The sequence below is a fragment of the Protomyctophum parallelum genome (assembly GCF_964188405.1).
Source record: "Protomyctophum parallelum genome assembly, chromosome: 5".
Classification (NCBI taxonomy): domain Eukaryota; kingdom Metazoa; phylum Chordata; class Actinopteri; order Myctophiformes; family Myctophidae; genus Protomyctophum; species Protomyctophum parallelum.
The window spans coordinates 55,036,081-55,287,698 of record NC_139702.1 but is presented as its reverse complement, the minus strand read 5'-3'; the positions used below and the strand labels follow the sequence as shown (position 1 = coordinate 55,287,698).

At 42.4% G+C, this 251,618-nt stretch overlaps 6 protein-coding genes across 7 annotated transcripts in view; 3 read left to right on the top strand and 3 right to left on the bottom strand.

Moving 5' to 3' along the window:
* cxxc4 (CXXC finger 4) overlaps positions 1–45,921 on the bottom strand; it is a gene marked incomplete at both ends in the record, with an annotated part of 58,120 nt that extends 12,199 nt beyond the window's left edge. The window contains one exon of the mRNA XM_083764815.1: positions 45,073–45,921. Within this exon, the coding sequence (XP_083620941.1) occupies positions 45,073–45,921 (849 nt within the window). The remainder of the gene's footprint in view (positions 1–45,072) is intronic.
* A 33,726-nt stretch (positions 45,922–79,647) lies between these two features.
* tet2 (tet methylcytosine dioxygenase 2) lies at positions 79,648–125,628 on the top strand. The gene is made up of 10 exons (XM_083764246.1): positions 79,648–80,234; positions 109,944–113,072; positions 113,673–113,763; positions 113,878–113,971; positions 115,587–115,795; positions 116,335–116,485; positions 116,610–116,699; positions 117,090–117,227; positions 120,899–121,244; positions 121,833–125,628. The coding sequence occupies exons 2-10, from the start codon at positions 109,988–109,990 to the stop codon at positions 123,236–123,238; spliced, it is 5,610 nt and encodes a 1,869-aa protein (XP_083620372.1). The 5' UTR covers positions 79,648–80,234; positions 109,944–109,987; the 3' UTR covers positions 123,239–125,628.
* A 161-nt stretch (positions 125,629–125,789) lies between these two features.
* ppa2 (inorganic pyrophosphatase 2) lies at positions 125,790–137,107 on the bottom strand. Of its 2 annotated transcripts, none has more exons than XM_083764247.1 (12): positions 136,795–137,107; positions 135,869–135,933; positions 135,131–135,175; positions 134,170–134,223; positions 133,401–133,520; positions 132,748–132,834; positions 131,142–131,268; positions 129,456–129,583; positions 129,154–129,239; positions 128,909–128,978; positions 127,610–127,649; positions 125,790–127,206 (listed from the first exon to the last, which is right to left on the bottom strand). In XM_083764247.1, the coding sequence occupies exons 1-12, from the start codon at positions 136,970–136,972 to the stop codon at positions 127,184–127,186; spliced, it is 1,023 nt and encodes a 340-aa protein (XP_083620373.1). In that variant the 5' UTR covers positions 136,973–137,107; the 3' UTR covers positions 125,790–127,183. The 2 variants fall into 2 exon arrangements, with proteins under 2 accessions (XP_083620373.1, XP_083620374.1); XM_083764248.1 differs by having other exon boundaries at positions 134,170–134,220.
* Positions 137,108–142,626: 5,519 nt separating this feature from the next.
* On the top strand, positions 142,627–167,055 carry arhgef38 (Rho guanine nucleotide exchange factor (GEF) 38). The gene is made up of 14 exons (XM_083765163.1): positions 142,627–142,902; positions 154,361–154,545; positions 154,799–154,913; positions 155,018–155,165; positions 155,301–155,318; positions 155,523–155,722; positions 156,510–156,637; positions 158,321–158,425; positions 158,637–158,756; positions 159,581–159,991; positions 161,273–161,410; positions 162,917–163,118; positions 164,443–164,723; positions 166,272–167,055. The coding sequence occupies exons 1-14, from the start codon at positions 142,701–142,703 to the stop codon at positions 166,452–166,454; spliced, it is 2,436 nt and encodes an 811-aa protein (XP_083621289.1). The 5' UTR covers positions 142,627–142,700; the 3' UTR covers positions 166,455–167,055.
* Positions 167,056–167,093: 38 nt separating this feature from the next.
* On the bottom strand, positions 167,094–173,901 carry ints12 (integrator complex subunit 12). Its single transcript, XM_083764994.1, has 8 exons — positions 173,771–173,901; positions 173,321–173,491; positions 172,827–172,991; positions 171,704–171,888; positions 171,159–171,318; positions 170,263–170,415; positions 169,048–169,974; positions 167,094–169,007 (listed from the first exon to the last, which is right to left on the bottom strand). Exons 2-7 carry the CDS (start codon positions 173,474–173,476, stop codon positions 169,402–169,404), a joined length of 1,392 nt encoding a protein of 463 aa, XP_083621120.1. The 5' UTR covers positions 173,477–173,491; positions 173,771–173,901; the 3' UTR covers positions 167,094–169,007; positions 169,048–169,401.
* A 338-nt stretch (positions 173,902–174,239) lies between these two features.
* gstcd (glutathione S-transferase, C-terminal domain containing) lies at positions 174,240–249,718 on the top strand. The gene is made up of 12 exons (XM_083765210.1): positions 174,240–174,290; positions 174,546–174,970; positions 176,427–176,879; positions 179,328–179,642; positions 184,140–184,233; positions 216,145–216,260; positions 219,942–219,986; positions 220,300–220,428; positions 234,436–234,569; positions 239,493–239,523; positions 247,434–247,503; positions 249,189–249,718. Exons 1-12 carry the CDS (start codon positions 174,254–174,256, stop codon positions 249,341–249,343), a joined length of 2,004 nt encoding a protein of 667 aa, XP_083621336.1. The 5' UTR covers positions 174,240–174,253; the 3' UTR covers positions 249,344–249,718.
* Positions 249,719–251,618: the final 1,900 nt, after the last annotated feature.

The window sequence follows — 251,618 nt, the reverse complement described above, 5'->3', positions numbered from 1 at the left end:
CACACGCGTACACACGCACGCACGCACACACACACACACACACACACACACCATACTGTCCATACATGCATAACCGTACATACTTATGTACAGTATATTTGCACGCATGCACATGCACATGCACATGGAGTCAGACCAATAAATACACAGACACGCACGCAAGCACACACGGTCGTGAAACTTTTAATTCGCTGTAATCAAGGCTGTTGAACCTCTGACTCGTCTCTTTCTAAATGGTGCATAGCGCCTTTATCCAAGGCGCTTTATACATAGATTGTGCATTACATTCACCCATTCACACACACGTTCATACACCGATTGCGGCGGAAGCCATGCAAGGTACCAACCAGCACATTGGGGTTCAGTGTCTTGCCCAAGGACACTTCGACATGTAGACATGAGGAGCCGGGATTCGAACCGCCGACCCATGGATCATTGGACGACCTGCTCTACCTCTTGAGCCACAGTCGCCTGTGGTATTCTCTATAGGAATACAGTTTCAAGAATATCCCCAAGCTCACCATGCAGTCAGAGAGAGAGAGAGAGAGAGAGAGAGAAAATCTGTGAGCGATGAAAAATGTGAACGACCTGAGTGAGAAAAAACAGAGACAGAGAGAAGATAAGTCAGTCAGGGAAAGGAAGGATATGTAGAAGAAGAGAGAGAAACAGAGGAGAGGAGAGGAGAGGTGTGATAGTGTGATAGTGGGCAGGAGGGAGGCTGAACAGCAGTCTAGGGAGATGTGTTTGGCTATGCTCATTATAACGCATGGCCCATACATTATTCTGACATACCTATTATTTATTAACTTATGGACTGCAAAGCCTTTGGAGGCAATCCTGACAGGCCTCCAACAATAAATAAATAAATAAATGATTCTCAACCCCCCCCCCCCTCTCTCTCTCTGTCTCTCCTCCTCTCTCTTGATACACACACACACACACACACACACACACACACACACACACACACACACACACACACACACACACACACACACACACACACACACACACACACACACACCAGATACACAGATACACCTATACACAAACACATACACACAGAAATACATTCTCTTGAAACAGACACGCAAACACGTACATGCTGTGGGATCTCAGTAAGAAGCACCTGACATTGTGAGTGCATTGCCATGGTGACCAGAAACACTGTTCGCCGACACACGCGCAAGAGCGCGAGACACGCCCTCGGGAAAGTGATAGGCCGAAGTGTATACGTGTCGAACTTCATACTCGGCCAGACAGAAATGATGCCGCTCAGCAGGTAGTATAAAAGAAATCACGTAATACCAGTTTGTGGAAGTTTGTGGAAAACTTCGCCACACTCGCAATGCCGCTCCACGAGCTGACTAGGAAGAGCCTTCCCCACAACGCCCTCAGGCAAGTGAGAGGCCAATTGTACGTGCCGAACTTCATGCTCGGCCAGACAGAAATGATGCCGTCAGCAATCAGCGCCAGCTGCGCCGCTCAGCAGGTAGTATAAAAGAAGAAAAAGAAAAAAAGGAAGAGGACGTTATTATTGTTATTATTACAACCTGTCGTCGCCGCCCCGCCAAGTGGCCCCGGGCTTGGCGACAGAGTTATTCACCAGAGGGACTGCATTTTCTGTTGTATCAAAGACTAATCCCTCCTCTCAGCTGCAGAGCACCGACCCGGAGAAACACGGACGCCACCCTCCGGTGTTGGACCGCTAACGAACTGTTTCCCTGACCTGCATTATTGTTTGTGCAACACCAAAATAAAAGAGACTGCACTTCTCAATTGTGAAACTTCCCCCTCTTTGCCTGGTCTCCTGTGTCAGACTCTCACAATACACATACACTCACAAAACATGCACACCAGAAGCACACACATACACTAACAAATAATCAGTCACACACACGCATGCCCGCACACACCTGTGCACACTATACAGTATGTATCTCACACTGACACGTTACTTGACTACTTTACTTGTCTCCTTCCCGCATGCTTATTTTTGGGGTAATTACAAACATTTCACACACTTCCGCGACTGTGAGCGAACTGAATTCATGTACAAGCTAAGGTCAACCAAATTGTTTTGTTTCTCCCCTTCCTTCCTGTGTGCAGTTTCACTGTGTTTAAATCCCCACAACAGAATCAAACATCTCAGAGACGGACTCTCTAATAATCTGAAAATAAAATGACCGTACGCAGTGGCGTGCACAGATAGACACTAGGGGGTGCTAGAGCACACCCTGCCCTTTTGGCAATTTTGCTCTTAAAAAAAAATATATATTTTTTCTTAATTTGTAGTGTGTGGACCATGCGGTGACATTGATCAAATCTTGATAAAAACGCTTCTATATTATTTAGGCCCCCCACAATCTAAAGCTATGTTTCTATGTCAGTGGTTCTTCGATTAAAAAAAATTGCAGACCTACAAGCTCGTAGCGCGCCACTCGGTGGCGCGCTATGAGCTTGTAGATCTGCTATTTTTCAATAGCTAAAATGTGCTGCACAAGGTGCCCTTTTTTCACTTGAGCACCTGCCCCTCTAAATGTCTGTGCACGCCACTGACCGTACGGGATGGGGAGAAATGACCTTGATTATTTGGTTGCATGTTGGTGGCGAGGTAGAACTAGGAAGAGAACAGTGTTGCCAGGATTTGCGAGAGAAATAAGCAACCAGGTGGTCTATGAAAACAAGCCCAAAGGCTACTGCTACATATTTTTTTACAATTTAGGCATTTACCAGACACTCTAGAGCGACTTACAGTAAGCAAGAACACAGGGTAAATAAATATCAAATACATAGAAATAGTCAAGAATGATAAGCAAGCTAAGAACCTAACATCCGTCTAACAGTGAAATATCTTATATAATGAAACTGCATATACACCATCGGGTGCTATGTGCTATGTCTACATAAAAATGCTATATAAATTACATAAGCTGAGCCTTTGCATACGCCTGTAAGGTCGTCGAGGCTACAGCAAGTGCTACGGGCTAAGATAAGATGGAGACTGAAGAGGTGGGTTTTCAGACTATGGCGGAAGATTGGGAGTGAGTCTGCAGTGGGAAGTGCAAGGGAGAAGAGTTTGGGACGTGTGGAGCGTTGTCCTGGCGTTTTCTTCTTTTTTTAAGATTTGTTTTTGGCTTTTGTGCCTTTATTGATAGTTACAGTGAAGACGGACAGGAAAGAGGGAGAGAGAGAAGGAGAGAGACATGCAGCAAAGGTCGTCATGAACGGGACTCGAACACACAACACGCTGGCCAGAGCCTATATGTGGCATGTGCCTGGACCACTAGGCCAGCGGGCGCCCTGTCCTGGCATTTTTAGTGAATGTTCTTCCAGCTTCCCTGCGTTAGCTGATCTGAGTGCGTAGGAGGGTTTGTAGGTTCTGATCAGACTTGCAAGATATGGGGTGCCATACCTTCGGTTGCTTTGAAGGCCAGCATCAGAGTTTTGTACTCTGATGTTGAAGACCAAGCGAGCTGCAGCATTCTGGATCAATTGGAGAGGCTTAAGTGTGCATGCCGTGCGCGTGCGCATGCCGGTAGGACAGTAAGGAGAGAGCAACAACAACACAAATCTTGCATGGGGGTCCCTGACACAAAATAGTTTCAGATGCGGGGCCCATGGACAAATACATATTAATCTGAGGGTCCTTGCCATGAAAATGTTCAGAACCGCTGGTTTAAACAACATTAGGAAACAAGCCCAAACATGCAACTACAGTTTACTTTAGATACATGCCCAAAAAAACCCGCAACCACCAATATTTGCAAGCCCAAAGTCGCTTAGAGTAAGCAGACATAGCAACACTAGAAGAGAAGTGAGGAAAGCATTTTGATATTTCTAAAAGTGAACACCAAGTGATATTTTTCCTTTTCCAAAATATACTGTAGTAGATACAAACATATATACAGCACATTTTAGGAATGTGTCTAACGCTCCTAAACAGTGATATACAGAACTCAATTCAAAACAAACAAACAAACTGATTTTCAAGCTATCTAGAAAACTCATGGGTGGAGCAAGGAATATGCCTGGGTCTTTTCTGTTGCGGGATGGTCAAGATGCTCATGTATTGTTCGAATGGGAGATAAGGAAGCAGGTTAGAGAGCCAGCCAAAGGGCCACTATGCAGTGCCTAAACGAAAGAGGGAGAGAGAGAGAGAGAGAGAGAGAGAGAGAACTTTCAGTGGTGCAGTCATCCCTGGCTGATGCGTTATATATTGCCTGTCACTTTATTCTGCGGGAATATTAGGGCGTTGCCAGGCTCAAACCTGGAAGGTAGAGCAATCCATCACCTGCACCCAACTCTTAGCAGGGCAGCAAGGATGTTCAGGGGGAGGGGTGTGTGTGTGTGTGTGTGTGTGTGTGTGTGTGTGTGTGTGTGTGTGTGTGTGCGTGCGTGCGTGCGTGCGAGCGTGCGTGCGTGCGTGTGTGCGTGCATGCGTGCGTGGCTGCATGCATTTGTGTGTGTGCCTGGGGGGGGGGGGGGGGGGGGGGGCAGAGGTAAAGATGGAAGTGAGTGGATGGGTGGGTTGAAATCTCATCTCAAAAGCTCGTAGCCAATATTCCAGCCCCACCACACCTTTTATAAAAAAGCCCCCCCCCCCCCCCCCCCCTCCCCCCCGAAGGCCACTATCACAGACAGACCACTTATCTAGTCGCCCGCACTGCACGCAATCGCTTGGCAGCCCAGTCATGTAGCTAACACTGCTATGAACACAAACACATCCCAATTTCAGCCCATTTGCCAAAGCAACCAACCCTGCAACTAACTGGGATATTACCTGGTACTGTACAGTACTACTGTATGCAATGATACTGATTGAAAAAATAAATAAATACATCTATAAAATCAAATCAGTCAATCTTTTGGTAGAGATGATGATGGCCTTAAGGTAGATGTAGTGCACTAGATGGTAATGGAAAAAGGCATAGTCTCTGTGAATGGGAGATGATCTGTCTGTGGGATTACAGACTTGACTGGATTAACTGTTTACTCTACTGTTCTACATCCTAACCCCCCCATTTTCACGTTAAAAATATTACAGTTATGTAACTATACTCTGATGATGCACTATTTCTGGAGCCACTACACCTGATGGGATCAAATCCCATCAGAGCCGTTTCACCTGTGTTCATTGGACGATATGTTATGTCTACCACTCAGCTTAACTTTATCTTTTGTCCAACACACAATAATTTAAATAAAAGGAGGACATTTGTTACAGCATCAATACAACCATACACAAACGCCCCTAGCTTTGTACATAAAGATTAGGGTATAAGCCCTCATTATAATTTCGTCAAGTAGAAGATAAAATGTCATACAGTATCAAGTGTAATAGTAACTATTATATTGTAGTACTACTGAGAATGTCTGAAATATAAACCACTTGGTTGAACATCAGAGAATATGAAATATTATTGAAAGTACTTATAGTGGCAGTTTGGTAATGTTATGGCTACAGAAATAACTAGAAAAAGTGCCCTTCTGGGCACAGGTCTCCACCAGGATTTCTTCCTCAGCCTAGTGGGAATATGCGTGCACAGTTTCATCGCAATCGGACGCTGCGTTGAGGAGTTGTGGCGATTTGTACAAAGCGGGCTACTCCTGAAAACTGTAGGAGCCAATCGTGGCCAATCAGGATGGAATATGAGAAATCAAACAAACCTGCCTTGATCACATGACTATGGAGATCATGTGTACCGATTTGCGTGAAATGTGGATAAAATCTGAAGGAGTAATAATAGAAAATGTGTTTTACATATGTCGGCCTCCTGGTGGCGCTATAAAGAGCAGATGTGAAAAATTCCAGGCAAAGGTTTTTCCTTGGCCTCTAGGGAGTTGGCATACAAAGTTATCCACAGATCCGTGCAGTTAGAGGTAAAAACACTTTTCGGCCAGTTATAGCGCCACCTTGAGGCTGAGTTGAAATTGTTGATGTGGCATTTTGTCCTCGGCCTAGTGGGAATGTGGGTGGACAATTTCACGGAAATCACGCGATGTGTTCATGATTTGCAGCATTTTGTTTGAAACTGAGCACTCCTGTGAACTTTGGAAGCCAATCTTAACCAATCAGGATGGAGTGTGAGAAATCTGAAAGACCGGTTTCGTTGAATGGCTCTAGAGAGACTGTGTACCAATTTGCGTGATGTTTGGACAAAATCTGTAGGTGTGCTGTGCAAAAACTTGCACAAAGCGGCCTCCTGGTGGCGCTATAACAGGCCGTTCTGGAAAGTTTGGGGCAGAGGTTAATCGTTGGCATCCAGGGAGTGTGTGTGCAAAATTTGGCATCGACCGGGTTAACGGTGGCCGAGATTAGCTGTTCACGGACACACGGACACACACACGGACGGACGGACACACGGACGGACGGAGTGCAAAACATACTCTCCCCACATGCCTTCGGCCTGGTGGAGACAATAATAGCAAATACTATACTAATATCAGTAAGTAAGTAAATCACAATAAAATATTAGCCGCAATCAGCAATGTACAGGGTCCAAGCACATAGGATGAATATGAGAAGATGATGAAGAAGAAAAAAAAAAAAACAGAACTTGTTTGTTCACAGTGAGATTTGTACTTAAGCCTACAAACCTCAAACATAGTGAGGGAGTATAACTGCCGTTAGATGTATCACAAGATTACGTAATTCATTTATCGTTTGGAAAGCAGGTGCATTTTAGAGCTCTTAGCTGGTCCAAGATTAATGTCCAAGAATATCATTTGACACTAAATTATTTGACAGAGAAGCCTTGAAAGAACATGGGTATAGAATAGATAATGTGACGGGCCCGGCCCCCTGGGCCTTTAAAGGCGCAGTGAAATTTAAAAGACGTTTTTCACACTTTTAGACCATATCCGTGGTCATCATATGGGCATACCTAACAATGGATGCCAAAAAAAAGTGAAAATTCTCATTTCTGTGTGTTTTTATATCAAAGGTCCATAAAAACGATTGTATTATTTATTTATTAAAACGAAAACGTGCTGCGTGATGACGTGTAGAGATACACATCGATAAAAGCCAATAACAATGAAGCTCACCCGTTTAATTCCCCATATTTGCGCATCCGTCCAACACAGCTGCTACTGATTACAGAATACTCCGTTTTTATTTCCATTCAAGATAACATCCAGACAGTGTATTACTCGGTTTCAACTTAATCATCACGCTAAAATATGTATCTGAAAACATTATAGGGTAGAAATAAGCCACATAACAGTAAACTGGTACAGCTGGCCGACCATCTGATTTATAAACAAACACATACCACGCTGTTGCGTATAGCATAGCTACCGTCCCTAGCTACCGTCCCATCGCCTGAAGGGATGCAACGCTCTGATTGGTTCAGAAACTTCAGACCGGTGTTTCATGTTGAAACACCATTTTCATGTCGTTCACCATTTCCATTTCACTACACCTTTAAAGGTTTTATGACATTCATTTTCATTTATTTTTCTTTTTTCTTTTAGGTTTTATGACCTCAATTACACCCAAAAAACCTCTGAAGTTTTCTTTGGGTTTTTTTGGGCCTTTTGAGCTACAATGAAAACAGGCAACACAGTGAAACAGTGACATCTGCTGGCAAATCCCATTGACATATGGGATTTGCAGTAAGTGATGTCACTTACTGCCGGCAAATCAGAGCACCTGTTTGAGCCAGAAAACCGCAGATCACAGAAAATCTACTGAATGTTAAAAGTTCATGTTTTTTGGGTGCAATTGAGATTAGAAAACCTAAAAAAAAACAAGAACAATTTTTTAATGTCACAATCCCTTTAAGTCTACTATGGGGTTCTGCGTGTGTGTGTGTGGCTGTGCCTTTAACAAGTCCATTGCAGTGCTGGATTGGAGGGCGGAGCCAGAGATGATTACTGGAAGGGGAGACACCTGGCCATTGTCTCTCCAAACACTATTTAAGAGACCTGCTCTCACAGCACTACAGATCTGCTTTTCTCCACAGGCTGCAGGGGCGGCTGCAGGAGAACACCCTTGTTCTTTTGTTTCTTTGTTTTGGTTCTAGACTTTGGGCAGCATGTTTCCCTGCCGGTATGATTTTGAAACTTTAATTGAATTGCTTGCATTATCCAAGTATGAAATAAAATACTTGGATTGTCCTCTGGTGCGGTTTCCCCTTCTTCGTTAATCGTTATTACACATATTTTATGCTTTCAAAGGCCTTAATACAATATCTGGAACTATATCTGCACAATAGTATGAATGCAACGCACACTCCTCAGGAACATTTAGGTGTTCTTGTTAGTATCGCGTGGTCAGATCGTTGCCTCCTGCAATTTTCAAGCTCTGATCATGAGCAAGCGATAAAGCGCAAGTGAAGCCTCCTCCTCACTTCCGTTTCGTCTTTACAGTCCCACAAATGTATCCTAATATTCATCAAACTAATCTAAGCATATATAGCTTGCAATTGAGCAGAAATGGATATAAAAAAATAAAAATTTAAAGATGTTTTAAAATATATCTTCGTGAACGGAAATGCCAGCAATTCCTTGCTCGGATTTTGGGAGGTGTAGTTTGTAGTTCCAGTCTCTATTTGAGGGGATAGCGCCCCTCAAAAATACTATTCAACAATATCTTTTATTGCAATGAGCAACAAACTTCTCTGATGCACTGATACCATATTGTGGTCAATTATATATATTTTTAATTATATTACATCAATCATCTGAATCAAGGCCTTGTTGATTGAGATTAAAGCGGTATGTCAAATTAAAGCGGAATGTCAAATTAATATACAGACACTGTAGACTCGATAGCATAGGTCCACAAAACTGTTGAGAGGCTCACACATACATACAATACACCACATGAAATCTTTGTCCAGGTTTAAACGCAATAATAACACAATGCTAATGACATACAGTAACCACATAATGATAATGGCATACCACATGGTTGGCACGTTTTAATTGGACACCCTGGGCCTCGAACCAGTGACCTTTACATCCCCAGAGAAGGTCACAAAAGGTCAGTCTCCACTGCCATGGCCTAAACACCACTCCGCCCCACACCTCCCACTTGACTTGAGGTATTTGTTGTCCGTTTAAAGTAGGCAGATATGTCTTTTTGCATGACTAATACATAGAAGAGGAACTGTTAACATTAAAAGAGAGGAGTTAACTGTCAAACTGTCAAAATGTTGGTGATAAAATTCTGGAAAGAAAGAAAGAAAGAAAGAAAGAAAGAAAGAAAGGAAGAGAAAGGAAGTAAGGATGGATGGATGGATGGATGAATCAGGTGCAGTAGAATTGAAGCAGCTTCTTTGCTTGGACCTATTTGGGGCTACAGCTAAAACGAAACAAAACGTAAGTGTATATGCATCCGAGTCAGAAATGGAAGTTCTCTCAAACAACGTCTTTACTGTGGCCAAAAGATTTACTAGATCATTTTATTTTCATTGCATAGGGCAGATCCATTCACCATCACCAAAACACAGGGGTCCATTCAGTTGCTGTGTAGATTTTCTTCTCATCCCCAGATTCCCCCTTGAGAATCACAACTATTTTTTTTTCCTCTCACAGTGATGCCTTAAAAGCTTGTTCTAAATGGTTACGCGGCGCACGCATTCAGTTTTTCTTTAGTCGTGGACTTTGGAACATATCTTCACACATCTGTCTAACTTGTGATGTTTTGACAGCGGAAGTTTTATTCTGTTCTTCCAGGGACCATATGATGCCCAACAAGACTTCTGCCCTCCATATAGCGCTGAGAATCTTCAGTATCGCACAATGTCGACTGACACCGATAGTTTGCTGAAGAATTTCAGGATTTGTGCACATTTCCACAAATACTAGAAGATGCTAAATTCAGTGGCTGATGCCCATTCTAAAATGGAAAAACAGAAAAAAGAAAAGAAAAACTCTGGGATAGTGGAATTCTGCAGGGACTAACACAAACGTGGGCCGTATTGCGTTAGTATTGCGTAGCACCTGTTTTTCTTTTTCATTTGCATTTGAGGAACAGTGCCAGGCACACAAAATTCTCCAACATCAACCCGACCCCACTTCAATCTGCACCACCATTACTCAAAGAATGCACGCCACATCATCACAACACAGCACACCGATGGCGCCAAAACACAGCCAGAATATTTTTTATCTCAAGGTCCCTCCCCCCGAAAATGCTTTCTTGTTTGCTTGCAGCCAGGCAGGCAGGCACGCAGGCATTGGAGCAAATCAAGCTAAGTGTACTGCGGATGTTCATGAGTAATGAGGAATTTGGGAGTTTTTCGCTGAGTAGGCACGGACAGAGGGCAGCGGGGATGGAGGAGGGTGGGGGGGAAATGTATGATGATGGTATGCTTAAGAGCTTTTGCCTGAGATGGTGGTGGTGTTTGTGGTTGTGGTGGTGGTGGGGCGTGGGAGCTGGTTGGCTGGTTGAACACAGGAGAAGAGGAGATAAGGTTGGAGGGGCAGTGGAAGGAAATGAAATAGCAGACTGAGACATGCTAAAGCAGCTTAGACTGATTTCAGCTTGGAGAAACAAGACTCATGGCATGAAATCCCAGAAATTCCCAAGAGCTGGCTATACTGCTACTGAAGTTTATATTTGTCCCAATATCTATTATTTAAATTAAATCAAGATTTTCTCTTTATAGATTAAATTGATTCATTTGATTTACTGTTGCTGCACCACTACTTCTGCTAAACTCTTATCCCCTTAGCTTTCCCTGAGATCATTATGCACACACATCCCCAAACCTCTATTACCAAGATGTTCCTGAGATCACTGTGCACACTCTTCTAATTATCTCAATCATAAAATATGATGTTATCTGAACTATAGTCCATATATCCAATCGGTGATTTATTTATTCATATTTTTACTGTGCTCCCCTCATCTCTCTGGGTTATGATGACCATTACCAGGTACCCATCCCATCCAAACCAAGTGCATTTATGCCATAACACTGTAAGTGTACAATATTTGCCAAGCAGCAACACTTTTAGCATTCTGTAAGCATGTAATCCAAACCATACAGTATAGGCAAAGACAGAAAGCACATCAATGAAATGGACAGCACACCCATTCTGACCTGAGATCAGATTCATACGAGGTTTCCGCCGGACACACACTGGTCTGATTAACCCATTCTGACCTGAGATCAGATTCTGAAAAATGTCAGTCGTTCTTCGATTTTTCAAAAAATAGCAGACCTACAAGCTCGTATCGCGCCACTCGGTGGCGCGATATGAGCTTGTAGATCTGCTATTTTTCAATAGGTAAAGCACAACATGATGCCGACACCAAAATGGGTGCCCGGTCAGAATGGGTTAAGGGAAAGGAAAGGGAGGTAGTTATAAACAAACTCCCTCCGTAGTTAAATCCTGTTACATAGATGGCTGTTTAATTTACAGCATGTTACAGCATAATATTACGTTGTCAGCCTAGACTGGGGTCGAGGCCGTGAAGGCAGGGCAGACCTTCAGGGTTGGTGCCAGACACGTCTTAGTAGGAAGCGTTTGCAATCACCCCCCAAGTTCAAATGATCCAATAGGTGAGTTTATAGACCTGATCTGAGCACTGAACAGTAAATAGACACCAGTCTTTTTAACATGTACTGCAGGAATCTGTTCAGTGCCCTTTAGCGAGCCATATATAAAAAAAAATCACACCCGTGTGAAGTGAGCGGCGCTCTTATCATCTCACAACATCAATTACAACATAATGTTTGTTTAAGCAACAGGTGCTAATGTTTGTTTTAGTCCTCAACACAAACATTACATTTCTCGTTGTTGTCTATGGCGTTTTCTTAAACAAGCGTCGTTGCAAAAACAAACATTAAAGCTGTATACTGTAGGAGGGGCTGGCGCCCCTCAATAAAGCTGTATATAGGAGGGGCTATAGCGGCCCTCAAAAATCACACTTGTGTGCCACTGTGCAGGTTACCACATGACGTCACGGGGGTATTGCATGCTGTTTTTTCTTAAAGCCATAGTCCATACGATAGACTTGCTTGCCACATGACGTCACATGGTGTGTTTTTCTTTTAAACAAAGTCCATTAGACTGCCATATGACGTAATTTCTAAAAGATAGACATTGGAGAGGCTATCGGTCCTCAAAATCACACTTGTGTGAAGTGAGGGGCGGCGTTGAGGGGCATGCACCCACTTTCATAGCAACCGTAGGTCGCAGTTTACTATGAAAACCTGCGGTTGATCCTCTCCACCCATCCTTCCTATGTGATGTCTCCCTTTTGACTGATACCTGCTCATTCAAACTCCAGACGGGCCCACCCCAAAGTTATTAGTGCCCGGCAACCGGCGAAAGTTCTCAACAGGCCTGATGAAATTAAGGCCCCTTATCTGGGCCCTCATCAAACCCTGTACACTCAAGACACTGCCCCCGCTGCCTGCACCCTTAGATCTCCATATATGGAGCTGACCTGTTGAACGTCATCATTCATCCCTTTTCAGACCCACATGGCCTGAAAAGTTCATACAGAATAAAAAGTTAAATAAAAAGTCCATATAGCCTTAACTGCCACATTTTGTCACGGGGGACACACCCAAAGACACGCATTGAAGCGCCTATAGCACTGCTTAAATGTATAGATAGATACAGTAAAAAAAGAGAAAAAAAATAGAGAGAGAGAGAGAGAGCACACGCAATTAAGCAATTAGAATTGACGGAATAACAGAGACAGTATTGGGTGGTGGGAAAGAATGGTGAGGAAAAAGACTGAGCACAGGGTGAGTGAGAGAAGGAGAGCAATTAGCATAGATGCAAAACTGGCGAGCTTGAACTTGATATTTGACCTTCTTGCAAGAGACTTGCCAAATATCGTCTGGAAAGGCCCAGACGGGGCCATATGGCAAAGTGCTGCTGGAGGCTCTCACAAGCCTCCATATGCTAATGACAGTGAATATAATTACACTACAGTATTCCTATAGGAACTCCCCCCCCCCCCCCCCCCCCCCCCCACAACAGTGGATTTGCATTGAGATTGGCCATGCCACAGGGAGTGGGCTGGAAATGTATAGCTTAAAGAGCAGCGTGTTAAGCAGTAGAGTGGAACTGGACAAACAGTATAGCTCTACTGTAACCTGTTAGCTGATAAAGAAAGAGGACACATCAATCATAAATAGTCACTGTGGCAGACTGAATATTAAAGCGCTGTAGTTTTGCATTGTGAAAAGAAACCACGAAAGGCACACATTCGCTCTCACAACGAATGCATTCAAAGAAAAAGTCAGATGTCGTTTTGGCTCATTATCTTAACTGGCATTCAAAGTTTAATTTAGAGCAAGATAAGGGAGGAAGGGAGAGAGAGTGAGAGGGACTTCCTGAACAAGATCTTGAGTTAATTAGCACTCTCGACATTTGGAACATTTTAACATTGATTATTGCATGCCAGGCATGTTGCTTGTCAACAGTAAAAAAAAATCACACAGCTTGCGATGTTATAACAAAGCAACAATTAAGACTGTTGGCGACTGTTGAATGTAGAAATGAATAAAAAACACACTTGTGTAAAGTGAGGGGCGCCTGGTTTGTTTAACCCATTCTGACCGGGCACCCATTTTGGTGTCGGCATCATGTTGTGCTTTAGCTATTTAAAAATAGCAGATCTACAAGCTCATATCGCGCCACCGAGTGGCGCGATACGAGCTTGTAGGTCTGCTATTTTGAAAAATCGAAGAGCGACTGACATTTTTAGAATCTGATCTCAGGTCAGATTGGGTTCATCAGACCAGTTGTGTGTCCGGCGGAAACCTCGTATGAATCTGATCTCAGGTCAGAATGGGTTAACTGCTGTACACAAACATTAAAAGTCCATAGACTTCTGACATTTCATTCATTCTAAAAGGCCTCTCTGCCAGGCTCTGGCCCCGGGCCCCTGCCCAGCATCCATATATGGAGCTGGCCTGCTCTGACCTCAACAACACTCCATATTTGGGCATGGCTGCTGACACAGAACTCCATATATAGGAATAAAGGGACACAGAGAAACACATACAGAAATATGACATCGTTCTGACGTCGGGAATAAAAGGGACACAGGCATAATATCTGGGGTGGGGCATGCATTTCCAACTTGCATCGTTCCAAGTAGGCCCACGGGCGCCTCTCTAGATGCGGACGGCAAGCGACGGGAGTCTCCTGCCGACAAGCTCGTGACACTTTCAAATGGCCGACAGCCGACCGTCGGTGCAATGCGGAGGTAGCTATCGTTTCAAAAGCAGACGTCGGAGAGGCTATAGCGGATAGTTAGGATTGAAAAGGATAACAATTGTAAAACCATGAGAGTTTTTCAAACTGCTCAAAAATGGTGGAAAATCCGAGGGCAGAGTTTACTGGTCAAAGTTACAGATGTGTTCCGCATGAGTCAAGGCAACAGGTCGATGGATTTTGGCTAAACGAGGAATGAGTTGTACCTGTTCAAAGTTTTAGTTTTCAAATGATTGCTATAGCGCCCACTTTGGCCAATTGGAGTAGGACTGGTTTCAGTGCTATTTGGCATGACCCTCTACCCTACCATACTATAAAGTTTCATAAACACGTGACTCTGCATGTATGTATTAGGGGCAGAAGAAGACATTTCATAAAACTGCAATTTTCATTGGCTCATAAAAGCTTCAACAACTAAAGTTGTTCGGCACGAGGAGACGCATTTGGATATCGAAGTTTTATTGCCAACGGTCACACTGTTCATGACCTTTTAGTCATTATTCAATTAAGTGCTATAGCGCTTTTTTGGCGAAAGAAGAAAAAGGAGAAGAAAAATAAGTAGAAAAATAAACAGACAAATATGACTTGGTCCCTTAAGTGACACAGTGTGGAGAAGAAGAAGAGAAGAAATGCGTTCTGGTAAATCAAGTTTACCAAGGGTAACTGGACTAAGCATCAGATACTTGTTTACAGCCAGGCCCACATGGAGCATTTCATGGTAGTGGTTCAATGCCTTGTCCAAGGGCACTTCAACGGTGGTAATTTTAACGTGTCGGACCGCTGATTCGAACTGGCGACCTTCCGATATCTAGCCCGCTCTGCAATCCACTCGGCCACCGCTGCCAGAGGTAGGGAGTGGTAGGGGTTTTTTAATACCATCGGGGCCCATGACGAAAATCACCATCAAGTTCAAGTGCCCGGTTATGTGCCCGAGACGGAGATTGATAATCTCCGTCAAATTAGTGCTATGAAAACTGATCGCATCGCTCTACAGCCTAGAGGCGCTTGCTGACGATGGGCACATTTTATTAATGGATTAACCCATTCTGACCGGGCACCCATTTTGGTGTTGGCATCATGTTATGCTTTAGCTATTGAAAAATAGCAGATCTACAAGCTCATATCGCGCCACCGAGTGGCGCGATACGAGCTTGTAGGTCTGCTATTTTTGAAAAATGAAGACACTTTTAGAATCTGATCTCAGGTCAGAATGGGTTAATAATGAAACTGTCAGGATGTAATAGACATTTTTAGAATCTGATCTCAGGTCAGAATGGGTTAAATAGGCCCGGGCCCTCAAGGTGTTAACACTTGCGGAATGTGGCCCCTCAGCAAAGCACCACCGTCCATAATACATATGAATGGAAGATATTTAGGTCTCTCTCTCTCTCTCCCTTCTCAAGCGCTGCTTGGACGCCCTGCCGCTTCCATTTATCACGCATGGTAAAACCCTGCCCACACAGACAAGAGACGGAGCCAGCAGCCATGCAGCCCTCCTGCCAAGAGGAGGGAGGCAATTGATGCGCAAGGGAGGCAGTGCAGGGGGGGCTCTGGGTCAAAGAAGCTTCTGTCTGTATAGCCAGGGTCAACCTGCCTGGTTATACCCATCTCCAACTTTCCCCTCAACCTCTGTTCCAATTATCTGCACGTAAGTATCCAAGTCCAAGTGCAACACCTTGGAATCGGGAAGCTCTACACTGTAGAGCTTCCCGAAGGAAGAAAAAATATATACTATAGAGTCGGAATGAAGATGAGGAAGGTGGAGCTGCTACAAAGCAACGCTGACTTGAGGTCAGCCATATATAGCTCAGAGACGGGAACAAAACAGAGTAAAAAGACATCCTATATCCAGGAGGTAGGGTGTAGGAGGGTGAGGTGAGGGAACAGGAAACGTAGTACGCTCCGATACCTGAGGGATCTGGCTGTACGCTAACCCTCCGTTCCTCTGCCAACTTCCCTCCTTTGAGCCATATCGGCGTCAAAAGTGAGTCATGGCGGCAGTGCAAAAAGCCACGTGGGTGTAACCTAGTGAGGGCTAAGAGAGGCAAACATGCTGCCAGTTCTCTGAAATGTTAAATTGAAATGCAAAATAGGAGAGGGTTCCTTGTTTTCAGCAGATTTCCTCAGCATCTGTGTGGGAGCCCTTAAGACTCACAGGTCTATGCGAGGGAGCGCTTGCATATTTGACGGAAATCATCATAATATTAGACTATATGCTCTACTTGAAATCTTTAATCGCAGGTGGTGGGGACTTAGGGAATATTTGGGCAAAATCTGTACGTGTCATGTTAAAAAATGGGCTTTGCTAAAAATCTGCCTCCTGGTGGCGCTATAACAGGTCCATGTGAAAAAGGTTCTGAAAAAAGGTTCTGCTCTGCCATTCAGGGAGTCGGTGTGCACAGTTTGGCAGTGATCTAGCCAACGGTGTCCGGAGATTTAGCTGTTCATACAGACGGACAGACGGACGGACAGGTTACTGTATCAATACAGTAGAGTAGAAGAATACAATATCAGTGGTACTGAACTCATTGTCATAAAAGCGATGTAGGGATGATGCAACGAGTGAAGACGTAGTGAAATGAAAAATAAAAAGAAGTAAGCAAAAATGTGGTTTAATGAAACCATATTATCTTGTCTCTATCTATCTCTATTATGAATACAATAGGATTGAATCCTGGCACGTGGAAATGGCAAACTTGCAGATAGTGCTGCAACAGTGCAGCACTATCTGTCTCTCTGTTTCTGGCACAACAGCGCCCCTACTGGTACTAATAGTCATACTGGTGCTCATTAACGTCACATAGGTGAACCAACACGGACATTGCTGTTCCTTGGAGTGGTTGCACCACTCAAAAAGGGAATGTCCTGAGTTTTTCCTCAATTACAGTAGTTTTACAAAAAATAAATAAAAAATAAAGTTTTATCCCACGATGTAACCTATTTTTTCACCCAGTGTCAATTATCTAATGTAATCCTGGGCGCAGCAGACTGACCTCATGCTTCCTTGAATGCATGAGGAGTCCAAGCTGCTTCTTTTCACCTGACAGGGGAGAGTTTCCCCGGCCGGACGTAGTGCGTGGAAGGGACACGTTATTCCGACCAGTTCCTTTCCCCTCCATCAGGCGCCCCGGGTGGCCAGGGGGAGGTAGTTTAGAGACCAGGATTACTGCATGTTTCTGTGAGGGTACCTACCCTAGGGTACACGGGGAGAACATGCAAACTCCACACAGAAAGGCCCTTTCGCCAACCCTGCCTCGGGGTATGGGCACTGATGACGCGGAGGAGGGAACACGCCAGTTTAACAAAATATAAACAAAAGCTGTGGGATCAAGCAATGCAGGAAGAGGTTGAAAAAGACCCACAAAATCTCCCTTAGACAATATTGAGTTAATCTAGTATTGTAAATAGTTCTGGACGTGACCAGCTGTCCTGTTTTCTCAGTTGGGTTATGCCAAATTTACCATGACCTGATATTCCGCTTCAGTTTTCTGAGAAAGCGACACACTTCCATGCATTGTGCAAGGAGAGGAATGGAAGGAAACCCACTAAAAGTGGAGCGAAAATTCAGAGTTATGTTCAACTATTTTATTGAGGTTTGTGGCAATAAAAAGCACCAAACAGTCAGAAGGTTGCTGTGGTCTGAACTAGGAGTGAACTAGGTTTGCACACAACACTATAGGGTTAGGGTTAGGGTTAGGGTTAGGGTTAGGGTTAGGGTTAGAGGTGACATGGATGTGGACATTATCACAGATTTCTATCAATCATTTTAATGCCAACTGTACTGTCAGATCAAGGAGAGAAATACAATACAAGATATTTTTTGTTTAATAGTGAAGAAGAGAGGGGGACACCATAATGTGCTAAAGGCTGCGTTTTACGATGGAGATATAATCCAAGCAGACTGCACCCTGCTTAGTCATTCCAGCCCCACGCTGATCAGCCAGAGGAAAACTGGTCACAGTGTGTCAAAACACAGCTTGCAAATCTGCAGATTGAAATAATACCCCCCCCCCCCCCCCCCCCCTGATACACGTCTTAACCCATTCTGACCTGAGATCAGATTCATACGAGGTTTCCGCCGGACACACACTGGTCCTGATGAACCCATTCTGACCTGAGATCAGATTCTAAAAATGTCAGTCGCTCTTCGATTTTTCAAAAAATAGCAGACCTACAAGCTCGTATCGCGCCACTCGGTGGCGCGATATGAGCTTGTAGATCTGCTATTTTTCAATAGCTAAAGCATAACATGATGCCGACACCAAAATGGGTGCCAGAATGGGTTAAAACACGTCTCAAAACAACCAAGCAGTTCAATGTTTTGTCTATCTGCCAACACAAGGACAAAGGGGAGCTTTCCTTTTCCTTCTCTCCATCTTGAGTAAAAAGATCCCAACTGATGTCATCAACTCAATGCATCATAAATCCTATCCTTAGCCTGGAATGGGGGAGGGGGAGGGGGGGGGGTCAGGCTGATTTCACGCCTCTCTGACATCCTCTATAACCCCAGGGTTTCTATCAGGGAAAAAAACATCCCCTGAAATATCGTTCTAGGCATGGTATCTGATGCCTCTGCATGAAATATTCATAATCTGAAAACAGACCCACAATGGCAAAGAGGTGGCAGCATGGGTGGATTTGGTTTGCAGAAATTGAAAACTGCATTGACCGATTTCTATGCTGTACTGGCTGGTGGCTGCCAATCACAAACCCACATCCGCATTTGTTTTTGTTTGGCCGAATAGTGCACAGCTGTTTCTAAGATATAAGATTGGAAACAATGCAGGGAACTGAGGATAAAGAGTGTGCAAGCTGTAATTTGATTAATTTCATAATTGCATTTTCAATGCTAGAGGATCAGGCCGACAGGCCGTTATGTGGCCCTCACATTTAGATTTCAGGCTGCTATGCGCGAATCCCTCACACCACGACGTTGCATCGCCTATCTGGCCAACATGTCTGAATCATAGTGTCCTGGGCTTTGTCAGTGTACCTGACTGTGGTACCTGTGGTCCCTTTTGTGCCCATAATATGAACCTATGGGAAAGTATTGTGAGCAAACAATCACACTGTATTATGGCCCTTTAAGACACAATGCAGTTTGCACTGTGACTGCAGCTGCGGTATAGGTTCACCAACAACATAGCAAAATAGTGGTAGTGTTCTTCTAGTAGATCTTCTAGTGGGATTCTACAGTATGTAATAATTAAATATTCTGTATGACAATTATACCTCTTCACCTAATTACCTAATAAATGTTCGCCCCAGAATAGTGACACTGGGGTGCATGCCTAATAGGTCTATACAGCTATTGAGGGGGAACAAATAACAAGCCTAATATTATGTTTATACACTATCCATATTTCCTACATATATGACAAGCTACTGACTGCACCTGACATGCCTACTCGGGTGGAAATGTGTTTTCTGCCTGAGGTCTCTATATGAATGCATACATACAAAGAAATGCAGGGAATTCAGACACAAAAAGTCAGTTTTCCTCCATGTTGCCTTCGGTGCCTGACTTGATTCTATTGGCTACACATGTATTCGTCACAGTGTATTCACTTTGTTCGGTGCAAATCGCTGGAAATAATAGGTTTCGGAGCACAGTGGATTCTGTTGTCATGTTGTATCTTAAAGGCCCATTAGTAGAGCCTATGTAGTTGCCTACTGCTCAAACGTTTATTTTCTAGCATTTCCTGCAGTGGCATTTGTTTAAGGCGTAGTGAAATGGAAATGGTGGGCATTTTATTTTGACGTTTCAGCTTGTCCATGCTGGAAACGCTGTCTCTGAAGTTTCTGAACCAATCAGAGCGTTGCATCCCTCCAGGCTATGGGTCCTATACATCCATCCGTCTCATGCACAGTGGTTTGTTTACAAAGTGACATGGAGATGGCAGAAAAGCCAGGGGATGTTTTTCTAACCTGTACACAACCTATAGACCGATTCCGTAGCTGGTCTCATGGTCGCAGCCTACGTATTTCCTGTAGGCGGACTCGACGTAGCTGCGGGGATAAAACCCTCACCAGGCGCACCTCTTCCACTACAGTGAACGGCAGAGTGACTGATGTTAGTTTGCCTCAAACTTTACTCCTTTACCTGCTTTTTTACTAACACTAACATTACAAAGATGCCCAGAACATCGAGATGAACCTATGGCTGCTCCAACAGTAGTGGCAACATAAAAAATAAAATGTCTAATATCCACCGCGGTGGCTGAGACCAGAGCCATTGAGTAATGGTTGAGACGAAGCAGTGAAAGATACATAACGCCAGTGTACTTTATACCTCATACTTTAAATGCTTAGTATGAGGTATAAAATACAGCAGCCTTGTGTTCATAAAACAGAAAGATTTGGTATTGGGTAAGACTGGCGATATTCCCTGCTTCGTCTCAACCATTACTCAATGGCTCTGGTCTCAGCCACCGCGGTGGATATTAGACATTCCGTTTTATTTTATTTTTTATGTTGCCACTACTGTTGGAGCAGCCATAAACTACACAGGTTCATCTCGATGTTCTGGGCATCTTTGTAATGTTAGTGTTAGTAAAAAAGCAGGTAAAGGAGTAAAGTTTGAGGCAAACTAACATCAGTCACTCTGCCGTTCACTGTAGTGGAAGAGGTGCGCCTGGTGAGGGTTTTATCCCCGCAGCTACGTCGAGCCCGCGTACAGGAAATACGTAGGCTGCGACCATGAAACCGCTACGGAATCGGTCTATATATACATATTTTAGCGTGATGATTCGGTTGAAAACGAGTAATAGCCTACACTGTCTGGATGTCATTTTCAATTGGATTAAAACGGAGGATTTCTGTAATCAGTAGCGCCTGTGTTTTGACAGACGCGCACATATGGGAATCAAACTGGTGAGCTTCATTTTTATTGGCTTTTATTGATGTGGGCCTCGACACGTCATCACGCAGCACATTTTCGTTTTCAGATAGTAATTTAAAAAATATTCTATGGACTTTTGATATAAAAACACGCAAAAATGTGAATTTGCCCATTTTTTTGGCATCCATTGTTAGGTATGCCCATATGATGACCACGGATAATGGTCTAAAAGTGTGAAAAACTTATTTTCATTTCACTACAACTTTAAGCTTCATGATGTATTATGGGCATTTTAAAGCAAAGTGACAGAGATTTTAAGAATTGCACGTAATCTATATATACCCCGTACCCCATTTAATTCAGGGTATACCAATACAGTACAAGGTTCCTGAAGGATTTGTGCTGAGTGGCCAAAGTCTGCAACCCACACATAATACATATCACCAAACCTGTGACAAACAGGTAAAATTCCAGTGCTGCAATAATAAGCATTCTCCCTTAGAGTACCACTAGACAATTTGATAATTAGCTGATAGATAATTAACACAGAAAATACAGACACAGACAAACATTTAACTCCTTAAAAGTGGCCAAAGATTCATACAGTATAATTAGGTGAATCCCTGAGAGAAGAAACAGCTCAGTAGTCAGCTCTGCATGTGAGGGTGTCGGTTTCGGGGACCATCAGAGGATCTGTAACTCTGAGAGCATAAACAATGGAAACAGTTTGTTCCATTCATAAACATTTATAACACAGAGACTTTTCCAGTGTAGATTGTGCTCCCAAAGAAGAATAAGAAAAGGTTCCATTAGTACAATTACTATGAAAACCTGCAAAACCTGTCAGTCCGTCAGTCGATCCGTCACACCACCATATATGACCGTCAGTCCGTCACGCCTCGTGACACGTCACACCACCACATTTGGCTGTCAGTCAGTCACACTTCATGACATGCTCCATATATGATCATGACACTGACCTCATCAAACCCTGGATAGTCATATATGGAGAAGACTGGATCATCACCTAGATCTGCATATATGGAGCCGGCCAGCAGCTCTACAGCTGACCTCAAACCATATAGATCTTCTATATGGAGCTGCCCGTTCTGACATTCCATAATTATGTTGATCCTCCCCACCCGTCCTTCCTCTTCGATGTCTCCCTTTTGACTGATACCTGTCCATTCAAACTCTAGACGGACCCGCCCCAAAGATATTGGGAGTTCTCAACAGGCCCGAAAATTAAGGCCCGGCCCTAACTGGGCCCTCATTAAACCCTGTACACTCAAGACGCTGCCCCCCGTTGCCACCCTTAGATCTCCATATATGGAGCTGACCTGTTCAGACATTGCATAATGTAGATCTGACCTCATCAAACCCTGTACACTCAAGACATATGGCCAGTACAGAATTCATTCCATATGTTGATCTGACCCCCCCATGCCAAAGCTCCAGCACTCGGTAGATGCGTGCACGCGAACCAGGTCGTTTATTTAACCCATTCTGACCGGGCACCCATTTTGGTGTCAGCATCATGTTATGCTTTAGCTATTTAAAAATAGCAGATCTACAAGCTCATATCGCACCACCGAGTGGCGCGATACGAGCTTGTAGGTCTGCTATTTTTGAAAAATCGAAGCGCAACTGACATTTTTAGAATCTGATCTCAGGTCAGAATGGGTTCATCAGACCAGTGGGTGTCCAGTGGAAACCTCGTATGAATTAAATAACATATTTCTGAAATGTTTCTCTTGTATTGGTAATCGGACCAATAAAAATACATTTTATAATGCTTTCTGTTGCTAGACGGGGAACGGAGAATTGCGATGATACTTTTTCTTTTCTCCGGTGAAAGCAGAGTCTCCTCCTTCTTTTTTGAGATTTGATGGTGTGAAATTGTGATCATCTGTTTGTACTTATGGGGCACAATATTCTATTCCATTTCATAAGATAGTATATAAGTTAAACCTTTATCGATCCCTGGGGGATTATTCTGGTGTCGTGGTAGCAACAACAGTGAGAGTGAAACACCGTAACAGGTATTGTCTGATTTATATTGAGTTGCACGCCGGTGTCACAAACCAGTGCCCAGTAAGGCTCAGTATTGCGTAGGTGATATAGGCTCTATTTCTCAAACTCCAAGTTATTATATGGGCTCTCTCTCTATCCCTCTCTCCCTCCCCCTACCTCCCCATATCAGTCTCCTCTCAGTCTCTCTCTCACTGATCGTGCTCTGGTCTGATGTCACACACAACAGAAACTGTTGTCTAACTGACGATTTGCCGATCTGTATCTCCATGTATGCGCATAATCCGAGCACACTGACACACATGCCCACAGAAAGACAGACAGACAGATAGACAGAAGTGCAGACAGACAACTTTAACTTTACATAATAAATGTAAGGGTTTTACAATATTCAACATGTTATTTCAAAATACGTATATACTCAGCGGTATATTTTCAACTACACTGTCAAGTATGTGTTCAATGAGTCATCCAAGATACAGTTTAAAACGTGGATAATTACAAAAATCAATGGGAAAAAATGATGGAAAGATGATGTATGCACGTCTTTATAATTTTTTTTCAAGTAATACGCCATCAACTATAATCAACAGGGAGCAGGGAGATATATAGTCATTTAGTAATGCTTTATCATTGTTATTTCCTCACAGCATACACAGTTTTCACTTCAGTCTGCATTTTTAGCCGAGGCTTTGCCGAATTTTGCATGTCAGGAAATGCATTCAACTCACAGTTGTGCCAGTGCCAGGCCGACTGCGCCTTGCACCAAATGGTAGGTTTAGAACCACAAAAAGACTGTGTGCACTTCTCCTATCCACCTGTGAGCTCTCATCTTGGGCGGCCAGCAGATAAAACTCAAGGTGAGGAGGCCATACTTGCGGTGAGAGTCACTAGCAGATAGAAGTTCAGACTGACTGTCTGTGGTGGTTCTAAATGAAACTTCCATGTGGTGGATGGTGGTGATTTAGGCCAGAAGTCAGTCTGGTACAACCGCGACATGCATGGAGGCATGTAGAATTCAAAGTACCAGATCGGTTTCAGGGTCATGCGGAACTGCAGATGTATTTGTACTTTCCAGGTAAGAATGAGAAAATATACCTTACTGTTATATGTCTCAAAGATGAATGAAGAAAGGGCACAAATCTGTTTATACATTTTTGTTTTCATCGCAGAATAGTGGGAAAGAAATCACAGCTGAAAGCTTCTATAAAAAAATAAGAAAAATGCCCGAAGAAGGTCTATGACCGAAAGCTTGCACTACAAAATAACTATAGGCCTGTAAGAACTCATACTGTAAGTGGCACTTCAAGCAAACCAATTGAGGGAACCAATTTGTATGTTGAATCTACAGTACATGGTTCGCATTGCCCCTTGCTGCTGTAAATTGGCCGATCAGAACAAAGTGGGCTTTTTAGGACAGGGGATATTAAGAGACAGGAGCTAGCTAGATTGATTGATTGATTGATTGATTGATTGATTGAAGTATTTATTAACAGTTTTCAGAATTACAGTACATTTCAAGCACAACTCAATACAAAAAAACTGTTAACTGTGAGTGGACGATACCTTAACTTAACCCATTCTGACCTGAGATCAGATTCTAAAAATGTCTATTACATCCTGACAGTTTCATTATTAACCCATTCTGACCTGACATCAGATTCTAAAAGTGTCTTTGATTTTTCAAAAATAGCAGACCTACAAGCTTGTATCGCGCCACTCGGTGGCGCGATATGAGCTTGTAGATCTGCTATTTTTCAATAGCTAAAGCATGACATGATGCTAACACCAAAATGGGTGCCCGGTCAGAATGGGATAAAGCATTACACTTGTTTACAAGAGGGTCCACCTAGCTGATATAGCTAGGTGGACTAGGTAATAGTTTTAATCTAACTGCGGCAGTTATGGCCATAGTCTTACATTCACTTCCAGGGTTAATCTCTTGTTCAATTGGCCAATTTCAGCTTTTTAGATCTTTGACTTTGATATAAGTGACCCTTCCAAAGAGGCCTATTCATTATATCGCTATAATGAAATAGCCTGCATTGATCCAGAACAGCAAAACACACACACACACACACACACACACACCCGCGTGCGCACACACACACACACACACACACACACACACACACACACACTTGCTTGCTTATTGCTCACATATTTAAGAGAGATAGAACGTCCACATCCACTCAAGAATCTAGGTGCAGAAAAATCAGCAACGATGTCAATACTTGTGCACCATGTCATCCACCAGAAATAGCCCATCTACAGGGCAGGCCCACGACGCAATGCGACGTGTTGTCAAACTTGTCACTGACATTCAACTAAGTATAAATCAGGCTTAACCCATTCTGACCTGAGATCAGATTCATACGAGGTTTCCGCCGGACACACACTGGTCTGATGAACCCATTCTGACCTGAGATCAGATTCTAAAAATGTCAGTCGCTCTTCGATTTTTCAAAAATAGCAGACCTACAAGCTCGTATCGCGCCACTCGGTGGCGCGATATGAGCTTGTAGATCTGCTATTTTTAAATAGCTAAAGCATAACATGATGCCGACGCCAAAATGGGTGCCCGGTCAGAATGGGTTAAGGGGCACGGTGGCACAGTCGGTAGTGCTGTCACCTCACAGCTATAGAAGATCCTGGGTTCCATTGCCGCTGTGGACGCCGTAGGCCGCTGGGTGCGTGTTTTCTCCTCCGCGTCATCAGTGCCCATATACCCGAGGCGGGGGTTGGCGAAAGGGCCTTTCTGTGTGGAGTTTGCATGTTTTCCCAGTGTCCCCTAGGGTAAGGTACCCTCACAATGCGTTTTAAAACGTAAAAACGTGTAGCGCCCAGGATTACATTACATTAGATTAGATAATTGACACTGGGTGAAAAAATCGGTTGAAAAATTGTGGGATACAATGTTTAAAAAAAAAAAAAGGCTTAAAGAGATAGTTCACCCCCAAATGTATTTACAGTAAGTGCTCATTTATCCAAAGGGTATAATTTTATAGCCTGGCTGTTCCAGACTAATATCACTGTGTAGATATTAGTCTGGACAAATTTCTCCCAAGGGAGACAAATAAAGACAACCTTGAACCTTGAACCTTGACCTTTGGTGCGGAAGATTTATTTCCAAGGGGCGGTTACCAACAGATTCCAACGTCACAGCAAAAAGGTGTCACTTTGAATATGGGCTCTGAGGAGTAGCAGACCGATCTTTAGTGAAACCTGACAAACATGGAGACGACCTGTCACAACCTAATCGACTCCAGGGTTGCCAAGTTCGCTTATTTCCAGCAAAACTTGGATTGTTTCTTTCGCTTGGTTTTTGGAGGTTGGTTGTTTCTGTCACGACTGTTGCCAACACTGGCAACAAACCTCGTGAGTGGCTGCTTCCCAATGGGACGGCCTAAAGCAGCCACGCAGACTGCAGACTAACACACTGTCTGAGACAGTGCAGGGCAACGCAGCAGACAAGCATGATCACACTCGTGGGTTGACGGGTTTGTAATGTTCGGAACATCACTCGATTCAAACCAAATATGGCTGCATACATGTTACTGAAATAATAACCATACTAATATGGGTGGGGGGGAGAACACAACGGAGAAAGCGCACGCAAACGGCCGCAAAGCGCGAGATTGAGACACACCAACATACACGTTACTACAATAACAATCACACTAATAATTATGGGAGGGTGAACACAACGGAGACAGCACTTCTTTCACCTGACAAATATCACTACGTGATCATTTCTTGTTTTCCTGTGGATTCGTCTCACGATTTTATTTAACCCATTCAGAACGGGCACCCATTTTGGTGTTGGCATCATGTTATGCTTTAGCTATTTAAAAATAGCAGATCTACAAGCTCATATCGCGCCACCGAGTGGCGCGATACGAGCTTGTAGGTCTGCTATTTTTGAAAAATCGAAGAGCGACTGACATTTTCAGACCAGTGTGTGTCCGGCGGAAACCTCGTATGAATCTGATCTCAGGTCAGAATGGGTTAAAAAAAATCTCCAAACACAGGCGTTATCAAATGTAACTCAATATCATAAATGACACAGAGTCACATACATGCCTGACCAAATCTCTGGGGTGTTTTGTTTATGTTTGGAACACAGTTCTTATAAGACGCGATCCAAGATTCCCCCCTGTGGGAAATCCAATACAAAAGGAAAATAAAAAATGGTGGGATCCCTTTTACATGTACTGTATGTACATCAAACAGGTAGGAACATATAGGCTACACTTCACTTCACTGGGGAGTATACTGTCCACCCATACAGAAAAGCTCTAACTGTTCCAGTCCTGTCAGGGTCTCTGGCATGTTCATAATGCATGCACATCAAGTTACATGAATATCATGTTACATGAATCTAAACTAGCTTTGCTGGCCTTGCTGCAGTGGTCAAATTTGAACAATGTTTCTTATTTTAGATTTATTCTAATCATATAATATAATAGATAACAAATCTCATCAAATAAACTGGGGTAACTAATCTAAAAAGGAAATCAAATTTAAAAATACATTTTGGCCAGAGCGCAAAATCCACTGCAATGTTCTCAGCTCGTTGCACGCTACGGCAAATGGCAGACGGCTTACTGAAGACTTTTCTCTCTCTGCTTTTTCCTACAGGTTTCTCAGTAATGACGAGATACCTTTTAACTCCTCAGCCAGAGCCCACATCAATAATGTATGGTCATCTGTTTAAAATTTAAAGTGCCACACATTAACGTCCTCTTGCACCTGCACTTTCACGCTGTCCAGCCTCCACTGTGCTCCTCTGCAACACCACCCAACACCCATGTCTCTCTCTCACGCAACGCACGCACACACACACGCGCGCACGCACGCACGCACACACACACGACACGTTCCACTCCACAACCTCAGACCCTACGCAAACACTGTATGCGTACATACACACTTGCAGCATGCATGCATGCATGCATGCACCCATGCAAACCACCATCCTTGACGCTCACGCACACTCAGAGCACACACCCCATCCCCATCCCCCTCTCTCTTTCTCTTTCACACTGCTTCTCTCTCTCTCTCTCTCTCTCTCTCTCTCTTTCTCTCTCGTACACATACACACATCCCTACCCCCCGCCTTCACTATAACGCATTCAGTGACAATGAGCACTCTCTCCCCACTACTGAACCTGGGGGATGTTAACCCATTCTGACCTGAGATCAAGATTCATAACGAGGTTTTCCGCCGGACACACACTGGTCTGATGAACCCATTCTGACCTGAGATCAGATTCTAAAAATGTCAGTCGTTCTTCGATTTTTCAAATCTGCTATTTTTAATAGCTAAAGCATGACGTGACGCTGACACCAAAATGGGTGCCCGGTCAGAATGGGTTAAATCAAACAGGGGCAGAGGAGGCGACGGGCCCACACAGTGTAAGGGCACCGTCCGGGCGCCTCCGATTACGCCTTGCCCTTAATTGGTGACAGTGGCCAAAGCTATAAATCTTTAACAGCACAGTTGTGCCGTCCACCGAGCACAGGCAGAGGGGGGGGGGGGCCCTGAGACTGAGAGCAGGGACTATTGCTATCTGGTGCAAATTGAATCTGACAGAAAATCCACACTTGTACAACACAACCCGACGGTGGAAAACGAAACAATAAATAAATATATAAAATAGAGAAAATCAAGAGAGAGAGAGAGCGAGGAGGGAGGCAGGGAGGTAAAAGGAGGGGGGGGGGAAACAGTTCTCTTAAGTAGCCTAGGGTATGGGCTGGCTGCTGGCAGGGGAAAGATGTGTATAATTAAGCGATCGTACGCTGCGGCGCGGATGGCAGAATCCCATTGTCTTGACAGGAGCTTAAGGTTGCCCTTTAGGTTGAGATGCGTCGAGGCGTCTGGCCTCATTTTTCTGTCGTTTTCTTTTTTTTTTTTTCACCCTCCCCCCAAAACTCTCCCGCTGCCCCAAATTAATCTGCGGTTTTTAGAGCTTGAATAAATCCCAGTCAGTTAGAGATCTGCAGATCTAAAGGCCGTCACCGTACGGCTTTCCCCCTCCTCCTCCCTTCTTTTTTTTGTATTTATTTTTATTTCTCGCCCCCCTCCGTCTCACTCTCTCTCCTTTTCCTTTTCTCTCTGCCCACGGAGATTGGCTCCGAGCACTCAGCGTTATCTCCAGGGAAGCAAAAGGCTGGTGGTGGTAGTGGTGTGTGTTGGGAGGAATGGGTGGGGTGGGGTGCTGAGGTTGGAGGGGTAGCCTAGGAAGGCCACAGACTCTGTCCTTATCTATTCTGAGCACACCTAAAACAAATTAGACCTGCCTGCCATCTCCCTCTCCTTCTATACCCCCCCCCCCACCCCCCCCCCCCCCCCCCCCCTCTCTCTCTCTCTCTCTACCTCACTCGCACTCTCTCTCTACCTCACTCTCATTAATGGGATGCTGCCCAGATCACACAGCTATTTTCCTCACATTCCTGCCTGCTTCCTACAGTACCATTTTGGGGCTCGTGGGATGAGGTTGTTGGTGGTGGTGGGGGGTCTTTTTTTTTTTTATCACAATGGCAAATGGTTTCCAGGCGGCCGGCCTGCACCACCTTTTCATCTCGCGCCCATTTCATGTAGCCATATCCACACAGCATGGCACACAAAGGAGAGAGAGGGAGAGAGAGGGAGAGAGAGAGAGAGAGAGAGAGAGAGAGGGAGAGAGAGAGAGAGAGAGAGAGAGGGAGAAGGGAGAGAGAGGGAGAGAGAGAGAGAGAGAGAGGAGGGAGAGAGACACCGAGAGAGCACTGAATAAAGTGTGCTACTTTGTTCTTTGAGAAACCACACCTCTTCCGATGATGGAGTGAGCAAGTAAAAACGAGGGAGAAAGAGATAGAGAGCCCAGCTTGACCTGTAAGAAAGAGAGTAAGAGGGAGCAGCTTTCTTCCTCTGCCCTGGCTAACGCTAGCACCCTCCTATATACAGGTTTAATGTTTGTCTTGAGTTCAATGTTTGTTTAATAAACACCATTGACAATGAAGAGAAAACGTACGCAATTTTGTAACTCATTACGTCATATTGTCTCTTTATTGTTAATGGCATTTAAAGATATATTCAGTGATTTCACTCAAAAAACCTTAGGTTTCGTTTTTGGCTGTGGGACCCAGACTTCGTCCAATCAGGATAGAGAGTCAAAAAACGAAACCTAAGGTTTTTTGACCCCCAGGGGTTAACTGGGGACAGGGAGGAACTCCTTATATGGCCAGCACACTCTATAGTAGGGGAGGATTATCACAACAAAACAAAACAAAACAAAAAAATAAGTGATATTTGAATTAAGTGAAATCACTGAATATACCTTTAATGTTTGTGTTGGCACAGTTTGTTTTACATCACCATTACATCATCTAATCAACATGCTTAGGTGCAAATGTATCAACACTTTAAATATATTAGCGCCCCTCACTTCACACGGGTGTGATTTTCATTCCGAAGACAAAATGCTGCTGCACTTGTTTGTTAATTGAAAGGTGCGGTCAGCTCATTGGGATTCGTCCTGATGGGGCCTTACAACACCAGACACACTCGTTTCACAGTGTTTCTTGTTTGGTTCTGGTGACTCATACTGCCCTCCTAATACGTAGGAGGGGGGGGGTCAAAAACCTTTTTCATTTATAGTTATTATTTTATAATAAAATAAAATTAAAGAAGTAATTGGAGTTTGATGTTACAATGGGTTTGTATAGGAAGGGGGCGTGTCTGAATATCAAATATCTAAATACTGAATCGAGCAACTTCAAAATTGCCTGGGGTGTTCACAAAAGCCTGTTTTGAAAGTGAAATAAAACATAGTTTTAGTGAGGTTAACGATGGGATTAGGGTAAAGGGATAGGCATAACCACACCCACCGGGGGGAAACACCACAGACAGAGGGAGTACAAGTTCAGTACAGTGTATACAGTTTAAAAACAGCAGAGATATCATATACAGTACCAAGCCTTTATTTTCACCTGGATGAGGTTAGTGATAAAAGGTCAGAGAGGTTGTTAACCCATTCTGACCTGAGATCAGATTCATACGAGGTTTCCACTGGACACTCACTGGTCTGATCAACCCATTCTGACCTGAGATCAGATTCTAAAAATGTCAGTCGTTCTTCGATTATTCAAAAATAGCAGACCTACAAGCTCGTATCGCGCCACTCGGTGGCGCGATATGAGCTTGTAGATCTGCTATTTTTCAATAGGTAAAGCATAACATGATGCTAACACCAAAATGGGTGCCCGTTCAGAATGGGTTAAAGGATACCTGCAGTCGGGACATGGGATTATAAGTGATATACGCAAGTATAACCACTTCACCATCGGTGCCCCCGCGGTTTCAGACAATATGGTATCTCTTACTCTGTGTCTTCACAGCGAAGCTGCACAGAAAAAGCCTGGTTTTGCAGCCTGATTCGCTGCATTCCATGAATTTGTTTTGTCACTTCGCTACTCAGTCTGGAAAGTGTCCTATCTCCAAGGTATGCCAAAACTGAGAAATCGAGCCAGGGCTTCTGATTGGTCTGTGGTGCGGTTTGGGACAAAACACCATGTTTCACGTCACATCAATGCGCAGCTACTGTTTGTACTACTGAATCTGACATAGTGGACCATCCATCCATCTTCAACCGCTTATCCGTAGTCAGGTTGCGGGGGCAACAGCTCCACCAGAGAGCTCCAGATTTCCCTCTTCAGAGTAACATTAGTAACTTCCTCCTAGGGGATCCCGAGGCGTTCCAAGGCCTGCCCGGGGGTCTCCTCCCAGTGGGATGTGACTCGAGGACCTCCCTAGGGAGATGCTCGAGAGGCATCATAACCAGATGCCCGAACCACCTAAGCTGGCTCCTTTCCAGGCGAAGAAGCAGGGAGATGCCAGCCACCCGTCGAAGAAAACTAATTTTGGTCGATTGTGACCTTATTCTTTCAGTCATGACCCACACTCCATGACCATAGGTGAGAGTAGGAACGAAGATTGCTCGGTAGACAGAGAGCTTTGCCTTCTGGCTCAGCTCTCTTTTCGTCACAACAGTGTGGTACAGCGACTGCAATACCAATATACAATTTTTTCAACAGTGAGAAGAGCATGGACAGAGTGGTGCTGGCTGATGACGTATCAGCAACAACGTTGCTATGTAACAGGTGACGTTACAGGGGAAGTGACAAAACAAATTCACGGAACGTAGTGAATCAGGCTGGAAACCAGGCTAGCACAGAAACTCCTTGTTTTACGATCAATTCGAATTTGATCCTGTTTTTGGGTACATACGGCCTGATCAACCATTGTTGAGCTAACCAGGTACCAGGTTAATCGGTTAATCGCGTTTGTAGTTTGTAGTCGCACTAGAGCTCAGTTAGAACTCAGTTGAAAGTAAATTTGGAGTTCACACTGACTTTGACTATGTGCAGTCTTGCTGAAAGCTGGGCTATGTGCATGAGACTACATGCATGATATGTGCCCATATCTGCCAAGATATGTGCATGAGACAATAAACTACTTGAAATGACCAGTAATTTAGTCCATGGCCATGAGAAATGTATTGTTCTGGCTGACTGTATGCTAACCAGTTTTTGCACAGCCCCTTAACCCATTCTGAACGGGCACCCATTTTGGTGTCAGCATCATGTTATGCTTTAGCTATTGAAAAATAGCAGATCTACAAGCTCATATCGCGCCACCGAGTGGCGCGATACGAGCTTGTAGGTCTGCTATTTTTGAAAAAAATCGAAGAACGACTGACATTTTTAGAATCTGATCTCGGGTCAGAATGGGTTCATCAGACCAGTGTGTGTCCGGTGGAAACCTCGTATGAATCTGATCTCAGGTCAGAATGGGTTAAAAATGTTGACTCAATGATAAACTGATTTAATCTCTTTTTGGTAATTTTCCTCATCTCCTGAATTGACAAAGCATTTCACACCAAATGTACAGAAAACCAAAACTACAAAATGTTGGAGTTGTGCCAAAACATATTTAGAAAAATGGATGTAGTGCTCTGCTACAAGCACCTAACCATGCAGTAAGTAACTGTTATTATGCATCATAATTATTTTACTTTAGGGTAAGTGAGTTTGCAGCTTAAAGAATGTGGACACCATTCAAAGTAATAGCGTGACAGAACATAACATGGTACACAGGTCTGTGATTTACGCTAGCCGGTTATTGGCACAAAATGTGTGTGTGTGTGTGTGTGTGTGTGTGTGTGTGTGTGTGTGTGTGTGTGTGTGCGTGTGTGTGCGTGCGTGCGACCGTGCGTGTACGTGCATACGTGCATACAGACAGAGCAGTCTTTTTGGTGGCATGAGGTGTGTAAGAGTCGTTTGTAGTATCATCTAATGTTAGCTTCAGTCTTCATTTCTAGGGTTTAATGAGCATGCATTGTGGATTAACCTCGTTCCCAGGTTTCCTCGTATCAGTCTGCTGATATCAATGACTATAATTAAGTAATTACTGATTTTTTTTTTTTTTAAACAATTGAGAGATATTTTCAGTGTCAGTACAGGTGTGTTTTTTTGATATATGGAATGATCAAGAAATTCTACAAAATAAGTGGTGAATGTATAAACAATGCAATGACAGTATAAGACATATACATTGCATTGATTGTATGGGCCATGTGTACGATGTAAAATATTCCTGAATAATAAATAATAGCTTTAGTGTATTGAGACATTCCAGTGGTAGCCTCTGGCAAGATTTCAATAATTCATGCCAGTAAGCGTTATCTACCCCACACTTAACTGTTTATGATTATGAATACAACCTTCAAATTAAGTAGAATCTTGAATAACTGATCAATGAAATCTGATAACAAGACAAAAGAGTCTAATAATGGCATGGCTTCCCTGTGCAATTGAAAAGGCTTTCAGACAGTCAGCTAAATCAGTAAATCAGTAATCTTGCTAAATTGCTTGGATCCCCCTAAATAAAATTGTACATCTTACGATGTCAAGTGAAAACATTTCTTCAGTCGTACTGTGTGGGAAATTGCTTTCCTTCAACCTTTTACATTGGGCTACAGTGATATTTTGAACAAGAATCACCAACGATGTGCTGAGTACCAAAAAACTTGCGAGTATCGCACCAGGGCAATTTTGGTGCTTCATTTTGATGACACTATTGCCTGAGTTGTCCCATTTGCCCCTGCTGTGCCAAAGCTGACATTAAAATATTACTAGTACACAACAACACTGCTCTGTCTGAGGTTGCTGTTAGATTAAACAGGTGCAAACCATGTCTAAACTGTGCATTTCTGCATTTCACTCAAAAAAAAAAGGATTCCAATCCCTGGATGTCCAAACGCGTAAAATACTTTTGCACTTATGTTGCTGGGCTGTGGTGTAGCAGTTGTGTCAAGTTGAGCTACAGTATCTGGCTCACTGTTGTATTATGTACATGGCAATGTGAGCTGTGCGGTGATTGGTCTTATTTTTTTGGGGAAACCTCTTAGTTCTCCAACACCTTAACGTCACTAAAACTAAGCTTCAGACCTCCCAAAAAGAAAGTGATATGACTACTACTCGCCAAGGAACCCAGCGAAATCCAACACACTTTATTGCTAGTTTGGGATGGCTCGGGGTAGAAGAAAATTGGTATTTAATATGCTCAGAGGAAGATGTCCTATCATACCTGAACCTGTCTAACTACTTCTCCAAAGTGAGTGAGACCCACAGCCACAACAACAGAGGGATCAACTATCTGGTACCCCAGACATTTAGCACAAACATGGGACACTTTTCATTCTACTTTCTTTCTTTATATAATATGGAAAGCCCTTTGCCCTGTTATCTTCCATAAAGGTTTCAAAACTGGCTAGAGAAAAGTGGAGATATTAAATCCCATTGAGAATTGTGTCACACAATTAAATACAGCCATTTTTCCTTTTCTTGATGACCTGTTAATATTCTATGCTCTGTTGATGAATTGAACTTGAACTTTAGCCTAAATGCTTTACTGTACCTCTGTGCTGTTTACATTTTGTGATAAAGTATTCAGTCAATCAAAAGACATAAAGAGATGCAGATGCTGGCCCTTCAGTACGCTGTAAAAACATAACTTTAAAAAAAGAAAAGAAAACCAGTATGTTTTCTCATGCCAATAAAGGTCCTTTGAATTGAATTGAATTGTAATTGTATTATTTACAAAACATTTCCCACACTCAACTCCACTACACAGCACCTAAAAACATTATTAACAAATTATCTGCTCGTGACGGAACGTTCCGCCAATTGGTTTCACGCATCCGCAGTGCCGTCCACTACTATATGTAAACAGACGGACTAAAAAGCGGAATAACTCTAAATCTACGGAGCTCTCCATGGTTCTGATAAAATGCGCGATGTTCAGAGGTCTTTGCTGATTATCCGGTGATCCCGATTGGAACATTGGTGCTTATCTAGAGCAAGGATGGCTTCATTTTAGCTCGCTAGCATTGGCGCTAATTATTTAGCATCTAAGATGGCCGCCCAAGCCAGATGTGTATCCAGCGTGCAACAAACTAAAACGTCTAGCGTTGGCTCTTGCGTCCACCAGGTGGCAGTCAACTTGTTAAGTATTAACCCATTCTGACCTGAGATCAGATTCATACGAGGTTTCCACTGGACACACACTGGTCTGATTAAACCCATTCTGACCTGAGATCAGATTCTAAAAATGTCAGTCGTTCTTCGATTTAAAAAAAAATAGCAGACCTACAAGCTCGTATCGCGCCACTCGGTGGCGCGATATGAGCTTGTAGATCTGCTATTTTTCAATAGCTAAAGCATAACATGATGCCAACACCAAAATGGGTGCCCGGTCAGAATGGGTTAAACAAGTCTATGGGTCTTTATGAAAAGTAAGCCGACATTAGACATACTATGTAAACAAAGTGCACATTGTCGTTGTCAGACAGAAAATCTCTTGTAGATCTCTTGTAGGCTATTTTACTATGTTCTAAATAGTAACAAAAAAGGAACATTTTGGATATTACACAATATGGCAAGTGACTTGTGTGTGCCTGTACAACACTATATTTTAAAATAAAGCTTTAATATGTTATTTTGAGTATCATAAGAATATATCATTCATTGACCATATTATATGTAAATTGTCACACTACACTAATCCAACTAATTCAATTAAGTGCAATGCATTATGGTAAACAAATCTGTCATGGTACACACAATCCTGAGGGTTAACTCTGAGACTGTAAAAGATGTCTGCACACTTGGAGATAAATTAACACGTAACACTAAATTAACATTAACACTCAAAACTTTGTGGCGTACAGTACGTGCCGTGACTGAGAAAAAAAAAGAAAATATAATAAATAAATAAAAGTGAAGTTGGTGGAAGAACGGGGCCTCTGAGCCACAGGGAAGCCCAAGTCAAGTAGAGGTAACTACTCTGGAAATGTTAGGTTAGATGAGATTCCACTGCCACTCTAATCCTTCCTGGGGCCTCTGAGTTAACAGGAGAGAGAGAGAGAGACAGAGAGAGAGAGAGAGAGAGAGAGAGAGAGAGAGAGAGATGAGACACAGAGTTGAGAGGGAGACAGTGACAGTGAGAAGAGATAGAGAAAGGGGAAGGGAGGAGAGAGAGAGAGAGAGACAGAGCGAGAGAGAGAGAGAGAGAGAGAGAGAGAGAGAGAGAGAGAGAGAAAAAAAACAGAGCGTTCCGCAGAACAGCACAGCAGTGACACGGGGCAATCCTCTAGGGTCTTGCATTAGCGCGCTAAATTAAAGGGGGTATTAGATTAAATTGGCTCTCCGATTTCAGGGGTGTGAGTAAAATTCTGATTTGCATTTTTCCAGCGCTGCTTAAGATATAATTAGTTCAGGGTGATTCCCATGTGGAAAACACTGACAGCCAAATCTAACTGGCTGCTGCTATGTTATCATCTCCTTCCAACGGGCAAGAGGAACAGTCTGTTAATGTTTGTATACGTGTGCGTGTGTGTCTGTGCATGTGTGTGGTTGGGGGATGGGGGATGTTTTTTAAGTGTGTGTGTGTGTGTGTGTGTGTGTGTGTGTGTGTGTGTGTGTGTGTGTGTGTGTGTGTGTGTGTGTGTGTGTGTTTCTGTATAGTGTACCTGGACACATTATGTTACTATGCATTATGTGTGTGGGCTGGAAATTCTCATTCCCAGACTCAACTTCAATACTTGTTTAACACATATTTCTACCATATTGAGCTATACATTATTGTTTACAGAACAGGTACTATATGCCAAAATACAAAACAACAACAAAGATACAAACACAAACACAAAATGTTGTCAAATCCAGTATGTTGCCTCATCCCTGGGTCGCCTTTTAAAACGTGCCCGTTTCCGTAGCAGAAGGTGATTCTGTAATTACATATGCAGAGTAAAAAAAAAAATACAGTAATTACCGGTAGACGAACCCATAATATGAATTACTGAAGTCAGCGAAGCACCCCTTTTTCCTTCTCTTTAAAAAGCAAGTTTGGATTTGTGTATGAGGGGGATTTTTTCACACCCTGTGTAATTCTAACTGTCTTGGCCAAATGGATGTTTTCCCAAAAGTATGTGTACCCATGCATTATGGATGCAGGGCCACCCCTCTGGACACCTGTTTCAGACACCTGTTAGTACATCTAGCCCATTCTGAACGGGAACCCATTTTGGTGTCAGCATCATGTCATGCTTTAGCTTTTGAAAAATAGCAGATCTACAAGCTCATAGCGCGCCACCGAGTGGCGCGCTACGAGCTTGTAGGTCTGCTATTTTTGAAAAATCGAAGAACGACTGACATGTTTTTTAATCTGATCTCAGGTCAGAATGGGTTCATCAGACCAGTGTGTGTCCTAGTGGAAACCTCGTATGAATCTGATCTCAGGTCAGAATGGGCTAGGGAGGAAACATCAAATGAGCCTCCTATTACCGCCTCTCTCTCTGGTGTAGATTCCACTATAACCCCATACCACACTTCCTGTATTTAAAAACTATCCCTGAGTGCTTCCTCTCGTCATGTGTCTGTGAAGTGCTTTCATTTACAAACAACACACCTGCATTCAACTAAATATATATGGCATAACTCTTAACTGTCTGGTTGGTATTTCTATACTTTTGTTTTTTTAAAGCCTAATCTTAAAGTCCGAGTTATAGTTATATGATGCGTCGTGAGCAAGGGGGGCAGTCAGACAGATATTTTGTGAAGCCTATAAGGAAATCGCGATTCATATAATGGCCTGTTGTGGCGCTGTCATTGGACCCAGAAAAACCCATAGCCCCATAGAAGTCCATGTATTTGGGCCCAACTTCACCTAGACTGTATTACCTTAATAAACATGGTCATGAATACTTTCTGCTTCCAGTCACTAGTTTAAAGTCTCATTTCTAATGTCATAATATTCTTTTTGGAAAATTATGGTCCCATTAATTAAAGAAATGACCATGAAGTCGCGTATGTTCTGAGGGGCGTGGCTACCGTTACAGTCTATGATCGGGATTCCCCTCCCACTCGAGTCAAAATAAAAACCAACGGAGAAGAAGGGGGGGAAGTCCCGCCTCGTGTCTGGGCCAGCCAATGGCCAGCTGGGCCAAAACGGATCTAGAAATATGGCGATTTACATCAGGAATTACCATAGAATTACAGGCTTCATTTTACGTCCATGTTAGACCCGGGGGAACGCTTTGTCCATATTTTTTACAGTCTATGGTCGTGAGCTTGTAGATTGGCAATCGTTTCATAGGTCATTGCACGCACACACGATTATAAACAATCGTTAATTTCACACCTCAACAAAGTTTCCAAAGGCTGCCGAGTGTCACACCAGCGCGCAGATATGAGCCTATGGATGCATATCAATGCCCATATTGTGACCAGTGCAGGTGTTAACCCATTCTGGGTGGGAACCCCTTATGGTCTATTGTAAAATAGCAGATCTACAAGCTCGGTCTGCTATTTTTGAAAAATCTTGAAAATGTGGCGCAAATCTTTGAATATATATTCTTTCAGAGCGAACATTTTTAACTCAAATCTTTGCTTCTGGGGGGGTGCCTGGAACAACATATTTTCAGATTGGGGTCGGCTGCCAATTACATATATTTTTGGGGCTCCTTCACATGAAAAAGGGTTGAGCACCACTGACATAGAAACATGGGTTTTTCAGAAAACTGTCAGGATTTAGAAGGCATTTGTAGAATCGTCCTCAGGCCTAAATGGTGCACATGGAGCGTCCCTGCCGTCCCACCAAATTGCATCAGCAATCAGCAATGCAACACTGTGTATAAACCAGGCAATCAAGCAACCCCAGTCTCAGGTGACCAGCTCTCTAACCCATTCTGACCTGAGATCAGATTCATACGAGGTTTCCGCCGGACACACACTGGTCTGATGAACCCATTCTGACCTGAGATCAGATTCTAAAAATGTCAGTCGTCAGTCGATTTTTCAAAAATAGCAGACCTACAAGCTCGTAGCGCGCGCCACTCGGTGGCGCGCTATGAGCTTGTAGATCTGCTATTTTTCAATAGCTAAAGCATAACATGATGCTAACACCAAAATGGGTGCCCGTTCAGAATGGGCTAGTCTCAGGTGACCAGCTCTCTAATCTCGCTCCACTCAGAATGAAGGTCTGGAGGAATGATCACGTGAAATAATGGATTGAATGAGTGAGTAGCTCACATGCTGGGTTGTGGCTAAACTGTTGATTGAGTGGTGACAGTACCAGAGTCCCTGCGAACCAAAATTATGTCGAACATCTATCAGCTAAATTATAAGAGAAATGAATTCAAACATTGCCTGAGGTATGTGCACTGCACACTATAAACAAACGCCATGTTTGTTTCCAATTTACAATTACACTTTATGCAATTTAGGCATTTAATTAGCACCTCTTAATCCAGAATGATTTACAGTTCAAGGACACAAGGTAATACATCAAACACAGATAGTCATCAAGAATCATAAGCCAGCTGAGAACCTAATATCTGTCTAACAGTAGATCGTCTATACAGTGAAGCTATGAGTATATACATTATAGAGTGCTATGTCTACATAAAATGCTATCTAAATTATAAGTTTAGCCTTTGAGTATACGCCTGTAAGGTCGTCGAGGATAGTGCAAGTGCTACGGAGTAAGATGGAGTCTCAAGAGGTGAGTTTTCAGACTGGGAGTTTTCAGATTGGGAGTGACTCTGCAGTTGTGTTTGCAATGGGAAGTTCATTCCATTGTTTTGGAGCCAGAAGGGAGAAGAGTCACGCGCGAGGTCGAGGTCTTGCCCTGAAAATTAATTTTCAGGGCAAGACCCCATTTGAAAAGTACCCCCAGTTTGACATGCAGAGGCTACTGACCCCCATTTAATGCCATTTATATCTGGGACCCCCCCCCCCCCCCCAGGGGCCACAAGGGGCCGCTCTGCGGGCCGCAGATGGCCCGCGGGCCGCTAATTGGGTAACCCTGGTGTACACTCTTGATGGGCTAGGTCCTTCCCAGCTATTGGAAGGGCCCATACACATGGGCTGTCACATACTGTCAGCGGCCCTGCTCCCTTCTGTTCACTTTGCAATGCAAGCCTGGGATACAAGGCTTAACCCCAACCCCATATGACCATTATGTATGTTTGGCCAGGATTGTTTCCGATTTCAAGCCGAGTGGCCCCCCCTAGTCCAGACAAATACCCCCAAAACACTACCATGTCTCAGTTTTGCAACATCAGACCAAATTGTCTCATTTTCGGTTTTATAGACGTTTATCCTGTTCTGTTTGTGTACATCTAAGCACACGCACACCTAAGCAATCAGAAAACAACGAGCAATGAGTGTCTGAATTAATTGTTGATGCATGTCAATCAGTCGTTGCCTGTATGCAACACCTACAGACAGTAGATGGTGCGTATGCATGTCCATGAATGGGCGTGCGCATGCAGGAACATGCAGTGAGTTAAGGGTCCCGGTTTCGGGGGCTGAACCTGCATTGGTTTCATAACTGCAGTATGAAATCAGAATGTATGCTTTGGGATCGATAAAGGGTTGTCTACTTGAATCTTTTCCTAATTGTAAGCCTACTGTAACAAAACAAAGAGAAAAATAAGAGAAAATAGAAAGAAAAACTTTTTTTCATAATTTATCTTGTGAGGAAAGGAAATTTGTCTTGGTTTTATTTTTCAAATTATACTATGGGCACGTTTGGAAATAGCGCACTGAGCGCACTGTGCAATGCAAACTAATAGGCCAGTGTGCTCCGGTGCGGTATTTCCGAACGCGCCCTATACCTATACTATTTGTGCCTCATACTGTATGTATAGTAATAAAAGTACAAACATGCACGCACGCACGCACGCATGCAAGCACACCGATTCCCGCTGTAGCTGTACACAGAATCCTAGGTAAACAAATCAAGTTGTATGTTGTAAAATACTGTATCTTTCATTACAATCAACCCCTCGACATTACATTTCATATTTCATCAACCAGCTTGAATTCATCCAAGTACTGAAAAACTAAATTACTATACTGTATGTAAAAAAAAGACAATAGGATTCCCTGCTTAACACATTTCATACTACAATCGCTATGCACTGTGCATGCTGTATATTTTGTCCTCAATATTGATGAGACTTATTGTGAACTCTAAAAGCTTCAAACGTTCAATGTTTTGGAAATCAAGGATCAACTGATTGATTATTGAGCGTTTCTTTTCCCCTGTACAGCTGAAGAGACCACACTTTTATGACTTGAGAGCTACTTTCAAAATGACCAGCTCAACCAGACCCCAAAAAATATTATATTATCCCATTGCTGGAAATAGTTTTAAGAAATGACTTGAAGGGGCTTTGGGATAGCGGCGCTGGTGTTACATAGAAAACAAACACACTCGGAATGGGAAATGGAATTTGTACTGTTTTGTTTTGTAAAACTTTGTAATGCTATTGACATAAGTTTGTGCACGAAATAAGGCTTCCCTTTATTTTTTTCATTATCCCTTTGTGACTCCAGCACCTCACTTACGTTTTTTTTTAGCAGATGAGCGGTGGTTCTTTTTACATTTTTGCGCAAAACTCTTGAAAAGTATTGCATTGTGGGTTTGAGCTGACAGGCCCTATTTGATGTCAATCAATGAAGTCACCTTAATTCAAGTTGCAGCTGCTTACTTTCTTCTTTTTGAGGGTTATACACAGGTTTAATGTTTGTCTTTAGTTCAAAGTTTGTTTAGTAAACGCATTGACAATGAAGGGAAATTTATGTCATAATGTGTCATTTACGTCATATTGTCTCTCATATTGGAAAAAATAACACGGTACAACATTGAAAATTAACCGTGGAAATCTGTACTGTAGTCCCCGGCTGGATTTGGTGCACAGAACAAATACAGTAAAACAGCAGGGAAGAAAAAAGTGTTTCTGCCATCCTAAATGATATTCCATGATGCTGTAGTGTAGATAAAGTTGCACGTTGGGGATAATCTTTCATTTCAATCAAGCCCCTTGGTATTAGTAGCTCCAATTTCAGAGAAACTAAACAATGCATAAACATATAAAATATGATCCAAACCATGTAATCATGTTATCAATCTCAATATTCAACAAAATCATTGCAATATGATGTTGTAGAGATTTTAACCATTTGAACCCTAGCGTCCCTAATCTAGGCATGCCATAACAAGTGAACATTTTGGCGAAAAACAGCAAATCTACAAGCTCACAACAAATCTGGTACTTTTGAGCGCAGAGATTTGGTGTAGAGGGGGAAAAATGAGGTAGACCAAAGGGGAACCATGGTCAAAACGTATATAGGGTAGTGGTTTCCAACCTTTTCTCAAACAGAACCCACTTGAAAATCTTGAAAGCGTTTTTGGCAGACCCATCTGACCACTTAAGCCAATAATGTGCATTCTCAGAGCATTATTTTAACTATCAATAAAATCGAATCCGATGGTGATAAACACATTGATCATGTTACGGTACCAATGTAGTATAGTATTCCTATGGACACTGCCAACCAACCACTACACTTCCACGCTTTAACCAGCATAGTCTCCACACTGTGCTCAGGACATATATGCCTTGAAAAACATATGAATAAATAAATACTAACTAATGTGTAATATTCTCTTTCACTCCCTCATCACAACATGGCCTTCTAGGACATTGGTTCCCAAACTTGATACTCTTTCTGAGTTACAGACCCATAAGGGTCCATTTGGTTCCTAACTATATCATTTAGCTGATGGGGACCCCCTGGAACTCCCTCAAGGACCCCTGGGGGTCTCCGGGGCCCCACTTTGGGAACCACTGTTCTAGCTAGGACATGTATGAGCACACACAGTCACACACTCAGGTAAAGTGCATTGTCTGTGATCAATTATTCATATTTTCACAGTTTCACTAGAACATGCTGTGAGCACTGGACACAGTGCTTTATAACTTTAAGGCATGATCACAATGTGACAATGTTCATCGAAAGACTAAGCAAAACAATGAATTTCCAATGAGAAACAAAAGGTTTCTCAAGTTCTATTCCCAATCATAAGCACTCATGACTGACACATTGTGAAGGAAGGACTCATCCTGTCTGTACCCTATGTACGGTAGATTTATTTCCCTCCTTTAAAAAAAAAAAAGTGTATTAATCACTTTAACTATAGTGTCCCTATTTTGGACAAATGTATAACTGTTCAATTTACAGTACTAGACCACAATTTAAGTAAGTTTGTAGAGTTTGTGGATCGTGGATTTGTCCTAGGACGAAGTACATAGTGCTTAAGTGGTTACGTAATATCTCATGATTAACCTCTTTTTATTCTGTGTAATAACTTAATTAATTAGCCCAATCATCTGGCCCCCAGGGTGCATCTGTCGGTGACTCATCCATAGAGGGTACATGTAGAGTCACGGAGGCAGTTCAAATTGTCAGGATGAACACCACCACCCTAGCTCCTTTTTTTACAATTATAATTCTGCGTTGGTCCTGCCATGCAGTAAATGTCAGTCCGTAAATAAATCTATTACAATACAGCAATTAAAAACAACATCACCCTTTCAACGTGTTCCAATGAATGCTCCCCACTACCTGTCAATTACATTGGTTGGCAAATGTATATTTTCATCTTCCCATTTGTTTAGTTGTGCAGGAAGTGCCTCTATCGCACTGATTTCATTGCACCCCCCCACCCCCCCATCCCCCCCCAATGCCCAGACCCCCCCTCCCCCCCCCCCCCATTCTGTGCATCACTGAGTAGTCTGATCTATACTTGGCCCATAATGTGGGCCCAAATAGAATATAAAATGATTTCACCTCAACCCCCTCATATGCGCAATCAATTCATATAGGATCAGTGGGGATAGGATCGCTCTACTGGAGCGGCTCAATCCCCTATGTGAGGAGGTGGTGGTGGTGTTGGAGTGTGTGTATGGGGTGGGGGGGGGGGGCGGGGGGGTTACTGGGGATGGTGTTTTGAGAAACACCATCAGCAGCAGCCCCCTGCCATCGCTCTCAGCATCTTCCCGGTGGTCGGAGGAGGCTGAGGCTTTGTGGGATATTGATTCTCTCGCACACACCCCCTCCCCCCCCCCCCCCTTTCCCCCCCCTACACCACCACCACCCCCACCCCCCCTTTCCCGCCCCGTCTAGAGACGGTTTCCATAATTGGTTAAAATGACCGAGTGCAGAGAGAGGGATGGCTCTCTGTGCTGTGCTGCCTGAAAAACCATTTCCCAGCCTTGCCTTGGAGCCGAGCCAAGCCCAGGGTTGTTCGGATGCGTTCCAGCCCCGGCGCTGACTGGCAGCAATTAGGGGTGTCTGAGCCAAGCTCAGCTTGCGCTCCGCACAAACACCCCTAATTACTGCCAATTAGGCTAGGCGGGTAGGCAGATTTGAGAAGCCGGGGGGGTCGTTCAGGCATGGGTGGGCATGGAAACAATTTTCAAGGGCTTAGAAAACGTGACTGGATGAAAAGGTTAATGCTTTGGAGTGCAAGGGGATAATAACAAAAGAAAAAGGGGTGGGGAGGTGGGAAGGGGGGGGTGCAGCCTCCCCTGCATGGTTCTCACCTCCAGCGATGAGCCGGGCTTCTTTTTCAGCTCCTCGCATTTCCTGAACTTGCAGATCTGGTGGCCCGTTTTGCGGTTCCGACAACTGCTGCACACGCCGCAGTTGATTAGCCGCCGGCAGGGCGCACAGACCCCACACCTTTTCCTCTTCTTCTTCGCCGGGTTTCCACTGGACGCCGAGGAATTATTCTGTGGGCAGTCCGCCAGATTGGCAATTTGAAACGCACTGTCTGTAACGGCTGCCGCCGAGGCTGCTGCGGGGGAGTGAAGGGCTGTCATGACGATGACCCCGGGAGGTAATGAGATGCCCCCTAAAGCCGGAATGGCGGAAAAAGTTCCAACGCGTTCCTGGAGATTCATTATCTCTGCTTCAGCGGCGCCGCATTTCAGCTTGTTCATGCATTCTCCTCCCGCTGCCAGAGGTCTGCAGTGTTCAGGGGATAAGGTAGAGAGGAAATTATTATTTGCCATTTGCAGCGTCTCTGGCAGCACGCCAGGCTTCCCCGGCCTCTGGGAGTCATTTCTATGCATGCCGGTCCTATTAGGGTTTATTGCCGCCGCCGTTTTCCTCCCCCAAAGCATGGCGGCGTTATCACAGTTCCACGGGGACATTCCGGCGATCCGGGCACTGGGGAAAATGGGTGTCGTGATGCGGGCGATCTTGGCCGTCTGTGGAAATGCCCCATTGGTTTTGTAAAAGTTTGCAAATGACCGGTACCTCTCCATCTCGGCATTGTAATCCAAAAGCTGACTTAATCCACCATCCAGGTTATCCTTTTGCAACAGGGCGGACACGTCTGCATTTGCCTGTGCATTTTCAATGCAAAGCGCTGCGTTTATGCTTGACATGGCTGGGGGACGGGGAGGGAGGAGGGGGCGAGGTTGAGGGCTAATGAGAGGAGAGTAGGGTCACTGTGGGCCTTCGTCAAAATTGAAGCTGGTTACCAACAATGCGATACCATCCTGGTTTGCCTTCCACGGTGCTAAAAATGAAACAAACAATAATTACAGATACATCAAATACATCATACATTATTTTCCCTATAACCCCCCCCCCCCCCAACACACACACACAGACACAGACACACACACACACACAACTTTACTTCCAAAAAGATGAAAGCTAAACATTTGATGAAGTGGCTGACACATCATTTATGCTCTGCATTATTTTATAATGAAATAAACCTTACATACTCTGTATGATCACTATATCTGGTGACAACGTGATGGCTGACAGACCAAAATGTCATAATAATGGGAAAGAGAATTAGCATGCTAGAAAAGATGGCAGACATTTGAGATTTTTTCTGTTAGATCTATTGTCAAGACATTCTCAGATATTATGAACGAAGTCTAATTAAACTCCTTTCACGGGATGTAATTAACATATCCAGTATATAGATAAACAAAGCAATGTTTCTTAATATGATATTAACATAACTATCCTCCGGTATAAAAAAATACATTCAACGAAATCTGAAATTCAGAAAGAGAAAAGTCAGCGGAAAACTCAACAGAATCCACAATAAAGTACCACAAAGGTACCTATAGCCTGCTATCACAAGCACTTTGAATAAGTGCTTACGACTGAACTCACAGTATAAGATGTCAAATGTTACATCAAAACAAACTTTTGGGTGCTATAGACAAGAGAAACACAGTAAAATGTCCAAATCGGTGATCTTATCTGTATGGTAGTAAAGCAGCCAGCCAGTCGCCTCCATGTAAATGCAGCTATAAAGTCCAGCCTGTTAAGAGCACCTGGTATTCATTCATGGCCAGATCTATTGCATTTACTCAATGGCATGGAGTGCATTGCATATAGTTTCACTGGTGAATTACAATCCAGATCATAGGAGCAGACCCACTACGGTGTCAGCAGCCTTAGGACAGGGTTGTGCATGCGCGTGCGTGCTGTATGTATGTGTGTGTGTGTGTGTGTGTGTGCGTGCGTGTGTGCACACACGCGCACATGTGTGTGTGCGTGCGTTTGTGTGTGTGTGTGTGTGTGTGTGTGTGTTGCCTCCATTTCCTTTGACTCTCTCCATCCTTCACTCTGTCTGGATTCAGTTTCCACAGATAAAAGGCCATTAGACGCATCTCTCCCCTACTTCCATTACCTTTCTTTCTGGGCATTTTCTGTCTTTTAACTGCTAATTCTGATCAATAGCTATACACACTAAAGCATTTTCAAATCACTTCCATAAACCAAAACAGCTGTCTAAAAAAAAACACACATTAAAAACAAAATAATATAATAAAATGCAGTTCAGGACTGTGTTTGGGTGCAGTCTTTGCCAGGGCAATATCTAAAAGCTTCTAAACGTGCTCTAGAATGTAGGCTATGGGCATGAAAAATAATTTCATATATTATGCTGGTGGTGGGGCTATCTATTGTTTGTTTTCAAAATGTTCCCACCACTAAATCTTGTTGAAGGAAAAGCTTTAAGAATTTGCATCCATATATCCTCGTGCTATATCATTAATTTCCCTCATTATAAATCCACGTCTGTGACTGTGATATGTAGTTTGACTGTGGATGTGGCATCGAAAACAAGCCAGCGACGTGACCACCAGTAAACAAAACCGCCACGGCTTAATGATCGGCCCTCCTCAGGGTCATTATTACTTAATCAATTCACCCCCGGAGCGAAATACCAGCCCAAAGGCAATCAAGTCACGGACATTGATTTTGAGCCTGTAAACAAAGTTTAGAGAGACAGAAATGTTCAATACTTGGGGGGGGGGGGGGGGGGGGGGGGGTGGACATACAGAAAAAGGGGAATGAGAGAAAGAAGAGAGAGAGGTGCACGTCACGTGAGTGAGAGAAGCGGAAAGAAGAAAGAAACTATACAGCCACGTCCGATGACGAGCTATTGTGCATCCGCACCACGATGTGTAATTATATATATTTAGACATTTAATTAGATCAAATGTCATGATGCAATCAATCCAAATTGTTGCGCGAGTTGTTCAAAAATATCCCGATAATATAGTCCCTGGCATTTCCTGGAGAATTTGGGAAACACCTATTAAGCAGAAATAAATCGGGAGAGATGAGAAAGGGACATGCAACAATATGACACTAGATGGCAAAATATGGGACGAGAGCATCACCTACCAGGTTGCTGTTAAAGAGGAAATCCCAGTCTGCTACCAGTCTGAAAATATACAGCGGCACATTACTGCGAGGCGATGTGGGGCGAAATAATGCAAATAATACGTGAGAAGACGCGCAGACACATGTATAGCCTGACTGCGAAGAAGGGAGAATAAAGTGAGTGTGCGCTCAAAACAAAAGGACCATTTTTGCCCGACTTTCTTCGGTCACGTTTTTAGGGCTAAAAGTAACAGAAAATAGGCGTAAAGAGAGGTCTCTCTCGCTGTAAAGAGAGCAGTGCGTGCCGTGCGTTGGTGCGTTTCCGTCTAGTCCGGGGTGTATTGTGTCGGTCCGTGTCTCCTGTCGCTGTGTGTGGCTGATTGGTGCTGAGGTGAGGAAGCTGCGATGTGGACACCTACTGATCATTGGCTGGAAATTACTATAGAAACACGAGGAGCACTCGGGAGGGGGATGGCTCAGGGCGCCCTACGGGGAGATGTGCGAAGACGCGTCTTAACCTTTTTGTCGCCCCCCCCCCCCTCCTCCTCCTCCTGAGTCCTCCTCCTCCTCCTCCTCTCAAGTTATTTTTATTTCTATCGTAGACCGTAGATGTGACGAGCGTTTAGGGGGAGGGGGGGGGGGTTGTCATTTTTGCGCTAGGCGGGCCTATATAGGCGTCTTCTAATAAGGATTTGCGGGTTCGCGTGAGGGGAAAACTTGTCAAATTAATTTGAATGGAGCCGCGCGGTGATTAAGATAAAATGCCTCCACCGCGGCTTGTGTTTTCCCCCTCCCCTCTCTCTCGCGCTCCGTCGAAACGACAGCCATAATTACTGAGACCTGCGTGCACGACCGCGGGGATTCATCACGATTATAAATCCTGCCTGCTGGCCACGGCTCCCACAGGCAGGCGACAAGCGGAGCATGCATAGCACATTTATTCCATCAGCAGCAGCCCCCGTGTGCGATGCGTATCATGCGTTCATTCATGTTAATATTGTCACTGCATGCCACGCGTCCAGGCCACGTTGGTGTTGTGAATTAAGGCGACAGTATGATAGTCTAATCATCATAGCCTAGCCTACAGATCCCAGCTTTTAATTTTGACATTTTAATAGCCTATGTGTCCTATAGCCAACTGCCAATATCCTTTCCCTTTATTATTTATGATTTGGCTTTACCCCCCCAAAAGTAAAGCCAAATCATCCGAACCATTCCAAAGACATTTAAGAGCATGTTGCTGTATGGGATTGTCATTTTTACCATGTGGGATATCTTTAATTATGGTAGCCTAGAATTGACTATGGTATAGTATCGAAGGCTATGAAATAGACATGCACCTTCAAATACACATTAGCAATTTTGCTTGAAAGTCAAAGTCAAAGTCAAAAATGAAGTCTAAACTATGGATTATTTTTTAGTGGTCTCAGTGGTCTGACTGGTATCAGCCCAGGGCCAATGGGATATGCCTCACTGTGTATGGTAGTTTACCACTATTCGATGCCCCAGGGTGAAATTGTGTCAAAGGGGTTATACAAAGATGACACTTCCTGCAGTCGGTCTGTGTATATTGTGCATATACCAATTACCAATTATATCACCAATAAAGCAAAATTGCATGCCGAATAAACCCTAGTCAAGATTAAAGATTCAAGGTCAGGTATACAAGCACGCAGCAAAATGTTGTCAGTGTGGCACGTTCCGCAAGATCACACCACACTAACACAATTCATTACTCCATAACGTATCATCAGAATCACATTTATTATCAGTTTACATTTGGTAAGTGATTATTATTAAAAATGAATAGTTCCAGTTTAGGCTGTGTATATCAGGCAGCTCCACTTTGTAAACCTGTGGATGCATGCAGGACGTACGTCCATCTACCTTTCTTTGATAAATTAAGTTAAAAAATAATGTAATCTATTCAAGCAGAAATTAAATGGCTTAACATTTTGATGACTATACAAATTCTATGTTAAATCTCTGTGTTGAGCAAGCAGAGGGCCGTGGGCTTTGCCGTATAAGTATTCTTCTGTCGATATCAGAGCCTGCACACATCTGCGTCTCTGCAACCTCCCCTAGTCTGAGAATCATTTCATTTCCTGGGCGTCCATATCCCCCCAGGGACTCCTCTCTGCCTAGGTGGTCTCAACCTCTTGCCTGCGAAGCCACAGGGATGTGTGGGTTTGTAGCTGTGGGAGGTATGATCCCCATGTGGTAGGTCTTTTGTTCCTGGCTGTTTCCTCCTGTACACCCCCCCCCCCCCCCCCACACACACACACACACACACACACACAACTTTCCCCATCCTCCTTAAGCTTGATTCATACTTCGCTGTACAACAGTGTCACGCGGTGAAAATAGCCAACCTCTAAGCTCACAACGCGTGTTGTGAGCTTGTTTAGGTGTGCCTTTTTGGCGCGATACCCTCGTGCGATGGAGCATGAGCCCTCTTCTCCTTTCTCCCGTCCTCCTTCTCCTGCTACTATATACTTCTCCTCCTTGCTCCCCCCCCCCCCCCCCCCCCCAAACCCTTCTCTCCCTCTCTGGGCTTTTAACTGAACTCTAAGGAGTAATTAATAACCACAATGGCAGATTTAAGTGTGGCCAACGTTTAGTCAATAGAAATAGGATCGCAGAGGAGTGAAGTCATGAGGCATGGGCATATGAGGGGCGGTGGTGTGGATCCATTGATCCATCCGTCTCCACCCGATCTGGTCTGTCTGTTCTCTGTGTGTGTGTGTGCGTGTGTGTGTTGTATTTGATCGTGCGTGTGTTTGGGAAGGTGACTGCAAAAGGAAAAAAGACAGCAAAAATATAGGTGAAGAATGCACGTATTCAAAACTTCATTCTCCTTTTCTATAGAATTTTTAACACGACGACAACAAAAAAACATTGAAAGTCCCACCTAAGCACCGGCACCTTATTTATCCAAATAGAACTGAGAGAGGAGAAATCTTATGCACTGGTGGAGATGGGTAATGATGGGGCACAGCATTCTTACATAGACACTCCTTGTGTCTGACTGTTGATAATGTTTATTTTCAGTGTGGGGCCTCCACAGTAGCGTCCTCAGTTCCACTGTTTGCATCATTGTCCTATAAAGTCAGAGGAGAGCAGTGATGTAAATATAGGTTTTCAATGTAATGGATCCTGAGACCCAGGGGTTGTCTTTTAGATGGATCCCAGGGACATTTCACGAGTACTGCAACGACGTTAGAGTACAGTACAGAGTACTGTATTGCATCCTATAGGACCCCTGGGATGTGTCATGATTGCGTCCTTTCTCAATTTAGTGAGTCTAAGGATGCAGGCTATTTGCATCAATGAGGCGGACGACTCAAAAAAAATAATAGGAATTGAAAAAATTCAACTCAACTCACTTAAGTTGACTATACTAAGACTATAAGACTATACTATAAATATCGTTCATCACTGTCGTGACTCATAATCATAGCTGTGGTGTGGACTCTGCCATCCACTTGAGTTGGAACAAATTTTTAACCCATTCTGACCTGAGATCAGATTCATACGAGGTTTCCACTGGACACACACTGGTCTGATTAATTCTGACCTGAGATCAGATTCTAGAAATGTCAGTCGCTCTTCGATTTTTCAAAAATAGCAGACCTACAAGCTCGTATCGCGCCACTCGGTGGCGCGATATGAGCTTGTAGATCTGCTATTTTTCAATAGCTAAAGCATAACATGATGCTGACACCAAAATGGGTTAAACTATACAGACGAATACAAGCTCACAATGCATCACATGCATCCTGATTCCTGACACATTGACCTTGTAGATCTGCTATTTCTATAATATCTTTTGAAAATCTTTAAAATGGTGTGAAAAATGTGTGAGTTTTTTTTTGAAAGATTTCACCTATAATGACATGCCCAAAACAAGGACACCTGGTTGAAAGGGGTTAAGGAAGTATCATGAAAACTATGACTAGAATTTAAGCAGCAATCTGATTAGTGTTTATTTCTGATACCATACTGCATGGTATCTGTAGTACGCTGCTATTTATCTCTTAGTAAAACAACTTGTTTTATTTATTTATTATTTTGTATCCTGATAATCTATACTCATGAGTCATGACATGTGACTTCTAACCTCCATCAAAACAAATATAGTTAGTCAGCCTACTGCAGTTTACCTTTTTAAAGGCACCATAAAGTATACCCATCTATCATTTTATGCATATCCCTTAATGTTTTGAATCTCCCAAACTCTCACAGTGCATGACAACAATGTAGTCTGTAGTATGGTACCGTCAGAAAAGTTGTTTCTCAATGAAATTACAAATAAAAAGAAAATAACCAGGTTGAGGAGTACTACTGTATCCTGCAGGTGCTTCTGTTGAATAGAATTATTCTGAGGCCTTATCAGCAGCAAGGAGCGCGAGAGAAGGATAGTTAGAGTGAGAGATTGAGAGAGAGAGAGAGAGAGAAAGGCAGAGAAAGAGAGCTGCCATGGAAAATAAACGTTACACTTCAACTCTGCATTGTGGCCGCCTGTGACAGTGTCTATTTAGAAACCTGGCTTATTTCCCCTCCCATGATAATGTATGGCTCCTTCAAATTGCTCACACGTGTTAGTCCTTGTATTGGTCGTGACACGAAGCACATGACCCCACTTCACGCGGTATAGGCCAACACCAAGCGCACTGCCACCAGTGCCTGTTAATTGTGAGTGTACAGAGCCATCCTTAATTATCCTGGCAGTTAGCAGCTTGGCTGATACCAGGACCACTTCCTCAGATACATGCTCACTGACTGAAATGCAAACAACAGTGACTTCAAATGGTTTGCAGAAGGCCTCGGGTGTATTCAGAGTGCTGTGGAAGAACGAACGTTTGCAAATGTGGATTTATTTGTAAGGCTTTTCAGGCAAAATGTTGCGATCCATTCATGAGAAACAGTGCTATAATAGTCTAGTTACACATCTCTACGTTCTGTGATAGTAATGTGTGGTGGGTGGTAGCAGGATTGAATGCTCAGAAGCGATTCTTTTCTTATTGAGCTCCTAACGACGGCCTCAAACTGAGCTTCTATTCTGAGAAAAACGCAGCTAGATTGTGCTTATAATTGAAGTGAACATTTCATTGACCGCCCTCAGCGGAAGCAAGCGTTGGCTAGCAACGGGGAAGCTACGGTAAATTTAAAAGAGGCTATTCTGGATTTAATTACATATAAAAAAACAAGTTTGGCGAAGTCACATGGAATCCGAGATAGAATTATTGCGTTCAGACTGAGACAGATCTCCTGAAATCAGATTTGAAACTAGCTCTGAATGTGGCTCAAGTCGCATTTGTAATCAAGACAGACTAGTGTCTAATTATTCATATTTCATTACTTCTACTACGACAAAGCCATGAAACCTAGTATATTAGATCTGTAACATGGTACAATTTGGTGGTCAAAGGTCAAGGACACTCAACTTAGTTGACAGCCCTAGTCGCCCTTGTTGTAAACTGTTCAACAAAAATCTGTTGGATGTTTCTGTGTGTGTGTGTGTGTGTGTGTGTTTTGTTTTTTGTAAAGTAAAGCAAAGTAACATGCAGGACTAGGGGTCAGTCAATTTGCAAACTAATTGAATAATGAATTTGAGAAAAAGCTGATAGATTTAGGTGTACAAGCTCCCAAAACTTAGGTTAGTGTCAGCTTTCCTCAAATTTACACAACCTCAACACTCACCTCAATACTTTCGGTGATTTGTTTTTCTCTATGGTCCCTAAGCAGAGATCATGCACATTCTTGAGCATTGGGTGTGTGGAGAGAGTTAACAGCTTCAGGTTCCTCAGGGTTCACATCAACAAGAACCTGAACTAGTCGCACCACAGTATCGTAACAATGGCTCTTCTTCCCCAGGTTCGACTCCAGGACCATTGGGAGTATGCTGCATCACTGCCTGGTACAGAAGATGGTCCATACACAACCGCAAGGCTTTAGCTTTCTTGTTTTGTTTTGTGCCTTTTTATGACTGCATTCTTTATCTATTCATATCTTTTGTTCTTTTCATATTTCCTCCCACCACACTGTTGAAGTTGTACACAGACTACCTGGCTACTAAAATATCTATTGTGTGTGAATTTGACAGAATATTGTAACACCTTGAACCGTGAGCAATATCAGGTCAAATATGCTGGTTTCTGTAGGTACTGGAGAACATGTGTTGAACTAGTAGACTCAATCCATATGTGAGCTCACCACATCAAGGGCCCCAAACGTTTTTTTGGGTTTTTGTTAGTGTGGTTGCCCCAAAAGGGGCAACCAGACTCTAGTAATTGTAACACTTTATTATTCGTAGTATTATTCCACTGGAGTAGTCTTTTTTTTGTCGCTTTATACCTCCCACACTGTACGCTGTACGCACTTGAGCCATATGTCAAATTGACCGGAAAAATCGGGAATCGTGTGCTTGTATTTTGTTAAGAGAAATGTTGTATAGTTTAATTGATATGAATTTATTAGTGAATTAAATTTCCCCATTGACATGAATGGGAAAAGGCAAAAAATCACATTCAAGTATTTTTTCCTCGGAGACTGTAATCACTATAGTTACAAAACTTTTAGGGATATTTCTTAATTATGACTAAAATTAATTAAAATTATAATTTTATAGGTCGGCCTCATGGTGGCGCTATAACAGCCCACTTTACCTTTTGGCTTATAACTCTTGAACCGTAGGTCGTAAAATCAAAATTATTTTTTCCCTGGATTCCTTGGGTCATGACGCATCTCCCCATATAGGCCACGCCCATTTCCGCCATGATGGACTTTCCGCCATTTTGAATTTTGTCCAAAACAAACTTTTTGCTTTTCCTCCTACATATTTTGTCCAAATCTCACAGAAATCGGCACACATGATCTCTGGACATATCCGATTAAAACACCAAATGCAGAATTTTGGTAGTGCGTATCGTTCGGCCGTAATCGTCTTCCGAAGTTAGTAGGAGGGGCCTATATCACAAAAATGCCATAAATCACGAACGGAATGTCCAATCCATCCCAAATTTGAATCACATGTCCGGGGTGGTTCAATCAACCAAGTTCTAAAAGCAATTCCATTTTCATCCATAGGGGGCGCCGCAAATGCGAGAAATGTAACCGTTTGTCGCAAAAACATGAATTTCGGGGGTTAAATCCCCTCCGAATTACTTACGCATGATCTAAGGCGTGACTTGAAATTGTAATTGGCTGGCAATACTAGTGGGAGGGGCATATGTAAGCCACTGCGGCAACCACACTCTGCAATTTTTTTAAATTGCGAATTTTCTAGTTTGTTTTGTTTTTGTATTTGCATGATCACTATCTATTTGACACTTGGGATACCAGGTGAATGCAATTAACAAGCTGGTGTACAGAAAGCAAGTAGTATCCTGGGTCCAAGGACAGGAGAGGAGAACCTGAAGGGAAAAAAGACTAAACATTTGTATTCCAAGAGGAAATGTACTGCATGTTAATTGTGTCACTATCTTTCCTACTAGTTTACAGTATAAAGAGACTTGAGCAATTAATAGTTTAAAGTTTAACTCCCCTTGGATACATTACTATCACACCAAACATTTTAAATAATAACCACACACTAATATTTAATTTATTGGATTATGCTTATGTCACACCACCAAGGTATTAAGAGTATACATTTTTTCCTCATTTGAAACAAACACTTGGGTCAATTAAATGTCAATATTATATCAACGTGGGAAGATGTGTGGAGGTATTCGGTTGGGCTGAGATTTAAAAAACTGAACTGCTGCCAACATTTGTATGCGGATCTCGGCACTTCTTACACAATAGAAAGTACAATTGAATAAAAATCAACTTCTGACTATGGTTGTGATAGCTATCTCAACAGTACTGATGCTGTTATCAGAGGATTTATTGAAAATCAAATGTTAGTGGCAATGTAATGGTATGACCCTCAGCTCAATAATACCAGTGTTGAGAAACGCTTTAAAACTGAGCCCCATTCTGAATGTGACTCATGGACTTAGTGTGTTTGTGTTTGCCAAAGCTGCTTGCCCACCTGCTCCGACAGATGAGCACAGCGACTGTGTTTGCACACGTTGGTGCAAAAGCACCCATAAATGGGAACACGTGTTGCCTTGTCAATGTTTTGATAAAGTCAAACACACACTGACCACAGACTTGTTTCGTGTTCAGTTTTCCAACCACCCAATCTCAAAGTTGACTTAATTAAACGTCCAGAAATGTCTGGAATTGACTCGTAAAAATATTCCAACTCAATGGTGTAGAACAGGAAGGACAGCTAATAAAGTGCAAACTCTTTATACATTGCAGAACCAAACATAATAATATAAATACTGGGTCACCTACAGTAGCACCCATACAAGTAAGACAGACCTACCATAAAACTACAACTGTTGAGTTAAATAATATACTCTTGTGAAATACACATTTCCTCTTGGTATACATTTCAAATGTGGAAGAAACATATACCTTGCTTGGTCCCACCAGTGGTGTGTGTGACAAATACATTAAATATATGGCTATTTAAAACAAAATGTATGTTTGTGTCATCATTTCATTATAATGCATAGTCCTTGGAAAATAATATACAGAAAGTATTATGTTTTATGTGGCCACACCCACCAGTTCATTAAGTATACCTGGTTTTCACGTTAGCACCAACCACCGCCAACAACTGTATGATATTGTGGGAGCTAGGGGTTAGGGTTATGATGTTACTAAATTGACATATTTTCGAATGGGCCTTTTGACTCAAAGGCTTTCCGCTTTCTGGAAGAAACCAAGAATGCACAGGGAACCACACCTGGGGGTCTATTAGAGTAATGTTAGCTCTATATACACAACAGAAAAAGTTACTCTAATCTTTAAGATACAGCACATCAACAAGGTTAAATGAAGCAAACAGCAGCTTGGTGTGGAGTCGTGCAGGTTTATGACTTCAATTTGGTTTGATTTGGCTTGTCGCCGTCTGAAATTGAATGTAGAACTGAAGGAGGATTTATGCGTAAATAATCTTTACTGGTGTTAATTGATTAACTGATGTGAACAGCCTAATCTGGAGTTCTGGACCATTTCATTTGAACATTCTTCGCTCTTATCCATAGCACCATACTTCCAAGATCAGTAGCATTACAAACAAGTTAGTAATGCGTACAAGGGGCCTCGAGCCAAACTATAAACTATTGCTCAAGTCTCGCAATAAAGAACTGTAAATGCTCTGCACTCAGATAAAATATAAGAAATGCCTGGAAGGCTATTGATTGACTAATGGTTACTTCTAAATAGAATGCTGAGAGAAAAATGAAAATAAAATAGAAATACTTGTTTTCTAACATGCTGCTGCACTACTGCTTGTTGCTGACTGAGAGACTTAGATCTGCAGACCTATACAGCATAGTGTTCAGTTGACTCCCATGTTTTTTAAGCCCATCTTTCAGTTCATGACTTTATCTTCTACTTTCTATAAGAATATTTCTGCACACTTGTAAGACAAGGCTTTTCTTTTGAGTAGATGTACACCTGAAAGAAAATATACAGGAACAAAGAAGTAGATCCCGCACACAGTTTTGAGCTTCTAACTAGAACGTCTCATTCATTTAAAGATGTTTTGATACACATAGGATCTTCCTCAGGTATTTCTCCTCAAGCCGAGCTAAGGAAGATCCTGGGTGGATCAAAACATCTTAGAAGAAGAAGAAGAAGTTGTAGAAGAAGAAGTTGTAGAAGAAGTAGTGTGAAACTGAGCTAAACTTAAAATGTAACTAGACTATACTGTAGACTGAATATATGCATATTCAGTCACATATCTGGAGTCAGTCAGTACATTTTGTCAGCTAGTGTCAGATACATTTTTACTGTCACATGTAAGTTACACAATACAAGACTGATACTTTTTTAAACCTCAGCCCAACCGAATACCTCCACACATCTTCCCACGTTGATATAATATTGAATATTTAATTGACCCAAACTTGATCCAGCTCATAGTTAACTAGAATTCAGAATAACTGCTTGACATCTGGAATAGGATTGCTTGACATTTTGACACTCAATCTTGTGACACAAAGGTGACGTTTAATGTACCGGTATACATTCAATTTCAAGACTTTGCCAGAAGTCAGATTTCAACCAATGTCTGTGTTTTCATCATTCAAGGCCATTTCACGTCATCACATAATCATACCCTAGGTTAGCCAGGGTCACAGTTAGGGTTAGATTTAGTTAGTTAGGTTAGCGTTTTTGTTGTTTATGACGGGCGCTAGCCCCTCCTATACACAGGTTTGTTTAGTAAACGCATAGAACAATGAAGGGAAGATTTACGTGTCGTTTACGTCATATTGTCTCTTTATTGTTAATGGCGTTTAATGTTTGTGTTGGCACCTTTTGTTTTACATCACCATTACATCACCTAATCAACATGAGTTAGACTTTAATATATTAGCGCCCCTCAATTCACACAGGTGTGATCTTTTCATTTATGATGGCCAAAAAAACCTCTCAAAACACTGTTAAAGAGTCAAGGAAAGCATAGGTATTGTATTGGGGTTTGTTAGGTTAGATTTATAGGATCACGGTTATAATTATAGTGTTATATATACTGTAAATTGAAATGGTTACGATTAAATAATTATGGTCTCAGAGTTAGTGTAGCTTATTCAGATTAAATTAAAATGTAAGGACAAATTAAATAGTACTGATGCTAGTCTTGGAGCCTAATTTTAATGCGAGTTCAGAGTCGCAACAAAGACCTTTGCTCAAAACCTTCAATCTTTGATCATAACAGTTTAGGCCAGCCTAAATGATGATTTATTGATGTGTGTGCAGTTGTAGCAACCAGCCATTCTGTTCGATGGAGATTCACTCTTCTAGGCAGGCCACCCTCTAGGGTCTGGCAATTCATAATTACGAGGGTATTCCAGTAGGCCTAGATCAACCAGTTAGTGCACTGAACACATTAGTGCAATGTCTGTAATTCAATACCAGCTAAGGACCTGTCGCGTGTCATCTCTACCCTTTTCTGTCCAGTAATATTTCCGTCTTAAAAGAAAAACGAATGAATTCATTCTAACAATCATTCCTCACAGTATGGCATGATAGCTACAAGTGATGATGGCTTGATCTTTATCATGCGTTTCAATGTCTTGAAGATGCTGGTGGTGGAGTTGCACATTACATGCACCCAATGTGTTCAGAAGGGTTATTGCCTCGGGCAATCACTTAAGAACAATATCTAATGCAAAGATATAAGCAGTCTCTGTGTGTGACTCACTATGCAAAAGACAGACAGACATGACAGACAGACAGACAGACAGACAGACAGACAGACAGACAGACAGACAGACAGACAGACAGACAGACAGACAGACAGACAGACAGACAGACAGACAGACAGACAGACAGACAGACAGACAGACAATTTGAGAGTGAAAAAAAAGGAACCTACACAAAATAATGTTTACCAAAAAGAACACTCATGATTATACAGTGTAGATACTTAAATACAGACAGACAAGAGAGAGAGAGAGAGAGAGAGAGACACAGAGAGAGACACAGAGAGAGACACAGAGAGAGGTCCAGCGAGGAGGAGAGTAGTATTTCTTAACGGCTACAGAGGGATGTTATCTTGCCTATAAAACAAACACAGCACTACCCACAGGCTCAGTCACAGGCAGGCAGCGGAAGCAAAGGCGGGAGGGAGGGAGGAGGACGGCAGAAAAAGTGGCAAGCAGGACGAGCAGAGCTGCTCTGCTGCCAGACACATTACAAGGCGTTCTAATGAGGGAGAGCTCGCTCTCACACCCCCACCCCCTTCCCACCATTGCTCCCACCTCCTCCACGCCATCCCCCTCCCTCCTTCCCATTTTCACAGAGTGATAGAGGCGCGCGAGGTGCGGAATTAATTGCCAGGGCGACAACGGCGGTGAGTGAGCGTGAGCTCAGGAGGAGCGGGTCATTATGGCACGCCTCCTCCTCGCGGAGAACGCTGCAGGCGGAGCGCGGAACGCCACGCTACTTGCACAATTCCCATGATCCCACAAGGGGGAATAGATAGCAGGGAAGGGAGGAGAAACGGGTGGGGGGGGGGGGTGGAGGGGGAATTGAGAGAGAGGAGAGAGAGAGAGAGAGAGAGAGAGAGAGAGAGAGAGAGAGAGAGAAGCAGGCAATGATATTGAAGCAGGATAAGCCAAGCTGCTTTCTATCTTGTTGGATAAGAAAAAAGGAATAGTTATATTATTGCCGTTCTTTTCGTGGATAAATACATTGCCATTATGCAGCAGTAGTAACATGACAATACAATAAAAATGTAGATGTTCCACTTTGCCCTCATTTTTATTGGTAATAATGCACAAAGGGAATAGGTTCTAAGGAAAAGCCATGCTTTTAAGATGCCATTTGGTGGATGATTTTATTCAACGCACCCAATGAATATATATATGTATTAAATCTGGACTGAGTAGTAATCATTGCCCTAACCCTGGCAGTACTAACAGCAACGTCCTGTGCTATAGAATTACAAAGGACGAGACTTGATCAAATTGACGTTTGTGTCTGAAGTTAGCCTCCTCTTGAAATGTTGTCATTTTGATTTCAGATAACACACTTCATCATCACAAAGATGTACAGTAGGCCTATGCTGTCATAACCGTGCGTACCTACAGTATAACATGATCATTAATCACATTTCATGTTCCCAGCATCGTGTTATCCTTTTAGCGTCGTTGTATCTATCGTACCACTGTACTTATGTGCAAACTGTTCATAAAGTATCTAATCAATTCATCAATACCCAGGTGGAGAGACATTAAAGGACAATAATTGCCCAAAAGTCACATTCTGTGGACAATATTTGTGTTGAAAACAGATTTTATCGCCTATGTAATAGTGACAATTTTGCGATCCATTTACTCACAGCAGAAAGCTACTCTTTGTCACATCTCTTTGTGTGGTGCCTCCCTCAGCCCTGGTGGAACCTCATGACATCAGACTGAATGTGTTGGACACATTGCCCTCTAGTGGCCACTGCATTCCGCTGCAATTACACAGGAGCAAGGTTTCTTATCCCATTCTGTGACCTGAGATCAGATTCATACGGGGTTTCCGCCGGACACACACTGGTCTGATGAACCCATTCTGACCTGAGATCAGTTTCTAAAAATGTCAGAATGTCGATTTTTCAAAAATAGCAGACCTACAAGCTCGTATCGCGCCACTCGGTGGCGCGATATGAGCTTGTAGATCTGCTATTTTTAAATAGCTAAAGCACGACATGATGCTGACACCAAAATGGGTGCCCGTTCAGAATGGGTTATGGGAACCAAGGATAATAATAACAATGTATAGGCTCATACAAAAATAACCCCACTTAATGATCACTTATCAATTATGTAGATGAGCGTCATAAAATGTTTCATAGCACCTTATAGTATATAGGCCCTACTACGCCTCTGTGAGATCAGCTACTGTATGCAGGTGATGATAGTCCCTCTGCCCCCTCTCTACCGATGCTTAACGCTCATTTACTAAACTAGCGGGATGGAATAGACTAGAGGAAACTAAATTGCAGGGTTTCGTAAATTTTACATTAACATTAACAAAAAATTGATTATCTGAAAATAGCTGATCTACAATGTGTCGTGACTCGTGACACATTGTGAGCTTGGTCAGTCAGACGCTGGCGTTTAAGTGGTTAAGATAGTATTACTGTGGATATAATATATGTCCTATAGTAAAGAGTTATAGTGAAGAAGAAGATGGATGGATAGGAGGGCATTTAACACAGAACACAAGTCATATTGACAATGAGGTTGTTTGATAGACTTGCTGAGCCACCAGGCTAAGTGCCAGAAATAACTACCGGTAGCCCAGGAAGAAATGAGAGCATTCTTCCCGTCACTCTAGTCTGTGTGTGTGTGTGTGTGCGTGTGCGTGCGCGCACGTGTGTGTGTGTGTGAATAAAGCACACTAAGGTGCCACCTATAGCCAATGCGAATTATGCCTGCATTCAGTCTGTCATGAAGTTGAATTAAACATTGTATGGTATTGTGACAATCTCATTCCTATAAGATGAATTCGCCCTTAGTTATATAAAAGTCTTTATGACTCACTCAGATTGAAGAGAAGACATAAATATAATTACCGGTAGCCCTGGATGAATCTATAAGACTTCATAGATCCTCTCTCGAACCCTTGGTGATTTTAGTAGCATTTGGTCAGGCTAATGACAAAAGTAGAGGGAAAAGAGTCTTTGATCATGACACTAATACTTCATTCAGACGTTCTTTCCCTTTTTTTTCTCGCACTTTGCCAACTAGAGGCCCTAATGAGACAGGAGCTTTTTCCTTGTAGGGGAGAGACGAGGCCATTGCAGTACATACAGAATCACTTACTGTAAGCCGTCTCCATGACAAAGATATCATGTCAAAGCTCTCTATAAAAAAAAAACATCGTCACACTGTTTGGAAATATGATGCGTAATAAGTGGATTCCTAAACCTGACCTTTTACCATTCCACCACGAGGAGTTGCACATTTTTGGGGTAAAGGTTTATACTGTACACGCAGTGGAAGCTCTGTTACAACAAAGGCAAATATATGGATATTCTATTGTAGTTTATACCATGCAGGCATACAGTATACTGTAGCTCCAAGAAGCCTGAATCAAGCAGGTGCTTCACCTATAGAAAGGTTACACACTTCCGATGTGCCACATTCCTAACCCTGTCCCTAACCACACTCGGAAGCCATGTAGTCGGAATTCCACTCTGTCCCCCTGTAGAAAGTAAGCTTGTTCTTGTTATATGTATTATTTCTGTAACCCTGGAGTTAGATGTAGACAGACAGACAGACAGACAGACAGACAGACAGACAGACAGACAGACAGACAGACAGACAGACAGACAGACAGACATACTCGTCACGTAGTGCAAACCTCAATATGGTACCAAGATTCTCATTCCATCTGGTTAGCCAAGCCATAATATAATATTCCCACATTTAAATGAACCTGTATCCAAAGCACATTCTAGAGAAACAGTGGAACCAAGCTTTCATTCTCAGATAACAAACAGGACAAGCCACAAACAATAGTGTGCAACAGGTGTAAAAATGTGATATTCAGCTCTCCTCCTCGCTACATAGAACCAGAGCATATATCCCACATAGCTACACAATACATTTCTAACTCAGTGAGAAAGATGATGTATTGTGCTTAATATGCTATCATTGCCACATTACATTCCTTGTAAGGGGACAGGGCAGTGGACTATGCATTGCTGAAAAACCTCGCAAATAGTCTTATAAAAATGACCTAGATCCATATTGGACACGTCTTTTTAAATGAAACCCTCCATACATCCATTATTAAACACAGCGACTTCAAAGTGAAATTACCTAATAATAACTGATGTCTGTTGTGTAATAATAGAGCTATTAGAGCTACGGTTTAGTTTTATTATACCGTTTATTACACAATATCGTAATATTTTGATGTATAGCCTAATTTATCCATATTGCCAAGAGCTCTGTTTTGATTTATTAAAAAAAGAATGTTGACTATCATTAACATTTTTCTTCCATTAACACTAGTGGAATTACAATGTAATGCAATGCTCTAGTCAGTTTTTTTCCTTGCCACGCACAAGCCATGGCTCTGGAATCAACGTTTCCCAATTCCACAGGAATATCTGCTGCTGCGCAGGAGAACATGATCATTTATGCAAATGATTGTTTGTGTGCTTGTGAGTGGGTGGAAGGGAGGGAGGTGGGAGGGGGTCGTGGCTGTGAGCGCACGTGTTTGAGCGTAAATCATGTCTAACCATATGCTGTTCTCCTCGGCAGCACACGTACGCATCTGAAATTGATCGTCAACTATCTCGTCTCCGACTCTCCCCCTACTCGTGCACACAAACAGCGTGGGCTGAGAGAGAGAGAAAGAAATAGAGCGCGAGAGAGCAAGGTCATAGCCAAGGACTTGCCACAATCAGTGACGGCTTGTGGAGGGGGTATGTGTACATGTCACAGCACAGCTGTTGTACTACACATGGCAACACAACAGAGTCATTGGCACATCTTTGTCACCATGAAACATCGCCCTAATTATTTTAACGACACACACATACACACACGCCTTGCGCTCTCCCTTCTTCACTCCCTCTCTCATTCGTGGGGACAAATTGCACCCTGGATGTCCTGATCTAAAGCTAATCTTCCCAAGATTACCACATAATGTTCTCCTGTTAAACCCTAAGTCATCCCTTTTTGCTCCCTTTTTCCCCCTGGCATGCAGGCTTCAACTGCCGTGCTTAAGCATCTGCACTCAATAGTGACAAAGCAAGCTTCGCCTAGCGACAGATGACACGGCCATGAGTGGTTTTGGCGGCTGCTGCTTTTAGCTGGTTACGCTGGAAGGGTGATTTCATGTTGGTGGTATCCGCAAAGGGCCTCAGCTGCCACTGAATGAGACATGTTAGCCGGACGAAACAGCTGCTGCTTCTGCTTGGCGTCTGTACTGTATGCAGCCGTTCAACAGGCTGTTGCGCCCGTTGCAGCATTCCAGCATGGCAAACAAGCCAAGCAGTTTGCCGAGCAACAATGCATGAACTATGTTCTTCTTTTGCTCATGACCACTGTTGCTTTTCCTGAGCACTAAAGGTTTAACGGTTGCTGAATGCAGTGATATTGGTTATGTATTTTTATTTTATTTTATTATTATTACTATTATTTATTTCTCCCCAATTTCGTCGTTGCGAATCAATTCCTCGCCACACACATTTCCGTGTGGCCAGTGATAGAAAGCCCCACCAGGAGGACGTAAGGCCATCGTCCTATTCAGTATTTTAGCTGTGACGTGAGCGCCCCCTCCTGAGATACTTCCGGGTCCTACTTTTGTGTCGCTTTTGTGTCCCCATGGAGTTATACTGTGACGCTCCATCGGACTAAATCTGAGACGAAAACAACCACGAAAGTCTCATTTTACTGCTTTCCTCGCAACAACAAAGCTGCGCTGCTCTCCAAAATCTGGCTGTGACAGGCCGTCTGCCCCACATGGAATACTATCGCCATTTTATTTGATTGTGTCAACTAAATCCTCATTAATGCAAACTAGATTCAACATACTCAAGCCTGCACACATTGTAAATATCCCCCGAAATATTTTACCGAGCAAATGGACTGTTGCCACCTTCAATAATAATGATAATAATAGTCTTTATTGTCTCCACATCATATATTTTTGTTGTCATGGACACTTGTACAAAACATTCATAATTCTACTCGAGTTGGAAGCATTAAGACCCATTTTAACCCTCTATGGCTTCCTTTCTGAAAAATAACGCGTTTAGATATTCTATTTTACAATGGGATGCGGACGGGAGCTGGTGCCACTTGGACCCGGACGTAACGTAGCACTCGGACTTAAATACTGAATTCCTCCTGCTCAACACTCCCTGTCAGGTGACCCCCCAGCCCATAGGAGTATGTGCAATGACCAATACCACCTTATCCACCCGGCTTCCCTCCTCCCAAACACATGTAGGCCAAATGTGTTTGTACAGTCTAAGATGCGTGGCCTGGCAGACCCTGATGCACCACGGTGGATTTCATTTGAACCCACAACCTCCGTGGGGAGGAACCTTACCACTGCACCATCAGAGTGCATGATTCACACTATGTGCACAGGGTGGCGTTGTCTCACTATGTCGCTTATGTGATTATCCACTATCAACTAATTGGTTTCGAAGTTGAGAAACGATTTGTCCTGGGATTTTAACTAAGTGTGCTATTTCTTCCCCAAATGGGATAATATGGAGTGCAAAAGCTAAATTAATATGCACATCACTTCTTTGGAGAGCTGGATTAAGAAATGATGATCATAGAGAAAAAATATAGAACCTGCAAACTCATATATATGCTCCAATATCATTTATTCAACAACCTTTGAGCTTGGCATTTTCGTCAGGTGAAAAGAAAGATAATATTTAGTAAATGAGAATTTGCAGCGTAGCCACTTTGACTTTTCGGGAAAACACTCTGGACCCCTAAATATTTATTAAACAAGGAAAATAATTAACTATATCATGATGCCCATGATACCGTGGCACCATTGTAACGTTTCACTCGAGTTGAGCAGCTTGCCACGTCTCTGACAAGCAATAAAATAAAATACATCTAACTACTTCTTGACAAATAAAACCACTAGGGATCTTTGTATGGCTTAAATGGGCTGTGTGGGTATTCTCTTCTGGCAATGCGACAGTAGTGTGTGTTGTGTAGGCTGTGGGTAGGACAGTTGGTGGGAAACAGATAGCAGGCAAAATGTGTCCTGAGCTCCCTTCTCTGCTCTCTGTACACTCATGACTGCATTGGTCATGCACAGGTCCATCTTGGTGATTAAGTTTGTAGACAGTGAAAACAAAAGAGATAGTGCAGAGCCACGACAAGCTGGCCTCCATTAGAGAGGTCGATAACTTGCCACAATGGTGACAGGAGAACAACCTCTGTCTGAACGTTGACAAGACAAAGGACTACAGAAGGAAGCTGGACCCAATCTGTTCTGCTGCGGAAATAGTCAGCAGCTTCACCTCACCTGGGATTAGCATACGGTCATGCGGTGAAAAACACAGAAATGCCTCTTTCACCTCTGGCGACTGAAGAGGTTCAGCCCCAAAATCCTACACACACACACACACACACACACACACACACACACACACACACACACACACGGTTGTAAATATAGGACAAAAGCCAATCATTTTGACGACAGCACAATAATATTAAATAAATCAAATAAAAGTGCATGAAATGCACAATGCACATACATAAAGATTCTGATTTAGCTTTCAGAGCTCAAAATGAAATCATAACAGAGAATACTCTCCCTTTCTCACACACACACACACACACACACACACACACACACACACACACACACACACACACACACACACACACACGTTGAATACCGTTTCCTGTTTAGCTGAGATGGCCACTCAGCCAACAAGTTCCACCTGGAGAAATGCTTGGTGATTATAACAAACATGAGGGGCAAGTGCAATGTGGGTTATAGATTAAATATGTTTGTGAAATGCAATAATGTGGAGGTATATTGTTGAGGTTTGATTGAATGCCTAACAATTGCCTGTGATGTGTTTCAGTAAGGATTGGGCTGGACCATGTCAGGATAGCAGGGGGGGTTAAGATGTGCTGTTGTGATTGATTATTTATGTTGTAGTGTGAAGGACTTGTTATATAACTTGTATAGTTCATGTAGTTCACAGAAACTTGTAACATTACATTTGTATGGTTTAAGGTTATTTATTTATATGTATTTATTGTATGTTTATGTATGTATTTATGGTATGTTCTCATTTGAAGACACCCCTGTAAATGGGATAGTCCATTCTCATTATCCTCAGCTGGGTATAAAAGGCTGCCATTTTGCCAGTGAACTGAAGTCTGTGCTGGGAGTAGAGAGCTTCCTGTATTTATGCCAGTTGGTAGTGCTCCTTTGGTGAATAAACACCAACACCAACTTTACCAATGCCTCTGTACTGTTTCTCCAGCCACTAACACGGGCATTCCTACATTGAGAACTCTAGTTTTTGCCGGCTGCCAGGTGCGGCTACACTAATAACTTTGGGGCAGGCCCGTCTAGAGTTTGAAATTTGAATGGACGTGAATACGTCAAAAGCGGGACATTGAAGAGGAAGGATGGATGGGAAAGGATCAACATATGTGTCTAGTTGTTGCAATGCCAAGGAGCTGAAAACCAATAATTATAAATGAGATGCAACATTAATATACAGAGGAACATACAAGCACTTGTACAAACACAGCTATCAGATAATTAGATACAAGAAAATGTAGTGTCTCTATTAAACACAAATATGTGGTTTGTTGTGGGTAAATGTACTGTGAAAAAGCTTCTTAAAGGAGAATTCCATGCTAGAATGCTTTCTTATCTTTCTTTGTAGTTGTTACGTCCCCACCAAAGAGGTCCAGGTGTTTTTTTGTGAAAAAACTCCTTATTTTCCCTACCATAAGCCCTCAATGAATTGCATTGGATTGAATGGGAATTGAATGGGGCTATGGGGTGTTATGCTAGTTCACTTATTTCGATCGAAAGAAGTAGTAAAGTGTGCCGCTTGGGATATTATTTACATTATGAAGAGAGGATGTATACAAAGAAATTATAATTTTGAGCGATGGAAATAAGCCCTCATTCAATTCAATGCAATTCATTTAGGGCTTATGGTAGGGGAAATTGCCAATCAGGACTACAAAGAAAGGTAAGAAAGCCTTTTAGTATGGAATTCTCCTTTAATGTTTGAAACCCTGGCTGGACTCCAAGAATCCATCAAAGGAATGTCCTACTACACACCACTGACACATACCAAAATACTTTTATAAATGAATTGTTTGAATACCCTTTTTATTTTACAGGAAGCCAATGACGAGGTGCTCTCTGAAATCTATAGGGACTGGTTTCCACACAACATTCTAGGTTTTGGACGACTTGTTTAACTAAGCATTCAAGATTCGACAGTTTGTTGTCATATCAACCAAGTTTGTTAGGATCTTTTCTCAGTGTGCTCAGGATAAACACAGGAGGTGATATTATGTAACATGGGACATATTTTGGATACAATGGTGATATAATGCAAAGGTTTTGTACAATTTCTACGATTTCCAATTCTGAAAGGGGCATTTCACATTAATGAATACAAACAAATAAATAAATAGTTATTAGCTTTCAAGTTGAGTATGTACAGTATGGTCAAGATTTAGATTTATTTGTCTATCAGACAGGCAATATCATGTATTGATTTGCATTGTTGTATATATTTTCACTCTTGCAAAAGATAATTATAATCTATCTCACTAAGTCTTTTCCTAGTTAAATATTGTTTTTAAATGACAGTTGTTAATAACTAAGCATAGTGAGCAAGCTGTCATGTTTAACATGAAACAACCTGCTTTGTCGCTATTGACTGCAGATGCTTGAGCACCGCAGTTGAATCCTGCCAGGGAAAAAAGGGAGCAAAGAAAAGGGTTCGCTAGGGATTCAAATGAAGAACATTGCAACTAAATGTGTCATTAACTACACACTGCATTGCACTGTAAAGCAGTTACAGTTGATACTGAGATATAATACAGTTCAAATGCAGTTTAGCTGAATTATTCCATTGTATTGAAATAAACAACCCCTGTGAGGGTAAGCAGTCTTAAGGAGGCCCCACCAGCAGGGGTCATCCTGAACACCATGTCATATTTATTTAGCTGTTAGCAACATTTGGACAATGCCTAAATTGGATACCACTCACAATTAAATTAATATTATGAACTGTATGTCTGTGTATCATTTAAAAATGTGATAGGCTACATGAAAGTAAATGGTTGTGTTTTGTGTCATTTGAGTTTTAATTAATTTGGGTGGCGAGCATGAGAACAAGACAACCCCAGGCAGTATCACATGAGAAGTTATATTATATTATAGACATATACAACCTAGACAAGAGCACAGCCGTAAGGCCTCCGCCTCCTGCATGAATAAATGTAGAAGCAAACCCGTTTCCCTAAAGCCGTTTTAGCCTATACATACACGTGTCGACCTGTGGCAGTAGTTACCATTTGCAGAGAAATGTGTGATGTGAGTGGTGACTTTCTTCATCTCATTTAAATATTAAAAAAAAAAAAGATGTGATTCCCTAAGCAATTGATTAATGTACTCGTCCTCATATTTCTATGAGGCCTTCAGTCTCCTCATTCGACCACGTCTATCCACGGTTGCGCTGCGTAAAATATGCCCTCTCCGTCTCCAACTGTGTTTCTTCATCATTCATCCGCCACATTATTTGCTTCATTCCCTTTGTCTGATGCGGGTTGCATTAACATGCGTGCAGTGAATCAAAGTCAGGTGCGCTTGGAAGAGAAGTGAAACCCCCGTTTTCTGGTTCATTCACACCTTCACACCTGACAAACGAAGCGCACTTTTCGACAATACGCAGCAGGATTCGTTTAATCGCAGTAAAGTATTTGGACCGCATCAGGCACTATGTCAACAATGCAGTCATGGTGACAAATGGTGATCTAATTTAAATATAAAAACAACAAACATGTTTAGGTCTACTTCAGCATCAAATAAATGAAATTGCTATATATATATAATATATATATATATATATTATTTTTTTTAAGAGTGAAGAGAGCCTACTGTCAGCTGCCCAGCAGTCCAAATATGATTAAATTCAATTTCAGAGGCAAAGTGATGTCAGCAAGGCCAGGCCGCACTTCATTTCAGCGCCTTATTATAAGGAAAGTAGCGTGGCACATCTATGCATGGAAAATCTATGTTCACAGTGAAAGGGACGTGTTGTTGAAGACTGCCCCGAAGAACCACACGCCCACTCGCTAGGCATGCATGGTCCCTTTGGGAAACCCTGCAGCCATTAACTGCTTTTCAAGAAGAAAACAATAAAAGAAAGCATGGCATGTAAATGTTTTAAAACATTGGTTCACTTATATAAATCACTCCTGGGGGGCTGGCTCCTTATTTATGTGCATATATAGAAACCAAGCCCAGTATGGCTATGTGGTCTAACAATAAAGAGCTTTTAAATATGCTGCCCCTTCATCCTGTAATTAAGGACCTGAAATTACAGCTTAAATTTTATAGTGGTCCAGTTCCAATTTTGTCTGCTAATTTCTTTGTGTCTTCACCGATTTCACATGTTTTATCCGTATCCTGTGTGAGGTTGCTCTATACTGATTGAGTACAATCAACCAGTATCAATCAGAATGTAGAGCAATTTAACACTTACAGTAACAATATTTTAGTAGTCACACACTTTTCAACAATGATCCAAAATAGCAGATGTACAAGCTGGCAGCACGGCACGAAGTGACGCACTGTGTCTGCGCTAAGCTTGAATATCTGACATTTTTTAATAGCCAACACAACTAAAATCTAAAATGACACAGACGCTTTCCCAGTTATAATGGCTTAAACCGGTTTGGCATTTTAGCTGGATGTTGTTTGTGTTCACTCGATTGTAGGGTGTTTTAGTTTGTCCGTTAGTATTGGTTTGGGCTTATTGTTGTGACAGTGTTCATGCTGCACTCTTGGCCAACCTCAATGAGAAGATATCTGCTTAAATAAAGGAAGACGACAATTAAGATCCAGTATATCTAACTAGAAAAAGTGCCCTTCTGGGCACAGGTCTCCACCAGGACAGGAATGTAGGACATTGCAGCTTGCCTTCATCTGGTGGTTGGATAAAAGGGCAACAAAAGTAAAAAAAAAAATCCAGGCAAAGGTTCTTCCTTGGCCTCTAGGGAGTTGGCATACAAAGTTATCCACAGATCCGTGCAGTTAGAGGTAAAAACACTTTTCGGCCAGTTATAGCGCCACCTTGAGGCTGAGTTGAAATTGTTCATGTGGCATTTATTCCTGGGCCTAGTGGGAATGTGGGTGCACAATTTCACGGAAATCACGCGATGTGTTCATGATTTGCAGCATTTTGTTTGAAACTGAGCACTCCTGTGAACTTTGGAAGCCAATCTTAACCAATCAGGATGGAGTCTGAGAAATCTGAAAGACACGTTTCGTTGAATGGCTCTAGAGAGACTGTGTACCAATTTGCGCGATGTTTGGACAAAATCTGTAGGTGTACTGTGCAAAAACTTGTTTTGCACAAAGCGGCCTCCTGGTGGCGCTATAACAGGCCGTTCTGGAAATTTTGGGGCAGAGGTTCATCGTTGGCATCCAGGGAGTGTGTGTGCAAAATTTGCCATGGACCGGGTTACGTTTTTGCACAAAGCAGCCTCCTGGTGGCGCTATAACAGGCCGTTCTGGAAATTTTGGGGCAGAGGTTCATCGTTGGCATCCAGGGAGTGTGTGTGCAAAATTTGCCATGGACCGGGTTACGTTTTTGCACAAAGCAGCCTCCTGGTGGTGCTATAACAGGCCGTTCTGGAAATTTTGGGGCAGAGGTTCATCGTTGGCATCCAGGGAGTGTGTGTGCAAAATTTGACATCGACCGGGTTAACGGTGCCGGAGATTAGCTGCTCACGGACACACGGACGGACGGACGGACGGACGGACGGAGTGCAAAACATACTCTCCCCCCATGCCTTCGGCCTGGTGGAGACAATAAGTGTTGCAGTAGAGAGGGAAACAACTTCACACAACCAGCAAGAATTCTTCCCAAACTTGATCAGTAGAGAGTAGTAGACACACCCCCAGCCAGTGGAGGTCGCGCCGCTGGGGGCACTGTGGGGGTGGAGGTGAGGCGCTGGGGGCACGGGGGAGGTGTACACAGTGTGAGTGGAGGAGAGGAGCACCTGCTGTCCGGATGTGGGAACCATCTCCTAGCCCTTGCAGGCTGCACAGTGGATGGCCCTGGGTGACCCTGCTGCACCCAGGGGACATACTCTGTCAATGATTAGGTGGTGCACGCAATCACGTGCGAGTGCACAGCCGCACACACGCACACGCACGCACGCACACACACACACACACACACACACACACACACGGTTGTAAATATAGGACAAAAGCCAATCATTTTGAGGACAGCACAATAATATTAAATAAATCAAATAAAAGTGCATGAAATGCACAATGCACATACATAAAGATTCTGATTTGGCTTTCAGAGCTCAAATGAAATCATAACAGAGAATACTCTCCCTTTCTCACACACACACACACACACACACACACACACACACACACACACACACACACACACACACCCCTCCCCCAGGGTCCCCTGCTGTGGCTTAAACAATTAGGGTCGTCTTGGAGGAACACTAACGACTCTGCCTTGTTTTTTAAGATAACTGGAGGAAGGGGGGCATCTGAGTTGGTGACATCTTGTTAGGGGGCTCGGGGGATGGGTTTAGTACCATTCTGGTCAGTCTGCTGCTGTGTATTGGCTTAGGAGATGTACATATAGTTATTATCTCATATAAAGGCTCAGGGCTTCTTCTTTTTTTACATGCATGTAAGAATACAGTGGGTATAGAAACATGGCACACAGTAAAATTATCATGGTACACACGCCTGTGTATGTGTAGGCTATGTATCTGTATGATGCCTCAGATCGGAAATGTCTGTTAGAATTGTCATCTTTGTGGCCCGGACCGCTGGCCTTGCTGTCCAGGCACCTAGGCTGACCTCTCCCCAATTCCTGTCTATCTACTATAAACTATCAATAATTTATTTAAGAAAAAAATAATCTTGCACTGTAGAACCTCAACCATGTCAACTGTTGCTTTTATCATGCACGCAGCCACGCACGCAGCCACGCACGCACACAGCCACGCACGCACACCATGTGTTTACACCTCTTTAACCGTGCGCTCACACTGGTAGCAACAATAAGCAACAAAGCTTAGAGAAACATTTGAATCCCTTTTTACTAAGCTCACACCGCTAAGTTTAGGTGTGAAACCAGCCAAGTGACAAATGTGCCAATTTCTTGATTGCCCCGGATTGGTGTGGCAGCTAGGGGGTGTGGTGGGGGGTGGCGATGGCACACTTCTCACTCCCCCCCCCCCCCCCCCCACACACCCCTCCTTTAAAGTACATGGAAGGAAACAGGGTCTGACAAAGAGCTAATCTGTAATTTACGACAAACAGTAGCCACCAACTGAGTGAGCACACTGCTAGGAGCTGACTCAACTGTCACAATAAACAAGACAGTAATATACCCTCAGTGGCGATGATGATGAAACCTTAGGCATGACCTGTGACCTTTGCAACACACAAAGAAAATGCTGGCAGTTTGACAGAATTGACAGTTAAACAATTTCAAGTTACCTGTGAGACACTGATAAGTGTCTGGTTTGATAACATACAGCAAGCATGGGAAACCTTCATTACAGTATAGTTCTCTTTACGTGCAGGGAAATTTCCCTTTCAAAAAAACTTTTATCGCCTACTCAGACAGTTCTTAAGTTGCTTGATTCAGTATTTAGATATTTAATTTTAGTTACAATTTACAATTTAGGCATTTAGCAGACGCTCTTAATCCAGAGCGACTTACATTTAAGCAAGAACAAAAGCATGGGAATACATCACATAAAAGCATTTATCAATATCATGAAACATGCGTAAGCTAAGAAAGTAACAGTGGAATATCTATATAATGAAACTATACATACACTATACATATAAACTATAGATATTTACTACTATGCTATACATATGTACTATGGCGTGCTATGACTATATACAATACAATTATAGTGCTGTCTACATAACATGCTATAAGTCTGTGTCAAATGCTATCTAAGCCAACAGTTGCTATCTAAGCCAACAGTTGCCCTGCTCCTTCCTATACAAACCCATTGTTACCTTCAAACTCCATTTTAACCATTTTAGATTAATCGACACCCGTCCATTTTTCTGGTGACTCAAAAAATATAATTTATATATATTAAAATTGAAGAAATAAATGAAAACAGTAAATGAAAAAACACAGACAGGCACCTCACATATTAGGAAGGCAGTATGTGCCACCAGAAAAAAGGACAGGTGTTTTCGATTCATCTATCATGGTCAAAATGGAGTATGGAGTTTGAAGTTACAATGGGTTTGTATAGGAAGGTAGCTAAAATGAATATCAATATCTAAATACTGAATCAAGCAACTTAAAAACTGTCTGGGGTGTTCACATAAGCCTGAGTAGACAATATAATGATCCCTTTAATGAATGTGGAGATACAGGTTATAAGACTCCCCAAAGTTCCAGAAATGTACAAAATATTGTATATTTTTGCAAGTTACCTGAGACACGTGGGACAATCACAGATGTCTCTCACTCACTCACTCACACACACACACACACACACACACACACACACACACACACACACACACACACACACACACACACACAGTTCCGCCTCAGAGCAAGAGATCAAATGTGTCCACTTGAAAAGCATATATCATCCATAATACAATGAATGCAACATAAATGCCTGCTGTGCAGAGTGGAAAGATGGCGAAGTTAAGTAAGTTTGACCTAGATAACCTTTTTGAGCTGTTTTTTTCCAACTCCATTTAGTTTAATCTGGTGATGTCTTCACTGGCTGGATGTTGCGTGTAACGAACATAGTGTTAAGGGAGCATGTAAACAAGCATGTTTTTCTGGTTTTTTCCTTAGCAGTTGTTGTATTGACCTGTACTTTCTTTGAACTGTACCCATTCTGCAAAATGTCCAATCATTCAATCAATAATGTCAGAGCTACAGTATATGAACATGGACAAAATACATAAATAAATAAACTACATTCAATCTGTAATACCCTGTGTAGTTTCTGCTTACACCGTTACTTGCACAGATCTATGCATGTGTGTCTGCCTAATTCTGTAAAGCAGTGGTTCTCAAACAGTGGTCTGGGGACCAACAGTGGTCCTTCAGGGGGTTCCAGGTGGTCCCCAGCTAAATAATGGAGAGTTAGTAACCAAATGGACCCTTATAGATCTTTAACTCTAGAGTGTAAAATGAAACCAAATAGACCCGTAAGGCCGGAACCCATAAGAATTAAATTATTGTAAAAAGATGTGCACATGCACACACACACTACAGAGGGGAGACACGCGTGACGCGACAGGCCAACAGCACACACACCAAGGCTCCCCCCAGCTCAATCATGATTGGCGGAAGGCCCCTCTCTATCCTGATTGGACGACCTGGGCGACCTAACCTAAGGTTTTTTGACCCCCAGGGGTTAGCTGAGGACAGGGAGGAACTCCCTGTCCTCAGTTAACCCCTGACTGTCCTCAGTAGTATGGTCAGCACACTCTATAGTAGGGAGGATTATCACAACAAAACAAAAAAAGAAGTGACATTTGAATTAAGTGAAATCACTGAATATACCTTTAACTAAACATCATGTTATACTTTAGCTATTGAAAAATAGCAGATCATATGAGTAGGTCTGCTACTTTTGAAAAATCGTAAAAATGCGGCAGAAATCTTTGAATATATATTCTTTCAGAGCGATCTTTTTTTTCCAGGCCTAAATGTTAAACATCTGAAGTCTAAGTTTGCCTGTTATCTCTCCTATGGTGCCAACATCAATACAGCATGGAGATGTGGACATATTCTTTAGTTTTGGGTCTGCCAGGCAAATCTCATCAAAAGGTGGTCAGTTGAAAAAGGGTTGAAAGCCACTGCTGTAAACCAATGCCCCATATTTTGCACATTTTATACCACATATTTTTATTCTAACTTTATATTTTATTTATTCTTCTTGTTTCATTTTATTTGACTAAATCTGTTATTGTCATAAGTATCATTCATCCTCTTGTTATATTGCATTGTTGTTATTATTAGGACAGTCTTAGGGAACATACCACAACAACATTTGGCAGCGGTATGAGTGAGTGTCAAATAAAACCCTCCGTACTCTTTAACCCATTCTGAACGGGCACCCATTTTGGTGTCAGCATCATGTTATGCTTTAGCTATTGAAAAATAGCAGATCTACAAGCTCATATCGCGCCACCGAGTGGCGCGATACGAGCTTGTAGGTCTGCTATTTTTGAAAAATCGAAGAGCGACTGACATTTTTAGAATCTGATCTCAGGTCAGAATGCGTTCATCAGACCAGTGTGTGTCCGGCGGAAACCTCGTATGAATCTGATCTCAGTTCAGAATGGGTTAATATGAGGCTGTCTCAATTTAGCTTGTCACAGCCCTACTTCCTCCCACAAAGTGACTCCATAATGAAGGGTAAAATGTCACTGAGTGTTATTTTGATCCAAGGGCTATGGATATTGGTTAAGGATGAAAAGCACATGAATTGCAGCCATATACTTACCCCCAGGCACCTACTCAGCACAAACAACCTCAAACAACATCATACTGGAACTAAGGTTATAGTGCCTTGCTCAAGGTAACTTTGAAAATACTTTGTTGATGGAGGGCATAGGGATTGTTGCTATTTCACGTTCTTTCTCTCAGGCACGCACGCACACACACCATGCCAGCAAACCTCACAGCTGGTTATGGTATCCGGATTGAGGACGTTGTGGTCACAGGCTGTCTCCAAACAACAGATAAGCAAACTGTAATGTTGCAGTTAACATTACCTTGGTGTCGTCAGAGAAAGAAAAACAACAGAAACAGGCACAAACATGTTCCTCTTATGGGCCCCCAGGAGGGTCCAACAGGAACCAGTTAACATCTTATCACACAGCAGAAATGGACTTCTAGACACCAGTCTCTGGAGGCCTCTGTACCTTTGCAATCACCACTGAGCCCATTAATGGCAGAGAGTGTAATGAACGAAATACATAAATATGTCTATATCAAATAATTACATTCTGTCTCTACTCTTCAGATGTTATGCTTGAGGACAGAAAACATACCTTTCTGTTATGGGACAGTTAATAAAACAGTAACTACTACTAGTCACACGTGACATTGATTGAGGTAAAGCAATTGCCTCTCCAAAATAGCACACACGTGTAGAAGAGACAGACTATTCACCTGATTCTTAAGGACCTGTTGTAATGTTCACAAAAATAAGTTCTACCCTCAGCAACGTTTCTATACTGTCATTGGAATTCCTCCTACACTGTCCCAGTATATTAAAGGTAAAGCCCAGTTGACTCTGTACCATGTTTTCCAGCCATGGTGAGTGTTGACATTTACACAGATAGTCTCCTGCCTCCTTAACCAGCTGATTGAGGTGCGTCCATCATATGGCAAGATCAAACCTGTCTCGTTTCTGAATTAAATTACATTTTCTCTTCACACGAGGCTGCTCTGCGACGCCCTGATATTAGTGGGACATTGGGCCATTTCCAAAAGCAGCAATACATAAATCATTTTCAGTTTTTTTCGTCAAACCTAACCGTTTCTAGCCAAACTTGTGTGACGATTGTCTCTCATGTCACGGTCTAATACTGCTGTATTGAATAGCACCGTGAATAATATTTTAAGCATGAAAGGTGCTAATATTTTTTTTCGTGGCTTAAATAGGCCACTATATCCTCTCAAATTAGTATTAGTAGGCCTATTAGTATTTTATAGGTAAAGAGCTGAGAACTTCAGTAACATACAAGGTAATACATTTGTTGCACAATTCATTTATATATTGTATTAGATTTTAAATGACACATTAGACTTGTTGAACTGTGTGACACCCATAGGGTGGTAGGTATAGCAGTATTATGTGAAAGCAGAAGGCTATATATTGTCTTTAGGCATAATTGTGTGTAACTACTAGGGCTACTATAGCTCCCTCCCCGCTCTCTCTGCCTCTCTCTTCCCCTCCCCCGTCTGTGTAAAAACAAGTCTCCTTTCTGCCTCTGAGCCTGAAACTATTGAGTCAACAAATGTCAGTGCAACCAGCTAGCTTGCTAGGGCAGGGGCCAAGGGGAAAGAGGTGGGGCGGGTGCTCTCGCTCCCTTTAAACCTGGACAGCAGTCAAAGTCTAGAGATTATTTTCAGACGAGAACCACCTGTTAAAATGTGCACTTGACAGTTAAGAAGATAATTTAAACCAAGTAAGTAGAAAAGACAGAATTTCTAATTCTAAACAAATGACTTAGTTTAAGATTTGAATAGAGGTCTTGAATATTATATTTTCAAATATGTAACAGAGAGTACTTTTTCAAGATCTATATCAGCTTGGGGCAAGATATTATATGTATATTCCCCAAAGCAAAAATGGATGCAACACATTTTAATACAAAGTCATTCACATACAGTAGGGAACTCCTAACAAAATGCTGATGCTTGCTGCAAATATCAAACTGCTTAGCAAACTATCGTTTACCAGTGTTCTTTAATGTCCCATTCATCCTGAACATTTCACTATGTCTTCTGTCTCTCTCACACTCTTCTCTCTAGTCTTGTCAACCCACGTGGCCAGTGTCAGCAGGAGGAGGGTCTTCTTGGCATACACATAAAGTGAAGAACGCTGCTGTGTACTGAGGCTTATCAAAGGCACCGCACAAAAAAATAAGCTTGCGAGCATAAGGCGTGCCAAAATAAGAGCCACTAAAGCCACTAAACGGAAATGTGTGCAAGGCTGAATCGGTGGGGACCCCAAGGCTCTCTCCATCTTAGTCATTGTGGTATAATGACTGAGGAGCGCAATTGTTGTTAATGCTGGCAAGGAGGAGCTACTGCAAACCTGTGACAGCTAAACAAAAATTGAAACAACCAGGAAGTGCATGGAGAATGAGCTTGGGGAGGAAAACCCTTTTAGTCGATTGTCTTCCTGCCTGAGAGTAGACCGAATGACAGAAAGGGCAGAGGAGATTCTGTCTTCTCTTCTTCCCTCTTAAGCTCAGTGCAATATTTCAGTTTTCAGAGTCTACAACGGGGGATGGGTGGAGTCCTGTCCATTTGACTGGATCCAGTCCGGTGCTTCGGGGCAGCCATAATAGTGTGCACTATTGTGTACGGCTGAGGGTAGGAGAAGAGGAAAAAAGAAGGGAGGGAGAGAGCGAGGGGGAAGAGAAGAGAAACCCCGGCCCCTTTGTGTGGGAAGGACTCAGCAGGAAAGTGATTTTGCATTATTTGAGTTTGGCCGGCAAAGCAAGGCTCTTCTCTGTGGTGTGTCTCTGGACACACCACACACACACACACACAGACACACACATACACACACTCTCTCTCACACACACCCACACACCCACACACAAACACATACATACCCTTACAGACATTCACACGCATACTACACGCTCACACACACGCCTGCACACACACACACGCACACACGCACGTACGCACACACATACTACATACTTCAACTACACACACGCAGGTCTTGTCCGGTCCACCCTGCCTTCCACTGGAGCCACATATGTGTATGCAGAGCACAGGGTGGCCAAACAGCGACACCCCGGCTTCTCCTGATGATGAGAGCCGACGTCACACTGTTCTCCATGAATATTGATGTGGAGGATAGTCTGTTTCATAGAAGAACAGAAGGAGGCAAGATGGCTGCCCTTTAGGATTTGTTAAAGAGAAGATCCAGACGGTTTATTGGAATTTCTACAAAGTGGAGGGACGTGAAAACAGGTGAGAATCTCCCGGGACGTTTTTTGCCTCTCTCCCCGACCCTTTTCCCCTTTAACCCCGGCTGTCGGTTTGATGATTCTTGTGTATCAGGCGAGGCATTGCAAATGTCCCCCCTCGGTAAAAAGCAAGAGCCAACATAATAAGGAGGGGATATTAGATAAAGCTTCTCCAACATGGCTGACGATTTCTTTCTTTCTTGCTGCCAGTTGAACATAATAGGGATATTTTTGTGTTTTCTATCTGCCCTACATTCAATGAATACTCGTTCTTGCCTCTGGAATTCCCGTTTAGTATAAAAATTATAACCTTAGAGTGCTTGTACAGGACTTTTTTCTCCCTTGAAGCATTATTACGAATGCCTGTAAAGGTAATGGATTCATTCCCCCCCTCCTCAATATATTTCCCCCCTCCATTATTTTTTCATGGTATATTTTTGGATCTTTCTGATAAATATTCTGTAGGCTATCATGTATGTGCGCATTCTATACACTGCTTTTGCTTTGAGAGGGGGAAGTTATACCTTTAAATATATTGTATATCAACGGGGACATGAGTTTCTTTTGAGAAATATGTTCAGCAAGCCAATCTCTCCTATCTATTTATTTTCACTTCTGCAGTTGCATGTCTGTTTTGTGCTGCTCAATAGGGAGATGTTGAGTAGAATAGTAAAAGTCTCCCTCGACCTGTCCAGCAGTATAAGTGCATGGAGTGCATGGACATCCGTGGAGCAAACGGAGAGCTTCTGGCTTTGTGTATCTCAGTGTGAATCAGCTTTCATTGCATTCACTGGTGAATGACAAGCAGACACAAAGGCAAGCATAGTCCCAAGGAGAGGGGAACAGAGAGGAGAATTGCAGCAGTAGAGAGTAGTCAAGGCAGACAAGGTCAGAAAGCTCCAAAGGAAATGAAACTCAATCCTACCGCACCATTAGCTGTGGAAACAAGAATGGCAATTCTGGAGTTGGTTTCTTATATGAAAAAGCTTAAGAGGATTGTTACCACTACCAGACAGCAGCCAACCCACACATTTTAAATAAGTTAATGCTCTATGAAATAATGACTAACATGACAAGGTTAAATATTGTTTATACCAGATAATAAAGCCAACCACATTAGTGCTTAGTTTCCACTATACCAATTGCCAAATTAATTCATTTTGAATAGAACCTTTCAAGGAGAGATAATTGTCACAGCAAGAAGAGGGTGTGAGTGTGTGTGTGTGTGTGTGTGTGTGTGTGTGTGTGTGTGTGTGTGTGTGTGTGTGTGTGTGTGTGTGTGTGTGTGTGTGTGTGTGTGTGTGTGTGTGTGTGTGTGTGTGTGTGTTGATGTGTATCTGTCTGTGTATGTGCATGCACATACCTGTCTAAAAATGTCTCTTGGGTCTGCAAAATGGACACATTGCTATTGCCTCTGCATATGTAACAGTTTCTTGTTCTATTTGAATGATTGGAACTGAAGTCTTGTGACAGTGACAGCGTGGTGACCGACCATACACCTATACGAGAAGTCAAATTATTTGAATTGTAAAAAAAAAAAAAAAGGAAGTGAAAGGAAGGTTAAGGTTTTTGTTTTTCCCAGAGTACAAAAGGGTGAATATTCAGCATTACTGAAATGCTAAAACACAGTGGCATCTAAGACTATATTAATGAGGGAAGATACACACAGTGTGGCTGTTCCCGACAACAAGGCCTTGTGCATCACCTGACCTCATGAATAGCTAATGAGCCCTTGTTAGTGGTCTCTTATTTAAACAGAATCCACAAACAGTTACATCAGATTAAGACAATGATCACCCATTAGAGCATGACAGATCTACCTGCAATGTTTGGGTATTTAATTTGTGTATTCCACAAAATGTGGCTGTAATGTCACCCCCTCAATAGCCACAATTAAGCCTATGGTAAAATGCAAAATAAGGCATGCCTGGAAGGGAGAGCACAAAAAGTGACCTTTAATAGGCTGTTGTAAATAAGCAGTGTAGTCTAGAGAGAGGAGGTTATAAAATGTTAATGTGGCAACAATGAAGGAATTCAAGCTAACGCAACCGGACATCACCCTCTGTGGTAGTTAGATTAGTTTAGTTTAGTTTAGCTGCACAGTTATAAAACATTGAAAATCTGATAAAATGATTAACAACACACAGAACGTTGGCTAACTGTACTAAAACCAGAATTGAAATCTATAAGCCAGGGTCAGTATTGCAATTCCAAGGGAAGTGTGGCGAAATAAAAGTCAGTTGCTTGTCAAATGACTTGATGGACAAGCTAGCTTAATCTTGTGTTTAACTGATAGACAAGAGGGTAACACTGTTCATTCATAACAAGCTTTCAGTTAACTATTATAATCAAATCATTTTCTTAACCGTTCTCATACTGCATTTTTGTTGGTTAAATTAGCATTTGCATGTAGTCACTACACTACAATCTTGACAGTCGAGTGAGATCTCAGTTCTTAGCACTAGCTAGCTGTCAAGCGCTTTGGGCATAACAATGGTAGTGTGTTCCACTTGGGCGAAGGCATGGCTGTGTTTTGATACGGCAAGCGTGGTCATTGACTGTCTACTGTCAACACAACCACGTAGACGGGGGTGTGTTCCACAGCCCTTATAAAGTATGTTTGACTGGATGAGACGCCATTGGTTTCTCTCTCTTCTTTTAGGTTGTTCCATTCGGATGGATTTCCACAATGATAAGTCTGTGTACTGTAGATAACTCTAATGTGATGTGATGTGGCAACATGAAATACCAGTTTAACTCCATGATTGTGGCTTAACTGGTGAGTAAAGTAAAAACAGAGGGATCGAACCACAGATTAAAGAAGGGTGGTGTGCCTCTGTGGCAGCAGGCTATAGTGTGGTCTGGATTTGATGCATTATTGATTTTAGTTTTTTTACAATCACACCACTGCAGATGCTCATTGTACTCATTGTACTCTTTGTACTCTTCCCAAAACATTTTTTAGATCTGTCAATATATTGTAAGGATCATGTGTGTTATATTTCTTGCTAATGAATGGTTGGATACAGCTGTGTATATACTGTATATAACAGCTAATGTGGTATTTTGTGTCCAGTTGCAGTGTGCACAGGTTTCAAATTGTGGAAAAGCACATTTAATTACTCACATCGTAAGATCATGTTTTGTAACAGATTATTTCTGGATGTGTTTTGCATTATCTTTCTTCTTGCACATGATGTGGCTGCTCTTACATCAGCAGTTAAAAAAAGGACATCAGATCTACAACAGGAGTTGCAGGGGGATGAAGGTTGGGGGGATAGATAGATCAATCACGGGGATACTGGGCTGCCTTCACTGATAATGTGCAGTCGGTTGGACTGCTTCTCTGCCATGGGCACTAAGTTCCCTTTATGTCACTTTCCCAGGGTAAAAGACAATATCACCTCAGAGAAGAATGTCCAGTTGCCATAGCAGTCCACCAACAATGCTGTCCATAAACAATAGCCCAAACCCAAACTTCTGACCACTCCCTAGCAGTGAGCCCACATATTAAATTTCCAGCCTGGGGCTGCTTCATGGTTACAGAAATGACATGGTGAAACTGCTCCAGTAGCAGGTAGTGTACAACATTTTAGATGGCACTGCCATTGCTATGCCTTTGACTAAATATTTTCCTGAGACAAAATGGCGAGCTGCTGAGTGTTGTATTGATCTCTGCGGCTATCGATTCCTCTCTTGTCTGCTATGGGAGGGGGATATTTTTCCACAGCAATCACATGTTACTACTGCAATGGAACCATTGTACAGAAGATCTGCTTCACCCCAGATATTTGAAGGGAACTGCAAAATAATGGAAAATACAAATACAAATGTTGTGGTGGCTATGAAGAGTGCTCAATGATGCTTAATGATGATACATTTCCATATTGGGACAATCAGTTAACAGCCTAACAACGAATGATGTAAAACAAAGCTTCTGCCTAAGATGCCCATGTGTGTTTAAAATTTTAAATAAGCTTTGGCCTGAACTAGATCATATCTACATTTCATCAACATGAATTGTATTCTGTGTTGAGGTTTTCAATTAAAAAGTTTTACGAATAATCTATAGGTCTGTTAAGAAAGATCTTTATATTGATTTTTCCATTTACGGATATATTATCTATGGCATGTCAATACATCATTGACAACATCTGCAGAATGGTCAACCTTTCTTTACACGGCTTTATTCTAATCAATATATTCTTCTTCTATCACTATATATGGTCCAGAAAAATGTAGAAACGTTGGAAGTAAAAAAAAAAAGTAGAGAATGTTCATTGTTGTATGAAACTGAACAAGAGAATAGTATAATACTGCTATTCAATAACTATTATTCATATTTACCATGTTATGGGAACCGTTCAAGGTTTCAAGTGAAAATGTAATAAGCACGACAGTCTCCGTTCCATCTCATTGCATTGCGTCAAAGAGATACTCTGTAGTAGTAGTAATTACGGCTTGGGAATGATAATGTTGTGTTTGAGTGGCACACATGGCCGAAGGGAGGGCGTGTGTTTCTGGATGTGGAATCGTGTATCGATGTCAGGGCTTACCTCAGGGGTGAGGCGGCCGAGGCAGGGACTGAAAAGAGCTTCCTCCACGTGAACGCAGGCACATGGCCGCTCTGTTTACAAACACTATCCCAGCATTCCTCAGTGAGACAGCGAGCGAGATGTTACGTAATGCCACCCCCCTCCCCCCCAAAGACGCCGCCTCTCTACTTCCCGCCTTTCGAGCCGGGACCGATTGCTCCCTCTTCACTGGGGCGAATCTATTTGTATATTGTCACCTGGGTTTCGCCACCAGGAAGTGCCGAGAGTGAGAAAGAGACAGAGGGGTGAAGCCAAGCTGGCCGAGACGGTGTCTGTGACCACAGAGCGAGGCACCGCTGAGGCAAGCGGCTTCCCTAGGTTGTCATGACATTGAGTTGTATGGCCTCCAGAGTATGCGAAAGCCTAAATAAGGCTACAATGGTGCTGGCCTTATCAGTAACTCACTGCTTTCTTCATAAGTGCATCTGTGTACGCGTACGTTTAAGTCAATTTATCATACTATTTTATTCCTGTGTTGTGGCTTGAAAATGCATATGTGTGCAAATTCACACCCGCCATAACATACTTTATAAGGTGCACACACATACACACTACATGTACACCCACAATCACATTGTCAAAAACATTTCTGAAGGCCTATTTTGGTACAAATAACCATTTTCACTCACTGGATAGTTTACACAATGGTTTTTGGTGAGAATTATTAATTCAAAGTTGAATGTGGTTTACAACTCCATCCATGCCAGACTACATAATCCTTTAATTCATGTCCACTACGATCGCTCCCCCGACCATTGATAATTACAGTGCCTTAAAAATAATAATAGAAATCACACCTGTGTGAAGTGAGCGGTGCAACTGTACCGTGTTGGGGACATCCAGACCCCCAAGAACACGGCCAGGGGGCGAGCCGGTTCCGGCAAGCCTTCCCGCGTCCGAAACGGTCGAGAAGTGACAGCGTTACCGTGTTGCAGCTTTCTGTGCTCGGACACGTACAGCGTACACATACATACACGTGCGCATACGGACACACATAGCTGCGTAATGGAGCGGAGGCACCGCTCAAAAAGGCGTCTCAAAAAATATATATCATGGTGGTCCAGGAGGCGAGTAGTGATTTCAGCCCGTACCACTCAAGGAAATTACGTTGCCCAAGTTGCGGGATTTTGGCGGAAGTAAAGGAAATGAAATGATGTTGATGCTTTACAAAATCAGTTTACATTCTCCGTGAATGAAACAAGTGTTGTGATTGGTCAGAAAAAATATCGTATCCGGGGGAAATACATCTGACGGATGTCCCTCCCCCGATCCACAAGGAGGAGCAGTGCACCAAAGCATTATGGGAACTGTAGTCCAGGAAGTAAGTGAGCCCAGTGTCCATGTCATCAGAGACACTGGGCTCACTGCTACAATCTAAAATATCTAAAACCACATATTACACACATAAAGACCCCCAGCAAAGTGTTCTAAATCTTCTAAACTTCATTAACATATATTTTTTTGCAAAAAGTGTCCCTTTAAGAATGCACCCACATATTTTGTATGGTGCCACGCTGATATTTAAACAACTGATGAGTCACAAGATTGACTTAGTTTCTTTTATTTTTCCATGTCATGCCTTGTCAGTGTGCCCAGTCATGGTTTATTCATCTTTTAAATTAAACCGAATTGAATTTAATCTACTTAAGTGCAATGCTAGTAATTGGAGTAAGTAGATATGGGAAGAGGGTACAATAATGGTAATGAATGTTATTCCGACACGTGTGTGCTGTGCACATGCTTATACTGTATGTGTGCGTGCGCTCCCCTGCATGTGCACAACTTGGGCCACCCCAGTCAAAAAGTCTGTACATGCCATAGGACAGTGGTGGGTATAGCATTAAGGCGTGAAATGTTTAGAAAGGGAGTAAAATTACAAGAATAAACACACAAGCCCAAGCCCTCAACGCAAACTTGCAAATCACTAAAGTCAAATGAACCACAAACAACCCATGGGGTCTAAATGAGGAAGATGAAAACCCTTCTTGCAAAGGTTCTTGCAGTGTAATGACAACAAGATGATAACAAGTAAAGGTCACAATTTGGAACCAGGTCACAATTTGAAGAGTTCAGATGCCTTATCAGTTATCACTCATAACATCTGCTAACCGCTTTCACGATCATGGATTCCCAAAAGAGAAGGTAACCTCTGTCTTCTAAACAGCTGCCTTTGAGAAGGCTGCCTGGGCCACCACTTAAAATGGCTGTCAGGCACGGGCTGGCTCCTAGGAGCTGTCACTGACAAAGGTTGGACCCTGTGGTCTCCCGTTGTCCACACAAGGAGCACAAAGCAAGACAGCTGGCCCCAAATGTCATTTAGAAGTGTAACCCTTACCAAAGGCTTTTGAATGACATCACTAACTACTTCAGAGGGCTTGGAGTGGCGCAGGCTTCAATATTAGGTTTCCACTGTGGAATGTGCCAGCGCAGCAGCTGGTGTCTTTACCCAAGACTCCTTAATGACAAGTGTGTTTGTTTGGTACTGGTAAAACATATTTACATTCGGGGACGGAGCCCACACTTACATTTTTGAGGGGTCACAAGTTCACATAAACATGTTCATAAGGCAAATGACCAGACTAGCTCAGAGATACAAATCGATACAAAGAGATACAAATCCTCTAAAATGGACCCGGGTCCAATATATAATTTTGACATTGTCAGTTGAATTAACATTGAGGATTTGACTGTGTACTGTAACTGTATTATGTGTCATATAGTTACTATAAAATGTTTATCCTCATCATGACTAAATTGTATCAGTTGGATCAGCAAGATCCTGTGTTTTACATTATGGCAGATCAAATATTTCAGGTCAACATGTTTTAGTTGGACAATGTTTCAGAATCAGATTCAATAAACGTGCTACCGTAGTGTTGTTGACACTTGGATACTCTTCAAAGCTCAATTTGAGCACTACTCTCGCTGACAAGAGATGTAAAATGATACAAAGAATACTATTATAAAAACAAAATAATCTTGGGAGAAGGGTGGGACATTTTGCTATCATTTTGTTAAAGTAGGTGTGACACTAGATATCTCAACTATCTCAATTAGTTCCTATTCATAGCGTTCTAAACCAGGTTAATTGTGTTACTTTGTTCTCTTAGAGGGATATTTCACTTTCAAAAAAGCGTTTGACAATTTTATCATCTACGCTTATGTGAACACCACAGGCAGTTTTTAAGTTGCTCGAGTCAGCATTTAGATATTTGATATTCATTTTAATTGCCCCACCTGATCCTATGCAAACCCATTATAACTTCAAACAACATTTTAACCATTCATCGAAAATACCCATCGTTTTTTGGTGACTCATACTGCCCTCTTAATACATATGGGGTCCGTGTTTTTTCATAATTCTTTTAGATTTGTTTTGTCTCCTCAGGCCTCCTCCTGGAGGAGGTTCTTTATATATCCCTTCAATACCTGAAAAGGAACTTTATCTAACCAACATGGTATGGAGGGATGAAAATAACAGTACTTGTGCAGACGGAGGAAGCATGATTGATGAGTCACACAACCCTGCCCTGTTTGATTAATCTCATTCATCTGTGGGAACGCTAAAACAATATACAGAATGGGCTTGAAAAATGCTCACCGTTATACAGTAGAAAAATGGATGAATCGTCTGATTCCTGGGTGCGTGCACATGTGTGATTCTAGGTGTCCTTTCATGGGAGCCTTGATTCACAGAGATTGTGTGTCTGTGTGTGTGTGTGTGTGTGTGTGTGTGTGTGTGTGTGTGTGTGTGTGTGTGTGTGTGTGTGTGTGTGCGTGTGCGTGTGACTTGTGAGTTTCAAGACGTCCTTCAGTGGGAGCCTTGATTCACGACAGAGAACATCCCTCACCAGGAGAGGATTTGTGATTCCTTCTATTCAATGAGAGTCACGTGCCCCCTCTCTCTCTCAGTGGAGGGAAACTGTGGAGCATAGCAACAGTGGCTTAGGTCAGGCTGCTTGGAAACCAATGAGAGAAAGAATATCAGTGCATTCTCTGCCATGATGAGATCAGACAAAAGAGCACATTGTGCATATTTGATTCACTGCTCAAATGGCAGTGAGGTATCTGTCTGATTTTTACATGCAAAGGATATAAGGTTAGGGGGAATTACACAGAAGCCCTGAATGAAAACCAAAACACCCCCCCCCCCCCCCCAAAAAAAAAGATCCATACGGTGTTGTTAACGTAGACTTTCATGCCAATAAGACCTGTGCTTGGTTTCCACTTAACCAGTCATTCCTGTTGCTTCTGTGTCACTGTGTGTGCGTGCGTGCGTGTGTGCGTGCACGAGTGCGTGTGTTTGTGGGAGTGTGTTTGTTGCCCGCCACGCTATTTGGACTTCCTGCTTCATAATAATGTTTCCATTGGCTCTGTTTATGTGTTGACCTCCTCTCTTCCTGTTTTATCGGATGCTGGTTGGAATGTGGATCATGGCAACAGAAAGTGCATGTTGGTTAAATCAAATGTAGCCAAACGCGGTGGGGCCAATAAGACCTGAATGAAAGCTGTGGGGCCAATAAGGACTATAATTGCATAGCAAAAAATGAAAAGATGAACCAAAATTCAACTCAACTGCATCCATCACTATTCCAAGTGTAATGATTTACAACTGTCTTCCTTGCCAAAGATGCCCCCAAGTACTTATTTGAGAGATGACTTCCGCACACCCGGTTTAATTTGACAGCAGGTGCGTATAGGTCCTGGCAGAACAGCAAACGTTTTAGAGAAGGAGGAGAGACCCGCACACCGCCACTTGCTGGTTCAAGAGATTTATTTTGATAAGAGTCCTAGATATGATCCTTATGTATCATGGCATGACTTTGATATTATTCCCTGTATTGTTGCAATTGGTGACTTTCAATAATATACTAGGAATGTTCTACAGAAGTACTTAAGTCACATGACTGGGTTTTTCACAGCTGCTATCTGATGAATGATTACTATATACAATTTGATCTAAACCTACTGTTGTGTATTTAATGAATGTCAGCCTATTCTCAAACTATGCCTGAAGAAGGCAGAAAGGCCGAAATGTTGCTACGACACTTATCAAAATAAACCTCTTGAACCAGCAAGTGGCTGTCACGATACGTGACGTTTTCTGTTGTGCTTTTGTTTTGTAGTATTTTTGGTCCCTTATGGTTTCCTCTGTTGCTTTTGTTACCTGTGTTGTCTCACCAGTACCCTGATTACCTTCAAACTCTTGAACACAAGTATTAGACTAGTTTCACCCAACAAGCACAGCAACGCCAAGGTTTTTTTGGAGTATGTGACTATTGATTCTCCGGGCCGGGATCAATCTGCAAAGCACATGTGTGCAGTACCACAGACTAGAACAGGCTCCATTCTCTTCAGGCTGCTGCACCGGGCTAATGCATAGAGCAGCTGGATCTTTGGCACTAATAAGATGGTCACCATGGCTACCACACATCATGAAAGAAATTAACTTTACACTGTGTACAGTTCATCAACATAGTCAGATATATTGACCGGTGAATTGACAAATGGGTGTGTAGGGAAAAAGGATCAGGCAGCTTTGGGAAGGTAAGCAAAAGTACACAACCGTGAGGGGGTTAGGAGGCAGCAGCTAAATAGCTTTTCTGTGCGTGTTCTGAGGGCTCAAGAGAGAGCTTCTTAATTAGAATGTTGGTGTGATTGAGCCTGAACGTACAGAGATAGGATTGGTCCATTCTATGTGAGTTTGGCTGCATGGGGCCACACTGCCACACTCACTCATGCGAGTCAGGAACTCTTCGGGTTTGAGTAAAATGGTGACGTCAAATTCCAGGAAGACAGCACTGCCCGGCAGAATTCATGATTCTGTCCTTATCGGTACATAACTCGAGCGGTGCTGAGTCGGCTCTAGCGGCCATCGCAACGTTTGGCGCGGCGACTCACTTGCCTGAGCATGCCCGCCAGAAAAGATGTCTCTCCATCGCAGTGACCATTTTACCCAAATGTGAAGAGAATTCCATACTCGCCTCACTCATGGATGGCACATGATTCCATGGTTTTGTAAGAAAATCCAAGGTTTGATGCGTTTTTGGGTCAGATCAGAGATTGGGACAATGAGCAACTGTTTCTTACTCTTAGGAAATCTACCCACGCACATTAACATGGTGGAAGTAACTCATACATACAGTAGTGCCCCCCCCATGGTTTTATGTATTTAAAGTGAATGCAGTGTGGCAGAATTAACTTTATTTTAGGGTCTAGAGCTCTTCACAGAGTGCCCCGATTCCGAAAATACCCGAGAGGACCCGAGACCTGCACATGTCGGATCCGTATTTTATCATAATCACTCGGGCCGGGTCAGAATCGGCCGTATGTCCCACGGAACTCATTCTGTCTATCATTATGTGTAATACACGAGTGGATCCGAGAAGACCCGTACTACCGTATGGCTGTGTGTGTGGCACGACCGTGACGCACTGCACTGGTGAAAGACAAATGTAATGTGCAATGTTTTTAGGCTGGTTTGGAATAAGATTAGCCAGGCTGATATGAATTGAAAACACCGGCGTACAATCCAGATTCCTCGTCGTGTCGTCTCAGTATCTCGTAATCTCGAAAATAATTGTCACGAGTCCACTCCACTCAGGCTCGGTGCCGTCATTTGAAAGAATGATGATCCATTTCGGGTTCTGGACCATTTATTTGTACCCGTGAAGCTCTGCAGTCCAGAGTTCTTTTGGTTGGTGTCAGTAAGAGACTAATCAGAGGACTAAGCTCATTCTTTGACCTAATCAAACATATTGAATGAGGACATTGTGCTCTATTGAGCACTTTCCTTCTGATGCTTCCAAATGTTGGCTAAACTGCTAAATAGACAAGACTATGTTTAGCAGTCAACGTATGACCTACAGGATCGCCCCAGGGATGTATTTGTATTTGTGACAGTGTGTGTGTGTGTGTGTGTGTGTGTGTGTGTGTGTGTGTGTGTTGCTTGTGTCTTAGATGTGTTGTTTGCAGTTGATCCTGCTGAACAAGTTGCGTGAGTGTATCTCAGATAAGAGGTTAGACAGGTTATTGCTCAAGTCTGTATCTAGTATCTACTTGACAAACAAACTTTACTATTACTGCCTTGTTCTTTACAGAGAGTGCTTGGGAAATCATAGTCAGTCTGGCAATGCCAAACGACCAAGAGGCACCAACTCTAGACGTTCAGGCCGCTGCTAACCTCTAGTATGCTCAAAATGCTAACACAGCATCTTCCAGGATACTGAGCTTCCACAAAGTTCAGAACCCGGAAATACTACACTCTGTCAGATCTAAACATGCTTTCTATTTGACCTCACAACTAAAATTCCATTGGGGAAAATATAAAGTTCTGAACTCCTCAACATCAGCAGTACCAAGTACCAAGTTAATCGTTAGCCTCACTACCGTTCTGCAGTTACTCTTCTGTCCTGAGAATGAGTATCACATGCTGCCAATTCCATCTGACAGCCAAACCGGCTCCACTATCTCGGTGTTGTTTTCTTTCAGGTTGTTTTTGTATTCAAAACAAGAGGGTTGCGCACATCCAGTCCCTTTGCTGGTGCTGGACCAAAGGTTGATACAGTGAAGAAGGAAGGGAAGTCCTCACAACAGCTTCTGCTCGACTTTGCTTTTATTATTTTACACATTATTTTTTTACTAACACAACAATTATTTTACACCGACATATAACAAGACGTTTCGGCCATGACATCATGATGGCCGAAACGTCTTGTTATATGTCGGTGTAAAAGAATCACTGTGGAGCAGAAGCTGTTGTGCACACTTGGTTTTTCTTCACTGTTTTTCTATCTTAATGAGCTTGTTGTATTTTCTATATAATAGTTTAAATATTTTATATTAGTGATGATAGTGTTTTCCCTACTGCCTCTTGGAGGCTCTGTTTTGTTGTCAGTTTCCAGTGTTGGGCAATATTACTTAGGAGAGTAATATGTTACTTATTACTCCTTAGAAAAAAGTAATATTACATTACTTATTACTTGGAATCAAGACTAATATATTACATACTATATTATATTACATATTAAAGGGTTGTACAACAACACAATCTGTTTAGTCAGCTTCTTTTAGAACTGAATCCAATTGTTTTGAATAATAATATTAAGAAGAGTCACAAATCACCCTAAAAGGGTTTAAATGAAATGAAGTAAATAGGTATAATAGTACTGTTTTGTCAGAGTAATACCTTACTTTACTCATTACTGGGAAAAGCAATAATATTACAGTAATACATTACTAGTAACTAGTTACTGCCCAACACTGCTGTTTTCATAGATAACTCAACTGAATAACAGGGTTGCATCGCCTGAATTGTTTTCAAAACCTGGACCAGGTTGTCTTTCAGCTTGCCACATAGTCACTCTGTAAATGGATCACTGTTTAACCACTTGCACTCTGTATACTCCGTCGACCGGGATCTCCCAGGTATGCACACTTGGTCCCCTCGTATTTTCCCTCTACACCAAATCTCTTTGCCGAAAATAGCCGATCTACAAGTTGGTAGATTTTCTATTTTCTCACAATGTTCGCCAATTTACATGTAGGCTTAATATGACATCCCAGTAAGATTCATGTGATTAAGAATAAGCATTTTAAGCTATAGAGCATCCATAAGGACTGGTGCTCTCCAGATAGTAAATACGGTACGGTATGAGCACAGCTCATTACGTCGATAGTGTACAACTTTTTCAAACGTGAAGCTTTTCTTCGCATTTAGTTTCAGCTATATTCCTCCAGGCCCCTCTCTGTGTGAAAATGCAAACAAATTAACTTGATTAAATTGTGCTGACAAAGTACAATAATAGGAGGCAATGAGAGAAACTGATGTAGGGAACACAGGACTTCAATGGGGATCTCCACCAACCACACTCCCATGGCCACATCTGTCCTGCATTAGACATAAGGAACAATGTGGATTGTACAGATCCAGATCCCTTCTTCTTGAGGGGAAGGCTTGGGGGAGGGGAAGGTTCACTCGGGATGAAATTACAAACAGAAGTGTATGTATATCCTCTGTGCTTTGACGTAATCTATTAATCTAGTCTTGAACACATTTCCAAAAGAACCAAAAGAAGAAAAACAGAATAAGGCTATGGAAGTACCACTCTCATGCGTTCTGCTTTTTATGCAGACAATTTAAAGCCACATTATTATTGAGCTAAGAAAGGTAGGATAGATTGAATATTATGTGAAGACTGCAAAGATCACAATACAATTGCATATACTGAAGGCATATATGTGAATACAATCTCAGTTTAAAATGTAAAAAGTGATTTGCTAAGCACATTTCAAGAAACCACTTTTAAGTCCCGAGTCTGCCACAGCGAAAAGATAAATTCCACATTATGGACAACAATACCTGTTCATATTCTAATCTATACTATATTATTCTGAACATTGAGAACAGACTCTGACTGTGTTGTAACTTGCTCACTTCTTTGGTGTAAACAGAGAGAGGGAAATGACTCAACAGTTGCTCAGGAGTGGTCGCGTGATGCAGCCATTATTACTGCATGTCACAATCTAGTCATTAGGCCCACACGGCCGGCATCAACAGGAAGCTGCAGTAGTTCACCTGACACCCACAGAGAGATCTGGTGTTGTACGAGCTCTCGGTATCAGGTTTACTTCACCAAATCCCTTTACATGACCCCAAAGTCAAATCACCAACTTATTTCCTTTGAACTAAAACCCATCTTGTTGGAATGTTTCTTTTTTATTTCACTCTCAATCTCTGAACTTGTTATACGGTATGCAACAATCCAAAGTTAGCTCACAAACATGAACACTTGCTGTTTATAACTAGCTCTAAGGTTGGTTGTAATGTATTCCTTGTATCCATGTGACCATGTAAGTGATATCCATATAGTAATGGAAAGCAGATCTCCTGCTGCTGTGTTTTAGCTGCAGTCCATTGGCCATTAATCTGAAACAACACATGCTTCATATCAACAGACCTTTAAACTAGATACACTCTTTGATATGGCCAATGTATCCCCCATATTATTAACTTTTAGCCTAAAGGAAAAAATCCCCCAACACCCGCAAGCCCCTGAGTATTAGCAATCAGTTGGCATGGCATAAAATGACAATTAGTTCTACATTTCCTAAATTTCTCTCCTATACATATGCTGTTGTGATACATCATGACAGGTGAAACGTCTACGATAAGAATCAGAGGCCCCCCATGGTGCATCTCATTTGATGACGGGGCTTGAGCAGCAGTTTAGGCATTGGGCGTGACGACACCGAGGTCTCCCGGGCCTTTTGTGTGGGACTGGGGCCTGCATACATACATATGTACCACTTTAAGGAATGGACAATGGAAAATAGAATTGTGATAGGCAGTCATGATATATATGTACTGTACCCAGCAAGCACGGTCAGGACCTGGACGAATTAGTGACGTCTCGATTGGGGCCAGATCAAGTCAAACCAAGACTAGTCAGATTTGACTTAAGTCATATCATAACTATAGTCCGATCTGGCCCAGAATAAGTTATATTATTTCAACTGGTGAAGACGTCCTGGAAATGACGTATAAAGATCATCCCCATATGGGCTGGGATCTGGCCTAGTCCTGAACGTCACCAGAGTCACCGGGCGTTGTCATCATGACATCATTTGGCCTGCTGGGTAGCTGATCAGCACATTGCACGTGTGAGAAAAAGTCATTGCCGAGTCATTGAGTAAGATGGCACACACGGTAGACAATATTACATCAGTTATGAATTTGCATTTGGATGTAGAACAAACACAAAATAAAAGAACAGTAATGTGACTTAGTCATAATGAATATAAAGGAAGTTAAAACTGCTCTCACGTTTGGGAGATTTAAAGGTTTTATGACATTCATTTTCTTTTCTCTTTTCTCTTTTCTTTTTTCTTTTTTCTTTTAGGTTTTATGACCTCAATTACACCCAAAAAACCTGAACTTTGAACATTCAGTGGATTTTCTGTGGTCTGAAGTTTTCTTTGGGGTTTTTTGGGCCTTTTGAGCTACAATGAAAACAGGCAACACAGTGAAACAGTGACATCTGCTGGCAAATCCCATTGACATATATGGGATTTGCACTAAGTGATGTCACTTACTGCCGGCAAATCAGAGCACCTGTTTGAGCCAGAAAACCCCAGATCACAGAGAATCTACTGAATGTTAAAAGTTCATGTTTTTTGGGTGCAATTGAGATTAGAAAACCTAAAAAAAACAAGAACAATTCCAAAACCATTTTTTAATGTCACAATCCCTTTAAGCTTTAGAGTAAGCTTTAGAGAAGGTTTATACACTTTCATGGTAGAGATGAGGCTGGCTAATCTCCCCCCATCTGAATTGTGTGCTGTGATGTATGCATTTGACATCTCTGATTTAATGTGGAAGCTGGGCTCCCACTACACAGGGTTAGAGTGCACCCAAACATCTGTCCGGTAACTAGAAATCTTCATGGTCGCACCGGTGCACCTCACAATTATGTGTCTATGTGTGCATGCACCTAAATATGTGCTGGTGCATCGCTATAAAAAACGTAGGCACACCAGTGCAACCAAATAAAAAGTTAGTGGACTGGAGCCCTGATAAATAATTGGGTTCATTAGAGTCATTCGTGGGGGCATTCCCACTTTGAGACTGGTTGTATTGACCCAGATGATCCTACAGTGTGAGGGGTTACCGATAATAATCAAACATTGTTGATATTTATCCGAATGAGTACATCCGAGTGGGATGGCATGAGTTGCACATAACAGATAGCGTCTACTAGGAGACAAACTTGAAATGAATAGGAGGATGTTCGGTTTTTGCAAGAAACAACCTGCTATGGGTGCATTAGACAGATGAAGCTTATCGATAGGTGGCAAGAACATGGCTATGTACCATAGAGCGTGTCCCGTCAGATATATCACAACTGTTCATCCGTTATCACAGCACGTTTTACCAGCTCCATTGTTGTCTCCACCAGGCCGAAGGCATGGGGGGAGAGTATGTTTTGCACTCCGTCCGTCCGTCCGTCCGTCCGTGTGTGTGTCCGTGAGCAGCTAATCTCGGCCACCGTTAACCCGGTCGATGCCAAATTTTGCACACACACTCCCTGGATGCCAACGATGAACCTCTGCCCCAAACTTTCCAGAACGGCCTGTTATAGCGCCACCAGGAGGCCGCTTTGTGCAAAACAAGTTTTTGCACAGTACACCTACAGATTTTGTCCAAACATCGCGCAAATTGGTACACAGTCTCTCTAGAGCCATTCAACGAAACCGGTCTTTCAGATTTCTCAAGCTCTATCCTGATCGGTTAAGATTGGCTTCCAAAGTTCACAGGAGTGCTCAGTTTCAAACAAAATTTTGCAAATCATGAACACATCGCGTGATTTCCGTGAAATTGTGCACGCACATTCCCACTAGGCCGAGGACGAAATGCCACATGAACAATTTCAACTCAGCCTCAAGGTGGCGCTATAACTGGCCGAAAAGTGTTTTTACCTCCAACTGCACGGATCTGTGGATAATTTACTTTTGTTGCCCTTTTATCCAACCACCAGATGAAGGCAAGCTGCAATGTCCTACATTCCTATCCTGGTGGAGACCTGTGCCCAGAAGGGCACTTTTTCTAGTTCACATCTCAGTCCCGACCCAGTGGCCTCGTGGTTAGAGCATCCACGCTGAGATTGGGAGGTCAGGGGTTCAATCCCTGGCCGAGTCATACTGACAACTAGGAAAATGGTACCCAATGCTTGCCACTCAGCCTCAAGGGTGTTTTTGAGGGGTAAGTCCCTGTGACATAACATGTACTTGTTACCTCACGCTATAGAAACAGGAGATACGTCGTTTCCAAGGCTACTTACTTAAAGATTGTTTACATCTGCTTCTGCGTGTGATTATGTGAGATGAGATCATCTGAGGTGCCACGTTGCTCAGCTGGGCTGAGCAATCACACACTAGACACTATCCTGTAGTGTGTGATGTGCCATGTTTTAAAATATGTGGATGTATACCATGCTACAAGAGAAGACAATTATGTGCGGGATGTAACCATTATTTCAAAATCGCGCCCAATTTTAAAACTCCTGTAGTGTGAACCGATCTTTATTCATCCTCTGTTATATTCTGTTTTAAGGATCTCAGCAAAATACACATTTTACACTGAGAGCTAAATTAACTCTCTAGATTATCGTCAACTCACAGAGGGTCTACAAATGTAACCAAATGCACATTTGTACCATCTCAGAGATACTGTTAGATGAACACTGGGATATTATTGTGCACTGTGTGTGTGTAACATCCGCCTATTGTTTCATTCATACAGAGCAGAGCACAGAGCTTCCCCACACTGCCTGAACTTTACATATTACAACACTGCAATGAGTTGCAGCCTTTGGTGGAGGTCATGGTGGTGGGGGTGGGGGGTTACAATATTACGGCATACAAAATTGGAAGGGGGAGGTAGAGCAAACTGCAGACACACATAGGGGCCTTTTGTTGCAGATGCAGGGTAATGTGGAGAATGTGTCACATGTTCAGGGAGAGAGGAAGGCATAAGCGGCTATCTGAGGTGTGTGTGTGTGTGTGTGTGTGTGTGTGTGTGTGTGTGTGTGTGTGTGTGTGTGTACACATGTGACCAAATCACATGTGTGAGGTGGTTTGTTGAGTCTTGGCAAGGCACGACGCAAGCATGAACACCTGGTGATGTCTGCCTAACGTTTGACTGTCAGCACCAGCATGCTACTACTGCAAGTTCATTCAGTTCATTCTAGTTAGAACTAGCCTTGCTCTCAGTCCAACTTATAGCTCACCAGTCATCTACCAGACAAGCAATCTGTTTTTGAGGCGTGCTAGCCCCTCCTATGCCCAGTTTTCTGTGTCTCTGTGTACCCCATAGTGGTGATTTGATTGGCTGAGGGTGTAAAAAGTGAATCCTCACTTGTTTTTAAAGTGAGGACAGAAAAGTGAGGACGCCAAAAGTGAAAAGTGTGGTGATGTAGATTTTGTTTTAGGTTATTAACATTTGTGCAAAAAGGAGATAATGTTTGACACATTGCAAAAAAGTTGTGGTCATGCCATGCTATCATCCACCAAGAAAATCACACGCCATAAGTACTGGGTGGCTTCGGAAACTTTAACACGCCAAATGAAAAACGTTACCGCATTTGGAACTTCGCCAGTGTTAATTTCAGACCCTATCTAAGGATGAATTGTTTTGCTAAAGTTTACCCATTGAAATGTGTTCAATAGGCCCCCTGAACGGAAGGACCATTCTAACAAATACATAGCAAGTGTCTACATTTTAAAGGGGCCGTGGAGCATTGTCCCAAAAGAAAACACTGTAGCAGTCTGAAACTCATTTGCAGGTTTAAAGTTCTGACAAACACGTTGATTCATTCATCATAAGTGGTGCGGCTCGCTGGAATCGGGCCGGCACCCTGGGTGCGTTCCTGTGGATCTGGAACCCCCCCCCCCCGGGGACCCCCACACGGAGTTGCACCACTTACTTCACACGGGTGTGATTTTTATGTTCATGTTAACATGTAATCGGTTGAGATAGCATCAATGAAGTCTTAATACAAATTACAACTTCAGTCATTGGTATCTTATGGCAATATTGAACCTGACTGCGCTAGGTTGTTTACATGTGAAAATGCTGTCAGACAGCTACTGTATACGATTGCAGAAGTAGCAAGTGCTGCTCTATAGTTACGAGAGGGATTTAAAAAAAACCCTGTAGTATGCTAGTCATCTGACCCAATTACACCAGTGCGCCAGAGCTAAGGATGAGGTTTCATCTGAGAGCTGCTGCTCTGCTGTGTGTAATTTGACAAAAATGTGCCAAAGCTATAGCCCATTGGTGACAGTGCACACACAATCACTGTGGTGTTATCAGCTCTCCTCATAATAACATATGTCTCCCCCATAACATCAAAACAAACAGTATGCAACAGTCACTAATGGTTAGTTAGTTAACCTGACTTTACTCAGGTGAGTAAGTTAAGTCAGGAACAACTGTGGATGAGTGAATCAAATGGCAAAAAAATTAAACAATTTGTCTAGAAATTGTGTGTAGTGTTACTATACTTCTGACTATACTTCTTTCCATTTAGTTGAAGCTCTTATCCCGAGCATCTTTTAGTGAGTATGGAGGGAGTAGGGAATTCACTGAATACTACTGACAGGACACATGGCAGTAAGGGAAGGGAATTGAACCTGCAACCATGCAGTTCCATACCATACCTGTGAGCATACCATAGTATGGTCACTCTAACTACAGGGTAGTTAGTGTTCATTTTGACAGCAGTTTAGTTTAGTTTAGTCATAGTCTTTTGAATAAGTTTGAAACGTTTTAATCTAGTTTTAGTGGACTAAATAAAATAAATTTTGGCAGGCATTGCAATGGCAGATTTTACACTTGGTTGCATGCTGAAAATACACATGCTGAAAATACACACGCTCACATGACAGCACGTCGCAGCGCAACATGTTGTGAGCTTGTAGATCTGCTATTTTCTGAGTGCAACACATGAGGGCAACCAAACATAAAATGACATGTCTTTTAGTTCTACTGGATCTCTCCTCCACTAGTCCCTCCCTAACATTTTAGTCTAGTTTAAATTTGTTGGCGAAATTGTCAAAATATTTACAATTACGTTTGTGTCATCATAACTTAGTTTTTATTAAGTGTTTATTTTATTTTCATCAGTAGTCGAAAAGGTAGTCGAACATTTTTCATCATAGTTTTATAGTTGACGAAATTAACACTGTGTACAGGGCCACCCTGCAGACTCCTATTCCCCATTCAGGATTTACAACCTCTAGTAGTCGCCTCCTTGTTCTTATCATCACAGGAAAATACTAAACAGGGCTTACTGAGCCAAGTAGCATGGGGGGGAAACGCACACTTGAGATAGTGCCGTATTTTTCGGTCTGTTTCGAAGAGTAGAAACGTGGCTCAGCAAGTGCTCATTTTGATTTACAAGCCTGTTCCATATCTTTCCTCCTCCTTCTCTCTCTCTCTCTCCCTCTCTCTCTCTGCTCGGGCAAAGCTCCAGTCCATACCCATACATCCCAGGTCTGAACCTGAGAGCTTTCTCCTTCTCTCTCTCTCCCTCTCTCTCTCAGCAGCTGTCGTTATCAGTAAATGTCACGTACGGCTGCCAAGTCACGCCAAATAGACCCTGTCCACCAAAGCGGCTCTCCTATTTCACTCGCTCTCTTTGGGGATAACAAAAACACAGAGTTCTGCACATTGGACTTTGCAGGTGGAAAATAAAAAAGGATAATTGCTATAGGAAGGATGAAATACAAACATGAACATAATAACATCAACTTCATTGTCCACATACGTATGTAGAGATTTACGTTTGTACCAGAGTACCAAACGTCTTGAAACTACATACCAATGCCAGTGAGTTGATATACGGTATGAAACATATCACAATTTGTGTGTAGAAGAGAAAAGATTTAAATCATACTGATAATTTTGTAATTGTGGCAGTGGCTGTAAAATGTATGTATTTAACTAATGCCCCTCAAACGGGACCAGTGTTGTAAAACAACACACAGCCAAATCCTCCTGTGTTAATGTAACTCTGTCAGTGTAAGAAGTGACCTCTAAGGGGAGCCGGGAGTCCACCCTGACCCCCGGGCTCCACACAGCAGCACTAAACCGACTGACCGAGTTGTAAAGGTCGGCAAATAAGAGGACCCTAATGTAGCTATAGGCCGTGTCTGTGCCTCTGTCTAGTTCTTTAACTAGAACTTTAACAGCCAGGTTCAGAACAGCTCAGGGCCAGCCAATCACATGCCAGCAGCAAGACCAAACGAAAGAGGAAGTGGATGAATAGCAGCAGGCACAGAAGTAGAGAGGAACCTGAAGAGTAATTACAGGGCAGAAGTCTGTAGAGGCTCTGAGAGAGGGAGGGACCCAGAAGAAAAACACACACATGCATGCACACACGCGCGCGCGCGCAGAAGGAGCAGTGACGGCCAGCACTGCAGAAACAAAAGGCTCTCAACTAATGGAGGGAAAGATGACACAATGATGTCATTTTCTGGGGATTCGGTTCAAGCAAGAAGCATATTTCATCAATTGAAATATAAACACTGCGATTCCCCAATGGAAATTGGGAGGAAAGCTAAGATTAGATCAAAGACCATAAGTAATAGAATTTCCAGCAGTACTGTACACTGTAACCGCTGCAATTCCATGTTTCTGGTTTAGTTTAGTGCTCTATTTCCAGAACAAAAATAGACCTAGATGTGAAACACACTTTTAATGAAAAGTATCAACAGAATGCTGCCAGTAACTCAATTGTTGTAGGGGCAGCTTAGTTATGCTTAAAATATTGTGTAATTGTTGTGTTTTGTGTGTGTGTGTGTGTGTGTGTGTGTGTGTGTGTGTGTGTGTGTGTGTGTGTGTGTGTGTGTGTGTGGAGGGGGGGGAGGGCACATATGCGTGCACTCAGCTGGGAACTCTGGCTTTGTTCTAGGTTAGCAATTTTTTTTTTTGGTCAGGGGGTGTATCTCTCTGTGACAAGCTGCTTGGCCCTGGTCGATCTCTGTTAAACTCTGGAGTGTCCCAGTGGAACTGGAGCCACTCTGGCTGGCTGCTTATAGCACTACTTGGTTACAGATTAACAGCCTCCACTGAGGGGGGCAGACAAAACAAAAATTGGTCACACGGTAGGGTAGAGAAAGCCATGTATGGTTTAACTCATGGTTCTATTTCTTACACCAAATATTGTGTGCATATACTGCCAGTTGGCCAAGGAAGTAAATACCCAAATATGTTGATTTGTTTATTCATATTTAGCGAATTCATATTTTGCAAAATATGGGCATCATCAATATGATGACCTCATCTTGTTTTCATTTTGCATAAAGAAAACTTTACTATTTTGAATACTACAACACTACATGACCCATGAATGTTCAAACGAGCTTAATTATGTGTTATTTGTGATGCAACGTATGCAATTCAAAGATACAATCATAAATACACATTTTAGTCCTTTATTTTAATCCACAAATTACAATACATTTGACAGGGAAACAAATATAACGGGGTTGACAGTTCATTCAAGTGCCTATAACAGCCAAAACAGAGCTGAATTTGGCAAGTTGTTTGGCTTTGCTCTTTGTCATGCCAGCTATTGTTAGGCCACTCAGGTTAGTTTATGAACATGGCCCAGACTTCCGAATATATCACACGCACGCACGCACGCACGCGCACACACACACACACACAAATCTAAATATTGAATCAAGCAACTTAAAAACTGGGGTTTACACAAAAGGAAGTAGAACGTTTCACCAGAAGTGTTAAATGCATCATAAATAATATATATATATATATATGCGTTACAGTAAAATCAAGGTGGGTGCCCATTTGCTGCTGTACATGCATGCACTTGCCAGGCTGCCAGCAGCTAAAGGCCTTTGACCAGGAGGCTCCAGGAGACCTGCCATACTGTATATAATGCTATAGAACTGCTGACTATTTGAACCTATGCTGTCTTTCTGCACAACATTGAAAAGACAGCCTAGCCCTAATTCTAAGTCAACCGAAAAAAAGCCTCAATGTAAAATGTATACGAGTAATTTGAACAATCAACAGTCCACCATTCATTATAAGACTTTTAGGCGTTGCCCAAATTGCCGGAAAAAATACTTTCAAAACACAGATCATATAGCTGGCTTCTGGCAATTTCACACGTGCACACGACACCTTTCAAATCCCTCTACACAAGACCCACCCATTGTTTTCTGTGCTCCTACTATACTTCATCCACCTGCCATCAAGGCAGCTGGCTGCCAAAGGCTGTGCTGGATCTGTTGACAATGAGAGCAGCTCTCTCAGGCAGCCCCGGCTAGCAGCTTGGCTTGTTAGCTCTCAAACCCCAGGCTTGTGGATGGCTGCTGTGGGTCTTGGAGGGGTGACTGACATAGGAGGGACAATTGTTATGCCAGCTAGCCAGTCAACCAGCCAAGTACATACACCAGGACATCAGTCATCCAGCAAGCCACATAGTGTGCGAGTTGCGTGAATCTATTTTGTGTCCGAGCATAGACATGGTAGTGCCCCGCCTGCCTCTGATTGGCCTACCGACACTTCCCGTCTTGACTGTCCTCCGAGACGTGACGTTACTCCGTGGTGAGAAATAATAGAGAATGACAGCTTGGCAGGCTAGAATAGGCAAACTAGTATTGTTTGCATTGATTGAATAATTGATTGAACACGTACGGTCGTACGTTCTAAATAAAGTGTTAGTGTTGATTATCTTGTATTAATCTAATTATAGTAAACTAATACTATTATACTAAAAAGGATAAAGATGAAGGGAAAAGAGACCTTTTTACAGTACAATAATGTTTCAAGTTTACACATAAATAAATGACACAATAATGAACACAAACACTTTATTTAGAACACGCCCAAATCAAATCATATTACGGCGTACATGTTCAATCAATTATTCCATCAAAGCAAACGGCATAAACAATATTAGTTTGGCTCTTCTACAAAAATAAAAGTTACAATTTACCGTTCTCTTGTATCATGCCTACCGTATTATTTCCCACCACGGAGTAACCTCACATCAGTCTATCCAGCATAGCTATATCCACCTCGGAGGACAGTCAAGACGGGCAGTGTCGGCAGGCCAATCAGAGGCAGGTGGGGCGTTACCGTGTCTATGCTCGGACGTAAAATAGATTCACACGTGTGAGTTAGCTAGCTAGTCTGCCTCAGTGACTAAAACAGAAGTATAGCGCATTCCATGCTTGAGGCGGAAATAAATGTAAAATATCAGAGGTTGCATGAACCACCTTTAGTTTGACTGGACATGATGCCACTGCTGCCAGACCCGAGTCTAGGTCCGCTTTGCCCCACATTATCCTGTGTTTATTGTCCTGGTGAGCGCCGTTGACTTGTGCTGCAAAAGAGTGCTATCTTCTTAGAGTTCTTTTCTTTGTCATATTGCTTTTATTCCTGTCCTAAATGGGCAGTCTATGAAAAGGGTTGTTGAGGAAATGGGGAAACACGTTTATAAGAAATCTCAGCGTTTAGCTGAATTTAATAGAAGCCATCCTTTTCCTTAGCATACGGCTGAGGTCTGTAGGTACATGACAAACTGAGTGAACTCTAAATCTCAGAGATGAATGAAGTTTTCATCTAGTATTCCTGTCGGTCAGGCACAGCAGGTGTCCTATTTAAATTCCCTCACAGCAAACCAGCCGCAGTCTCCTGCCTACAGTACCCTGACAGATGGAATACGTTTTAATATGTGCAGAGTAATCTGTTACATATTAGGTGACATTATACTTATACTAACTAATCCCAACTATATATGAATCAATTAACTATAGCACTATGGAATGTTACACATTGATGAGCTCACTGCTCCAAACTTCTATTGTAAGCAATAGCTGCTACTACTATACATGTTGCATGGTCTCCATCTTGTGGTGAAATCCCCCTGCTTTACTACTTGGAATATGATACTTTTCAGGTGGCTCAGAGTGGATAAAAATTTATATTCAATGTTCATGGTTGTATAATGGTGGGTGGAAGGTTTGTGATCATATGATCATCGATAACCAACAGTCAGACTACATACAAACGTATATTTACTTCCACTTTGTTCCCAGACATTTCGGTTTGTATAGATGCAGTATGTATGACAATGCCTGATCACAACCAAGCTGTAATGGCTTCCAGATGTGATAATCAGGCTCAATGACGGAGCAATATTGTGCCAAATGAAACATACCATGTGGCCTGTTATTTATTCGTCCCCCACCCCCACCTCGGCAGCAATGCCTATAGTGATCCTATAGTGTGTTCACACACTAACAGGAGAAAGCTTTCGTGGGATTTTAAAGCTGGATCCAATTATGTTTTCAAAGTTTCGGTGCCATGTTTTTCTTATCTGGCCATAGTGGCTTGGCGTCTGTGTCCTATAGCCTCTCCCAGAGCTCTGTGTATAAAAAGGACATGAATTCCTTGTTTCAAGTAGTTTTTTGAGACTTAAAAACTTTAATCCTAGCATCCCTATTCTCAGGGAATTATTTTCGCCAATGATATTTAGTTTAGCCCATGGGAATACGGTCAATTAGTATAGGGCTCATGGGAATATGGCCAACCAGGTATAGGGTTTAAGTGGTTAGTGCATTCATTTAAATTTAGTTCAATATTCAGAATGATGCAGATACTCCATCATTAGCATTTCTGAGAGCATAAAAGAAGGTGGATATTTATTGGACTGAGCAGAGCCTAGACCAACTTTAATGAAAAGGCTCCTTTCATTGCCAAAAATACTGTGGTGGGGCATTTTCCAAAAGCACACCCCAACGGCCATGCCTTTATATGAAGAGTTGAAATGTGCACATGAATCATCACTGGAAAAGAATTTGACTCATGACATCATGTCACCTCAGATGTCTGCTATAACCTCAGCCAGGTGCTTCCTCTTACCCTGTAACTAAACTAAAAAGAATAGACCTTCTCTCAAACTCTTTTGTACTCTATTGTAGAGCTAGCATGTGCAAGACTTTCAATCAGTTGTGGTTAGGGAAGGGTACTGAGAATCAATGCTCTTTTGAAACCGGTATACATGATTGGTCAGAACTAAAATAACAATAGGCTTCTTGACAAAGGGGGCTGCTATCTGTATTTTGCCATTAGGCACTATTTATCGTAATAGACATATTCCTACCTGGACCCTATATTACAGCACACAACCTTTCTGTTTCCTGTTTACATTCCATGCAAGTATGGCAGACAGGTCGAAGCACTCGAAAGTGTGAGCTAGGGGGGGGGGGGGGGGCAATACCAGCACCGTAATGAAACGCACAACCACAAACAACATGGCATACATTTGAAGCAGTGAGGTGTATTCGGCTGTTTCACCAAAGTGGCCTCATAGGATGAAGTGATTCAGATTCTGAAAAAGAACCTTTACTAGTCAGTACACTAGGGCTAGGCAACACTAAATATCTGATTAGCCACATCTATTCTATCTAGCCACATCTATAAATGACTGGATAGTAGTGGATGCAGTAGCCAGTTCTAGACCAGATATGAACACTGAAAAGTAAACAGACCAGCCTTTCCACAAGCTGGTCATAGAATGCCTATGAAACTTAAGACGACCTGACCGACACCGGTAGTCCTACTGATGAGTGTGTTGCCAAGTCCGCTTATTTCCAGTCAAACTTGAATAGTTTTTTTCTTCACAGTTGCTTGACTCGTTTTTGGAGGTTGGTTAGCTTTTTTCTGTCACGACAGTTGGCAACACCCCCCTTATCCGTGGGCCCCCACGCAGTCTGTCGTGGACCCCCGCGCCGACCTCCACGGACCTCTGCTGGGACCCCCGCGCCGACCTCCACAGGGGGGGGTTTATTGTTAGAAAAGGATCCTTTGGTTCCATTCGTAGTAGGCTAAGGCTACACTAGAGTCACCTGGACACATCCTGTTGTTGTTTCCACACACATTAAATACAGATAAGACACAGATATTTACATTTCATAGCACAATTCTGGAGATATACGGCAGCAGCTGGTTATTAATTAATAGTGTATGAATTATTGTTTCCTAATACTGTACATAGTCTGGAATATGCCCTAGTTGCTCAAGCAGTACACTGTGCTGACTGTAGTCAAGGTGTCCTGGGTTTCAGTTATCAAATTGTTGCTGTCGGGGCAGAAACTAAGTCTGTCTGTGGGTTTTAAAAGTATTAAATCAATGAAACGTGTAACAAGACCGTGGTCCGTGACTAAATAATAACAACATTGGATCCATTGGAACACAGGTTCTTCTTTTTTTTTTTTCATTTCTAGAAACGTAACAGTTTTAGACATACAAGGTTTTGACCCAGCAGCTGAGCTACCCTCAAATATATATTTTTAAAAAATACCCAGAATGTTCCAAGGGCTTTCCTACTCCTTGAGTATCTGCAGAGGAGCTGCTCATAACTATGATGGATTAGATTGCGGCTCTACTCGGGGCTCCATGCACTGTAATTGTTTTGCAGATGCTGCGGATGTGACATGCATTAATAATTGAGGGTGGCAACCAGAAATCAATGTCATCACTGGAATCCATATTTGCTACAGGCAGGAGCGGGGACGAAGAAAGAAAGACAGAAATACGTAAGGAAAGAAAGAAAGAAAGAAAGAAAGAAAGAACCGTGAATTGAGAGCTTGCACAGTGTGCTCTTTTTTAGAGGTTATTTTGTGTAGCACAAAATGATGAAAGGTCTATAGCGAGCTTACCGAACACTAGCAGATTTGCCCTGGTTTTGCTTACAACCAACCTAAGGTAGTGTGGCATTTAACTAAACCTATTTTCGCCATGCAATATGCCTTATCCCTAAACTTCTTTTTTTATTTTTTATTGTTCAACTACCCAATCTACAACGACACGTTGTGAGCTTGTAGATTGGCTATTTGAACTATAAAAAATAAAAATAAAAATCTAAATAGTAAAAAAGGCAAAGTACAGTCCCAAACACAGCTGCCTTGGGTGCGTTATGTATGTTTTGGATATGCTGAGCATGCAGAGAATGCTGCATCTACCCCCCCCCCCCCCCCCCCCCCCACCCCCTCCTCCATTCACACCATGATTCCAGGTCTATTATTCTAGTCTTCAATTTAGAGGCTGGTTCTAATTACTTAGAGGGACGGAGAAAAAAGGTAAACTACTGCATGATGTGCATCATGTGCATAACTTAGTCATGTTTTGTCTGCCCCAAGACATTTTGTCTGACGAGTCAATAATAATGCTAAATTCAGCACCAAACTGGTCTGGATAAGAAGACTTTGACAGGAGTTTGCTTTTCAAAAGGGCATGATCAGAGCACGAGAGATGGAATATAATGTGTTTTGGGAATGGTGGACAGCCTATATAACTTTCTACGTCTGACAGAAGAGTATATGATGAATTTCAAAACAACACACTCCCAGGCCTAGATTTCCCACAGGGGCCATACATACCAAGATATATTATGTGCTTTAGAGAAGTCAAGTCCTTTAATGTGTTTAGCAAGCTACTGAAAATGTTCTGTTGTTCTGTTTTATGCAGTGGTATGCTGGGGAGTATAGGCATTCTATATATAATAATGTATTAAACAAAACAATTAAGTTTCTGTTGCAATTTGATTGAGGTTAACCCCTATAGTGCCTATACTGGTGGGGGCATTAAGGCCTGGGAGCTGAACAAGCTGAACAAGATCACAAAGAAGGCCAGTTCTGTTGTGGGCCTCAGAATGGAGGGGCTGCAGTCAGTCGCAGAGTGGAGAATTAGGGACAAACTGATCTCCATACTGGCTAACCCCTCCCATCCACTCTATGGTGACTTGCAGGACAGAGTCGAGAACCTTTAGTCATACTCACTTTCCCTCCGAAAATGAACACAGAGCGGAATAGAACTACCGGTATACAACTATATAGACTATACAACACATAAGAACTTTCTCCCCCTCTGTCCGATGTGTTTTCTTTTCTGTCTGTCTGTCTGTTTGATTACTGTTTGTTTATTTTTACATTATGCTGCTGTAACGTATACATTTCCCTGCTGGGATAATGAAGTACATCTCATCTCTCATCTCATCTCTATTGTAAATCCATGCTGTCCTGGATTAACCTCTCAACTCTGCTCTTATCTCCTCTCTCACTCCGATGGCCACCCACACTGTTAAGGTTGGGGTGAATCTAATTTTGTGACGGGTCCATGTTGCCATCTGATATTCACATGGGGTCAAGTGTAAACACATTTGCTCTACTGACCCTTCCCTTGTTGCCTCTATGCCCGTAGCGATGAGTGCACCACTTGGCCGAGTTACTACTTCCCACCGGTGGGAATTTTGTGTAATGTAGAGTTACTACGGCGTTTGTAAATGTTATGTTTTGAGTACGGCTAGGGTATGTGGAGTATTCCACTTTGTGAGCAAGTTTATTTTATGTTTTTATCTTCTACTTTAGTTTTAATCCACAGACTATTTATCTTCATCCAACATTACCGGTATATCACAATCATTAGATGTTATCTAATTCATTATCTTGATAGTAAGCAAGCATTCGTTATCTTGATAGTAACCAAGCATCTCTCTTGCTCTTTCTTTCTGTATCTGCAGGACGCACAGAGGGCAGCCCTGTGGATGGACTCAGAACAGGCCAGATGGAAACAGAAACGGCCAGCCATGAGACAGAAGAAAGTCTGCTATTAGCACAATTCAGCACAGCTCACACCCCGACAAACAACCTGATCACCGCCACTGCTACCAAACTTCATAATGGAAGCCAGTCTCCCATTTTGCAGATCAATGGCGATGCAAACTGGAACCATTACATTAAGCCAGGCATGGGGATCAACCCCATGAAGCGGCTGAGGGAAAACTGCAGCAGCAGCCCTGCCCCGGCAGAAGGGCTGTTCGATCAAGGGCCCTTTGTGATGAACGGGGAGCTGAAGCACACGCTTGGCAACCACCAGTCCCTGCTAGTGCACCAGTCCAAGAAACTCAGAGTGGACTCTGAAATAAAAGGAGCAGACGAGGAAATGAGCTCCAGTCTGATGGACGATTTCCCAGAGCTGACAAAGCCGACGGATTTTGACTGCAACACCCTGTCGAAGGAAACCAAAATTGATAAGAGGAATTGTAATTTCCCAAACGGGGATATTTTCTCTCTTTCTAGGAATAAGCAATGTTCAATTCCCAATGGTGATGTGGCATCGCCCACTTCGCTGGAGGACTCTCCAGGTGATCTTTTGGAGAAAACTCTGTCTCAGTATTACCCTGAGCATGTTTCCATTGCACAGCAAATGTCTGGGCCACAGGACGATACTGTCAACAATTCGCTGGCCAGTGAGCTTCCAGGTCAAGGTGCTCAACCTGACCCACTCACCTCAGGTTTTTCCCCTTCTGCTTCAGTGCCTGCCTCAAAGCAACAGCAGCCTGGGGCGGCACAAAATGATCATGGCAGAAATGGTTACAACTCTAACCCCTACATGGTGAATGGATACTCAAACATTTACAGAGCAGATCACCGTCAGCATCAACAGCAGCAACATTACTCCGGCGAGTGTAAAGAATCCTTGAATCAGGTGGGCCACACAACTGGCATAGCTTCACCTACTGTCAACAGCTCACAGCAACAACATCATAATGGCTCTCAGTGTTATCCAGAGGACCCACACTCCCAAGGTGTGTATAGGAAGCCGAGCCAAGAGTATAGTCAGAGCTCCTTCCTTGAAACTAACACTACTCATCTCCAGACAGAGGATGAAGATGGGTTTGGACCCTTTCCCAATCCTGGGTTACAGAGGATGGGTCAAAATAAGGAGTGTGCGTCCGAGTCTCAACATCCGCTCCAAGGCTCCAACAGGAGTCTTCAGTATAGGATCCAACCGCCACAACCACAGCAACATGCTGATAACTTGTGTAGAACTGATGGTATGACAACGTCCATGGCCCCAAACTCTCATAACCAACCTGATATAGCCAGCCCTCAACAGACACTGCACCATGCTGGCCAAGAGAATGGGATGGGCAGCCTTCCTCAGCAACAATCTAATTTATCTGGCCCGGCCCCTGCACGACAGAGGGCCTGGATCGACTTGAATGCCTCCCTGCCCCAGCAGCACTGTTCTGGCGCTGCCACACTGCCCCAGACACAACAGCAGGACATGTGGAGAAGTTTGCCTCCCAGGTCGCAAACCGAGCAGCAACAGACAACGAGCACCCATGCTCACGGCCAGCTGCGGGAGCCGGGGCCAGTGCAGAGGTTTCAGGCACAGGGAGGATTCACAGACAACATCCCAGGGTCTAACAGCTTCCAGCAGCAACAACAACAACAACACCAACAGCAAGACTGCCTGCCAGGCCAACCGCCGTCTGCTCCAGTCCAGCACAACACTGCCCCTGAGTGGCAGCAGTCAAGCTCTAAAGCCACTCCGATACAACAGCCTCAAGACCATCCACAGCAATGTAGCCTATCTCAACAGCAGCAGCAACAGGTGGACAGCCGCTACCGCAGCCACATGCAGCCAGAGCACTTATGTGATGATGACGATCCTGACCTGCAGGAAATCCTTTCCCCTGGATTTTTACCTCAGCAGCAACAACAGCACTGTCAACAGCAACAACACAACAATCAACAGCAGCAACGTCCACTTTCCCACCCACCTCAGTTTGAAGGTCAGCAGCTTTCATCTCCCACTTACAGACCTCACAGTCAACCTCCACCAGGTCAGCATCAGCAGCTTCAGCCAAGCAACCAACCTCCGAGGAATAATCCCACCCAGTCCGACAACATCCAGCAGCCCCAACAGGGTGACCACCCGACATTCAGCTACGGCAAGACAATGGAGATGCAACACCAACATCAGCAGCAGCAAAGGCAGTACGCTCCCAACTCAGGCAGCGGTAACCTCAAGCAATACCCACCACAGCAGCCTACAACTCCCAGCCACCAGCCCAACCACATGGATTTCCCCCAGACCCCCAAACAAGCGCAACCTCATTTACCACAGGGGGCTTTCAGCCAGCAGGTGCCAGCACAGATGTATCCTAAAGCTGAACCACAGGAGTCGTGTCAGGAGTCGTGTCCTCAGCATTTCCAGAGGGGACCCCCGTTACCTCTAGGACCTGGTCCCCACACAGACTTTCAGAAGCATGCAGCACTACGGATGCACCTGCTGCAGCGCCAGGAGCGCCAGGGCCCTCCTCATCCACCCCAGAGCCCGGGTGAATTCAAACTGAGGGCTGTGAAAATAGAAAACGGAGCCCAGTTTGAAGCACCAGGGTTGCAGCAACAGGAGCAGCCATTGTTACAGCAGCGAGAGATGGGCATGGGTGGTATGTACATCAAGCAAGAACATCAGCAATCAATGTGCGAGCAAAGCAACAGGCAAAGGAGCATCCTGGCCAGTTTGGAACAAAGCCTGACACAGTATCATCTTTCGCCTGTGTTCGAAAATAAGTCCCTTGTCATCAATTCATTAAATAATAAGGTCAAGGTGGAGTCGTCTGGGGCTATCACGGTACTCTCGACCAATGCTGACCTGAGTGGCCTGGGTGGAGGGGATCCATTTGGGGCTGCTACCTCTATACCACTGAGAAGACCACCTGAATTCACTCCAAAGAAGGAGCCCCTGCTCCAGAGCTTCCTGGACTCTCCTATGAAACTATTGGACACCCCCATCAGGAACTTGCTGGACACTCCTATTAAACAGCAGTACGACATTGCATCCTGCCACTGTGTTGGTGAGTCTGATTTAACAATGTCCCAGTCTAAATGTTTATGCATACAATATTCAATAATATTCAGAAAGAATCACACCTGTGTGAACTGTGAAGTGAGGGGTGCTCTTATCCTCGTACATCATCATACATCATCTCATTCGAGCCAATCAAAATTGACGTCCTCACCTTCGTCATCAATGTTTGTGTTACGCAATATTTGTGTTTACACAAACACTCAAAATTGTCCATTCATTGTCAATGGCATTTAATGTTTGTGTTAGTACAAGATTTGGGTTACACACACACACACCAAAAGCTGGAGATAGGAGGGGCTATCGCCCCTCAAAAAATAAAAGTGAAATCACTGAGAACGACAGGGCCCCATCCTGCTCTCCCCTGGCAGTATTTGATGTCAATTACAAGATGACAAACATGGATTTTGATTTTGTGCATCTATAACAAAGAGACAAAAAATACAGAGAAACCCCTGAAATGATTAAAACAGGCAGCAGAAATGTGCAGATCAGTTGCAAATACAGTTACATTTTCATTGTGTCATACGTACAGATGGCTACAGAATGCCACTGACCTGCTCTTCTGTTGTTCCATTGTGGTATTCAGAATCAATCAGCGAGAAGGATGAGGGCCCATATTACACCCACCTGGGAGCAGCACCCAATGTTGCTGGTATACGTGAAAAGCTTGAGAAAAGGTAAGCCAAATGTGGGGATTTTCTTCACAATAAAACGTTTAGAGTTAATGTGGTATTGGTTATACTTATATGTCATTTGCTGACTTTGTTCTTTCTGTCATTCTGCATTTAAAGATCTGGCCTAACCGGCAATGCCATCAGGATTGAGAAAATTGTCTATACTGGGAAAGAAGGAAAAAGTACACAGGGCTGCCCAATAGCCAAATGGGTGAGTAAGGTCATGTTTTTGTATTTTAGGCTTGAGGAAGAATGGCCAAAGAGATGTTTTCCTTTATATACCATTTATTTACCTGTGTTGTATTTGTATAGTATGTGTAGTGTGTTTTTTATCCATCTCTGCTTTTGTCTTGTCTTGTGCATTACGGTATGTCACTTTAATTAATGTGTTCAATTTATTCAAATCTAGTACAACAATAACGTGACCTGTTGGTCTATAAACCCAGGGCCAGCCAGACTATCGCTTCCACAATCTCTGAATGCTACAGAGAGTAGCATTATGCCTGGTAAAAGCTAAGAACAGGAAGCCGTCAGCTGCTCTTTAGACCGGAATGATGAACACAGTGTTGTTAACGTTCAATGGATTTTAAAATATATTTAAAATATTTATTTGAATTTCCATTTCTTCTAATAAGCTAGGCTAGTACTAGGCAGATAGGCTGTGACTAATTTAGTTTCCACAGTAGGCTTATGTATTTAGGCCTATATGACTGCACAGCCTAAATATAAGTGTGAAAGTGCCGTGGATGCATAATTTTCTACTCATTTTCAGAGGTTATTTCTAAATGGATAGTTCCAATTACTGTAACTGATTGGCTGAGCTGCGTTCAAAGTCATGGTACAATACTACAGTGATTCCCAACCTGTGGGTCAGGGCCCACTGGTGAAAGGTTGCAAGGCAATTGACAAAACACTACGATTTTAATATGAATATATATTTTTTTTAAAACAATTGTGCTTTCACTATGATACTGATAAATAGGATACTACTCAAACCCAGAATGCATGTCCCTTTCACAGACAGAAACAACGGATGTGTTCCAACCCAACAGGTTTTCCTCAGCATTCTAAAAACACACACCTGTGCCAAACAAATTGATTCTGCTAAATGTCACTGCACTACATTGCATGGTGTAGAGTAGACTGTAGAATGATTATTTTGTCATCCATAAATTGTTGCATTTTTGTTGCTGTGCTTATATTTTATGAAACCTTGCCATGTGAGTGTAGTATTAACCATGCAAGGCCATTTGTTTAAAGTGATTTTGAATAACCTTACAATGCCCCGCTGTTCTAAAATCACTGTAAACAATCAACAATGACCCCCTAGGGACATAAAAATATATTATCTATAATATTAATATATTATGTACTGTATAATAGATAATCTATAGTGTCGAATTGCACTGAATGATGTCCAACCCAATGGCATGAGTGTCATTGTGTGCTCACTACATCAGTACATCAGTGTCAATATGTTGAAGTCCTGTACAGCTACTGTACTGTACTGTATGTAAGCCTTGCCGAGCCATGGAGCCAATAGGGCAGGACACTATCTACTGTTTCTGTGGGCAGCTTGATGTACAAGTACACCCCCTGGCCAGGACATGATGCTAGTATGTCGCAGGGACTTACCGAAATCCAACCCTTGATGCTGAGTACCAAGCAGGGATCGAGGCACTGAGTCTTTGGTATGACCCGTCCTTGGATCGACCTCCAACCTTCCAGTCCCAGGGCGGACATTCTAACCACAAAGTCACTGAGCTGGTACTGTACTGTACTTAACTGTAATAAATTAACCTTGAGTACCGCATGTTATCTTGCAGGTAATCCGCCGTTCCAGTGAGGAGGAGAAGTTGCTAGTGCTAGTTAGGGAGCGAGCAGGCCACACCTGTGAGACAGCCAGTATTGTAGTGGTCATCATGGTCTGGGATGGCATCCAACGCAGCCTGGCAGACCGCCTCTACTCTGAACTGAGTGGTACACTAAACAAACATGGTGCCTGCACCCAGAGACGCTGTGCCATCAACGAAGAGTATGTTTAAAACATTTGAATATTCCATATAATTATAAGTCATTGTAATAGTTACAATATTGTTTTCTTGGTTTAATATAGATGAATAAAATAAAAATAGGCCACTGTAAAGTGTTCATGACTGGATGAGTATACTGAAGTCACAGAGCAGTAGCTTGCTAATCAGCTAAGCTGTAAATAATACATCCAGCTCTATGAAAAGGTATTAATTCTATTGACATCCATCCTAAGTTCCCTCAAAGGAGGAAGTAATCTGTTTCTACGCAAATCAAAATCCAATGCTGGAAACGTAATGGTCAGCTAAATCTTAATGCCATTGAACATAAGTCATAGAATAGTAAATTATGTAGAGAAGAGTGTGCCTTGGAGTTGACATAAACACAAATCCAGCCTGGAACAAATGCTACCAGTTGCTTCCCCCTGTGCCTCGCCATAGCAAACCGTCAGTCCACAATGTATACAAAGATAAATGCACTGCCTAATCTCTTTAAGAAAAACAGTAACAACAAATCTAATACCTGCTTGTCCATGTCATTCAGGAGGACATGTGCATGCCAAGGGTTGGATCCTGATGCTTGCGGAGCATCTTTCTCCTTCGGCTGCTCCTGGAGTATGTACTACAATGGTTGCAAGTTTGCCAGGAGCAAAATCCCAAGAAGATTCAAGCTACTTGGGGATGATCCTAAAGAGGTATATCTGTTGCACTGTGTAGTAACATGCTATGGGGCTTTCATATGTATACCTAATATTTGTCCAATAAAGCATACAGCAGCCTGAATATAATGCCATAATGTTGTATGCACATAATTTACAGGAGGAGAGACTGGAGCAGAACCTTCAGAACCTAGCAACCATAATGGGTCCAAAGTATAAACAACTGGCACCTGAAGCTTATTTAAATCAGGTGAGGATACCTGGGTATTCTACTTTGAGAACATACTACTGGTTTCTTCAGTTAACAACTTAACATTACCTTGAATTATACATAGAATGTTATGTTTAAAGGATAACATAACATACAGTATCTGTACCATGTTTTGGCACAACCTTATGTGAACTTAGCAAGTTGGCATTCTTTTTTGTATTATTATGGTGGATACAATATACAAAGGATAGTTAGGATAGGGAGACATGGAACAGGGGTATGGTATTATTAAAGTAGTTAAAAGAAGTTTTTAAAGAACAGTTATTCATTAACCTAAAGCTTGACTCTCATATTCATTAATAATGGAGGGTCGTATGATTCATAAAAGATTATTAACGTTGTTTACCTGATGGTGTTGTTGTTCTGTAGGTGGAGCATGAACACAGGGCACCAGACTGTCGTCTTGGGCTAAAAGATGGTCGTCCCTTCTCTGGGGTCACAGCTTGCCTTGATTTCTGTGCCCACGCTCACAGAGACCTCCACAACATGCAGGGTGGCAGCACTGTGGTAAGGAACAGGCCAACAGGGGCATCATCAGGGCCCCAGGGGATGGCAATTAAACTCAAATTCAGTTATTTTGTGGGTATTTTCTCTACCTCTTAACATTTTTTGCAGTGCATTTTTTGTCATCTATCCATGTAGGCTACATGTGACACTACACAAGTTATAGATCTACAACAAGCTCACGTGTGGCGTCGTGACGCGTTGTGAGCCAGTAGATCCATTGTTTTCAAATAGGGTTTAACCCTGTAAGACCCGGATATATTTATACACTGACACGAAAACGCGTATTCTGGGCGGAGTCACCACCCCCAGGGTAAGTTGTGATTTGCTCTCGTTCACTGCAATGCAATTTGCGGCATTTCCAAAACAATATTGCGCAGAGTAGCGATTATCAAACGTATTTGCAATGCCATACGTTGAAAGATCTGTTGCCCGTGTACAAGGCACGTTAACTCCGCAAGTTAGATATTATCGGCATAGATGTTTGTCCGTATATGATTAAGGATTGGAAAAAGTTGCATTGGCAGCCATAGAAAATTCTGCCCAGGGTAAAAAACCGGATGTGATGTTTTTGGGCGTTCCTGTCTTGTTTCGTGTCAGTGTATACTTGCAAAAAAGAGATTTCAACCTTACTACTACTTTGTACTACTAGGACTTTGCAAAAAAAAATTAACGTTTTATGAAAATGTTATGCACATTTATAATAATTATTCAAATAATAATAATAAATTAATAATTTACATTCGGTGGATATCTTTAAAAATAATACACAACACATGTTCTAGACATTCTAATGATCACACAAATATATGTATTGCATGCATTTGAGTTACTTTTATCAGGGTTAAAGGTTAAAGGTCATAGGTAAGATTTTGAAGTTGTGTAAATCTGTGCCTCTGTGGGGGGTATTTATATGCAGATATCATGACCAATGGCATTGCAAGACTAAACAATGAACATCAATGATGATGTTTAGGTGAAAAAAAGAACAGATTTTTTTAAATAATTAATTCAAATAAAAATGTTACCAAGAAGCATCATTGGGTCTTACAGGGTCTTGCAGCCTTGATATGTTTTAATTTATTAAATATAATATCAAATACAATACACAATATCACACACAAAAACAACCAGGCAGATATATAATTAACTATTTAGGCCTACTCAGATCCATAGAGTAAGACAGAATAGAGTCTATTATGGCTCTTAAAGGTTAGTCCAGGTTCAGTTAGTTCAATTTTTGGACTTAAAGCTGTAGGATGTTTGCCATAAACTTTCTTTCTATATGGCTCTGGCCAGTGTGGGAGGGGACATTGGGAAGGGAAGTGAGGAAGAGAGAATTTCAGAGAAGCCAAAATTCCATTCCAATATATTAAAAATACTTCCAAACTGCAACACTAATTCAACACAGCTACTTAATAAAGGAAAGAAAAAAGAAAAAAAGGGGGAAAATAATAAAGAATTACAATACTTGGCTTTGTTTTTTGGGGGGAATATTATGTGCTATATTGCGCTTATTTTAATTCTTTGACTTTTGTGTATAATTTTATCATGTTCGGAATAAAGTTTTTCATTCATTCAATTCATTCATTTTCAACACTTACCGGTAAGTGTTTTTTAAGCAAGTAAGAGTAAGCCTACTCAGTCTCCAGTAATTTAACTCAAGTAGGCTACACATTTGGCAGAGAAACTCCTTTGTAGAGTAGGCCAGCGATTACAAATTACTTTGACTATAAAGTAGGTCTACTGGGGTTGAGTTGTCCACCACTGATTTGAGAGAGAGAGAAAAACAAGCTAGCTAGGCCAAGTCGGCCGCCGGAAAATGACCTGCATGCTGCATGGGAAATTGGGAACTGTGGTGAAAGAATTAAGAAAGAAAGACGTACATTAACTTGAATTAAGTGCCTTTTGTGAATCTGCAACGTAGGTTACTTACATCGTCAAGAGTCCACTCGTTGTAACTAATAGTAACTGAACTGTCGACCGCCTTGACTGAAGATTGACGCTAAATGTATAATTGCTTTAATGATTTTCAATGGACGAAACAATGGAAGAAAAAGAAAAGTTGTTGGAGTTTTAAAATGGTATGCATTGACTAACCGCGACCCCTCCATGCCAAACAGCGTCACTGCAGATTGAAGTAGTGTATAGTGGAGCTGATGAAAGGGTTTGTTTCGGTCGTCGACAAACTCCCAGGGTCCAAAATCAGAGCCGTCTAAATATTAAGACTCTTTTTTCCCCAGCGTCCATTATACCGTTTAGAGTTTACCCTAATAGAGTAAATATAATATATCGGTGTAGGCCTACTAGTCCAGTCTCCAGCGAATTGCGGCGCGTTACTGCATCGCGCGAGGGTGTCCCATGATCTCCCATCCATCCATGTCCAAAATAACGCAGGGTAGGCTGTCGGCAAGCCAAGCGCAGAGTTGAATCAATCAAGTGACACCGTCGTTTAATTAGGTTCAATTTAGACATCCTACGGCTACAATTATGCCTAATGTCGTCATGATTGCTCCGGTAGAGGGCAAAACATTTTATAGCGGCTATATAGGCTACTTTTACCCTTTCGAACATATGAACACCAAATTATGTAGAGTGACAGTGTGGGTAATGCCGCTACTAATGCGATTTAATAGATCATATTATTGATGTATGTTTTGAGCCGTACCGAGTCTCTCAGAGGCACTTTTTGAGGGGCGCTAGCCCCTGCTATGTCCAGCTTTGAGGTTTTGTGTAGCCTACTGTAAACACAAACATTGTTTTGCTACCACCACCAGGCTATGACTAGTTTTGAGTGTTTGTGTAAACACAAACATTGTGTAAACACAAACATTGAAGACAAAAGTGAGGATGCAAATTGTGATTGGCCGGAAAGAGATGATGTATAAGAGCGCTCCTCACTTCACATGGTTGTGATTTATTTTAAACTATATTGAAACGTTTCCTTTCCCAGTTGAAAACTATGTTTTTGTGACTGTTTAAGGCACAGGAAATGGAATACAATACAGTAAACAATCAAGTCATGACATACAGAATGATGTAAATTGAAATTTATGTTAACATTGAATAAGAACATGAGGTAGCTCTCTTCAGTGCACCATTGAGAACATTGTGCTTAATACTGAGGTTCAATCCCAGTACCCGCTAACGCACATAATGGCAACGTGCATTACACAGATGAAAATAGAATTTCAAGATCACTGCCCCCCCCCCCCCCCCCCCCAACCACTCGGAAAAAACGTGTGATATCACTTATGTCTTCTTTCATATTCCTGAACCAATTATATGACAAAGCTCGCAATCGTTCATGTATAATGTTTGTTATGAGCTGGTCCAGCCGGCTCCATTCACTGCCATGTATTCATTGCACTACCTGTGTGAGTTTGGCTCCCATGAAAGTGTCCATGAAAGTGTCATGGCGCAGCCCAGTCACGTGACCACTTCACTTCCTTCTAAGAGCGTCCTTGAGCACGGTCTAGTAGCGACAGGCCAGCTCAGCTCAGGGCAGTGCAGCATCATAGAGTCCTCCCTAACATTGGCCTTTTTGGTGTCACAGGCTTGCGTGTATGAGCACATGTTGGTGCGCCCCTTGTTAAAATGAACCAGAAATACATAAATAAAATAAGAAGTGATAGCCTACTTACTGACTGTACCGACTTCCTTTCTTCCTCCAGGTTTGCACATTAACAAGGGAGGATAACAGGGACATTGGCAAGATCCCGGAGGACGAGCAGCTCCATGTGTTGCCCCTGTACAAGGCCGCCACTACAGACGAGTTTGGCAGTGAGGAGGGCCAAAAGGAGAAAATCAAATCTGGTGCCATTCAGGTCCTCAGTGCTTTCCGCCGCCAGGTGCGCATGCTTGCGGAGCCAGCCAAGTCATGTCGACAGAAAAAAATGGACGCCAAGAAGGCAGCCGCCAACAAGAATTCAATGCTGGACACGTTAAACGCCAAGGCAGAAAAGGCCCTTCAGGCCAAGTCAAAATCAAGCACTTATGAGAGCACTACTCCAGGCCCAGGTGGGTTGAAGTCATAATTTCAATTAGCGATATACATAGATTACATGTTGTATTTAGCATGTCACTGATATGTAAATCAACTTTATTGTCCCATCACAGGTTTACAGGTGTAAAGAAGTGGGTGAAATATTTTTTTGTGTAAAAGATATGTACATTTATACATATAGCATAAATAAGTGGTATGTGGTTATTGTCTATAAGGTGCATAAAGTAGCAGGTGCTCTATGGACATGAGAAGATGCAAAAAATAGTAGGTGCAGTACATGTCATGAGATACTAGAACGTTATAGTCGTAAGTCTTATGCTTATGATATAGCCCACATTAAACATTTAAAAAAGAAAAATGCATTGGTAAATCCACACAGGCAGTGTGTTCAGGGCAGGCCTTGTTCAATAGTCTGATGGTAGCCAATTCTGGTGGTCTGGCTCTTGGCTTGGAGAAGATCTCAGCTAGTTTCAGCTGCTGTTGGTATTTGCAGGATTGGAGATGTGTGATATACTGTAGTCTGTAGTGTATGTAGTATGACAGCTTGTTTTATTTTCATTCAAAGACGTCACATCTCTCATCACGTCTCTGGTTTCTTTCAGGACATATCCTAGGTGCCATGACTGCAACTCCACAACTAGGTCACCCGCCACACCCTCTTGGGGCCCACGGTCAGCATCTACAGCTGCAGCAACAGCTGCAGCACCACCAGAGCCTTCCCTTCCCTCCCTCATACCCTGGCGCCCCGCATCCTGCCAGCTACCCCAGATTCCCCAACCATCCCAGGCCTTTTCCAAGCACTTCTACACCAGGGGGCATGTATCCCCCTCACCCGGCAACTCCCGCCAATCCTTACGCCTCCCCACTCCATGTAGCAAACTCTTACATGAATGGGTCAAATCGTCCTTATCCAGGGTATCAGTGTAATGGAGGTATGCCCTTGGATAATTACCACCCATACTATGCTTCGAACCCAAAGCACCTAGACATGTATCAACAGCAGAGGCAAGGCCTGTACCCTGAGCAGCAGTATGGGATGCATCACTACGAGGTCAACTATCCACCAAGATATGGTCAGCAAGCGTTACAGGTCAATGGTTACAGTAACTGCAGCATGAGGCCTGGTGTTCATTCCATGGGACACTACCCTCATGGTCCTTATGGCCCTAACGTCACGTCAGACCCCCAGTTTATGGACCCCCTCTCAAGACCCCCTTCAGCACACCCTAATCTGGACTATGCATCTGCTATGAGCAAAGGCAATCATTTTGGCAGTTATCCTAATCCATACCTCTCTCAGAGCCCTCAGATGTTCCCACCAGTCCAAGACCCGTTCTGTATGCAAATTAAGACAGAGCCGGGCCTGTCTGGCCCACAGGTACTTCGTCCCCCTCCGTTGAGTGGCGATTGCCTGAACCCGGGAATGCCACCAGGCTTCAACCTGCCCAATGGGGGTCTCCTGGGCCCCAGTATCAAGCAGGAGCCTGGGACCCCACAGACACCCACAACGCCCCTGAAGCCTGAGACGTGGTCGGACAACGAGCACAACTTTTTAGATCCAGAGATTGGTGGGGTGGCATTGGCACCCAGCCATGGCTCTATCCTGATCGAGTGTGCAAAGCGGGAACTCCATGCCACAACACCTGTTAAGAACCCTGACCGCAACCACCCAACACGCATCTCGCTAGTATTCTACCAGCACAAGAGCATGAATGAGGCCAAGCATGGGCTGGCGATGTGGGAAGCTAAAATGGCAGAGAAGGCCAGAGAGAAGGAGGAAGAGGCGGAGAGGAACGGCGGTGAAGTAGTGACACCCACTAAGAGCAGTGGCAAGAAGGGGGCGAAGCGTGAGCATCCTGAGCCATCAGAACCAACCGGCGAGCCTCCTTACAAGCGCTTCATCGCATCTCTCATGCAGGGCACTCAGTCCAGCACAACCAACACCTATGTCACTACAACTCCCTACGCCTTCACCAAGGTCACAGGGCCTTACAGTCGATTTGTGTAGAAGAATAAGGAAAAACACTGAGAGAACTGAAGGTGCTCTTTTTGAAATATTTACTATAATCCTGCAGGCACTGATGGCCTGAATTGGAACACTTCTCCCTTGTCTCAGAAAAGCATGAGACAGTGTCAGCAGAAACAACTAAGCTGGCCTGGGAAAACAAACTTGACATAAATTATGATGAAATACTGTACACCCTGGCTTCCACATCAGGTCTTTCACCTCCTACAACAACCGAGATTTACTGGTTGGTTGATCCTCTAAGGACATATTTATTTATTGTTGGGTTACTTTTTTTGAAAGATTTCACACTGTTAAAACCTCTGGTGCTTTGTGTCTAATACAATGGGACTTATTTTTTTACTGGAAACAAAGTTTCTTTTTTTTTTCATATGGAATATTCACTTGGAAATATGTTGGCATAGAAACACGGACTTTGTGAATGACTCCATTCACGGTGCTAAAGGTGTGGGCTTCTTCTATTGAAATGGCTTCACCCTATAACCACGCAGCTTTGTATAAGTGACAAAAACTTGGTGAATCATGTGAACTGGATGACACTGAAAATACTGTTTAATTGTCAAAGCATCAGCAAAGTGTTTTTAAAGCACTTTTGATAAGAAGAGTTCATGTTTTGGTAAAACTTTAAAATCAAACATTTGTTTAAATTATATTGCTACAGAAATCTGTACTCTCAAACACATGAAATCAGTATGAAAAAAAAGCTAAAATTACAGTTATCTGCAAAAACTGTACCATGCAAATAGATTTTTTTTTACACTAGCATTTTATTGGTGCATTTTATTGGTCTTTCACTTACCTATGTCCTTTATACTGTAACATTGAGCCATTCTAATGGTGTATTTTTTATATTTTAAACAGAATCAACATGCAGCATGTTTTGTCTTGTTATACACCTTACTTTTCCTTTTCAGTTTTTTTAAAGGGTCATTTTGTTGTCAGCGTGACTGTTTCAAAAAGTTCCTGACTGCAGGTTCACTGAACAAACCTGGATTGTGATTTTTTTTTACATGTAGTCTTGTGACTGTGGTGTTTTAGTAACACGTTTCTCATATGCTTGAGGAACATGGTACAGGGTTAACTCAGCATCACTATCCTGATGTCCGAAGCTGGCAGCTGGCTTGCTGTTGGGGAGGGTCCTTAGCAAGCCTGATTCATACTTCATCACGCGACGGTGTCTCACGCAGAGAATAGCCGACCTACAAGCACATTGCAGATATGACGCTTTGTGAACTTATGGATCTACTATTCTCAGCCGTTTTGGGTGTCGCGCGACAAAGCATAAATACGGCTTAATTGTAATCTAAATGTAAGATATAAAATAGGTGAGATTTGTACAGTAAATTAATTCTCCTTGTTTGGAATTTACGCTTTCGATTTTAGTGTTGTAAAGAATAGTAAACGGCCTATTTTATTTTGGTTTTAAAACAGATTTTGTTTCATATGGTGCTATTCAACTTGCTAGACATAATGTGAGACTTTTGAGGCAATGAAAGGCTAATGAAAGATGTACAGTACCTACTTGTCATATACCTCAGAACTAGTTTGGCAATAGGATTATAACGCAAAAGGCTATTCTTGTCATTTTATCATTTAGTTTTATGCATCACGTTTCAAACTTAATAACAATAGACCCTCAAGCCACCAAAAGGCACAAAAGTTCATCGCCTACTTTCTTCCTTATTACACAGCTAGAAAGTATTACTTGGACTTGAGGCTTTGATGTTACTTAAAAATCAGGGACATTTTCCAATTATTTGTTTGTGCACACCATCATCTGTATTCATTCTGAAATGTTTTCTCATTCAGGGACTTGCCTTCACAGCCACCTGAATCCCAATGAAATCATGTACTATATCTTTAAAAAACACACACAAGAAAAGATTGAAAATCACCCGCAATTTTTGTACGTATGTTTTAGGCTGTAGTTTGGTGGTATCCTTTAAAAAGTAATTTGAACATGTAATATGCACTGACTGACTAAAGGGAAAGTATGACATTGCCGTAGTAAGGTGCAATGTGTTTACTTTTGCTAAGAGGCAAGAACAGCTGGGCAGTTATTATGGTTAGTTGCACATCTTTGTGCTTGTGTATAGTGAAAAAGTTAAATTTATTTATAACCACTAAGCAATTGTATAACGATCAGTTTCCCCTGTCCATTTGATTGAATTAATGTGATATATAATGGAATGGTTATGATGGTTTGAGTGACAACTCTCCCCCACTCTTTAACGTAAATTTTATTGTTTTCTGAAAGCACTTAATTTCTTTTTCAGGAGAAAAAAAAATTGTAATAAAGAATTACGAAACATTTTATTTAAAATTAAACTAGGTTGTAAATGTGTTAAAAGAAAATAAAGTAAATTATGCCACATTGTATATACCATGCATTTGTATTGCAGGAATACAACTCATTTCTTTCTTATTGTAGGTTCTTGTAGTTTTTGACCAATACCCACAGCCCATCAAACAGCAAACATTCATGTCCTTAATATGCTTTTACTTCTCTGCAGGTTCACACAATAGTTCAAAGTTAGATAACCCAGGACTTTTTTTATTTGATTTTTTGTAAATACCACATTCACTGTCAAACACAATGTTTACAGTTATAGGGCATCCTGTTAGCTAAAAACCATTAGAAGTTAGTGTTTTTAAACTATTCAGTTTTTTTCTTTTTGTAAAGATACATCTGAAACATGAGATGTTGAATGTTGGTGTACAGGACCCAGCTACAGTAGCAGGTTGTGGTTGAGAAACCAGAGGTGTCTAAAGATATAGCGGGTGACAAGCATAGCCATACTTGAAGATGCTTCAGAGTGTTTCTGATCGAGTCAACAGTACTTGAATGACTTTACCTGAGCTTAACTAATGCACAAAAAGGTGCTCAGCTCTTATGTTAAGCTAGCAGTCGATGTATTTTGCAGTTAGACACTAAAAAAAGATATAATGTGCAACTTTTTGCCTGTCCCCCATTATTTTTTACGCTCCCCTAGTTCTCCTGAAGTTTGGTATGCTAAAGAAAAGGAATAAAGGATGCATATAAATACTGTAAGTATTGTAATGTATTGAATGCAGTTTATTTGAAAGCTGTTTATTATATCATTCCTGATATTGCTGAGATGTGGGTGTTTTTAATAAAATTTATATTTATTTAAAGCACTTTGATTTGTTCCTCCAAGTTAATATGTGCTGGAAATATTGTCTGTACTTAGCCATCACAAATCCACAGAACTGGAAACTGGGGTGACAAAAACATTCAAAACAGCCATTTTCGGTCTTTAATCAACTTGACAGAGAAGGGGAATCAAATGAAGCTAAATGATTATGCCCCATCTAATATACATTGTGGTTACAAGTTACAACAATTAATCTGTGTTGATATTTTTAACAGCTCAAGTTTTTTTTTACCACTGGTAGTGGTTAGAGAATTGTGCATTCTCACTTATATTTGGCAATACACATGTTGCAAAAGGCATCATGGCACATTATGTAACTTGCTCATTGTAAATATATTTGTCCCTTAGGTATTTGTAACCAGTACAAACAAATCAAATAATCTTCTAATTTGAGTGAATTATTGTTCACAATGCCAACAATACCAGAGCATACTTATTTACATGCACCTCGACAGTGGGTGCAGGGCCAATGACGCAATCATGGAAGGAGGTAGGGCCCGCACACCATTCTTTTGGTAAAGGATTACTTTATATTATTGAAAAAAAACATCCTTCCACAATGCCAACAAAACATAGAATGCCACCATTCTTGGTGGCTATACAACTTCTGAATGTCTCCTTTCCATAACAAAATACATTTAGCTGCATACAAAATCAATCTTGGGAGAAGACAATGCTGGTAGTGCTTCTTTTGACAACATGGCCGGAGGTTTTTCCATCTTTATACACCATCTTGAGGGCTTCAGCGTCACTACAGAAAATACCACTTGTCCACTGCACAGGAAAACAGATTTGTAGCAACATGTCAAGTTGTATAGTGTAATTCTTTATCTGTTCAAACAGATTAATAATGCGAATTCCGGACTAACTATTTTCTCACCTTAATCTGATGAAGAGTGAGTGGTAGAGCGTGGGAGAGCACCGCACCGCTGCTCAGAGAAAGCGTTGTGGGTCTTATGGTAGTTCGCCTTTTTACGGCAGCCCATTTAAGACAAACAGTGTGTCTAGTCATGTCTACAAAAAAAATGATTTTTCGAGCGATAAAAATAAGACCCATCGCGCATACTCGAAGCTGTGGTGCACCTCCACCACTTGTTCTTGGATATAACATCAGATTATGGTAAGAAAATGCTTAGTCCGGAATTCTCCTTTAAAATGCAAGATATTTTAAACTCACCCTCTGGAGGTACTGGAAGTGCACTTCCAGAAGCAGGGGCCTTTGGAGGCGACAAATAATATACAGGTTATATATAGTTATATGGAATCAAATGTTAACATTTTTCATACACACCCTCACAGAGAGATGTTTAACCACTTGATCTCTGGATGCCCTATTCTGGGCATGTCATACAGTAATACAGGGTTCCCCAATTAATTTTCCTCAAGGGCCATATTTTGACTGGCGTACCAGGCTGGGGGCCGAGTCTGCACGCGCGAGGTCGAGGTCTTGGACCCCATTTGAAAAGGATGCCCAGTTTGACATGCATAGGCTACTGACCCCCATTTAATGCCATTTATATCCGGGCCGCCTATTGGGGAACCCTGCAGTAATAGGTGAACAGTCTGTGAAAAATGGCATAATATGCAAACTTTCAACGAAATCTACAAGCTCACAACACAACGTGGCGTGTTGCGAGCTTGGGATCGGCTGTTTTCGGCAAAGTTATCAATGTAGTCTAGAGGGAAAACATTAGGGGGCCGACTGGCCTGTCAACAAAGTATACAAGATAAGAAAGAAGCAGCAGGATCCTCTGGATGCTGCCCTTGGTTTAGGCGGCAGTGGGTGCTCAGCTATAAACACAACTTAACCCATTCTGACCTGAGATCAGATTCATATGAGGTTTCCGCCGGACACACACTGGTCTGATGAACCCATTCTGACCTGAGATCAGATTCTAGAAATGTCAGTCGTTCTTCGATTAAAAAAAAAAATAGCAGACCTACAAGCTCGTATCGCGCCACTCGGTGGCGCGATATGAGCTTGTAGATCTGCTATTTTTAAATAGCTAAAGCATAACATGATGCTGACACCAAAATGGGTGCCCGGTCAGAATGGGTTAAATCAAAAACCACCAAGTGGAAAAAGCGGCATTCCAAAATAAAAGATGCAAGACTACCTCAGATGCAATTTCTCATTCTATTGAGAACGCTTGCGCGTTTCGGCATTCAAGCCTTCCACAGAACAGCTTTAAAAGTGATAATGGGTGTGTCTTTTAAAATATACATATAATCATCCCTACGTGTGTAAGGTGGGAGGTCCTTGCTTGACAATCAGTTGCTAGGTCACACAATATTACAGTCACACAAGTCAGATTAGAGTGGCAAAACATGTAAGCGTTCTAAATAAAATGAGATATTACATCTGAGCCAGTCTTGTATCTTTTATTTTGGAGTGCTGCTATACAGGGTGTACTCATTTTTTTCCATTTATAACAATTGGGTCGCAAACTAGTAGCAGTTGAACATGAATACTCACCAACTGGACTACATCTCTGGTCTCATCCACACTGCATTTAAAAGGGCTCGCACTCACGGAAATATTTTTACTGTGATTAGACAATAAGAACACATTAAAAGGTTACATCACAGTTAAATGCACAATACCAGCTCAACACACATGAAGAACCAGGTGCACACACACACACACACACACACACACACACGCATACATATCCACAAATAAATACACATATTGCATGCAAAACCCTGCATTCCACTCACCATTCTATTTCTCCACCATTGGTTTTCTTCTGCACTAGTGCCCTCCAGTGCTCATGAGTGGACTTAATGGTCTTGATGGCAAAGTCCTGAAGGTGAAGGGTGTATATGGAGGTACATGGAAGTGGGTTCAGCTTATTCATGACAGGTATCACTAAGGGACATAGCACTTCAGCCCCTTGTGGGCATTTGAACTTACAGTATACAGTAGGTCCTACTAAAATAACACTAAAAAGTTAACCAAACATGAGAATAGCTGAATATGAAATGTCACGAGCCAAAATATACAGTACAATTCTATGTACCTTGTCTTTGAACTGTCCGTCAAACGCAAACTGGTTCTCAGGCTTGCCGTCTGGTACCTTGTATTTCTTAAACCAGTCAACAGTGGCTTCCAAGTGACCAGGCCTGCTTTTGCGTACATCGTCTATGTCTGAGGGAAACGACACAAATATTTTTTTCCACCTTGCACTGTATGTGGGGATCCAATTGAAAGAAATGTCACAATATGGTATCCACCAAAATACCACAATATACAGTATTTCACGGTATTACAGATATGGCCTTGTAACCTCTGTGCCCAGAGTCACATTGTTTCTATGTATTTTTGTTTGCAATGTTTCAATTTTCATGTACTTTATTATTTTCTACCAATCCGCTACTCTATGAGATTTTCCTATTTATCCGCTGGACAATATGCCACAAGAAGCCTAGTGAGATACATGTGTTGTTATGGCAATAAGCAGTGATTGAGAGACCCCTCCCACAGCTTACCTGGCTGATGGAGTGATGGGCAATCACAATGTTTGGGCCACCTGGAGAGTTTGACTCTGTCAGTCCAGAGTGGAGGTGAACAGAGAGACAGACAGGCTACTGGAGAAGCAAGAGGAATATTTCCCAAGTCTTGCCATATTTCCTTTCTGGAGTACTTTCCTGAACATTGGATATCCGCCATTGGATTTCGAGACCTTCTTTCCATTTTGGATTGGAGTTTGGATTTCGATTGAGGACGGACTTTGCGGAACAGTGTAAAGGGTGGTAAGAGGAGACTTACCACTACACACAGCATTGACTGGGTTCCATTTTAATTAATTTTTTGGACATTTAAGTTTAGTTTTGGACAGTGCCAGGACACTTGAGCTTTACACCCATCCCTTTTGAGGCAGTTTTGTTTTATTTTGATTTCATTAAGTGAACATTTTGTTATGGAAAACTTTATTTTGCTTTTGATTTAATAAATTGCAGTTTAACTTATTTACTGATTCTTTAGTTATTCTTATTCTGAACTGACCCACCACCTCCCTCACAAACCGCTTTCCAATACATCACTAACTGAATGTGACAAGATTCATTGACTAGGTCTCATTCCACCAACTACACCCTCGCACTCTGTCTCTGTTTGCACGTTCAAGTGGAGGTTTTGCCACACCAAAGGCTGACACCATAGAGGGAGGGGAAGTGGACTAAAAAAATCATACCGATGAGACTTACTTAACACACAACAGAACCCCTAAATAGAAGAACGTTTACAATACAGGAGGATGAGGAAGCAACTACCCTGGCAAATATTATGTTTGGACATGCACATGAACCTTCTTCACACTAACTTGTTGCTAAGTGCATTTGACTTGAACTGGAGTCGAACGAGTTCAGTCTTCAGACTATGTTGGGTCTATGTTGAGTCTCCAGTTCTAACTTAAAGAGGCTCCACAGGAAGGAGAAGAGTCTAGGACACAAGGAGGGTTGGCCATGGTGTTTAGGGAAGCCTCAAACAACCTTAGAAACCTTGTAGGACCTACAATTTGACAATTTACTATTTAGGCATTTAGCAGACGCTATTAACCTAGAACAAGAACAACACATGGTAATACATCAAATATCAGCACAGTCTGGAGAACTGAGAAAAGGCTCATCTAATCTATTGCACCTGAAAGCACACTTCAGAGTGCAGTTTGGCTATATCAAAGAAAACCAAAATAGGTCAAACTCACCGTTAAGGTTTTTAGCATCTGGGTCTTCTGTGTTGATGGCAATGACCTTCCAGTCTGTCTCTCCCTCGTCAATCATGGCCAGTATTCCCAGCACTTTCACCTGGATGACCTGACCTGGTGAGCACACCTGTACAACAGAGGAATGAGTAGCAAGTTTAGGAGCCCATCCCACATGACAATTTAACACAGCCGTACAATAATGTAATGGGATAATGCATTGTAGGCAAATGGCAAAAAACTAAATGGCTAAAACAAAATGGCCAAAAATGACGTTCAAATATTCCTTCTAAAACCCTGCAGAAGAATCATCTTAAAAATGATTAAAAATCTTAATTTATCGATAATAAGATAAGTTACACTGGAGTGCTGAAAAAAAGGCCCACTGTAGCCTGCAGGTACACTTGTAGATATTGGCGTGAAATCTTAATTTAATTTACCACTAGCAGTGTTGTGTTTTAATTGTGTTCACCTGCCTTACAAAATACATCCAAAGCTAAACACATTAACAGTTCTGACCTTATAGTTCCTCATGGCAAGGTATTAGAAAGCTGTGTAATGTAATATGGAGACATATTATTGTATGAAAAGAATCATTAGAACATTTGGCTTTATCTCACTACGGCTTACTGAACCCCAAATTGCTCCTGATGTGCTGAATACCAAACGAGTCGCCCCATTAACAACTCACCCTGGGCATACAGCCAGCGGAACTGCACGGCTTGGTATTTCCTAAAGTAACCTAAGTAAATTATGCTTAAACGGTTAAACCTAACCTTATTCCTAACCTTAACCTCAGTAAAACTATGTCTAAACTTAACCCTGTATCTAAACTTAACCCCAGTAAAACTATGCTTAACCCTAAACTTATTTCTAACCTGATTCTCAGTAAAACAAAATAAAGAATACAAGAACCGTCAGACCGAGGGGTGAGATGCTTTAGTGACCGTACATGATACCGATGTGCTGGTTGGTGCCTGGCATGGTTTCCACCGCCATCGGTGTGTGTGTGAAATGAATGGGTGAATGTAATGCACAATTCACACAATCTATGTAAAGCACCTTGGATAACCCATTTTGGGCGGGAACCACTTTTGGTGTTAGCATTATGTAAAGCTTTAGCTATTATAAAATAGCAGATCTACAAGCTCATAGCGCGGCACTACAAGGTTGTAGGTCTGCTATTTTTGAAAAATCATTTTTAGAATCTGATCTCAGGTCAAAATGGGATAAAGGCGCTAAATGCACCATTTACTATATAAATGCACCATTTACTACATAAATGCACCATTTACTACATTGCAGTCATTGTGGCTATGTCCCGTCTCTAAAGTGTTCATACACAATACACATAGATCCATACAGGTGTGTACATTCTCTCGGCAAGTTTAATTTTATAGATCAGGTTCCTTTGTAAAGCTCTTTGTCATCCTGTGGGAACTAATTCAGTGTATTGTTAAATATAGCTCTGTAAAAAAAAAAAAGCATGCATCACAGCCTCAGATCACATCAGATCTATTATACTTGTCTGTTTAATAGTAAAGTATAAGTACTGTATTAACGCAACAGTGATAGCATTACAGTAGAACTGCAGGTGTGGCCGTCTTACCATGGAGCCAATCTCACACACATCAATGGGGTCGTTGTCTCCGCAGCACTTTGTATCTTTGTCTATGTGGTTGGGGTCCTCCCATGTCTTTTCGCAGCAAACAATTGAGCAATAGAAAATAAACAATTTAATTGCCTGGCAATGAGAAGTAATTGCTAGCAATACATCAAGCCACCTACCCAATGTATTACATTTATATTAGCACTATATTAGCACCATAGCACTTACCCTACCCCCTTAGATAGCATTTCTGTAGACTTAGATAGCATCTGATACAGACTTATAGCATGTTATGTAGACGGCACTATAATTGCATTGTATATAGTCATAGCACGCCATAGTACATATGTATAGCATAGTAGTATATATATATAGTTTATATGTATAGTCTCATAATATAGATATTCCACTGTTACTTTCTTAGCTTACGCATGTTTTATGATAAATGCTTTTGTGATGTATTCCCATGCTTTTGTTCTTGATTATTGTAAGTCGCTCTGGATTAAGAGAGTCTGCTAAATGCCTAAATTGTAAATTGTAAATATTAACGACCAATATCTTTGAGGAAAAATAAATCTCAACTAAGGCAAGAAGAACTGCGTAATTTTCAGATTGTAACTACGGTATGTCAACATTATCCCACTTTTCCTCACCTGCGGGATTGCCCCATAGTTCCAGATGTAACCTTTGTGGGGGAATACATTGGCCACATATCGGAGCTTGCCTTTCTTTATATCTTGTTTGATTGGATTCAGTGGTTCCTTTGTTGCAATCTAAGGATTTAAACAATGATGGGAAAAATAGAATGATGTAAACAAAATGATAACATTTGGGTTACACTTACGCATCTCATCCATATCACATAATAACATGGTTATAATGCATTATGATCTTAACACTGTATATCTATAGTTATAACATATGATGTATCTTGAATAGTGTGTAAAACATGTGCTTGGAGGGCACAGTACGTATGTTATATTTGTACAGAATGTATTCAAAGAAATGGGATTGGAAACGTATGACACCGGCAAAGGCTAGATGGCCAAATCCATTTCCTCACTGAGCAGTTGAGACGAATAACAGTCCATAGATATGATCCATAATGTATAAATGATGGATAAGGGGTCAGGACAGCTAGGCCTATTCAGGAAGGGGTCAAAATAAATGATGGACTTGGACTGTTATTCTCTCAACTGCTCATTATGAAGCTGAAATGCTGAATTAAAAGAAAAACACAATTGAACTATCCTTAGTGCCGATAGCCGAAGCTGAGTGGTTAAGGCGTGTAACACAAACGCTCTGATGCCTGACAGTGAGCGCCCATTTAAATTCCTTGGCCTTTTAATGCATTTAACATCCACTCTCTCTTCACCCATTTTCTGTCTCTATTCAGTAACAGTTTGAACATTGGGCACTTGCCTCCATTTTAGCGTTTGACCATCGAGGAACCTCCACAACCATGTTATACAGCTGCTAAAAAAGAAATCACAAGAACATATATTTATGTTTGTAGCCACATAGTAAGACATTAGATGGACACAAGATTGTGTGACTTGGCCCAGGCCGTAGCGTAACGGTCTGGGCACCGGACTGGTAATCCAGTCGCAGTGTGCCGCGGGTTCGACTCCCGGACCCGACACGGCCTTTACTGCATGTCATCCCCCCATCTCTCTCCCGTTTCCTGTCAGCCTACTGTCTGTCCCTTCAAAAATCAATAAAAGGCGTAAGCCGCAAAAAAATATCTTAAAAAAAAAAAAAGATTGTGTGACTTCAGATACCCGCTTCATAAAAATATGAATCACATACCGAGCGATGTCCTGAGATTCTACGTTTCAGAGAATGGCAACAGCACCTGCTGTTTTCAGCCAACTCCCCACAGTCAGGAAATCCCAGGAAGACTACCTTTTCATGTGCCAATTTAATCCATTTTGTTGATCAAATTCTACTTACCTTTGCTATGGGGGCATGTGATAAATCATCTTTTGCATTATAGTGTACAGTGTATACAGTAAGTATGTATGTACATATACAGCTCGTTCTAAAAAAAAATGAATATTGTGCAAAAGTTAATTTTCTTCCATAATTTAATTCAAAAGTTGTAAAACCTCTGTCTCAAAATATCAGAATATTTCACGACCACTAAACAAAATGTTTTAATCGAGAAATGTCGACCATCTGAAAAGTACCGTTTATTAATGTATGCAGTCAATACTTTTGAACCACTCAGTTCACACGGGTGTGATTTATTTTTTATAGAAGAAAGTATGTATATTGGGTTTGAGTGAGTCTACCTGCAAATATTGCTGGTGCAGACTGCAGAGTGTCCAGTGAGTGAGTGAGTGAATGCAGTATGTAGACATAGAACAGAATTTGACAATACCTGATTCTCAATCTTCTTAAGTTTTTTCGGTGGCACATCACTGTCCTATTGCAAGACAAGTCAATCACTGAATGATCAGAGCTACATTACAGTAAAACGGGCAGTGGGCTTATAATGTATTTTAATACTGTATATTACCCAAATATATGGAAGCACTGATTTCAACCAGCCTGTTTTTACCCATCCACATGTGAACTCTAATCGATCAATTTCATTTGTGTAAAAACAGGGGTCCATTAAAAACAAACGTAAAACACACTATACATTACAGAAAGACCAGCAGAGCATTACACTTTGAGCAGCAGTGAACTACAGCAGGGGTCGGCAACCTTTCTGACATTAAGTGCCGTGTTTTTATTTTCTTTATAGTGTGCTGTGTCAACATTATGTTGAATTATGACACCACATAAAAATTAAAACAATTCCAACAGATGTTGATTGTCCATAAATAGAACATCTCTTTATTCTTCTGGACTATTTTCTTTCACATCAGGGCATTGTAATGATCATTAGAAATAATGCACCTATCTTCCAGACTCCCTCCCCAGTTGAATTAATGTAGAATTATGCAGGATTTGCATGCATTTGAGAGCTTAATTGAATGTTATTTTAAAAAGACAAATCCTCTCTCTCACAGTCACACTAATGCCAGTGTGCCAGTGATCACCCTTCACTGTGCCAATGTTGGCACCCGTGCCTAAGGTTGAACTACAGTACAAGTATAAAAACAAAAGTTACCTGTTGTGCCTCGGTAAAAAGTGGAATGTCGTGAAATGGTGAAATATATTTCCCTTCAGAGTTTTCTAGGAAAAGAAAAAACAATTACAATATAGAAAAGAAAGTCTAAAGAACTTTGCTTGATTCAGGGCAATACTTTTTTGTTCCATCCCTACTGGATCTTTTACTTTTTGCTGATCTGTTTTTGCACCATTAAGCAATCTCTTCCAGGTGTTTTAAGGCACAAAGGTAATCAGTAAAGTAATAACTTATCCTGCAAATAAATAGAATTAAGACCTAGATCAGCCCAGGGCTAGGCCATTAAATAAATATTAGAACTGAAAGGGCAGTATTAACCTAGCCCTTTTTTTCTTCTCCAAAGAATCCTACAATATGCGTTATGTTAAAGCCTACTGTTTCATGCATGCATTATCATCCAAAGGCAGATTTTAACCGATATACAGTATTGTCCAACTACAAATGTTCATTATTATAAATAATTATTTGTATTATTATTATTAATAATATTATACAGGGTCATAAAGATAAAGTTGAAGCCAAATTGGTTCTGGTTGACTGCGCATGCTACAGCTCGACAGGAAGTGACAACAAGACAAACACGTGAAGAAAGGACCCGTTTGTGTATGTTTTGCCGAATCAATGGAAGGACTAAGTGTACAGTAGCAAGACAAATCTAACGTGGAACTCAAAGACCTGCCTAAACAAATAGCCGTTAATAGGTTTTATTCGTAAAAGTACAACTTAAGAATACAACGTTTAAATGCAGTACATGCATGCAGCATGAATCATGATGTACAGTCTTGTCGGTTTTATTATGTTTTTGTTCTCGACGTCGAAAGAGACGGACGATTTAGGAACGCCACGCAAACGTGTTAACGTACTGAATGAACGCGTTTCTTCTTGGACAGACAGCGGTGGTAACTTACTAAAATACATCCTGTAGTTTGGAGAGTTCAGCTGTCCTCTCTCTTCCGTTTGATAATGCATCATCTTTCTCGGATATGTGGGCAGACCTGCTGCTTGTGTGATCACTCTGCTTTCAGTGGCAGAATGTGAACCAAGAAACGGCAGCACGCCCAGCGAAGATCGCAACAGCGGTCTCATTATAAACCCCCTCTATTCACAGTTCCTGCGGCCCGTCTGTCTGCGCGCAGCCGTGCACAACACGTCCTTCGTTGTATTTGACTGCCACCTATCTGTAGCGAGGTCGTGGTACTCAAAAATGATATTTATAAGAGCAAGATTAACTCCAACCCACTTCCTGTAACCTGAAGCGAACATACGCGCCGTCCATTGGCCCGAAACTCAGCACACTGCTTTCCCATTGGTCGACAAGCTTGGTGTCAAAGTCAAAGTATTTGGAGGACGTCAATTCAGCGTAGACTAGAGTCTTTGTGAAGCTTCTACATCTTTGTCGAAGTGAAAGCCCTCTGCCACATGCCTGAAGGTCTTTTTGACGCCTAAACATCTTCCAGTTCCTCATAGTAGCCTACTACTTTTATCTGTTATAATCTATGCACTTCTTGGCTTAATTTGAAATACTTGCGCAATTGTGCACAATATTATTATTATTAGGCCTATTTTTTTTTATGTGAATAAACATACGAAGAACATTATGGTAATGGTTGTGATGATGAAGGATAAGTACATTTTTAATGCTGATGAGAAAAATTATCTCTTGTAATGTTTCAAGCTCAGCTCTTGAAGAAGTAGTTCACCCCTGCTGTATCTTTCCACCTCTATTCATAAGTGATACCCAATTGCTTTGACTTCTTCGTTTGATTTATTCTATGAGATCACATTAATTGATATTGATGTGAGTGACCAATACTCATTTTTAAGACAATTTTGAATGTAAAATAATCAAATGATGGAGGAAAATGCTATAAGGCGTAGTCATGAATCTAAATTGCCAGCAGCCATCTGCTTTGAGGGATTCCCTGTATTTGTATTGTACGTGTGCATTGAACAGAATTGAGAGTCAGTACTCAGTAACTATTACAATATCCAGAGATCAAAGTCCTATGTCCATTGTGTGAAATGGACATTGAGCAAACAAACGGCCACACCAGCTGCATCTGATCCATTTCTCTGCCTTGCCTGTTTGCTCAAACAAAAGGTACACATATCACAGCAGCCATAAAATCCAGGCTGACTGAAATCACATGTGCATTCACTGTTACAGCAGGGCTCCCCAAACTAAATTAAAAAGGGGGATATCTATACTTAATAGGTCTGCGACCCCAAAATAACGGTGTTCTTTGGTGGCATTGATTCACATAACAGTCACATGCAGTCATAGAGGCAGAGGCAGACCCAGGTCTATATCAGTCCCTGATTTGAGGGCTAGAATAAAACCAGGTACAGGGGGTTCCAGACTTCCAGCACTGCAGTGGAAAGCCACTGACTAGCCACTGACACAATGTTCATTGTCAAGCGAAGGTTTCCATAATCTGAGCCACTGCCCTCCTGTGTTAAGCAACTGTTTCTCCACGCGACGGTTCCTGACCTTTGACTCCTCCAAGCCCTGCCACTGCCAAGAGGGATGATGACAGACAACTATGCGATAGCCAGACGAGTAACAGAAATGGGACCGCAAGGAGGAGCAGTCCTACTGAAAATATGTGAGGGATGTCCAGAGGGATCCCAACGGCATACTGGAGATGAGACCCTACAGGTAAAACTCGAGAACAAGGACCTTGGACCTATGTATATTATTCTATGTTCTATGATAATCATGTAATTACGCTTAATATGCTCAATTTCTGTCTATGTTTCTGTGTATTGGGAAAAGACTGTAGACAGGGGTTTTCAACTGATTATGAACCAGGGACCTGCACCACCCTGACTGATAATCAACCTGGGGACCACTGTTGTGTTGGGAGGGGGGATATGGGCGTTGTGTGGGGGGGAAATTAACCTTCCATGTTGCTATTGTAACTTACTGTATGTATGAGCGAGCAGACACATTAATTATGGGCACATTTCCTTATAATGGTGACTGAACCAGGCAATCCGGTACAGTTTCCCTTGAGTTTCTACCTCCCTTTTCTGTGGAAGTTCTTGACGTCCGACTTCCCAGTAACTGACAACATCGACGCGTCATCATATGTCACCACGTCATTTACTGCATTGTTTCTCAACTTGTGGTCAATACAATAAATTAAAATACAAATCTTCACTTTCCTACATTACTAAATGCATGGTCAGGGACCACATGCAATACCTTCACGGACCACCAGTGGTCCACGGACCACCTGTTGAAAACCCATGGATTAGAATGTATGCGTGTGTGCCTGCATGCATGTTTGTGTATGTTCCATCTGAATGCACTGGTTTCATCCCCACTGCCCTTTAACCCATTCTGACCTGAGATCAGATTCATACGAGGTTTCCACTGGACACACACTGGTCTGATTAACCCATTCTGACCTGAGATCAGATTCTAGAAATGTCAGTCGCTCTTCGATTTTTCAAAAATAGCAGACCTACAAGCTCGTATCGCGCCACTCGGTGGCGCGATATGAGCTTGTAGATCTGCTATTTTCTCTGAATTGAACAGCTGTGTTTGTGTGAAATTCTGTAGATCTTATTTTTTTTAAGATTTGTTTGGGGACTTTTATGCCTTCATTTATAGGACTGGGATCTGGACTTGAATCCGTGATACACTGCCACTGCCAGGCTACATCCGCCCAGCCCCCAAAATTCTGTAGATAAGTCTGTCTGCTATCTGCTTTGTCCATTGAATTTGGTCGGGTGCTATATATTTTAATGTATATTTTGTTGCATGATGCAATGAGATGTAGGCTATGATGTTAAAAAAATCTGAAAATCACAGTAGCACTCCGCACTGTATAGGCTGCCTCCCACTCTTCAGTCCTGATTCTTCTAGTCCTATCTTCAGCATTTGAATGGTTTTTCCTGGACACCTTTTCTGACCGGTGGCCGAACGGTTTGCCGAGCGGTCTTGATATCGGAAAGGTCGCTAGTTCGTATCCCCGGACCGGCACGTTAAAATTACCACCGCTGAAGTGCCCTTGGACAAGGCATTGAACCTCTACCATGAAATGTTCTATGAGCAGGGCCTGGCTGTAAACAAGTTCTTGAGCTTAGTCCAGTTACCCTGGGTAAACAGAGTACCTTTCCTTTCCTTACCGTGGCATTACAGCACTCAAGTGGTTCCCCTCCCACATGACTGGTCGGATCTACCAAGTTAGCTTGGAATGGTTTTCTTTCATCCCCCTGTACCCTCTTGACTGGGGTCCGCCAGGGGTCTGTACTAGGCCCCATCCTTTCCACCCGTATAGAAAATCTCTGTCTGGCTCTGTCATCTCTGCACCCAAGTTCTCCTACCACTGTGCTGATGTCATGTACCTCAAACTGCTTTTCTCCTTCCCACACAGGTTGAAAAGTTCATCGCTACATCCCTGGTTGACATCTCATACTGTGGATGTCTTCCCAGAAACTCAAGCTCAATGCAGACAAGACTGAGGTTCTCTTCTTCCCAGGTAATTCCTGTCCTTTGCGGGATCTTTCCATTTCCATCAATATCTCCCTAGGCTTTCTTCAACTGCCAAGAGCCTGGGTATTGTCCTGAATTGTCCTGAAGCTGTCCTTTAAGGCAGACATTGCAGCAATCATTCCGACTGGCAATATTCTGAACGATCAAACTTCCTCACCAAGGAGTCTGTCCAACTCCTTTTCCAGGCATGCATAGGGCAAGTGGACACATATGGCCTATGTATGCCTATTAAACTCCCTACCCTACTATGAGTAAAGGGCGAGAGTAGACTGTCCTATTTGTCTTTATTTTTCTTGCAAGATCCATGGTATGTTGCTTGGGTACGATCTGATGATAAATAATGTGAAATAAAGAACTGTGATGTTTTAGCATAGTGGACCCCTAAACATGTTGTAAACAAAGTTGTGTTATCTTTCATAACAAAACTATTGTGTCCCTAACTGTTTTAGTTGAATTGTTCCATATGGCCCACAGCCAAAGAACGAAGAATCACAGGGCATGTTCCAGAACTAACTCTGTGTTTATATGCGTACAGTAACTCTCCCTATGGCCCTCAGCTGTTGACACTGCTGAGGTGTGTCACATTACATCATTGTGTCTATTGGCACTTTTCTGTCCCTTTAAAAAAAACTATGTTTGTATATGTGACATCATGCAATGATTAGATCATAAGTATTTTAAAACTGTAAATATTCACATCTCTTATGTCTGTTGTGCTTCTCCTACAGTATTTCACAATCAGTGAACATTTGAAAAAGGCATTATCTCACTTTACCCTTACACTCACTCATACAGGAAACCGTCTTTAATCATCTGAATCACTTTGTTTCTCATTTGTATCTGACACCATTCCATTGTCATTGGTGTGGCTGTGTGAACTCATTGTAGAGAGAGCACACTTCTCTCTTTGAGACACAAAGCCGGAACTTCCACACGTGCAGTTGTCTGTGACACAAGCTCACCTGAGGCATAATAATTCACTTCACCCCAGCTGAAAGCCCATGAGGGAGACAATGTACTTATTTTATCATTTTGTTCTTAAAAGCTAGAATTTGTACTTAAAGGTAATACGCCATTATTTATTATGTGTTTGATTTACCAAAATATACTGTAATTTATTGTTGACACATTTGGAGAGTTTGGAGTTAACGTGTGAATGCCTGGTGTGTAACGGTGAACCACGTGTTTTCAAAGCAGACTATTGGTCCATTGCTGTTTTGTATGAATTGGGCAGAATGGCAACAGAACAGGTGCTCAATGAACACATTCTGCATCAGTGATCTGGAAACTCAATATGAGTCCTTATGAGGGAGGAAAAGACATGATCATTCATTGTTCCTGGGGAAGAATGCAAGTATCTTGTTGCCCTGACCAGAAGTCATTGTCTCACCTTGGTGTTGATGAAACTACCTGTTTTACCAGATCTTACCTCTGTTAATTGCTTGCAATATATTATTGTTGAATGGAATATCTACAGCTGCCCTTAAATCACCAGGGGTAAAAGAAAAGAAGAAAAAAAGATAACCACATGCTGAAATGGACTGTCCATCCTGGAGTTCAGAATGCATAGCCCTGGAAGCATGTGCGAATGTCCAATTCAACAGGGAGGATAAATAAAATGGTAACTTATTAAGCAGGGCTTTGTAAATCTTTTTCGTTTTCACATTACTAGGTGGCATCCACACACACCAAATCTAATATGCAAATGTCTTTCCATGTTATAGGCACACTGTTTGTCTGTTTTAATATTTTGAAAATGTGTGGTAGACTGTCTGTCTGCGTGAGTGTGTGCGTGTGTGTGTGTGTGTGTGTGTGTGTGTGTAAATGCGTGCGTGTGTGTGTGCGTCTGTCTCTCTCTTTACCATTTTCTTTTTTCATGTTATCTGCTTCTCTTTCTCTTATGGTGTCTCTGTCCCTCTCAGTCTGTCTCTTTCTCACTCTGTCTCTCTGCCTGTGTTTGGTCTCTACCTTTCTCTTTTCCCTCAGTCTGTCCCTCTCTGTCTGACCCTGCAACAGTGTTAGTAGAGATAAGGCATACTGTATCATTACTCTGGGGAGGGGGGGGGGGGGGGGGGAGTGGTCTCACAGCTCTCCTGTGACAGGTGGATTTAGGTAAAGGGGAGGAGCTAGAGTACCTGTGCAGAACTAGCACAGTCACTTTTTACTGCGAACAGTGCACCTGTTTAACTTCCCAGACATTCTCTCTGTCTTTCCCTCTCCTCCCTGTCTCTCTCTCTCTCTGTCTTTTCTTTCCCTCTTTTTTCCTCATTGTCCGGCGGCACAAGGGACAGTCAGAGAGCAAACTTCACCATGGATTCCAAGGAGGTGGCCGGAGGAAATGAGAAAGAGAAGGATAAAGTGATAAAGAGGAGGCACAGGCCAGTGTTTCTGCGTTACCTGGAGAGGAGGAAGACTGATGTCATCGTGGCTGAGGACAAGGGTGACTTCAACCTGGGGACGCTGGTGAGGAGGACTCAGTCGGACAAGACTGAGTACAGCGCTAAACTTAAAGGTAGCCTATCACCCTCCTGTTAATAACTTCCCTGTGGAGTTACAGCTATGGTAACTACTGTATATCTATACACACATCTGAGTCAAAAAGGCCCCCATTGCATCCCTGACGCCTCACTCTCTTCTCACTTTAATAAATGAGTAAATTTTGTTCAGACAACGCAAACATTAAAACACTAACTGTTTTAGCGCCCCTCAAAATGCAGACTAAGAAACTGAAACTTAGAAACTGAAAATTAGAACTCATTATAAATGTATACTTGCTGTCCTCATTTAGAGGCCTGGGTCAGCATGTACTGTACACCAGTGTGTCTTTTTTAATATTCCGCAATGAACATGAAGTGTACAGTATAACATATAGATCTATAACTATAGATTCCAAATCAGAATGTGACTCTCAAGGGCAAACTATTCAGAGAGCTGGTTCATACATACTTTACTGTATAGTAATATGTACACAGTCTACACACACACACACACACACACACACGCACGCACGCATGCACGCGCGCGCAATCCGCGCATGCATGCACGCACGCACGCACGCACTGGATGCTGGATGCTGGATGCTGGGCACCTGTTGTGTTGCTATGTGTTGAACAGCAGATATTCCCACAGGGATGAGGTCACATATGCAAACCGTGTAGACCTGAGCTCCAGCCCAGCTAGTAAACAAGCCCTACAGCGAGTAATATACCATGAGGGATTACGTAAATGGTCTTTAATTACCAAACCTTTGAATTTGTCAACTAGTTTCTAGGGGGTTTGGTTGTTCACATGCCAAAATGTAAAAATGTTGCCTGCTTTGAAAAAAACTAAACTGAATGAATATGAAGTCGTCATTTTAGAATGGGTTATGTCGTGAAAGGGGAACCACTTCCCTTTCTAACACTCTTCATTATCCCACACATATGAGTGACAGAGGCCAATATTTTTGAAAAACTGGACATACCTGTCACATTTAGCTTTGCACTGTCAGTGACTAGGAATGTTGTGCTTCAGGCAAACCAGCTTACAGCACTGTCAAAGGATTAACTGCAGTATGTACTGTAGTGTAGTGTATGTAGACAGTCACCTGATCTGTTCCCTGCCTCTTTCTACTATGAACAATTTGGCCACATATCTTAGAATGCTTCATTAGTGGTACTTAAAGGTAGTGTAAGTGATTTACGGTAGTTAAAATAAGTGTTAAATATATATATCGTTTTTTCTATGAGTCGCAACAAAATATCCAATAGGCTAGGTTTTGTTTTCTATACACATTTTATTTTTTATTAATATACTATTTTTAAAACACTAATTAAAAAACAATTTCCAAAAAAATTCAAAGGAATATAAGTATCATAAATAAATACAAAAGTCTGGGAACCACTGCTATAGTGTTTGTTCATTCCCTACATCTCAGAAAATGCATTTTCACGTTGGGATACCAATCAGGAGAGAGAACTTGCACAGAATACTAGATTAGTGAAATTGTAAGTAATGGCACTAAGAAATGAGCAGACAATTGTAACTGGAACACTATACAATTGAAGCTGATATATAGGTACTTTTTCCTGATTGCCTGAACATTGTCAACCCACCTGAACATTTATTTTCAGTTTATTAAATAGTTGGAGAGACAGGGAGGCCTCTGTTACTGAACAAACACTATGCATATGAATATAGTGCTTTAACCTTTTAACAAAAAAATCTCTCTATAAATTCAAGTCAGTCAATACAAACTATTGCACCATCGACCTGCATCATGGCTTGACAAAACACACACAGGGTTGTTTTCAGTAAACCATTTACCTCCCCGCCCACCACCCCTCTACCACCGCCCGGCTTTGAAGGACTTTAGCCTCACTCCCCATGCAGCATTACATATTTACAGGTGTATTACAATGGCAAATATTGACATAATGATGACTTCACCGAAAGAGGAAACACGAGTTGCTGCTGAACAGAGTTCTCATCTGTCTGTCAAACAGGTTGGTTGACCAGAGACGCCATGGCAACCATTTGTTATGCCCACTAACTGGACAGCAAAGTCTGATGCTGATGTCATTTATGCTTCTCACTATATCCCAACATGATATTATTATGTGATGCTACAGTATATTGACCAAAGTAATAGTAATTTGGTATGGGTTTACCCTTGATACTTTTCTTATTTATTTATTTAATCAGTAGGCCTATAGGTGAATGGGCCTAGGGCAAATTGAGTAAGACTGCTCAAACTCAAAATAATATACACTTATTACCGGATTAAAATCATTGCAGAATGTTCATCAACGATAGGATATTAGGAATAGGAATATTCTCAATGATAAAATCCGATTGTGCTCTTAGCGGAGAGCGCGTGGTTTGGCATGCCATTTGTCCTGGTGTGGATACATGATATGTCAGGCCTTGTATTTCTGGGTCCTTCCGTTAGATCCCTTTCAATGGTCTGAACAGTGAAAGGGCCTGTATCCGTTTTCATGGGAACTCCTGCACTGACAACCACACCACACCACACAACCCCACACATAATGACAGCAAACTGCACTGACAACCACACCACACAACCCCACACATAATGACAGCAAACTGCACTGACAACCACACCACACAACCCCACACATAACAGCAAACTGCACTGACAACCACACCACACAACCCCACACATAATGACAGCAAACTGCACTGACAACCACACCACACAACCCCACACATAATGACAGCAAACTGCACTGACAACCACACCACACAACCCCACACATAATGACAGCAAACTGGAGAGCTTATAGTGGTTCTGTCCTTCATTGAGATGTGATCAAGGAGGTGATATGAAGGCAAAGGTGGCAATTGTTGTCTTGTGTCTGTCCTCTTTCTCTGCCCTCAGTTTCCAGTCTCTCTATACTCTCTTATCTAAATAAAACAGAAAATAAATAAATAAGCTAAAACTGTGATATATGTCTTTAAAAGAAAGTGTGTACATCAATGCAAAAACAAGCAAGTTGGGATTGAGTGTGTGTGTGTGTGTGTGTGTGTGTGTGTGTGTGTGTGTGTGTGTGTGTGTGTGTGTGTGTGTGTGTGTGTGTGTGTGTGTGTGTGTGTGTGTGTGTGTGTGTGTGTGTGTGTGTGTGTGTGTGTGTGTGTGTGTGTGTGTGTGTGTGTGTGTGTGTGTGTGTGCGCGCGCAACAGTGTCTGCTTGTGTGTCCTTGCATAATAAGTGCATGATTATTGTGTGTCAGGTGATGGGTCACACCCCAAACCAATCAACGACACCACACACACACACACACACACACACACACACACCAGTCATCTCCCAGCTGTAGCAGACGGAATGGCTGTAGCATTACATCACCTCAATGATTAGTTCCGTAACCTGACACTGGCCTCGTGGCATTCTCTCCTCCTCTCCTCTGTCCACTCTCTCTCTCTCTCTCGCTCGCACACACACCGAGAGGAAGTAGTGATGTGTGGAAGAAGATCAGGAAGCGCCCCCAGTCCTTCTCCTCGACACACTGTGGTCGTGCTTCTGCCTCGCAGCGTCTCGTCTCACCTGCCATGCAAAGTGCAGAGCAGCCGGTGAGACTGATTAGGCTGTGGGGCGATAAAACACAAAGAAATAATCAAAAATAGAGGAGAGAACCCGACTGGCATGTTAAGTGAGGCCAAAACAGTCAGAGTCAAAACAATTAGATAACTGTGAAATACCAATGTGGCTGTTTGGAACTGGAAGTGTTCAGGCAGCCTATCTGTCAGAAATGTAATATGTTTTCTTGAACATGGGCAGCCACAGGGCCAGTGTGTGTTCTGTTCGGCATACTGTATATGTTAAATTGACGAAACGCTGTGAAATGTGTGCGGTTAGAATAATGAATTTATAGTCCAATAGGTTAACTGTCTTTGCGGTAAACATTTGTGCTACTAGGAGAAAGTTAGCTTAATCCACATTTGCAAAATGTGTTTTTCTCCAATAAACCACTATTCAACAAAGCAGTAGGCTATATTAAAGCAGTGTCTGTGCACTCTGTGTGGACACTTGAGGTGCAAAAACAAAACATTTTCTAATTAGGAAGTTATTAAAATACATAAATAAATAATCATCGATTCAGGTTGGTGTCTCACTCAGTCAGTGCACCAACCTTATGCTCCATCAGTATATGCACACTGATTCAATTTCAACCCTCGTCTTTTCTCTCCTCTTCTCTCTTTTCTTGGTCTTACTCTACTCTATACTGACCTTTCTGAAATAAAGCGTAGCTAATTAAATGTAAAATATCAATAATAATCATTGTTTCTATGAGATGGGTGCCTCAGCCCATGATGTCTGCCAATCTCTATGTGTACTTAACCTCATGCCAAAGCCTGTGCAAGTTAAATGGATATATTGTAGAAAAGCCACATGTTCTTCAATTCATGGATTGTCAATATGAGTTAACCTAAACTCATAGATGTCTTGGTAAGGGTTGTCCACACCAACATTTGAACTATAGGGCCCACACTGAACAATAATGTTATGCATTGTAACCATCAAAGAGGAGGAAGAACATCCGCACATGATATTTGCCTGATGAAGACCTAGTCGGTCGAAACGTTGCAAAATTGTTGTCTTAAAATAAAGTAAGTCTCGGAGCTCTACAAACTGGATGTTCTTCCTCCTCTTTGAGGTTCGCCTTGATGCCTGACATCCAGCACCTGGCCTGAATATAGGCATTGAGATGTGCACACAATCTTCTCTGTGAAATGTATTGTAAACAACACACGAATGATGTGTTGAACTTGATGGTGAATGTGACTGTGATAAAGACATTTCCTCTTGAGCCACACATGTGTAATTGTATTTCATTTTCTGTTTATCATTTACCTCATTTCATACTCAATATTCCCACATGTCAGTCAATGGTCATTATCAAACACTGTTTGCTAACTATGCCGGCTAAAGTTAGCAATCAGTTGATAGTGGCTTGTTCTACAGTTTTATATACATATCTTCATTCATTTCATTTCATAATTTGGACAGAGACAATTGGTTGGTCAAACATACTTTTATTCCTTTCAAAGTCAAACAGTTTTAAGTTATCATTACTATGTTGTCAAACACCCACTACTCACACCATCCTCATTTCCTGGTCAAAGTTTCACAAAAGAGTCACTACTGAATCATCTGCTCATTTTATAGGTGGAGGATTCAATTGGGTTGCACCATGTTGCAGGGGTGCATGGGTCTGGTAATGCATACTATTTAGTATGATTACAACGGGACGGGTTGTTTAAAACCTGGTTTGTTAATTATTGTAGGATTGACAAGTATACTGTACATGTTTGGAAATGTTTTCTGGGTTACATGTTCACTAGTTGTGTAAGTGAATGTTTTGGGGGAAACCTGTCTCTAGACAGATAGTATGGGCCACTAGTGAGAGGCCTGGGTTGGAGTTAATGTAGTCAGTCCATGGTGAGACATGGAGGGGAGGGGGCACAATGCAGGAAGCTCTGCCCTAAGTGTTGACAGTGTTGAGACTAGAAACGTCTAGACTGGATGCTTGAATTTAAAGCATGTAACATGTAAGTTTGTTGTTTTCATTTTTGGAAGCTATATTTTGGTTTTTTGTGCAAGAAATATTTTCATGAGGCATTTTTTTTGGAACATTATTTTTGGATCTGTTTAAAGAAATAAATCTTTGGCAATAATGGAGAATTTTTGGTATGTCATTTTTCTGTGCACCTAGCCCTCATCAACGGACTCATTTACATATGGTGGCAGCGGTGGGATGAGTGGCAGTCAAGGGTGACAGAAACCAACATGACTACCAGATCCAAAGTGCGTCAAGACGGTGGCAACCAGACCTCGTTTACAGACGAGGTTGAAGAGGAAGCGATTCTAGAGGAGGAGGGAGGGGCCACCGGTGGTCCACCACCAGAGACGGTGGTCGGTCTGAGTAGAACCTTCCAAGCCTACCTCATGAACCAACAACTGAGAGATGAACAAAGGGAGCGTGAGCAGCAGGCACAGGAGCTCCGGCTAAGAAACCTCCAGCACCAGTTCGGCCAGCTACAACAAGAAATCCAGCTGGACCGACTGGAGCGAAGGCCGCTGAGAGCCACCACTGCAGCGCCCCCTCATGGTGACCGCGGGGAAGTGCAGCCTTCCAGGATGGCTGATTCTCCTGCTATCTCGGCTGACCAGGGGGCGGGGTCTCCATCATCAGGCCACGCCTCTTCAGCAGCCCCCGCAATTCATTGGAAAGGGCCGAAAATGCAGCCCTACAGGGAGGATGAAGACATTGAACATTACCTCGCCACTTTTGAGCGCATCGCAATGGCTTGTCGGTGGCCCGAGGACAGCTGGGCTCTTCATCTTATTCCCCTCCTTTCCGGCAAAGCCAGGGCAGCTTACATAGCCATGGACATTGATCTTTCTATGCAGTATGACCATGTGAAAGCAGCCATTTTGCAGAAATTCGAAATTAATCCAGAGACTTACCGTGAAGCATTCCGTTCCAGTAAAGTGGAGGCTGGCGAGACTCCCAAAGAACTTCAGACACGGCTGAAGGAGCTGTATGACAAATGGATGAACCCCAGACAGATGTCCAAGGAGGAGATTGGGGACGCCATTGTCAAGGAGCAGTTCTTACGCATCCTCAACCCAGAGCTGCGGACGTGGATCAAAGAGCACGACCCAGTTACGTCACGAGCAACAGCTGAGCTGGCAGAGACCTTTATTGCAGCCCGGAGGTCCTCCAAGGGCTACCAGATGGGAAGGTCAACCACTACACCTCAATCCTCTCATGGTAATACCGGGGGTGGTTCGAGTAGTGGGTCTAGGAACTTTAATAGATCTCAAGATGCCAGGCCCCCTAGACAGGACCCCCCTAAGAAAACAGATAGGAGAGATCCACCTGTGTGTTACAATTGTGGTCAGCCAGGGCACATTAAGGTTGAATGTCCAGTTACTGCTGTTAAGAAATCTCACTTAAGCTCTGTGTATGCACCTCCAGAACAGACAAAGCCTTCTTCCGGCAGTGTGATTAAAGTGTGTCTAGCAGGTCATTTTTGCAAAGCCCTGTTAGATTCAGGAAGTGACCAGACTCTAATTAGAGAAGACCATTTGCCTAATCAGATGTTGATGCACGCAGGGAAGGTTAATGTAACCTGTGTCCACGGTGACTCCAAGCCTTATCCAACTGCTGAAACTGCCATTCAGATAGATGGACAGGAGTACATTCTCAGTGTAGGGGTAGTAGCACACTTGCCCTATCCCGTAGTGCTGGGAAGAGATTTGCCAATACTCTATGAGTTATTAAGTCATTTCCAGGTTTCTGACAGTTCTGGTGCCCCATCCTGTGTTACAGACATCCCCAGGGAAGTCTTGGTAGTCACTAGATCCCAATGCTCAGATTCAGATCGGGGGTGGGAGGAGCTACCATTCGCTGGGGAGGTGACCAAGCAGAGCAGGGTTAAGAAAACCCGTAGTCAGAAAAGACAGGAGAAGGTTTGGGGGACTAATTTATCAGAGTCCGAACCAGCAATGCCAGACATAGCTTTTGATGTTTTGCCAAGTAATGTCAGTGCATTGCAGAGACAGGATGAAACCCTCAGTAAACTGTTTGAGAAGAGTGTAGACGAGTCTACCAAGGTTTCAGTTCTGGACAAGGAAATGTTTGTTGTCAGGGGACAGATTTTGTACAGGCGCACCAGTACAGGTGACCAGTTGGTGGTGCCCAAGGGTCTGAGGCCCACAGTGTTACACCTCGGACACTCGATACCGTGGGCAGGCCATTTGGGTCACACCAAAACCTATGCCCGCATAGCAGCACGCTTTTACTGGCCACTAATGTACTCGGAAGTAATAGATTACTGTAAAACCTGTGCAAAATGTCAACAAACAGCTCCAGGAAAGAAAGGTGACAGGGCCCCTTTAATTCCTATGCCAGTGATAGATGAGCCCTTTTCACGCATCGCTATGGATGTTGTTGGCCCCTTAGAGCGTAGTTCATCAGGAAACCGCTTCATTCTGGTTATTGGTGACTATGCTACTAAGTACATGGAAGCTTTTCCCCTTAGAAAAGTTAAGAGCCGTCAGGTTGTTAATTGTTTGATACAGTTATTCTCAAGGGTCGGGGTCCCCCGGGAGGTAATTACAGATCAGGGTACCAATCTGACCTCTAAGTTTGTGAAAGAGGTTTTTCGCCTCTTAGGCATTAAGGGAATACGAACCACCCCCTATCATCCGCAGACTGATGGCATGGTCGAGCGGTTCAACAAAACCCTGAAAGCTATGCTTCGCAAGTTTGTGTCCGACACGGGTGCCGATTGGGACCAATGGCTTCCATTCCTGCTCTTCGCCTACAGAGAGGTCCCCCAGGCAACAACAGGATTTTCCCCTTTTGACCTCCTATTTGGCCGTCATGTCAGAGGGCCGTTGGACATTCTGAGAGAGGCCTGGGAAGGAGAGCAGCCAGCCAAGCAGGTTGGAGTTATGTCCTATGTACTTAAGATGAGAGACAAACTGGAGCAGCTAACTGAGTTGGCACATGCCAATATTGAAAAGGCACAGTCCAGGCAGAAGAAGGGCTATGACCAGCGCAGCAAACCACGCACTTTCCAACCAGGGCAGAAGGTGTTGTTGTTGTTGCCCAGCTCTGAAAGCAGCCTTCTTGCCAAGTGGCAGGGCCCCTTTGAGGTCACTCGCAAAATGGGACCGGTGACCTATGAACTTTTCATGCCAAATCGTCGGAAGAAACAACAGACTTTCCATGTGAATCTTCTGAGGGAATGGAAAGACAGAATTCCTCTGTCTCAGCAGCTCCTGGCCAGAGTTGTCACAGATGAGGAAGAGTTGGAGGAGCAATATTTCCCTGCATCCTCTGAGTCCTTTACACTTCCTGATGTGAGTCACCTTGCTCCTTCCGAACAGAATGAACTGACAGACTGTTTTCCTGAGGGGTTGTTTAGTGAGCGACCAGGACGCACTGATTTGGTCACTCACGACATCAATCTATTGTCTCACGAGACAGCACCTATCCGTCAGTACAGCTACCGAATTCCAGCCACCTTAGTCCCTGCACTCAAGAAAGAGGTGGACATGATGCTGGACATGGGCATCATTGAGCCTTGCACCAGCCAATGGTGTAGTCCCGTGGTACTGGTGCCAAAGAAAGACACCCCAGACTTGAGGTTTTGTATCAATTTCATCAAAGTGAACAGTGTTTCTGCCTTTGATCCCTATCCTATGCCACGGGTAGATGAATTGATAGAACGACTGGGGAATGCCAGGTATTTGACTACTCTGGACTTGTGTAAGGGCTATTGGCAGATTCCCCTTACCGAGAGGGCCAAAGACATTACTGCCTTTCGAGTGCCCTCTGGGCTGTACCGTTTCACTGTGATGCCCTTCGGCCTACACGGAGCAGCAGCTACGTTTCAAAGGCTCATGGACGATGTTTTGAGAGGGGCGGAGTCCTACTCAGCAGCTTACATTGATGATGTGGTCATTTTCAGCTCTACACGTGAACAACATCTCCAACACCTCTCTGATGTCTTCCAACGCATTCAGCAGGCCGGACTGGTCGTCAATGCCAGGAAATGCCAGTTGGTAAAGTCGGAAGTCAAGTACTTGGGGTATATAATTGGGGGAGGCCAAATTCGCCCACAGATTGACAAAATTGAAGCTGTTCAATCCTGCCCACCACCCACGACCAAGCGTCAGGTCAGATCATTTCTGGGTCTAGCTGGGTGGTATAGAAGGTTCATCCCCAATTTTTCAGACAGAGCAGCTCCACTTACAGCCCTGACACGAAAGTCCTGCCCTGTGAAAGTCAAGTGGACACCAGAGTGTGATGCAGCCTTCCAGGACCTAAAACAGTGTCTGTGTCAAGATCCTGTCTTACAGAGCCCTGACTTTTCGTTGCCCTTTACAGTGCAGACCGATGCATCTGGGATTGGTCTTGGGGCCGTGTTACTACAAGGGAGCGCAGGAGAAAAGAGACCTGTACTGTATGTGAGCCGCAAGCTCTACCCAAGAGAGACACGTTACTCGGTTATTGAAAAGGAGGGTCTAGCAATCAAGTGGGCCCTTGACACTCTCAGGTATTACCTCCTGGGGAAAGACTTTGTTCTAGAGACTGATCATCGTGCCCTCCAATGGATCCACAGGATGAGAGACTCAAATGGCAGAATAGCACGGTGGTACCTTTCTTTGCAGCCTTATAAGTTTACTGTGAAGTACCGTGCTGGAAAAGACAATGTGGTGGCTGACTTCCTGTCCCGCAAAGAGATGTGAGGGACAGGTCTTAAAGGGGGGGATGTGTGATAAAGACATTTCCTCTTGAGCCACACATGTGTAATTGTATTTCATTTTCTGTTTATCATTTACCTCATTTCATACTCAATATTCCCACATGTCAGTCAATGGTCATTATCAAACACTGTTTGCTAACTATGCCGGCTAAAGTTAGCAATCAGTTGATCGTGGCTTGTTCTACAGTTTTATATACATATCTTCATTCATTTCATTTCATAATTTGGACAGAGACAATTGGTTGGTCAAACATACTTTTATTCCTTTCAAAGTCAAACAGTTTTAAGTTATCATTACTATGTTGTCAAACACCCACTACTCACACCATCCTCATTTCCTGGTCAAAGTTTCACAAAAGAGTCACTACTGAATCATCTGCTCATTTTATAGGTGGAGGATTCAATTGGGTTGCACCATGTTGCAGGGGTGCATGGGTCTGGTAATGCATACTATTTAGTATGATTACAACGGGACGGGTTGTTTAAAACCTGGTTTGTTAATTATTGTAGGATTGACAAGTATACTGTACATGTTTGGAAATGTTTTCTGGGTTACATGTTCACTAGTTGTGTAAGTGAATGTTTTGGGGGAAACCTGTCTCTAGACAGATAGTATGGGCCACTAGTGAGAGGCCTGGGTTGGAGTTAATGTAGTCAGTCCATGGTGAGACATGGAGGGGAGGGGGCACAATGCAGGAAGCTCTGCCCTAAGTGTTGACAGTGTTGAGACTAGAAACGTCTAGACTGGATGCTTGAATTTAAAGCATGTAACATGTAAGTTTGTTGTTTTCATTTTTGGAAGCTATATTTTGGTTTTTTGTGCAAGAAATATTTTCATGAGGCATTTTTTTTGGAACATTATTTTTGGATCTGTTTAAAGAAATAAATCTTTGGCAATAATGGAGAATTTTTGGTATGTCATTTTTCTGTGCACCTAGCCCTCATCAACGGACTCATTTACAGTGACTGCTTGTAAATTCAATGGATTTTATATCAATGTCTCAAATCATTGAATCATCAAAATGCTCTGAATGTGATGCCAGCAATATTTGTTCCCCCTTTCATTGACATTAAAGTGACAAAATTAATTATAGTAAATATGTATGATCGTTCTTGTTCTTGATGTGCACACCTTATCCACTGGGTTAGGTTGCCATAAAACAATTCATCTCTCCTCCCCTCAGAGAAAATGACACCCCACGATTTGTCTTCCCCCTCTTCACCGGCTCTGGAGCCCGAGGAAGTTCGTCGGAGGAAGATGACCCGCAGGTCAAGGGTCATTGAGGAGCTTGTGCAAACAGAGAGGGATTTCCTCACAGACATGGAGCTGTGCATCAGAGAGGTGGTCAAACCCCTTAGAGAAAAACAGGTAAAATTGGTCTTGTGTTGTGAAATTGAGAGCAAAACTGTGAAAAGTGCCATCTCTCTTTGTGTTATTCAAAGTTGGATATAATCTTCAGTGTTTAATAGCGTCTGCATTGGTGGTTTAGTATTAGTCATGATTTTTAAATCCTAGTCACATCCTTTGACCATAAAACCAGTAATCACTGTTAGCCTTTGTTAACAACAGTTTTTGAGCATTTAAGTTGGATGTATTTTACAATGGCATTTCCTCCTGTAAGGTGGATGTTGACCGTCTCTTCACCAACATAGAGACAGTATGTGAGGTCTCTGCAGCTCTGCTTCACAGACTGCAGCAGGCCACTGCAGAACCTGACCCAGAAGCAGTACTCATAGGTAACTCCCATTCATTCACTATATCAAGTGGCGAAACAATAGTTGTATAGTTGTGCAAGTAAAGTAACATAAAGTTTACATTTAATTTATTTTTTATTTTTAAGGAGACATTTTCATTCACGCCAAGGGTGCTCTGGAGGATGTGTATAAGATTTATTGCTATCATCATGATGACGCCAACCAGGCACTCAAATCCTATGAGAAAGAGGAAGAGATAAAAGAACATTTCATCACCTGTGTTTTAGCACTTAAGTAAGTGCAGTTATCTCTTTCATACTTTTTCATACTATACTGAACTTGTAATTTATCCCCTGCTTAAAGATCCCAGTGTACTGTATCTAGTGTCTCGTTAACTCTTTCATTTATGTCATTTGTGTTGTCTTATAGGAAAATATATGACCAAGAGTAAGTATATGATATCATCACATTGAGTGTTGTGCCTTTGATTTTAAGATCACAAGCATACCTTTAATTTTGCTTATCATGTTTTGTATAATTTATATTCCATAACATATCGCAATTTGAGCTAATTGTTTATAACAATTCCCGTTAACTTCTGTTTCCGGTATGAAGTTGTATGGTCATTTTGTAACCGTACTTACTGTCCAGAGGGAAGCCCAACCTGCTGAATATGGGGTCTCTTCTCATCAAGCCAGTCCAGAGGGTGATGAAGTACCCGCTGCTGTTAGGGGAACTGTGGCAGGCCACACCTGAAGAGCACCCTGACCACCGGCCTCTACAGGAGGCCTACACCGCTGCCAAGATCATCAATGTCAACATTAATGAGCTCAAAAGACGGAAAGATATAGGTGAGAACTGCATCAAACAAACATTGTTGGGCAATGATATCATGTACATTAAAGCATAACCATAGAATATTGTCTTGACCCCTATTGTCTCATCAATTCACTGATTGATCCAGAATTCCACGACTGTACAGTACATGTAGCAGCCTATGTTACTTATTCTACTTATTCCAAAGGAACATCTATAGGCTTACCCATGTGCAAACCACTCTGCCATCGCTATATGCTTTGACAGCTCTCCCAAATAATCATACACACTTATTAGGGTTGTACAAAGGGAGCTACAAAACGTGATCGGAACATCACTAGTATCAATATTATTATCATATTAGACTGGATATTGTCTGTGATTTTGGATATTCTACTATTCTGATATGGCACAAGTGTTCCATAAAAATAAAAATATCAGATCGGGAAAAATCGGTATCGGCAGATACAAAAAATCTAATTATCGGAATCGGATCGGGAGCAAAAAAATGTGATCGGGACATCCCCAACACTTATCATCATGTCTGTTTACATTATGTAACTACTGTAACTAACTAGCTTGCAAACATTATATAGCCTAATGAATAGCTATTCGTGTTAGCTATTATGCGTTACATATTTCTACGTCATTATTGACAACAAGGCAGGCGTACAATGGATACTCTGACAATGGGTACAACGGGGATCGCATAACTGGGTGGGACATGCATTCCTAACTTGCAGCATTCTCGAGCGGGGCTGCATCGGTCTAGTCTTATCCTATTCATTTCACACAAATGTTACTTTTGGTTCCATTTCCCAGTCATGAAGTACAAGAGGTCGGACGACGAGGGCACATTAAGGGGCAAACTGAACAAGTTCAACATCCACTCCATCCGAAAGAAGGGGGACAGGTTCACAGGATTCCTCAAGATTCTCACTGGCTCACAGGTAAAATACACTGGTTCCAGTACAACCCATATTTACTGTAGTTTGGAAATAACGAGGATCTTTTTTGTGTTTGTGAAATATTGGCTTTATCTAAATACCTATTTGATAAATGGTCTGAACCAAAGCCTGTTGCATTCACCCATTCCCACACCATGCAAGTCAACCTGCACAATGGGAGCAGTTAGGCGTTCAATGACCTGCTACAAAGAGGGGAAACAGATGGCCACTATACTATCCTGAACCACAAGCCGCCCCTATTGGATAGTTGTGGTGGCAGTTCAGCAAATGCCTGAAATCCAAATGTAATCCTATATTATAATTGCCTAGACAGGGTGGGTGGACCGTAGACTGTGGTCACAAACCTAACATCGGCACCGTTGCTCTGATCCGCACCAAACTTGCCACAAACACTGTTATCATTCCAACGAGCCACATGTTAGGCCCCATGGGCCACGTTAGAACCCCCCGGGGGGGCCATAGGCCCACCCTTGATCCAATCCGCACTAAACTTGCCACAAACACTGTTCAGAGTCCTGCCATGACAACAGTCCCACCAGGGGTCAAGGGTTTCCCCCAGGGACCTCGTCAGGGGCCCCACAGGCACACCGTTGATCCAATCCGCACCAAACCGCATCCAATCCGCACCAAAGACTGTTTAGGGGGCGAACATTATTAGAATACTGAATAAAATATATAATAATAATTGCACACATATGGGGCACCACAGCAGTGTTTAAGACTTCAAATGGCCATACTGTAACTCGGTGACCATTGCTCTAACTCTGAGCTAATAATAAAATAATGACAATAATAACGGTAATAATAACCAGTATGACGCCCTGAGGGCAAGAAATGACAGAGGTCGCGCTGAAACAACAGAGCTTCTTAATACGGCACAGTTAAGTAGCAGGAGTTAACCCATTCTGAACGGGCACCCATTTTGGTGTCAGCATCATGTTATGCTTTAGCTATTTAAAAATAGCAGATCTACAAGCTCATATCGCGCCACCGAGTGGCGCGATACGAGCTTGTAGGTCTGCTATTTTTTGAAAAATCGAAGAGCGACTGACATTTTTAGAATCTGATCTCAGGTCAGAATGGGTTCATCAGGACCAGTGTGTGTCCGGCGGAAACCTCGTATGAATCTGATCTCAGGTCAGAATGAGTTAAACTATTAATGTGGTGTCCGACGTGTCCGTGAGGTTTAATGTAGAGTTGCTGGCCGGCTCCATATATGCAGATCTAGGTGATGATCCAGTCTTCTCCATGACACGCGACCTATATGGAGCGTGTCTTGAGCGTACAGGGTTTGATGAGGTCAGAGCAGCATATGGAATGTCAGAACAGGTCAGCTCCATATATGGAGATTTAAGGGTTTGATGAGGTCAGATCTACATATGGAATGAATTCTGTATTGTCCATATATGGAGTGTGTCACGAGCCGTGACGGATGCGAGATGCAGGTTTCATAGTAACTTGCGATTAGCAAAGTATATTCTGTGCTTGACTGGGAGCCAAGGTCACAGATGACTGGTGTGATGTGGTCCCTGGATCGGGTTCTGGTGTGCAGGCGGGCGGCTGAGTTTTGTATACTGTAGTTTCTGTACTGTGTAGGTCAGTATTTCTTAACATGTACAGTGGAGTGAATGGAGCAATAAGCTGCTAAACCCTTGTTTCTGTTAGGTGAGGGACGAAGCGTTTGATAAGGAGGAGAAATTCTTCCGGAGTCTGGAGAAAGCTGTGAGACTGCTGTTCAAGAACATCAACTGTTACCTACAACACACCCAGGTCAGTCACTGTGGAGTACAGACATTTGATAAATGTATCATGTGGTCTTCTCTCCCCCTGGGATTCCCAGAAAGAGTGTAAAAGACCCTGACCATGTCTCCTCTACTGGAAAACCCTCCAATTCCAACCACAGACTCAACACATGAGATCAACCTTACATGAATGTTTTCATTAATGTTGTTTTTTGGTTCTTGTCTCATCCTTTGTGCAGGAGATGGTGTCTGTAGCCATCCAGGATGTTCAAGACCTGGAGAAAATCATTAAGGATCCCCCAAAGAATTACACCAATGGCTTATTGCACAAGAACAGCAATGATCCATATAAGCACTTTGTAAGTACCCATAGCTTGTTTGGTGATTTCATTTAATCTACAACGCCCACTGTCAAGACTTTAATATAGGATGCATGAAGTGTAATAAAATAATTAGGACCAAAATAAATGTATGACAAATAATCTTTGGATTGTAGGATCCAGTAAAATGATTGGTATTAAGGTTTTTGCCATAATCATGCAGGCCTATCCTAGTAATCCCCTTAGCCTACATAATTCTTTGTTTTCCTGAATTCCTGCCCTCCTTTACAGGGTAGATGTCTCTTTTTCTAATAGGCATAATAAGGATTTTTAGATAGTGGCTCCTCTTTTCTGCAGTTCAGAAGGGCTGCAAAGCCTGGTGCGCTCTGTAATGATCTTTAATAGCTCTTGAATGACATAAAATGGGCCATCCTTAGAAACAATAACACCTGTACTCAGGGGAACAAGGAAGAAAGACACAGAGCCATGTAGTATCAAAGGGAGTTCATTATGGGGGGGCGTTCAAATTGTCATTAGCATAATTTGAATTTGGTGGTGTGAAAAACGGAATTGAAGTCCTATTTTCTTAAGTTCCTGTTACCATTGCAATTTCAAGTATAGTACAAGTTGTGCAATAACTTATTCAGACAGGTGACATTGGGCAAGGTGTTCCATCATGTATTAGTACAGAGATCAATTCTTCTACCTCACCTACTGGTCTGTCGGAAGAAGAGACCTGTCCTGTAATTAGGTTCATGAACTTAATGAAACTTTATCAATGTTGATCAATCTTAACTATTATCAGTGCTTGTGACATATACATTTATTCTACTCTCAATGACTCCTCTATGGCTTGGCCTCAGAAAGAGAGGGTGGAGCGCTTGGTACTCGCCCCGCTCACCTCCCTACAGGGCATGTTCAGTGCCCCACAGAAGCTTATCCAGAAACGCTACGACAAGCTGCTTGACCACTGCAGCCGACTGGAGCGATCACACTCCTTCTCCTCCTCCTCCTCTTCCTCCTCTGTCTCCTCATCCCCTGCTTCCTCTACCACCACTTCCTCTTCGTCCTCGTCTCCCTCGCCGGTGTCAGAAGAGCATGGTCTAGCCAGGAGGGATTATGAGGCTCTTAATGCCCAGCTGGTGGAGGAGTTGCAGAGGTTCAACATGGCTGCCTACACCATCCTGACCAACTGTGTGCTATGTCTGGTGGGTCTCCTCAGAGGCCTGACGGATTCAATGTTGCACCGCGCTCCTTCCATACAGCAGCTACCGGTAAGGACTCATGTATGTTAGAAGAAGTCATTAGAATTAGAAGTAATTAGAACATTCTCATTCTTGTCTGTAAATTATAGAAGGACCGTTACTGGACAGGGACACAACGACTATACACAAATGCAGAACGACATATTCAATTCAATTCAGGGTCCATATCACATCGCAACCATTATGCAGCTTTTAGTTTTTGCATGCGACTAGCCTTGTATTTACTCCACAGGTGAGCAGTATACAACGGAGTACAGAAAGCTTTAACAAGTGAGACCTTGACTTCTTTATGTGCTTGTGGAATTTCCGCATTAATTTGTTTGCCTGGGCATACAGTTTGCACCGTTGTCTGTGAATTCTTTGTCATCTTTGTTGTAAAAGTCAAGTGTTTTATACCATTTAAGATGCAGCGTGCACGCATCCGCCTGGGTGACGGCAGACTGCTGGGCGAGCGCTGGCGCTTTGGCATGGGGGGGTCAGTTCAACATATGGAATGAATTCTGTACTGGCCATATATGGAGCGTGTTTTGAGTGTACAGGGTTTGATGAGGTCAGATCAACATGGAATTTCAGAACAGGTCAGCTCCATATATGGAGATCCAAGGGTGGCAGCGGGGGCAGTGTCTTGAGTGTACAGGGTTTGATGAGGGCCCAGGTAGGGCCCGGGCCTTAATTTCCGGGCCTGTTGAGAACTCTAGTTTTCGCCAGCTGCCGGTCAAGGCTACACTAATAACTTTGGGGCGGGCCCGTCTAGAGTTTGAATGGACAGGTATCAGTCAAAAGGGAGACATCGAAGAGGAAGGACGGGTGGGGTGGGATCAACATATGGAATGTCAGAACAGGTCATATAAGGAGATCTAAGGGTTTGAGGTTTGAGGTCAGATGTAAAGTTGCTGGCCGGCTCCATATATGCAGATCTAGGTGATGATCCAATCTTCTCCATGTATGGCTGTGTCGTTATCTTCATATATGGAGATGGCCATATTTGGAGTGTGCCATGAGGTGTGATGGACTGACGGACATATATGCTGGCGTGACGTGTCACAAGGCGTGATATCAATCATGAGGCGTGACATCACGAGACTACTAGTAATAGTAATCTACAACCTACGGTCACAATTAATGCCTATACTGTAACTTTTTTTTTTCCAGCTTTGCACTTGTGTATCGTTAGAATGACAAGATAGTTAACCTTTCTTGAACTTGAATTATATGTAGTGTACAATGCCTTCACTCTAAGTCATTTGCTATTTTTGACTGAAATATTTTGTTTGACGTTTGCTTGCCTAGGCTCCATTGTCAAACATTAGTGAGGTCCAGAGCAGCATCATGGAGGAGCTGAACAACATGGCTTTTGTCAAGGAAAATGCACAGAAACTCATGGAGCGCAAAGTTAGCTTCGAGAGACAACGAGACAAGAAATTAACGGTACGCTTGGTTGATGGTCTGAGTGAATGATCCACAAACCACAATACATGGATTAACCCTGAAGCGGATTCTAAAAAGAAAAGTTTTCTAAATCCAACAGTTTTCTGAAAAATGTTTCTGTTATACAGTATGTGTGTTTCTCAAACTTTCATTTTAAGGAGCCCCACAATTATGTTTGGCCCCAACCCTCATCTCAAAATATTTTGTTCCAGTCAAATATTTGAGTTAAAAGCGTTCACTGTGAAAGAATATACTGTATACTCAAAGATTTTCAGTTTTTTATATATGATAGCCGACCTACAAACTGTAAAACACACATGGCTTATTTGGCAAAAACAAATATTCGACATTTAAATTAAAACCGGAATCATTTCTACAAGAAAGCTTCTAACTGTATTAACATACTCTCCTGGATTGTAGCTTTGGTCAGTACAAATCTATCGGCCGACAGGCGAGAACATAACCATGCGGTCTGACTCTATGGCTCTTCTCATATTTAATCAAACCAATTATAATTCATAATTCAGCACAGTGTTGGAGGTCTTATCGCAGGCATGCCACAATCACTGTGAAGAGCTCTGGGTCGTGATTAAGTAGGCCGCACAAGGTATCAGTTCCCCTGAGACTGATATATGCATGCGTGTGTGTTTACACATTTGTGTGTTTGAGTACACATGCCATGAGTGAACAGATCTGACTTTCTGCCACCCCCCATACCTTCAAAACCCAAGGGCTTTGTTACCTTTCACCGCTGCTTCTCCTCTCCCTATCTTTGAATGATCTCTCATGTTGATATGATAACCAAGCATGCATGCATATTCACAAGGGCCACACACACCAACCAACACCATCTTATTTTAAATACTGACATGAAATATCTACAGCACTTTGAAGTAGGCACAAGCCAACAGATGTTGGTGAATTTTCCCATGTCTTCAGCACGTTGAATTAAAGGCCTTTCCTATTTTTCAAACATATACCTTGAATGCCTGGACCTGGATATTTTATGACATCGTTTTGGTCATAATTCTTATTATCTCTTTGTGAAATATCCAAATATCCAGCATTTGAACAAAACAACACAAATGCTCTGTATATCTATACCTATTGGCTTCTCTGTGGGGGCGGCGGTGGCTCAGGGGTAGAGTGCCTGGATGGTAACCGTAAGGTTGCCAGTTCGAACCCGGGCTCCCCCAGAGTTACTGTCGAAGTGTCCTTGAGCAAGACACTGAACCCCTAATTGCTCCCGATGTGCTAGTTGGTGCCTTGCATGGTTTCCGCTGCCATCGGTGTATGAATGTGTGTGTGAATGGGTGAATGTAATGCACAATCTCTGTAAAGCGCCTTGGATAAAGGCGCTATATAAATGCACCATTTACCATTTACCATTTATCTGTGCCGGTAACATGCTGTAAAAGCCTATAGACATCTTACAGCATGCTCCACTACAACCATAATTCACTCCATGCTGTACTAACCTCATCCTCCTTATCGCCAACCCCACAGTTACCAGAGGTACAGCATCAAACGGAGGAGCAGAGAGCCTGGCTGCTGGCAGAGTATCCTCCCAGTCGCCTCTACCTGCTGAAGAGAAAATGTAACGGTTGCCAGGAGCAAGACCTCAGCGTGCTGGAGGGAGAACTCGTGGCCCAGCTGGAAGACACAGACCCCCTGGGAAGCAGCAGTCGTTGGCTGGTCCACACTGGAGGTGTGTGTGTGTGTGTGTGTTAGTTACATTCCAAGTGGTTACATTTAGAATTATGATTAGCATCAGGACATAGCTCCTCATAAATAATGTGCATAACAATTGACTATGATTATGGTCTTGCCGTGCATGGAATGGCCATCACACTAGAAGACCACCATTTAGGGTTAGAATTATTGACAGAGAGAGTTATGGGTTTACTATAGGAGATAAGAGTTTGGGTCATGGGAAATGGTTAACTATACTGTAAATATGCAAGCACATTTCATTCTACAGTGTTAACAATATCGGGAAATCGTACAGATTGAAGAAACCATTGTTGCACTTGTACATCATCAGCAGGTAAGGCAAGGCAGAGGTTACCTAGAAAATTCTACTACGTGAATAGACCTGCATGTCTTCACTGACTGAGGCCGTGTGTAGAGTAGACACACAAACTTTGCTTCATGACATGTCAGCCAACGAGAGGGAGAAAAGAGAGAGAGAGAGAGAGAGAAATTCCCAGAGGCTCTTGTGGTGTCACGGTAGTTCTCCCCGCTGTGCCTCTCTGTCTTGTGTCCCTGGAGACGGCTCCATCACAACAGGCACTGACTCCATTGCTAGTTTCCATGATGCTCTCTAGGTCCCTGTGTGTCTCGCAGATCGTGATGCCTTATTTGGAACAAACCGCTGCACGCAATATTAGTTGGAGTACAAAGTATCTCCCCTGGGGCAGTCAGAAATAAGGACGGGAGAGATGCAGCAATAACAACTTTCTGTTTTTGTGTGTGTGTCTGTGTGTGTGGTGTGCATGCGCACATGCATGCACTGTGCATGTACAGGTGTATATGAAGTACGGTCACACTAATATACTGGAATTACAAGCATTCCTGAGAAGTTTTTTTTATCATTCAGCCAGTATTAACATTATGAACGAGGTTGTCACTCATATTTTTGCACTTTTTAACTCTCACTGCAACTCGATTTAAGACGATTGCTGCTGATAGAATCCACATTTATCATTAGCAGACAATGGCCATTCATTCTTCCAAGCCAAGTCTGATAAAATGTTGCACTTTCCATTGACAACCTAAATATATATTGTTTTGAGACATGTTTAGTTTTATCCATATTCAATAAATGTCACAGAATATGCTTGAACATTTTTTTCACATTAACTAAAACTCACAGTATCGTTAAAGGCCTGGAAATTATACGGAAATATTTTTCCAGGCGTATTAGAATTACATAGCATTTAACACTCAGTTTACCCTGCAGATTTAACCAGGATGGCCTGAAAATCCAGACAAGAATCTTCAGATATCTTCTAACCTCATTGTTTTTGTAGGTCAACAGGGCTACGTGTACTCCTCGTTCCTAAAGCAGTACAACCCACTGAGGGACTTGAGTCGAGCCTCTGAACTCCAACAGCAGGAGCAGCAGCAGACTGTCATGTTGGACGAGGACTTTGACAACCTCAGCCTGTTCGTGTCGGGCAGCGGCAGCAGCAGCTTGCGTAGTTTCAATCTGCACGCCACTGACAGCTGCTCAACCCTTTATGGACTGCAGGGGGAACTGGAGAGCCCACCAGACACACTGGAGGACATTCTGGACTCAGACGATCAGCAGGTGTGTGTGTCTGCGTGTGCGTGTGCGTGTGTGTGTGCGCGTGCGCATGTCGCACGCTGATCTCATATATTGCTGATATCAGCTCAAATCCTGGTATTACTTTAGCTTGCAAGTCTTTCTAAAATGCAGTTGGTCGCTGATGGCAGCATTGTCAGAATGTGTCAAATAAAATATAAATGTATACAAAAAGGGTTAGGCAGGATCCGCAGGAATCATCTTAAGTGTTATAGTATTTAAGTATTAAAAACAGTTTGAGCTATAGGCTATCCACCTAATGTAAAGACAATGCAGTGGAAAATGCCCCTCAGATAAGAAGACATATCGTGGAGGGGTCAAACACAATGGGTCAAACACAATGTTGTACATCTGGGAGTTTGGTTTACAGTTTGAGAAGAGGGTCAAGGTGAAATAGAAGACTAATGTTGTCACTCAGCAAACTCTCCAATATCTGCCAAATACGCAGGTGCAGAAAGGCTGCACATCGGTGCACACACACACACACACACACACACACACACACACACACACACACACACACACACACACTTTTCACTCAAGCTAGGTCAAGGCTGGGAAATACAAGGTGCATTGCTGGTTTAAATTACATGCAGTGACGGAGTGACCACAAATCCACAGACTGCACGCACGCATGCACAAATCCAGTAATCACAATAAAGCGTTGACTAAGCAATGTAACTTTTCACAGGCTTTTCCGATGCCAATAAATGGCTCCTCATTGAAGGGCAGACCTGCGTTGGGGGGATCTAGCTATAAAGTATGAGGACTGTTATTGCACAGGAGCCATAAAAACTGAAGTGTGCTGGTTTATGAAGCGGATGATTAGAAGCGCCGTTAGCTCACATCGGAATGCTGGGGTGGCACCGCTGATAGGTTTATAGTATCTCCCCCCACCTTGCATAGAGATATTATATGGAGTGAATAACATTTATACGATGGCAGGACTGTCACTCAGGTTGGACCTCAGCACAGAGGGTGGGCTATCTGTTTGTATCTGTTGGCTGTATGAGCAGAGCTATAGGGAGTAAGGCTTGACGTTTGCTATAATGTCACGTTATTTGTGTAATGTCGATGAGGTTCAGTAACTTGTTGCCCTATGAAACTGGGAATTGATACTTGGCCTGACTGTTGAGCTCCCTGTAGAAAACTGATAAACAGTGCCATCTTGTGGATAAAATTGAGAATACATTACTATCACGCTACTTTACTGGTTAAAATAATAGATGTGTGGATGATTAGATGATGGATGAAAAGAAATGGAATCTTTTTAACATTTTATGCATCTTGTGGTTTTCATTGACGTTTTCCACACTGGCATGTTCTGATGCCATTTAGAATCTATGAACCAATTCAAAGCATATCCGTAGACCCAATCTCTGATTCTTCTTGAGTATTTTTTTCCCCTTGGTATAGAGCGGGGACGGATTAACCCCCACGAGGGCCCCGGGGCCAGTATATCTTTGGGGGGCCCAAACTTTTAAAAGGAACACCTAATCAGTGTGTATTCTGTCTCCATTTCTTCCTTTTTAGTTTTATGCCGTGTATGCATTTCAAGCTCGCTGTGAGCAGGAGTTGACACTACAGGAGTGCCAACATGTCCGTATCCTGCAGTTCTGTGACCTGGGAGGAAACAAAGAGTGGTGGCTGGCTGAGGCTAATGGCCTGAAAGGTTACGTCCCTGCCAACTACCTTGGCAAGATGTCCTACGCATGACAAGCAAGTGGAATAACTGTGCCCAGAAACATATCCAGACAATGTTGACTGAACAGTGAACACTGTTGACCACTGTGCAGCTTGACGGTTGCAGTTGTTGGCGGTTAAGAGATCCCTTTTCAAGCACATTTTGACGATAGTTTCCCTTTATCATTTTTAAAAGAGACTGGAATGTACCTGATTACTTGATGAAGTTGCATGTTCACTGTGACACACTTTATAATGTCCTTATTGCAGCTATACCAACCTGTACACTAACCTATGTAAAAGTACAGTGTTGACACCTGAACTGCCCTTTTTTGTAGTGTGCTGTTACATTCACTCGCTAAGTGCATTATGAAGGAATTATGAATGTATTTCTTCCAAGTACTTCCTTCCGTTATTTGTAATTACAGCAACTGTCAGCCTATTTCAAGGAAAAACAACACCTACTTACTTGAAGTGTCATTATCAGTCGTTAATATATTGTTGGAAGCAGGATTGTAAGAAGGTTGAAACATTTCACACTGGTTGCATCCTGCATTGAAGTTAATCTTGCACTAGTAATTATTTACCTGATTCTTTATGTCTTTGCCATTCTGAACATTTAGTCAAAGACTGAAAAGGTAAGTTGTTTGACAGAACATAGTGGTTTTTATGGAAAGCACTGGTTATACAGATCAAACCTGTGACCTTATGGAGCACTCGAATACCGTAGTTCCCAGCATGCTGCTAAATCATCTCAGGAAATCACATCACACTCCCCACTTGAAATCCTCCCCAAATATTGATCAGTGATTTTCTACAATATGCCTTCATCTTTATTCTATTTATTTCTATAAGCAACTTTCTGTCCTGGCACTTCTTTTGTGAGAGAGAGAGAGACAATACGCCTAATCATTACGAATTACAAAGTTTCACTTTACTATTGCGGTTGCCTATATGTTTATGTGGTTGCTTATATGCAATGCTATTGCTTATTCTACAGGACAGGATGTAATCTGCCCTGGATATCAGATAAATAACCAAAACAAAGTGTAGGACGACTAATATTGTCTGCTTTGACTTACATGACCATAAACCTAATAATGTAGACATTATGGTCAATGGTGCTGAGCACTTTATTGTATTGTCACCAACAGTGTTGCTGAGTTTAAGCTGTTAGGAGGGTGTTATCCTTCTCAAATGATTTATTCACAGAAATGTTTTATGTTTAAAATTATGAAAGAAATATATATGAAAGTACAGTATATGTGCGTAGGATTATTTTGATTATGTGATGAATAAACACGTACTAAATTATGACCAGGTCCCACCTCAACTATTTGTTCTTCATACGGAATACAGCTGCATGGTTTTGAGCAATATGAACTGCAACACACATGAACAGTTTTTTTCTATGCGTACATACTATAATTTGGGAGTCCATGACATGGACAACTTTGAGCACCACTGATATAGCAACATACGTTTTTCAGAAAACTAGTAGGATTTAGAATACATAGAATCGGCCTCAGGTCTTAATGTGTTAATATGGATTTGTACTGGTGTCCTGCACCAAAAATAGCTAGTCTTGTGAGCTTGTAGATGGGCCATGTGCAACAAAGTAGGCTATATAGGCTTTGAGTGCATTGATCACATGGACCGACGACCTGGGTTGCAATCAGACTCCTGGCATCAGCATCACGTCTCTCCTTTCTGTCCGTCGTTTCCTCGCTCTCTACAGTCTACACTGAATAAAGCAGAAAATGCCAAATATATAAAGAAAAAAGGAAATGAAAAAAGATGGCCGTTCCAAGCAGTCATGAGTTATCACCAGTACTTTATAAAATATTTTAATGGGAGGTGGTCAATAAAAAGAATTACAGTCAGGAATGGATTACACATTAGATTGGCTTGGGACATAACGAGGCACACTGACTCCAGCATTATTAATAGCAATGTTCAAGTATTCAGGTATAAGTATAAATTATGCTTTGGCAAAAAAGTGATGAGTGACAAAATAATTACATTAATTCTTCTTCATCCCCCTCTCATTAACTGTGGACTCTCTGCAGCCGCAGCTAGCACACTTGAGAAGTTTTACCTTGAAACAATTTGTAGTTTTTGAGATATTTAACTTTAAGCACCCAATGCATTTCCATTGGGGTTTGCTACTGGGGAGAGAGGACACTGGAGGAATGACCCATGTTTTTGTAAAGTCACTGCGTTTGCAATTTTTACACTACGGATGTGTTTTAGATCACAAAGTTTGCAGGGGTCTGCTCTCTGATTTAATGTATACATTTTGAATTTAGTCATTGGTGCAAAGTAACAGTACATTTTGCTTACAATACACAGTACAGTATTGTGGTGTGGTACTTTTACTTTACTTTCCATTTTTGTTACTTCTACTCCACTACAATTACAGCATTTGACAGCTTTAGTTACTTTTACTTTGCAGATTTTATTATGAATACAAAACCTACAGTAACCACATACAGCCAATCTACAATGTGACTTGTTATGAGCTTGTAGATGTGCTATTTTCTGTAGATTTGAGTACTTGGTAGTACTCAAAGTATAATTTTGATGCTAAAACGTTTGTACATGTCAAACTCCAAAATTCCCACACCCACACACACCCCATAATCCATCGCCACCCCACCTCCCACAGCACATGACATACTCCCTCTGATTATTCGAGGGGAAAAAAAACAATCTACAATGTTATGCGTTGTGAGCTTGTTGATCTGCAGCTTGACAATCTTTGGAAAATATGAGTACTTTTACTTAATGGAAACAGCTGATCAACCAGAGCCAAGTCTACACACTCACATACAACGGTACTCAAAGATACAGTACATACAAAGAGTGCACTGCTGGGACCTTGACTGCATTTGTATTATTTATACTACTATTTTTAGGGGGCTTGAAGCGAGCCCACGTGGTTTCTTCAGGAACAATATTTTGTAGTTAATTTCGGTTCTCATTTCTTCATTTTTTTCTGCGCCGCTTTCTTCTTCACCATCTGCAGCCGCTTCATGGCGTTGAGCTGGGACTCTTGCGACGTGGGAGCCTTGTCACCTGTGCCCCCTTTTGACCCATTTCCATTGTTCCCATTTCCTCCCCCGTTGTTGCTCACCCCACTGGATCCCCCATTCCCTCCCATGCTGCTGCTGCTGGGGGACCCAGCCCCTGATGGTCCCGTTGCAGACAACTTCCCCTGGCCGTCCCCACTGGATGAGCGGTTTAGAGCTTGCTTACCCAGTGTCAATGGCGGAGGGGGCTTCAGTGGCCCCTGGTTTGATCCGTTCCCATTGCCACCCCCGGCGGGAATCTTGGCACCACTACTGCCGCCTAGGCCTGACTTAGTGCCCGCTAACCCAGACAGTCCTACAGGTTTCTGGCCACTACCAGGACCTGAGGAGCCCAGTTTGGAGCTGGAGGAGATGGAGGGGTTGGTCTTGGCTCCAAAGGCGGCCCAGCCACTGAGACCACTGCCAGAGGATGTGGTACTACTGCTGCTGATGGCACTGATGGTTGATGTTGTGGTGGATGCCTGGACAGAGTAGAACAGAACAGGTTAATGTGCACACAAGACATGAGGTTTATGACACGAGAAAGAAGTTATCAAGATGCATTACCAATACAATATTGGTGCTTTAAATAAATAAAAATCATAATCAATTGTGAATGCAAGGTGTAAAGACCACTGTCAGTTGGCATGATGGCATCATCTTCATGTAACAATGTATTGTTTAAACAAGGCAAAAATCCAAAATGAAAGAAACAAACGGATCCCAAGGAAGAAACATAATTCCAAGAATTGTCCCATTGTTCTACATACCTTCACCTCAGTTCTTTTAAAAGCCTGGAAGGAACTGGTTGTGTCTGGCTTGAGTTTCAGCTCTGGTTTCTTCACCAGTGTGTCTTTAACAACAGGGGCCACTGATACAGCTGCTGGGGCTGGCTTCTGAGGAGGTTTCTGGGCTTTCTGTGCCTGGTGCACAAATCAAAAACAAGATACAGAATCAACTCAAGACACAGTATCAATTGAAGTAGTAACCGGTGGAGCATAGAAACACTATTGAGTAAAGTATAAGTAAAGAAAATAAGAACAATATCGGATACATACGTAAACAATCTCTCCAATGACACAATGCATAATAAATGTATGAGTACAAGGTTTATATTCCAATACTCAAATTTCTGTCTGCTCACCTCTTCTGTCTAGCATGGCGGACTTGGCGGTGTTACTGAGAAATTGGTGATCTGCTGAAATATGTGACCATCTTGTCATTCTTGTGGACTTCACATGTCCGAAGTAATTCTGCAGTGATTTACGTTCGGACATTGACATTATGTAAAGTCCACAAGATGGTCATATATTTCAGCAGTAGCCAGCCGTCATCTGCCTTTGCAATGCATATCCAGTATATTGCATATTGTCACGGCCAAAGTTTTGACGAGCCAACCAGATTCGTCTGGAACCAGGCTATAACCAACCAGGGCCCCGTATGCAAATATAGGGCGGGACATTGCGGAAACAACTCTAGTACTGATAGGGATGAGATTAATATCCACGCAGTGATATTAGTATCGCTACACGAGGCTATTTCAGCAAGCCATCAATTTCTTTGTAACACTGCCATACTAAAGTATTTTTTGAGTATTGTAATGTAACTCAGTAATTTGAGTATTGGAATTTAGCTTATGGGAGGAAGGGAATAATGCTTTCCTTACCATGCGTTTCATTTGCCTCGTGCAGCGGGCACAGTACCAAACCAGCCGTGGGTCGTTGACATCTTTGTCCGATACCGGAGGTTTGTGACATTCCTGATGGTACAGGTTATGGCACTCCTGGCATTCAACAAGCTGGTTTCCCATAGACACCGTCATCTGTCTGAATTAAAAACAAGTAAGTCGAATTAACTTATTTTCCTAAGACACTACCACTGCAAGAAACAATTAGTAATGACTACAAGGGTAAGAACATTTGTGCACAGACAATGGCTGGGTTTCCCAAACAACACGTTGTTTGGGAAACCCAGACAATATTCCTATGACCCCAGCTAGTTGTTCTAATGGAACTTCAAAACTAAAATAACAGCTAGGAATGCAAAAGTATGAATGATGAATACCTATCCTTTCAATACTAGATTGTGCAAGTTCACAGAGAAAAGTCAATATTACTGTCAATATTATTGTCTTTCAACAAATACAAATGTCTTACAACAAGTACCTTTTAAGGGCATCTTTAGTTAATTAATTCAAGAAGTGACACTTACCTGCAAACCACACAAGCTAGGCCCATTTCCATGGCAAAGTCATCAGCATTGGTCTCATCATAATCGTGTATGTTTGGCAGGATGAGGTCTTTGCTTGTTTGAACTGTGATTGGTGAAGAGCGGTTCTCCGGTTTCTCCAGACGAGGCTTCTTTGGAGGGTCAACCTCAGCCAGATCAACCCTGACCTTGGGTAGTAAAAGAATATATAATTTGTGTCCCAGTTTTCAATTTAAACAGTTAATTTCGGTGTGTGCACAACGCTGTGTGCAAGTTACAAATTAGGCTTATTTAATTAATCATATATCATGAATGTATTTCCTGGAATTAATAATCATAAACTATTGGCACATGGGGAGCATAAATACAATTTATTTACAGCAGTATAGTTGAACACATTGAAAGTGATATCCTTTGGTTAAAAATGTGAAGTGAAATAGTGAAGCTGTCCAGCTCCAGCGTTTTAATAAACAGAAAATACATTTTCAGTCGTATCGCCGACTTCATATAATCAGGAGAGAGTATCTATCAGCTTTAATTATATAGTGTTCCAGTTCCACTTTTGGCTGCTTGTTTCTGAAAATGCATTTTCTGTTTACTAAAGAGCCGGAGAGACAGAGACCACCGTTACTGAACAAACACTATACAGCAATAATTACTATGTGTGAGGATGGCCCGAGCAGCTGGTGTAGCTGTCTGGGCACTATAGGCTGGTAATCCAGCCGGACAGCGTGTTGCGGGTTCGATTCGAGCCCCGATCCCAATGACCATTGCTGCGTGTCACTCCACCCACATTTCCTGTCAGACTATTTGATTGATTGAAATATTTATTAACAGTTTGCAGAATTACAGTACAATTCAAGCACAACTCAATACAAAGACTGTTAACTGTGAGTGGATGACCCAATAAAGCATTACATTTGTTTACAACTTACAAGAGGGTCCACCTTGTTCAAATCATCAAAACATTTAGAGACGTACAAATATACACTTCTATAAAGCCAAAGAGTAGAACGGGAATTCATCATAAAGGAGGTCAAAAGGGAAAAGAATAATCTATAATCAATAAAAGGCAAAAACATATAATAAGAAAGGAGAAAAAAAGTGAGGATAATACACATGGTACCTTTTCAGCTGGTCTTTTCTCTGCCTCCTTCTTTACTTTCTCTGAGTTGCTGGATTTGCTGCTACTGCTGCTGCCAGAGGAAGAGGAGGAGGAGCTGGACGAAGACTTGGAGTCCTGTTTACTTAGGCTGAGCTTTGACACAGAGCTCTTGGACACTTCTATATCCTAAAGACACAAGACACAAATACTAGTTACAAGAATCACTATGTTTACATTTTAGACTGATCTTTCTGTAACAAAAGGAGTGGGCACCTGAAAACTCTGGGCACCATTTATTTTTTATATTTACTGTAATTATTTTACATTTACATTTTATAAATGGGGGCCAAATGCACATGATATTTAAGGACAAAAATGTCATAGCCAATTTAACATTGAGATGCCCACTTGCATTCCTCTTTTCTAGACATTGCCCAATGACACTTGAGGTATATGGAGTGGAGTATAATAATCTCTCTCTGACCTTTTTGCGAGATGAACACCTGTGACTTTACCTTCAGTGAGGACCGATAAGACGAGTCGCTGCCTCTGGCCATGGACTCATCCAGCAGAGCTTTGAGTTTCTCTGCAGAGTCTTTGTTCTTTGAGTGCAGATAACCGAGTCCCTTCAGGAAGATGGGATCCAACTCAAGACTCACGCTCGCGGCCATGGTGGAAACCTCAAACTATAAAGGGTAAGTAATATATAGTTAATTTAAGAAGCCCTCAATTTAAATGTATATTATAATTGCGACATACAGTGCTGTCCAGAGCCACACACATTACATTATTTAGATGGCCAGACAGCATCCAGACAGTGCACTGCCTAGCCCTACAAGTCAGATCCCAATGATTCCGAGAGGGGCTATGCACTGCCACTGTGATAGAGAATGGCTACTTAAACGTTGATTGCTACCGAATTATTATAGCTGTACATCTCTTTATCTTTTCGATTATTAACTTACCTTTTACGAACACTCGCAGCGGTATATTCCTTACAGTGATATGTTGTGACAAACAGATATTGAACGCTAACTAACTAGTAAGTATTTACAAAAGAAAGAACTGTCATCCCCGGGATATGAAGGGACACTTTTCCCCCCTCCTTGTGTCCTGTGTGCAACCATCAAATATGTCCGCGGCGGCGGAACCCGCAAGACCAAGACGGCCAGAACTGGATGGAAATTGTTCTCAGTTATGCAATATGCATCATGTAGATGCATGTATTTAATATTTTACGTATTATTATACACATTATTCATGAATATATTTCATGTAAATGTAGATGTTTGTTTCTACAGCAATGTAATGTTGTTTCATAATTTATATTTTGACAGTTGGTGTCGCTGTCTGTCGACGTCTCGAAATTCTTACATGGTATATGGTAGCGAAGAAATAGAACGAGGAAGTGTTTACCTTAACAACGTGTGCACTGTCAGCCATAGCGTATGGTGTCAGCAGCCACTGAGTGTAACAAAACATTCTGTAAGTAACTTTAAATTGTACGTCATTCGGTCATTGTATGCCCTGCTTCAAAATAAATGAATAGTGCATTGATGCTGCATGCTACACATTTTCAGTTAAATATTTTAGAGGTACATGCCATGTCATTTATTCCGATAATGTACTTACCCGGTAATTTAATTTGCCCCAGTGAAGCCCAAATTCCATTACTCTCTTCTCTTCTCTTCTCTTCTCTTCTCTTCTCTTCTCTTCTCTTCTCTTCTCTTCTCTTCTCAGCAATGGCGCACACAAACACAAGGGAGCAGCACCAGTCTTTATATCTAGAAGTTAATTCTTCCACAAATGAAGATGCAGCTTTCCCACTACACACGTCCATTTCCCTCTTCCTCCTGTCCTACTGTGATTCAAAGTGTTTCAAAGTGCATCTGGTCACTGCCAAGCCTGCTGCCAGCTCTCTGTCACTCAGAGGACGTATACCATCGTCCCTGGACATATGTGACATTCAACCAGGCAACTTGCCAGTGTTGGTGAAGGGCTGCCGTCTCCCTGCTGTTTTAGATGAGACAGGGAGGTACTGCAGGGCCGGACTGGCTGTGGTGCTTCGTCACATCATCAACAGGACCATGGAGATTGACCCTAGCAGGAAGGATGTGTTGGCATTGCTGGGGTTCAAGAAGACCTGTCTAAAGGCCTGCGCTGAGGTTAGCTGTACATACTATACGTTAATGCATACACACACACACACACACACACACACACACACACACACACACACACACACACACACACACACACACACACACACACACACACACAATAATACTAAGGTTAAAAGTTTCTACTGTGATCCTATGTATTCAATTCATCAATACAAGACATACAACAATATACAATAAATCCTCACCAATAAAAGAATACTTCCAGAAAAACACTGCAAATTGCAGACAGGTGCTCTTTTATGGTGGTTTTGAAGGACGGCACTAGGGAGTCACACTTTTTGATGGCTGGTGGTAGGGCATTCCACATTTTGGTGGCATAGTAGTAGAATTAATTCATCCTCAAGTTTGTGCTGGGGAATGAGATCAGTGGAGCTCAACTCTGGTGTCGTGAGGCCTGGGCCGTGGCTCGGCGGTCCAGGCACCTAGGCACTCCGAGTCTGACGGAGTGCCGCGGGCTCGACTTCCGGTCCTGACGGCCTTTGCTGCGTGTCACTCCCCCATTTCCTGTCAGCCTACTGTCTGTCCCTCTATAAAAAAAAAAGCCAAAAGGCGCAAAAGAAAACATAACCCCCCCCCCAAAAAAACTCTGGTGTTGTGCCTGTGCCATGTGGGCGTTTCTCACTCCTTTGAAGTAGTCTGACAGATACACATGGGCACGGATCCCTTTGATTATCTGGAAAACCAGGCCCATTGTCCTCTACCGTGATCTCTAGCATAATGAGCAGGGGCTAGGTGAGTCCTAGATTTAGTTTGCAGCAATGCATAAAACACAGTACATGCAAAATATATTTTACAGACAACATGTAAGACCATATTAAATCAACTTATTGATTGTCATAGCAGTTGGTGTCAATTGTCATGGAACTTGCCACACCCAACTGTTCCAGGGAATCATCTGATAAGGCCACACACTTCCGTTACCCACTTTAACAGCTTTTCTCAGATGTAAAAGAAACTTTGTAATTATTGCCATAAAGTAAACTAGTGTGCAGTCTGTTGATTAGTCAGTAAACTAATAGCTTGGTCTGAAGAAAGGTGTGATATTTGGTTCAGTCTATGATTTGTGATTTTGTTCTATTGTCTCCTGTTTTGGGCTAATTCCCTGGTTGATGAACCATCAAATTCTTATTGGTTTGAGCTGTACTTTAATCTACTGACAAGGTTTCAGTTTCCACATGAGCAATAATTTAAACAGACAGGATTTCAATAAATGTGTCGCTACAGTATATTTGACCCGTTGTTTGTCTTTAATACTGTGTCCCTCCCAGGTTAGGTCTGATCTATGCATTTGCAACTCTCTGTTTCTTATAATCAGTGTGATTCAAGCATCTTTCACTGTTACACACTCAATTAGTTATTTATCCTGTAAGAGGCTAGCCTTCTAAAATGTAAAAAGTAAAACATTTTAAATGTTATGTTTTCATTCATTCACATTCAGGTGAGCCAGTGGACCAGACTGTGTGAGCTGGGGATTCCTTCTGCTGTTGAGGAACACCTCCAGAACCCCGCTGATCCATCCCTGCACCTCCCCTCCACCATCCTCTACCTGGAGAAGAGACTAGGCGAGCCTGTTAAAGTCCACAATGATGACAAAATACGCAGGCAGAAACTTCAGCAACAGAAACAACAACAGAGGAAGAAAGAGAGCCGACCTTTAGAAGACCAGGAGAACCTCCCAGACTCTGACTCCCATTCAGAAGGAGGGCTGGAGCTCAGGACAGCCCTGGCCAAGCTATCTGTGGATGCAGTTCCCCCTCCGGCCACCAGGGAGAGCTCAGAGATCAGGAGAGTGAAGACGGCAGAGCTGCCCCCTCTGCAGCGAGTGTTTGCAGAGGGGCTGTACTTTACTCTAACCGATGTTGTCCTCCTGCCTTGCATCTATCAGTACCTGGTGAGTGTGCATTTTGTCCTCATGCCTTGCATCTATCAGTACCTGGTGAGTGCATTTACTGGCCTACCAGCATGTGCACTTAAGCCTCTCCAGCTGATCCAAAATGCCGCAGCTCGCTTGGTCTTCAACCACCCAAAATTCTCACATGTCTCCCCCCTGCTCCGCTCCCTCCACTGGCTCCCGGTCGCTGCCCGCACAGAATACAAAACTCTGATGCTGGCATTCAAAGCAACCAAAGGTATGGCTCCCCCATATCTTGCAAGTATGATCGAACCCTACAAACCCTCAGATCAGCCAACCCTCACTAAAAACGCCGGGACAACGCTCCACACGTCCCAAACTCTTCTGGCTCCAAAACTGTGGAATGCACTTCCCATTGCAGTCAGAACTGCAGCATCACTCCCAATCTTCCGCCGTAGTCTGAAAACCCACCTTTTCAGACTCCATCATGGCCCATAGCACTTACCCCACCCCCTTAGATAGCATTTCTGTAGACTTAGATAGCATTTGATACAGACTTATAGCATGTTATGTAGACAGCACTATAATTGCATTGTATGTAGTCATAGCACGTCATAGTACATATGTATAGCATAGTAGTATAGATGTATAGTTTATATGTATAGCTTCATTATATAGATATTCCACTGTTACTTTCTTAGCTTACGCATGTTTCTTGATAAATGTTTTTTATGTGATGTATTCCTATGCTTTTTTGTTCTTTCTTAATGTAAGTCGCTCTGGATTAAGAGCGTCTGCTAAATGCCTAAATTGTAAATTGTAGTGTCTGCATGGGGACATTCTGTTTAATACTACACCTGAGGACCACTCCCATGTCCATGGGACACTGCCAAACTGGATTACCAGCCAAGGTGCCTGGACCGCTGAGCCATGGCCCAGGCCTGCCTTTTTGTATTTTAACATAACATTTACTTGAACTGTTAGCAATTAGGGATGGCCGTTAGCGTTAGCCGCATCGTTTCACAAAGTAAACAACAGCAGCAGCACACACAATGCCTGCACCCCCAATATTGCCTCATCTCATTTGTGTCTCATTCAGAGACGCAAGCTTCCTCATTCCTCATAGACACGGCCATTTACCATATTTACTCTTGTCTCCCATGGAGACTGGTCTGCATTATGATGACTTACCAAATTAGGCATGACGTATGATATTGACATTTCGCTTAGGTTGAGCAGGAAGGAAGAGCCAACGCATTTATAACCAGCCAGGCAGAAAGTTGGAGAGGAGTGTCTGACTACCTCAGACTTGGCACAGACTCTCCTGCTGTTTCCTAGGTGGTCTGGAGTCACCTGGCATGAGGTGATAACACTTCAAATAGAAGGGAAGGGCTGGGTGTGTTCCAAGTGCACTGAGGTTGAAATCAATCCACGTCACAGATGTAATTCTTGGTTTGCGTGGAGAGAAAAAAGAACCGGTTGCTGTCGCCTCTCCTTATTTACAAGATACATTTATCAATCATGTTAAAATATAATAATACATTTGTGTTGCTGATTTGCCATGCTATGATTGTTTCATTTCAGTGAATCATACTTTGCAAACGTAGATTCGTGGATTGTTTCCAATCTAATGATGCAAATATGACAAAAATGTCCTTTTATGCACAATTAATCACCTGCTGTTGCGTAGGTCTGTAAACTTCAACATGATTCCAAAAGCCCACATACATATTGTCTACTTTTATAAATAGTTGTATCCTATCCTGTAATATTGCAACATTGGGTTTCCCTAATTTATTAGCTCCTGACTTTGAGGAGGTGTGAGGTGCAACCAGGAACACCTGGTGACCTTTATGCACAGGGCAGATGTTCAGTTAGCATTTTGTGGTTTTAGTCACGGTTTGGGTCAGCACATGGCCTTATTGATTGGTGATGGGGGGCGGGGGCAGACAACCACGCCCCTCCTCATTTCAGCTCCTCCAAACTGTTCCCTTGACTGTGGGAATGAAGTAAATTGTGATTATTATTTTTTTTACAATGAGACTTTTAGAGCTCAGCTGTGCTCCAGTGGTTTCCAGTTTCACACTCAGCCTAGCGTGTCTCCTCTCAGTGGCCAAATCGCCATTACTGTCCACGGTGAGAAGGGCCAGAGGAGAGCCTTCCCACTGTCAGTCAGGCCAATTCTTTCCCTGTCTCTGTTTGCACGGATCCCATTTCCCATTCCCAACACACAGAGCTATGCCATTGCTTTTCACGACCCCCAACCCAAGGACCCACACACATATTCACACACACACACACACACACACACACACACACACACACACACACACACACACACACACACACACACACACACACACACACACACAACACACAACTGTTTGTCCAGGCAGAATGAAGGTTGGTTGGCCCGTTGATTCTGGTTCACTGAACACACTGACATATCTTATGAGTCACTTAATGCATAACTCCTCTCCTCCACAGTGCTCCCTTCAGATGCTCTCCCCTGGCACTCTATCCGAGCTGCCCCTCCTGCTGCGCTGGTACAGCTGTGTCCAGGCGGTCCCTGGGGTCCTGACCGCAGCCACAGCCTGTGGGATGCGTCTGCCCATGAACCCCCATGCTCCTCAAACCCATGGGCCCCCGAGCCCTTCCAGCACGCCAGCTCCCGAAGCCGTGACGGGGGTCACGCCGACAGATTTGGTGGAGCAAGACGGCATGGCGGGGCGGACCACCACCGCTGCAGTCCCACAGGCGCATTTTATCGGAGGCCCCAGGCCCACCATGACGAAGCTTAAAGTAAGGGAATATTTTCCCTCTTTTATTCCATATTTTTTAAGTTCATCTCTTGCAGATATACAGACACACACAGTAATTATATACAGTACAAACACAGTACACAACTAGAAAATGTAAACACAATTTAAAAAAATTGCAGAGTGTGGTTGCCGCAGTGGCTTACATATGCCCCTCCCACTAATATTGCCAGCCAATTACAATTTCAAGTCACACCTTAGATCATGTGTAAGTAAATCGGAGGGGATTTAACCCCCAAAATTCATGTTTTTGCGACAAACGGTTAAATTTCTCGCATTTGCGGCACCCCCTATGGATGAAAATGGAATTGCTATTAGAACTTGGTTGATTAAACCACCCCGGACATGTGATTCAAATTTGGGATGGATTGGACACTCCCTTCGTGATTTATCGCATTTTCTGTGATATAGGCCCCTCCTAACTTCGGACGACGATTACGGCCGAACGATACGCACTATCAAAATTCTGCAGTTCGTGTTTTAATTGGATGGGTCCAGAGATCACGTGTACAGATTTTTGTGAGATTTGGAAAACATCTGTAGGAGGAAAAGCAAAATTCAAAATGGCGGAAAATATATCATGGCGGAAATGGGCGTGGCCTATATGGGGAGATTCGTCATGACCCAAGGAATCCAGGGAAAAAAATATTTTACGACCTACGGTTCAAGAGTTATAAGCCAAAACGTAAAGTTATAGCGCCACCATGAGGCCGACCGATAAAATTATAAAATTATAGGTTAAATAATTTTAGTGATAAGTATGAATTTATCCTCCAATTTTGTAACTATAGTGATTACAGTGTACGAGGAAAGATTACTTGAACGTGAATTTTTGCATTTTCCCATGCATGTCAATGGGAAATTTTAATTCACTAATAATAATCAATTAAACTATACAACATTTCTATTAACAAAATACAAGCACACGATTCCCGATTTTTTTTTTTATGGCTCAAGTGCGTACAGTCAAAACTGTGGGAGGTATAATGCGCCAAACTAAAGACTAATCCAGTGGAAGTTTAATAATAATACGTAGGAATAAAGTGTTACAATTACTGCACACACACATTTAAATTTGATGAGCTCCCTCCTTGTGTCCCTTTACAATAATGAAAGAGAGTCAAGGGATGCCCAGATGGTTGTTTGTTGGCTAGGCTTCCTTTAATTTAGAGCCATCAGTGTCAACTGTTTGTTATTTTGTGTTTACTTTGTTTTTATTCCTTTTTACAGGTTAATACAGGCAGGCAATTCAGTCAAAACAGTTCCGTTTTTTTCCCTCCCCCCGTCCAGAGACAGCAAACAGATGCAAGGATAGAGTATATCAATATATTGTGAATTTGAGTCAGTGACTAGCAAGCAACGCACGTTGCACGCGTCATGCAGCGTTGTTTGCTTAATATGCATTGTGCTAAATCTGGAGATTAAGGAGAGCAATTACTATTCAGGAGAAGGCACAGGGGAGAAAGGGTTAAGAACAGGGCTGTGGATCTGTGTCATATTCATATTTACGGTCGAAGTAAAATTGGCCTACAGTATATTGTAATGCCATGATAAGGGTGTGTATAACGCTAATGACATATCTTATACAGTAGTTATTTATTTTGTCTTGTTTTGTTAGGATTTGGACAGCTTTGAACAAGATTTTAAACACCAAAGCCTCTATATTTTGCTCTTCTAGTTCATCCCCAGATGAAATGCATAGACCACAGTGCCTTTGTAGTTCCCTTCCCTCTGCTCTATTATGCCTTGCTGTTCCACTCCCCTCCTGTTCATTACAAAATTGCACCATTTTTCTTTCATCCTCTCTTATTATCACTTAGCACATTAGTGCAGGCGGTGCAGAATTCAGCTCACCTCAGGTGCAGTAACCCAGTGCTAAACATAATAAACATTTTATAGTCGGCCTAAGCAGCTCATAGTAATTGCTGAATACCCCAGTGAGGAGTGGAGACGGGGCCCAGTGCTAGCATTACTCCTTGTGCGCAACACTATACAGCTCCTGTAGGACGCATTGGATGGCCAAGCAGTGACACACATACACACACTGGACATTATGAACACCTACTGAGCCAATCATACTACCCATACAGTGCACACACACGCTCAAGTCATATAGACAATTTTGCACACACCAACGCATCATACGCACACACAATCATAAACACATGAGTGTTGGACACCAAATGTTGTCCCTGGAATTGTTTAGGGACTCGGTCCTCCCAAGAGGCGATAAACAGGCCCAGCTCTTCAGAAAGTGGCCTGTCAGCTGGCTTTCTCTGTTCTCAACAACGCTCGGCGAAGATAAATGTGAGATTTCCTCTTGGCCAGCCGTCCATCCTGATCTCATATCTAATGTCAGGAAAGAAGGGGGGAGAGGGGGGTCGAAGCAGGACAAGGGCGACCGTAAGTGTGGCACGTTCACGGGATGAAATGTAGTTGGGGCAGAGAGGCACCCACAAATTAAAGTTTCCATTTATATGGAAGACGTTTCGATACGTGTTCCATATAAAATGTACGCCCAGCTGACACATGCTGCAGTGCTGTTCTTGCTCTACCCAGAGGGATTATGGGACTGGCTGTTTTGTCGCCACCATCATGTCTGCAGTGCAGCTGTTGGGGGGGGGGGTGTGTGTGTGTATGCACATGCTGTGCATATTTCCATTTGCACACACATTGATGTGTCTGCGTGTGTGCGGTTTCCCAGCCGTGTTTAAAGTGTGTCCATGACCATGTGAATAATGGTGCCGTCACATTTGAAATTGTGCACAAGGTGTCTGTTTCTGTCTCCTACTGTGTGTGTGTGTGTGTGTGTGTGTGTGTGTGTGAGACAGTGTGTGCGCGATCACACACACGCACAGTCGCACACACACACACACACATATTCACATATGCATGTTGTGCAGCGTACGCATATCTCTGGATTCTTTCTGCACACATGCACATGCGTGTCCCACTGTCCCATGTGTGCCACTCAGTCTGTAGGCGTACATTTGTGTCCGTCTGAGAATGTGAGGACAACGCCAGGACTAATAGACAGACAGACAGAAGGCTGGACTCCAGCAGTAGTGACTGACATGCCATCATTCACTAGTGCTAACCGGAAGCCCCAGTCCCATCTCTCACTCACACTGGGCCTCATTTATCAATGGAGTGCATATGACATGGTCAATGGGACCATGTCAACGTGATCACATTTATCAAGTGATCCTATACAGCCAATCTTAGAGTAAATTTGTCCGCTCCTTTAATAAATCTCACGCCTGAAACAAACCGTCATTTAAGTGACACGACACTCCCTTAAATATTCTCAAAGCCCCCCGATTTTTCGACATGAACAACCCGAATACGACCAAACAACGGCCTGTCTTGTCCGCTGAAGCCTGCCGGTCGAAATGCCTGACCGCCAGATGTTGCTGCTGGGTCTGTATGTATACTGTAGTGGTGTAACAGTATGACGATGAGCCAATCCACCATATACTGTATCTTATGTTTTTCTCTGTCTCTGTCTTCCTCTGTTTCTCTTTGTGTCTCTCTTTCGCACTCATTTACTTTCTCAACAATGCATGAAAGTAAAACACTTTCTCTGAAGTACTTGCACTGTTGTAAGCACAAGTTCAGGCAAGATGGATTAGTGACTAGTCTGTATTCATAATTACTATAGAACCAGTCTGCAAGTTGATTTTGTGAGGCCATACATCAAAAATGATGTGTTAATGCCATGGTAGCATTGTTTATGTTATTAATCAATAACACAATGATGATTGATTGCACATTGAGCCTTTCACACAGGCAGTGGTGTGCACAGTAGCCCATGTCGTCATCCTCAGAGAATGACAATGGCTATATCACACAATCTTTGCACAACTGCAATATGGAAATACTGTTTTTTAATTTGGATCACTGCAAAGTTTTGTTCCCCACTTCACCATCAGGGCATATATTGTGATATGCATTGTGATTAATAATATGCATTGCAACAACAATAATGCTTCATCTTTACTTCATTTAAACGGGAGATTGCATATTAATGAGCAATATTCTGTAAATGCACCAGATTTAGCAATGACGCTAACCTGCAGTCTCACAGTCATCTGGCACCACCCTACATGAAATTACGAGTATTACTCTCTATTTCATTTCCACCTCTCCTCCTCCGGTGCTGCAGGACATGGAGAGGAAACATTTGCACTCTAGAGAGTTGGAGTAATAATAAGGAATGCAGTAGAAGTGGTTTGTCCTCGGGTCTAGTTTCAGATCATGGTGGAGTGAGGTAAGAACAGGCCCCTTTGTTATTTTTCCTGTAAATCGCTTCATTAGCACTCTCTGGAGTCCCCCCAGCATCTAAGCACCGTGGAGGAGTTTCTATGGTAACACATGCGCGCGTGTGTGTGTGTGTGTGTGTGTGTACGTGTGTGTGTACGTGTGTGTGTACGTGCTGCACAGGTATTAATAGGTGTATTTGTGTGTGTTCATCCATCAGGATCATGGCATAGAGGCAGTGTTCTCCACTCACCCCAACCCTGACTGGACCCTCGCATGGAACGACCTGCCTGCAGCTGTCAACCCCACTGAAGGTAAGGACACAGGCTTCTGCTCTTAACTTATTTCTATCCTTTCCTTGTTTTTTATTCATGACAAAAACAGTACAATTAGGGATACTGGCATTGTGAATAAATAAAGAACGCAAAACACAAAATACAAGATATGTATACAATACATAGTAAATCAAAAACAAAATAAGAAACATAAAAAACAGACACCCAGACACCCTCCCCTGTCCCCTCCCAGGACCATGATGTCACAAACAGCACACCTGTGCCAAATGTCTTAACACTGTGTAAAAGGGAAAAGGTCTAAATCATACCCTTAATTTTATCTGCAATGTCAGACCAAATATTATCATTCTCCTCTTTTGCTCCATGTAACCTTGCCGTTGACATCTCCAGGCAATATCTAAAAAGGTTAGAGCCCATTGGACGAAATGTTAATGTGTGAGGACTGAGAGGTTTCCACTGCATATCAACCTAAATCTTCTTTGCCACTGCTAAACCAGCAAAGAAGACACACTTGCGAGTGCCGTTTAACTGTATTTGGGATACATCATTTAAAATAAATAAAGATGGAGAACGACTAATGTTAACTCGTAAAAGTAATGAAAGTTTAGCAGCAACAATACCATATTGAAGCACAAAAAGTACAGTTGGGATTATTTAAAAACCTCATAGCACATAATCTGCAGGGGGTCAAATATGTTCGGTGAACAAAATGTAGATTAATCTGTTGATGATCAAGATTTCTAGAAGACAACATAACATTAGACCACACTGTGTCCCAGCTCCAATCAGGATCTAGATTTGCTATGTCATTCCTCCATATAGGAAGGGTCCCATAATTACATTCTAGTAAAAATGCATACAGTGTGGAAACAAGACCTCTCTGCTAACATCACAGATACATCTAAAGGGTGCATTGTAAGGGGGTCTGCAATGGAACCTCATTTGCATTGATTATTGTCTCCACCAGGCCGAAGGCATGGGGAGATACTATGTTTTGCACTCCGTCCGTCCGTGTGTGTGCGTGTGTGTGTGTCCGTCCGTCCGTCCGTCCGTCCTTCCTTCCGTCTGTCCGTTACCAGCTAATCTCCGGCACCGTTGGCCCGATCCATGCCAGATTTCATCCAAATCTCACGCAAATCGGTACACAGGATGTGATCAAGACGGGTCTGTTGAATTTCTCAGATTCTACACTGATTGGCTAAGATTGCCTTCCAAAGTTTTCAGGAGTGGCCCATTTTGTACAAAATTCTGCACATCCAGAATTCTATCCTCAGAGATGCTATGAGTGATCTGGACCTGCATTTCCTCAACAAAATGAAGAATATTGCTGCAAAAAAAAAAAAAAAAAAAAAAAAAAAACATGTTTATGTTACTCCTAAACATTTTGCCAAACACCACACACACTCCTATCCTCCTGGTGGAGACATGTGCCCAGAAGGGCACTTTTTCTAGTTTGTTATGTTTTAATAGATCAGATCTCTCAATTCAATAGGATGTTTGAGGAAGAGGGGGCGAAGGGTGAAATCCCAATAGTAAATTTTGAATTTAGGCAATATAAGGCCCCCTGTAACAAGGAACGTTTGAGACGTGGGCGTTTCACGTTCCACACAAATTTACATATAGCAGAATGAAGCTAAGTCCAATACTGTGATGGCAGTGGGAACATCGAACTTACAAAATTAACCCTAAGGAGGACATTCATCTTTATGCTTGATACTCGAGTATCAAGCATTTGTAATCTGTTTGCACTGTTGCTAAACAAAGCTATTTCAATTATTGACCTCCACGCAGCATAATAGAGATTGGCCTGGTATTTAATTTCTCAGGTGGTCCTCAACAATGAACATAATCCAGAGAGCAGGGTCAACTGAAGCTCAACTCATGGCTACAGTGCTAGAACAGAGTTTTTGCAAATTATAGAATGATCTGATATCAAGATTAATTTGCTGAGATTTGAGGGCAGGGAGATATTTTATGTAGTTATTGTTTTTGTTCTTTTGAAAACTGAGGGTTTAGATGTTGCGTCTTTATTTTATTTCCTTTCTCTTTCTCTCACTCTCTTTACAGAGCTACCAACCTGCACACATTTTGTGTACCAACCACGCAATTCTAGGCGTATAGACACCTAGAATTGCGTGGTTGGTACACAAAATGTGTGCAGGTTGGTAGCTCTGTCTTTACCACATAACATCTTTGTACAGATCTTTAGCCCTCCTTCCCCTCCATCTCTCCACCACTGGTCCAAAGTCGTAGTGAATCTCAGTAATATACTATTAGGGAGGATCACGGCGTGCATAATTAAATATGTGCATAAAACATTCCCCCGCTAGGCTACTATAACGTGGTGATTTTCATTGACAAGTTGTGCCCCCGAGATAAACGTCAGCGCACTGACAGATTGAGGATTCCACCCGTCCCATAAGCCATGCATTTTTCCTGTGACTGCCTCGAAGGAATTTTAAAATGCTTGACACACACACACACACACACACACACACACACACACACACACACACAAAAAACAAACACACACCCTAGTAAACAGACACACACAAATGTGTTGGACATGTAAACGCATGCACGCACGCACCTGCCTTGACAGTGCTGTGGTCAAGTCAAGTGCAGCACAGTGCCATATTAGGAGGAAATCTCGGCAACCACACACAGAGGCACCCCCTCTGTATGTTGTGGCAACATACGCCTGATATACACCTGAAGCACAGGCACACACACACACACACACACACACACACACACACACACACACACACACACACACACACACACACACACACACACACACACACACACACACACACACACACTGTCATAGTGGTGTGCTTGCTTCAGTGGTGGCTTGTTGCAGTGAAACCATATGCTGTTGACTGTAGTCCCAGGTGCCTAAACCTCTCTCTCTCTCTCTCTCTCTCTCTGGCTATACTTACTTTGTCTCTCTTACATTCTCTTTGCTTTCTTGCAGCCATGCTCATTCTATCTCTATCTTTCTTTATCTTGGTTTTTCTCTCATGGAAGTGTCCGGTAAACACTGTTATTATTATTATAATATGTGGCGCTGTGGAGTGTGGAGATAGCTGAAGAGAAACACACACACACACACACACACACACACACACACACACACACACACACACACACACACACACACACACACACACACACACACACACACAGTGTGATTCTGCAACCATCTGCCCCTCATCACAGTCTGTCAGTGTTTGAAAGAAAACCGTAATGCCTGCTTTCATAAATATTTCCTAATGTGGAATATAGTGACAGGAGAAAACTAGCTCCCATGCTGCAACCTCTCACCAGCAAGCTGAGATGTGTCATTTAGAATCTGTCTAATGGGTGCAGTGCTGTGTGTGGGAAAATGCCTCTGTCTGCCCCATAAGCCACTGAAAAAATAAAAAGAGAAACGCATACAGTACAAAGGGACCTATCTTGCGCCACCTCTTAACCCTAAACTTATTTGCCATTTTTTACTATTTTAAAACATTTTAAAATAGTTCAACGCCAATCTACGTCGACACATTGTGAGCTTGTAGTTCATCTATTTGAACTATTTAAATATGTTTTTTTTTAAAGATATTTTTTTTGCGGCTTACGCCTTTTATTGAATTTTTAAGGGACAGACAGTAGGCTGACAGGAAACGGGAGAGAGATGGGGGGATGACATGCAGTAAAGGCCGTGTCGGATTCGGGAGTCGAACCCGCGGCACACTGCGACTGGATTACCAGTCCGGTGCCCAGACCGTTACACCACGGCCTGGGCCTTTAAATATGTTTTAAAATAGAAAAATAGGTTTAGGAATAAGGGGTAAGGACTGCGGCGGCGCAAGGTATAGCTGAAAGTCTCCACTTTCCATACTGTATGTGGAACTTGTTGTCTGCAGTTGTCATCTGTTGCTGTTGGTAGTCAAGGCTGCCAGTTCCCACCTGATGTGTGGGAGTCTGCGCCACACCGTATTGAATAACTGCTAGATTGCATAATATAAGTTATGCATCTTATACTTTGCGTCTAAGATCTACCTATTATCATTATGTGTGCAAGCTTTTGTATGCTGCAAACCTCTTGACACAGCTGCGTTTCCCCTTGGCCTCAACCTTCTTCCACGGGGTCTATGAATTGAATTTCACAGATCATTAAAGATCAGTTTAGTTGTGGCCACCTAATATGTACAGATATCCATCGTAGACCACAACTGAATGACTGTAGCTGCTTTCTGGAAGAAGCTGTGCAGAAAAATGTGTTCAGCCAGAAGTTGGTCTCTTTGTCAAACACTCTGATGTTGTTACAGTGGTCCTTCGTACTTGTCCCCATGGTCCCCCAAATACAAACATTTTGTCCATTGTCCTGATGATGGTGGCAGAGTGACATGATGAAACAGGTGCCTCTGGTATTAGTTAAAGACCAGACCATTGTGGTGGTGTCCAACTTATAGATGTCATTATGTTTCCTATTGGACTCCTGAACAACTGAATATTAATGCTATATGATATATGTAGGCAGTGATGTTCCTAGCGTATGGACTCTGGAGACTGGAGAGGAACCAAACTTTAGTCATTTCACTTTAGCTGGCACTCTCCATGATAAACAGTGCAGTTGATATCTCCACATGCAGTGTTGGGTCGGTAGGTAGATAGCTGCTGTGTTTCAGTGCTACAGTAATTAAGGAATTTGTGTGGAGTGGAGACAAGAGGAAGCCAATTTGTCTTGAACCCGTGTGTGGGCTGTGCCATCTGTCTACACACACACACACACACGCACACACACACACACACACACACACACACACACACACACACACACACACACACACACACACACACACACACACACACACACACACACACTGATGAAAAGTAGCAGTATCGTTAGTTTTCTTGTATATGAGTCTTTTGCGACCAATGGTCGCAGTTAACTATGGAATCGTGCATTTCCCGTCAGTGTGTTGGTCGGGCACTGGAGCTGACCTGTTCTGATATTCCATATGTTGTTCCTTCTCCATCCATCCTTTCTCTTCGTTGTCTCCCTTTTGACTGATACCTGTCCATTTAAACTCTAGACGGCCCAAAGTTATTTGTGCAGCCGCGCCCGGCAGAGGTCTAGAACTATAGGGTCTAGGGGGGGAATTAAAAAACTTCAGTGCACTGTGCCTACTCATGTTGCGACCGAAGGTCGCAACATGTGTAGGCACAATGCAAGGAATAAATGCATTCGCCATGTATGCGAAGGAAGTCTGATCCAATCACTTTTAGATTTCTCCAGTTTAATCCTGAGTCTAAGTTTTGTTGTGTTCAAGATCTGTTTTTAGGCATGTTTAAGCCTCCAGGAAAATCCGTGTTGAGGTTCTTAATCCACTGTCCAGTTGGGATTGTGTTGAAGTCCAGCGCATTTTAGAGCTTCAATGCCGTGAGCCATGAAATGTTGCACAAATCTTGTGGTTGTCTTTTTTTTTTGCATTGTTAATATTGTATCTGTGTTGTCCCAGCCTTGTACCTATAGTTTTACCCGTTTCTCCGACATATTGTAAACCACATTTTTCACATGTGATTAAATAAATGCAGTTGCTGGTTCTAGCTGTTATTTGTTGTTTAATCTCCAACACGCGTTTTGTAGTTCTATTTTTGACTAATTGTTTGGGTTTGAAGTATTGTGGTCCCTGGTGTGCTGGTGTGTTGATTTCTTTTAGCTTGCTGTGTACTAGATAATCTTTAAGGTTTTTGTTTTTTCTGTAGGCCGATATAATTTTATAATCTTTTAGAAGATCATCCGTTCGGTTCTCAAAATTCCTTTTTATTCTGTTGTTGGCTAGTGTGCTCTGTGTTGAATAACTGGTTATCAGGGCCAATTTAGGGCCTGGATCCCGCACTCTTATTTCTAAGAAGGTATTTTGAGCTTTCCGGAGGAATGTCCTAGTGTATCCTCTTAGTCTGAGAGCATTAAATAGCGTTTTACAAGCTATTTTGAAATCACTTCTTTGCGTGCAAATCCTATGGAATCTTAGTAGTTGTGATTTGACTATTCCTGTGTAGGAGTGTGCCGGGTGGAATGACGTTTTGTGTAATAGGGCGTGAGTGTCTGTTTCTTTAAAGAATACTTTTAAGTCTAGTTTCCCATTTGTGTTAAAGTTTGGGCCCTTGAAGATTGTTACATCAAGAAAGTCAATCCTTTCTGTGTGTGTCACATATTTTATCGTTATGGATCTATTATGGCTATTTAAAACATCAATAAATTCCTGGAATTCTTCTTTGCTATGTTCCCATATTCCAAATATATCAAGTCATTTCACATTAGCTGGCACTCTCCATGATAAACAGTGCAGTTGATATCTCCACATGCAGTGTTGGGTCGGTAGGTAGATAGCTGCTCTGTTTCAGTGCTACAGTAATTAAGGAATTTGTGTGGAGTGGAGACAAGAGGAAGCCAATTTGTCCTGAACCCGTGTGTATGGGCTGTGCCATCTGTCTGCACACACACACACACACACACACACACACACTGTCATGAAAAGTAGCAGTATCGTTAGTTTTCTTGTATATGAGTTTTACTATGGAATCGTGCATTTCCCGTCAGTGTGTTGGTCGGGCACTGGAGCTGACCTGTTCTGATATTCCATATGTTGTTCCTTCTCCATCCATCCTTTCTCTTCGTTGTCTCCCTTTTGACTGATACCTGTCCATTTAAACTCTAGACGGGCCCGCCCCAAAGTTATTTGTGCAGCCGCGCCCGGCAGAGGTCCCCCCATTGCAAAGCGCCAGCGCTCGCCCAGCAGTCTGCTGTCACCCAGGCGGATGGGTGCACGCGTCTGGCAAATTGCAGAAGTGACAAACACCTGAGAGTGACCAACCGTACACAGAAAGTAACATCACAAACCACTCACATACTGTACACGTGCTTATACATTAGTCTAAACCAGCTACTGTACATACATCCACATTCACACAAGTGCACAATTCTCCCTATAAAAGCTGTATATTTCAATTGATAAATGGTTTTACCCCCAACTGACCTCCGATTTTATTAGCATGCAGTGTTAACAAGCTACCTGCACACCTGGGGGCAAATGAGTGCTCTGTGCAGAACACATGGGATGATGGGAACAAAGACTCCTGTTCATGCTGCCTGTTTTTACTCAACCTGTAGAAAGCATTGCTTGCACTAATTGGAGCAGGGACTGTCTGCAGCCAGGTAAGCAGCCAGGTGAAGACTGGATCTATTGTGTAGAGAACAAGCTCACTGGATGTCTGTCACTCTGTCTAGCTTAATGTGGCATAATAGGGGGGTGGAGGGTACATGTGAGATGTGACAATGGGGGAGAGACTGGGGCAGGAGGAGGAGACGGAATGATAAAAGACGAGAGACAATTGGGAAAACACGAAAGATGGGGAAAGAGACATGGAGCTTCTGGGAGAAGAAGAAATGAGGTTAAGTGCGTGTATGTGTGTGGGGGCTGGGTGTGCAGGGAACCACATAGTTGTCATACTTGAATCATGTTGCCATTAGGTGCTCTGGGGCTTGTTTTGGTACAAGGGGATGAGATGAGTTTCCCTGTCTTTGTCTAAGGTTACCAGAGGATGACAGAAGCTGAAACACCAGCGTGAAAACACAGGCCCCATTTGTCTCTGCTTGTCTGTCTCCGTCTCATTGCATCTTTGGCTATAGAACAGACGAGATTGAGATTTCACACTCAAATTTCCGACTTGGCTGGCATGAAATAATTTGATTTAGAATGGTGGGAAAATATATTTTGTGAGCTACTGCACTGGTCTTCCTTCCTTCCAAGATCAGTTCAAGACTTACTTTTTGCATCGGTCCAGCACAGGGTATGTTGTCCAAAACGGGCCCCTCCAGCTAATTTTGAAAGCCAATCATAGTCTATAGCCAGTAGCAAAAACTGTTTTGCAAAGAAAAGGCAACATGGCGGAAAACGTCTCTGGTGGAAATGGGCGTGGCTTATTTGGGTTCTGTAATGACCCAAGGAATTCAAAGGGGAAATTATTTTGATTGTCCGACCTCCAGTTCAAGAGTTATAGGCCATAACTAAAAACATACAAATTCAACAACAAAACATACAGTATCCACATCTGCCCCTCTATTGTTTTGCAGGCACAAGCAGGTCTCTGGCTGCCTCACAATGTGAGACACCATTAGCACATGTTTTTGTAGCCATGTTTGCTGGCTAATAAGCTGAGACATAACAGCCCCTCCGCAAAAACATCCTCCCTCTTGTTGGTTAGCGCCAACACAGAGAGTTTAGCCAGACTGTGACTGTCACAACTCGCATCCCACGCTTTTCAGCTTGCTGATTGCTGACTTGGAGCGTAACAGCTTGTCATATTTTACCCAACAAACCACCCCTGTGATGCTCAACTTAACTTTGATTCAAACCTTTATTCCACTCGTGTAATGGTTCCATAAGACCCCCATCTTTGGACCCATGCATATTCCAAAGTGGCAGTAACACTGCCTGTGCATCATGTTCAATGTGTCCCTGGCAGCTCTCTAAGCTGGAATGAACTGCCCAGCCCAATATCTTAAACAACTAAAATCTCTGTTCATATTGCCAAGCCAATGTAGAAGATCTGTCAAGCGGCTTTGTAGAAGATCTGCTTTCTGCTGCATGTTTGCTTAAGCACTGTTTTTCTTTTGCTGCACCTCCAAGGGATATTGTTTTTAAAGGTTATCTCTCTTTTCAGTTGTCAGACGTAGCAAGGGATATCTGTATGTAATAGTTGATGAATAAATGTATGAAGTGGGCCTGTACCATACAGTAACACACAGACAAATATTTTCTAAAGTCTTCTTTCTAAAAACATTTCTTTTGTAATGCTTCCATGGTAGATTAACAGTCCAAGAGCAGCTTTCCAGAATATCAAATTGCTTAGCCAGGTGGGTGGACATTGGATGTGAGCTTCCTGGATTACTTTTTTAAGAATACAATTCCCCGTTTTGGCATTAAAGATGTTCCACTAGTGCTTTACTTTGCTTGTTTTGAATACTTAAACTTGTTTCGCAGTCAAATGGCCTGGACTGTATGTCTCAGAAATTTTAATTCTGTTATATTCAAGGACCCTTGTCCCCAGGGTGAAAGGCTTGAGGCCAATTTACTTTGCATGACAAGTGTTGTGTGTTTCGCAAGGCAAATGTGACGTAAAAACGGCATAAGCTGTCATGGAGGACGTCTGCCTATGATGTCTCATATATCTGGAACAATGAAAGGTTGCAGACACCTTCATAAAATGTCACATACTGTACTCTAATTGGCCGGGAAGATGCTCAAGACCACATCCTCTTCCTTGTTTACATTTTTTGGCAATGTCGGTGAGTCACAGACCGTATGAATGTTCAGAACGTTGTGAGTCACAGTGTGACGCTCAGTGTATACTGTATTCCTTTCCTTTACTTTATGCCTTTGAAGACCCAGGCAGATAAGAGTTTTAAGAAGTGCTGTGTAAAAACTATAGGCACACCACAGACTAATAATGTTGATATAAATATAGATGCGGCTTAGGCTTATAAACCAGCCCTCAGTTGGATAAGCTCAGGCAATGATGCATGTTGGCCTCTGTGATAATGTGTTAATCACATGCCCATAGCCTTATTTAATTTTGTTCACAAAGAGAACACCATGTAGGTTAACCCATTCTGAACGGGCACCCATTTTGGTGTCAGCATCATGTTATGCTTTAGCTATTTAAAAATAGCAGATCTACAAGCTCATATCGCGCCACCGAGTGGCGCGATACGAGCTTGTAGGTCTGCTATTTTTGAAAAATCGAAGAACGACTGACATTTTTTTAATCTGATCTCAGGTCAGAATGGGTTAATAATGAAACTGTCAGGATGTAATAGACATTTTTTAAATCTGATCTCAGGTCAGAATGGGTTAATAGATGAAAGGGACACTTCACCCCTTTTCCAACCAAATCTTATTTTAATGATGTTTGGGAGACAAAAAACACTTTCCGGGGGGGTTTTATGTGGGTAATATGTGTTTTTAGATATTGTAGTATTTCAAAGTGTCCATGATGTCATGGACACTGGGCTCACTTCCTTCCTGGACTACAATTCCCATAATGCTTTGGTGCACTGCTCCTCCTTGTGGATAGGGAGAGGGCTGTCTTACTGAGACAACATGTAGTCCAGGAAGTAAGTGAGCCCAGTGTCCATGACATCATGGACCCTTGGAAATACTAAAATGTCTAAAAACACAAATGTCCCACTAAAACCCCCGGAAATGTGTTTTCTTGTCTCCCAAACATCATTAAAATTAGATCTGGTTGCAAAAGGGTAAAGTGTCCCTTTTAACCATTACAACTGGAACCACTTCCAGAGAAGGACAATCCCAGCAGGACTATACAGTATAATTTCAAACAGTGTATGGAGGGAGTTGGCTCAAAAACAGTTGCTGCTGATGTGCTGTGTTGGCGCACAACCATGAAAATAGAACTGTCAAAGGTAGCTGCTTTTCACTCTGATGCATTATGCAAATATACTGTGGCAAATACCTCAACAACAGTTAAAGGGTACTTCATCACCACCATCGTCGTCGTCATCATCTGCTTTTTTCCTCCTGTTTTTATTCATGTATGCATAATGCCATGAAGGACAATTTTCTGCCTGTACACAATGCTAACCATTGTATAAAGACCATAATACATAACGCCCTTGAGGATGTTCTGCACTGTGATTATGGGTACTTTAGTGCTGCTATTCCTGTATAGTAGAGAGGTTCATCAGTTGCCACTGAACTGTGCATACTGCTTAGAGATGTGGAGTACACCAGGTCACATTTCTAAGGGCTTGGCTGGAAGTGGTAGTCTAGACGCAATTCTCTAACGCATGTGTGAGTAGGTGTGTGCGCAATGCGCATGCATTTCTGTATCCATTGTGTTCAAGGGTCTTGGCCAAGGCTGCCAGCATCAAGACACGCATACACTGTAAAATCCTGAAGGCCCATTTGCTTACATTTGTACACTTTCTGGGTTACAAATGTCTACATTTTCACTGAGAATTTTACTGTGTAGAAGTACACCAGAAACGACGGAATAAAAGTTATTGCTTGAACTTTTGCTTGGGTGTCTTTGCATGTGGGTGTTTGTTCTTGTTGTGAGTTCTACCTGAGTGACAAGGGAAAGGGCAAAGGCAAGACAGAACGAGAGAAAAAACAAAGGAGAAGGGGGGACAGGTATAGCGAGGGGAGAGCTCGTCTGTCTACAGTAGGTGGCAGATGGCTGCAGAAAGGTGTTCACCCACGGATTACTCCTGTCACACAGGTTGAATGTGCTTAGATGGGAGGGTCAGGATAGGTGAATTTTGGGCAGGAGAGGAGCTGTTGGTTTTTCCCTTGGCCCTTGCACACTAATTCTTTCAGCTGTCTGTGTGCTCATTCTCTCGTACACACGCACGCACGAGCGTGCGCGCGCACACACACACACACACACACACACACACACACACACACTAATTGCTTGCAATGTAGTACAGAAATGATCATGTTGTAATTGCCTTTTTTAATTATTGTTGAACATAAATTACATATTTGTTTTAGCTCAGTTTTGTTCTTTCACCTGTTAATTACATTGTGATGTATTTATTTATAAATGTTTTAAAAAACCTTTCATAAAAAATGTGCTCAGTGCGTTCTACCCAGAACGAGTGTTCTGCAACTTGAAACTAGGTGAGCTCGTGCAGATCATGGCCCAGGGGCATGTCTGTGATGAACTGTACACATGTTCTTGTACCACAGCCAAAGCTTTTCTGTTCATAGGATCATATTTGACTTGGATTTATTTCATAAAATAGATGATTTTAATTCACGATCTTTGTAAACTCTGACTGATGATATTGTGGTTAAATTGGAGTGGCTAAATGTTTTGAAAACGCAAAGCCCAGTTGATAATATACTTTGTCCTATGACCATGTTGCTCAGTGAAAATGAATATAACTGAACATCTTTTACAGTATATTTATTCAACAGATTAATTCAGTGTCCGGGGAGCAGTTAGGGGTTAAGTATCTTGCTCAGGGTGCAAACCGTGCAGTGCTAGTGACCTTCTGACAATCATATGGCCTCTCTTTCCAGTCTGCTATGGCCTCCGCCTCGGCTATGGCCTCCCCTGTTACAGTACCTTTCACGTTTAAAGCTGCCATTTTTCAGAGTTAAATTAAAGTATTGCTCCCATATGTAAATGAGTAGAAACAAATTATCAATTTTAAGCAGCAACATCACAGAACTTATACAGAATATGTTCTGTGATGTTGCTCCTTAAACTTGCAGAGCCCAGTGAGGCTAGGCACTCGCTTTCTGGGACACTATGGGACAGAACAATCGGCAATCGCTTTCTGGGACACTATGGGACAGAACAAATCGGCAATCGCTTCACACTGGGACAGAACAAAACCTGAGCAATTGACAGTAGTACACCAAACTTTGTGTGTGTTTGCGTGTATAGATAGTAGTCTACTGGTAGTCCAAATAGTGTACCATTGGTAATGGTATTGGTAAGTAAAACAATGTGGAGAAAAAAAATAAAAATAAGAAGAATTTGCACAGTTTATTATCCACAGTTACAGAAACTCTGCTAACCAAATTGTTATAATCATGATCGCCCATGTCTGTGTACTTGAACGTGAGTCACAGTGTACTTGGTATGTATTGTGTACTGACTGATCTGTAGCATACTTTATAGTTAGGCTACGAGAGACATCTCAGACAGCCAGGTCAGCCTTGCTGCAGTTAGCGGTTATTATACTGTATCTCATATCTTGTTGTCACGTCATTGAGATCCAGCACTATATATGTTCCTGTTCGTGCAATAAACTTGGTGAGCCTTTAGCGTGATACTGTCTCGTGTCGCGTTATTGTTCTCCCGGGCCCGCCGCCGCTGTCGCCGCACCGAAGAAATCAGATTATCACACACCACCCAGCCGGCACACATTGTATTTGTATGGAATCCATTTACATTCTAATTTAGGTGAATATGGCTGATTTAAAGTATATTGACCCGGTTTTAACACTAGGACTAGGCATTATGCACTCCCAGTAACTCTCAGCTGTTACAGTAGGTTTAGAGGTCTATAGTAGGTTATAAAAGTATGTCAAGACAGTGAAGGAGGTGAAATTTCCTTTTGCAGGAACTGTGTGCTGGCAGTAGTCTGGTGCATCCTTTCCTCCTGGGATTTGAGCACCGATGGCAAAACCTAGTTCTCTCTCAAATCACTTCCCTTCCTTTCTCCCTATTCAATTAATTGAACTCATTAGAACTCTTAAATGGGAGATTTAAAGATACACAGTAAACATGGAACACTCCCAGCGTTGTTATTGCCTATTACAGAGATAATTGGCAATTTATTTATAGTATTGTGGTACAGACATTCCCCAGAGGAATGTCCGATGAGCTTCTGCTATTTCACAGCAGAAGCTGTGAGGTGAACTGAACCCTTATTTGAATGCGGAGCCATTGTCTGCCTCAGCATTGCTTACTTTTACTTAGGCCCGTCGCTCCCAGTGGAGCATAGGCCATCAACGACTCTTCTCCATCCAACACGGTTTTGGGCCTCAGCATTGAGCCTCTTGCAAATGTCATATCAGGAATAATCATATGTCGTTTGCTTTACCCTTTTTCTCCCAATGTGGTAATCATGATCATGATGCCAATTCCCAAGGGTTATTGGCCAAGGGTTCCCACCGACATAGATATGCCGATTTGCTCAGACACATAATCATCATCATCATCATCATCATACTATAATTCTAACAATGTCTGTCTGTGTGTGTGTGTGTCTGTCAGAAACACCGCCGTAGCTCCTCATTGCCTGCACCAATCGCTCCCACTTGTCACACAGGCATTGACCATATGAATATGGAGGGCGTAACTAAGCCCTTTTTTTGATTTGACACATTAATGATTATTAATTAATTTATTAGTGAATTAAAAACGCACCGGGCGCAGTACCCCCCATGGCCACAAGGGGGGGCAAATATCTCAACGGGTAAGGGCTAGTGATGTAAATTCTCCGTTCATTGTCAATGCCATTTTTACTGTTTGTTCATATGGCATTTTGACATTGACTAGCACCTCAATAATAGAGACGCCACTGGATTTCTCCTCATCCACTTGTATCGAGTTGCTCACCCAGCGCATGAGGCGTTCTTCCGGGTTGGAACAGAGTGCATTCTGGGATTGGTATTGTGCCATACGTGAACGTGGTGCGTTGGGCCGTTCATAGCATAGCGCGTGTTCACGTATGGAACATGGTTAGCGTTCACGTACAATACCACTTTAGGCCACCATGTTGTGGAGTCTTGGTGTGGAATGAACAGGCGGAACAGGGTATTGCAGCACTTGAAAACGGCTGTTTATTCACAGAGCAGAAATTATAGCAATTTCACACAGACAGGAGAAGCCCAACATAGGTCTCTTCTGCTCAGTTCAGTCCATACAGTATTATTAGGTTTCACAGGCGTCAATCCACGGCCTGGAGAGGATGAGAACAAAACGTTAGTTTCAACTTAGGTTACGTGTTTTCTTATAGCTCGTCTCCTCACTGGAGGGCTCCTTATAATAATAAATGATAAGAGATGACGGCGGGATCTTGCTTCGTGACGTCGTCAGTATTTATCCTTTACTGTAGAGGGTCTTCTCCCATAGCGGGGATTCAGCTCCGAGAGAGCACCAGCCGTTCAGCCTAACCGGCGTAAATAATGAGTGCCTGTTTGCTAGACAGTTCTCAATGCAATGTCTTTGGAATTAAATAGGTTTCCTTCCGACCTTTTATTATGGGTTCCCCGTCTTCGCCGTTGTGGCAGGGCTGCCCCCCTGTTGCAGCGCGATAACGTGAGATCCGGAACTCCAGTTCCTATACTTCATTTATCTCGTCCGAGGTCTCTGCCCCTCGGACATTTCCTGGCCCGATCCTGAAAGCCTGTGATGAGGAGAGTGACAGTTAAGGCATGCAGAGTTATACACATGAGTGTGTGTGTTTGGTGGGAGCGTGTGTGTCTGCTTACCCCCCGACGGTTTGCGTGTGCGTGGTTAAATGACCTATAACATCAACCTTTTCAATTTCTTTTGTGTTTTTGGGTCTCCCATATGTGTTTTCTATCCCCACAAATAACCAATTTTGAACAATCAGACTTTCATGTCATATAGGTGCTTTAATGGAAATTGCTGACGGACATAGACAATATGATATTAAATATTAAAAAAGCATGTTATTTCCGCAACGACCATTCTTCTGCAGTGGTCTCTGTAGGTGTCAGACAAGCTAATACACAACAATCATCTTCTTTGTATGCTGGCTATACCCTGTAAGTGTGAAAACGTGCTGCTGTGAGCTGACTAGGGATCAGATTACTGCAGCGAAGTATATGGGGGAACAGTTACAAGTTTCTCCGTAAGTGAAAGTGATAGACTATACGCACGCACGCAACACATCAAACCTCCGTGGACTCAAATCAATGGTGTGAGTGATCATGGAATGGATTACGTCATCGATTGATCGACGTGAAAACATGCATGGGTAGTTTTTTTTCCTCCTTTTATGTCTGCTCCACTCCCATCTCAGAACCAATTTCAGAGGTCCATATTATGTCCATTATGGTTTGTGTCCATCATTTTGAACCCGTGAAGAGCTCTGTGTAATACTATAACTATATAATTTATTATCCTATAATGTTCATTTCTGACTTCCGTATTACTTTTAAAGTGATCCAATGTTTCATGTATCTGTAATTTTATAGGCCTATATGAGCTTGAATGTCCCTTAAATAGAAAGTCAGAACATTTACTTTACTTTACAATCTAGTCTTTATAACCAGCGAAATAGTCGGCTAATTAAATCGTGAGGAGCCGGAGGACGCATCCATTGAAATACTTTGTATTTAACGAGACTTGCTTAATGCTCCTTAGCCAAACTTCCCTTTTCTCTTTTCTTGCATTCATTTGAAACCTGAACATTTTCTTTCCACAATGAAAACTGCTTTACTGTCCTTTTGCAGTGTATTCAAAGAAAACAATTAAATACTAACAATATTACAATTTTCTAAGAAATTATTTCATCATAGTCAAACATCCAGCTGAATTTCTCTGTGCCATGGTAATTTTAGTCCTCAGTTGTCTGGTAAGTAGAGACCTTGGTTCTTTCCGAGCTGATTAGGTATGATTAGTATACATTTTCTCACATTTCCGTCCAGCAGAGCTATCAGTCAAGCAGAGTCTAAGAATAGCTAAAGTATCACTTTGCCCATATTCTCCTGATTAGATATTACATATAGAGCCACCCCACTGCCAGATTTGTGTATGAATATCATTGACACATTGCTTATTTCCTCAGTATTTTTGCATTCTATACTAGTACTTCCCCACTATGGCAGAGAGTGCCAGTTCTCTTAACCACTTGAGGTTAAAATAACTTAACTGAGGTTAGGGGTTGATGAACAAGTAGACCTCATGCACCGGCACCAATAAAGGAATCAAGGTGGCCCCCGAGCATGTAAAAACAGTCCCAGGAGACTCAGCCCTGAGTAGGAATAAGGTTAGGTTTTACCGTTTAGGCATAGTTTACTGAGGTTACGTTTAGGAATACCAGGCAGAGCAGTTACGCCGGCTGTAAGCCCGAGGCGACTGTGTTTTGAGGTGAGCGTTCTAGTATTCGTGTAGTGTTGTGGTTATCTGTTTACGTGAAGTGTTAGTGGTAACCTGCTATTGATCAGATCTTTGACATTTTTCTCAAAGCATTTGCTCACTAATAGGTGTAAGTGCTACGGGCTTACTTTACTCCTTTTCAGCCTTGGAATGATAGTTGCTGATTATAGCACGATGGAACTTTACTCTGATGGAGGGTTTGATTCTTTCTTTCTTTCTTTCTTTCTTTCTTGCTTTCTTGCTTTCTTTCTTTCATCATCATATACTTTTTGGGTTTCATGCATTTTCCTGATGTACAACACTCTCTTTTGGACACATTAAGCCAATTGTCTCTCCCCGGCTGTGGCTTTGTCATCTCACCAGCAGCAAAAAGCTGGAACACATAATGATGAGTGCCATCATCATGCCATCTGCGCATATTGGTTAAGTGTATGCCAAAACAAATTGTTGCTGCTGAAATTCATAATTTCCTTCTAGTTGTACCAAATACTATTGTTATCCAATGTTGGGGAGCAAGAAATCCATTTGTCCATCCAGCACAATTGTATCACAATGGTGAAACACAGCATCACAATGGTAATGCTATGTGGCATAGCTTGTTTCTGGATGAGGTGTGGTGATGTACTGGCGTACAAAGAGCTGAACCATATATCTGTATTGAAAGCCTCTGACGTCTGACCACATGACTAGGTCTGACCCGTAGCGATGTTTCCACAATCTCCCTGGGGAACTGGAGCTGCCTCCCCTGGTCGACCGTCATGGCCCACTCATTTCCCGGTGAGAGGAGTCTTGCTGTATCGCTCTGGTGGGAGTGTTTGACACCCTCTCCAGCCCTCGCGAACTGGATGGGATGTCTGCCTGGAGCGGAAGGTCTGCTGTTTGCCTCCTTTCTGCATGACTCTGACACCTCTGCCAGCTTTTTCAGAACTTGGTCGTGTCGCCATCTGTAGCGGCCTTGGGACAGCGCTGTCCTGCAGTCTACACATTGCTTGAGACATTTTAAATATAATAAGGAAATCAATCTATATCTAGACTGAGTGCCTTCCCATCCCCAGTGCATAAAAATGCATACATTGCAGATAGGCACTGAAGGGGCTAATTATTTAAAACCCGCCTGTATGAAAGATTTGATGTAGTCTTTCTTTTCCTGCAAGCTGCCTTTCTTTTAAGTATAAGGCCTCTGTTTCTTCTCTGGTGATGTGATGGCTATGTTTAATGAGCAACAGAGCTGCAGGAGAGTTCCTTTATCTCTCCCAGCAGAGCAGAGAGATAAAACCATGCCCCATCCAAACCATGGGGCTTTTCTGTCTGAAGCACTGGGATGACCAAAGGAGAGCAGCCATCTGGAATCCGGCCAGCTACTTATCCTGGGTTAGCACAGCAAGGCAGGGTGCTACAAACCAAATCCCACCAGGACCTGGAGGTTTTCAAAGGTTTCTAGCAACCCTAACAACAAAAGAACTCTGACATGTCTCCCTATGAGGACATAAAAACTGTGTCACTTACTCTGACTTTGACAGCTCTGGTTGGGATGGAGTGAATGGAACACAATGAAAGGGACGGAAAAGATGAGAGTACATTGAATTGGAACAAAGTAGCTGCTGTGGGAAAGCCAGCAGGATTTGTGGAGGATGTCCTTCCTTCTCAGGAAATGTAGAACCTGTGTTCCAACGGATCCAATCATGTCGTTTTATAGTCGCAGGCTCTTGTTTCTTGTTTCTTCAAATGTTTATAAAAATAAGATAATCTCACAATCCCACAATTTGGCACATTGTCAGTTTGTAGATTTAGGACACTTGTACGATGAAGTAGGGCGTTTATTTTACAAAATAAAACAAAAAGTTGAAATATAGAGATACGGTTCCGCCCGACATTAACAACATATTTAGGAGCAACTGGCTTTGATGAGATCACTTTCAGCTTCTTTTCCTTCAAACCATTTCTTTGCATTCTATTGAGCCCCCCCCTCTCCTAGCCAATTCCTATACAGACTGCACAATGGACAATGCAAGCCTTTTTTAATCTTGCAAATAATTTTCCTTTTGTGATTAGCAACACTGTATAATCACTTATCCCCCAGACATTATAATTTGCATTCTGAAATGCAGTCGTGCTGCAGACAAATGCTGTCGTGATTTGTTTTCTTGCATTTTGTGTCAAGTGCCAGTTGTTAAACCGCTTTACGTGGTAATCGCCTAAAGCAATAACCAGTGATGTTTTGACAGACAAACAAAAGCTGTTGAAAGACACACGTGAGGAGTCCCACACCACCCCCACCCCATGCATTTTCCTTTTTTTCTTGTCATCACACTCTTGTTTGAATGCAGTCAGTAGTTTCCCTGAGTCTTTGTGTGAAAGAGGACATTTTCAGATGACAACAAAATCCTCCCCTGGATGTCACTCTATTCTCTAGGCAGATCCAGCCTCAGGAAAAGCATAGCTTACATTGAGGTAAAGTTACTCACTGCCCACTTCCCACCTCTATGTGGTATTTAACATTTTTGTTGTGGGCCTTACGGTCTGTTTGGAGTAATGTTTGTGGTAAGGTGGCCAATTTGAGCCACTTTAGCTTGTTTCTTTGTCACAAACCACTCATTTTGGTGACATGGGAAGTGAAGCACAGCAAAAATGCAGAGTCGATCTCTCCTGTTATTGATTACCGTCAACACACCCTCGAGATGTGCCAAGATTATTTCTTCGTCCTTTCGTCCATTCATTTCCCTAATGAAGACCATATGGTTATAAGCACATTCTCTTGCCTTTGTGCTTATGCCTCAAAGTGCTAACAAGCCATTTCAAATTGCAGAGAAGAGATTTTGTAAATTGCCCATCGTGATCTATGCCAAGGCTATAATAAGGCCCTGCCAACCAGATATTGTCCATTAAAGGGAACATGGATGCCTGCCAGCTTTGTGACTAATGTGATGTTGAAGGTGCCTTTAACACTGTGCAACTATGTTATAAGTCCTTATCTGTCGCCCCTATTATTTGTAGTGTTTATGTCTTTGGCAGCGGAGCTGTCGCCTTGCAACCCAGGCCAAACAAACATGGACAAGACACCTTGTTTGATTTCAGATGGCACAAAAATGATTTCCTAGCAGAGTGGGTCGTTATTGTTCAGTGCAGAAATAATGACAAAGAGGAAAGTAGGCCTTAGTATGCTGGTTGGCCCTGTGGTTATGGGTGCTGTCAAGGCTTACAGATGCAATATAGAACAGTTTATGTTGTGCCTCATTAGCATCAGGCTGCTTACAGACATAATGCATCAGGCTGCTTACAGGCATAATGCACCAGGCTGCTTACAGGCATAATGCACCAGGCTGCTTACAGGCATAATGCACCAGGCTGCTTACAGGCATAATGCATCAGGCTGCTTACAGGCATAATGCATCAGGCTGCTTACAGGCATAATGCATCAGGCTGCTTACAGGCATAATGCACCAGGCTGCTTACAGGCATAATGCATCAGGCTGCTTACAGGCATAATGCATCAGGCTGCTTACAGGCATAATGCATCAGGCTGCTTACAGGCATAATGCACCAGGCTGCTTACAGGCATAATGCATCAGGCTGCTTACAGGCATAATGCACCAGGCTGCTTACAGGCATAATGCACCAGGCTGCTTACAGGCATAATGCACCAGGCTGCTTACAGGCATAATGCATCAGGCTGCTTACAGGCATAATGCATCAGGCTGCTTACAGGCATAATGCATCAGGCTGCTTACAGGCATAATGCATCAGGCTGCTTACAGGCATGATGTGAGAATTTCAGTGTTGTTTCAGTTCAGTCTTTCCTATTTATCTGACCGGCTAATGTCGAAAGTGGGATGATTAGGGTTTTATCATAATTATTATACCATAGGCTCATAGATGCATGCAAGATATATGCAGACTTGTGTTTTATGTAGCATTACAGTGCACACCATTCTTGTAGCGCTTTTGTGGTCCATATGATAAACTATAAATTTGTATTCATAATTTCACCCCTTGCTTATAGGTTAGATGTGAAACTAGAATGTCTGTTGCTTATGTAAGCGTCAGTAGTGGTTTATCTGTTACCAGATTGGAAAATGAAAGACAATATAAATCAGTGCCACTTTGTCACGAAATTGCTCCCTTTTTACCACTTTGAAAGTCCACCAGGGCAGGTCAGGTTGTGGCCTCCTAGTGGCACTATAATAGGCCAATGTGAAAAGGGTGCCATTTCTTCTTACGCCTTGGGTGGCAATTGGATGATTTGACTTGAGGCATTTTGTTCCAAAAATGTGTTTTGCAAAAATCCACCTGTTGGTGGCGCTATAACAGGCCAATGTGAAAAGTGTGGGATATACTCCTCAGCCTAGTAGGAAAGTCTGTGAAAGATTTCACGTAAATTGCACGCTGCGTTCATGATTTGAGGCCTCTTTTTTTTTTTAACAATCCTGCAAACTCTGAAAGCCAATGTTAGGCAATTAGGATGGAATATGAAATATTGGACTGATCCGGCACACACACACACACACACACACACACACACACACACACACACACACACACACACACACACACACACACACACACACACGGACGGACGGAGTGCAAAACATACTCTCTCCCCATGCCTTCGGCCTGGTGGAGACAAAAAGCACACAGATTTAGTGTAGAGTAAGTCAGCCATTGTTTAATGTGACCAATTGTGACCGGGGCTAAGTCATTGGATTTTTTCCATTTTCGTTTTTTCATGTCATATGAAATCAGGCAATCATAGCTTCAAATTGACATAATGGTTGTTCAGTTTGACCCACCAGTATTGTAAATATGACTTATAGAATAATGGGTGCCATTTAGGACTTCAAATAATATTACTAATCATATTACAGTTTTATGAGCTGGGGGCGTGTTGTATGTCATATTGCAATTTTGGGCATGTTAAGAAGCGCTTTCGATACCCCGTGGATTACGCAAAACGGCCTTGAATTAGTCATGGGTGTGTTTAAGGCATGTTTGAGACGTACCTAATCAACATGTCCGTACTATTCTCTTTACCAGTCAGCTGATGTCACATACGGAATGCGCACTTTGGGGATCGTGGTATTACATTTCTTCAGGCTGGCACCATAGAAGACATGACATGACTTTGTCACATTTGGGTTAATTATTCCTATTGCACTGCATGCTGTCACCTTTATGCCTCAAAATAATTTGTTTCTATTGAAAAACACCAGTAAAATAACGTTTATTATATTTTATTTCATTCAAGTCATGATGAAGGAATGATTTGAATGCTGCTGCTTAATGCTGTGCCTGTGGCCCCGATGTATTATGGTCTTCGCTCGTAGCATTTTATTGAAGAAGACTTGAATCGGGTGTGATACAGCATATGAAAGCAAACTTCCCAAGGATTATGGAGATGTTTTTATTTATTTTTAAGGTTGATAAATGAAAGAATTATGGCCGTTTCTAATCTCAACATTTTACAAAAAAAGACGCAAAAGAAGGCTGTTGCCATGTCTCATAGAAACAAGTAAATAGGTCTATAAAAATAAGCGCATATAACAGGGGTCTGCAACCTATTTTAAATGAAGTGCCATGTTTTTATTTTCTAGATAGTGAGTCTGCCATATCCAGATTCATTTTAATGACACCACATTAAAATAAAAAAACATATTTTGATTGTCCACAAATATAAAGTTCTTCCTTCTTAACCCAAATAAAGCCCAAATAAAAGCCCAAATAACCACTTTAGAAACAAGAAAAGCAACCACAAAATAGTACAACTACCAATATTTACAAGCAACTTTACAGAAAAAGAAGCCGCTTATAATAAACAGACATGGCAACACTCTAGCAGCCTCCCAGAGCCGCTCAAGTGTAAAATCAAACAGTACTTGTTGCGTTTATGAGGTGGTCAGACCCACGTCTAATCGTTATGCGCTGAGTGTTTCTAGGTCAAGGGGCTTAATAGCAAATTGCGCAAAGCGAAAATAATTAACATATGGACACTCCCACAATGTTAAAATATTCAGGAACGCCGTATGCCATAATGTGTGTGCGTTCAACACGGGCCGAGTGCGTTCAACACGGGCCAATGTCTTGCAGAAAACAGCGAGTTGAGAAAACATTCTTGAAAGGTTCACTTCTGTCTACTCACAACATTACACCTAGCTACATGTTTAAGCATTTATTTCATATTTAGATTTCAGCTCTTGACATTTATTTCAGACGTGAATAGTCTGCTTGTGTTATTAACTCATTTCGGATAAAAATAAAACAATGCTGGAGGCTCAGGCAAATCTGGTCCAGAATACAGTAGTAGTAGACCTGAAATGAAATCCACAAATATCAACATTATACTGCTACTAACCATAAGCCTCTGGCATTTTTCAGCAAATTATGTGCTTAAATATTTGCCCAAATTTGTTGCACTGTCACAGTAAAAGATTTATGGTTTGTAAAGTCTGAAAATAATGTAGTGAGAGATGCACATGCACGGTTTATTAGATATCAGTCAGAACTTCAAAAGTGGTCATGAGTTGACATGTCCCAAACCTATAACTCAACACAACAAAACGCTAAATATGCAATTATTGTAGTGCATTATAGTTTATTTTGACAATAACACATAGAAAATAAAGATAAACTAAAATAGTGAAAGAAAAAAGAAACGGCAATCCAATTATCTAGATAAGAAAACAATTTTAATTATGTGTGCAGAGCAGGCTAGATAAGAAACAAAATGATAAAATAGTTATAAAAACACAAGTATATTTCACCTGGCTCAAACAAACATAAGAAAGAAACATATCCCACATTTGGTGCTGAAACAATTAGTCCCCATGTCCGCTATTATTCCAGTTGTGCATAGATATTATGTACTAGAATATTCAATGTGCCTCCTTTATGTTTAATCGCTGAAGCAGCCAGTAGTCCTCCTGTGGAGACGGATGTCTGGTGCTGAATCAGGGGCCCCTTGTGTTCACGACGTGTTTACATTCTGATCTGTCTGATAGAGCCCAGAGCCATTCTGTGGCATTAGCGGCAGCATGAGGGCTCACTGCCACAAGCTTCGGTAGGAAGGTCTTCTGCCAGCTTCACTATAGGAGTCACAAACCTCGGGTGGGGGGGGGACTACTGGGGCTAGCAGTGATGTTAACGAGTTACAGAAACAGGCTTGAGACTTGCAACCAAAAGGTCACTTGTTTGAATCCCAGGGCTGTGGCTAGGGAAAGTACCATTCCTCCTCAAAATATACAGTAAATTGTCCAGTGGAGCTGCTCCAAGTGGTCAGGTCTATAGTCATCTCAGAATTGTCAATGTGCTTAATTGTATGAGCTTGAATTTGTATTTTTTTGGTCAAATCATATCTATGATAATTGTCTTCATTAACATGAGCATCCATGCTCACACGACTTCCCATGGAGGCGTAAAAGTGAAAAAAAGGAATGTCTGTCCTGTCACGCTAAACTGAAGGACTCTTTGAGGGTGGTGGGGGTTTGTGTGGTACTGGTGAGTGGTGATCTGAGTGGAAAAGCATTGGAAAACCCGTCTGTTGTTGCACAAAGAATTGTTCTCACCCGCTGCGTGTCATCTCTGGCTTTGTGCCAAATAGCAGCCCGCCATGGCCCCTGTTCATAAACACTACTAGTATCCTCACTCTGTTCTCAGCTCACAGGCTGTGGAAAAAGGTTGAACAGAAAAGTGCTTTGTAGGAAAACAACCAAATCCCAACTGATTCCTAACTAAAGGGATGTCTGCAACAGTGTATTCCGAGGTATCACAGTAAATGAAGACAGTGCATTTACATTTTTAATTTGAATCTCAGTGGGTGGCCAGTACACTACACTAACAAATGTACACGCCATGTCCTCTTGTTTCAAGGTTATACGAACCTCTTCCTCTTCAGCGGATGACATTTTTCTGTTGTAACAACTAGAGGCAGCATGTGGTTTATTGCTATATCATCACACTGGCAACCTGTTGACGTCTTATTGGCTGCCCTTTACGTTATCTCCTACTGTTGCGAGGGTGACACAGATGGTCCTCTGCAGGTCCCTGCTTATGCCTCAAACTTTACTTGCTTGTTTACAAACACTTCTAAAGATCACACTGACACACAGCATGTTTCGGTTGGAGAGATGTCCTAATGTAAAGTGCGTACACATTCATCATCGCATGCATTCATCATCACATTCACATTTCTACATAAATTACTGTACTCTACACATACTGTATGCAATCAATCAAACTCAACAGTCACATTAGGAAAACACAGGTTAATGCTCAATACAGGAAGTTGTAGACACAGTCATGTAGCTGGGAAGTATAATAAACTAGAAAGATGCAATTCTGGAAAAATTGCAAAGTGTGGTTGCCGTAATCGCTATAATAAATAAACATTGTGGCAGAGGCGAAGACATTAAGCCAAGAGTCTAGAAGGTGAGAACAGCATTCATCCTATTGTGTTGCTTGGGGCTCCAAATAGATAAAGAAATCAAAGCAACATTCCAGCTGTTTAACCCCATATAGTCAAGCCTGTGCTTCTGGGTGGTTCTGAGAACATAATAATTCTGAAATAATAGAAGGCTCATACGTCATCAATAAATGCTTATGGTACGGACGATCCTACATCTGAGCTGGATGAGCCGGGTTGCTAATGTGGACCAGTGGAGAAGAACAGGGCATATCCCAGTGGAGGGAGTTGTCTGAAGGCGCAGGTGGAACTGTGTGGGCCACACACACACACTGAACCTACACTGTACCAACATTACTCGCCTAGAACTGACCTGGGACCTGCGAGGGAAAAGAGAATTATACAAAAGTACAGTGTAAGGGGTGCAGTACTTAGTTTAGACAGTTTTTGGTTTAGACTAGTCATTGGTTAGACCAGTCATTAGTCCTACAACTACAACCTATCTCAAACCCTCACCCTAACCTCCCACGGGGCAGCACACCTAAACCTAACCTTAACCCATGTCTAACCAACGACTAGTCTAAACTACTGTAAGTATGCACCCCGGGATGTTTACTATAGTCTGCGGAACATGCCACACATCTTGCTGTTTGTACTGTACCTGTATGAGAGTGTATAATAATAAACCCTCCACACTGTGGATTACTGAAGGCAACATGGTTGGCATAACAATATTTCAGTCCTGTTGTCTACAATGAGGTTTTTGTATAAGGAACTATACTGTTTCATGCTAACCGATAGTGTTTGCTCATGTATTAGTGGCATTTGCTGCCTCTTTCTAATTATTGTTGTCATAACTCACTTTTGTGGGAATTTAATCTCCAGCTAGCCATGAATAAATCCATTACTGTAGAAAAGTGACAAAGATCATAGAGCTCCTTGCATTATACCGGAGTTATACCTCTCCATTCATCATCTCTTCAGCAGATTTAATGAGGTACAGTCCAGGGGCCACCCTTTAGAAAGATCCATTTTGTTTTATACTCTTTATCATTTTAATGAGTCGATGGCAGCGTTTGTTGGACAGAGGATGTCCTAAGCCCACTATTCTACTGCTCATAAAGCCTGCGGCAGGTATAGGACAGGAATCTGTGCCAAAAGAAAATGTGAAATTGTAATTTTGGAGGTACGGAAAGTATCGAAGGGGATAGGAAAAGAGTGTGCGCTGAGATCAACTTTGGCATCAGATACCTGGCAACTGAGACTGATGTCCACTCAGTCAGGTCTACCGTGCAATGGAAAGAACACACTGCCCACGGGTAGCAGAAGAGCTTTCCAATATTAAGCACCAGCACCACAACATAATTTAATAGAATATCATCCTGGATTTAATGTGCTTGACTTAACCCATTCTGACCGGGCACCCATTTTGGTGTCAGCATCATGTTATGCTTTAGCTATTGAAAAATAGCAGATCTACAAGCTCATATCGCGCCACCGAGTGGCGCGATACGAGCTTGTAGGTCTGCTATTTTTTTAAAAATCAAAGAACGACTGACATTTTTTAGAATCTGATCTCAGGTCAGAATGGGTTCGTCAGACCAGTGTGTGTCCGGCGGAAAACCTCGTATGAATCTGATCTCAGGTCAGAATGGGTTAACATGTACAATACTGGACTTCCATTAAACTACGGCCATAATTGAAATTAAGAGAAGCCATTTTGTTTATATGGTTCTATGAAGTAGTCACTGTTTGGAGTGAGGTTCAGCGTTGTAGGTGCTGCAGCCTAATAAATGGAGTTATCCACTCGACACATGGACTGCTCCCAAATTGTCATGGTATGATTATGCTAATGCCAAATGCATTTGGCGGAGTACAGTCATTTATGAAAATTAAAAGAAATAATGTTGCTAATGCCAAAACAATAATATGGCCCCACACTGCTTATTTTGCATTGCAAAATGCATTGTATTAAACAGATTTGTTAACATTATACTTACAGTTTTACACCTTTACAGGTTCTCCTGCCCACATAAAATTCTATGATGATAATGATGTGATAAATACTGTATAGTTATGTGTTGTTAAAATAGCTGTTATTATTTTTGTTATTATCACCATGTACTGTTGTACAGTTGATCTTGCCCCTTAACTAATACTGACAGAGTAAATACATAAATAATCTGCCAGCGATTCTTTCTTTCTCATTATTTAGGCTATGGGATCTGACTCTTAGGTAAATTGCACACTGTGTTTTTCTATCTCTCTTCCCCTCTGTTTCTCTCCCTCTGCATTCTTCCACGTGTGTGTGTGTGTGTGTGTGTGTGTGTGTGTGTGTGTTGCTGCCTATTTTCACACCTACTCTGGCTTTTCATAAAGCCTGAGTGTGTGTGTTCTTCAACGAGATGATCAACTTCTTAGCGGAGATCATGTTTGTTGGTCTGGAAGAACACAGCACTGCTCAAAGGGTGGCCCGAAAACCTTTTTATACAGACGCAGTATGCAAACGTGATTGACATTACATGAGGTTGATTATTTGTTTTCGCTCCGATGTGTTCAAACACCTTAAGGATCCATAAAATAAATAATTTGAAGTAATACTCAAACACAAAATGTAGTTAACAAAAATCATACCCGTGTGTGAAGTGAGGGGCGCTCTCATCATCATTATTATCATCTGACAACATCGAGGAGGATGTCATCAATAGCCAATAAGGGAACATTATTTTTACCTGACAATACAACGAATCAAAATGAATACATACAGGTATGTTTTACGTGTAACCTCTAATCTAACTCTAACATTAAAGTCTAACTCCAGTTTGTCCTCCATTTCACTCGGCTTTTAGCCGTTCTTTCGAAATCTCCCCAGTTGAGCCCACTCTCCGCCATTTCTGCCTCGATACTTCTCCAGCTGTTCCTGGGGCAACCTCGTTTCCTTTTTCCTTGGGGGTTCCATTTCAAGGCTTGTCTGGTGATGTTTGTCGCAGGTTTTCTGAGGGTGTGGCCAATCCAACTCCACTTTCTCTTTCGGATCTGTAAGTCAATGGGATCCTGGCTTGTTCTTTTCCACAGGTCCACATTGCTTAATTTGTCCCTCCACCAGATGTGGAGGATTCTCCTGAGGCACGTGTTAGTGAATGTTTGCAGCCTGTGTGTTGTGAGTGTTGTTGACCTCCATACAGCAGCACCTGTTTCACACTGTAGTGGAAGATGCACATTTTGGTGTTGATGGAGATGTTCTTTGAGCTCCAGATCTTCCTGAGCATGTTAAACCCCACTCTAGCCTTGTTGGTTCTGCTTTTTGAGTCAGCGTCTGTCCCTCCGGTGGTGTCCACAATACGGCCTAGGTAGGTAAACTCTGCTACCTCCTCTAGGGCAGTGCTGTTCATAAGGACAGGGTTGGTGGTTTTGGCATGGATCTTGATCAACTGTGTTTTTGCTATATTGGGAGTGAGACCGAGTTTTATTGCAGTTTGTGAGAGTCTGTCTGTTTTCTCTTGCATCTGTGTATGTGTATGTGAAAGGAGAGCTACAGTATGTCGTCCGCAAAATCAAGATCGTCCAGCTGTTCCCACATTGTCACACTGAATTCCATTTCTCCTCTGCGGTTGTTGACCTCATGAACCAGTCGATTGCCTGGAGGACCTGGAATCTCTTTATTATTAATGCCATTTAATGTTTGTGTTAGGGACAAGATGACGTACATTTTCCCTTCATTGTCAATGGGCATTTTTAAAACAACCATTGAACTAAAAATAAACATTAAACCTGTATATAGGAGGGGCTAGCGCCCCTCAAAAATTAAAGAGATATTTGCTCGTGGCCTAGAAAGTGTCCCTATTTCCACTAATGCTAGTTGCAGAAGAATTAACACTCCATTAATGTGAATGACTTTTTTGCAGGACTTTAAGTCTAATTTCAATTGCCATGATATGCATTTTTGCAAATGATGAGTAGGGTGTGCTTCTAGGCATTCTACTATTCTGGTTCTAGTGTAAAATTCTGAGATCAACCACTGTTTTCTAAATAATCTGGTATTTATTTACCCAAAGACACTTATGGGTAAGCTAGGTATTACAGGATGATCTGCATGTTCCATCCATGCCTAAATGAAGCTGTTGCTTGTTTGTCTAAATTGTACCTCAGCATTTCAACAGCTGTTATCTAAGCAAACAACCGCACATGAACTGTGCAGACTTTCTTTTCACTAGTTGCTCTTTGAGCTCAAACTCTTTTGGATGCAAAGAAGTGCCTCCACTAGAATATGCATCAGAAGGTTGTAGGAGTGGGACGCCCAGGCAATTACAGAGACTCTTGGACCAAAACTTTGCAGACCTTGCCTTCACCCTGCTCCCTGAAACAACATTAAAAAAGCATGAAAGGGTAAGTTGTGAACCCACTCCATCCAAGTCGGACAGCGGTTAGTTATTCTATGGCCTATGCCCACCCCCTCACTCCCACAGGGACAGAGCGCATGGGTTTGATCATGAGCCACAGAAAGAGAACAATGATGAGACAGAGGGATGCAGGAAGACATGCATGCACACTAGAGACTGACACAGGAGTGGATTTTCACTCCCGTCCCATCCCACTCCCACAGAAAAAATCCCATCCTGTCCCAATCCCGGGCCAGAGTAAAAAAATCAAATCCCATCCCGTCCCGTCCCACTCGTGGTAGAATGACTCCCCATCCCATCCCGCTCTCACTCAAACACTTTTTTGTTAGTTGTTTTAACCCATTCTGACCTGAGATCAGATTCATACGAGGTTTCCACTGGACACACACTGGTCTGATGAACCCATTCTGACCTGAGATCAGATTAAAAAAATGTCAGTCGCTCTTCGATTTTTCAAAAATAGCAGACCTACAAGCTCGTATCGCGCCACTCGGTGGCGCGATATGAGCTTGTAGATCTGCTATTTTTTAAATGGCTAAAACATAACATGATCAGTCATTAGGAAATGCAATGGATTTTGTGTTCTTTTTAGATTACTGTGTTTCATGCCGTTTTAATTTAAAATATATGGTATATATTTTGGTGTCCAAATCGGAAAAATGTGGAAGTAGACTGTTCTTCCGGGTGCTTCAAAAAACACCACTGAGAAACTGAATGAATAGTAGGGGGCGGGGCAGTTCGCACTTTATCCTTAATAACTCTATGTGCTGATAGCATCTAACTGACTATGTGTACTACGTACAACACAGAGGTGCACTGTCACACATAGGATTGGGACAACAGGACACATCCAGTGTAAGATAATGGTGCAGGCTAGACCAACAGAAGCTCCAGTTATCTACATTACATTCAGCATCTAATCACATATAATTACGGTAGCCAGCATTTCCAATGTCATCCCGCCTGTAATGCCGGTTCTAATTAAATCCTAAATGTATTCTGGATGCAACAGGAGGCTTCAATAGCGAGGCCTCCCAGGAGTTCCCCAAGAGCGCAAGTGTCAATGACAATTACTCGTCCAAATGAACCGTGGAGTCTGGTCAATACTGTTCCTAATTTTCACCACTTCTTAATTTCATCTCTCACTTTCTTTCCTTTCATTCTCATCTCCTCTGGGATCTGCTTAATATCTAGAGAGGGACAGAGACAGAGGAACAATAAGGCTGTGACATTTCTCATTTGTACCACAGAATACCCGGTCTTGCGTTCCTTTCATTGCTATCCACCCTTGGTTGTTGTCAATTTGCATAAGTGTGCGTGTGCGTGCGTGCCAGCGAGCAGGAGATGGCGAAAGTAAAAGTGGGTAATGTGTTTCTGATATTCCATCTGTGTGGCCGCAGTAGCGTGACTCTGGGGTAAAGGAAACACTCATCACTCTGGATTTATGAGCCGGAGATGACGGTGTCACTGCATGGCAGTGGATCAGTGTCCATGTGGCTTGTTTGAAGGGCTAGAGAGACTCTGAAGAAAGCTCCAGAGACCAAAATGTGCTTTGAGTTAATGGAGTAACACACTGAGTACACATGCCGCTTCTTCTCACAGTAGCTGGAGAATTCTGCCGCAGACGACAACAACACACTTTTTGGCACGCTGGCTTTTGTTTTGATGATGTTGAAGGGTTGTTTTTGCGTAAATAGTCTCAAAACGTGCTGGTGAAATAATGGAGGCTATATTTAAAGGAGTTTTTGACGCATTCCTGAGCCAATAATTGGATGGCCAGGTGGCTGGTCAGTAGGATATGCTCAGGAATGCGTTACAAAAACGAGAAAATAAAGAAAGAAAATAAGTAGTGATGGGAGATTTATCGGCAAACACATCGACATCGGCCGATTCTAGTTTTTTGATTAATCAGCATCGGTCCGATTAATCAATCAATTCATCAATCAATTGTCTTTACAGATAAACAAGCCCAAAGTAACAGCTTGAACAGATCTACAAGCTCACAATGTAAGGTATTAAAGTTAAATCTGACTTGCCTAAGGCTGCAGTGCAAATACCCTGTTACATGTATTTTTCAGAATGAACTCAATTATTATATATTTTTTAATACAGAATGAGATCATATCGACATCAGTTATATCGGTTATCGACCATAACAGCAAATAGCATATCGATATCGGCCAAAATGTATCATCGGTACATCCCTAAAAATAAGTCATTTTATGGGTGAAGGCAGCTGCAAAGAAATTCAGCACGTTGAATTCAGCAAGTATTTTGATCTGAAGTGACTATAGTTGGTCTTCACATTAGAATTCATAAGATTTTCATGAAAGTAGCTAAATAAAGAACTGCTGTGTTAAGTTCAATTTCTTTCTTATATGACACTGACTTGACTTAACAGATGTTCCACCTGTGCTGACGCACTCATGATTACAACATTATACACTCTTCTTCTAATTGCAGGGAAAATGTCAGATGTCCGTGCGATCAGGAAGAGGCAACAGCTGAATAATTTGGTTGCCATGGTAATGGAGCGGGCCAGAACTGGTCAGACCGTGGTGGATTTCTGCAGTGGAGGGGTAAGTACATTATATACATGTAAGTTAATCCCTCATTTAGGCATGAGGTCAGTCCGCTGTCCCCCCAGGTTGGCAGAGGAAGGATTACATTAGATAATTGGCACTGGGTGAAAAAACTGGGTTGCAAAATCGTGGGATAAAGAATTATAATAAATAAATAAAAAAGTTCATCCCTCACTCTGTCAACAATATGTCTGTACATCCATCTATCTATAATACTATCTCTGACTGTAGCTGTACTCTCCACATTTTCCACATGATCTTTCCATTAGCCAAGCAGTTCTAAACTTGCTTTCTATAAATTGTCTATTCATCCACCGGTTTTTTTTAAAGATTGTGCCCATACCTAACATCATGCCAAAAATCTAAAACTTGTCTCCAAGTGCATAATTGTTATGATTTATTTTTTACATTTTAAAGGCATTTTAAGCAGCCATCGTGAAAATGATGCCTTTCCAGAAGTTATTTTTTAGTATGTTATTTCGCATACCCAATACTAATAGAATCCATTGACGAATCTCTTTTATCAATTATTTTGTTTTTTTTACCATTCATTGCAAACAGACCAATAGGGGGCGAGCACAACTCGTTTGCATGGTTTTTGAAAATGCCCATACCTAATGGCTCGTACACACTGCCCGATATTTTCTCCGATTATGCTGTCGGGGACCATTTCTGGCGCTCGCCGACAAAACCCCCGATCTGACGGAAGATCGGGCTTGATAGGCGAGCTGAATATCTCGCACGTTTGATATTTAGCACTGTCGCAGACTGCAAATCCTACAATGTGAAAGGGGCTGCGAGCGCGTCCCGAGAAGTCCTGTATTGCAGCCAATGAGAGCACTCACTCGACTGTATCGATAGATGATCAGATGATAATAATATATGTAGCTGCCCCTCGAATTGTGAATGAAGACGAAAATGGATGGTTTCAACGGGTGTTTATTTCTCAGAAGAAGCACCATTCGAACACTGTGAAAACTATAAAATGGAATAAATATATACTTTTAGAACAAACATTTCATAGTTTCACTCACTGAACAATAGCATCAATAATAAAGTGCATTAGATTAATCACTTCAGTATTCAATCAACAATAAAAAGGGTTAATTTAAGGTCAATTATAAATAATGCAGTGATACAATAACTAAATTAATTTCTAGCTGAATTTACCAGAAACCAAAACAAAGCTCAAAAATACAATAATTAAGCCCCAAATCATGAAGAACTCAAATGAAACACAAACAAAACACTACCTCGCTCCGCTTTATCGAGGGTGCTATGGGCTGGAAAGGCCACCTTGAGCTTCATACAAAGAGTCACAGCAAGCAGGCACTCTGTCAAACGATCATACTGGGATGGACACACGTGGCTCTGCTGCTTCAAACATGCCCTCTCCCTGTGTCACTCTGGCTGTGTGTGGTGAGTGGCTCTGAGGTGAGTGAAGTAAAAGTCGGCCAAAAGACAGGAAGTTTCAAAATAACGGTAACCCAAAATAATCAAAGAAAACAACAAACTTCAAACTAAAGAAAAGAATAGACGTTAAAGGAACCAAGTGTCACCGACATTTACAATATATATATAACCTTTATTCCTTGGGTAAATGTCTGTCCTGTGTCATACAATGGTAGCCCAATGTTGCTGTTAAAGTCTATAAAACCAACTCATTTCACTTGAATAATATTATGTTGATAAAACCGCATCGGAGCAAACTTTTGGACCTCTCTCTCTCTGTGTGTGTGTGTGTGTGTGTGTGTGTGCGTGTGTGTGTGTGTGTGCGTGTGTGTGCGCGCGCGCGTGTGCGTGTGTGCGTGCGCCGAGACAGAGTTATTTTATGAAGATCTAGGTTTAACGTCCTGTCTCGATGCAGCCCACGTAGGCTACGCGGCACGCTATCACAAACCTTTCGCTGTGTGGCCTGGCTATCCTGTGTGTGTGTGGAGAGAGAGAGGGGCGTCCTGTGTCGGTCTCGCGCTTGTATCACAGCATCCTGCACATGCGTGAGATGTCAAAATGAATTGGAATAAAAAACAAATGATGTGTATAGCCTATATCGGGTCTGGATCGCATATTGGTGAACTCTTGCAATGTGTGATGCCCAGTCGGTGACCAATCGTTTAGTGTGAAAGCCACAACAGCCGATTTAAAAAAAAGACTCATAGTGTGAAATACATGACGATCTGATGACTCGCCGACAACCAAGTGCACGATTTTAACGAATTCTGTCCCAGCTATGACAATGCCAAATAACAGCTTATTCTGCTGTTGCTATTGACTCTTTTTGGTGTTGATTTTTGATTTGGATGATTGAAGTATGTATATCAGTAAGCACAAAACAAGACATATTGGCAATTTGACATGTATTAATTTCTACCACATTGATGTATACGGTGCAGTATTTACATGAGGCGCGTGTTTAAAGGCAGTTCAAATTGAGACAGTTAAAATAGCAGCAGATAACTCTAACTGATCCTGGGATCTCTCTAGTGGCCATGTTGTGCTCCACACTGCCAAATGGTCATTCCATACGCTCTAGCAATCCAGTAATAAATAGCTCTCTCAGAATCTGGCGCCAATTCAGGAAACACTTTGATTTTAATAATACGTGTGGCCATATGCCCTTGACCAACAATCATCTTTTTTCTCCCTCACGAGAGGACTCAGCTTTTAAAACATGGCACGTCAATGGCTTGATTTTCTTTAGCGACTTATTCATAGAAGGCACATTTGCATCCTTTAAAAACCATGACCATGAGCTACCAAATGCTCACTTTTTCAGATGCCTCCAAGTTCGAAGTTTTGCTAAGGAACACTTTCCATTTCCAGCTATGCCAGATAAGAGTATAGTAGACACCATACTAGACTGGGACCCATACACCAAAGGTAGCATATCTAATATACTGTATATAAGGCTTTACAGGAGATTGGCCTTCCTCTCTTGGATAAAACAAAATCAGCCTGGGAACAGGACCTGAATTTAGAGCTGGAGGAAGAGACGTGGGAACTCTCTTTGAGGCGTATTCATACTACCTCTTTATGTCTTGCCTAATTCAATTCAAAATAGTACATGCATTTCTCGAGAGAAAAACGTGTATCCTGACATTGACTCTACTTGTATAAGATGTCAGAGCCAGCCTCTGTTGGACATATGTTCTGGGGATGCACTTCCTTGAACCCATTTTGGAATAGTATTTTTGATGCTTTCTCAACCATTTGTCATATGCCAATTGCGCCCAGCATTTAGGTGTCACAATTAGCCAGAGAAGACTTGCAGTAGGACAGGAGACTTGGCTTATGCTGGGTTTGAGCCTGGGGAATTTTGGTTACTGGGCTTAAATTATACAGTTGACTTTTGCAATGAGTCGGACAGCAGAAGAAAACCGTTGATTTAATTTCTACCCCTATATCATTTATTCTTTCCCTCTACTCTTCCTCTATTCTAATGTCCTAATCTTAATTTCTTCAGTTTGTTCTTTGGTTTTGCTTTTGTCTTGGTTTCTTGCTGTGTGTTTGTGGTTATTACAGTGATGAAACAGTGCTTTGTGAGGAGCAGCGGTACCCACTGGACCTGGTTGATGGTCAACACTATGGGGACTGCTGATCACAGAACCTTTTGTTGTTGACTATATGTCTGCTCTGTCTCTGTGGCTTGAATTCATTTTTCATTTGTATTTTTCTCAGGGTCATGTTGGGATTGTTTTGGCTCACACACTTCCAGATTGCCAGGTAATAATGATGCGTATAGCCCTTCCAGTAATCATCAAACTTTGGTAATTATTTATTTATACTATATACTTTGTTATTTAATCAATACAAATACTATACAATACTACACAAAACGCAGTGACAACAACACAGAAATGTGTGTGGGGAGGAATCAATTGGCATAATGACTAAAATTATAATAATACAAAAATTAAATGAAAAGGCAATTCAGATGTCATGGTTGGTCTTCCTAGTTTTTATTTATCACATTCTCTGGAGCTATGTAACTGTTTTGAAAACAAATGGATATTAAATATGCATTATCTTCTTCCAGGTGATCCTCATAGAAAACAAGGAAGAGTCCTTGGTCAGGGCCAAGAGTCGCAGTGCAGAACTGGGTCTGGCCAACATAGGCTTCATTCAAGCGAATTTAGACTACTTCACTGGCCCCTTTGACATTGGGGTGAGTACGCTCAGCAACGGAAGCAGCTCACTCGCTGAGATTTGACTTTTTTTGTTGTTGTTGCAAATATTGTTGAAATGCATTGGAACTGCATTCCTCCAGCACTACCACTAAGTGGTAGAAGTTCATCTGACCATTGAAATGTTGTTGCCACCAGAATCAGGGAAATTATTTCTTTGTTGAAAAACAAATGCTGTTTGCTGTTCAGGACTATAGTCTCACGTAGCCTAGCCTTCATCTGCCTTTGCAGTGCATATTGCCCCAGGCAGATTAAGTCTGGCCCCTCTCAATTCTGGGAGGACTTCACGGCCGAAGTGGAGATGAGTGAACCAGATTAGTCTGGATTCTGGAACCATTCTATAACCAACCAGGGTTGCAAATATGGGGCGGGACATTGCAGGAAGAAAAATCTAATACTGACTTACTGAGTGGGACGAGACTATATCCACGCAGCGATACTAGTATCGCTACGTGAGGCTAGTTCAGGACACTACTCTTTTATTCCTTTGACTCTAAAGAATAGGTCTAGGAATTTGCATTGATACCATAAACTATAATTTTACCCGTAGTAACGGTGTACTAGTAAACTGAAACTTATGTGACAGTGACACTATATAGAAAACATGTAATAATGACAATTATGCTGTTCACATGATCTGTGCTTTCACTACCTTACAGTATGTAACATGGTTACATACTGTAACAATAGATCACAATAGATTATTTTTGTCATAGCAGCTTGCACTCAGACAAAGCAGAATGTGGCAATTTTTCCCCTTTCCTGTGCATTATGAAAAATAATGAACAATTGTACCTACCCAACTGCGGGGCAACGCTTGTTACCCCCATCATCATTAATGCTGAATATGACCTTTTCCAGCAGAAATCATTAAGGGAAATATTTTCCTCTCCTTGCATTCTATTTTCTGTTATTAGAGTGCAGTGCTCAATTCCTTTGTGGTTCACTTCCTAAAAACAAAAGGCATGGACTTGTATTTTCAGTAATGGTTTCTGGAAGGAAGCATGTTTATAACACAAGCAGAAACTGTTGCCTACCATTTCAGAGTTTATATAAATTATAGAGGCAGCTTGGACCCCTGGTCACCCTGTACTTCCTAATTCATCAACGATTCTTATAGTGCCAGCATCTCCGCCAAGACACTTCAAGATGTGTCTGTTTGTGTGGCCAACTACAGTGCCTGGCCATACTTCATAAGGATTTGGCTTATTTCCACTCAACGTGCTACATGATAGCATGTGTGAGTGATGATTGACTTATTTGACTAGTTTTATTGATTTATTTTTGCCAGGGGGACAGCCTGATTTTTTAACTGGAGTTAGAACCCAGCACTTATAAATACTCTCTGCAAGTTTCAACACTCACCACTACAGTCTACACACACTACACACAATACACTTTCTATTGACTAAACGCCCACCTCGCTCTGTGGTGCCATTGACTTACCGTGACTGCATAATTACAATTTAGCGCAAACAGGTCCTTAATTATGGACTGTGTTGGAAGATTCGCTGTGCAACACAAAAACAAGCGCTGTGGAGTTTCGTTTTTTAACTCCGTGTGAAATGAATCTCTTCTCTCTCTCTCTCTCTCTCTCTCTCTCTCTCCCTCTATCTTTTGTTTGGAAATAGGTGACACCAGTGCTCCGTTTGTGTTTCAGGTCTTCTCGCAGGCACGTTGAAAATATTGTTCTGTCTTAAAGAGTCATACCCTACTTTCAGAAAGAAGGAGCTGTGCTAGTAGCCTCTGTGCCTCTCTCGTTCTCACCCTCCCTGGGACAAACAGGTATCTGTGTGTACCTGCTGTAATTAGAAGGAACCATTGTTGCCACCTGACCATTCCACAGAGACCAGCTCCACTTGGAGAAAAACAAACATTGCAGAATAGTCTTCTCCTCGTTGCACGGGGAATCAAGTCTTCATCGCAGAATAGTCTTCTCCTCGTTGCACGGGGAATCAAGTCTTCATCATACCACACACACGCTGACACACCTCACACAATCACACATGTACGCAAATCGTTTGACATGACTATTCACCAAAAAGCACATAATTATAAATATTTATTCAAAGCAAGCCCTCGTATTTGTCTAATTTTACTACCCTACCCTGGAATGTTCACCCTTTGCTGCACCTAATCACCCAAAGATGTTCACACCTGACAACTGTCATCTTGTAGCCCTGGATTCAACATGCTCCCATTTTTTGTCCGACATTCAATTAATGACGCTAATTAAGTTATTTCAGAGGCATAGCTATTCTTAGACGAGCTGTACTCTACTCCTGGCTCTGCGTGGGCCAGGTGTGAGTGAGACTGTTATCAGGGTTATGGTATTCTGTTAGCTGGAGTATATTTAGTCTGTCATCCCTTCTCCAGAGGGACAAACAGTGAGCCAGGGCCCCTGAGGCAGGGAGCCGCTTGGAATGCTGGGCCCCACGGCAACATATCAACACTGGATGCCCGAAATATGTTGTGCCACAAGATCTATAAACAAGGTTCCTGTCTGTGGGCACCTTTGAGATCCCAGGGGCCTTGAAATCGTACAAACACAAACCGTGTTATGAGAAGAGATATGGGAAGTTGTGGAGTTTATAGATTTTGTAATTCATCTTGATTTTGTATGGGTGTAAATGCACATATAATCACATATAATTTCTGTGTTATGCCGTGTTGGCTTATAATTGATTCTACCAATTGATCTTTTTTGTTCTTGGTTTGAGATCATTTTTAAGGGGAAAAGCTACATTGATTAGATTATACTTAGTCTTGTGTTGGTGGCTGTTGATCATGTTGTAAGAGGACTTCTTCATGATCATTGCCATGGGCCGATTCCACAGGATTTCGGTTTTTATTTTGCCTTTTCATTTTTGTTCCTTGTTTCTAGAATTTTATTTGTGGGTATGAAAAGTATAACAATGTACTCACTACTCACTGGCCACTGGGAATCTGGAAATTATGCCCAGCTCTTTGACCTAAACTTGGCTTGAAATGTGAACTTGTTCTCAACAGAACATAATCACCACTGGAGTTTAATACAGTACTGTACATGGACATAGAAAAGAAAAGAAACAAATCAGCTTCCAAATAAACATTTTATTAAAAATAGAGTAATTATTACACCACACACACACGCGCGTACAGAGCACGATCATTTTAGGGATTAAGTTGATAGTGATATTGGAACTGTGTGAACTGAAAGTCAAACATAACAAGACAAAAATGTACAGCCATAGCCATAGAAAAGTAACAAAATAAACTATATTTTGAAAAGTAATAAGCACCTCAGTGACCTCACCATTTAACAAGGGTGTGATGTAAGATATGCAGTGCTGTTACAGCTGGCAGTGCAGTTGGAGTTTGTTGTCTCCAAATGCGTAGGTATAATTACACAGCCTACAATGAATAATGAGTTCCCATTATTTCCTGCTTTTAATTATTGAGTGAAATATGCAGATAAAACTCCTCGGAAACAATCCCACAGACAGTTGTGATTCATATAGAATATGCTTTTGTAAATGGCCCTGGGTCCTGCGAATTCATCTCTGATTTATGCTGTGCTTGCATTACAATGCTTGGGGGAGATACAATAGCACTATAGTAAATTATACGAACAATTCATTTATTAAAGGTTATTTTAAGCTATTTTCACTCTTTTCGACAGCACGCAGTCCAGAGTATTGATTCTCAGATTGCAATCCGCTTGTTTCACCAGGTCTAACTAAAGTAGTAGTCTCTGACTGTAAGGATTGGGAGACACGCTTTTAGAGGCTACAATAGTAATAATAATAATATCTCAAACTAATATAGCGCTTTTCTGAGTACCCAAAGACGCTTTACATGGTGGGGCTTTACAGAGGTAAAAAAAAAAACATTAAAAAGACAGTGAGAAGGGTTAGCTAGGGAAGGCAATATTGAAGAGGTGGGTCTTGAGGGCGGTTTTGAAAGTTTGGAGGGTGGGGGCATCTCTGAGTGCCTTATGGGCGGCATTCCACAGGGTTGGGGCAGCAAAGGCAAAAGCTCTGTCACCCCACGTATGGAGTTACGGAATAGTGAAAGGGACAGGAAAGGTTGCAGGTCTTCCCCAAATGCTGCCACCTTTATGACTGATGAAGACCTTTTAGGTCGAAACGTTAGTCGTTTGTATACTAGCACTTAAATAAAAGGCTTAAAATGTCCGTGCTGCTCCAGTGTCCTCTCCTTCTGCGAGGTAATTACTGTATTCCGAAATGCAAAAACTGCTTTGAAAATTAATATGCATGGTTTGTATTCAGTGGGCAAAATACATGCAAAACGGTATACTCCTAATTAATCAAGAAACTTCTCCAAATCTTGTATGGCATTTTGTGATGGGTCTTAAATATATTATATATATATATATATATATATATATATATATATATATATATATATATATATATATATATATATATATATATAGCCGCAAAAAATATCTTAACAACATCGGTATAAATCCCAGACGAGGAGGGAAAAGCAGATTCTTTCTAATTAGCTGTCCAAAAATGGTTTCAGGAAATATAAGCCATTTCCCCCATGAATATGAACTGCATATCGAGGATGGTTCAACATGACCTATCGGCTTGAATTTGTAAGAGACACAAGTCCCCACTGATGGACTGCCCCTTTTAAAAACTTCATATCCAAGTGGAGAGGAATTTATTTTATATATATTTTTTATTAATCACATCACCACTTTTCAACCTACCTTCATATAATTGGCCCACACTGATAAAATACCACCATTCTTTTCCTACTCTGTCTGTGTCTCATAGAAGTGCTGTGGGCAGTTCAGAAACCCGTCCACCAGTGACATCATCGTTGGGCAGATTTTTTTTTAAACAAGATTTTTATTTATTTATATATTTAGATTTTTGTTATCATGGGAACGATGGCTTCAATTTTTCCATTGCAACTTTTCAGGAACTTTCCATTAGCTTGGATTACCTCACTGGTGGACAGGTCTCTGAACTGCCCACAGCCCTCCTATGAAACACAGACTCTGTGTTTCATAGGAGGGCTGTGGGCAGTTCAGAGACTGAATATAATTTGTATTTTATCATGATCATTAGTGAGGACCAATTATATGAAGATAGGTTGTGGTCTTTTAATTAATTAAAATTAATTAACACTATTGAATGTTTTGTATACTTTTAGGAGAGCATGTAGTCATTGTATATACTTAAGCCTATAAATACATTAGCATTGATGTGTGTAATATTCATTGTTAAATAAATTGATAATAATAATAATAAACTTTATTTATATAGCACCTTTCATACATAAATGTAGCTCAAAGTGCTTTACAGAGCAAAAAAGATAATAAAAACAAAAGCAAAACAACAAACAGGCATGCAGTTAAAACAATAGGACAATAACGCAGTGTCAAATCAGGAGAAGGCAGTGGTACAAAGATAAGAACAGATAAACTAAGGCAACGACATGTCCATGTTCAAGTCCACATTATACATGCGGCAGCACAATGGGGCTCTCCTGGAATATTTTGGTTTGAATCACTATTTATCCCTTTTACACCTTCCCAGGGCCATTTCCATCTTATAGTTACACACACTCAACATGCTTTAACCCATTTTGAACGGGCACCCATTTTGGTGTCGGCATCATGTTATGCTTTAGCTATTGAAAAATAGCAGATCTACAAGCTCATATCGCGCCACCGAGTGGCGCGATACGAGCTTGTAGGTCTGCTATTTTTTTTTAAATCGAAGAACGACTGACATTTTTTAGAATCTGATCTCAGGTCAGAATGGGTTCATCAGACCAGTGTGTGTCCGGCGGAAACCTCGTAAGAATCTGATCTCAGGTCAGAATGGGTTAAAAGTGTATACGTTCTCTCGTCAGACTGCTTATGCGGTAAAATCCTCAGTATGAATATTAACCACTTACTTAATCCCTTTGTACTTTGTTGAGTCCCCCGGGGTTCTAGATTCGGCCCCCTTTTCTTTCCCTCTCTACACCTCTACATTTTTGTAGATCTGCTATTTTTGCCCAAATGCTCACCCCAGAATAAGGACGCTAGGGTGCAAGTCAGTACTACAAGCCATTTGGGTACATTTTCACAGGATTTTAATGTGTAAAGTAGTGCTGCACGATTCTTGCTCAAATGTGAATCTCTATTTTCCTCTTGAGATCACGATTCTCATTTTTTCCATGAAAATATTGATTGTTTTTTGTCTGTAGTTGCATTCAAAATGTGGCACCTGGAACTACTATGGCTTTTAACAGACAACATCAGAAGTGCTTGACTTCAACCTCTCTTAATAAAGTCTCTCACTTGTAGCAAAAACATAACTACAATGAATTGGACAGCCAACTATAGTGCTGCAACGATCCTTGCTCAAATTTAGAAATGAGATCGCATAGGTGTCTAGGAATCTAGATCGCAATCTTTTTTTATTAATAGTGCAGCACTAGTGTAAATAATTTTAAATCTGGTTTTGATCAAACCATGATACTGCCTTTTTTCGCTCTCCCTTTCTTTTTTTTCTACTGTTGGCTTCTTATATTGGTTAAGCTACAATGGCTAAATTCTGCCAAAGCATTTCCAAGGAGAGCTGGATGCTGTCCTGAGAAATGTTCCCCTGTGCTGAGTTCTAGACGGCTTTAATGAGTTGGCCCCCGGTACTGTGTCTGTGTCTGCATGTCGGTAGATACGGTATCTTACTTCAGTATTTAATAATGGGTTACTGATGTAGCCACTCTCCTGTCCCATGTTTGTCTCTCCTGTCGCATCATTTTGACAAAGCCATAGCAACCTTGGTTTAGTTAAAAAAAAAAAGATTCAGTCTTGATTCTCAGACTATATAGTGTACCCTAATATCTGGGGCTGCAGTCACTCTTACTAGACTTCTGTTCTGTGGTGTTGTCATGGCGACATGGGTCCAGACTCTCAACGGACAGCTCCTTGGTGGGCAATATGCAAGAATGTCAACGTTGGCCCGGTGGTAGAGAAGCTGACTAATAACTAAACGATGCCTGTGGATTATGTTAATCCGGTCTTAATAAACACGACGTTTATATACAGTTGTAGATCACTTTATTTTCCGTACACCGGCTGAACAAGTAAACACAGTTCCCTCCACATTTCACATCTGAATACCCGCGCACACTGCGCATGCGTATATATCCTAGTGTGTGTTGCCGTAAAGAAACTATATAGAACTGTCGTAAAGTGTACAATAGAGGGCAACACAAGTTAACAATCTCCCTCTTCTTTCTTTAAAATAAAAAATAGATTCAGCCATCCCATAAACCAAGTGCAAAGAAGAAAAGTCAAATAGAAAAACATTCAAGAAAAATAACAAAATACAAACTTTCCCACTTCTGTTTTTTTTTCTCTTTTTTTTTACATTTAGGCTGGATGCCATAGTCCTTCACAGAGTGCTTTCAAGAGCACTAGAGGTGACGCTCCCTTTTTAGTCAGACAGTCAGCGAGTTGGGCTTTCGTCACTGACCAGAGCACCTTTTTGATCATTTTACTCTGAATGAGCTCTTTGATGCCGCTTATGTCTAACCGAAGTCTCTTCTCTGTGACCTGTTTAGTGGATTTAAGGGCATCGTAAAGGGAGTGATTGTCAGTCACACAGACCAACGTGGGAGCATTCAATTCGGCAGTCCCAGTAGTGAGCTCAGAAAAGAGGGTGGCAAGGAAAATTGCATTGTCAATTCCATCCGACATAGCAAGAGTCTCTCCCCGCAAGTGTGCTCCGCACTACACGTCTGATCCTCTTCGATTAAAGAGAGGAGAAAACTTTCCGCTTTCCCCCATGAGTGTGATCAATGTCCCCCCTTGTGTACCTCCATCTGGCAAGTTCCCCAGCGAAGCATCACTGAAAACAGTCAAGTTCAAAGCATCATTATTACCCAAATGCTGCAATTTCAGAGTAACCTTTTCAGCTTTAAGCTTACGAATCACCTTATTTGCATCATGAATGGACTTTTTAGAATGGATGCCAAAATACAGGCATCAAACATAAAATCAGGTCTGGTTTGCCTTGCAACCCAAAGAATTTGTCCTATTTTTGATCTCAGCTGCTCTCTTTCAGTTTCACTAAGAGCTGAATCTCTTTGTATAGCACGTGCTGGCTGCATGTGGATGAGTTGCATGTTGTCAATATAGCTCTGCTGATGCATCTCTATGACACCATTTGGCATTTACAGTGACAATATCTATTATATATATATATATATATATATATATATATTATATATTCTAGTGGCAGCGGTGGCCGAGTGGATTGCGGAGCGGGCTAGATATCGGAAGGTCGCCAGTTCGAATCAGCGGTCCGACACGTTAAAATTACCACCGTTGAAGTGCCCTTGGACAAGGCATTGAACCACTACCATGAAATGCTCCATGTGGGCCTGGCTGTAAACAAGTATCTGATGCTTAGTCCAGTTACCCTTGGTAAACTTGATTTACCAGAACGCATTTCTTCTTCTCTTCTTCATCCAGTCCCACATAGCAGAAATTCCCATGTTCCTCGCGTCCCACATGGAACGCAGACTTCAGTCGAGGAATCACAGAAAATCATCTACATGACATGCCAGTACACCTTTAACTTTGCATTGCTCGTCTAACCAATAAAAGACTGCAGGATCCACTTTTGACACTTTACCACCTGTGCTCAGCATGATTTATTTCACTCTATTATACCAATAATGTGATGCATCAGCCAGACCATATACCGTACACATTTTTTTAGTTTCCATAGAATCCCTTTACTGTTTGCTTCCGGGGGTGGGCGGACATGAATGTCCCTTGACAACTCCATGCCCTGCAAAAAGGCAGATTTAATGTCCATAGAATGGACTTTCCACTGATTTTGGCTGCTAGCAATAACCTCAGGGATTCAGAGGCACAGGTTGGCGAATCTTTCTGCAGCTGTTGAGTATTAAACTCTTCAAACCCCCTAGCTAGTAGCTACAAGCCTAGCTTTAGGTACAATACCCTTGTCAGTTTCTTTTAGACTACAGACCCAACGGGTGGAAACACATTTTTGGCCTGCATCTTCAACCTCTTCAAAAACATCATTATTGTTCCAGTTGTCAATCTCTACTTGTTTCACTTCATCAAATGATATGTCTTTTGTTATAAGAACATCAGCATCCCTGACTTCTGAATCGGATTCAATGTTGAGACTATTCACACGTGACAGATCAACTGCCTCCTTTTGACCATGACCCCCATCATTTTCAATAAATTGCAGGTTATACCAATTTGTGTACCCTCCTGTGGCTTTGCCTGCCCTATTAAGGACTTTAGCTCTACATAGAACACTTTCATCTCTTTTCATAAAAGTTAGTCTGTCCTGCTTTTACCTTGACACTTGCAGAAATAACAGGGTTATCATCACAGACATTGTGCTCCATTTCAGTTTGTGTTACATCATTTTGAGTCACTAATGCATGTGCTCCCTCTCCTGCATCAGACTCTCTGTTACTTTCCTGTTCGTTGTCTGTGTTTTGTTCAGTAAATGAGCTACCTGTGGCTCTGTTCACCACACCTGTGTTTTCACTATCTGCTGCTTGGTTCTGTACAATTGTCTCACTGTTTGTGTCATTGAGAACCTCATCTTGAACACGTGTGTGTATCTTATTAAGCCTTAAGTGATGTACTCTAACAAGGATACCACCATGTCGTACAAATACAACAGCCCCATCCTGACCAATAACTACCCCTGGTCCCTTCCACTCTGTACTGTCAGCTCGTTTGTAATAGACTTTGTCTCCTGTCTCATACTTTTCATCTGTGGGTCTGAAGCTGCTTACGTAGGGCTCTCCTTATCCTCTCTGAACATTCAGATTCAGTGAAAGCTTTCCTAGAAGCATGCAACGCTGATATGTGTTGCCCTACCCTTGCACTTACTGTAGTGCCTTCTAGTGCAATTTACAATTTACAATTTAGGCATTTAGCAGACGCTCTTAATCCAGAGCGACTTACAATAATCAAGAACAAAAGCATGGGAATACATCACAAAAGCATTTATCATAAAACATGCGTAAGCTAAGAAAGTAACAGTGGAATATCTATATTATGAGACTATACATATAAACTATATATATATACTACTATGCTATACATATGTACTATGGCGTGCTATGACTATATACAATGCAATTATAGTGCCGTCTACATAACATGCTATAAGTCTGTATCAGATGCTATCTAAGTCTACAGAAATGCTATCTAAGGGGGGTAGGGTAAGTGCTATGGGCCATGATGGAGTCTAAAAAGGTGGGTTTTCAGACTACGGCGGAAGATTGGGAGTGATGCTGCAGTTCTGACTGCAATGGGAAGTGCATTCCACAGTTTTGGAGCCAGAAGGGAGAAGAGTTTGGGACGTGTGGAGCGTTGTCCCGGCGTTTTTAGTGAGGGTACTTCCAGCTTCCCTGCGTTGGCTGATCTGAGTGCGCGGGAGGGTTTGTAGGGTTTGTAGGGTGCTAGTGCAGGTAGTTTATCAATTAATACAGAAGGAAGGTTAGGGTTTTGACCAAATACCAGTTGATGTGGGCTATAACCATGAGCACTGTGCATACAGTTCTTAGCCATAAGGGCCCAGTCTAGGGCACTGTGCCAGTCACATCCGTTTTCTTGTCTCACCTTCAGGAGGATGTCGGTGAGAGTCTGATTATGTCTTTCCAACAGCCCGTTGCTCCAGGGACTGTATCCTGCTGTTGTCCTCGTCTCCATGTTGAAGTTTTCCGCCATATCTCTGAACTCTGCGTTATTGAACTCTCCACCGTTGTCGCTGTACAGAATCCGAGGGGGACCGTGAACACTTATCCATGTGTGGATAAGGGAGTTGACTATTTCAGAGGCTTTCTTCGTTTTCACAATACTTCCTGCGCTGAAGCGTGTGAATTGGTCAATGACATGTAGATACCATACTCCTGGCTCCAACTCGTGCAGGTCCACCGCCACTGTTTCATTATACTCTGAAGCTAGACGCAGACCAACAGCTGGCTTCGGCTTAGTTTTGCTGTATCTCTGACATATGTCACAATCATGCACTATTTGTTGCAAAATAGTGAGGCAGTCCTTGTCTTTGTTTCCCAAGCTCTGGATTAGCCTTCTGCAGCCTGTCTGCAGATGCGTGGCCAAACTGTTTGTGTAGCTTGAGAAGGACTTTGCGCTTTTCTGCTGAAGACATGTTTTCTGTCACTGTCAGGGCTTCATCTTCAGCTGTCGCTGCAAGTATCATGGCATCTTTCATTCGCTGTGTTGTGTTGTCTTTGTCTCTTATGTCTACACAGTAGTGTCCTGAGCTAGTGAACTCAAGAGGAATCTGCTGCTTAAACATTACTGCTCTGTCATTCTCCATGTCTGAAACAGTTCCTGCCTTCTTCAGTGAAGATTTACTCAGTAACAGTGGAATGTCAGCGTTGACCACTTCTGTCTCAATGTGTCATTTTGTGTGTGCTATTTTAGCAGGTAATTTCACTTTTCTGGTGGAATATACCAAGTTGCCATCTCCAAAACGAAATGGTCTGGAACTGGCATTTTCTGTCTTCATCATTTTGACTGCCTGCTCTTGACTAAGACCATTAACAAAACTGTCAAGCCATTTCTCCCCACATACAGTACGAGTGCATGCAGTGTCTATGATGGCGGATCCCACTGATTCAGTTATGAAAATCTCTGCGTCAGACATGGGGTTATTTGTCAACAACTTGATGTTAACTTCATCTACGTCTTCGTCTTCAGTTAATCTTACTTGTTCGTTCTTCTTGTGGGGACAGTCCTTGGCCCAATGAAATGTGCTTTGACACACAGCACATCTTGACCGTTTACCGAATTTATCCAATGGGTTGGTGCACGGCAACCAGGCCCGGTGGCCTGCCTCCTAGTGGCTAATTTTTATTTATTTTTATTTATTTATTTTTGGACAGGCCAGCAAAAAAGAAATCTCTCCTAAGCTCAGGCCAGACCAGCCACAGTCAATTTCAATTCAGGCAGTGTTGCTGCTGCACAACTACGTTGTGTGTCTTGTGTTAATGGAGGGAAGAAGTTAATAATATAAATAACATCAGATGGTACATTTCTCATGTGAAATTACTGTAAAGGCCCCCAAAATGTCCCCCAAGGGCCCCCAAAATGTCGGCGTGCACTATGCGCGCGCGAGCGGTGTGGCCTGCCAGGGCGTATAACTCCCGGCCTGCTGCCGGCAACAATGTCCTTTCACTCCTTTGTTGAAATGTCGTGTTGCGTCTTCCTTGTCGTTGTTCAGTGAAGAAAGCTGCATCCTGGTTTAGGTGTATCCCGTGTGACGAACCTGGCGCCGTCTTCCCTCCAAAAATCCGCTTGAGTGCCGACTTCATCGATGCAAACTTTAAGTCGGGGCACGCCGTTAGTGCAAGTTGTCTGTCTTTTTCATCGAGGCAAGCCGTGTCTAACAGTTTGAAGGCCAACACCGCATCTGGAAGCGCCATGTTGTACTTTTTAATTCGGTTGTAACGCTGCTCAAAGTCGATTATGTAGTCTGCCATTGAAACCGAACTGTCTTTCATTAAACGATCAAACGCTTCGTACGCGCGGTCCTTTATTCTTGCAGAAACACGCCGTCCAGTTTAGCTAATAATGTCGCCATACCAGTATCATTGTCCAAGTCTTCTGCTGGTATCTCCAGTCCCAAAGCCACTGCAAGCGCCTGCTTCTTCTTGTCGAGTTCGGTAACTCGCGACCATATGTTGACTTCATTTTTCCAACCTTCATACGGCTTGGTTTCGTCAAACTTCGGCGGTACTCTGTAGTTTGCAGCCATCTTCAAACCATCCTCTGCTACCAATGTTAATCCTGTCTTAATAAACACGACGTTTATATACAGTTGTAGATCACTTTATTTTCCGTACACCGGCTGAACAAGTAAACACAGTTCCCTCCACATTTCACATCTGAATACCCGCGCCCACTGCGCATGCGTATATATCCTAGTGTGTGTTGCCGTAAAGAAACTATATAGAACTGTCGTAAAGTGTACAATAGAGGGCAACACAAGTTAACAGATTCTTTTTTTATTTTTTATTGATTGAAATATTATATATATATATAAAAGTTTGTAGAATTACAGTACATTTCAAGCACAAACTCAATACAAAGACTGATAACTGTGAGTGGACGACCCAATTAAGCATTACACTTGTTTACAACAGGGTCCACATTGTTCTCGCTGTTCTCATTGTTGTGCTGACGGCAGGACGGGTACAGGCTTTAGTTCCGACATACTATTGGTCCGACTGTCATTAGAACGACAACCTACCCCAAACCCTAACCTAACCACAACCGCAAGCACGGGTTAATCCTCACTTCTGACATTATTCCTTGGAAAGACAGAGCTCCCTCCTAGAGACTGAGAGACATTGCTTGGTCAATTCAGCTGCTCCAAAACAGTCATACAGAGAGCCGCAGGCTGTTTTCTCTGCCTCTCCGTCTACCAATATCTATGGACTCCGGGGCTAATGGCCACGTTGTCACACACAGTTTCTCCTGCTCAATGGGAAGCCTGAGGCATCCGTGCCTCAGCTCAGCATTTTGTCCTAACTCCTTAATGTCCACAACTTTTGAAAGCATGTATGCATTTTAAATCTGCAGCCCTATAGGAAACGATGGGAGTGATTATGTGTTTTTCTTTATTTTTGTTGTATTATTTTTTGTTGTGTGTGTGTGTGTGTGTGTGTGTGTGTGTGTGTGTGTGTGTGTGTGTGTGTGTGTGTGTGTGTGTGTGTGTGTGCGTGTGCGTGTGTGACTGCGTGTGGGGGTACATTCATGCGCAGTATGTACTATGTATATGTCTGCCTAGCGATCTGCCTGTCTGTGCTTGTGTCTGTACAACAAACACACTCCTACATATACACACATAGACATGTCTGCATGTTTGTGTAGTCTCTACCTGCATGTTCCTGTGTGTGTCACTCAATCAGCTTGTATGTTCTTTATGAATGTTGTCTTACAGGTGGCTCTTCATGCGTGTGGTGTTGCGACAGACATGGTGGTGGGACTTTGCATCCAGGCCGGAGCATCCTTCGTGGTCAGCCCCTGCTGCTACGGATTCATTCAGAACACTGTCAAGTTCTCCTTCCCCAGGAGGTCTGTAATTGCTCCCCCGCCTCTTAACCACTTTCAACCTGACGTGACAATTTCTTTCAAAAGATTTACGACAGGGAGGAGAAGAGGATGGTAGTATATCTTACATAGGTAGAGTATTAGCCCTTTGGGCTTCTTGCCTCAACCTGGCACAAAAAAATCTAATCAAAGGATACAGTAGCCTGGTTAATAAACCAGACTAATATCACACGGACCGCAGGATATTAGTCTGGGGAGGCTCAGCTTTCCAGGGCGGCGGGTTGAATCATTTTCTCTTTGACGCAATTGGTCAGAGCTACTGTCAGTCAAGCATTGAAAGTCACTGTACCAAAGCCCGCCCATATTGCATACCGTGTCCCGATTGGCCGCCCCATTTCTCTGGTGTAGGAAATGGGCGTACAATTGAGCCTCTCCAGACCGAAATCCGCTGGCAGGCAATTTTTTTTTGCCAACGGCTGATTCGGTCTGGTTTATTAACCAGGCTAAGGATACAGGTGAAAAGTTAAACCTGTAGATGGCAGCAGTGGCAGCACTTTATGCCTATATTTTTTCGTTTTTTCTATATCCCTGCCAACATTTTAAACACATTAATCGAGGCTATTGGTTCAAGTATACCTGCCCCCCGCTTTCCACAACAGAAATGCAGTGAGATACATCTGTCAAGCGAGTGCAGGTGGACATGAAAGCCGTGAATGAAATTGCTCTATGTTGGCCTTTGATACACACCATCTGGGCGCAGTCGCGTGCTGCAGTACTGTACTGTACTGTACACGCTGTACTCCCAGCACAGCGTGTAAACGACACCCAGACAGAAGAACAGTTTCTACTGTTACTCCATGTGTCACACTCCCAGATGTCACCCTGTATGTGTATTGAAATTAGGGGTGGGACGATATGGACGGTCTCGCGATATTAGGCCCTCAATAACGATAATATCACGATATTCGATATATTGCGATATATCGATATATTGTATGACATTTTATCAATGATATATCACGATATCTGCAACTACAAAATGCTTCGGACACAGGGAGGGACACACGCACAGCTGTCTATAGGAGTGGTTGCACCACTCAAACACTAAATTAGTACTCAATAAACTCTCACATTGCCTCATACCCTCATCATAATGCCTCACAAACACCACCAACTGACCATTATCACTGGTATCATCATAATACCTCACAAACACCACCAACTGACCATTATCACTGGTATCATCATAATACCTCACAAACACCACCAACTGACCATTATCACTGGTATCATTATAATACCTCACAAACACCACCAACTGACCATTATCACTGGTATCATTCATAATACCTCACAAACACCACCAACTGACCATTATCACTGGTATCATTATAATGCCTCACAAACACCACCAACTGACCATTATCACTGGTATCATTATAATGCCTCACAAACACCACCAACTGACCATTATCACTGGTATCATTCATAATACCTCACAAACACCACCAACTGACCATTATCACTGGTATCATCATAATACCTCACAAACACCACCAACTGACCATTATCACTGGTATCATCATAATACCTCACAAACACCACCAACTGACCATTATCACTGGTGTCAGTGAACTTGTCCACTGCTGGGGAAATGCATTCTGCATTTTGTATTCCCACAAAGCTGTTTGGACAAATCACCATCCAGTAATTCAGTACTTCTGGTTGCTGTTGCTGTTGCTGTTGCCCTTTTATCCAACCACCAGATGAAGGCAAGCTGCAATGTCCTACATTCCTATCCTGGTGGAGACCTGTGCCCAGAAGGGCACTTTTTCTAGTTTTAGCTGTCATTTCCTCCTTTTCTAAACATGTTGTTGTTCACTTCATTATGAACATTTTTTTTTTTCGATTATTTATCGCGGGAGGATGTATCTATATATATCGCAATATCGATATTTCAGCATACCCCTAATTGAAATGTGCAATGTGCAGTACACGTATTACATACTGGTAGAGCTGTTTCATATTTTAACCAGATCACTGAATTTTATAGATCAAGATTTGCCAAGTTCCTGATACAGTATCGGGAAAACAGTCATACTTAATAAGACTAGGAAATGGCCTACAGTAAAGCTGATAGATTGTATCCCATGTAATAACTTGTATTTCAGAATATAATAATATTCAATAATATGTGTTATAACTTATAACCAAGGCCCTCTCATGCAGTGCCAATCAGCTTACTGTAGTCAGAATAACACCTGCTGTGTGCCTCAGGTTTACCACTAACCAACATGTGTGTCCATATACCAACTACATGTTTAGACTCTCAAAGTTAACTTAACAAGGATTTTACTGTGTACCAATCATAATTTCACTGGCACAACATTTTGTTCCATTTCACTACAATTGCGCCCTCAGGCCCATTTCTACACTCTCAGTTCAATTAAATCAGTACTGTACTTTTCTCTAGTGGTCTCTTTGACCTGCTGCGTCTATGACTGTTCTGGACCTTCTCTTCTCACATGCTTATTAGTCTCCTCTCTCTCCATCATCCTTTCACCCTCTGTTTCTTTATGTTTCTCTCTCTCTCTCTCTCTTCCTCCTTCTCTCCCTTCGTGTCTCCCACTTTGTTCCCCACATTCTCTCTCTCTCTCTCTCTCTCTCTCTCTCTCTCTCTCTCTCTCTCTCTCTCTCTCTCTCTCTCTCTCTCCCTGTCTATCCTTCTCTCCATCTGTCTTTCTCACACATACACCTATTAACCTACTAATTTCCATGCAACTAATACAGTACCATTTTTGAGTGGTGCAACCACTCCAAAGAACAGCAATGTCCGTGACTATGTTATATGTTACTATGTTTAGAGTACCAGTAGGGGCAAAAGTGGCGCTGTTGTGCCAGAAACGGAGAGAGAGAGAGATAGTGCTGCACTGTTGCCTGCTAATGAGAGAGAGAGAGAGGGGCAGGGGGAGAGGGGAGTTGCACCACTCAGTTCACACAGGTGTGATGTTTTTATTGGGGACATTACAATTAGACCGTACTAATTTAATATTGAACGAACGCACACACACACACACACACACACACACACACACACACACACACACACACACACACACACACACACACACACACACACACACACACCTTTGTTCACTAGTTGTCTCTAATCACCAACAATCCAGCAAACACCTGCAGCTACTCGACAATAGTGAGAGTTAGGAAGGAGAGAGATTGTGACTACCATCATGAGACATAATTTGAAAGCATGACATTTCGATGAGGTCGTTGTCTGTGCAAGGTCCATGGAACTGAATTGCGTCACACATACCCACCAAACTCTAAACTAAGCTGGTAACCTTTTGTGTTGATGACAGTTGAATTCATCCATTCGGTGAGGCTATCAGGATGTGAAGCCCAGTAACATGATGAAAATAGAAAAAGAAAAACTCTGGCTGTGAAATACTGCATGGGATATATTCATTCAGTTCCATTTTACTCTATTACTAATTGTACAGTAATAATACTTTTGTCTTTCAGAAATTCAAATCAGTAGTGTTAGTATCCATTATCAGAGTAGTTGGAGGCCAGTCTCTGGCGTCAATACTATGACCTCAGTCATCTCCATATTTGGCAGACATACGGAAAGACAGACAGATGGATACTGTAAACAGACATAGATTCCTGGAAGAATAGACAATAAAAAGGCATTACACCCAAATATTGAATCAATTGCAGAATTTAGTCAAACTTACTGTTAGGAGTAAATTAATCTCAAGTGCATTATGGGTGAAATGTCCTTTTAATAGTTCCGTTCTGCTGAGAAGGAACCATCTAATTTGACCTCTAAACGATGATGTCATAGACTGAAATATGACCCGAGTGGAATAGCACTGGAGGGTAGAAGAGACAGGCGCTGTTTGCTAATGGTGTTGTTTCTGTAGTCATGGCAGCACTTTGTTAACAATGGGACTGTGGCATGAGTGTGACATTTATAATATGCTGACGTGTCAATCTAAATGATGTATCCATACTGTTAAAAAGTAAGTGAGAGAAACAAAGCCCTGTGTGTAGGTGTCCAGAGTTAATCCCACAAACCGCTGAACCAATTAGCTTCATATTTATGAAGCTACTACTACCTTTTCACACAGCACTTTGCACCCAAACCTCACACAAAACCATTCCCAACCTGCATCTCCCCAAGGGAATTAAAAAAAGAAAAGAGAGAAAAAAACAAAACAGGATGACCACAAAAAAATAAGCTTTTCTTGAGGGCAAATCTTACAGTATGTGCGGTAGGGCCTTAGCGCACCTGACTGTGTCAATCTTCGTTCCTGCTGCTGCTTTTAGTGTTCCCCCTCAGGTCATGTTCCATAGACTCTTACAAGGGAGAGAAGACTCTACAGGTGTAAACATTCCATTCCAAGCAGTTTCCAGCATATTTTTTACGAGTGGTGAAACTGCCCATCTCTCCACACAGATCGTAGCTCTGATAACAAGTGCCCTGACTGGCCATATTAAACATTAAGAGCTTCCCTTTGACCCTTTCCCATGCTATCTTAGTTTGTTTTTAATGAGTTGCACAAACATTGTCAATGTCCTAGCTACTCTACACAAAGAAAAGTGTTTCTCAATAATGATTTTCTATTCCCTGTGACATGTACTGTAATGCTAAGCATTACAGGTCCCAGGGACCCAGGGACCTGTCCCAGGTCCTGTAATGCTAAGCATTACAGGTCTATTTTGATAAATGTAGCCAGTTTCTTTATCAAGACGGTTTCTCAAGTAGAGGATAGATACACTACAGCACATTACTTGCAGTAGACAAGACAAATGAATGCAGAAAATGTTCCATATCATGATATTCAAAGAACCATTAGACTGTGACAGCAAAATATCTTCTCTTCTATCTTTGTCCATTACTTACTTTCTTCTTCTTATTTACAGCAAAAGGTTCCAGGAGAGTCTCAGTTTTAAGGTATGTCTTTAAAATATAATATGTATTAGCTGCTGTATATCTATTTCATCATAGTCACATTGTAACAAACTTTAATTAGTACATTTTGATGAAGGTCTTGGACGTTCACAAATGTGTTTCTTGCTGATTCCAAAGAAGATTTCCCTTCCAGGGTCACGATTGGTTGATTTTTGAAACATCTTGTACACCAGGGGTTCCCAAACTTTTTTGGACCAGGTACCCCTTTTGGGGTAGATATTTTTCCAGGTACCCCCTCATCCTCGCAACACAGATAACAATATATTTACAACCACAAGCAGTGTTTCCTGCAGGAAAAAGCTTTGGCATGGTGCTGGGCGCAGGCAGCAGGGGGGCCTTCTTGCGTCGAACATTTTGATGAATTATTTAATTTGATTCAATAATTAATTAATAAGATTAATAAATTAAGATTAATTTGTATTATTGCTCTTGTATTGCTATTGGAGACACTGGGGGGGACACTGGGCAGGCACTGGGGAGGCACTCGGGAGGCACTCAGGGGGACACTGGGGAGGCACTGAGGGGACACTGGGGAGACACTGGGGAGGCACTGAGGGGACACTGGGGAGACACTGGGGAGGCACTGAGGGGACACTGGGGAGACACTGGGGAGCATGGGGAGGCACTCAGGGGGACACTGGGGAGGCACTCGGCTGGGCACTGGGGAGGCACTCGGCTGGGCACTGGGGAGGCACTGGGAAGGCACTGAGGGGACACTGGGGAGGCACTGGGAAGGCACTGAGGGGACACTGGGGAGGCACTGAGGGGACACTGGGGAGACACTGGGGAGCATGGGGAGGCACTCAGGGGGACACTGGGGAGGCACTCGGCTGGGCACTGGGGAGGCACTCGGCTGGGCACTGGGGAGGCACTGGGAAGGCACTGAGGGGACACTGGGGAGGCACTGGGAAGGCACTGAGGGGACACTGGGGAGACACTGAGGGGACACTGGGGAGACACTGGGCAGGCACTCAGGGGGGCACTGGGGAGGCAATCAGGAGGCACTCAGGGGGGCACTGGGGAGAAACTTCAGCCACTGGGGAGACATTGGGGAGGCACTGGGGAGACACTGGGGAGGCACTCAGGGGACACTGGGGAGCCACTGGGCAGACACTGGGGAGGCACCATGGCGGACACTGGGGAGGCACTGGGCAGACACTGCAGGGCAGACACTGGGGTGGCACTTGGGGAGGCACTGGGGAGGTACTGGACATTCCATATCACACACACACCATGATTCACTAGCCCCCCTTTTTTTTGAGGAGGCTTGGGGTACCCCCTGGCTATGCGTCGCATACCCCTAGGGGTCCACGGACCCCACTTTGGGAACCGCTGCTGTACACCATGCAGTCTTACTTTCTGTTTTTATCTCTATTTAATGAAAACTGTTTTCCTCTCACTCATTTTAATGTATTAAGAGGCTCCTGGATTAACTGGAGCATAATGGATTCTGAGCAGTACTAATCAAATTGTTATCGCACCATATGCTTGGAATACACCTGAATAGTCAGCCCAGTGACAACTGACAATCTTCCATCTGTCGATCTATACAGTAGGTGTACAAAGGTTCTGCCCCTTTAAACACAAAATCTAACGGGCAGTTTGCCATGAACACTTCCTTGCTCAGCAAGGAATCCCAAGGATGGATTTAGATGATTGATTTAGATGACCCCATGGGCTTCTCTGGCACCAGTATTTCCACTTGCACACAAGTTACATGAACATTGAATCAGCAGATTCATTGTCATGAAACTCCACATTCATGGTCCCTGAAGACAGAACAACTAGGACGTTCCCTCTATCACCATCACCATGCAAATCACTTAAAACAGGCCTGAAAATCCGCCTTTCAGCAGGCCAGTGGGAGAGGAAAGGATTGCTCCTCCCTTACAATTTACAATTTAGGCATTTAGCAGACGCTCTTAATCCAGAGCGACTTACATTAAGCAAGAACAAAAAGCATGGGAATACTTCACATAAAAGCATTTATCATGAAACATGCGTAAGCTAAGAAAGTAACAGTGTAATATCTATATAATGAAACTATACATATAAACTATACATATATACTACTATGCTATTATGTACTATGGCGTGCTATGACTATATACAATGCAATTATAGTGCTGTCTACATAACATGCTATAAGTCTGTATCAAATGCTATCTAAGTCTACGGAAATGCTATCTAAGGGGGTAGGGTAAGTGCTATGGGCCATGATGGAGTCTGAAAAGGTGGGTTTTCAGACTACGGCGGAAAATTGGGAGTGATGCTGCAGTTCTGACTGCAATGGGAAGTGCATTCCACAGTTTTGGAGCCAGAAGGGAGAAGAGTTTGGGACGTGTGGAGCGCTGTCCCGGCGTTTTTAGTGAGGGTACTTCCAGCTTCCCTGCGTTGGCTGATCTGAGTGCGCGGGAGGGTTTGTAGGGTTCAATCATACTTGCAAGATATATATACCTTTGGTTGCTTTGAATGCCAGCATCAGAGTTTTATATTCTGTGCGGGCAGCGACCGGGAGCCAGTGGAGGGAGCGGAGCAGGGGAGAGACATGTGAGAATTTTGGCTGGTTGAAGACCAAGCGAGCTGCGGCATTTTGGATCAGCTGGAGAGGCTTAAGTGCACATGCTGGTAGGCCAGTAAGGAGGGAGTTACAATAGTCGAGTTTTGACAAGACTGTTGTCTGGATTAGGAGCTGAGCTGATTCCTGGGTGAGGAACGGTCTAATTCGTCGTATGTTATAGAGTGTGAACCTACAGGATCGAGTGACAGCTGTGATGTGAGTTTTGAACGAGAGCTGACTGTACAGGACAACACCAAGATTCCTGGCTGTTGGGACAGACGTTGCCAGAGCGTTGTCTACGGAAGTAGTTAGCTCCCGCATAGGGCAGGACTTAGCTGGGAAGAAGAGAAGCTCAGTCTTGTCTGGGTTCAGCTTGGAGGACATCCACTGTGAGATGTCAGCCAGGCATGCAGTGATGCGCTCTTCCACCTGAGTGGCAGAGGGGGGGAAGGATAGAAACAGTTGTGTGTCATCGGCATAGCAGTGATAGGATATATTGTGAGTTTATAGTGACTCATAGGAATAGACTAAGTGACAACCAGGAATAGTCTGGTGACCACCGGAGAGACAGGTGGCAGCCGGAAATTAGACGGCACCCGGGAGCAGTATGGGTTAGCGCCCCAGCCTGTGTCTTCAGGAAGAATGGATTGTGTGGCCCTGGTTTTTCCCTAATGGGACATATCGAGGGTAGCTACTGGGACGTAAGTCGGGACTTGATCACTCCCGGCTGGGTCACCTGAGTGAGGGGTATGATGTTGCGAGACCCGAAACCCTGATGACCTTGGGATACATCACTGAGGATACGTCCCAGGTGCATCCATTTATGTATGTATTTTGTTATAGTTCTTCTATTTATAGTGACTTATAGGAATAGACTAAGTGACAACCAGGAATAGTCTGGTGACCACCGGAGAGACGGGTGGCAGCCGGAAATTAGACGGCACCCGGGAGCAGTATGGGTTAGCGCCCCAGCCTGTGTCTTCCGTGAGGAAGAAGCCCAACAAACCCACGGTGAGGCCTTCAGGAGGGCCATGCAAGCCTCAAGTGGAGCCGGCGGCACCACCAAGGGCAAGGTGGGCCTGTGGAACCGTAGCGGCTTGAGAATCCACCATTCCTGAATAAAGTGCCTGGTGCTGGGAGTCTGGTGCAACGCACAGGGCCTGACCTGGTGAGAGCAGGAGTGGACCTGGTGAGACGTAGGAGGGGCCCGGACAGGTGTCAACCCACAGAGCCTAGTCCTTCCATGTGCCAGAATGGTACCTCCCAGTCCCGGCAGAGTAGTTCAGGAGGAATGGATTGTGTGGCCCTGGTTTTTCCCTAATGGGACTTATCGAGGGTAGCTACTGGGACGTAAGTCGGGACTTGATCACTCCCGGCTGGGTCACCTGAGTGAGGGGTATGATGTTGCGAGACCCGAAACCCAGATGACCTTGGGATACATCACTGAGGATACGTCCCAGGTGCATCCATTTATGTATGTATTTTGTTATTATATATGAGCAGAGATGATAGTGCCCAGGGATTTAGTGTACAGTGAGAAAAGGAGGGGACCAAGTACAGATCCCTGTGGGACCCCAGTTTGGAGGGTTCGGGGGGATGATAACTGACCTTTCCAGGAAACCTGGTAGGTCCGGTCGGTGAGGTAGGAGGAGAACCACTTTAGTGCCGTTCCACCGATGCCTAGATCCGCTAGGGTGTCTAGGAGCAGCTGGTGGTTCACTGTGTCAAATGCTGCCGATAGGTCTAGGAGAATCAGTACTGCAGAGTGGGAAGCATGTAGTGCTTCTGTGACTGCCAGTAGGGCAGTTTCTGTGGAGTGGGCCTTCTTGAATCCGGACTGGTTGGGATCCAGCAGGTTTTTCTGTGAGAGATGGAGATAGAGCTGGTTGGATACAACACGTTCAATGGTTTTAGAAATAAATGAAAGGAGTGATACCGGTCTGTAGTTCTTGACATCTGAGGGGTCAAGGGTTGGTTTCTTGAGGAGTGGTGTTACTCTGGCTGACTTGAGGGCAGATGGGACGCAGCCTGAGGTTACTGAGGTGTTGATGATGGAGGTGATGAAGGGGAGCAGATCAGGTGCGATGGTCTGGAAGATTGGAGACGGGACAGGGTCAAGAGGACAGGTGGTAGGTCTAGAGGATGTCACTAGTTGTAGAACCTCGTCTGGGGAAAGAGGAGAGAAGGAGGACATGCATGGTATGATGGGGTTAGTGTTGGTTGAGTCAGATGCCACTTTATGTGGGAGGGGAGGAAAGGAGCTGCTGATATCATCAACCTTCTTCTCGAAGTAGTTGACAAAAACATCAGCAGTGAGGGATGAAGGTTGAGTGGGGGGAGGGGGTTTAAGGAGGGAGGAGAAAGTGGAGAAGAGCTTCCTTGGGTTAGAAGTACAGGATTGGATTTTGGTGTGGTAGAAAGAGGTTTTAGCAGTGGTTAGTGAGTGGGCGAAGGCAGAGAGGAGTTAGTGAAAGTGGGAAAGGTCATCTGGTAGCTTTGTCTTGTGCCACTTTCTTTCGGCTGCCCTTAGAGGTGTTCGTTCAGATCTGAGAGTTTCAGATAGCCAGGGAGCCGGTGGACATGAGCGAGCTGGCCTGGATGAGAGCGGGCAGTGTTGGTCGAATGCAGATGAGATAGAGGAGAGGAAGGATGAGGTTGCAGTGTCAGGTGAGAGGGAGAGGAAGGACTCCAGGGAGGGTAGAGAGGAGAGAATAGAGGATGAGAGGGAGGAGGGGTTTAGGGACTTGAGATTGCGTCGGGAGGTGACGTTCGGAGGGTTAATAGGTTTAGGCGGGATGGTGGCTACCCCCACCTCTTTAGTGTGACTACCCCCACCTCTTTATAACCCCCTCGCAAGGATTTTCAATGATATCCTTTTGGACTAAGTGTTTGACTGTACTCTGTACCGTTTACATTTCTGCCAGTATTCAATGAATCAATCAATCCTCAGGCAAACATGCCAACTTTGCATTTAAGATAGCTCATATACAGATTGCAGGATGATCTGATTTTGGTGATCCCATGGCCTTTCCTCTAGTGACAGTCTAGTGCCTTCAGCAGCGCAGCTTGGAATGTTCGTTAGGGACGCAGTGGTTTTTTTCAGGCTGAGCGTCCATATTGTATAAGTAGCATCGATCTGACCATTAGTGCACCAATAGTTGATCTTAAAATTAGGTGTGATCATGCAAATTGTTGGTGTATTGCTATATTGTGGTAACAGAAAGTTATCTCAGTCCCAGACTCCTGTTTTCCCCATCTCCAAGATGCAATGGGGAAGGCGGGTGCAGGCTTAAAGGCAAAGGGTGAATCCATGATTCATTAAAAGACTAAACACAATCCTCAGCTAAATGCACTTGCACCATGCATGCAGTTAGACACTATAGATTGTTTAAATGGTGACACAGAACTTGGTTTTCAAAAATGGTCAGTTAATTATAGTCCTTAAAGGGATTGTGACATTAAAAAAAAAGGTTCTGGAATTGTTCTTATTTTTTTTAGGTTTTCTAATCTCAATTGCACCCAAAAAACATGAACTTTTAACATTCAGTAGATTTTCTGTGATCTGGGGTTTTCTGGCTCAAACAGGTGCTCTGATTTGCCGGCAGTAAGTGATGTAAGACCCTGCAAATCCCATATATGTCAATGGGATTTGCCAGCAGATGTCACTGTTTTCACTGTGTTGCCTGTTTTCATTGTAGCTCAAAAGGCTTCCAAACCCCAAAGAAAACTTCAGACCACAGAAAATCCACTGAATGTTCAAAGTTCAGGTTTTTTGGATGTAATTGAGGTCATAAAACCTAAAATAAAAAATAAAAATAAATGAAAATGAATGTCATAAAACCTTTAAGGCAGACTGTGCATAGTTATACAATATACAGCACAGGAACCAGTATTATCATTAATATCATAATTTTGCAGGTCTCACTATGGGTATGTTGTTCTGTATACAGAATCTATCAACAGATAACACTATTGTTTTTCTCTATGAATTTCTCATTGGAGAGTGATATACAATTACTGGCCCCATGGGACCACAATGCTCTGATACAGTATCTGTCCTTGTGGGAACAAAGGAACCACACGTTGGAGGCTTACACACTTACATGTACACCCTCCGGTCTAACCATCCATTTTTGCTCAGCATAGACACACAATATTGAACCCCAGGGTGAGAGAGATGGGCAGTGGGAAGGAGCATCCCATTAGTGATTTATGGGGCCTGTCAGCAATCCTTTGAGGAAATTTGTAAAATGGTTGCTATGGGACCTTGTCTGCAAACCGTGATCTACTATTTGATGGGTGATAACACTGGCTCACCCTGAACATCTATCTGAAGTTTGTTCTCAGACATATAGAATAGGAATGATTGGTGATTTGATCCACTTCTGCCTATTTTAATTCATTATGTTTTGAAGCAATGAAGAGATACTTGACAGTTTGACCAAAATGCTGTCCGTCGTGTTGTAACAATCTGTCCAAAAGAGGAACTAGAGAGACTGAACTATTTAATTACCATGATTGCAATCTGGAAATATATACGCTAACATTAACTCTGACAAGAAATGTATACATCTATTTTTCATTGAGCAAGCAGACATGATTGTGACGTAGGCTCTCTAAATCTCCCTTATCTCGCCCTCTTCGCTCTCATTCCCCATTACCTGCTGTCAAAGCCCCATGTCTACTATATATCTATACCTTTTTGCCATTGCACTCAATATGCTCCATTTCTTTATAGTAGACGGTATAGTGGTGACAAAAAGTGAGATATTGGTGCTTAGTGTGAATCCACCACACCTGCAACCACGGCCTTGCACTCACTGTGTTGACCCCTCGCAGAGAGGAATGGAATCAATTATCGCAGGAACATGTTGGAGACGAGGAGGTGCTGTCCAGGGGTTGCTTGCTACAAGAACCGTGGCAGAATAATGCTTTTTAACAACTGTATGCAGAGAATGGTACCTTTTTTTCTTGGTTGTGTGGTCCACTTGGCCCCAGGTAGATATTGTGATGTTTTTTTTAAGCCTGTCAAAAAGCAACAAGGCCATACATATTTAACAGAAGAGGTTCCTAGGTCAGCATTATAATAAATCAGTAGTGAGGAGGTACAAGGCTAAAGTGCCCACACAATACAACATGATTATATTAACACATTCTACTGTAATACTAGGAGAGGGGAAAAGGAGAGCTTGGTTATATTTTCAAGAGTGCAGTGTTGAATTGAGCTGGGCTCTCTATGATATTTTTGTGTGCATTAGACCAAAGAGAATGCCAGTGAGAAATGGACATAAGACTGAGAATGACATCCACTCTCTTCTCTCCTTTGGGTCAGGAACACATGATCCTATGCCGGTTTGCAGACCAGACAGCTGTCCAATTGCCTCTTGAAAGACAAATCATAGGTATTTTGTCATGATCTTAACATTACACCTCACCATCTTTTTAGCCTTGTTAGTGGATGGATGGATGGTAAGTGGATTTTACACAAAAGTTGAGGGTCTGAAAGTCTTCTCACCGAGGTAGAGTTCATTGTCTGTAGAAGGTGTTTGGCATGACAATCAAAGTCGACCCTTTGAATCTGTGGAGCCTCTCTCCCTCTGCCATGTCTGATCATTTTGGAGTACTTCCTCTCAGGGCCTCATACACACACATCAAACAGATGTCACAAATGTTTTGTCAAATCATGTGACTCCCATTGGAAAAGCATTCAGGCAGAGCACAGAACATTAAGTTCTTTACGTGTGCATGAGGCCTCAGACGACGTGCTTCAAACCCACCAGCTACAAGCAGTGAGTGTCTGCAATATTGCTTAACAGGATGCTAGAGCTCAGATTTTGCAAGACTATTCCCATCCCAAAATGAAACACAATACATATTCATAGACAAAACATAATATATACATAACACATACAAATATATAAACTGCAGCATGTTACCTGCCCCACGCTGCACTGTACAAGTGTGGTAATGTAACGTCTAGTTTAAAAAATATTTTGTATCTGAAGGTGAATTTCTGGATGCATGAATAAACATTCCTCATACCCTTCAGGGCTTAGATACTGTGTTATTTGCACACTCTTAAAACAGGAGATGTGATCTGATTGAGCGCTTAAAAAAAATGAACTTCTAGCTTTAACAATCTCGTGTGTCAATGCTCAATTTAGAGCTATGCCAGACACATACAGAACACTTTTCAAATAGACAGAGTGTGACTATATGCATGTCCATCAATCTTCAATATTTTCTTTCCCATCAATGAAGCAAAAACAGTGAGTGTTTCCAAAACACAGATCTTTCTGTCCTCGGAAACATCATTATTTTGCAGGCAAAATGTGTGAAAATGATTTATAATGAATGAGAACTTATGCCTTGCTTTCATGTCAGACAGCAACCTTTTTTCTTGTTAAGTATGCAGCTATTTTGTTATCTTAAATGGTAAATATCTCATGTTGGAAAATACTTAAAGATGGAGTGCCACCATTTTTTTCCACCCTAAAACATGATCATCAGGTATTATTACAATATAAGGGGGAAGAACTTTTTCCAAAAAGTGTACAGTATTTGTTAAAATCATGCTTTTATGTGGATACGCCCACCAGTTCATTAAGTATGCCTGGTTTGCCTGGTGGGTGGTGATGGGTGGTGATCCACCTGAACTGAAGCCGCACCCACAGCTGTAGTTGTATGATAAAGGGGGAGGGGTTAGGGGAGGGGCTGATAGTGTGGTGTCACTATATTACTGTTTACTTCATTGGCCCGTTTGACTGTCAAGGGTTCAGCCTCCAGGAAGAAACCCTAAATACAAAGTCAATACACAATTGCACATAAAAACAACTCCAGTCTGTCTAATTAAGTACTGTCACCTCATAGACACATGAAAAACTGGAAAAATACAAAAATTGTGGCACTCCATCTTTAAATTGACGTGTTATTTACTCAATTGGTAACCTATTTTTATTACATACACACATCACCTTATTTGCCCTGGGTTCTTCAGTTGTTTACACCTGTATATCGGTGATGTGACAATATAGTTGATTCAGAATATCTCCCTTATCCCCCCCTCCCCTCCTCTTTTCCTCTCCAGGTAAGCAGTGTATGGGCCTAGTAGATTTAGATCGTTCCTGGGCAGCAGAGGCTTATGGGTACTCGGTACAGGTGATGACAATGGTACCCGAGAGCTGCTCCCCAAAGAACAACATGCTGGTGGGCAGGCCCCGAGAGAACGCCCCTGCAAGATAGTCAAATGGCATAAAGCAGCCCATTGGGAGAGAGAAGTGCACAAATATGGAATCACAAGCTTAAAGATCCACTGTCTGAGTATCATCAATACGATTACAGTGTGACAGAGCTGCCAAGTTATATGGCTTCAGGCTGTGTGATAACGGTGCCACCAATCTTTTAAATAATTACATTTACATTTCAGTCATTTAAGCCTGATCTATACTTTGTTGTTCAGCGGTGTCGCTCGCCAAAGGAAGCTGATAGATTGTCTGTTTTCGGAGAGTGAAACCGTCATACGTCGGATTAATTAAGCAATAGTAGATGCTGTTACCCAGACCAAGTGAGGTACATCATGGTGCTCACAGTGTCTTGCTCAAGGACACGTCGACAGAACACATGATTAATACACATTTGCTGCATGCTGAGATCAAACCTGTGAACTTCTGTTTAAAGGACAGTATGTCATCATCATTAGATTCTCAATTCATGGCTTCCCTCTTTTGCATTTTCTTTCCAATAAAAATATTTTTACAGGGTATGTTTTTTCTTTGTAGGATAAGTACATTTATTTTGTATGTTTTTCTGAGGTATTAGGTATTGAAAGTCTAGAGGAGGTATTCTCAACCAGTGGGTCTGGACCCCAAAGGTGAGTTGCAATTTTTTTTGATGAATAAGTAGCTGAATATTGTGATATTAAATATATTGCGTCTTGGCTTCATGGCCAGTGCAATATTTGATACAATGAGACATCACCATGAGTAGTATATCACTGCACAAGTGCACAGTGAGTCCTTTTTGAGAATTGTTTTCCTCAGGATACATTCCTTGTCAAAGTACTTTTTCTCACTGACTGTGCTATACATCTTTGCCCAAACTGTGCAATCACTCTGCCTACTCCAACTCTCTTATAGACTAGTCTGATACAGTTCAGCAGTGAAGTATAAAATAGAGAGGGAAAACATTGCTGATGAATGATCATTATCACATCATCATTATCACATCACATGAGATGTGGTATTTTCAGTATTTGCATTCACACCTTGAGTCTGAGTGTTTGTGGGCATGTGTGTGAGAATTTGAAAATGCAAAAAGAGCAGCGGTAGAGAGAAAGGAATGCACAGCAACAGTGGAAGAAAACGGAGGGAGAGGAAGAGAAAGCAAGCGACAGTTGGGGAGTGGGAAGGAGAGATTTCATTGGAGCAAAGATCATACTCATAGCATTCATGATGGTACATGACAGGAAGCCTCTGATTATTTCTGGAAACGGGCGAGAATGGTGTATGCATACTGTAATACACTCAACAGCAATGAATATTTCATGAGTGCCAGACGTTGGTTAAGGTCACCGTGCCTGATTGGACACACAGTTGTGAGTCACCAAAAATCACAATGTACTGTGTTCAGTGAATCATTTCTCACTGTATATCCCTGAAATTAACCAATTTGCCATCAAAGTTTCAATGACCTCAGATCAAACTACGTCTAAAGCAATATCTCATTGAACTGAGTCAATTATTTAAAATACTCAAACTAACTAATTGAGCACTGTTAGTTAAAATCTCACTTACATGAGTAACACTGAATGCTGAATTAACAAAGAACTGTTTTACTGTATTTTGGGTGAAATGCCACTTTTAAGATTTCACAATTTATGACAATAGCCTAGAAATGCCATTGTGCCTAACCCTATAATCTATTGGGGAAAAAAATATATACATGTCTATGTATATATATATAAAGTCAGCTTGATTTTATTTATATATATATATATATATATATATATATATATATCAATCAATCAAGGGGTTAACCTGGGTGCTGGCTAAACGGTGCTTTTTCTACCACACCAACTGAAGGGAGGGATGGGGGTAGAAGAGATGCGTTAGAGAGGCTCAACCAATCTTCAGCTCATCTGAATTCTGCCGGCGCAGCCAATCTATCCTGAGGTGAATGGCTAGAGAGACGTCTCCTTCCAAGAGATAGGATTATTTTAAAAGGAAACACCTGCCTCTCAGGACCGTGATACCTTTGGGCTCTGCCCAAGTGCACATGGCAGAAATGCATAAAGGCATGAGAGAAAGGGGCATTACCATAGGTGGCCCTGCGGAAAGATTTTTCGTCACAGACGAAAGTGTGGACCATCCGTTCATTTCTAAAGGGAATTGCAGTCTTACTTGGCGTTTGCTTAAACTTGCAGGATTGTTGCGCTTGAATTGTTCACATTGTACATATTTCAGCAACTGCTGGGACTTTTGACTTTTGGGATGACCAACATTACATGAATGCAAGAGAG

Bases quoted from the DNA above. Each gene is read 5' to 3' on its own strand.
- arhgef38 (XM_083765163.1), top strand. From the start codon at position 142,701: ATGGATTCCAAGGAGGTGGCCGGAGGAAATGAGAAAGAGAAGGATAAA. The intron at 159,992-161,272 runs GTAAGGACTCAT...TTGCTTGCCTAG, and splicing joins CTTCCATACAGCAGCTACCG to GCTCCATTGTCAAACATTAG. The intron at 164,724-166,271 runs GTGTGTGTGTCT...CTTCCTTTTTAG, and splicing joins TGGACTCAGACGATCAGCAG to TTTTATGCCGTGTATGCATT.
- ppa2 (XM_083764247.1), bottom strand. From the start codon at position 136,972: ATGAGACCGCTGTTGCGATCTTCGCTGGGCGTGCTGCCGTTTCTTGGT. The intron at 135,934-136,794 runs GTAAGTTACCAC...TTCTTTTCCTAG, and splicing joins AAACTACAGGATGTATTTTA to AAAACTCTGAAGGGAAATAT. The intron at 131,269-132,747 runs GTAAGACGGCCA...TCTGTTGTACAG, and splicing joins TGTGTGAGATTGGCTCCATG to GTGTGCTCACCAGGTCAGGT.
- tet2 (XM_083764246.1), top strand. From the start codon at position 109,988: ATGGAAACAGAAACGGCCAGCCATGAGACAGAAGAAAGTCTGCTATTA. The intron at 115,796-116,334 runs GTATGTTTAAAA...CATGTCATTCAG, and splicing joins CGCTGTGCCATCAACGAAGA to GAGGACATGTGCATGCCAAG. The intron at 121,245-121,832 runs GTGGGTTGAAGT...GGTTTCTTTCAG, and splicing joins GAGCACTACTCCAGGCCCAG to GACATATCCTAGGTGCCATG.
- gstcd (XM_083765210.1), top strand. From the start codon at position 174,254: ATGGTGTCAGCAGCCACTGAGTGTAACAAAACATTCT. The intron at 176,880-179,327 runs GTGAGTGTGCAT...TCTCCTCCACAG, and splicing joins CTTGCATCTATCAGTACCTG to TGCTCCCTTCAGATGCTCTC. The intron at 219,987-220,299 runs GTAATAATGATG...ATCTTCTTCCAG, and splicing joins ACACACTTCCAGATTGCCAG to GTGATCCTCATAGAAAACAA.
- ints12 (XM_083764994.1), bottom strand. From the start codon at position 173,476: ATGGCCGCGAGCGTGAGTCTTGAGTTGGATCCCATCTTCCTGAAGGGA. The intron at 172,992-173,320 runs GTAAAGTCACAG...TTGTGTCTTTAG, and splicing joins CTTATCGGTCCTCACTGAAG to GATATAGAAGTGTCCAAGAG. The intron at 169,975-170,262 runs GTATGTAGAACA...TACTCTGTCCAG, and splicing joins TTAAAAGAACTGAGGTGAAG to GCATCCACCACAACATCAAC.